Source organism: Sus scrofa, chromosome 5, assembly GCF_000003025.6.
Source record: "Sus scrofa isolate TJ Tabasco breed Duroc chromosome 5, Sscrofa11.1, whole genome shotgun sequence".
In the NCBI taxonomy this organism is placed as follows: Eukaryota; Metazoa; Chordata; class Mammalia; order Artiodactyla; family Suidae; genus Sus; species Sus scrofa.
This window is the reverse complement of record NC_010447.5, coordinates 10,467,848-10,729,866: the sequence shown is the minus strand read 5'-3', so window position 1 is coordinate 10,729,866 and position 262,019 is coordinate 10,467,848. Positions and strand designations below refer to the sequence as shown.

General features: G+C 55.5%; 7 protein-coding genes and 2 long non-coding RNA genes across 21 annotated transcripts; 3 read left to right on the top strand and 6 right to left on the bottom strand.

Annotated features, from left to right (window-relative positions):
- KCTD17 (potassium channel tetramerization domain containing 17) lies at positions 10,899-22,516 on the top strand. 5 transcript variants are annotated; one of them, XM_021091531.1, is made up of 9 exons: positions 10,899-11,126; positions 12,592-12,700; positions 15,157-15,248; positions 16,171-16,266; positions 18,457-18,582; positions 19,928-20,024; positions 20,200-20,272; positions 20,614-20,721; positions 21,655-21,724. In XM_021091531.1, the coding sequence occupies exons 1-9, from the start codon at positions 10,932-10,934 to the stop codon at positions 21,722-21,724; spliced, it is 966 nt and encodes a 321-aa protein (XP_020947190.1). In that variant the 5' UTR covers positions 10,899-10,931. The 5 variants fall into 5 exon arrangements, with proteins under 5 accessions (XP_020947190.1, XP_020947188.1, XP_020947189.1 ...); XM_021091530.1 differs by lacking the exons at positions 20,200-20,272; positions 20,614-20,721 and having other exon boundaries at positions 10,900-11,126; positions 21,655-22,516; XM_021091528.1 differs by having other exon boundaries at positions 10,901-11,126; positions 20,200-22,516.
- Positions 25,284-66,376, bottom strand: TMPRSS6 (transmembrane protease, serine 6). 2 transcript variants are annotated; one of them, XM_005663807.3, is made up of 18 exons: positions 66,162-66,376; positions 58,594-58,790; positions 53,750-53,883; positions 52,447-52,514; positions 51,450-51,643; positions 51,170-51,211; positions 47,502-47,706; positions 44,120-44,256; positions 42,578-42,690; positions 42,186-42,295; positions 34,473-34,618; positions 34,002-34,100; positions 32,923-33,036; positions 31,477-31,593; positions 30,964-31,132; positions 28,950-29,221; positions 26,593-26,729; positions 25,284-26,089 (listed from the first exon to the last, which is right to left on the bottom strand). In XM_005663807.3, the coding sequence occupies exons 2-18, from the start codon at positions 58,787-58,789 to the stop codon at positions 25,931-25,933; spliced, it is 2,412 nt and encodes an 803-aa protein (XP_005663864.2). In that variant the 5' UTR covers position 58,790; positions 66,162-66,376; the 3' UTR covers positions 25,284-25,930. The 2 variants fall into 2 exon arrangements, with proteins under 2 accessions (XP_005663864.2, XP_020947186.1); XM_021091527.1 differs by lacking the exon at positions 51,170-51,211.
- On the top strand, positions 35,257-36,983 carry LOC102159397. 2 transcript variants are annotated; one of them, XR_002343907.1, is made up of 3 exons: positions 35,257-36,000; positions 36,364-36,448; positions 36,720-36,983. It is a non-coding gene; the product is annotated as an uncharacterized LOC102159397 (long non-coding RNA). The 2 variants fall into 2 exon arrangements; XR_001308671.2 differs by having other exon boundaries at positions 35,257-36,448.
- LOC110260649 lies at positions 73,960-76,222 on the bottom strand. The gene is made up of 2 exons (XR_002343906.1): positions 75,462-76,222; positions 73,960-74,236 (listed from the first exon to the last, which is right to left on the bottom strand). It is a non-coding gene; the product is annotated as an uncharacterized LOC110260649 (long non-coding RNA).
- IL2RB (interleukin 2 receptor subunit beta) lies at positions 79,552-119,773 on the bottom strand. Of its 2 annotated transcripts, none has more exons than XM_021091526.1 (10): positions 119,525-119,773; positions 96,893-97,013; positions 96,327-96,543; positions 95,171-95,249; positions 91,925-92,030; positions 90,331-90,479; positions 88,799-88,964; positions 88,118-88,241; positions 86,542-86,626; positions 79,552-82,630 (listed from the first exon to the last, which is right to left on the bottom strand). In XM_021091526.1, exons 1-10 carry the CDS (start codon positions 119,567-119,569, stop codon positions 81,875-81,877), a joined length of 1,848 nt encoding a protein of 615 aa, XP_020947185.1. In that variant the 5' UTR covers positions 119,570-119,773; the 3' UTR covers positions 79,552-81,874. The 2 variants fall into 2 exon arrangements, with proteins under 2 accessions (XP_020947185.1, XP_013852992.1); XM_013997538.2 differs by lacking the exon at positions 119,525-119,773 and adding an exon at positions 100,769-100,995.
- On the bottom strand, positions 122,981-127,998 carry C1QTNF6 (C1q and TNF related 6). Its single transcript, NM_001142830.1, is given in 3 exon segments — positions 122,981-123,698; positions 124,981-125,239; positions 127,927-127,998. Coding segments are annotated over 2 exon segments (801 nt in total). The 5' UTR covers positions 125,234-125,239; positions 127,927-127,998; the 3' UTR covers positions 122,981-123,150.
- Positions 136,071-148,053, bottom strand: SSTR3 (somatostatin receptor 3). Of its 3 annotated transcripts, none has more exons than XM_005663799.3 (2): positions 147,393-148,053; positions 136,071-142,141 (listed from the first exon to the last, which is right to left on the bottom strand). In XM_005663799.3, the coding sequence occupies exon 2, from the start codon at positions 142,104-142,106 to the stop codon at positions 140,841-140,843; it is 1,266 nt and encodes a 421-aa protein (XP_005663856.1). In that variant the 5' UTR covers positions 142,107-142,141; positions 147,393-148,053; the 3' UTR covers positions 136,071-140,840.
- RAC2 (ras-related C3 botulinum toxin substrate 2 (rho family, small GTP binding protein Rac2)) lies at positions 158,785-175,881 on the bottom strand. 4 transcript variants are annotated; one of them, XM_013997536.2, is made up of 7 exons: positions 175,456-175,881; positions 173,126-173,197; positions 165,471-165,588; positions 164,685-164,747; positions 164,093-164,252; positions 160,306-160,438; positions 158,785-159,484 (listed from the first exon to the last, which is right to left on the bottom strand). In XM_013997536.2, exons 1-6 carry the CDS (start codon positions 175,563-175,565, stop codon positions 160,308-160,310), a joined length of 654 nt encoding a protein of 217 aa, XP_013852990.1. In that variant the 5' UTR covers positions 175,566-175,881; the 3' UTR covers positions 158,785-159,484; positions 160,306-160,307. The 4 variants fall into 4 exon arrangements, 3 of the variants coding, with proteins under 3 accessions (XP_013852990.1, XP_013852991.1, XP_020947184.1); XM_013997537.2 differs by having other exon boundaries at positions 175,266-175,616; XM_021091525.1 differs by lacking the exons at positions 158,785-159,484; positions 175,456-175,881 and adding exons at positions 163,448-163,451; positions 175,266-175,449.
- CYTH4 (cytohesin 4) lies at positions 208,284-238,665 on the top strand. Its single transcript, NM_001144121.1, is given in 13 exon segments — positions 208,284-208,302; positions 218,078-218,160; positions 221,072-221,136; positions 222,268-222,334; positions 223,864-223,982; positions 225,259-225,339; positions 225,852-225,964; positions 227,745-227,893; positions 234,284-234,395; positions 236,037-236,113; positions 236,483-236,554; positions 237,495-237,649; positions 238,593-238,665. Coding segments are annotated over 13 exon segments (1,185 nt in total).

Sequence of the window (262,019 nt, the reverse complement as noted above, 5' to 3'; positions counted from 1 at the left end):
GAACTCCAAGAACCTATTTTTTAAAAAAGGATAGGAGCCAGCTTGGAGGAGTTCCCACTGCCCAACTCGTACACAATTTGGGCAACAAAATACAGAATAATAGTGACAGATTATAACCCTGAGTAAAAATCCAGTAATCCTTAATGACATAAATGAATGAATGAACGAGGGATAAGAAAAATACCTCCCTTATCATGGAATGTCATCTAAGAAATGTAGACAGAACGATGGAATGAACTCCCAGGATCAGTGGTGTCTCTGCAGCACCGGGACACACGTTCCATTCCCGGCCTGGCACAGTAGGTTAAAGGATCTGGTGTGGCCACAGCTACAGCGTAGGCCACAACTACGGCTCAAATCCCATCCCTGGGCCAGGAACACCATACGCCATGGGGTGGCCAGAAAAGAAAAAAAATCACAATTTGCTAATTACCACCGTCATAATTATTTATTGCAGGACTCATCAATGAATACTACAATTAATGATGTCATTATCCTCACGATGAGATGAATTCGTTTGATGGAAAACAGGATATCAACATTGTCTCCGTCTATGTCCCCCATGATACTGACTCATTTAAAGGGCGAAAGAGTAACTATGCAATCTGTACAAGCTGACACCGCCTTAACCAAACGATCTGAGTCAACCTCCAGTAATGGGCTAAATGGACGCGCGAACCTCCTGAGACGATGCACGGAGAACACAGCCTCACTTCCAGGATCTTCCGGCCAAAGATGCAGATGATGCATCAAATCAAGAGGACCCATCAGGCAAACCCAAATGGAGGGCCATTCTGCAGAATAAGCAGCCTGTCCTCTTCAAAAGGGAGAGACCAAGAAAGACGGAGGGACCGTGTCATATCAAAGGAGACTAAAGAGACATGCCAGCTGAATGCAGGGCATCCCAAATAGAAGCCTAAACCACCTTTTATTCTTTTGCCACAAAGGACATCAGTGGGACAGATGGAGATGTGAAGAAATCTGTATGTAAGGCAATGACATTGTGTCAAAGTTAATTTCCTGACTTTGAAAATTACACTGTGGTTCTATTAAAGAAGGTCCACTGGGAGTTCCCTCCGTGGCTCATCGGTTAACCAACTTGACTAAGATCCATGAGGATGCGGGTTTGATCCCTGGCCTCGCTCAGTGGGTGAAGGATCCAGCGTTGCCCTGAGCTGTGGTGTAGGTCGCAGACTCGGCTCAGATCCCGCGTGGCTGTGGCTGTGGTGTAGGTCGGCAGCTATAACTCTGATTCGATCCCTAGCCTGGGAATTTTCATATGCCCTAAAAAGCATATGGAAGTTTAGGTGCAGCCCTAAAAAGCAAAGCAAAAAAAAAAAAAAAAGGAATGTCCACATTTTCTTTTAGGGCCTCACCTGGGGCATATGGAAGTTCCCAGGCTAGGGGCTAGGGGTTGAACTGGGCAGCCCATGCCACAGCCACAGCAACGCTGGATCCAAGCCACATCTGTGGCCTACACTGCTGCAGCTTGCAGCAGTGCTGGATCCTTAACCCTCTGAGTGAGGCCAGGGATCAAACCTGCATCTTCATGGGTACTATTAGGGTTCTTAACCCGCTGAGCCACCACAGGAACGCCAAGAATGTCCTTATTTTGAGATCACCCTGAAAAGTTTGAATGAAAGGCCATTAACTGTGTCACTTACTCCCAAACGGTTCAGACAAACAAGAAAGGAGGGAGTGAGAATGAAAAAGAGCAAATAGTAAGATGGCAACGTTTGGGTTAACTTTCCACCAGAATGATTATTTTTGGTATTATTTTTGGAACTTTTCTCTAAGTCTGAAACTACTTCAAAGTAAAATGTCCCTTATAATTATTTTTATTATTTGCTTTTTAGGCCCCGCAGCCGTGGTTCCCAGGCTAGGGGGTCTAATCAGAGCTACAGCTGCCAGCCTACACCACAGCTCACGGCAATGCCAGATCCTTCACCCACTGAGCGAGGCCAGGGATCAAACCCTATCCTCATGGATTCTAGTTGGATTCATTTCCGCTGCACTAGGAAAGGAACTCCTAAACATGTTTGAATTGTTATACAAGTTTTAAAGGTTACTGTCCACTTACAGTCATTACAAAATACTGGCTGCCTTCCCCGTTTTGTACAATACACAGCCTTGAGCCTGTCTCACCCCCTCCCCTGCCCCTACATCGCCCCTCCCCCCCTCGCCATTGGCAACCACAAGTTTGTTCTTTGTTATTTTTCTAAACATAGGTTTTCAGTTTCACAGGGCTGCTAACTATACCCACAGTCTAAAACAAGGCGCTAGACTATCTAAAGCAGCTCTTTCAACCGAGGTGGTTAAGAATTCGTTTTAGCAACCAGAGGAGTCCCCACGTCCTGCCCACAGCAGAGAGGAGAGATGCCAGCAGGAGCAGTTGGGAGGCACAGGGAGGCTTGCTCTAGAGCCAGTTGTTGGGGTGCCGGGGCACTCCCCAAGAGGGGGCACTGGGGCGCCCCCTCCCCTCCCCGCAGGATGAGTGGGGGGAGGGGCTTCACGGAGGCCGTTTTGCAGAACTTGAGCTGGATGCCTGGGGGCCCAGAGGCCGTGTGGAGCCCCTGTCTGGGAAACCCTCAGGGGAGATGCTGGCCGGGCTGGCTGCTGGGCAGTGGAATCAGGCCATGCGGCTGCGCAGGGCGAACCTGGCCAGCGCCGAGCAAGCCACGGCTTCCCTGGGGGACCAGCCAAGGACTAGGGTGAAGAAGACTAGGAACTGCCTAGAGGGCCTTTGTGCATGAGGGCTGTGGGTTGGGGCGGGAAGGATTGGGCAGTGGGGTCCAGTGAGGTGGTCCTCCAGTGGGGTGGTCCAGGCAGGCAGCAGGAGGACGCCCTGCCTGGGCTGGAAACCCCACGTGAGCTGCTCCTAGCAATGCGGGCTCCAAAGTACACGTCAAACGATCCTCCAGGGCGAAACAAGCCTGCTTGAGTCATTGCTCTGGCCACAGAAGAGGATAGAGGCGCCAGGCAAGAAAAACCTGTTTTTCCCTTCCCCATCCCAAGGGGCCCATGCGGGAGCCAGAGGCGACAGAGAATGAAGGCGCCAGACAATCTGGGGACCAGGAGAGCCCACAGAATACCCTTAGGGTTCCTCCTCTGCAAAGTGGTTCTTATAGTTAAATTGTCCTGTTGGACGAGGATTAAGAGAGATAATCCAGGAAAATGCTTGGCACAGAGCTGGCCCTGGAGGTGCTCATAAAAGTCACTCCGGTAGCAGGAGCAGGGGTCTACGGGACCCCAGGAGACAGGCAGTAGATTCCTGGTTCTGTGTCATTCCTGATTCAAGTTTGATCACTAGATTCTGATTCCATCTTCGGAATGACGTCCTCAGGAGCCAGAAGGACGTTTGCAGGGAAGCGTGGGGTCCCTGGGGAAGGCTGGCAGTTAGCCGCCTGTCACGACCTCAGTCCTCGGGGAGCTGAGCTTCTGAAAAGGGGAACCAACAGCAGCAGATGGACTGCGTGGACCGGGTGGGCAAGGGTGCAGCGCGAGGCCCTCCAAGGTCCCGGGCAGGCTGGTGCGCCCCCTGCTGGTGAAGCTGAAGCAGACCACACTCCTGCGGGGTCCGACTGGCCGGGAACCGGCTGAGCCCTCGCCGGGTGGTTGAAGAGAGCAGCGACCAGGCTGAGGGCATCCAGCAGGGACCCGGGATGGGAAAACTTCACGGTCAGCTCCAGCTGCATTTTTGTGCAAATTGGAAGAAAGTCACCCCACCCTCTAGACCCTTGGCTGCCCTTCCACGGTGCGAATTGGCGCCCCCTGGAGTCTGCAGACGTTATGGGCCCGCTCCGTGATTCTTCACAGGGGGTAGGGTCTGCACCTTCATTTCAGAAACTCTAAAAATCCAGCACTTGGGGCAGGCTCTGTGCCTATTTGTTGACAACTAGAGGAAGTTCTAGGTAAATGCATTGTGGCATACTTATTATCTTATAGATATTCAAGTCTGTGAACCAGTTATCTAGCCTCTCTTAGCCCCATCTGTAAAATGGGTATAATAATAGTATTCTAGCCCAGGCGTGGCACATAGTAGGTGTTCAGTCATAATAGCTTTAACATTTACTGTGTGTAAAACAGTAAGAAATATGAATAACATTATGATGTAAGTATTGCAAATGATATAAAGTGAAAGTTGAAGGAGTTCCCGTCGTGGCACAGTGCTTAATGAATCCGACTAAGAACCATGAGGTTGTGGCTTCCATCCCTGGCCTTGCTCAGTGGGTTGAGGATCCGGCGTTGCCCTGAGCTGTGGTGTAGGTTGCAGACGCAGCTCAGATCCCGCATTGCTGTGGCTCTGGTGTAGGCCGGTGGCTACAGCTCCGATTGGACCCCTAGCCTGGGAACCTTCATATGCCATGGGAGCAGCCCAAAAAATGGCAAAAAAGACCAAAAAAAAAAAAAGTTGAAGAATTTATGTAACTCATTAGTGAGGTCTCAGATCCGGGAACCATGAAGCCAAAATCCAAACTTTGGACCACGGCCCCTGAAAGCTTGTTTGAATATTTCTGGCTGGTCAGGACACACTCTCTTTTACTAGCTATGCTTGTTCTTCTCCTCAGGTGACCCGAAAAGGTGCCAACGCACAACCGACAACCCCTCTTCCAAGGTAAGAGGCAGAACTGTCAGGCAAGGCCGTGATAGGAATTGATTTGATGGAAAAAACAACCACACACACACACAAAGAGTCGAGACTAATCAGAATGTTCTGACATTCTGAACGTGGGGAAGAGGAGGACTGAATCCCAAAAAAACCCTGTGAGGCGGAATGACATCTTAGTCATGGAACTGACAGCAGATGTGAGCAAGCCTCTCAGAGGTGGGGGATGCCGCTAAGAAGATCCAAATAGGATGCGGTGATGTGCTCAGGTGAGAACTTCAGGATGTATTTTCTGTTCCTTCAGCTCTCTCTGGCAGGAGAACAGCTCCCAGCCCCCTTGAGGTCTCATGGGGCTCTGCTGTGGGGGGGCTGGCTCATCTGAGGTGACCTTTCTCTCTGCCTCTCGCTCCCAGTCCAGCAGGGAAGGTGTTGCTTGGGTTAGTTCGCCCCTGGCCAATGGGAAATGGATCTTAAAGGGGCAGCCTTTGGCTCAGCCTCTGATTATGGGTCCAGACAACGAGAGATAGAGTAGCAGGACTGGTTTCTCAAATGTCAGTATTCACTGAGGCTTTTTTGCCCAGGCAATATGCTGAGAGCTTTTCCTGTAACTTCACGTGTTAGGTAACTTTAACCTATCAAATCCTCGCACCAACCCCATGAGTTAGGAACTATTCTTATTCCCAGTTTCGATACGGGGAAACTGAGGCTCAGAGAGGTTAAGTGACTTTCCCAAGATCATCCAGCTAGCAAGCCACAAAGCTTGGGCTGGCATCCTTGTGGGGGAGCTTGCTGCTTAATCGGCTCTCTGTCCTGTCTTACTTTCAAGCCCTGCTCGGAGCCCTATTAAAAGGCACCAGAGGAGTTCCCAAGTGGCCAGGGGTTGGGGATCTGGCATTTGTCACTGCTGTGGCTCTGGTGGATCCTTGGCCTGGGAACTTCTGCATGCCTGGGGGGTGGGTGGGAGGGGGAGGGCTAAATAAATAAATAAATAAATATATAAGCACCTGAGAGCGGCTCTTCCCAGAAAAGGACAGCAGGGGGCAGTGCAACCAGGGGACATTTGAAATTTGGCTCTCCTCCAGAGTAACCACCATCCCCAGAAAGTGTCTAAAGGATATTTGGTCTTATCCTCTAACTGGGGAAAGACATGCATAAAACTATGAAGAGTGCCAGTCCACGATGACAAGCAGGACAGTCTGGGATTCCCTGTTTTGTCAAAGCGTCTCCAGCCCACCTCCCTCAAACTGAAGTCCCCTCTAGGGCGGGGACCACCCCTGGCGTCTTCAGCTCTGGGTTTCTGGTTGGCGCACAGTTGGTGCCCAGAACACAGTGGTGCCCCTGAATGATGGTTGGTAGGGGGCAGGGTGGACGTTCCGGTGGGAACATATTAGGCGCCTACTGAGAGGATGCTAGTGTCTAGGACTTGGGGGGGAGGCTTCTGAGGAGGGGGGGTGAGACTGGCTCATCCAAAGCCTCCCTCCCCACTTTGAGACCAAAGTTGCTGGCGTAGCCTCCCCGACACCTCTGGGGCCCTGGCCCATGCTGGCGATGAGCTCTGGCCCTGGGCTGAGCTGGCCTGCACTGGGCCACTTGTTTCCTCATCAGTCCCTCAGGTCAAGAATGCAGGAGTTCCCACTGTGGCGCAGTGGGTTAAGAATCTGACTGCAGCGGCTTGGCTTGCAGCAGAGGCATGGGTTCCATCCCCAGTCTGGCAAAGTGGATTTAAACATCCGGCATTGCTGCAGCTGCAGCTCGGATTTGATCAATGGCCCGGGAACTTCCATATGCCACGAATACAGCCATAAAATGAATTTTAAAAAAACACCTGTGGAGGGGTGCACTGGGATTCCACGTAGGCTTGGTCTTGAGGCAGGCTTGGAGGCCAGCTCTCGCCTTCGGCAGCCATTCCCAGCACCACCCAGCATCACGGGAGGCCCGTGGTCTCCGAGCCTCAGTCTCATGTTCCATTAAGACAGAGGTGGGGCATTCCCGTCATGGCTCAGTGGTTAACGAACCCGACTAGGAACCATGAAGTTGTGGGTTGGATCCCTGGCCTCGCTCAGTGGGTTAAGGATCCGGTATTGCCATGAGCTGTGGTGCAGGTCTCAGACGAGGCTCGGATCCTTCGTTGCTGTGGCTGTGGCGAAGGCTGGCAGCCACAGCTCCGATTCGACCCCTAGCCTGGGAACCTCCATATGCTGCAGGTGCAGCCCTAGAAAAGACAAAAAAAAAGAATTAAAAAAAAAAAGACAGAAATGGGAAGAGGATCAGTCACGTGGGGCTGTTGTGGGAATGAAATGAGATAACGCACGGTCTTGGCCTGGACCCGAATAAACCTTCCATGACAGCTGCCACTGCTGTCTCGGATGCCTGTGGCATGATCTCCAGCATGTTCGATGAGTAGACGGTAGCTCCTGCTGTCACCTGTCTCCCCGAGCACACCTGTTATGTGGGGCGATGCACTTAGAACAGCATCTGGCACGTAGGAAGCACGAAAGCAGTGGAATAAAATACAACAGAAGCCAGCGTGAAGGAAGAGGACCGGCCCTGTGCTAAAGACGCTCCGGGCGTTGGGGCTTTTGTTTTATTGCCCGTCTCCAAGCCAGGCCCAGTGGGACACCTGCCACACGGCAGCCCAGGGATGGGGTCTCTGCAGTGGGGAAAGCCCAAGAAAAAGGGGCTAGGGGAAAAAGGGGGAGGGGGCTCTGGGCAGGTTCACCCTCATTTCTCCCTCCAGGCCCCAGGCTCTCGCTCCAACTCGACAGTGCCCCAATGCCAGGTTCAGCTTCCCAAAGTGCCACACTGATGAACTTCCTCCTTGGTTTATTATTTATTTATTTATTTATTTGCTTTTTAGGGCCACACCCACAGAACATGGAGGCTTCCAGCCTAGGGGTCTAATCAGAGCTACAGCTGCCGGACTACACCACAGCCACAGCAACGCAGGATCCGAGCCTCCTCTGTGACCTACCCCACAGCTCACGGCAACGCCAGATCCTGAGTGAGTCTAACCCACAACGCCATGTTTCCTAGTCCGATTCCTTTCCACTGCGCCACAAACGGGAATTCCCATTCCTCCTTAGTTTAAAAACTCCACCTACTTATAGCACAGGGAACTCTATCCAGTCTCTTGTAAGAGAACATGATGGAAGATCATATGAGAAAAAGAATGTATACCTATGTCTGCCTGGGTCACTGTGCTGTACAGCAGAAATTGACACAACACTATCCATCAAGTATGCTTCCATTAAAAAAAAAAAAAAAACTTCCATTGTTCCTGTTGTGGCTCAGCGGGTTAAGGACCCAGCATTGTCTCCCTGAGGATGCGGGTTCCATCCCTGGCCTCACTCAGTGGGTTAAGGATCCAGCATTGCTACAAGCTACAGCATAGGTCACAGATGTGGCTTGGATCTGGTGTTGCTGTGGCTGTGGTGTAGGCTGGCAGCTACCGTTCTGATTTGACCCCTACCCTGGGAACGTCCACATGCTGCAGGTGCAGCCCTAAAAAGCAACAAAATAAAACAACCCCTCCCCCCAAATAAAAAACAAACTCTACGCTGTCCGAGTGTGCTCCTTGCCAGGGAGAGGCAGCCCCCAGTGGCCAAGGGCTGGCCTAAGAAATCTAGGGTCTGCTTCTCATTTGCTGAGTGACCCCTTGCAAGTCGCTCTTGTGCCTCCAAGCCTGGTTTTGCCACATCTGCAGGAGCAGGTTGGGTCAGGCAAGCCCTGCGTCTTCAGGACGCTGAACTTCCACCTTTTCAACTTTGACTCCTCATGTGAATTTGTTCATTCATTTTTATTTTATAATTTTATTGTATTTATTTTGCTGAGTGGGGCCAGGGATCGAACCCATATCTTAATGGATACTCCTTGGGTTCGTTACCACTGAGCCACAACTGGAACTCCAAATCTGTTCATTCAAACTGGCCCCTGCTTGGTCTCTGGAGTATGGCTCTTGTCCCTCACCTTCCAGGTGGTGTCCCATCCTCTCCATCCACTGGCGCCACCTGGAGACAGGTTTCCCAGGCCCCCACCTCTGGGACTTTTATGTCCTCTTTGGGGAGGGGGTCCTCCTTCCTGTTCTGGGTTCAGGACAGCACCGCCTGTCCTCTCCAGCCCACGCTACTCTCCTGAATATCACACCTGCAGGGACAAATGTCACTTGCCCGCAGGCACTGCAAATACAAGTTCCAAACTGACCTCCTCATCCCTGATTGCTCCCAAGATCTGCCTCTCCTGCTTCAGCAAAGCTGTTGGTTCAAGCCAGGAGCCAGGGCGTCAGCACGGCCCCTCCCCCTTTTCCCCCTCCTCCCCCCTTCCCAGAATCCCTTCAACATTTACTTCTCCCCCTCCTCCCCCCCTGAGTATCCACTGAAGCATCCACCCCTGATTTGGCCCGTTGATGTTGGCTTCGTTAGGGCTTCCCTACTCCTCACTCAGGTGGCCTCCTGGCTGGTCTCTTGGGGCTTCGAACCATCCCTGCTGAAACCCCCAGAGTGATCCAAGGGACAGATTTGACCATGTCACTCCCTGCCTCCAGCGCTTACGTGGGAAAAGAAATATTCCCGCTATGGTTTTGTCTGAGCTGACAGTGGTTGAGGACTTAACCCAGTGCTGGGGGAGCTGCTGATCTTCCAAGGCCAGTTCATATCCCATATCCCATTTCATTCATTCACTCATCCATTTATTCAGTATAGGACAAGCCAGAGACCATGTCAGGTGTTTCACAGCCATAATTCAGTCTTCACAACAGTGCTGTCCAGGAGCAAGAATTCTTTTTCTTTCTTTCTTTTCTTTTCTTTTTGTCTTTTGGCCTTTTCTAGGGCTGTTCCTGTGGCATATGGAGGTTCCCAGGCTAGGGGTCTGAATCGGAGCTGTAGCCTCCAGCCTACGCCAGAGCCACAGCAACATGGGATCCGAGATGCGTCTGTGACCTACACCACAGCTCACGGCAACACCAAATCCTTAACCCACTGAGCGAGGCCAGGGATGGAACTTGCAACCTCGTGGTTCCTAGTCGGATTCATTAACCACTGAGCCATGATGGGAACTCCTCTTTTTCTTTTCTTTTCTTTCTTTCTTTCTCTCTTTTTTTTTTTTTTTTTTTTTTTTTTTGGCTTTTTAGGCCCTCGACATATGGAAGTTCCTGGGCTAAGGGTCGAATCGGAACTGCAGCTGCTGGCCTATACCACAGCCACAGCAATGCTGGATCCAAGCCACATCTGTGTCCTGCACCACAAATGTGGCAACGTGGGATCCTTAACCCATTGAGCGAGTCCAGGGATTGAATGCACATCCTCAGGGATACTGTGTGGGGTTCTTAACCCACTGAGCCACAACAGGAACTCCCCAGTAGCAACTATTCTAATTCTCTATTCAGGGAAAACTGAAGTTCAGGGGGGAAGTTGCTCAAGTTCACACTTGAACTTGTGCTTAAGAGAACACAAGTTCCTAGGAGCAGGAGTCTGGTAGCAGTGCCACTTTCCCTGCCAAGGGGAAAGCAGAGCTGGAGGAGTTATAAGCTTTCCCCCAGTGCAGGGCCAGGCTGCCCAGTGTGCGGGGCCAGTGGGTGTGACACTGGCATTGTGACACTGGCATCATGGAGCAAAGTCTCAGGTCCTCCCCCTACTCCAGGACCAGGACTGAAACCATGAGAAGGAAAGGAAATTAAGGAGGAAAGCTTCCCTTCAGCCCTTGGCCCTTCTTCTCATGTCAGCTGTTTGATAACCCATATTGGACAAAAGGAAAATGATGCTGGGAGACCAAAGAGGACGATTGCTGGCTTGGGGTCTCACTCACTCTTCTCCCAGTGACTTGGAACTTGACCGTCACTTCTGGTGAGGGGGTGGGGCTGGAATGGTCGGGGGGGGGAGGGGGTTGGGATTGGCACATGCGCACTGAGGTATGAATGACTGGCCAACCCGTACCTGTGCAGCACAGAAAACTCTACCCAATGTTCTGTGATCATCTATGTGGGAAACGAGTCCGAAAGAGAATAGACGTGTGCATGTCCAACTGAATCACTTTGTTGTACAGCAGAAATTCTCACATTGTAAATCAACTAGACTTCAACGCAACTTTAAAAAAATGACAGAAAAATAACAACTTGACCTTCTCCAGAGTAATTTGGCCAAGGACTTCTTTAAGAGACACCCGCTTGCGGGTCTTCCAGGAAGGGTAAAGGAGGGCAGGACTGGGGAAGGCAGGATCGCGGGGGTCGGGGGACCCTCAGCCGGGGCTCCACCTGCGGGGGGCGGTGCGAACTACAGCTCCCGGCATGCCCTGCGCGCGGTACCTGCCCGCCTCCAGCCGCCTCGCCGGGAGGATGCAGACGCTGGGAAGAGCGATGAGGATGGAGGCCGGCGAGGCAGCGCCGCCGGCGGGGGCGGGCGGCTGGGGCAAGTGGGTGCGGCTCAACGTGGGGGGCACGGTGTTCCTGACCACCCGGCAGACGCTATGCAGGGAGCAGAAGTCCTTCCTCAGCCGCCTGTGCCAGGGGGAAGAGCTGCAGTCCGACCGGGTGAGGCCCACGGGGTGGGCGGCTGTCGGGCTGGGGATCCTTCGCTCGCTGGAATCTGGCTCTCCGGCCTGGCACCCCCTCGGGGCTGGAAACCCGGCCGGGTTTATTTCCAAGAGCTGGAGGCGGGAAGAACTGGCTGGAGCCCGGGAGAAGGAAGTGGATCGGAGAGTGAGGGATGTGCCATTGCCGTGGCAACAGGACAACGCCAGGCTGCGGCCATTTGGAGCTTTTGTGCCCAGGGCTCCCAACCCCGGAGGCTGATGGATGGGGACTCTCACCCTGCTTTGGAACTGGGGGGAGGGACAGACCCCTAGGGCCTTTTCTCCTGCCCAAACCGGACTCCTGCACCACAGAAGGAGTGCAAGGCTACTTCTCCCCGCCGTTTGGGGTGTGGGTGGCCTGGTGTGCCAGGAGCTGGGTGGAGAAACCCCAGGGTGTGTTCTGAGCTGGGCTTCATCTGGGAGGAGCGCTGGCCTGGGGCACCATTTCTGGGTTCCCATCTCGGCTTTAAAACTGCCTGCATGACTCTGGGTCAGATACTTCCCTGCGCCAGGCTCAGCCTCCTGCCTGCAACCCCAGGGGGCTGGTCAGGCAATGACCTCAAAGGCTCCCTCCATCCCATTTCCAGACCCTCTGATGCTATGACCTTGGGCGAGTCCCCTCACCTGATGATGTCTCTGCTTTCTCTCTGTAGAGTTGTGCTGATGCCCGCCCTGCCTCCCTGCAGGCTGAGGGTATCCAATGAGAGAGCGGTTCCTTTGGAAACTTGTAAACATCCCCAGAATGACCGGGGATCTAGTGAAGACAGCTTAGAGCTGGCTTCAGGAAACAGCCTCTAAGAGGGACAATCCCTGAGCCCTACTCTGGGTCGGATGCCACTCAGACCTTACTGGATGCTCACAATGTCCCCTCATTATGGGGGAGAGGAGTAAGGCTCAGAGAGGCCCATTCACTGGCCCAAGGTCACACAGCCAGGAAAAGGCAGAGGCAGGATTTGAACCTAGGTGTGTCTGACCCCAAAGGCTTTTTTCGTTTGCTTGTTTTTCATTTTAGGGCCGCACTCACGGCATATGGAAGGTCCCAGGCTAGGGATCGAATTGGCGCTGCAGCTGCTGGCCTACACCACAGCCACAGCAACACAGGATCCAAGCCACAACTGTGACCTACACCATAGCTCAGGGTAACACTGGATCCTTAACCCACTGAGCGGGGTGGGGGATCAAGTCTGCATCCTCATGGATACTAGTTGGGTTCTTAACCCGCTGAGCCACATGGAAACTCCTGACCCTGAAGCCTTTTAATTCCATCCTGCCCCTCTGTTCTGGGGATGAGCAAACCCTCTGCCTCTTCCTGCCCTCCCTCTGATCCTTTACTGGGACTGAAGTGAGGAGGGGGTGTGCAGGGTCAGACAGGGAGCGGGGGTTCGCTCTTCTCCTCTGACCGCCTGTGCCCCTCGCCCCCACAGGATGAGACTGGGGCCTACCTCATCGACCGAGACCCCACCTACTTCGGGCCCATCCTGAACTTCCTCCGGCACGGCAAGCTGGTGCTGGACAAGGACATGGCCGAGGAGGGTGAGTTGGTCCAGGGGGCTGCCCGGGGCCCACACCCCAGCCCTGTCCTGGGCGGCCTGCCAGGGCCTTCCATGGAGCTCCAAAGTTATTTCTCCCAGCTGGAGGGGGCATCACCTTTCTTCCACATTTCCTGCCTCTTCTCATCCCTGACAGGATCGAATCCTAAAACCTCTGCCCGGGCTGGGCCTGGGGACTCTGCCAAGGTGACTGGCCGTGCTTCCATTGGGTGCTCTTGGTGGCGGCGGGGGGCGGGGGGGGGTTGCGGTGACAAGCACAGAGGCAGTGGCCCAGGAACTCCATATGCCATGGGATGGCCAAAAAAGAAAGGAAAAAAACCCCACAGAGATAGTGGGAGCCAGTGGGGCTGGCAGCCTCCCCTGTGGGAGGGGATGGCCTGGCCTCCCAGGAAGCCAGCTGTGAGCAAGGGTGGCTGTGGGCATGGAGGCAGTACGGCTCTCTTTCTCTGGCTGATCCCGTATCTCAGATGACTGGGGAGGGCTTACAGTCCGCAGCTGGTGGAGCAGGGGCCTCTTCCCCAAACTGGCAGCCTCTGTAGCGCAGTACCAGCTGTGGGTGGCAGCGGGGAAGTGGGGAGTCCCCTCCCCAGCGAGGGTTCAGTCCCTCCCAGGCCTGGGTGGCTGAGGCCCAGAAGATGTCCACTTTTGGGCCCAGCACCCAGTGGGGGAGCCTTGCCAGGGAGAATGGCTTCTTGGCAGAGCCCTGGTCAAGAGCTGGGGGTGCCAAGCACACTTTTCCTTAAGGCAGAGGGTGTGGCTCTGGGTCTGCGGATCCAGCCAGGCCAGCTTAGACCTGTCCCTTCTTTCTGAGTCTCCACTTGTGTGTGTAAAGTGAGGGCGGTGACTTACCTTAGGGACAATAAATGTCACGCGTCCCGGGGCTTGTACCCTCTAGGTGTTTAGCACAGAGACCTCATCCCCACCCGGGCCCCCGATTTTCCGTCCTGACCCCTGAGGGACACAGTGATCTAGAGGCCACGTGGCTCCCCAGTGGGACAGGGCTGAAAATCAGAGCCCACCGTAGGCATGGGCCCTGCAGAGCCCCACAGCTTTCCCGGCAGCCCCTGGGGGAGCAGGTACCATGGGCGTGGCCTGGGCCCCTGGGGGAACAGGTACCATGGGCATGGCCCAGGCCCAGGAGTAGGTCCTGTGTGGAGGGGAGCTAAACATTCCGGCTGCGTCACAGCCAACACCTGTTTACAGGTTCTGGGTTTGTCAAAGCCCTGGCACTTCCAGCACCTTCACACTGGGCTAAGGCCCCCATCCAGGGGGTCAGGGGATCTGGGAGGAAATTAACTAGCTGTGTGACACCTGGAAAGTCACTTATCCCTCTGCACCTCCATGCCTGCATCTGTGGAAAGTCACTTATCCCTCTGCACCTCCATGCCTGCATCTGTGACAGGAGCACCCACCTGGCAGAGCTGCTGAGAGGATAAAAGGACCTCATACAAGTGTGTCACTTAGTGCAGTGCCTGGCACCGAGGCCCCGAGGATCCGAGGCGCAGAGTGGTTGTCTGTCACCTGCAGGACTCTGTGGGGGCCACCCAGGCAGCAGTGCTCACTGACTGCCTCCTCTGTGTTAGGGGCTGTGTGGGCGTTGGGGACAACAGGGCAGATCACACCCAGAGGCCAGTCATGGAAAGGACTAGAAATGTCCCTGCCCTCCAGGACCTTAGGGGCACCCAAAGGCTGAGGGCTGTCCCTTTCACCAAAGCAGTGACTCACTCAGTCTCTAAGACACTCAGTTCCCTTAACTGTAAGGGGACAGTAACGCCTGCTTGCCCCCGGCCCTAGGGCTTGTGATGAGCACAGGAGGGGTTTTGCAAACTGTGAAGTGTGGCGGTCGAGGAGATGCACATGCATGACGATCATGCACGGAGGCAGAGGAACTTGAGTCTAGAATCCCAGCTGTCACGTGTTGCATGTGTGGCCTTGCCCAGCTGCTGCTTTGCCTGGTCCTCCGTTCCCCCAGTTGTGGGGAGGGGGGTGACGAAAGTACCTGCTTCTCATGCTGAGAATGAACTGCGGTAAAGCGTGTCACATGCCTAGCATGATGCCTGGCCCTGGGCAGGTGCTTCATCACCCGGAGCCTGTCATCGGGGGCCAATCCAACCCCTTCTCCCTGTGGAGATCCAGGGCCCAGTGGCAACAGGCTCGCTGCCTCTGGAGAGCCCCAGAGCAGCCCCCAGACTAGGGACCGCTGGCGTTCCTGGGTCACCGTGCTCGGCACAGCAGGGGTGGATGCGCAGCTAAGGGCGCAGCCGATGGCTCCCTCGCACCCCCACCATAGCGAGCGTGGGACCCAAGGAAGGCAAACCTCTGGCCTGACCCCTGAAGTCAGATGCCGGAAAGGGGGTGGGTTTGGAGGCGGAGGGGACAAGGTGAGAACGGGACACGGGGGCAGCGGGAGTGACCAAGGGGCTGCTCTGTCTGTGCCAGGGGTCCTGGAGGAAGCGGAGTTCTACAACATCGGCCCGCTGATCCGCATCATCAAAGACCGGATGGAAGAGAAGGATTATACTGTCACACAGGTCAGGGGGGGCAGTGGGGCAGTGGGGCGGCCTCTGTGGCCAGAGCAGGGGGTGGAGGGAGGGAGGCAGGGGAAGCTTGGAAGAGGCAGAACTAGTTTGCCTTGGGGAGGCTGAGCTCTCCTGTAAGGGGGGTGCTGATCCAGCTCCCAGATGACCCAGCAAAGCCCCAGACTGGGAGACGGATCCTGAGTTCTGTTTGCTGTGTGACCTTGGGCCCATCACGACCCTCTCTGGACCTTGACTCCCTCTTGTGGAATATGGCGTGCTGAGAACTCCTTTCCTCACAGGCAAAACGGGGTCAGTGTGGAGGTACAGGGGGCCCTCTGGGGGGCAACTCAGGACTAGTACGTTGTCCATTCATGTGTCCCGTGGGGGGCACACCACCCGCTGCTGGAGCTGGCATTTCTTCTGAGCTTGGGCCCTAGGCCTAAGGGGCCAGTCTGGAGGAGGAGCTGGAGAGAGTTTCTGCCCATCTTGGGAGAGACGCGAGGGGTGGGAGATGGGTTGTGAGGCCCCATCTTCCTGGTGCAGGAGACTGCAGGGGGCTGAGATGCACCGTGTCTCCTGGAGGGGCTGCCTCAGTTAGTGAGGGACCCAGGGTGTCCCCCAAGCCCCTCCTGTGTTCCAGCCCTGGCTCTGCTGCTCTCTAGCTGGGTGACCTTGGGCACGTCACTGACCCCCTCTGAGCTTCCATGAACACCCCGTTACTGCCAGAATTGGGGAGGGATTCAGTGGGATCCTGCATGTCCCGTGCCTGGCACGTAGTAGGTACTCAGAACACAGCTCCCGTCTTCCCACTCCCCCCACCCCCACCTTCTGTCCTTCTTAGGGGGGTAGATGGTGGGGGAAGGGCAGGTGCTCTTCCCGTCCTGGGTGCCTGGCACTCCCACGGGTGCTCTCCATGTCACCCCTCTGCCCGCAGGTGCCACCCAAGCACGTGTACCGCGTGCTGCAGTGCCAGGAGGAGGAGCTCACGCAGATGGTCTCCACCATGTCTGACGGCTGGCGCTTCGAGCAGGTGGGCTGGGTGTGCGGGGGCCATACCTCCGGGCAAAGCAGGGGGTATCGGGGTGGGGGGGAGGTCCCTCCCACAGCCCCCACCCAGGGGTCTGCTTAAGTCAAACTAGACAAGATTAAGAAATGCCACACTGGGGCGTCCCCACTGTAATACAGTGGGTTAAGAATCCGACCGCAGCGGCCGAGGCATGGGTCGGCTCCCTGGCCCAGCGCAGTGGGTTAAAGGCACAGGCGTTGCTGCAGCTGTGCCATAGGTCGCAGCTATGGCTCAGATTCCCCATGGCCTGGGAACTTCCACATGCCGGGGGTGTGGCCAAAAAAAGAAAAAAGGCAGCAGATTGACCAGGAAGGGCGAAGGAGGAAGCACCGCTGGCAGCGGGGCGGCTCCGGTGAGTCCCCTTTGGTGGCAGTCTTTCCGGCGGGTGGTGGTCTTCCCCGCAGCGCGACAGCTCTGCTGCAAGGAGACAAGATTCATAGCATGGAGCAGAGGCCCCTTTGGACCCACAGCTCTTGTAACAATTCCCCAGGCATAGCCTCTGGGTTCCTTTCAGGGACATGCCCAGTTACAAGCACTGTGACATTCAGGGCAGCCCAGAGCAGTGGCTTCTCATGAAGTATTTACAGTGACCTGTACTTCCTCCCTGTCCTCCGGGAGAGATTTTGATCATCAACAGTGTTGTCCTAGTAATGCAGCTGACGTCACGCCTTCTCAGGTGTCCAGAGGAACAGAGCCAGCAGGTTAACCGAAGGTCAGATTTGCCCTTCGAGAAGGGGAAGGAAGCATCGGGCCGGCCCTTTACCCACAGAAGCTCCTTTGCACCTGAAGGTTGAAGAAGGGAGCAGGCCGGGCTCCCCAGATGGCCAGGCAGCATGGAGGGACGAGCCCAGCCCAGGAGCCAGAATCCAGGCCTCCCCACAGGCATGCTGTGTGACCTTGAGCAAGTCACATCTCTCTGGGCCTCAGTTTCTTTCTTTCTTTTTCTTTTTTTTAATTTTAGGGCCACACCCACACTATGTGGAGGTTCCCACACAATGTGGTTATTTTAGGGACCCCAGAACAAAGGTGAAGCCACTCTTGAGAGCCTGTGGGAGTCTTTGGCAATGGCATGGGCCCTCAAAGGCTGAGCTAGCATGTCAGGGGGCCACTGGCCTAAGGAACGGGCAACCTGTTCTACCTCTCTTTCCAAGAGTGAACAGAATAGGAGTTCCTGTCATGGCTCAGTGGTTCACGAATCTGACTAGGAGCCATGAGGTTGCAGCTTCGATCCCTGGCCTTGCTCAGTGGGTTAAGGATCTGCTGTTGTCATGAGCTGTGGTGTAGGTCGCAGACACGGCTCCGATCCCGTGTTGCTATGGCTGTGGTGTAGGCCGGCAGCTGCAGCTCCGATTAGACCCCTAGCCTGGGAACCTCCATATGCCACGGGAGCAGCCCTAGAAAAGGCAAAAAGACAAAAAAAAAAAAAAAAAGAGTGAACAGAGTATTCTCTGGGGCCCCATCCCCAGGTCATGCCGACCTCATCCTGTAACCTGGGCCTGGGGCTGCTTCAGCCACGTCTGGGACAGGGGCACAGTCTGCCCTGTATGAGCCTCTGCCTGCTTTTGTTTTATTTTATTTTTGCTTTTTAGGGCTGCACTTGCAGCATATGGAAGTTCCCAGGCTAGGGATCCAATCAGAGCTGCACCTGCCGATCTACACCACAGCCACAGCAACACAGGATTCGAGCCACGTCTGTAACCTGCACCACAGCTCAAGGCAGTGCCGGATCCTTAACCCGCTGAGCGAGGCCAGGGATCAAACCCGCATCCTCCTGGACATGAGTCCGGTTCACAGCCTGCTAAGCCACAGCAGGAACTCCCTTTTTTGCCTCTTTGTGCCTGCTTTTAGAAAGTGGCCCGATAGAGCTGGGAGTAGGCTGGGTGGGGGAGGAACAGCAACGATGACCGCCTTCCTCTAAGGATCAGGCCCAGCCAAGCCACTCGGGGAGGCTGGCCCTCGAAATAGACCAGAGGCTTAGGTGGGGGAGGGGAGAGGACTGAGACTTTGGGCCCAAGTGCCCTCTGGAAACCCAGGGATGGGCCTGAATAGAACAGCAAGATCAGGGCACCACTTGTGTCCTGACAAGTGCCAGTGTCCACCTGCCCCCGCCCCCCCACTCTACCTGTCACTTTCTCCCCACGCTCCCCCCTCCAGCTGGTGAACATCGGCTCCTCCTACAACTACGGCAGCGAGGACCAGGCAGAGTTCCTGTGCGTGGTGTCCAAGGAGCTCTACAGTTCCCCACACGGGCTGAGTTCCGAGTCCAGCCGCAAAACCAAGGTGAGCGGCCCCCACCCTTACCTCCCTCCCCTCACGCCCTCCACCCCCCGCCCCCTGCCCGGCCATCCCTGCTGCTTCGTTCTCCCTCCCGCTGCCCACGCATCCCCTTTCCCTCCCTCGGTCACAGTCAATGCCATCCATCCCATGCCACCCATGGTCCTGTCTGCTCACCCCAGTCACCCAGGCCCAGGCTAGGGGGGCAGGGAGATGGGTCATCCCCAGGGTGCAGTGAGAGTGGACTTAGATGCCACTTGAACAGCGGGCTGGCAGTGGCCATGGGGTGGTGCAGCACAGGGGGTGTGCCCTGAACTAGGGGGCTGGGCTCGAGCCCCCTGGGAGACCTTGGACGATTCCGACCCCCTCTGGACACCTTGGCTGGGCTCTCAGAGAAGTGAGAGGGAGGGACCACGTGCTCTCTGTGATGCTGTCCAGCTTGGAACTTCCGGGATTCGAAGAGAATGTATTTCCCAGGGGCCTGGGCCGTGGGGAGTCTGTTCATCCTGTCCCTCCCCCAGGCTCCTGCCCGGGCTCTGCCGAAGAGGGGTCAGGAGCCCTGGGGGCTCCAGATCTCTGTTTCTGGCCAGTGAGGGACATCGGCTGGCTCGGGGGAGGGGCTGAGCAGAGGTCCTGCCACCCTGGACCCAGAGCTGGTCAGAAGCCTCCAGGGCCCTATGGTAGGACCGGTGGAGCAGGCAGCAAGCCAGGCTGGGAAGAAGGGAGAACATTCCTTCCTTCTAGAAGCCTGTCCCTGTGTGGTGGAGATGTAGGAACTCCAGCTTCCCGTCTGTCTGCCTCCCTGTGCTGTGACCTCCCCTGCCCGCCTCGCCCCCATTGGGCTATGGCTGGCACGGCCTTGCAAGGGTGCAGGGTGAGCCTGCTGCTTCTGCTTCTCTGGGAGAGACCTCGGGACCCGGGGTGCCAGAGGCTGTGGCTGGCATCTCAGATGGGGCCGGTGGCTGCCCTGAGCCCTCCCTGGCCGCATGCCTACTCTGGGTCGGACCTCCTAAAATGAGGCCTTCCCAGGCACCCCTCAAGGACGCCGCACCCACTCATCCCCGCCTCTCTCCCGTGCCCCAGCCTTGCTCGCATCCCAGCAGCCAGGCTGATCTGCGAGCATCTTCAGCAGGACCCCACCCTCGGCTGGTTTCCCCAGACCCTTCCCAGGCGTCCCCCGGGGACCGGGACAAGATGCCCCAGCTTCTGTGGCCGTAGCGCTCCCCCTCCCCCGGAGGCCCCCCTTCGCCTTGCCCTGAGATGGGGGCCCGCGGGGACAGCCGCCAGCAGGCCCTGGCCCCCTGGTTAGTTCTGCGCTCTTTCTTCCCTGGGTCCGCCGGCTGGTTCACAGAGCGCGGAGGAGCCGCTGGAGGAGGAGCAGCAGCAGGAGGAGGAGGTGGAGGTGGAGGTGGCAGAGGTGCAGGTGGAGGCAGATACACAGGAGAAAGGTGCAGCCAACCCCCCAGGAGAATGATTGCTAATAAAAGCCGGAGCCTCCCGCCCGAGCTGGAGCCAGCTGCAGACCCGGGGCCCTGGGACGGCGGGGGGGGCGGCCCACCAGGGTTAGCGCAGCCCTGGCGCCTCTCCTGCATAACCATCCCTTCTCTCACTTTCTCTTTGCAGCCCAGTCATCTCAGGATCCCGCTAACCTTTTCTCCCTCCCACCACCGCCTCCTCCTCCTCCGCTTCCCGCTGGAGCTCCTGCCTCATCTTCATCCACCTCCTCTTCCTCCTGGATCTCATCTACACCCTGCCTCTTCCCTCTCTGCCCCTGTCCGGGCTTCCTCTCTGCCTGCTCGCGCCTCCATCCCGGGGCTGCCCTGGTCCCAGCCTCCTGCGCCCTCCACCCGGGCGCCCTGGCCCTGCATTCCAGAGCGTCCTGCCTGCCGCCTCCTGCTCCCCTGCTGGCACCTCCTGCCTCCAGGCCCGGGGAGGAGGGGTGCGGCTGTACCTCATCGGCGTCCGCCGGGCACGTCTGAGGCTGGTCCCCCTGCTCCGTGGCCGCCCTGTCCTCTCCTCCTCACCTTTCCTCCTTGCAGGTTCCCGTCCGCACGCCCTCAGACCTGAGGCTGCGCTTCTTGCAGCGAGGGCTCCTCCTGGGCCCCCTCCTGGGCCCCTCGCCCGCCCCCAGAGCTGCCTTTCCTGGTTTGTAGCTTTGGCAGAGCTGGAGGGAGGGGTGGAAGCCCGGACGGTGCTCATCTCCTGTTCCTTGGACTTGAGCTGAACTTCCGGCTGATTTTCTCCTCCTCTCACCAAAGTTTCTCGGCCTCTCTGGGCCTTGGGTATGAGGCTCTGAGACACGACCAAAGGGAGAGGAGATTCTTTCCTGCCTGCCTGTCAGCACCAGAGCCAGGCTGGGCAGGAGGGAAGGGAAACAGAAGCCAGGCGCCCTGACCTCATCCCCGCGTGGCCAGGAACTCCAGCATTCCTGGGTTGGCACTGGGTTCCCCAGTTTCTGCGGGGGTGGGAAGGCCAGGCCACACTTGGATTCCCTTGACCGATGAGGAGTTAGCCGGAGCCGGCTGAGGGTCAGGCCGGGGCAGAAGAAGCCCTGGCCAGGTGCCCACAGGCCCCCATGCAATCTTATCTGCCTGCTGTGTGACCTTGGGCAAGTCACTGTCCCTCTCTGGGCCACAGATGCCTCTAAAATGGGGACGGACAGCTGCTCTCTGTGACCTTTGGCCTGAGACCGTGGTGACCAGCCTTTCTTGGCCTTGACACCCTCCCACACCCAGGCCAGAGTCTTGGCAGAACTGCCAGGTGGCCACCACCCAGCCCACGATGGGGCATGGGGCTCCCAGATGGGCGAGCTGGGTCCCCTTCCTGCTCCTGCCCCCCCTCAGCTCTGGATCCACTTTTTCTGGGCCTCAGCCCCCGCCTTCCTTCCAGCAAGGACCTTGTACTCACCTACCTCTCTCTCTCTCCCTCTCTCCCACCCCGCCTCCCTCCATTTCAATCTCCTCTCTGCCCTTCTTCTCGCCCTGCACGACCCCCTCCTCACTGGTCCCACCCTCTCATCCCCCTCCCGGTGTTCCGAACACCACCACCCCCCTCCCCCTGCCCCCTCTTATTTTCTAGCTGTTACAAGCCAGAGGCACCCGGATGTGAGGCCCCAGATCACCTCCAGGGACTTGGGGTTCCGATCTGAAATCCTTTATTTTTGTATCACGGGGTGGGCCCCTGGCCCGAGGTGGAGGAAGAGGTCCCCCCGCTGTCACCTCTGTCTATACCTGCGGGGCTGTGATTTGCCCCTGCCTCGGGGGGTCGGGTGGGGGCCCGCTGGGACCTCTCAAAGCCTGAAGTGGGCCCTGGGACCCCTGGGCAGGGCACCTGCCCGTGGCCAGAGGGTGGCAGCACCGTCCAGCTGTGTCTCCCTCGCCCCTCCGTCCCCGCCCCCGGGCCCCTCAGCCCCATGACGGATCCACCCTCCTCCAGCCCCGTCGTGTCACTCCCTTGAGCCTTCATCTTCCTGTCTGTGGAATGGGTTCACTCCCTGCCCTGCCTCCCTCACAGGGTTGTGGTGAGGTTACAAAGAGGAGCAAGGTCCCCGAAACCCTCAGGGAGGGTATAAAGCCCCGGATGCAGCTTCAGGGATTGGTGGGAGATGAAGGTGTGGGGTTCAGTCCCATAGGAGAGAGGGGATGGGCGACTCGGCCTTCACCTTGGCTGCTCCCACCCCCGTCTGTCCTGCTGGGCACAGAGCGCCCTGGTCGGCAGGATGCAGACAGTGGCAGCGCGACCACTCAGGGACCGATGATGAGGGAAAGGGGATGTTCTTCCCTCTGCCCAGGGGACAGTCAGCAGGGGGGGGGTAGCCGGGGGGGGGGGGACAGGGGCTGAGCGAGGGGCCCCTCCTTCATTTCTGGCCTCTCCCAGGCCGGCTCCTTGCTTCTCAGCTGTGTCCGACCCCACCGTGGAATAAAACCTGAAGAAACAGCCAGCCTGGCTGCCTCCCGCTCTTTCTCTGGGCCACCTTTGGGGACAGGGGCTGAACTCAAGGTGGGGTAGACAACCCAAAGGTAATGGGACTTTCTCCTAAAGCCCGGGGACCCCACCCAGTTGTCACTCTCCTGTGCCTGTTGAGGGTGGGGCATCACAGCTGGATCCCTGTCCAGTGGCCAGATGCCAAGGGTGCCTACTCTGCTTTGCTGGGTGGACTTTGGAAAGTGCCTGCCCCTCTCTGGGCCTCAGTTTCCTCATCAGTAAAGAGAGGGGTTGGACCAGGTGACTTCTAAGGCCCTGTCCCCTGGAGTCACACATGTCTCTCCCCGCCACCAGGCAGACCTAGATTAGCTGGAGTGCTGAGTGGGTGGGAAGTCAGGCTTCTGGGAATCGGGAAACCAGGTCCTCCCAAGCCTGGCTCCCTGACGTCCCCTTCGCAGCGCCACCTCACCATTCAGGGGTCCCTCTGCTTCCTGGCTTCTCCCTGCCCCCTCTGCTCCGTCCTGGGACACCAGGACATCCCCTCTGCTCCATCCCAGCCCCCCAGGACATCCCTTCTGCTTCCTGCTGTGATACCTCAGGCCACCTCCACCCTCTGTCCCAAGTCCTGGGAAATACAACCCACTCCATCTTCTCTGAGTCCATCTGGCCCCCTGACCCTCCTGGCCTTCATCTCTCTGGTCCTACTGAGTGTCTGCCTTGCTCCCCCCACCCTGCCTCCCAGCATCCTAGCCCAGCAGCAGCAGCCACCTAGGCAGAGGCCCTCCCCAGCCCACTCAGCACTCTGGGGAGACCTTACCACTTCCCCTTGGGCCACTCAGCTCTCTGAAGTTGACCCCACTTTTCATATCTGGCTTTGCTTGCCAGAGAGTCGGCAGGAGGCTTGTGAAAAGAACAAATTACCCCCCCTCCTCTCATTCCGACTAATTAAGACTGGGATAAGGCCATGAATTTGCATTTTAGCAGAGTACCCCTCTGAGATCTCTGAGAGGCTTCCTGGGAGCCCTCTCCCACCCCAAAGGTGTCCATCCACCGCGGCTGCTCCATCAGCTCCGTCTCCACAGGCGGGACCCAGCAGGCGAAGGGCTCTCCACACATGGATGCCGTGGCCACTCCCTGTCTTTGAAAACCCTCGCAGACGAGGTGCCCTCCTAGGCTCCCCACTTCCTTCTCCCAGCTAGGCTCCTGGGAGGACTTATCCACACCCGACCGGACCCTTCCTCGCCTCCGCCAGGGCCCCGCCCTGCGCCCTCCCTGACCACGCCCACGCAGGCCACACCCTGGCGGCTGAGACCCCGCCCCCTCAGCCCCCCTCCAGCCTCTGGCCACACCCCTCCGCCTCCTACCCGGGCCCCTTCTGCCTCCTCTGTGTCTCCCCCCGCCTCCTCCGTCTTCCCTGGATGGTGGCTAGAAAGTCCCTCCAAACCTCTCTCAAGCTCCACCCGCCTCCTCGACATCTCCCTCCCAGGCGCGCCCCAAATTCACGACGCCTTCCCAGAGCCTTTCCCTCCAGGGGTGTGTCCCTGCACCCCCCATTAGGCAGTGGGTCCTCCACCCGCCCAGGTGGGCGTAGTCCTGGGTGACCGCCTCCCCTCACCCCATCCCCTGAGGCACCTGAGGGACAACGAGGGTCCTTTAACCCTGTGTCTGTCCCCAGCGCCCTCCTCAACCCATCCCCTTCTCCCTGGAGGTCTGCCGTGGCCTCCTCCCCGGCCTCCCTGCCTCCCGCTTCCTCCACGCTGGTGCCAGTCGTGGTTCTAAAATGTGAATCCAGTCACGTGTCACTTCCTCGCTCTAGAGCCTTCCATGGCTCCCCAGAGCACCCAGGGGCAAGGCCTTAGCTCAACTCCAAGCTCTCGCTCTCTTATTTTATGGATTTATTTTTAGAGTCACACCCGTGGCATATGGAGGTTCCCAGCCTAGGGGTCAAAGTGGAGCTACAGTTGCCGGCCTACACCACAGCCACAGCAACACAGGATCCGAGCCGTATCAATACCGGCTGCTTAACCCACTGAGGGAGGCCAGAGATCAAACCCAAGTCCTCATGGATAATAGTTGGGTTTGTGACCACTGAGCCACAACGGGAACTCCTCAACTCTAAGTTCTTTGCCATCTAATCTCAGTTCCCCCCTCCCATGAATTCCTTTTCAGCATCTTCTCCCCCCCCCCCCGACCTCTATTCTGACTAAAAACATTTTACTCTCCCTAACAGACAAGTGACTTTTGGGACTCTCCCTTTGCACATGCTGTTCCCCAGCCTGGAATGCTCTCCCCCCCCCCCCCGGCCACCACTCCCTGAGTTACAGGCGACCCCAAAGCCCCTTCACACTGGATCATCGTCCCCAGCCCTCCTGAGGTGGGGAGCCAAGTTCTGTGCAGCTCTGTGACCCCAGCAGAGTACTTGGCACATGGTAGGTGCCTGTGAGATGCTTGCTGAATAAATGACTCTGAATGCAGAGGGGGTGCCGAGCCAGAGAGGAAGCAGGGCCCCAGCTGCCCTGCTGCCCCCTGGGTTGATCCTGATGGTTTCTGCCCCTCAGTTTTCTTGCAGGTTCCAGACGGAGCCCGTCACTTGTCCCAGCCCTCACTCTGACCTGAGGGTCACCAAACCGTTGCCTTCCTGGGACTGCCTGGAGGGCACTCCTACCCCCACTGCCCCACCTTGGCCTTCTGGACACTTGGCCAGGGGGCTGAGCAGATAGCAGGGTCTGTTCAGTCAAGGGCCTGAGGTTGGCACCTGGGGCCCCATTTAATCCCCAGAGCAGGACCTTGGACAGATGGCTTTATTCCACAGGGCAGCTGAGTTCACCTCCAGGTGAGAATGGGCAGCGAAGGCCCGGGGAGTGGGGGGGGCGGCGGCGGGGGGGGGGGACCACGGACTAGGGCTCCCCACCTTTTGGCCTGCAGTGGTGGCTGGTCCACTTGGCTGTCTCCAGGGCTCAGAGGGCCTTTCCTACAGGGGCACCTTCCTTTCACCCCTCAGGTGGGGCCAAGGGCCTCACAGGCTGGAAGCGGGCCTCTGGAAGGGATGCCCTCCCAGCATCCTCCTCGTGGGGGCCGGGGCGGGGCTCAGACCTTCCTGCCAGGACCTGGCAGCCACGTGATTGCTGTTTCACTCTGCCCCCCAAAGTCAGCGGTAGGGGAAGGAGAAGAGCGAATCGGGAGGGAACAGGCTGGATGGGAACGCCCCCAGCCAGGCCTGGTGACCATCCCAGGCCCTCGGGGGAGGCCAGACCACCAGCTGATAGCCCTTTTCCCTCCTTGTGCCCCTCTGGGGCAGATGACCTGGAGCAGGCCCAGGGACAGGAAAGATGCCATCTCCTGTCCCCTCAGGGCCCTGCCACCCACAGAATACTGGCTTCCCCTGCTCTGAGTCCAAGAGGTGGGTCCCTGCTCTGCAGGGGGCAGTGCCTCAGGTCAGCACCTGCTGGATCCAACCAATCACTCCCGTGATGCGGGTGTAGACACCAAAGTAGTTGGGCCGGCCGCAGCCCAGACCCCAGCTGACCAGCCCTGCCAGGAACCAGCGGCCACTGGGCTCCTTGCACACCAGCGGGCCACCCGAGTCGCCCTGGAAGAGGAGGAGAGACGGGTCATGACAAGGTAAAGGCACCCCCTTCCAGGCAACAGTCCCCACTGCTGAGGATGTTCTGAGTGACAGCGAGAAAGTCACATCCTCTTTGGAAGCCTCTGACACATGGAGGGAGCCCAATCCAGCCCAGGGTGGCCTCCAGCGGGGCATCGTGGCCGTGTGGCCCCACGCCCTGCCCGGCTCTGCCTCCCTTCTGCTGGCTCTTTCCAGTCTTTCTGCTGGGTCACTTGGGCTAAGTGCCTTGCGGCGGGCAAGGAGCAGAGCTCAGACCAAGCCTCAGGCCTGTCTACCTCGGGTCTCTTCTGATCTGGGGCCTGCCACCTGGGGCAAACCTCTCAACCTCCCGAGGCTCAGTTTCCTCATCCATAAAATGAGGCCAGCCAACCCCACCTTGCTGCGGGCTGCTGTGAGCGGAGGGCCAGGCCCTGGGTGACATGAGCAGCGCCCTGTCTCTCCCATCCCTCCCGCCCCCTGGGAGTCACCTGGCAGGCATCCTTCTTGCCCCGGCGGTAGCCGGCACACAGCATACGGGGGGTGACCTGGTAGCGGTAGGCCTCGCTGCACAGGTCCTGCGGGATCAGCTGCACGTCCACCTTCTGCAGACCGTTGCTGGTGGGGCCTGCCCGGCGGGGCGGAGGACAGAGGTGAGAAGAGCCTTCGCTAGTCCTTGTGCACCTCAGGTGTCCCCTTCATCCTCCTGCTCTGCCCACCCTCCCCCACTCGTCTTCTGCCTGCCATCACCCCGTTCTGGCTCCTTCTCCGAGGGGCTCCTAGGGGCAGAGCCCCCACCCAGAGTTTATCTGGGCTAGTGACCTCCTCCAGCTTCTCCCTCCCTCTTCCTCCTGGAGGCCATTGGGCAGCCTCCTCTCTGCTCTGTGACAGCCCTGGGGGATTTTTCCAGAACGTACATCTTACCCCTCCCCTCTCCCCTAAAGCTTGTCAGCATCCCCCCACTGTCCAGGCAGCACTTCTCGCGAGGGCTGCGTGTTAGCATCCCCAGGGAGCTTCCATATACACGGCGCCCAGTCCCACCGGAGAGCTGGTCTGTATGGCCAGGGAGGGGCCCGGACAGCGGTGCTTTTCTCGAAGACCTGAGGCTTCAGTGCAGGTCAGGAGAACTGGCTCAAGATCCTCACGGTGGACTCCGAGGCCCTGCCTGCCCTTCCGGCCCATCTTCACCCAGACCCACCTGCCCCCGCGTCCCCTCTGGTGCTAGGTGATCCTAGGGCTCCCTGGGTTGACACCTCTGCTCTTACCGGAAATGCCTTTCCCCTTTGAGGGGACACTGCTGACCGATCCTCCAAGCCTCAGCTCAGCTCACCCCCTGCTGCCTCTGCCCACGGCCCTCCCCAGCCGTGTCAGCTCTTAGCACTGTCTTTCCCAAGAGGGTTCCCTGTTCATCTCAATATCCCCTTTGTCCAACGTGATGCCTGGCAGAGAGCAGGTGCTCATAAATGTGTCGTTGAGGAGTTCCTGTCTCCCTCAGTGGGTTAAGGATCCCGTGTTGCCGTGAGCTGTGGTGTAGGTTGCAGACGCGTCTCAGATCTGGCGTGGTTGTGACTGTGGCTGTGGCGAAAGCTGGCAGCTGCAGCTCTGATTCCACCCTTAGCCTGGAAACTTCCAAATGCCGTGGGAGCGGCCCTAAAAAAAACCCAAAAAAACAAAAACTGTGTGAAAGAATGAATGAGGGAGGGAACCGATCCTTGCCTTACCAGGGTTCTCCATTATCCTCTTGGACAAGTCACTTTTCACCTGAGCCTCAGTTTCTCCATCTTTAAATTCTTCTTCAATCCTGCCTGCCTCCAGACTGTAAGTCATGGTTCACCTTTGTCGAGCCCCCACCACGAAGGGAGCAGGGCGTGGCTATATGTACAGAAGTAAGAAGTGGCCTCCGGGGGTGGCCAGCTCCAGTCAGTTTAGGAGGGAAGGGGAGAGAGCCGTGTTTCTGAGAGGCAGGAGTACAAACAGCTGGGGCTCTGAGCTCAGACAGTCCTGGGTTCTAGTCTCTGCTCCAGCCTTCTCTGGCTGTGTGACTCTGAGCCACCGCTAAATGTCTCTGAGCCTCTGTTTTCGCATCCTTAAAATGGGGCCCATGATGACCAATAAGGAGGGTTATTGGATGGATTAAATGACATCATGTTCCCTTAAAATCTAACCTCGATGTGGAAAATGTTAATAAGAGCTTCAGCCTCCCCCCAACACAGACACATACCCCTCCACCGTCCCGCTGTCCAAGGAGCAGAGGGCTGGAGCTGGCCCTGAGCCATGGGATCCCTGGCCTGCCCCATCACTCCACACACACCCCCAACACAGCCTTCCATGACCTTACTTCTCCTAAATGCCCTTCTGGGTTTGGGGGTTTTGTTTTTCTTTTATGTCTCTTTTAGGGCTGCACCTGCAGCATATGGAGGTTCCCAGGCTAGGGGTCCAATCAGAGCTGCAGCTGCCAGCTTACACCACAGACACAGCAATGCCAGATCCGAGCCGTGTCTGCGACCTACACTGCAACTCACCGCTCACGGCCAAGCCAGATCCTTAACCCACTGAGAGAGGCCAGGGATCAAACCCACGTCCTCACGGATGCTAGTCAGGTTAGTTACCGCTGAGCCACAACAGGAACTCCTTAAATGCCCTTCTGGAAGGAAGGGATGGGTGGGGGGTTGGGGGTGGGTAGGGACCCACAGCCCCCATAATAAAACGTGTTCTGGGAAATCCAGCCCAATTGAATCCCAGGACGAGCAAGCTTTGGAGCCCCCAGACCCCTTGCCTGTTCTGCTCCAGGCTCAGAAGCTGCCTAAGGGCGGCCCATCCTATCTCCCCTGCCCGCAGTCCGGCTCACCGCCCTCACGCAGGGCGCCCCAGCCTGTAATCCAGCAGTGCAGGCCCGGCTCGAAGAAGTGGGAGCGTGCAGGCAGGCAGACGGGGTGCACGGCGGCCGAGCGCACCACGGGGTGGTCCAGCTGCAGCAGGGCCACGTCGTAGTCGTGACTGTCCTCCTCGTGGTACGGGTGCAGGAGCAGGCGGCTCACCTTGAAGGACACCTCGCCTGGCCAGCGCGAGCTCTGCCACACCTTGCCCAGGTACACCGTCCACAGCGCCGGCGAGGCCATGCTGGGGTGGGGGGGACTCCTTCAGCGGCCACCTCCCCCATCCCAGCCCCATCCCTAGGACAGCCAGCCTCCCCACCTGGGACATCGCCCCCCACGCCCATCCCTGTCCTGCCCTGGAAGGCCGGCAGCTGGTGGTACCCTGGAGCCACCTGCCTGGGTTCCAGCCCCAGCTCCATCCCTCCCTAGATAAGTGTGCACCTCTCTGGGCCTCAGCCACCCCACCTGTGAAATGGGGCAGCATCTTCCACTCATATGTTCCTAGGGGATTTCTTTTTTTTCTTTTCAGGGCCGCACTCACAGCATATGGAAGTTCCCAGGCCAGGGGTCAAATTGGAGCTGCAGCCTACACCACAGCCACAGCGACATGGAGTCCTTACCCCACTGAACAAGGCCAGGGATGGAACCCACATCCTCATGGATACTAGTAGGGTTCATAACCCACCAAACCACAATGGGAACTCCGGGGACTTTAATAAGAAACTAGCACAGGAGTTCCCGTCGTGGCTCAATGGTTAATGAATCTAACTAGGAACCATGAGGTTGCGGGTTTGATCCCCGGCCTTGCTCGGTGGGTTGGTGATCTGGCATTGCTGTGAACTGTGGTGTAGGTCACAGGTGTGGCTCAGATCCCCGTGTTGCTGTGGCTGTGGTGTAGGCCAGCGGCTACAGCTCTGATTAGACCCCTAGCCTGGGAACAGCCCTAGAAAAAGCACAAAGACAAAAAAAAAAAAAAAAAATTGGCACAGTGCCGGGGCCCAATCAGTACCCCTCTCCTTCTGTTCCATGCACTTTATAGAGCAGCTGGGACCCCCAGCCACCCCAAGACCTGGTCCTAAGGAACAGGGGGTGGAAGCTGAGTGTGGAGGACTCAGCAGAGACTGGGATGAGCAGACCCCCGGAGGCCAGGTTGGTGTCTGGGTCTTTCTCTACCTCGTGGGCAGTAGGGAGCCAGGGATGGGGTGAAGGAAGCCAGGTGGCCAGACCACACCTGGAAGAAGCACCCAGGTGCCCGGGCTCCGGCCCCCCAGGGTGACCCCGGGTGGCACTGGCCGCGTGGACAGGCAGTGGCTGAAGATGTGTCCGGAGCACTTAGAGGACCTGCTCTGTGGCTTGGAGCAGGAGGGGAAGAGGAGGGGGTGCCCTGGGGGCTCCAGGCCTTTGGCTCCGACTGCGCAGACCCAGGTTACAGGAGGAGGTGGGGAGGAGAGAGGCCGGGGCCGTGTGTGCTGGGGGCGGGCCTGGGGTCCAGGACATGGGACTGCAGGTGGAGAGGAGGCACTACCAGGCCACCACACAGATGGGGACGATGTCTACGGGACAGGGTGAGATGTCCCTTCTTGTGGGCTTCTCTGCACCTCCTCCCAGATCACAGGCAGGCATGCCTGGAGGAGCGGGGTCACACAGTTCTGTTCTCTGCTGTACCCCAGGGTCTAATGCAGCCCCTGGCACGTACTAAGAGCACAACGAATACTGCTGAATGAATGAATGAGCACACGAATGAATCACAGGCCCAGCGGAAAGCAGGGTACCAAAAGTGGAGCACAGAGAGGTTGAGCAATATCTCCAGGGCCACGGAGTATGTTTATGGTGGAGCCCCGACTGAACCCAAGTGGCGGCCAGTCTGAGGGGCTTCTCCGCCACCCCACCCTTCCCTCTGTCTGCTTAGATCTCAGACACACTGTACTCTCCTGCCACGGCCTTCCCTGCCCCACCTCTCATGGCCTGTGTCCCTGTCCCCCTCACCTGTCCTCCTGGAAGCAGTGGGCAGCTGTGATCACCCAGCGGTCAGCGATGAGGGCCCCCCCACAGATGTGTCGGCCCCGAACCTGGAGGCTGGCCTGCCACGGCCACTCACCCTCGGAGGACACGGCCCCGCCCACGATGCGGCCCGAGGGGCCCTGGAGGCCACAGTCTGGGGGTGGTGGTGGGGAGCAGGGATGGACAGAGGGGGAGGGGTGGGAGAGAACCAGTGAGCAAAGGACACAGCGACACTGCGAAGGGGGGGGCGTGGAGAAGAGCAGCAGAAAGAGGAGAAGGGAGCTGGAGGAGGAGAATGAAGGCGGGAGGGAGGGAGGTGGCCGGGACCCACGAGGGGGCAGAGGCGGGGTCGGAAGAGACAGAGGGACAGAGGCCAGCTCTTCCTCCAGCTCCCCTGCTCCTCGGTGGGGGGCCCTCCTTCCCTCCCACACTCGAGGGCCCAGCAGAGGAGGGGGGGGTCCTGCCCCTCCCATCGAAGCCCCCAGGTGTTGGGCTCACCGCAGTGCTGCTCGTCGGAGCCATCCCTGCAGTCGGGGTGCCCGTCGCACTGCGGGTTGGGCTTCTTCACGCAGCTGCGGTCCTCACACTGGAAGGTGAAGGTCCCGCAAGGCACCCCTGCGATAGAGGGGGTGGGGGCAGGGCGCAGAGGGTGGGTCCCTGAGCCCGAGGGAGCCTCCAAAACCAAGCCCGGGGAAGACAGAGCCTGGAAGAGGCCGGGAGGTGACTGGGGAGGGGTCTCTTGACCACACTAATGGGTGTCCTGAGGCTCCTGTAGGGTCCCCTAGAGGCAAGCCACGTCCCCTCCCCACCCCTCACCCCCTCAGCCTGGTCGGTTGAGAGCGATGCTTCCCTCTCAGGCTGGGGCTCCTCACCGCCGGGTCATGCCCCCCCAGGTGTGGTACCTGAAGGCAGTCCTGTGCCTCCACTTTCAGACCAGCCTCCCAGAGCAGGGCTATGCCTCTCCCATCAGACTAGGGCTCCCCGCTTAGCCTGGCACCCACCTGGCCCCCCACCTGCTCCTCACCGTGAAGAGCTCTCTGCTCCACCACCCAGCCTTCGCCTCGTCTCCTTTCCTCCTCTATTTAACTTCTATGTCTCCTCAAGGTCTAGTTCAAAGCCCACCTCCTCTAGGAAGCTTTCCCAGCCTGATCTCCTCCTCGCCCTCCAGTCTCCCTATGCTCCTGGACGTGATGTTCAAAAGCCTTTGGGCCAGAGAGAGTCACCCATCATTTTTTTTTACTATCAAATAATCCCCAGAAGGCTGAGACCACATCTCTGGTATCTTTGATTCCATTTCCTTAGTCTGTTTCGCGCATCCCTGGGTAGCATGCAAGTGAAGGTTGGTTGGTCAGATGGATGGATGGATGGATGGATGGCTAAACCTTGGAGGCTCAGACAGGAGATTGGGCAGACCAACAGATGGGTGGCTTAATGGTCTGGTGGGAAGACTGACAAGCAGCTATGAGGGTGGATGAATGAGTGGATGTAAGGGCCAGTGCGCAAAGATCACTGGAATGGATGCATGTACATCTGCATTCATGGATGCATGGAGGAAGGATGGAACAAAGGACATGTATGGACAGGGAGTTGGGTAAATCAGTAAATGGATCGATTGGTGGTTTAGTGGGTAGAGAGAGAGGTGGTTCGACAATGGGTGAATGGGTGAGTGGAGGTATGAATCAATGGTCAGACAAGGTGGTTGGAGAGACCAGAAGATGGATAGATGGGCAGGTGGGTGGATGGATGGATGGATGGATGGATGGATGGATGGATGGATGGATGGATGAACAGACAGATGGACATACAGCATACTTATAGATGGGTTGGTAAGTATTTGGACCAGAGGGCAGAAACCTTTGCAGGAGAAGCATGCAGAAGGGCTGGGCTCTCTGGCTGAGCCCATTCTTTATTCTCCCTCTAGATACCGGCCATACCCTGCCCTACCTTCCTGGCACTGCTCTTCATCACTCCCATTGAGACAGTCGGGCTGCCGGTCACAGACCCTGGACAGTGAGATACACGTGCTGTCCTCTTGGCACTGGAATGTGGCTCTGCAAACTGCGTGAGGACACAGAGAGGGGACAGGTGGGAGGAAGCCAGAGGCAGCCGGCTGGGACTTTGTGCTGCCTGGAGAATGCGTATTGGGTCTCATTTCGTCACGCTCACACATCTCTTTCTCAGCTCCTTTACACCTGAGTGTCACAGCCACCCCGTGAGATGCCCCATTTCATGGGTGGCAACAGAAAGGAAATGACTTGTCCAAGGTCACCTGGTTGAGCCAGAACTTGAAGCCAGATGTTCTGGTTTCAAATATGAGGCACCTCCCCCAGCATGAAGGCACGATCAGCCCAGAGGCAGGCACATCTCCCTTCCCTCCTGCTTCTCTCCCCACATACGTAAAACTTTGCTGGGATGGGGTGAGCTGGGGAGATGAGACAAGAACAGGCTTCCCTGGTGGTGACTCTGGGGGCCAGAAACCAGGATTCAGAGGAAGAGGTAAACATCCAAGAGGGTCCTGGCTGGGGGGCCATCAGGACCCTGAGCCCCTTCTGCCAGGGCTGGGCACAACCTCAGGAGGAGTTGGCAGCTCCAGCCTGAAACCCTAGAGTGGAGGGTAGGGATGCCACTCAAAGGAGAGAGATGGAAGGTTCTCTCCTTGGCACCCTGGGCCTGCCCATCCCAGCTTCAGAGCCTTCTCCTTCGTGGTCCGACTCTCCCTCATGTGCTCTGTTCCTTCTTGGACGGCTGGATGGACAGAAGACTGGGCGTGATGGCCTGGTGGCCAGAAGCCCTGAGCAGGGAGTCAGGACACCTGGGTCCCAGCTTGTCCCTGCCACTGCTCCACGGGGTGGCCCTGGAGAGGCCCCTTGCCCACTCTGTGTTTCCATCTTGCCCACGGAGAGCGCCCTGCTCCCTGGATGCGGCTGGTGGGAGCTGTCCATGGTGGTGCCGCTCTCGAAGGGGTGGGCTCAGCGCAGTGCAGACGGATGTGGGGAGAGAGATGGGAGTGGGGGGCTGCTCACCGCAGTTTCTCTCGTCCAGGCCGTTGGGGCAGTCCTTGACCCCGTCGCAGGCAGGCACACAGAGTCCATTCACAGAGCAGAGGAACTCTCCGGGGCAGGCTGGACAGGGAGGGCGCCATTAGGACACACGTCACCACTGAAACACGTGCAAACGCGTCGCATCTGTGTGCTCATGTGTGTACCCACGCGCATGCCTGTGTACATGGGCCACGTGGACATACATGTCTGGGTACAGGCACGCAGCATACAGGCTGGTATGTATGAGTATGTACATACCTCGTGGACACGCATGACTGCTGTGCACACGTGGGCACACACAAAGCTGCATACGTTTGTGCACACATCCGCACAGGCACACTCACACACTCCTCTTGCCAGCTTCTCAGTGCTTTCTGGGACAGGCGAGAGGCAGGGAGAAGCTGCAGGGGGTTTGGGGGTGCCCGCCCCGCCCCCCAGCCTGCCCACACTCACGATCCGACTGGTTGTACAAGCTGTAGTGCACCTGCACGCCGGGCCCCGTGAGGGAGATCTGGGAAGTGAAGTTGATGGTGATGCCGGCGGTGGCCACCACGGGGATCCTCTCGGCATAGGGCTGCAGGGTGCGCAGGCCACACAGCCTAGGGGTGACCAGTGATAGACTCAGACTCAGGGCCACACGGGCTGGTCCAAGGGAGAGGACAGCCTGGGTGCCCAGGCGCAGACAGAGCAAGGACAAGGCGGCCAGAGAGTAAGGGGGAGCCACACCCTGACCCCACCCCCACCTCCTCTGTCTTGATTTCTCCCCAGGGGTGACGGCTCACCCCCAGCATCATCTAACAAGCAGCTTGGCTATGTCACTCCCCTGCTCAAAAGCCCTCAAGTGGCTCCCCATTGCCTGCAAGATAAAATTTCACATCTGGATTCCAGTCCCATTCACCTAGGAGCTGTGAGATTCTAGCAGGTCAGGGTCCTTCTCTGAACCTCACTTCCCTCCCTTATAAAATAAGGGAAATTACCGTCTCTGTTGACCTGACATCTGACAAAAGGCTCCAATGCCTCAGTAGATACAAAAGTCCTTGACAGAGAGTTCCTGCTGTGGTGCAGCAGTAATGGGCCTGACCAGTACCCATGAGGATGGGTCATTCCTGGCCTCACTCAGTGGGTTGAGGGTCTGGCATTGCTATGAGCTGTGGTGCAGGTGGCAGACTTGGCTCGGACCCTGTGTTGCTGTGGTGCAGGCCGGCAGCTGCAGCTCCGATTCAACCCCTAGCACAGGAACTTCCATATGACATGGTTGCAGCCCTAAAAAGCCAAAAAAAAAAAAAAAAAGTCCTTGACAAGAAGGGACGCTGCCCTGGTGCTCTGCGTGGAATGAGAAGGCAGCCTCGGTCTCCAGTCAAGCCTGTCCCGCCCAATGAGTAAGCCTCCACAGCCCTGGTGGCTTCCTTGTGACTCTCTGGCCATGAGGGAGGCACGAGTGCAGTGCTAATGGGCATCATCTTCTCCGAGCGTGGCCACACTCGGGTGGGCCCATCCCCCAGCCTCAGGAGCACACGTTCATCCCAGCCGGACCCCCAACCCCACCGATGATGCTCTTGATCCTACAGACCCGGTGGGAGACCTCGACAGACAGACAGAATACCCCCAGAGAGCAGGTAGCCATCCTAGCCATCCTCCCATCTCCAGGGTGGGAGACCCTGGGGCTCAATCCCCCCGTCATGTCTGGTTCCACGTCGCCTGGCAGAGCAAGTGGGTGTGTGTTCACGGAGCAGGCGCAGCCACGCCCCCGGAGAGGCGGAACCCTCCTCCGAGAGCAGCCTCGATTTCCCTGCCTTCCCCCAGCGGGACATCCTCACAGACCCGAAGGGGCGGCCCCCATCAGCTCATGGGAATGGCCCCACAGAGAAGGGAGTGTTTGCGCAGAGCAAACAGAAATGCCTTCATGGATGAGGGACATGCAGCCAGAACACAGGCGGAAAGATCTGCCACGAGAGAGGTGAAAATGCCCCCCGCTGAGAAGGTAGGAGGACGTCAAAAGAGCAGGTGGGAGTGCCCCAAAGCATGATGGGAGCCTCCCACGGTCGATACAGCATCCCATGGACTGGTCCCCTAACTCCTAGGGACAAGGTGGGGGGCAGAGACTTCCTCAGAACTTCTAGAACATGGCAAGCCCTTAATAGTTCACCTAATTAATCAATGAGTTAATCAATGAACCACCGAGGAAGAGCTTGGGGGTGGTTTTAACACCCCAAGGTGTTGGGGGGCGGGGCACAGCTGGACCTTCTGGTCCGGCGCCTCCCTCATTAAAATCCCGAGGCCTCGTTGCAGGGCATCTCAGCAACGCCACCCTGTGAGGAGGCATTGTTCTCATCTCATTTTTCAGATGAGGCTCTGGAAGGGACGTGCTGGGCTGCACCCGAATCCAGCGTCCGCAGGAGCCAGGAGGCTGCCCTGAACCTGCTCTTTGGGTAGGTAGGCTCCCTGACCCTCGAGGCCACCTGAGCTCCAGAGGCTGAGCGGTTAGGTTCCCCATGGGCCCCTCCCCCAGACCTGGCCTAACCTACAGCCTCCCCATACTGTCTGGCTGCAGTGGCCGTTTTCTTGCCCTCCTACCAATAAATAATTCTGGGGGCCCCTGGGGGTCCAAAGTAAAAATTATTTTTATGTATAGCAGAAATTGACACAACGTGGTAAATCAACTATAATTAAATTAAAAATTATTTTTATAATAATTCTCAGGTTTTCACCCTCCTTCTCCCACAAGGATAGAGTGGAATTTTCCAGAGACTACGTGATGTCTGATATGGTAACCCACTGAATGCGGAAACAGATGTGGGGAGATTCAGTTGGGGTCTATTCATCCAGTTATTAAAGAAAGTTGCAACAATGCAAAACGATGTTATTTTTCCTCACCAAATGTTTTTAGCTTTGGGAAATATATTTAATTTTTCATAAAAAATATCCTTATTATTTTAAATGAATTGATAAATGTTTTTAACTGTTCTTAGTTTTAATTTCTAATACTGTAAACATAGATTATAAATATGGTTTTCATACAGGTTAAAAAGTCTTTGGGGTGCTCAGTAATTTTAAAGAGTATAGAGAGTTTCTGAGATGGAAGTTTTTGAAAACGACCTAGACTCCCACAGGCCTGGGGGACCAGAGAGGGATAAGGTGCCACCAGGGGGCGTCCCTGAGCAAGTCTGGCCTTTATCCTTTTAAAACTAAGCAGGAGTTGAGCTGCCACTCGGCAGGTTAAGAACCCAACTAGTATCCATGAGGATGCAGGCTGGATCCCTGGCCTCGCTCAAGTGGGTTAAGGGTCTGGCATTTCCGTGAGCTGTGATTTAGGTTGCAGATGTGGCTTGGATCTCACGTTGCTGTGATTGTGGCACAGGCCAGCTGGTGAAGCTCCAATTGGACACCTAGCCTGGGAACTTCCATGTGCCGCAGGTATGGCCCTAAAACAAAACAAATGAAACAACCTAGGCAAACAAAGGGGTTTTGTCATTTGTTTGTTTTTAAAGTATTTAAACAAATGTCATTAAGGATTACTGTCCCCAGAGAAGTGCCCTGACGAGTGGACAGGGCATCTGGGGGCTGGGAATACTGGGCAGGGGGAAATACGGGACAGGTACATCCCTGAAGATATTTAAGGTTCGGGGGCCTGGGGCACTGTCCCCACACGGTCATGGAGAGAGTGTGGAGAGACAGGGAGGGGCCACAGCTGGGTTGGAGGGCATTGGAATGTTGATAAGAATTTGAAGCCTGCATGGTCACGCCAGCCTTGGCCGGGGGCTCTAAGGCACCAGCACCTGCCAAAGGGACATCTTTCTACTGGCATCCAAGAGAGAATTCCAGAAGCCATCTGTGGTTCAGCCTGGTACTCAAGAGCCTACCCAGTCTGGGTGGCATCTAGTTCTCACTCTGGAGGCCTGGGGCAGAATTGGAGATGGCAGAATTCCCGGGGCAAAGCCTTTCATTAACAGGAGCCAGAAAAGAATTCAAGGCAGAGGCTATAATCTGGCGACTTACGCTGAATCGCTCAACCTAAAGATGACCTGTTTAGTCTACGTGGTGTTAAAAAGTTTTGTTGTTGTTTTTTTTTTTCCAATGTAGTTGCCAGCTAATTTCATCTAATAATCTAGATTTTTGCATCTGAAAAATAAGCCCCAGAAACACTGGCTGGAAGTAATCAAAAGCTACCTGAATTAGGCAAGGCACATGTGGTCCAGCTAAGCAGGCCCCTCCCTCCCTCTCCCCCACGCAACCTGCTTCATGGAACTACGTGCTGGCCTGGCCCCTTTGCACATCTTCCTTTCTGGTTCCTGCTGCAGTGCCTTCTGGGAGAAGGTGTGCATCTTCTGGCTCTCCCATCCCTCCCCACCCACCAAATGTTGTCCGCTCCCCTACAGACCTTCTCCCAAGAGCACCAGAAGTCAGAAGGCTATGGAGCCCACCTCTCATCTCAGCTACACAGTGCTGGGAGTCTGAAGGCACGTTTTTGCACTGGGCCCTGCCTTGCGCCTTCTCACTTCTCTGGATTTGGGGAATTTTCCTTCTTGTTTCACCTGGACAGTAAGCAGTGACCTGGTCAACCCTCTATATCAGCAACTCTACACAGGGAGGAGTTCAAGAAAGATTGGATGGTGGGTGGATGGATGGATGGAAGGAAGGATGGGAGTTCCCATTGTGGCTCAGCTGGTTAAGGACCAACTAGTATCCATGGGGATGCAGGTTCGATCCCTGGGCTCACTCAGTGGGTTAAGGATCTGGCGTTGCCATGAGCTGCAGCATAGGTGGCAGATGTGGCTTGGATCTGGCGCTGTTGTGCCTATAGTGTAGGCTGGCAGCTGCAGCTCTGATTTGACCCCTAGCCTGGGAACTTCCATACGCTGCAGGTGCAGCTATTAAAAAAAAAAAAAAAAAAGAGAGAGAGAGAGAAAGAAAAGAAAAAGAAAGAAGGAAGGATGGGCGGTGTGGGCGTTTTTATGGATAGATGGATAGAAGAAAGGGTGGGTTGGTGGATGGACAGATGGATTGGATGCATAAATGGAAGGAAGGAAGGAAAGAAAGAAGGGTTGCTGGATGGATGGATGGTTGGATGGATGGATCAGTGGAAGAGGGGTGGATGGATCAATCAACGGATAGACATACACATTCCTTTCCCAAAGGACAGGCTAAATGGGGTGGAGGATCAGAGAAGGCAAGCACTGCAAAAGGAGGTCGGCAGTGTCTGACTTGGTGGCCAGAGCGGTGGACCTGAAGCTGCAGAGCTGAGGCTGAGCCTGGGATTTGCCACATGAACTAGCTGTGTGCCCTTGGGCATCTGACTCAACCTCAGCAAGCATCCATTTTCAGGTCGTAAGAGAGGGTGCCAGCTCCCTGGTGGGACCAGGTTTTAGGATATACGTGAGAAATGATTTCTCTGAAAACCAGCTGCTGATATCGTCAGGCTGTGAGCTCATTGCGGACAGCAGCTGGAGCCCCTCCTGCCACGTGGCCAGCACCCGGCAGTTCCTCAGGGAGCCCCTGTGACCGTCCAGGGGCTCAGGAGAGCAGGAGGGCCTCCCCAGAGCCAGGCCAGGCCTGAGGGGCTCCAGCTAGGCCTAAGGAGCCAATGGCTCTGCCTGTCCCCATGGGCAAAGTGGAACTGGTTGGGCTGATCACAAAAAAAGTGACATCACAGGGGAGGAAGCTGGCAGGACGTAGGTTCCCGGAAAGGGGGAAGCCAGTGCCGCACTGACACCCAGCTGGAGTGGGTTCTGCGAAATGGAGCAGCTGGTGGCCGGATTTCACGAGGTCAGGTCCCTCCCCCACTTCCAGGCCACTCAAAGGGCATGAGGCCTCAGCCACAGAGAAAGGGGGTAGAAAACGGGGAAGTGGGGGGATGGCAGAAGGGCTCAGAGGAGCGAGGTGGTGCGCCCAAGACACCTGCCAGAGGAGGGGGCCCAGGCCAGCCTCTCCTCATCACCATGCTGGCCCTGAGGCTGAGACCCCCTCTGCCCCACCCGCCCTCTGTGGCTTCTCACCGATGGCCATGCCGGGCCGAAGGACCGTGCCCTCCCCTCCCTGCAGACCCTGTGCCTGGAAATCTCCAACTCTTCCCCAGGCCGCTCATGTCTCTGCCGCCCACACAGGCAGATTTTCCAACAAATGCTCATTCAAAGAATTTCCCAGCAACTACATAGGATGATCATTATCAAAAAAAGATCATAACGAGAGGAAACGGTTTGTCCCGTGCTTACAACCTGCAGGCACACTTCTGCCTTTCCTTCCATACGCAGACACGGGCAGGAGCCTGGGGGCAGACGGACAGGGGGACAGGGGGCTCCACCTGGGAGCCCTGGACCCTGAACAAAGGTCTGAGAAGACAGAGGTGGGACTCCCCGGGCTGCTCTCAGAACGGAGGCCCTTCAGCAGGATGCCGGCGGGTGGCTGGGTATGCCTTGGCCAAGGGAGGGAACAGCTAGCACGGCTGCTCAGAGGCTCTGCTGGAAGGCTCCGCGCTGACGTGGACACGCATATGGGCACGGAGGCACACACGTGCCCGCCCATGCCCCACGCTCTGGATCACACTGCTTCACTCGGCTTTGGTTTCTCTAGTTACGGGCTTGGTGACTTCATTCAAATGCCTTGCCCTCTCTGAGGGAGCTCCGTGAGGGATCAGGGCAGCCATGATCAGCCATGCCACCATGTGTTGGGACCTGTAGGACAGCGTGGCCTCTGCTCTCCAAACAACACAGGGCCAGAGTCACCCCATCAGATGTCAGCCCCAAACAGCCAGGCCTGAACTCACCCCCTCAACATGTCTTCTTTTTCCTTTTAATCTCGGCCCCTGATACATTGCAAAAACCCTGAAAGCATGCCGACGAGTCAGCACACATCCCTGCCCCTGTCACCTTTTGTCTGGCTGCTGCTTTTCCATAGGATCAAGCGATAAGCAAAAGACATGAACTCAGACACCAAGCCTAGAGTCCAAGAATTCTGGAGTCCTAGGACTTTTCAAATTTAGTGTGTTGGAATCTTGGATACTCAAAATCTGTGAGACCGAGAAATCAAGAAGCTTGCATATTAAAATCTCAGACTCTGTTGGACCCCTAGGATCCAGGGTTGGAAGGGAGGGCAGATCTATTAGATAATAGATCTAATAAGATAATATTCTCATCAACATCCTCGGACCCCAGACGGGGAGGGCTCTCCCCAGTTCTGCAAGGCTACTCTGAGATGCCTTCTCTCTCCCCAAGACTCTGTCGCCCCACAAGAATGGAGCCAGGGAAGGGGGTCCTCCTGATGCCCCCCCTTGCCTCCCACATCCCTCCCACTGCTCCCCCTCATCTGCCGCCCCATTATCACCTGCCCCTGAGCCACTGTCTCTTCCTCGGTGGGATGCTCCCGCACGGCGTTTGGACACGGAGCCCCTCCCATTATAAAAATGCCAGCCTCTGAGTGCCCTGATTCTCCCCTCTCCCCAGACCTGCACTGTCTCGGTTCCTCACCTCCCTGCCCACTCTGCCCCTTTGCAGCTGTCAGGACCACCAGGTTGCCAGCCCTGGTGGGCATTTCCCAGTTCTTATCCTACTGCTCAAGCTGCAGGCACACTGATCAGAGGATGGCTTGTCCCCGCTGTGTCCTGCCCACCTCCCCAAGGGACAGGAACTTCCTCAGGAACTTTGTCACAAGGGGGGCCAGGGGCAGGGCAGGTAGCAGGGCTAGTGCCCACAGGGGACACAGGGGGATTCAGGGTTTCTCTGGGCAGTGGCCAGATTAGCAAGAGCAGCGTTGACCCTGGCTGGGCAGCTTTCCAGCCCAGAAGCTGCTTGCTTTTGGGCAAGAGAAGGGAGCAGGATAATGGAAGGGGTGCCTCCAATTGCACTTGGATGGGCTTAGGGAAAGGCACCCTAGCGCCGCTGAGTTCTGTGGTTCTGCATTATCTCATTTAAGGATTTGGAGTGCCAGACAGTGGGGTGACAGTGCCCATGGAAACGAAACCATTTTCCTCTCGCTAGGATCAGCATGCAAGGTGACTGAGGACAAATGTGTGTCTGAGACCCCTGGGTGGTGGCTGGGGGAGGAATGGGGTCAAGGGCCAAGCAACTGTCCTGGCCTTTGCTCTCGTCCTATGCGCCCCCTCTGAGGTCCCAGACTCGGGCTCCCAAGGGGGGTTACCTATGGGGAAAGGAAGGGGGTTCCAGGGTTGGGTACCTCCGGTTCTGGATGGTCCACTGGCCCTGGGTGCAGGGCATGTCATATTTCTGCCTCCGAAGCGCGTAGGCGTCAAACCAGAGGGCCAAGCCATAGTCCAGGGAGGGCACCTGGGACAGAGGAGCTGGTCAGCAGGTGGCCCCACTTCCCTGGACAACAAAAGGAGAAGGAGGCCTGCTGAACACAGAGTACTGGCTAGGGCTGAGGTTTGTTAGTCACTCAACAAACGGGCATCACCATGGCTAAGAGAGTCATCCCCCCAACCAACCTCAGAGGGATTGGCACCCAGAGCCAACAGATGGTGCTTCAGCAGAGGCAGGTCAGTGCTCCCCTCCCAGCCGGGGTCTCTGGAGGTCTACAGGGTGCTCCGGGCAGAGGGTAGGCGGGCTCACCGTGAAGTGCCAGGAGCAGTGGGTGCTGGGTGAGTAGTAGCTGGGGAAGTATGGTGTGCTGAGGATGCCCTGTGGCTCCAGCCGGTCCTCCAGGGTCAGGTTCACCTCGCAGGCTGAACCCAGAAAGCAGAAGTTATACGGGGTCGCTCAGCCGCACCCCATGGCACTTCCCAACAGGTGCAGGGTGGGGGCAGCTGAAACCCCACCACCCCTACTCCCACTAAATGGTAGAGCCTAATGGTTGAGTGTGAACATGTGACCTTGGGCCTCAGTTTCCCCATCTGTGAAATGGAGACCAGAACGGTACCTACTTCATAGGGTCGCTGAGTGGCATGAACAGGCATGGCATGCACTAGGTGCTCCCTAAGTGTTTGCCACGGACAACAGCTGTGCGGCCCCTGACCTCTTACTGAATATGTTCACTGCTGTGCCAGGCTCACAGTTACGGAAGTTGGGGGAGAGGGAATTGTTCCCCATTTCAAAGGTGAGGTTCAGAGAAGATGTGTGATTTGGCTGAGGTCACACAGTGAGAGGGCAGGGAATGGGGAGCAGGTGTGTCCCCAGCTGGCCCACCACCTTCGATGGAGTCAGGGTTCTAAAGCCCTCCATTCCCCTCCTCCTGGAGCTACATCAGAGATGCCTGGGAGAACGGGCCGGCTCTAGCAACTTCTCAGCCCCAGGGACTCCCAGAGGGTCACCCGTGGACCCGGGGCACTACCAGGAGACCAGTGGGGTGGACACCAAGAGAAGGAGGGGGAGTAGGCAGGAAGAGGAGACTGGTGGCAGAGGCAGGGGTGGCGGCAGCTTGCACGCCGGCTCCGGTTCGTAACCTCCCTTCCACTGAGCCTAGGAAACGGCACAGTTCGCTTTGCTGCCCAGAGGCTGCTGCTCTCTGCCCAAGGACAACCAGTCAGTGGGTGTGAGGCGGGGGTGCTCTTCCAGAGAAAGGGGGTGGGAGAGGGGAATCGGGAAGCAGAGGAGGGTGGGGGAGGCTCAGTGGGGCAGCCTGGGGATCCTTTCCCATGACATGCAGTGAATCACCCACCCCTGAGCATCCTATGCCATCTCCAGGGAGAACTGCGCGGCGGACCTTTGGCATGAGAGGAACCCCAGCCTCCAGACTCGGCCAGGGTGGATGCAGAGGGAAGATGGGCAGGGGAGGGGGTGTGGAGAGGAGGCACGGAGAAGAATGGGGGCGAGAATGAGAGAGGAGAGGAGGGAGGACCAACAGTAAACTCTGGAACGAGAGAGTCAACAACAGGGCAGGAGGGACCATGAGGGGGAGGTGAGGGGGGAGGGAAGGGCGGGAGAGGGGATGAGGTCAGAGTGAAGAAATTAGGGGCAGTGGAGCAAGAATGGGGGGGGGGAACTGGGGTGGGAGGTGGGGGTGGGGAACAGAGAACAGAGGTGTTTCCAGAACCTTCCCTGCCCCGCCCCATCCCATCCCCGACCAGAACAAAGAAGGTGAAGGCAAGTCGGAGGAGCAGCCCAGCCTTCTGCCCTGAGCCCTTCCCATCCCCTAGGGGCCCCTGGCCGCCTCACCCTGGAAGTCCACAGGCTGCACGGAGAGCACGAAGGGGTCACAGTAGCTGTACAGGCCCTTCTTCCAGACCACGGCCATGACGGCGCCCGACGCCAGGACCTCCAGCACAGGCTCCTGGCGACTGCAGCCATAGACCCTGGTGAGACAGAGAAAGGTGGCGGGGGGCGGGGCCTGGGAAGGTCCCCCGGGAGGGCAGAGGGCTGCTGGGAGGAGCAGAGGAGGACAGACTGGAAGCCTGTCCATCCGGGGCTTTGGCCAGCCCGCTGTGTGTCCTTAGGCAGGACTCTGACCCTCTCTGGACTGACTGGACACCCTGTAAGGGTCAGGCCACCTCCCCAGGGGAGAGAGGCCAGGAGGGGGGTAGAGCTTATGATTTAACTCCGACGGCTGACTCCCAGTCCCACAGCACCCCTCCACCCCCTCGGAATCCCCGGGACCCCTGAGTGCCCAGCAGGGAGATTGGCACAGATGGGCACCTCTGGCGGCTACAGCCTCCAGCTGCCACCCCTGACCTTGGCCTTGTTCTGGGCTGGAACAGAGAGGACAGGTGTGTGGTCTGGGCCGTGGGGCAGGGGGCACCGAAGAGACAACAGTATCTTAGAATTCTAGACCCTTAGAGGAAGGTCAGCCTTGAAAAGGCTCTTCGGAGATTGTCAAAGTCACTGCTTGGTTTCCAGATGGGGACACAGGCTCCTGAACATGCTGGGGCCCCGCTCTGTCCGCAGCGGACACAGGCCTGCGACCCTGCCTGGTGACCCCCGCTCCATCCGTGCCCCGGCTCCGCCCATTTCAGAAGGGGGCTCCCAGCTTCTGCCTCACTCCTTGCCAACCTCTGTCAAACTTCCTCTTGTCTCCCACAGAATCCTCTGGAGCCCTTGCTGATGGGCAGACCAATTCCCAGGAAGTTAATAACCGTGCCTCCCCCAGAAGAGCTGCAGCAACATCCAACGTGGAGGTACTGCCTGCCTGCCCGCCCTGGGCCGCGTGGACTTGACTGGTGGGAGTGGCCGTGATGGGGGCACTGCAGGCACCCAGGCGAGGGTGGGGAATCCAAGCACAGCCTCAGAAATGCCGCCTGCAGCAGCCCTGGCAGCCCTGCCACTGGTGAGAGAACAGTCAGCGCTGCCAGGAGTGTCCCCAGCAGGGTCCTGCCAGGAGTGTCCCCAGCAGGGTCCTGCCAGGAGTGTCCCCAGGGGTGCTGGGAAAGGCCATTTCTCCTGGCCTCTGCCCACCCAGGCACTGGTCCCCGCTTTCTCAACCTCCTGCTTTGGCCACGGGGGACCTGTGGTCACTGCCAGTGCACACTGTCCCCCCACCTCTCTGCTACCCCCTCCTCTGCCTCTGGGGGCTCCTCCCCTCCAGAAGGTGGGAGGTAAGATGTTAGGGTTAAGAGGGACCTGATGTCACCTTTTTTTTTTTTTTTTTTTTTTTTTTAGGGCTGCACCTGAGACGTTTGGAAGTTCCCAGGCTAAGGGTTGAACTGGAGCTGCAGCTGCCAGCCTACGCCACAGCCACAGCCAGGCCAGATCCGAGCCGCAACTGTGACCTACACTGCAGCTCACTGCAAGGTGCGATCCTTAACCCACTGAGCGAGGCCAGGGATCACACCTGGCTCCTCGTGGATACTCGTCAGGTTCTTAACCGGCTGAGCCACAGCGGGAACTCCCCAAGGTCACCTTAAATGGTCGCTTTTAATGTTGGAAACTTTTTTTACTTACTTAGCAGCTGAGCCCTGGTTGTAACTAAAACAAGGTGAAAGTGTGGAGGCTTCCCCCCCTCCGACCCCGACTCTGTCTCCCCATCACCACTAAGGTGCCCCCGCGTGGTCTGGGGTGCGTTGGAGGACCCCTCGGTCTTGTCTGACCCATCCTTTTACAGCTTCTCCGAGGGTCTGAGAGGGAGTAAGCAGGCTGGTGCCACAGGGAGTGGGGAGAGGGCTCAGCCGGCCACAGCAGGCTGAGGAGGGGTGGAGCCTGGGAGAAGCCCAGGGAAAGCCCTGAAGCGTCCCCGCTCTGATCAGGCCTGGAAATCAGATGGTGTCTGGCTTCTCTGAGCTTCCCAGAGCCCTCCAGGAACCCAGCCCACGCACACCCCAGACTGAGGTCACCACTTGGCAGGGCGGGGTGGGGCTGCAGAGGAGGGCTCAGCCTCACAGCTCAGAGACTCAGAGAGGCCCTGTGGAAGGGGGCCCGGGAGAACGTGGCCCAGCGCATCCTCCAGCACAGCCCTTGATCTGAACTTGCGGGTCCCAGCCCCACGCAGCCGGGAAGCCGGCCCAAGCAAGACAGGGGAGGCAGCAGCCTCGTGCCCCAGTGCTTCCCCCACCTCCTACAGAACCCTGTAGATCCACGGCACTCCACCCCCACCCTGCAGGAAGGTGATCAGGCTCCTGGAGGCCAAGGTCATTTCCAGCCCCTTCAAGGTCTCCCCTCCACCCACCCCCTGCCCACCTCCTGCATTCCACGCCTTATCCTAAAGTCCTGCTCCTCTGCTCAAGAATTTCCCGTTCGTTCCTCGCTGACCAAGTGTGAACATTCAGACTGCCCTTGGCATTCCATGCCCTTTATGACCCAGCCCCAGCTAGACTCTAGATGATGAGGGATAGTGGATGGCATGGGATGTTTAACGGGTATGCTTAATGTACAGTGATACTGATGCTTACTATGTGTGAGGATCTTGGCACAGAGGGACTGATGAAAATTCCCACCATAACCCGGCAAGGTAAGCGTGGTTGTGCACCTCTTTTACAGGTGAGGAAACTGAGGCTCAGAGAGGCAAAGTAACTTGCCTTAGGGCACACAGCTAGGAAGTAGCAGAGTGGGGCCGGAAGTCTGGGGCTGCCAGATTCTGAAGCATTCTAGCAAGATCATGTCACCTCCCAGAGCTGACTTTTTTTTCTTTTAGGGCCGCACACGTGACACATGGATGTTCCCAGGCTAGGGGCTGAATCGGAGCTGCAGCTGCCAGCCGCAGTCCCTACAGCAACGTGGGATCCGAGCTGCTTCTGTGGTCTACAGCACAGCTCACAGCAACGTTGGATCCTTAACCCACTGAGTGAGGCCAGGGACCGAACCTGAGTTCTCGTGGATACTAGTTGGGTTCATTACCACTGAGCCACAAAGGGAACTCCCAGTGCAACTGTTTTGTTACGAATAGGGAAACTGAGGCGGGGGGAGGAGGAGGGGTTGCCCACGGTACAGTCTCCCCTCGCCACCCCCTTCTGGGCTAGCCTCCCTGTCCCCAGGTACCAACTGCGGGGGCCAGCGTCACACAGCCCCTTGTCTCAGAATCTGGGGGTGGTTTTGACCCCACCCCTCCATCCCCTTCCCATTCCCAGCACCCCCCCTGCCCGCCCCCCGCCCCGCCTTCCCAGGGACTCACGAGGTGATGAGCCTCCCCTCGAGGGGCCCCGCCACGTCGTACATGGCCAGCCGGTCCCGGCAGTCCGCCAGCGTCCACTCGAGCCGGAGTTTGAGCATGAGGTCCTCGGGGCCCTGCAGGTGCCACAGGCAGCTGGAGGCCAGGTGGTCGGGTCCCTTCAGCCGGAGGACCTGGCCCCGGCCCACGTAGCTATAGCGGTAGCAGCCTGGAGTGGGGGAGAGGGACAGGCCCCCTGACTCCTGTTAGCTGGGAGGAGAGACCTGGGGTGGGGCCAGCCCCGTCAGGTCCTCACCCGGGCAGGGCTGGGGGCGGGAGAGCCGCTGGTGGGGCTCAGCCCCGAGGTGCTCAGTCCCATCTTTCTGTCCCGCTGCTGCTCCCATCTTCAGCCTCCTCACCCACTCACTCGTTCACCGGCTCATGCATTCCTTCCCCTGCTGCACTTGGCGAGTACCAGAGCAAGGCTCTGTCGCTGCCCGGGAGCAACAAACATCGGGGACAGATACAGATGCAGGCAGGACAGTGACGGCTGCCGGCTGAGCGGGCAGGGGACTCCAAGGCAGGAGGGCCAGTTGGAGGAGGGAGGCAGGGCTCAGATCACGCCAGGAAATGAGCCTTTTCCTCCTGTGGCCACGGGAGCCATGGAAGGTTAGGTGGGGCTGGAATCATAGACTCCTCTGGCTGCTGGGAGCAAGGCTGGGGAGGCCGGGAGACTGGGGACTAGTTCGGGGGTTGGGAGGTGCCCAGCAGTAAGAGGAGCAGCTGAGGGTTTCATTGCAGGTGAAGAGAAGGGGGTATGTTCCAGGAGGGCTGGGAGGCCGCCCAGGCGGAGGAAGCGAGTGATAACCAAACCACGAGAATAAACAGATGGCACTTAGCCAGCGCTTTGATGCCTGCAGGGAGCTGAGCTCAGGGCCATGCACCTACCATCTCATTTAATGGCTCCATGAAATAGTTTTTTGGGGGTTGGGGCTTGTTTTTTTTACGTGTGTCTTTTATTTTTATTTTATTTTATTATTGTTATTATTTTGGTGTGCTTCCCGGGAATCAAATGTGTTTCTTTTATTTTTGAGGGCTATACCCACGGCATATGGAAGTTCCCAGGCCAGGGGTCCCATTAAAGCCACAGCCACAGCAACGCCAGATCTGAGCCTCATCCTCGACCTATGCCACAGCTTGGCAACGGCAGATCCTTAACCCACTGAACAAGGCCAGGGATTGTACCCACAACCCCATGGATACTAGTCAGGTTCTTAACCCACTGAGCTACAATGAGAACTCCCGAGAGCTCCATGAAATAGTTTCATTGTTCCCATTTTACAGACCTGGGCCAGAAAACATAGATTCCTCTAATCTCCACCTAGTCTTTCCTGGGGCCCAGTTTTGTCCTCTGTAATATGGGGGCAATGACAATTCTAGCCTGGTTGTCCCAGAGTTTAGGGAGGGTGCATGTCCGAGTTCTCAGCATAGTGCCTTGCACACAGCAGGTGCTCAGTATGCACAGTGACAGTTCTTCTTTAGGTGGATGTGCGGGGAGGGAGAAGGTGGAGCTGGGGAGAAAGTCCTGTGACTTGTCACCATTTTCACCTATACCACCCACCCACCCATCCATCCATCCATTCACTCAGCATTGTTATTGGGCACCTACTCCGTGCTTGATGTAGGCTCCAGGGACCAGCAGAAGTCCCCGGGCCATAAGGGTGTCATTTAAACCTCACCAGGAGCCTGTGAAGCAGGGAGGTTGGGTGCTCTGCCAGGAAGCACTAGGGGTGCGGGAGTGAGCCCCAGATGTGGGAGACAGCCTGGTATGTGGGGCGTCCACACTCTGCCTTATCATCCTGGCTCCACCTCTCATCCACTGTGTGACTCTGGGTCAGTATCTCAGCCACTCTGAGTTCTGGGAGTTCCCACTGTGGCTGGGAGTTCCCACTGTGGCTCAGTGGTAATGAACCAGACTAGTATCTGGGAGGACGCGTGTTCGATCCCTGGCCTTGCTCAGTGGGTTAAAGATCCAATGTTTCCATGAGCTGTGGCTCAGGTCTGGCGTGGTTGTGGCCATGGTGTAGGCTGGCAGCTACAGCTCTAATTTGACCCCTAGCCTGGGAACCTCCATGTGCCATAGGTGTGGCCCTAAAAAGGAAAGGAAGGAAGGAAGGAAGGAGGAAAAAAGGAGGAAAGGCCTTTGGGGAGCCTGGGAGAAAGTACACGACCTTGTGTGTTCTCCCCTGGCCTTTGCTCCTGCTCGTCCCTCTGCCCAGAGTGCCCGCTCCCCTGCAGGACCTGACCGATTCCTACCTGTCCTCCTGTCCTGAGTCTGTTGCCTCCTCCTCTATGAAGGCTTCAGGGACCCCTGGTCAGGAGCAACTCCTTCCTCCCTCCAGAGGCCATCCCTTGCTCTGCTTTGGATCTCGGCCCCTGGGGATCCATCTCTGTCCCCAGGGCAGAATGATTCCCTTTCTGCATTGCCTCCGGGATCTCTCTTCTAACCCTGGCACTTGATGTTGTGAGAATCTGTTTATGTGTCTGTCTCCCTCTTGGGGCTTGGAGCTCCTCTGAGGGCAGGGGTGAGGACAAGGTCAGGTGGTGTCACCAGAGCAGGTATGGGGCCTGGCATGGACAGGATGCTCCAAAAGCCTGTTTAAAGGCTTTAAGGAAGTTCCTGTTGTGGCTTAGTGGAAACGAACCTGATTAATATCCACGAGGATGCTGGCTCGAACCTTGGCCTCGCTCAGTGGGTTAAGGATCCTGCGTTACTGTGAGCTGCGGTGTAGGTCTTAGATGCAGCTTGGGTCAGGCATTGCAGAGGCTGTGGCGTAGGCCAGCAGTTGCGGCTCTGATTCAACCCCTAGCCTGGGAACTTCCATATACTGCAGGTGTGGCCCTATAAAGCCAAAAGAAAAAAAAAAAAAAAGAAACTTCTAGGTGGTCTAGGAAGAATCTGAGAACGTAGGAGCTCATGCTCAGAGTCAGAAGGTACAGTAGCACAGGTGGTGCACTGCACAACTCCAGGCGTCTCCAGTCACAGAGACTACAACATGGGTATCACTCCCTGGCATTGTGCAGCACAGGGGTCCTGCTGGTGCTTTACTTCCCAGGGCTTAGCAGGAATACTGTGAGCCTCTTGGAGAAAAGCAAGACTCTAACGACAGGGCACAGGGGCACAGAGGAGGGCTGTGAGGAGAGCCCAGGTTAGCCTGGCTGGCTGAGAAAGGAAAGGAAAAGGTGGAGGGAGTATCCTTGAGAGTGACAGAAATATCTCCAAAGAGTAAGTTTTAAAGCCAAAGCACACCTCGAGTTAGCAAGATTATTTTCTACCGTCAGTGGAAACGGTGGATCGTGGGCAAATGGAATTCTACGACAGAAAAGCAGGGTCATGTTTATGTGCAACTAAATCTGCTACTCGCTCTCGCACCCCACACATGCAGCACGTCCACACTTCTGTACAAGATACACACGTGTTCACACCGGTGCAACACTTCCTCTCCTCCCCCCAGAGGTGCCCAGCCTTGTTCAAACCCATCACCAAGTCCACCATGGCACCGCCTGGGTGCCCCAGGCCACTCCCCTCTGCACCCACCATGAAAGCCATGTGGACCCCCGACACTCGACCAAACCAAGAAAAACACCAACTCAAAGGAAAGTGGAGAGTTTGAAACACCAAAGTCGCCTACCCAGCGTGGAATTCAGTGCAACTATGTCTTTCACGCTGGCTTCTGTTAAAAGGAAAGGAACAATCAAATAAAGAGATAAAAAGTAAATAGAAACACAAAAGGAAAATCAAAATAGAAGAGGCCATCAGAGCCAGCCTGACTGAGCTCTTCCCTGACCGCCCGTCCTCCCTGGGGGCCGCCCCTCGGTCCTGGCTCTTGGCCACCTGGGTGGGGGCCCATCCCTGAAAGCGCCCCAGCCCTGGCGGCAGCCTTCCCAGGCCTCCCCCGCCCCGGTACTGACCCAGGATCACCAGGCCCTCAGGGTCCACCTCATACTCGGCCCTGTAGGCGGCAGCGGCGGCAGGGACCGAGCTGTTGGCCGTGGACAGCAGCGCCTCCACCAGCAGGGCCCGCACCACGTCGGGGCTCAGCATCGGCCGGCGGTGCTCAGGGATTTGGAGGATGAACCAGAAGAAGCAGGTGAGCGGTCCCTCCCTGAGGTGGGCAGAATGGAGAGGGGCTAGGGAGGGAGTGTGGCGTCTGGGCCCCAGTGAGCACTTACTACCTCTCAGGCATCGGAAAGCCCGTGGGAAGCTTTGAGGGAGGTGCTCTCAGCATCCCCATTCGACCGACAGGTGAGGGAACTGAGCCACAAGTGGTTAGGCCGTGTGCCAAGGAACCTGTCGTAAGCGGTGGAACCAGACCTGCACGGGACAGCCGGGTCATCCCAGGACCGCTTCTCCATGGTCTCACCCGATGCCAGCAGGCCTTTGCTAAGGATGCCATGGCTACTGTTCAGGGTAGTCCCTACCAGGCCATTGTGCCCATTCTACAGATGAGGAAACCAAACTTGGTGAAGGGAGGTCACACACGGGAAGCCAAGTTGCCTCTCTGTGGCTCAGTTTCCCCATGTTGTTTATTATTATTATTATCATTCTGCTTTTTAGGGCCACCCCCACGGCGTATGGACGTTCCCAGGCTAGGGGTCGAATCAGAGCTGCAGCTGCCAGCCTACACCACAGCCGCAGCCACAGCCACACAGGATCCGAGCCGCATCTGTGACCTACACCTCAACTCACAGCAAAGCTGGTTCCTTAACCCAACTGAGCGAGGCCAGGGATCAAACCCCCATCCTCATGGATACTACTAGGGTTCGTAAACGACTGAGCCACAACGGGAACTGGTTTCCCGTTTTTAAAACATGAAGTCATTGCATCGGAAGCCTCCAGTGTCCTCTCCTATTCTTGGAGCCTAAGATTCTAGCAGGGGCCTGTTGGGGGGCCGTGGGAAGGACTCACCCAAAGGAGTAGACAGAGCTGGAGTTGTAGTAAGTACCCAGACGGGTGCTGGCAATGAGCTCCTTGAGCTAAAAGGGGGAGAAACAGTCAGAGCCCCCTCCCCCGCCCACTGTGCCCCTCCTGCCTTGGGATGCCCGTTGCCTCCTCTCAGCAGCCCTGCTTGACAGAGGAGCCCACGGGGTAGAAAGGCTTGCCTGTGGTCACATGGTGGGCAGTGGCCACGCCAGGAAACAAAACTCGTTGCATCTTTTTGTCCCTCCCCCTACCCCCAAGCACTGCCCCCGCCCCCACCAGCTCCGACCTTGACCAGAAGGCACCAAGAGCCTCTCCCCCTCATCAAAAGTCACTCTTTGACTCTGAGAGGCCCCACTGGGCTCCTTGGTCTTTTCCTGGGTCCCCTCCTGGGTCCCCTCCTGAGCCTGAGCCACCAACTGGGAGCTCAGCCGGTTGGTCTTTGCACATTCAGTGTTGGTGCTGCCAGCTGGGAGGGATGGCAGGACGGTGGCTTCTTAAGGCACTCTGAACGGTAGAGATACAACAGCCACACTCTCTCCTCTCTCGCTTCAACCCCACGGCAGCCGTGCAGACAAGCACTGCTGTTGTTACCCGACTCGACAGAGAAGGAAAGATAGCCTTGACTGGGTCCCCAGAAGCAGGTCCTAATCCGGGACATGAGGCAAGTGGTTCATTTGGAGGTGATTCTGAGGATGATGCAGGTGGGGAAGAGAAACAGGGCCATGCAGGTGCCAGAGGGGTTGGGGGCAGCTATGGGCAGTGGCGGCACAGGGCAACGGGGAGCTCTCAGAGGGGCGGGGCATCCTCAGAACCGCCCTCTCCAGGGACCAAGGGAGCTGGGCTATTTATCCACCCTCTCCATCTCTCCTGCCTGAGGGTTGCTGCTGGGAATAACTTCTCAGCACTTTCCATCTGCCCTGCTGGTCAGGGCAGGGTCCTGAGCCTGAGAGTGGTGGGGGCTCACAGCAGGAGACCACCCCCAGTGCCCTAAGCCATGGCCTTCCGGGAGGAGAGGGGGTGTGGCTGGGTTCTGGCAGCACCCCCTAACTTTCTGAAGGTCATGATCCTGCTACGGGGCACAGTCAGGATTGGTCCGAGTACATCTGACCCCAGAGTCTACTAACTTCCCCGCCGCCTTACACCACCTCCCTTTCTTCATGCCTAGAGCACGCCTCTGCCCCCATGGGTGCTCTGCATGGACCAATCAACTGGCTTGACACGATCAGGCCCCTCCCCTCTCTCTTCTTGCCCCACCATCCTTCCCTCCCATCCCCGCAGTCCTTCCTACCATCTTCTGGGCTTTGGCGGTTTCACTGCGGAAGGCACTGGACTCGCGACGGGCAAGGTCCTGGGAGAAGTGGCGATTGAGCACGCGGAGGCTGCCTGAGTACACCTGGCTGACTGTCACCTCCGCCTTGTATCCTGCCCAGGAAGAAACCAGCAATGGTAACCAAGGGAGCAGGTGGGAAAGGCTCCTGTGTCCCCCACACCTTTCCCTACCACCCCAAACCTTTGGCTCAGCCTCCAGCATCTTGGACCTCCCAGGAGCCACCATCTTGTCACTGTCATTCAGGGTTTAAGTAGTGACAAACTGGCCCCACAACACCAGGAAGGAAAGAGGCCCCCAGACGGCTGGTGTCCCTGTGAGTCCCAGTGAGAAGCTGACACAGTGATCCAGCCAGGACATGGATGACGTGAAGGCCAAGAAAGCCACATGGGTCCAGAAGGTCAAGTTCTTGATTTAGCACCTCTGTGTTGTCTGGAGGCTTGTCCAGGTTGCACCTCCTGAGTGAGTTGCCCGAGTAAACCGAGACAGGTGTGTCTCCCGCACGGAGCTGACACGGGTGGGTAAGACAGACATTCTTCCCATTCACACACAACCTGTAGGATTCATCTTCTTCTGTCTTAAAGGGGAAGCGCAGGTACTAATGAGGGGACATGACAAGGAAGCCCAGCTTGGGCCAGGGTGACCCTCCAACTGAGACAGGAGGAAGGGAGAATAAATTGGGAAGAGGGGATACAGGGAAGTACCTTCAGAGCAGAAAGGAAGAGCAGGTGCAAAGGCCCTGAGACAGAGGCCAAAAGCCAGGGCCAGGGCCCGAAAGCCCATTGGGGTGGAGCCGGCAGATGGGGGAGGGTTCTAAGCAGCGGAGGTAGCAGCAGGGCAGGGTTTTGGTCTTTCCCTGATGAATGAGAGAAACCATGAAAGGTTTCAAATCAGGCGTGATGTCATCAGATTTCCGTTTTGCAAAGATCGTTTTGGCTGATGTGAAGGGAATAGATTCACAGCCCAGGGTTTATACCCCGATTCAGTCATTTATTCAAATATGAGTCTCAGCAAGTATCTCGGCAAACATCTGTTGACAGTCTACTGCGTGTCAGGCCTGGCCTGGAGCACGTGGGCATACACCGGCATGACGATGAACAAAATAATGAAGAAAAAAAAAAAAAAAACCCTGCCCTTAAGAGCCTTTAGTCTGGCAAGAAAGATAAGAAACAATCAACTTAAACATATAATATGTTAGCGGTGTAAGTACAGTGGAAATCGGGGGCTGATGTGGGCTGCACCACGGAGGCCAGGGAAGATGGGGATGCTATCAGCCTCCTGGATGTTGATCTATGGAAAGAGCATTCCAGGCAGCAGGACCAGCAGGTGCAAAGGCCCTGAGGCAGGAGTTTGTTTGGCGTGTTTGAGGACGAGGAAAGACTGAGTGAGGGGGAAGCCGGACAAAGGGAGATGGGGGAGGGGACATCATGTAGGGCCTTACAACCCCAGGAGGTCTGAGTGAGATGGGTTAGATGAGATGAGAAGTGAGATGATTTGCTCCACTTGATAAAACCATCTTTGTGTTAAGAACAGGCTCTAAGGAGCAAGGGCAGAAGCCGGGAGGTCTACAGGAAGCTCCTGCCGCCGTCCAGGGAGAGTGGTGCAGGGAAGAGGCCACGGAGCCCGGACCAGGCTGCACAGCGAAGAGGGAGAGAAGTGGCTGGAATCAGGGTATATTTTGAAGTTAGAGTGGTCACGGTTTGCAGGCTGGCAAAATGGGGCTGGGCTGTAAAAGAAAAGGAATAAGAGGGAGCAGTGGGAACGATGAAAGGACCACCGGCCGGCAGTGGGGGTGCAGGTTTGGAGGAAATAATGGAGAGTTAGGTTCTAATCCTTCATTTTTTTGCCCGGTTAATATAACTTGATGGTTATATAAACCATCAAGCCATATTTCATTTATCAAAACCTTGAACTTCTAAAAATCTTACATGGAGTTCCCTAGTGGCCCAATGGGTTAAGGGTCCAGGGTTGTGACTGCTATGGTGAGGGTTGGATCCCTGTCCCTGAAACCTCGGCATGCCATGAGCACAACCTCCCCAAAAAATCTTATATATAAACATTGCCTCTGAGACATGTAAAATCAATAGTTCAATATCATTTTATGTTAACAATTGGTGAAAATCAATTAAATTAAGGCCCTTTTAAAATACACTCAAAAGGCGGACTGACAGTTTACAAAAGAGTTAAGTCTCAGGGGGTCTGAGACGCCCTTAGACATCCTGGAGGAGGGCAGGCCCCTGTGACGTCACAGGCTGGAAATGCAAATGTGGGAATCAGGGGGGGTAAGGGAGTGAGCGGAGGCCCAGAGGAGGAGTCAAGTGAAAAAAAGTTTCAAGGCCTTGGGGCTGAGGCACCTGGTCAAGTGCCGCCAGTGGGTCAGAGTCAATGAGGATTTGCCATTGTGTTAGCAACGTGAAGATGGGTGACCTTGACAAGTGCCCTTGGGCTTGTGGGGGCCTGGAGGGCCGGAAGTTAAATTGGAAAGTGTACAGAGAGAACGGGGGGTGGGGGTGGACCTGGAGGCAGCAGCACTTTGACACCGCAGGAGTTTGCTGCAAAGCGGAGCAGAGAAGTGGCTGTTTTGGGGGGGCACCAGAGAACTTTGGCACAGGAGGAACGAGAAGGCAAGGTACTCTGTCTGCACTGATGGATGCTGCTGCTTGAGGAGACAGGGGCGTGGCTGGATGGGAGGGGCGTGGCTGGAGGAGATGGGCGTGGCTGGAGGAGATGGGCGTGGCTCCCTTTCTCCCCCCTCCCCAACCTGCTCCAACAGCAGGTAGACAAAGAGGGTGGGATCTGGGCCAGGAGGACAGCTGGCTTTAGACATTGCAGGGCTGCTTCACCCGTGGGGACAGGCGGAGGGCAGCGCACATGCTCACCACTAGGAGGGCACCTATGGGCTTCTCTTCTGAGTGGTTCCACTTTCTCATTGAAGCAGGAGGCAAGATGGGTGGGGGGGTGTGCGGGAGGCTCACAGTGGCCCAGGAGCACAGGAGAGGGAAAGGACCAGGAAAATAGAGCTGGGCAGCGTGAACGGCCCCGCTCTGGGGGATCCGCATGGACTAGCCCAGGACCCACTGGCTCTGGGAAGCCAGATGCCACCTCTCCTCTCCTGGGCCGCTTTCTGGATCAAGAGGCTGCCATTTAACCAAGTCATTCGCTCCACCCTTCAAGCGCATCCTGATCCAGCGTAACGGGCCTCTCTTCTGTCTCCCCTTCCAGACCGGGCAGGGCTCATCTCTGATCTACCCGCTCGCTGGGTGCCCGGTCCCTGGAGCACAGCCTGGCCCAGGGCGGGAGCACTCGTTCAAACATCTCCTAAAGTGCCTCCTCTACCCTCATCCCTTTGGGGAAGGGGTTGGCGTCCCCCAGCTGAGGCTTTGGCACACCCACTCCCTGGGGCGTCAGCCCCACGGAGCACCCACTCCCTGGGGCCAGTTCACTACTGGAGCAGAATCAGGAGAAATTAGCCTCTGTGAAGAAAGACAATTGGCATGTGAGTTCCTGGCCCTACGGTCTGACGCTCTGTGGTTTCCCCTGAAGACTCATTATCCTGTAGTCTAAGGAGGCCGCCTCAGCCCTGTGCTATTTGGGGCCCTGGCTTCCTGCCGCTGGTGAAATGCACACAGCTTCCACTCCCTGCCGGCGTTGCTCAGCTCTGAGCAGAGTCACAATCCACCCTGCGTCACGGGTGGGAGAGTCTGCATCAGACCTAGGCTTCCTAGCGGCTTCAATCTGGGGGGCTGGGCTTAGGCTGATGGCCCCAATGGCTGCTCCAAAGTGGCTCCCCATACCTTTCAATGGACCTGAAATTCCACCAGGAGATGCAGTCAGTAAGAAAAAGATCTAACTTTTGCCCAGCGTCTAATGGAAAGTCTCTCATCACTTGAGCAGGGTGGGCCGTCCCTGCTATGGCTCCGCTGGGGCCCCCACAGCTTGCTCTGTCCTGGCACGTGCTATGCTTTATGGTGAGGGCATGGACTATCTTTAGAACCTGGCACAGAACTGGCTACAGGAGGTGTTGGGTTGTGCATGAAAGAATGAGTGAATGAATGAAGGGATGAGTGGATGGATAGATGAAAGAATGAATGGATGGATGATGAATGAGTGAGTGAAGGATGGATGAATGGACCCAGAACATGGGCCAGTTCCTGCTGGGGCTCCAGGGAACTGACTGAGGGCTGTGATACCAGAGAGGGAGGGCCCAAATTCAGGACATGGGAGAGGCCCGAGCCCTCTGTGCTGGACACTCCAGACCCACCGCCAGTTCATTCCTGGTTGAATTCCACGTGTGCTGTGCTGAGGTATCTGTGTGCATGGACGCACCCCTGAACACCTGAGTCCTGTTCCCCCCTCCCCTTCCTCCCCGCTCGTGCTGAGCCCTGGAGACCCCGAGATGAAAGGTCCCCACCCTAGGAGAGAGTTCCCAGGTTGGGCGCAAGCGAGCAGAAGCACTAATTGGTGCTCCAGCTTAGCCGGCTGGCTCCGAGCCCCAGGGGCAACCCAGGAGGGCTGTGGGAAGGGGAAGCAATGATTACTCTCCTTTGACTTGTTAGTTCAGAAGGACTGGGTGCTGGGAGAGCACTTCTTCCCCAGCTGCTGGGAGCAGGGGACACTTGGCCCCAGCAAGGAACTTGCACTCCCATCGCCCAGGACAGGAAGGGAGACTCAGGGAGAAGTGCTCGTCCAAGGTCACCCAGGGGTGTCTAGGTGTTGCTGAGCCTGGAATCGGGTCTGTCCTGCTGCGCCCCCTCAGTCACCCCAAGTCCTCCCCGGCTGCCCCTCCCAGGGGCCCACACAGTTACCTAGGAAATACCAGAGCAGAACCCCCACTGAAGCCAGCACGACCAGGGCCAGCCACAGCGGAGCCAGACGGAGGTAGTCGCGGACTTTTCTCTTGGAATCCTTGGGGGGCCTGAACATTCCCTCCGGCTCGGCCTCCTCGCCATCACCTCCGTCACCCTGCCCAGCAGCCGCTTGGGGGGCCTCGGCCATGGGCATCCTGGCAAAGAAACAGACCAGGGCTGGAAACAGCCTGCCATTTTTTTTTTTTTTTTTTTTTTTTTTTTTAGGGCCACACCTGCTGCATATGGAAGTTCCCAGGCTAGGGGTCAAATCAGAGCTACAGCTGCCAGCCTACACCACAGCCACAGCAATGCCAGATCTGAGCTGAATTTGCAACCTACACATAGCTGGGGGCAACACCCAATCCGCTGAGCAAGGCCAGGGATCAAACCTGCATCCTCATGGATACTAGTCGTGTTCTTAACCCGCTGAGCCACAACGGGAACTCCCAGCCTGGCATTTGCATGGGAGCCTTTACTGAACATCAGCCTTGCCTGGAAGCTAGACGGCGTCCCTGCCTTTTGGAAAAGGAGGATGATAACGCCAGGGAGCAGTGCCTGCAGGTAGGGGGCTGAGCCAGCTCACGGCTCACAGGGGGACCCAATCTGGCTCCAGAGCCCCCGCCTTTGCATCTGCGGTCAGAGGAGAGATGGAGGCTTCGGTGCCTGAACCCCACCCCCAAAGGCTGTACCAGCAGATGGAACTGTGGTACAGACAGGGTACAAGCTTCTGTAAACGAGCTCCTCTTGCTCTCTCCCTGCCACCCCGGGGGATGTTTTTTTCCTTCCTCCTAGTCCTCAGAGCAGAGCTTTCCACGGTATGGATGCAAACCACTCGCTTCACCCTCCTCCAGGAGCCCTGAACCAGCTCTGCGCTGAGCCAGGGACTGCCTCTCAAAGAATGCCATCCCTCTCGTCTCCCCACCACCCACAAGTCTCTTAGGGGCAGAAGAAGGAGAGAAAAATTAATATTCATTTAGAATCTGTATAAGACATTTCACAGACATCACCCTACTTAATCCTCTGGTCACCCGGGATGTGGGGACAAGGTCCCCATGCCTTCTCCTTCCTCAGCACACTCTATATGGACACTTTACATGTGTTATCTTGCTTAACCTCCAAATGCCTTTCAAGGTCCTGCACCCATTGGACAGATGAGGAAACTGAAACTGAGACCCAGGATATTTTTATTTTTGTCTTTTTTTTTTTTAAGGACTGCATCCATGGCAGATGGAGGTTCCCAGGCTAGGGGTGGAATCAGATATAGCTGCTGGCCTATAGCACAGCCACAGCAACGCCAGATCCAAGCCGCGTCTGCGACCTACACCACAGCTCACAGCAACGCCGGATCCTTAACCCACTGAGCGAGGCCAGGAATCGACCTGCGTCCTCATGGATGCAAGTTGGATTGTATCTGCTGAACCATGACGGGAACTCCACCCAGGATGTTTTAGCAAAAACTCACCCCAGAGTTTTCCCTGCCTTATTTCCCAAGGTGATTTGATTGTCTGGCATGGACAACCAGCCCCCTTTGCAGCTGGAAAAACCGAAGCCCAGAGAGGCTAAGCCACTTACCCAAAGTCACACAGCAGGTAAGTGGGGGATCAAACCCAAGTGCCTGACTCCCCGATCTTTCCACTATTCTGGGCTACTTTCTGTGAATCAGCTGATAATTAATAAATCTTGATGAGGTAATCCCTGAATGCCACCCTGTAAGTGCCTGGACCTGCCGCTCTAACTCTAGACCCCCAGGCAAACTTCTGAGTGCTCTTTGGCTTCTTGGACAGGTTTTCCCACAGTGCAAGGAAGGCCCTTTACCTGCCACCCCTCAGCAGAGCAAGGATTCCAGACCCCTAAGAAGTTAACCTCCTCTCGGGAGCTCCTGCTGTGGTGCCGTAGGTTAAGAACCTGACTGCCGTGGCTTAGGTCACTGTGGAGGCGTGGGTTCAATACCTGGCCCAGTGCAGTGGGTTAAAGGATCCGGTGTCGCTGTGGCTGTGGCATAGGTCACAGCTGCAGCTCAGATTCAAGCCTTGGCTCAGGAATTTCCATATGCTGTGGATGAGGCCGTAAAATTTAAAGAAGGAGAAGAAGGGGGAAGGGGGGCGGGGAGAAGGAGAGGAAGAGGAAGAAGGAGGAGGAGGAGAAAAAGAAGAAATTAGGGAGTTCCCATTGTGGCTCAGCAGGTATAGAACCCAGCTCGTGTCCATGAGGATGCTAGTTCGATCCCTGGCCTCGCTCAATGGGTTAAGGATCCAGCGTGGCCACAAGCTGCGGCATAGGTCATGATGCAGCTGAGATCACAGGTTGCTGTGGCTGTGACATAGGCTGGCAGCTGCAGCTCCAATTCAACCCCTAGCCTGTGAACTTTCATATGCAGTGGATGTGGCCCTAAAAAGAAAAAACAAAACAAAACAAAACAAAAAACCAAAAAAACTGGGGGTGGTGTATGTGGGGGACACAATTCACCTGAGCTCCCATCCCCTCCCGCCCGGATCCTAGGGCAGCCTCTTAACTCCCTCCCGGCCTCCCTCTCCTCCTCCAGCACACCCTCCACGTTGTCACCAGGGAGGTCTCCCCACCCACCTCCACCCATTCACCTGCTGAGTCCCCTCAAGGTTCCCAGCCCCCTCTTGCCATGGCACCCAGGATCCCCCATGACCAGGCTGCTGCCCTCACCCCTGTAGCCTTAACTTCCATCACACATCACATGCAGGTCCACGGCGTGCACCTTTGTACAGCCACGCCCTCCGCCTGAGGGACGCCAGGGACCCTTAAAAGCTGCTCCAGTGCCACCTGCCCAGTGATGGAGCCCTGGGGAGTAAGCCACCTCCTCCCCTAGGCAGCCCTTGGTCAGATCAACAACCTGCCTGGATTTTGGCTTCATTTCTCTCCCCACAAGAATGGCGGAGTTCTCATCGTGGCCCAGCAGGAACAAACCCCACTAATCTCCAAAAGGATGCGGATTCAACCCCTGACCATGCACAGTGGGTTCAGGATCCTGGGTTGCTGTGAGCTGTGGTGTAGGTCACAGACACGGCTCGGATCTGGCATTGCTGTGGCTGTGGCCGTGGCCGGCAGCTGTAGCTCCAATTCAACCGCTAGCCTGGGAACTTCCATATGCCACGGGTGCAGCCTTAAAAAGAAAAAAAAAAAAAGAAAAAAAAAAAAAAGATTAAGAATGGCACACCTGTGTCTTATTCACCTCAGATCCTCCTAGAACCCAGCACAGGGTCTGCCACCTGAATGAATGCCCCGTGAAAGAACAGATGAGTGGAAAGGAACTTTCAAACAATGGATGAGTAGAGCCCGCAGGCTTCAGACTCCCAGAGCAGTGCTCTCTCCCGCATCTTCCTGTCTTCGGCCTTGGAAGCGGGTGTGAGCCTCTGGAGCGGTAGACTTGGTTATGGGCCCCTCTGTTTTTACTGAGCACCTGCTTGGAGGCGGCTCTGTGCTGGGCACGGGGCCACACTGGTGAACAGAAGAGGCTGCATTCTGATCCTCTTGGGGCTGATGGCCCAGCAGGTGGTGGACAATTGTGGCAACTGACAGCTGTGAACATGATCCCAAGCCCTTATCTTTTTTTTTTGAAGACTATTTTCTCTTTTTTAAAATTAGAATATAGTTGATTTACACAGTGTTGTGCCAATTTCTGCTGTACAACATAGTGACCCATCTATACATATATGTATGTTCTTTCTTTTCTATTTTCTTTTTTTGCTTTTTAGGGCGGCATCCATGGCATATGGAAGTTTCCAGGCTAGGGGTCAAATTGGAGCTGCAGTGGCCAGCCTACACCACAGCCACAGCCACACGGGATCTGAGCTGCATCTGTGACCTACGCCACAGCTCATGGCAATGCCAGATCCTTTAACCTACTGAGCGAGTCCAGGGATCGAACCTGCAATCTCATGGATACTTGTTGGATTCGCTACTGCTGAGCCACGACGGGAACTCCATGCGTATTCTTTTTCTTATCCTATCTTCCATCATGGTCCATCCCAAGAGACTGGATAGTATTCCCTGTGCTGTGGACAGCAGGACCTCATTGCTTATCCATCTAAATGGAAGAGTTTGCATGTACCACCCCCCAACTCCCCGTCCATCCCACTTCCTCCCCCTCCCCCTTTTCCTCCTCCTCCCCCTCTGGTCTTTTATTATTATTATTATTATTATTTTATTATTATTTTTTTTTTTTGCTATTTCTTGGGCCGCTCTCGTGGCATATGGAGGTTCCCAGGCTAGGGGTTGAATCGGAGCTGTAGCCACCGCCCTACGCCAGAGCCACAGCAACGCGGGATCCGAGCCGCGTCTGCGACCTACACCACAGCTCACGGCAACGCCGGATCGTTAACCCACTGAGCAAGGGCAGGGACGGAACCCGCGACCTCATGGTTCCCAGTCGGATTCGTTAACCACTGCGCCACGACGGGAACTCCTGGTCTTTTATTATTATACACCAGCTTCCTGGTTGTTATGAGGGTCCAGTCATCAGGAGAGTCTGTGGCTCTCCCTTTCAATTATTCCTAGAACCTGTCCCCTTCTTGGCACCTCTGTGGCTCCCCCCATCATCCAGGTCAATATCATCCATCACCTTGACTCTTAGACTAGGCAGTCGTCCGGTCACCCTAAACCGGCGCATTCCCGCACAACTCCAGAGTGGCCCTCACTACGTGCCCTGCCCCCGAGCCCCGCATGGCTCCTCTCCATCTAGGACAGAGCCCGAAGCCCCTGTCACAGCCCACCAGGGCCTCCGTGATATCACCTCTGTGCATCTTGCTATCCTCTCCCTCCTTCTGCTGCGGCCACACCCGGCTCCCAGCCAGACCTTCAGCACATCAAGTACAGGCCACCTCAGGGCCTTTGCGCTAGCTGTTCCTTCTGGAATGCTTTTCCTCCAGTCTTGCCTCATGACCTGCTCCTCTCTCTGCTTCAAGCCTTTGCTCAAATGTTACTTCAGCAAGGCCTTCTCTGACCACTGCTCTCTCTCTGCTGCATCTTTTCTTTTTCTTCCTGTCTTTCTCCCTTTCTTTCCTTTTTGCTTTTTAGGGCTACATCTGCATCATATGGAGGTTCCCAGGCTAGGGGTCAAATTGGAACTGTAGCCTCCAGTCTACACCACAGCCACAGCAATGCCAGATCCTTATCCCACTGAGCGAGGCCAGGGATCGAACCTACAACCTCATGGTTCCTAGTCGGATTCGTTTCCGCTGCACCACAATGGGAACTAACTTTCTTCCTTCTCTCTCTCTTTGTCTTTCTTTCTTTCTATTCTTTTTTTTTTTTTTTTTTTTTTTTTTTTTTTGTCTTTTTGCCTTTCCTAGGGCTGCTCCCATGGCATATGGAGGTTCCCAGGCTAGGGGTCTAATCAGGAGCTGCAGCCGCCAGCCTACGCCAGAGCCACAGCAACGCAGGATCCGAGCCACGTCTGCGACCTACACCACAGCTCACGGCAATGCCAGATCCTTAACCCACTGAGCAAGGCCAGGGATCAAACCTGCAACCTCATGGTCCCTGATGGATTCATTAACCACTGTGCCACGACGGGAGCTCCTCTTTTCTTTCTGTCTTTCTGTCTGTCTTTCTGTCTTTCTTTCTGTCTTTCTTTCTGTTTTTCTTTCTTTCTTTCTTTCTTTCTTTCCTTCTTTCTTTCCTTCTTTCCTTCTTTTTCTTTCTTTCTCTCTCTCTTACTTTCTTTAAGGGCTGTACCTCGGCATATGGAAATTCCCAGGCTAGGGGTTGAATCAGAAGGAGCTGCAGTTGCCAACCTACCCCACAGTCACAGCAACGCTGGATCCTTAACCCACTGAGCTAGGCCAGGGATCGAACCCACATCCTCAGGGATACTTGTTGGGTTCTTAACCCACTGAGCCACAACGGGAATTCCTGCATTTTTCTTTATAGCTCTTCTCAAGACCAGAATTACACAGCATGCTTCTGTGTCCTTGGTCTGGCTGCTCCCCAGCCGCGAGCTGCCCCAGAGCAGGGCCTTGTTCCGTTTTCCCGCGTGCCCTGCTCCGAGAGCAGATTGGGATTCCTTCCAGCTCAGCCAGGGTGCTGGGTGCCCATGCAGCCTAGCAGCATCCCCTGGCTCCCTCCTCCTGTCTCCCTCTTTTCCCTTGCTGCACCCAGTGACACTGGACTTCTCGGTGATCAATGCGAATAGCGAGGAGGGTAGAAGCATCTTGCAGATCTGGGGCTCCGAGCCAGCTCTGGGTGAAGGGCATCACGTTTTGCTACTTGAACCCTGAAAACTCTTGCTCACCACCTGGCTTTCTTCCTTCTTCCTGAGCAGCCCACCTCCTAATTGGCTCCCTTGCATCCCAGCTCAGCTCTCACCTCCTCCCGGCAGCCCTCCCAGAAGGCTCCTGGAGGGGTGGCTGCTCCTCTGAAGAGTCCTGGGCCACCTCGATCAGTATGCTGTTCCCCTTGGGGACATTCTCTCTGTCCCCCTGAAGGGTGAGCCCCTGGAGGGAGGGACTGGGTAGACTCCAATTGCCGCAGGGGCCTGAGGCTTCGCCTCTGATCTGAGAAACGGAACCCCAGCCTGGCACCTGCTTCTCCCTCCCTCCTGCATTGGCGGGTCCACAGTCTGCCTGCTGGAGGCTGAGCTCTCTGGGGCTGGGCGGTTCCTCCTCCTGCGGGCCAGCCTGGGCTGGACGCTGCCACGACCAGAGGCTGTCTCAGCCTCCAGCCAGCTGGGATGTTTGCCTTGCTCTCTCTACCTGATGGTTGGGGAAACTGAGGTCCAGAGAGAGAAAATGACCTACCCGAGGTCACTGAGCCCAGGGAAGGCAGAGCAGAGCGGGCGGAGCTGGGATTCTGATCTGGGACTTTCCACTGAGGCCATTTGGGCCTCACGGTCAGTCAGTCCCCACTCTGAGCTGCTTTGACTGCGATGGTGCGGGGAGTGGGCCAAATCCCTTCTTACACAGACACACTCATAAACTCACATATGGATGTGCACACACAGAAACACACTGAAGCCTGTGACACACAGTCCTGATGCAAGCTTGCATGCGTGCGTGTGCTTGAATGAACACACACACACACACACACACACACACAGAGCCACTTTCAACTCTGAGCCTGTCCCCTAATTAGCACAATGGGGGGGCTCTGGGCCTGTTTCCTGTACCAGAAGCTCCAGTGGGGCCTGGAGGGGACAGCTTGTCTGGCCCTGCAAAATGAGGGTCGGTACTCAGCCTGGCAAATCAGGCCTCTCCCTTGCCCCGTTCCTGCCACGGAGTCCACCATCCCCAGCTGAGCCCCAGGCCTCCCAGCACTCAGAACCTGCAGCCCCTCTGTTCCCCTGTTCCAGTCCCTATACCTGAACTCCGACCCCAGCTCTACAGACCCCTCACCTTCTGCTCACCCGGTCACTCTCTGGCTGCTGAGGCCCAGCAGACCAGGCCTCAGAGCACAGCAGTGGGCTCAAGCCCCAGGAAACCAGGCCTGCCTCTTGGGGTGGACACTGCCACCAGGTCATTCACAGATCCTGGTCCCCTGTCCTGGAGGTCCCCACTTACCTTTAGGAGTGGCAGGTGGGTGCCGGGCCTGCACGCAGGCCTCAGAGCTTCTGTTTGTCCAGGCCAAAGTCTCCCCACCCCCACCCAGCCAGCCTGGGCCCGATCAATGGCTCACAGCCATGGCCGAGGTGTCTGGCCCTTGTCCCCTGTGGCCTGTGGCCCCAGGCTCCATGGGCCTCCTGCTGGGTTGGGGACAGCCCTGTGACTGAGCACAGGTAAACAGGCCAGTGACCAGAGACAGGCAGTGCCTGTCCCGCCCCGCCCCGCCCCGTGGGCACCCCTGAGGCTGGCAGGCAGGTGCGGGAGATCTGAGCTCTCCCCTGAGACCCGTTGCCTAGTCACATTCCTGCCTGGTTACAGCCCCTGGTCCCCTAGAGCATGAGGTGGGGGTGGCTGGGGACTTGGAGTTGTGCAGGGGCCTGTGCCATGCGGGCAGGGGCTCACATGGGTCTCTTTACCTGGACAGGTGCGATCAGAGAAGCCAGGGGTCCCAAAAGAGAAGAGGAGGCTGAGCCCACACGCTCTGGGGACAGAAAGGGAGAAAGCGGGGAGGGGGCCGCGAGAGTGGATGCTGTTTAGCTGGAAATTATTATCCTGATTATGATGATTTGCTTTTTAGGGCCACACCCACGGCATATGGAGGTTCCCAGGCGAGGGGTCGAATTGGAGCTGCAGCTGCCAGCTCCGCCACAGCCACAGCAACGTGGAATCCGAGACGTGTCGGCCACCTACACCGCAGCTCATGGCAATGCCAGATCCTTAACCCACGGATTGAAGCCACGGATTGTGCCCACATCCTCATGGATCCTGGTCGGGTTCGTTAGCCGCTGAGCCATGAAAGGAACACCCAGAGCTGGGATTATCTGCATTGCTACTGGGGTCTGGAGAGCTGTGGTGTCCGTTTTGGTGGCCCAGTAAGAATCTTTTATGTCGATTACATGTTGAATGAACACATTGGTTTGAGTGGGTTAATAAAATATATTACTAAAATTTATTTCACCTGCTTATTTTTACTTTTTTATTTTTTTGTTTTTTTTTTTTGGCCTCCCTGTGGAACACAGAGTTCCTAGGCCGGGGTTCAGATCTGAGCCAGACTTGCAACCTAAGCTGCAGCTGGGGCAACGCTGGATCCTTAACCCGCTGTGCGCAGCCAGGGATCGAACCCGTGTCCCAGCGCGTCCATCCATCCCATTGCGCCACAGCGAGAACCCCTCACTTTTTAATGTGACTACAAAACATGGAATTGCAAGTGTTGTAGCGATCGAGGCTGCGGCAGGATAGTGGGCTTGATGTGACCGGGCTCCAAAGCCTGGGGTTCCTGGGTATGTCCAGACGAAAGGTTACTGCCAGTAGGGGGAGGGCTGGGCTCGGGCTTGGGCAGGGGGCACACAGGGATTCTGAATGGGGCACAGCTGCCTTCATTTCTCCTGTTCCTCAGCCCTGCCACGGGCCCAACCTTGACCTGGAACCCAGGACCCCATCTTTGCCCCCCTCTCCATGTCCCCCGGCCCAGGGAGGTTTCCCACCACCCTCCTCCCAGCCCTTGGCCCTGCTCGCCTGCTCAAGGAGGGCTGCTCAGGATGCAAGCAGGGATGCCATGCAGGGGCCAGCAGACACCCCAACCCCTGCCTCTACACCCCTCCTAAGCGGCCCGGGCCCCCAGACCAGGCAGGCTGGTAGCTGGACAGTCTTTGAAAGCACTGGGAGCTATGTCTGGTCACTTGCGATGGAGCAGGATAATGTGAGAAACAAGAATGTATACATGTATGTGTCACTGGGTCACCTCGCTGTGCAGCCGAAAATTGACAGAACGCTGTAAATCAGCTGTAATGGAAAAAAAGAAAAAAGAAAAGCAGAAGATCTTGTGTAATCATGTCCTCTGTCCTTGTCAGCCACCCAGCCATTGATTCGTCACAGCCATGGGGGAGGGACTGGCATGGAGGGGCGGCAAAAGTCTAAGGGGGTGTTTGAAAACGGGGGCGAGGGTGCCAGCTCCCCAGTGCTCAGAGAGCCAGGGTGGGGGCCGCATGCACGGAGACAGAAGGACACAAACAGGGGACAGAGGCCTTGCTCCTCCCTGGGATTCTGCATGTCACACTAACACTGGGTCCCCTTGGTTTCCAGGGACAAGAAGCCATCCCCCAGTTCTCCTGTGGAAATTCTAACCGCCCGTCCCTCTGGAAGTGACCTGCTTTACAAATAAGGTTGTCACAGAGGTAATTAGTTAAGATGAGGTCCCAGAGGATCAGGGTGGGCCTCTCATCCCATATGACGGATGTCCTTATAAAAAGGGGAATTTGAAATTCCCATTATGGCGCAGAGGGTTTGGCAACCCTGCATAGTCTCCATGAGGAGGCAGGTTCTATCCCTGGCCTCGCTCAGTGGGTTAAGGATCTGTTGTTTACAAGCTGCCGTGTAGGTCACAGATGCGGCTCGGATCTAGTGTTGCTGTGGCTGTGGTTTGGCCTGCAGCGGCAGCTTGAATTCGACCCCCTAGCCTGGGCACTTCTGTGTGCTGCGGGTGTGGCCTTAAAAAGAAAAAAAAAGAAAACAAGAGGGGGAATTTGGAAACAGACCCACACCTGGAGAATGCCATACGCAGGCGAAGGCAGAGAGCAGGGTTGTATTTCCACTGGCTGAGGCCAGTGGAATGTCACCTCTGCCTCCCTTGTCTCATGGCCTTCTCCTGTGTGTCTGCCTTCGTGCCTCTTCTTTTCCTCTAAGGTCACGGGTCGTATTGGATAAGGACACACCCTAGTGACCTCCTCTATCCACAGATGCAAAGATCCTTATAGCCAAATAAGGTCACCTCCAGAGGAACCAGGGTGGGGACCTCCATGTTCAAGCATCACAGGCGGGGTGAGAGGTGGGAATGGGCTGGTTATTGGCAAAGTCATGGACTGCTGTCCCAAAGGCCATGTCACCCTGCGTCTTCAAGTCACTTCCAAAGCCTGTCCTCTGTCTACACCTGTGCTCCTACCCTCCTCACCCTCCTCCCACCCAAACACAGGGGCAACCTTCCCCTTCCCCACCCCTGCAGCCTCTGGAGCTTCCGTGTGGCTGGGAGGAAAAGAAACGCCATGAGCTAAACACATCTTTCATGTCGCCTTGACCTAGCCTTCAGAGGCTGCCCAGGCAGGGACCCCAGAAGCCACCAGAAGCCACCTCCATCCCCACTGTCCAAGGCACCATGCACCTGCTGCCAGTCCCTTGCTCATTCTTTTTTTTTTTTTTTCCTTTTTTAGGGCCACACAGGCGGTGTATGGAGGTTCCCAGCTAGGGGTCGAATAGGAGCTGCAGCTGCTGGCCTCCACCACAGCTCACAGTAAGCTGAGCAAGGGATCGAACCCGCGTCCTCATGGATATTAGTTGGGTTCATTACTGCTGAGCCACAACGGGAATTCCACATGCTTGTTTTTTAAACGGTGTCAAGTACTTACATGGTGCCTGGCTGTTCACCAAAGCCACAGAGACAAGCAAGGTTCAATGTCTGCCCTTGAAGGTCACAGCCCGGCTCGAGGGAGATGGACAGTGGGACAGATAAAGGTCAGAGCCCTCAGTGGACTCAGGATGCTCCTTAGTGCTTCGAGAAAGAAGCATCCGTCAGGACGGGCTGCCAACGATTTAACTGTGAGGGCCTTGCAGGAGTCACTGCCTTAGTGGCCTGATTTCCCTCCCCGTAGAGAAATTCACAGTCCTAAGGGCCACTAGATCCCTGACGGGGACCCTAAGCCTCTGTGACTTTATGATACTGCCAACCAGATACGGGACAGGCCTTGTCCCGTAGTAAGAAAAATAGGGCGTTCCCGTCGTGGCTCAGTGGTTCACGAACCCAACAAGTATCCCTGAGGATGCGGCTTTGATCCCTGGCCTCACTCAGTGGGTTAAGGATCCGGCGTTGCCATGAACTCTGGTGTAGGTTGCAGACGCGGCTCAGATCCCAAGTTAATGTGGCTGTGGTGTAGGCCGGTGGCTACAGCTCCGATTCAACCCCTGGCCTGGGAAGCTCCATATGCTGCGGGTGCAGCCCTTAAAAGACAAAAGACAAAAAAGAGAAAAAAGCAAAAAAGAAAAATGGCCACGTTATTTCATTTTAGAGGCGAGAAAGGGGGCTCAGACTGCAGAGGTCATTTGCTCACACAGCCAGGAAGCGCTGGGACTCAGACCCAGGACCCCCTGACTTCAGAGCCCCCTGATGCCCTCCTGTCTGTGTGTCCCCTCCCTCCTTGCCACCCCACCCTTCCTGCTGCAGCCCTGGGCCCTGGCCTCTGTCCGCTGGGGGAGAATTCACAAGCACCCAGCCCGCCCCTCCCTGCTTTCCCAGCCTGGTTCTCAGAGGAGTGGCTTCTGATCAAGGGTTTGAGGTTTGAGAGGCGCTGCCTCAAGCCAGGCCGCTGGGGACACAGAATGGAAACTCTTTGTGCGTCATTTGGTCTGACCTTCTCCACTGCGACGTCCCGGCAGGAGGGGCTCGGGGCAGGGGGTTGGCGGGAACTATCTAAGGTCACGTGGCGGGGCTGCGGTGGGGCTGCGACTGGAATCCAGGTTACCTGGTTCCTAGTCCTGTGCTCCTCTTAGCGCTCTGCCCGCAAATGTGTGTTTAAAAATAAAGCGAAAGGGCAATATCATTACTAAACATGCAAGTCCTTAGACAGAGAGTTGATAAAAATTTCCAAGGCACCCAGAACTCTAATTTTCAACATATATATATAGTATTTTGGGGAGTTCCCATTGTGGCTCAGTGGTAATGAACCCAACATCATCTCCCTGAGGACGTGGGTTCGATCCCTGGCCCCGCTCAGTGGGTTAAGGATCTGGCGTGGCTGTGGCTGTGGCGGAGGCCAGCGGCTACAGCTCCTATTCGAGCCCTAGCCTGGGAACTTCCCAGGGGCGCCCCTAAAAAGCCAAAAAAAAAAAAAATTAAAAAATAAGAAAAGTAGTATGTTTGCCTCAAAATGTTGCAGCCAGAGCTCCTCCCCTATAGGCAGTTCGGTTTGAAGGGGTGGCTCTTGCTCTCCAAGGAGGCCTGGTCCGAGGCCAGGAGCCTCTTTGCTGCCACCCTTCAGAGGAAGCCCCAGCAGCAGCTCCTACCACCTCTTCTGATGCTTCATGTCATCAGGGCACCTATTCATGCTGGCGGGGCTATGTGTGGGCCTAACGCCTGTGGCCTCTGTCCCTTTGGTGGCCCATTTGGTTTCTTTTTCTTTTTCTTTTTCTTTTTTTAATAGCTGCACCCTCAAGATATGGAAGTTCCCAGGCTGGGGGTCGAATCAGAGCTACAGCTGCTGGCCTGACCACAGCCACAGCAACGCCAGATCCAAGCCACATCTGTGACCTAGGCCGCAGCTTGTGGCAATGCTGGATGTTTAACCCACTGAGCGAGGTCGGGGACCAAACCAGAATCCTCAGGTTCTTAACCCACTGAGCCACAGTGGGAACTCTGGTTGGGGTTTATAAGCAAGTCCATGGTCTCGGAACGTTTATGTAATTGCCCTGCCCTCCCTCCTTCCCTCTCTTGCGTTCTTCTTTCCTCCCTCCTCTCACCCAGTCACAATCTACACACTCATTCAATGAACATCCTGCGGCAGGTGCTGGGATGCAGGGATGGCTGGGATTCAAGATCAGGGCCGGCAAAGATTCAAAGCTGAGCTCAGAGAGCCCAGGTGCAGGAGCGTGGAGCACCCAGCCTGGCTGAAAACAAGAAGCAACCCTTGCAATAAATCTCAGAGGATGATTTTCCTGTCGTCTCCCCTAAGCAGACACATTTTGCTCCGTCTGTTCGTGTTTTAAATTTTTTAAAAAATTAGTTGCCCATATTTAGAAATCAGGACACTTAAGGAGTTCCCACTGTGACACAATGGGATCGGTGACATTTCTGGAGCCCTGGGACATAGGTTCAATCCCCAGCCAGACTAGGGATCCCGTGTTGCTGCAGTTGCACGTAGGCTAGGATCTGATCCCAGAAACTCCATACGCCGTGGGGTGGCCAAAAAAGAAAAAAAAAAAATTAAGGACACTAACACAACAAGTTGAATTTCCAGCTTCTTTTAAATGTTTAGAAGATCTGATCTGCCTCCAAACATGGCACGTTCGTGGTGGCTGTCCTGAGCAATTTCAGTACGACACAGACCCCACCACTCCCAATTGTCTCCCACTGTATGGGTGAAAAACACAGGCACTGAGGTCAGAAGCCAGGGTTCGAATCCTGACTCTGACACTTATGAACCACATGACTTGAGTTACAAGTCATTTGATCTTGCTCTGCCTGTTTCTGTGTACAGAAAATGAGACGATAATCCTAAGTGATGTGAAAACTAAGAGAGAGAACCTCTGTGAAGAACTTAGAACAGTGCCTGCACTTCCTAAGGGCTCACTACACGTTGCTGTCATCATTTTCAACCCTGCGGCTGTGATCTGCCTCCTCCCCCTTCCCCCATGAGCACCTGCCTCTGAGTTTGGAATCCCAGCAGTAAAGGTTTCATTGTTAGTTTCCTATTTGCATAAATAACCAGCAACAGACTTCACTTGCTGACTTACTCAGTTCCTGGCTGGCCGCTGTGACCCCTGAAGCCGGTGCTCTCCTGCATCTATTTTTATAAGAATCATTATTAGACTCTTAGCCAGGGACACCCACCCAAAGCCTGGGGTTGACCCCCCACCAAGCCCGGTCCCAAGCAATGTCAGCTCCCTCCCATCCGTGTGTCCACTTTGAACAGTGCCGTGCACACCACAGGAACTCAATAAATGTATCAGAATGAATGGGGAATGGGCTGCTGCTGCAGAGTGGGCTACCAAGCATGTCACACGTCTTGTCTCATCAATAACTCCCCCGGGAATTTAAAACTGAGATGGGGGTCTTGGAGGCTAAGTGCGATGGCAAAATTTCTTGGTCATTTTACCAGAGGGAGCAGGGACCCCCCCCATCCTTCCAGAGGCCGCAGGATAGACAGGGTGAGCCAGAAGGGAGGTTCAAGGCAAGATAGATCCCGCCACTTCCGCATCGTTCACCCCCATTTACAGATGAAGGGATTGAGGCTCAAAGGGGACAAGTAACTCAGAACGGGGGACAAGTGGGGACAGACTGAGGGCCCCTGGCCCTGGAGTAGGCTGGTAGCAGCTGACATGGCTGGACTGGGGAGGCAGGCGGGAGACCTAGCAGCTTCCCTTCCGTGCTTGTCTCACTTCCTGGAATCCCTTCATCAGAAATCCCTCCCTTCAGGTATCTGGGTTCCCATAAGGAGGGTCCCACCTTAAATCATTATCTTCTGAGACCTGCCCAGGTGCTTGAGGGAAACAGACCCTGCAGAGGAGGAGGTGAGAAAGGGCAAGGAGAGGGGAGAGGGGCAGAGAACCCCAGCCCGCAGTGGCATCAAAGTCAGCCCCACCCCAATCAGCATCACCAAGACAGCGGAGAGCATCTGAGAGGCTGCCCAGCTGCCTTCACACCTGTGGCCTTTGGGTTTCCCCTGGTCACCTCCCTGTCCCTGCCTGTCCCACATCCCCTGAAGCCAGCTTGACTCTCTCTCTCTCTCTTTTTTTTTTTTTTTTTTTGCTTTTGAAGACCACACCCGAGGCATGGAAGTTCTCAGGCTAGAGGTGGAATCCAAGCTGCAGCTGCCAGCCACAGCTGCCAGCCACAGCCACAGCAACACAGGATCTGAGCCGCATCTGTGATCTACACCACAGCTTGCCGCAACGCCAGATACTTAACTCACTGAGCAAGGCCAGGGATCAAACCTGCATCCTCATGGATACTAGTAGGGTTCGTTACCACTGAGCCACAACAGGAACTCCCAGCTTGTCTCTTCCAAGTACTTTAATTCTGTAGCCACTGGCCTACGCCACAGCCGCAGCAACGCAGGATCGGAGCCACATCTGCAACCTATAGCACAGCTCATGGCAACACCAGATCCTTAACCCACTGAGCAAGGCCAGGGATCGAACCCACATCTTCATGGATCCCAGTAGGGTTCATTAACCGCTGAGCCATGACGGGAACTCCCAGCTTGTCTCTTCCAAGGACTTTATACACACTCACTTCTTTCATCCTCACAACAGTCCCAGTATCCTCCGCCCTTTTACAGATGAGAAAAGAGAGGCATAGAGAAGAATAAGAATTTGCCCAAGGTCACAGCTAGTCGATGGCTTTCATCCAAGCCGCCCAGGTCTAGAGTGAGTGCTTTGGAACCACCCCATCAGTTGTCCCCAAGGGCCCGCAGGTGCCCCAGGGCAGGCTGGACTGTCTTCCACCCGCTGCTGCATCCCCGGCTCCGAGCATGGAGCCCGGCACAGAATAAGCCCTCAGTCAATGCATGTGGCATGAAGATATGAATCCCTCAGAGCAGTTCCTCCCTCTTCCAAGAGCCACGCTCCATCAACTACAGTAATTCCCTCTTATCTCCCATTTCAGTTACCTGCGGCCAACCTCAGTCTGAAATATGAAATGAAACATTCCAGAAACAATTCCTAAGTCTCAAACTCTGCATCATCCCGCTCTGCCCCACCCGGGCTGCACATTTTCCCTTGGTCCAGGGCCTCTGCTCATCATAGCCACTTAAGAGCCACCTGGGGTGTCGGACGGCCTGTGGCCATGTCTCAGAGCTGTGTTCAAGTCACCCTAATGCTATGTAATGATGGCCCCAAGGCTCAAGGCGAGTGATGCTGGAGACTCAGATGTTCCCTGACTATGCCTCCTTTATGAATTAAACGTTGGCACAGGCAGGTAGTGCAGGAACAAACATAGCATATGTGGGGGTTCGCTACTATCCTCAGTTTCGGCAATCACGGGGGGGTCTGGACTGTGTCCTCTGTGTGCTTCTGAAACCAGCCGAATGCAGCTGCCCCTCTTGCTAAAGCCCCATAGAATGTTCCACCTTCCCTCCCCCAGGCTAGGACCCTCCTTCCGAGCCTCCCCCTGGCCAGGCATTTGCAGTAAAAACTCTGATTGACTGCCTTCCACCGCAAGAGGGCTGAGGACTGGTCTGTGCCCTCTGGGGTCACTTCCTCCCCCAGAGGGCTGGGGACTCTTGGCAGACAGGACAGCGGCCAGCCTCTTGTCAGTGGCCAGGGCTTGGTGTGGGGCCAGACACGCAGAATGGCGCGTCTCCTCCACCCGCCGGCTCCTCCCTCCCCTCTGCACCCTGACTTCCTGGAATTGTAGCCTGGGTACCTTTTCCTCCCCCTCCACGTGCTCCTCTCCCCCACTCAGCACTTCCGGCCTTGCTTTCTCACAGGCCTGGCGGCCAGCCTCCCACCCTCCCTCCCGGGGCGTGCCGTGATGGGACGTGGAGTGTGTCATACCTGCGGTGGTGGAAAATGTCTCAGAGCCAGCCAAGGGGATGTCCCGGGGCTGTCACAGGGCCCAGGTCCAGGCTGCTGGTGCTGAGCTCAAGTTTAATCAACAACCCGATCCCCCCACCCCCACCCCAACAACCCTGGCCATGAGACAGCAGGATGGAGGAGCGCCCGGGCGTCTGCATTCCCCCCAAGCACACCCACTGTGTGGCTCGGGACAGGGCGCTGATCACACCTGCGATGCAGGACCCAGAATCTTGGTCTTCCCCGCCGTGCCGAGTGGCTTAGAGATTGTATGGGATCCCTGACATGCACACATTTTAAAGCAGTGAAGAGCTTTGCCCATGTGAGCTCGAGAGATTGCCTTGCTCCACTGGGTGCCCGCTGTGTGGCCTCGGGCCAGTCATTAACTACTCTGTGCCTTAGTCTTCTCATCTGTAAAATGGGTAAGAATAGTTCCTTCCCGGTGGCATCGTTGTAAGGATCAGGTGGGTTACTAATGTGCCGATGCCCGCGAAGTGCTCAAGAAAGCCTCTTCTTGAAGAGACCCTGAAGGATGGAGAAGGTCCCAGTGGGGCCCTCACAGGTTGTCCTCACAGCTGTCCCATCCCCACTACCTGCTAATAAAATCCAAAGGGCCAAACCATGGCTGCTAATCTGTAAGAACAATCACTCTCGGAATTCCCGTAGTGGCACAGTGGTTAACGAATCCGACTAGCATCCATGAGGATGTGGGTTCCATCCCTGGCCTTGCTCAGTGGGTTAAGGATCCGGCGTTGCCGTGAGCTGTGGGGTAGGTCGCAGAGACGCTTGGATCCCGAGTTGCTGTGGCTCTGGCATAGGCCAGTGGCTACAGCTCTGATTAGACCCCTAGCCTGGGAACCTCCATATGCCGTGGGAGTGGTCCTAGAAAAGACAAAAAAAAAAAAAAAAAAAAGAAAGAAAGAAAGAAAAAAAAATCACTCTCTTCCAGGAATCATCCTAGAACAATAATTTCCCATACAGCTGAACTGTGGCTGAGCCCCTCACTACAGCCCTGTATAACATTCCACCTTCTTTCTCCGACCTAGAAGCTCCTTCAGGGCCCTCTCATGTCCAGTATTCCCAAATAAAGTCTTGTGCTAATGGGGCTGTGGTTGCTTTTCTTCCATAGCTGCTACTGTCACCCCTGCACCCCTAGAATCTAGCACAGTGTCTGGTTCGTAGCACAATAGATGGTTCGAAAAGAGGGAGCTCAGGAGGGGAACAGTAGGAGGAGGTATCCTCCTTATTTGGAATGAATCAGAGGGCCTCCCAGAAGTGGGGATGCTTGAAGGTGTTGAGGGATGTGTAGGAGTTCAGGAGTGGATTGTTTGGGTGGCGGGACAGCTTCAAAGCCAGGGACCAGCCTGTGCCAAAGCAAATGAGTCAGTCGCGGTCCCGGCTCTCATCCCCACCCTCCAGCCCAGCCTCCCACTCTTGAAGCGAAGTACATGCAGTCCCAGCCACAAGCCACATTCCGTGTGGCACCTGAAAAACCACAGACGATCAGGGCTAGGAGAGCACTTAGAAATTATCCAATCTGAGTGCCCCATTCACAGATGGGGCAACAGAAGCATGAGAGCAGATGAGACCTGCCTGAGGTCCCCAAGCCAATGACTATGACATTAAGGATTCTAGCCAGTGTGCTGAAAACAACAGGGAGTCACGGGGGGCGTGGGGGGGGGGGTAGGCAGGGCCATGGTGTGGCCAGATGTGCCCCTGAACAAGACCATCGTGGCAAGGCTCAGAGGTAGAAGGATTAGGGGAGACAATGTCGGGGGACAGGTGGACCGAGAAGGAGGTTCACCGGGGACGTGAGTGAGAGATGATGTTTTCGGGTTACAAGGGTGGGATGGTTTCAGCCACAGTCACAATCACAAAAGAATACAGTTTGCCTTTTTTTTTTTTTTTTTTTTTTTTCCCCTCTTTCACCTCACCCACAGCCTACGGAAGTTCCCAAGCCAGGGATTAAATCTGAGTGGCAGCTTCGACCTATGTCACAGCTGCAGTAAAGCCGGATCCTTAACCCACTGCACCAGAATGGGGATCAAACCTGGGCTTCATCAGTGACCCAAGCCACTGCAGAGACAATGCTGGATCCTTAACCTGCTGTGTCACAGCAGGAATGCTGATTGCTTGGTATTTTTTGGTTTCTTTTTTTGTTTTTTGTTTTTTGGTTTTTTTTTTTCCTTTTTAAGGCTGCACCTGAGGCATATGGAAGTTCCCAGGCTAGAGGTTGAATGGGAGCTGCAGCTGCCGGCCTACACCACAGCTCTCACAGCAACGTCAGATCCTTAACCCACTGGGCGAGGCCAGGGATTGAACCCACAACCTCATGGTTCCTGGTCAGATTCCATTAACCACTGCACCATGACGGGAACTCCGTGGCTGCATTTTTTAACCTCCCCGAGTCTCAGTATCCTGATCTGCAAAATGGGCAACACAACACCTGCCTGGTAAGGTCTTTTTCAGTGAGACAGTGACACTTTCTTACCGCTTTTAAAATGTGCTTCTTGATCATTTTGGCAGTTGTCCAGGATGTCAATAATTAGAATAGTGCTGAATTACTCATCCTAGTCATGAACCGTTTCCACCACAATTTGCTCGGTAACTGTAGGACGTTGCTTGGAGTGAGAGCTGGGAGATGGGGAGAGAACAGAGATATTGAGGGTCAGAGGAGGTGAAGGAACAAATACATCTGGAGGCACTGGAGACCCGAGAGGCTCCAAGGCCCCCCCCCCATTTCTCCTCTCTTTTATTCCACCACCTCCCCCCCGCCACCCAATCTGCCCCGGCTTCCTCCTGCTCTCCATTCAGCATCTGACCGTTCTTCCAAGCCTGTCTGGTGCCCACCTGGTGCAGCTCCTCTCTCCTGCAATCTGATCCAGGGAAGCCCATCTCTCCTTCATCCCCCCAATCCCCCGCCCGCTTCTCCCTCCGTGCCCCGTCTCCCAAGGCCATACTCCAATCCACACTGGACCTGTCCCACTGGCTTCTGGCCCATCAGTGCATCTCCACTTGGTGTAAGGTGGCCCCTTACTCTGCTCACGGCCAGCTCGGGTCTCCCATCAGACACGGTAGAGACAGCTGGGTTCCCTGGGCATGCCTGCTCAGAGCCCCTCTCAGCTTCCCTGCCTAGAAAATCCCGGAGTCAGGAACAACAGCTCCTGTCGTGGAAGGAACCTGAGGGGTTATCTGGTCTAGACATATCACCAAGTACCAACTATGATCAATTGGGACCTGCCTACAGAATCTAAGGCTGCATCCAAGCTCCAGAGTAAGGAAGGTTGTGGTCCATGAGCAATGTCTGCCAGGTACTACTGCAATTGATTAGTAATGTCTGCCATGAGTGCAGCTTTATGAATGCCAGATATTGCTCTCTGGAACCTGGTCCAACTTTTCAGAGTTAAGGATATTGAAAAAATAAATTATATCTATTTTAAATTTACATAAAATCTTATTATATATGAATTTAAAATTATATGTGAGTATACATATGTTTGATTATGTATGTCTGGTTATATATATTTATTCGATGATACACATATCATCAGGTGCAACATTTCTCCGTAAGACTGTGTCAGATGGTGTCTGGATGCAAAATAAGATAAATCTGACTTCTTTTAGTGAAAAAGTCTCTTTTCAGTCCTTTTGCATTTTCTCAAGGAACACATCTCTGTTTGGGGCTGACATATCTTCAATAGCTTCCCAACAGTGGCTAATCTCCTATTTAAGAGACAGAACAGACTTCCAGCAGGCCATGCGTTGAAATATTTCTGTTTGATTGTATTAACTTTCTACCATTACACTTAAAAAAAATTATTTTTTTTTAGGGCCACGCTTACAGCATATAGAAATTCCCAGGCCAGCCTATGCCACAGCCACCAGCAACACCAGACACGAGCCATGTCTTCAACCAACACCACAGTTCAAGGCAATGCTGGATCCTTAACCCACTGAGTGGGGCCAGGTACCAAACCCGCATCCTCACGGATGCTAGTTGGGTTCATAACCATGAGCCACAGCAGGAGCTCCTCATTACATTTTCTTTATAGTGAAGATCCAAGTCTAGTTACAGAACCAATGTAAAGATTTTTATTTAAATAAAAGTATTTAAACAAAAAAGGTGAATTGCTTCAAAGAAAAATATTAAGTAAACAATAACAAAGATGATACAGCCTGAGAAATGACCGAGCCTGAGAAATGTAAACCTTCCAAAAATTCTTCAAAGTGGAAATTGACTTGCAGAGAGATTTCCTAGTTGCCACAGGACAAAAAGCAAAGCTATAGGCACCAAACTTGGGTCTGACGCTCTCCTTGCGGTTGAGGAGACTTCAACCCGTATGTCCAGGACATACCACCTCCTATGGCAGGAGATGGGGAGTGAGATGGGGGGGGTAATTAAGCTAGTTCATGGTAAGGATCCAAGATTCAGCCAACCTCAGGAAAGGGGAGGTTACTTTGGACCTAAAAGAAACAGGAATCCTGAGTGAACGGCAGTAGCCCCCTGGGAGCAGGAGTCTCTGTACCAAGAGCCGGAGCATCCTCTGGGCACCTTCTCTGCAGTGCATCTGCTCCCAGGGTCCTCCCCCCTGCCCTAGACTGAGAGAAATCTGATTGGCCAACTCAGGCCCAGCCTCCCTGATTGAAAAGAGCTTCCATTCTAAGCCACCTCATAGGCTGCTGATGAACCTAAGGGAGGGCTTGTGTCAGGTGCCCAATCAGCTGTAAGCAGTGCCTATAAATGCAGGCCCTGTGCTTTTACACCCGGAGTTAGATGGGTCTAGTAGCCTTTCTGCCTTCTGCAGACTTTAAGTCAAGATGCCTGGGACAGGCATCATAGGTGTAATCAGTGCCAGAGACAGAGGGAAGAAAAGTGGAGGAGTGGTGGGGAGCACCGAGAAGGAAGGGGCTGTGTGTGGGCGGAGAGGACTGCCACATGGCAAGGAGCCTCTTGCTGGAGCCGCATCCTGAAACCTACTGGGCATGGATCTCCGCCTCTCCAAATCTTTTTGCTTTTTTGGGTCGCATGTGCGGCACATGGAAGTTCCCAGGCTAGATGCCGAATCAGAGCTGCAGCTGCCAGCCTACACCACAGTCACAACAATGCCAGATCTGAGTCGCATCTGCAACCTACACCACAGCTCAAGGCAATGCTGGATCCTTAATCCACTGAGCGAGGCCAGGGATCGAACCCAAGCCCTCATGGACACCAGTCAGGTTCTTAACCCGCTGAGCCACCATGAGAACTTCTACCCCTCCAAATCTTAATCTCAGAAAGGCCTAGGCACAGGCATCTTCCTGGGAGCTGGATGGTACCAGATGGTTCATTAAGCCACCAGGGAACATGGTGGGGCCAATGCATTGCGTCAAGTGCGGTGAATGGAGTTGTCATCTGGAGGCCATGTGCCAGCCCCCGAGCTGCAGAAGAGAGTCCTCCAAGGGGAGGGTGGAGCAGGAGGGGCCCAAGATGGGGGGGGGTGCTTTCTGAGATGGCATTGGGACCCATCTCTAAGAGGGCATTACTTTCCAGCAGCAAGCCATCTGGGTCTTGAGACCACTGTGAAAGATTCAGCCAGGGTCCACCTGGCTGGGGCATTTGCATCCATACTTGGGCCACAGCATTAAGGATGCAGTAAGGTCACCAAGCATTCCGAGGTCAGGAGAGATCCCAAAGGGGAAGTGACACAGCCACTTTGTCCAGCCACCCTGTGACCCCAAGAGCCTGTCCCTTCAGCATTGAATCTCATGGTTTAGGCCCATTAATGGAGGTGGTGAGCATGTGCAAAGGTATAGGGGAATGAGGGAGCTCCAAGTGGCTCAGTAGGACCGTTGGGAAGGTTCTAGAATGGAATCTTCCAACATGATGCTGGAGTTGGCAAGAGGTGGGTCAAGAAGTGGCGCTGGGGGCAGTGGGGGCCATGGTAGGGTTTTAAACCAGGAGCAGCATAGCCCTATTTGTATTCTGGAAAGAACACTCTGGTTGTCTGGTGGGGAATGGGGAGGAGAGGGTGTGACTGGGGCAGGAAGCCCAGTGAGGAGGCCAGAGTGAAGCCCCCCCGGGAACCACAAGGACCCTCCCTGAAGAGTAGCCGCGGGGCTGGAGAGGAAGGATGTTTCGGAGGCAAAACCCAGGGGACTCCATGATTGACAAGGGAGTGGGGGAGTCAGCATGCACCCCCCCCACCCTGTTCCTGGCTTGGGCAGTAGGACCAGGGAGCAGCAACTGAGCTTTAGAAGTGAACAGCTGAATGTTTGGGGCCCTCTGGGCAGAGGTGTCCAGGGCACAGCTGGACATCAAGGGTCTCAGCCGTGGACAAGCCTCACCCGCAGAGAGGCCTCCCTTGGGCCCGTCGAAACAGGGGACCACCACCTGCCTCCCAGCCCTGGCCATCTGTCTACACTGAGCGAGCCGGGTCTTGATCCTGGAGCTCTTGGAGAGACAGGTAGGCATCGGTGTTCAGGGTCAGGCAGGAGGTGGGGGCCCTGACGTGGCCGTGCCCGGGAGGGCTGGCCCAGGGGAAGCTGGCCCCCTCCCTTGGGCTGGGGGCCGCCCCCTCCTCTCCTTCTTCTCCCAGTGCATGCTCCGGGGGGGACTGCAAATCCACCAGGTCAGAGGCTCCTGGGGTGGGAGGCCCCGGGGGCTGGGGGACCCAGTCTCCAGGGCCTCCGTCCTGTGGGGAGGGGGGCAGCCTCGCTTCACCAGCCCCAGCGCCCCCAAGGGCAGCGTGCGGTGGGGCTGGGCCACCGAGGAGACTGGGGGAGAAGAGCAGCAGGTCGTCCCCGGGGGGGAAGGTGCAGTAGGCATCGTCCTCCCCTGACAGAGGCGGCAGGGGCAGGAGGAGAGCCCCCTCGGGCGCCCCGGGCCCCCCCTCATCCATCTCCTCCACGCAGGGGTCGTAGGCAAAGTACACCTGGCAGGCCTCAATCTCCAGAGCGTCCGGAAGGTGGAAAAAGAAGTAGCCCTGGTTGGTGAAGCAGCTGGTCACAGAGTGGCCGCTGGTCTCTGGCGCGGGCGATGGGCCCTTGTCCTGCTGCAGCAGGAGAAGCTGCGTGGCCTTGGCGTCCCTGTCCAGCACCTCCAGCGGGGAGATCTCAGGTGCCGGGCCGCTGGGGCTGAAGGAGGACGAAGGGAAGGGCGAGGAGAGCCACTTCTGCCAGGAGAGAGAGCGGTGGGATGGTGAGCGGGCCACCTCCTCCGACTCAGCACCAACCCCTAATTCCTCCTCTATCAGCTCAGAGTCACCCCCTCCGGGAAGCCCTCCCTGACTGTGCCCCCCATCTCCGAAACACTCACACACAGTGACAACCTATGGGTTGGGGGAAGCCTCTGCCTAAGACCAGGGGGTGTGCCGCTTCCCAGGCCCGGCACAGGCCTTCCTGGCTCTCTGTGGGCACCCAGGGCATGCATTACTGCAATGCATGAGTGTTTATTAAGTGGCTACTCTAAGCCTGGTGCTGCCCCAGGGCCCGGGGACACGGCAATGGGCAGAATCCTGAGTGTCTGGGGGGATGAGTGCAGGCGTGTGAACCAACCAACCACAGCAGAAGCAGAGAGGGCCCTGGGGAGCACAGAGGGTCATGTCACAGATGCCCAGAGAGGGCAAGTGCCCTGGCCCTGATCACATAGCCAACAGATGGAGGAGCTGGGCCGGAGCCTCCCCACTCACACAGCCGCGGCGCTATCTCTGATAGGGAACGAATGGTCCCCAGACTGCTCTCTCTCTCCAGTGCCCTGCAGCCCCCCACCTCCCACCCTCTCCAGCCACAGAGACAGGAAGGCACCATCCGAGCACTTCTCAGTGGCTCCGGAGTCCAGACAGCCCTGGCATGGAGCAAGGAGACCTGGGTTCCAGCCCTGGCCCTGACACTCACTAGCTGTGTGACCCTGGGCAGGTCACCGCACCTCTCTGAGCCTCAGTTTCACCATGGTTAACTGTCTCTTTCCTGACTTCCTCACTATGGGTCAGCAAAGATGTTAAAGAAGAAAATTAAGGTGGAAACACATGGCACAGGTGACATTAGACTACACAGCAGGGGCGCAGGAGACGGCACACACAGGCTATGCCCCTCGGGGTGGGGTGATGGGCTGCTGGTGGGTGCGCTTGAGAACCCCAGTAGCTGGGTGCGCCTTTGAACCCCAATAGTCCTGGATGCACTTGAGAACCCCAGTAGTCCTGGGGGCACTTGAGAACCCCAACAGCCCTGGGTGCACTTGAGAACCCCAGTAATCCTGGGGGCACTTGAGAACCCCAACAGCCCTGGGTGCACTTGAGAACCCCAGTAATCCTGGGGGCACTTGAGAACCCCAACAGCCCTGGGTGCACTTGAGAACCCCAGTAGCCCTGGATGTGCTTGAGAATCCCAGTAGTCCTGGGTGCACTTGAGAACCCCAACAGTCCTGGGTGAACTTGGGAACCCCTGTAGCCCTGGATGTACTTGAGAATCCCAATAGCCCTGGGTGCACATTTGAACCCCAATAGCCCTGGGTACCCTTGAGAACCCCAATAGCCCTGGGTGCATTTGAGAACCCCAGTAGTCCGGGAGCCCTCAGCAGCTGAACTGTGGTCCTCTGAGCACAGGGGCCAGGCCTGATGGGGTCCCCCTGCATTCTTGTGCCCAGCACAGGGCCAGGGGGCCCAGTCAATGTATTGCAGATGAGGGAGTTCCCATTGCGGCTCAGTGGCTTAAGAACCCAACTAGGATCCGTGAGGATGCAGGTTAGATCCCTGACCTCACCCAGGGGATTAAGGATCCGGCATTGCTCGGCGCTGTGCTATAGGTCGCAGACACGGCCTGCATCTGGCATTGCTGTGGCTGTGGCGTAGGCTGGCAGCTGCAGCTCCCTAGCCTGGGAACTTCCATATGCCACATGTGTGGCCCTAAAAAAGCAAAAAAATATATATATATTGCACTGAATTAATGGGCCAGGAGAGAAACATTCTGGTTCTCTCTCCCCAGAGTGAGTTCCCAGGACAGAGCCCCTCAACAAAATCTACCCCCTCCCCCAAACCTGGGGGTGTTGGTGTAACAGGAGAAGAGAACGAGCGAGAGGGACAGCGGGGGCAAACTAAGGATGGCAAGAAGGGTAGCAGACGAGGAAGGGAGGGAAAGAGCCGGGTCCGGGGGGCTCCGCCAGAAGCAGCAGAGGTGGGGCTGGGCAGCAGAGCCGAGGAGTAGCGGTCCGGAGCGGGAGGGGCGGGCTGCTGTGTGGGGTGGGGGGCACACCGGCCGCCCTCAGAGGTGTGTGTGTGGTCAGCCACTTCCTGGGCCTGGGCCTCTGTCCACAAGGCCCTGGACATGGAGACGGGGGGACGGGCAGGGAGGCACAGGGAGAACCCCATCCCCCTTCACACACACTCACACGCTGACACACGCCCTCTGGGTCCCGTGCACAGGGCAGTGGGCCTGGTGGTCTTGGAGCTGGGGGCTCTGGGGCAGAGAGAGAGGGGGGCCTGCCTCTCACCCAGATGCAGAGGGGAGGGTGGGGTCCCTCTTGGCTAGCTCCCCGCCCTCCCCCCGCCCCCCAGTCACATCATGTATTCCCAGGACCTGCTCTGGCTACCCCTCCACACAGCAGGCCCAGGCCAGGCATCTAGACCCCGGAGGTGATCTCACGCGAAGATGGAGTGGTTTGCGGCTCCCCACAGAGGACCCCGCCACCTCAAAATGTGTTAAGCCCAGAGAATCAGAAGGACTTCAAGCTGGAATAGGTCTGAGGAAGGCGTCTAGTCCAGCCTCCAACCAGCTCCAGTGTAGGAATCCCTTCTGCCATGTGGCTGACCCACAGTCAGCCAAGGTGGATTTGAATACCTCTATTGAGGGAGACCTCACCACCTTTAGGGCTGAGGAGGAATTTTAAGGAGATGCATTCCCTTACATCGAGACTACTGTCAGTGAGATATCCCCAGTCTTGGGAGTTTTCCAAAGAATTCCAGAAGGGGCCCTGATCAGCCACTATAGAGAACTCCAAAGCCAGCTCCTGACAGCTTTCGTCTGGCATGACTTTCCAGCCTCTCAGCCTCCCTGTGACCTCCCTCCACTCACCACCCCGCCACCAACACCAATCTAGGGAGCCTAGAGTGGGGATGGGGTGGTAGAAGCCGCCCACCCATCCCCCTCCCCCCTAGAAGCTTCCTTCCTGAAGCACATGTGGGCTGAGGGAGGGGAGACCACTGAACTTTAAATGGCGTTCAGAGTGTTCTGACATACAGGCGTGCCCTTTTTAAATGAATCTGTTTTCCTTTTTTTTCTTCTTAGGGCGGCACCTGTGGCATATGGAAGTTCCCAGGCTAGGGGTCAAATCAGAGCCGTAGCTGCCAGCCTACACCACAGCTCATGGCAACGCCAGATCCTTAACCCATTGAGCGAAGCCAGGGATCGAACCCGCATCCTCATGGATCCTAGTCGGGTTCATAACTCACTGAGACGTAATGGGAACTCCCAAATCTGTGTTTTCTGACTTGCTAACGTCTGTGATGAGTTATGGAGCCTGGCCAGGGACTTTTTTCAAGGACAAAGAAAACCCTCACCCACCCCCCTCCCCAGAGCTGGTCTGCACAGGAAGCAGGGTGAGAGGAACTTGGACCTGGCAAATCCTGCTCCATCAACAGCTGGGCACTCACTAGGGCTTCCTGAACACTTGCTGTTGAAGCTCGCTAGGGCTTCCTGAACACTTGCTGTGTGCCAGGCAGTGTTCTCCGGACCAGACACGCAGTAACACTCTTCCCCTCCCCCCCCGCAACCCATTTTCCAAGTGAGGAAACTGAGGCACAGAGATGTCGTGTAACTTGCCCAAGGCTGCACAGCCAGGAAGTGGTGGAGCCAGAGTCAGAACCCAGGCAGGTCGGCTCAGGTGGGAGCTGCCCTTCGGTCTGAGAACGCCGGTGCCAGAGCTGAGGAAAGGGGCTCAGGCCCACCCAGGAGGCAGTTCACTTCACATCCCCTCCCGTGGAGTGCAAACCCCGCTATTCTTGCACTCCCTGCCCACGAAGTGTGCACCACCGCCCACCGGCTGGCCAGCCGGTGGAGCTGCCAGCCCTGTCCTCTGCCTCCAAACTCCTACCTGGAAATCTCCTCCATGCTCTGAGCTCAGCTGGGAAAAGAACTCCGAGGGGTCCGGGATGTGACACTTCAGAAGCTTCTTCAGCCTGAACAGGGGAGAGGAAGGGAGGGAAGAAGGGTGAGCAGGAGGGAGGCCACAGAGGCCCGCCTCAGCCCTGCAGCTCCAGGGGCCAGGGGCCCGAGCCGCTCTGCACTCATTCATTTATTTTTTTTATTTATTTTTTTATTTATGTATTTTTAGGGCCGCATCTGCGGCACGTGGAAGTTCTGGGGCCAGGTGTGGAAACGGATCCAGCAACACTGGATCTGAGCCGCATCTGCGACTACGCTGCTGCTTGCAGCCACGCTGGATCCTTAACGCAAGCGAGGCCAGGGATCGAAGCCACATCCTCGTGGATACTAGTCAGGTTTGTAACCTGCTGAGCTGCAGCAAGAACTCTGAAAATCTCTGCTTTTAAGGAGGTAACACTCTAACGGGGAGCTAGACAATGGTACCACACTACCATTTACTTTGTGGAGAGAAGGAGCAGGATGCTAGACAAGAGAAGGATGTGGGGGTGGGGACCGCACAAGCAGAGTGGTAGAGAACAAAGACGGCTGCAGGAGAGTGAGCCAGGAGGATGGAGGGAGGAGAGATGCCAGATTGCAGCCCTCCTGGTCAGGGCTGCCTTGGACGGTGGTTCTAGTTGTGCACTGCCCAAGGGCACCTGTGTTTTGGGGGGTAGGTGTGATGAATGGAGGCTGAATTCTAGCCCATGCTCTGCTTGCCAAGCTGAGGGTCCCTATACCTATATGCACCTGCCTCGAGTTGTCAGCCACAGCCTCAAGGCCCCAGAAAAACCGTCTGCCGCCCAGAGGCCCACAGGCTCGGGTCTGGAGCTCCCTCCTGGCCTCCGACCACACCCACCTCCTTGGACTCCCTTTCCTGGAATACTCCCGCTTTGTTCCCACCCAGGGGCTGTGCACAAGCCGTTTCCTCGGCCTGGGAGGTGCCCCCCCCAACTTTTCCACCTGACTTGGTCACTCCTTCCCCTGATTTCAATGGCCTCATCACTTCCTGGGGAAGCTTCCCCCCAACCCCTTAGTGGAGCCTCCTCTCCCTGTCTGGGATCTTCTTCCTTCGCCAGCCTAATCACATGTGTCATTCTAAACAGGCATGATTCATAAGCGTCTGCCTCCCCCCTCGGGAGACTGTGAGCCTATGAAGACGGGACCATGTGCCTGTGGTTGGCCTGGTGTCCCCAGCGCTCAGCATCATAGCTGGCCCTGAGGTGGGACTCAGCCAACAAAGGCCCAGACTGGTAAGGACCCGCCTCCACCCCCGGCCACACGCAGGCGGCTGGTGGATGCATGCACAGGCTCACACACATGCTCAAGTCCTGAGGGTAAGGCTCTAGGGCCCCAGAAGGCCCTCCTGCCCCCCTTGGGCTGCTTCCATGGCTTCTATCCCAGGGGGACAGGCCAGGTGCCAAGCAAAGGGCACTCTTGGGAGGGCGGCGGGGGGGGGGGGGAGGGGACCTCATCTGGCCGGGCAGGGGCATCAGGAGCCTGAAGGATGGGGAGAGGAGCGCTCTTACCACGGCCCGATGTACGGGCATTTGGCCAGAAAGTAAACCAGGAAGACGAAACTAACGGCGGCAAAGACGAGGCCCAAGATGATGTGGCCGGACCACGGGATGGGCGGGATCTTCTTCCCAGGCGCTGCCCACGGGCGGGAGGAGAAGAGGGGGCCGAGTTAGAGAAGTGCCCCCACTCCCTCTGGGTCAATCCAGTAACCCCCACCCACAACCTCGTGCCGAGGGACAAACCGCCCTCTGACCCCGGGCCTTCACCGGATCCCAGCTAAGTCCAGCAGAGCTGCTGTGTGCCCGACAGACATGGGGCCTCGGGTGCCTTCATCACAGCAGCCCTGCTGTGGTACCCACTTCACAGATGAGGAGACTGAAGTTAAGAGGTGAAAGCAACCCCCTAAACCTTGCCCCCCCCCCGCAACGTTGGCAGAAAGCAAGAGGTTGAGGTTTCAGGCTGGAGAAAATGAAAAGCCTCCTTGGCTTCCCCACTAACTCACAAGGTCAATGGCAAGCCCCGCCCCCTCCCCAAGCCCCTGCTCCCATTGGCAAAATCTGCCCCACTCTGCGGGTCATAGCAAGAGAGCTGATGATGGTGGAGGGGCCACACCCCCAGCCTCGCCCACCCATTGGCCCCCAGCCACTGCCTCGGGCCCCAGCTCCATCCCCACCCCGGCTTCCCACCAGTACCTGCAGGCCTTGTCCTGAAGGCCAGGGGCTGGCTCCATGGGCTCCAAGCCTTCTGGTGGCCTAGCTGGGGCCTGACCCGCACCTGAAGCTCATACGGGGTGTCTGGGGCGAGTGTCTCCAGGGAGATCCATTGCTGGTTCTGCCTGAGGGTCAGCAGCGGGGACTCCTAGGGCAGACACAGGGCTGTCAGACCAGAGGGGTCCCCACCGCCCACCTCACCTCCGGTGGCAGGGCTGGCCCATCACCTTTTTTGCTTTATTTCCTAGTGTCCCAACACGTGCCTTTGCAATGGCTCTTTCCTCTGCTTAGAAGACCCTCCCTAGGAGTTCCCGTCGTGGCGCAGTGGTTAACGAATCCGACTAGGAACCATGAGGTTGCGGGTTCGGTCCCTGCCCTTGCTCAGTGGGTTAACGATCTGGCGTTGCCGTGAGCTGTGGTGTAGATTGCAGACGCGGCTCGGATCCCACGTTGCTGTGGCTCTGGTGTAGGCCGGCGGCTACAGCTCCGATTCAACCCCTAGCCTGGGAACCTCCATATGCCGCGGGAGCGGCCCAAGAAATAGCAACAACAACAACAAAAAAGACAAAAGACAAAAGACAAAAAAAAAAAAAAAAAAAGACCCTCCCTAGATCCGAGAAAGGTCAGCCTCTGCCTGAGCCCCAGATCCCAGAAAGGCCTTCCCTCGTGACCTGAGTGTGAGGTAGCCTGGCCCAGTTCCTCTCAACTGCGTTACTGCAGTGAATTTTCTTTTTCTTTTTTCTTTTTTTTTTTTCAGAGCTACACTGCTGGCACATGAAAGTTCCCAAGCTGGGGGTTGAAACAGCTACAGTTGCCCAGCCTACATCACAGCCACAGCAACGCCAGATCTGAGCTGCGTCTTCGACCTATGCCACAGCTCACAGCAACGCCGGATCCTGAACCCACCAAGCAAGGCCAGGGATCGGACCCACCTCCTCATGAGCACTAGTCGGGTTCCTAACCAGCTGAGCCACAACGGGAACTCCCAACATTTAATTTTCTTGATGGCACTTGTCAATACCCCATGGCCTCCTGTTTCTGTGTGCCAGCTGTCTGCCCATTTCCCCTAGGTGAATCTCCTGAGAGCGGGCAGCTTTGTCAGGCTCACCCTCCGCTCTCCCCCCAGCATCTACCGCATAGGAGGGACTCAGTTTGCTGAGTGCATAAGTGAGCGAATTAAGGAGTAAGGAAGTGAATGAATAAGCAACCAATCCCCTGTGGCCTTGAACCACACTGGATTTGAAGAAGAAAGGGTGGCTGCCCAGGGCCTTTGAAATCTCCAGAGAGGGCAGTCACCTGCCTCTTGGCTTTGGAAACCTTGCCCGGAATCTGCCACCAGCTGGACCCCTGGGGTGTCAGGGGGCAAAACCCCGGGGGTGGGGGTGGGCAGGCAGGACAGAGGGGCAGCAGGGGTCGCTGGGGTGCTGCTGTGGCTTTGCTGAGATGAAGGATGGACAGGGAACCAGGACAGGAAGGAGGAATCAGGGCAGGTGGGGATGGGGCCATGTACTCACCTCCCAGCTGAGGCCGGGGGACCTTGTCCGGACCTCAAACTCCACGTAGCTTTGAAGGTAGTGGGAGAACTGGGAGAGGTTCCAAGTTATGTTGCATCTGTGGGTCCCTATATGGGCGACTTGGAGGGAGTTGGGGGGCATCAGACGAACTGGAGACGGGAGAGAGAAAAAGGAGCAGTACACTTGGGGGATGCCAGATGCCGAGATGAAAAAGGGGGGCCCTGCTGCGACCTCCACCTTTGCACCCGCTACTCCTCCCTCCCGGCATGGCCCTCCCCCAGAGATCCGCAGGTCCCCGCTCACAGATGACCCAGTCGGAGTAGCCTTCCTGGTTGGTCACCCACCACTCTCTGTCCCCCTCACCTGTCTCTTCCCCACACCTGTCACCACCCAACATGTTAAATATCTACTTCCGGTCACTGATGCCTTCTCGACCTCCCCCACCAGACTCTGGCTGAGGGCAGGGGCTTTATTCCCTCCAGCAGCCTTGGTGCCTGAAATGTGCCCTGGTGCTTGATTAAATTTCTGCCGAACGAATGAATCAAGGCAGCCTCTCTCTGCCCTCAGAATTGACGTACAGGTTTTACCTGGATCATCTCACTGATTTAATTTAATCTAATTCTCTCTCATCAAACTTATATGATTATAAAACTGTATAATTATGAAGTTACATTGACCTAGGTTTTTATAATTCTGAGACTCGGTAGACCTGCACAAATAATAATAAGCAAATGTTTATTGAGCATGCGCTAAGCAGTCTCTGAGTCTTGGCTTATAGACTCCTCACAGCACCCATGGGCAGCAGGTAACTTGTTATCCCCACTTCGCAGATGAGGAAACTGAGGCTCAGACATGTCACATGATCTGCCAGATGACACTCAATTAAGGCAGGGTTGCATCTAGAACCCCATCTGGATCTCATCCTCTGCCCCTTCTCTTCCCTGGAGATGGCCTCCAAGATCAGAGGAAGAGGGAAGCCTGGGGGGCAGGGGCAGGAAGACACTCAGTCATTCAACAAACCTTCCCAGAACACTGCCCAGATCAGGCCTAGTGCTGAGTATTCAGAATGGAGACATAGGACTCTGCCCTCAGGGAAGCTCACAGCCCAATGAGGGAGACAGACCCATAATCAGATGGTGAAGACGCAGGACAGAAACACCCTGAAAGGGGAGGTACCAAGGGCTAGGGGAGTCCAGGAAGGCTTCCTGAGGGAGGTGACTCCTCACTGAGCCTTGAAGGGTACGTGGGAATTTTCCAGGTGGGAAGAGGCTTCCGAGCGATGGGACCAGCCCATACCAGGGCTTAGAGGCATGGATGGGCAAGTTGAGTTTGGAGAGCCGGCCTTTGGTGTGGCAAGAGGACAGGCCACAAGAGGAGGCAAGCTGGACAGGGAAGCCCGCTGGAGCCCAAGTGGCCTTGAATGCCAGGGGAAAGAGCCAGGACTTCATCCCAAGGGCAGTGGGCAGGGAGCTGGTCAGATGTGGGCATGGGGGCTGAAGGGGAGAGACGGGAGCAGATGATCCCAGAGGGCAGGAGGTGCACACCCCACCCACCCCCACCCGACCCCGACCCCGACCCTGGAGTCCTCACTCACCACTATCAAAGGGCTTGAACTGCTGGGTCAGCAGCCTCCTCCACGTCCCCCCTTCTCGGCACATCACGCTCAAGCTGATGACGTCAACTATGGTCAGTTTCTGAGACTGCAAGAGGAGGAGGCCAGGGATGCGGCGGCCAGAATGTGATGGGGGAGGGGGTGGGGCTTGGGATGAGGTTAGGGGAGACCGAATGGGGACCAGGACTGCAACAAAGTGGAGCCCCTCCCCAAGCCACTCTGCCTAAGGCGGGGCTCAGCAAACTTTCTGTAAAGGGTCTGTTAATTTTTTTTTTTTTTTTGCTTTTTAGGGCCTCACCTATGGCATATGGAAATTCCCAGGCTAGGGGTTGAATTGCAGCTGCAGCTGCATCTGCCAGCCTGCACCACAGCCACAGCAACGACAGATCCAAGCCACATCTGCAACCTATACCACAGCTCAGGTCAAACCTGCATCCCCATGGACATTAGTCGGGTTTGTAACCCACTAAGCCACAACAAGAACTCCCTCTGTTAATATTCTTGGCTTTGAGAGTTCTCATCCTGGCGCAGTGGAAACGAATCCAACTAGGAACCATGAGGTTGAGGGTTTGATCCCTGGCCTCACTCAGTGGGTTAAGGATCCTGCGTTGCCACAGGCTGTGGTGTAGGTCGCAGACGCAGCTCATATCCTGCATTGCTGTGGCTGTGGCGTAGGCCGGCAACTGCAGCTCCAATTTGACCCCTAGGCTGGGAACCTCCATATGCCACGGGTTGGCCCTAAAAAAAAAAAGCAAAAAAAATTTTTTCGGCTTTGCACATGGCCTCTGTCACAACAATTCAACTTTCCCGTCATCACTGGTATGCGAAAGCAACCATTAAAAACACGTAAGTGAATGGACATGGCTGCGTAAAGTTTTGTAAAACTTTGTTTACAAAAACAGGCAGCAGGCTGGATTCAGCCCGTGGGCCGTAAGGGTTTGTCAACCCCTGATCTCAAGGGAAGTGAGCTGCGTTGGGAGGGAGGGAGTTCCCTGTCCTGGGAGGTGTGTAAGCAGGATGAGCTCCCAAGAAGGTGCAGGTCCAGACCTATACTTGTGAAGGCTTCCCCTCCCCATCTCTCCACCCCCACCCCTCACTTTTCTGGAAGGAAATGGGTAGGAACTGAGCATCTCTGTGGGCAGACACTGCTTGGGTGTCTTGGACCCTTCTCGGGCTGATCCTCTCCGCTGCCCTTGACCCCCACACGGCAGGGGAGAAGCCTGAGGGTCAGGCTGGTTAAGGATCTTGCTCAAAGTCAAATATCTGGTCAGCAGGGGAGCCTCGATTCAAACTCAGGCCTCCTCCTCCACAGCCCTCAGACAGACGGCAGCCTTGACCGAGTGAACAGCTACGGCGGCCTCCCCCGTGCGCAGAGGGCAGCCCCGCAGGGGAAGGTCTAGGCTAGGCCCTGTTAAGATCTGTGTCCTGGGGTCTGGGTGGTGTTTTCAGGCCCAGGACCCCAGGCACAACCCCTCTGACTGGCCACAGGGCCCACAATGAACAAACCTTGAACCTGATCCTTAGAGTTCCTGGAGCCAGGAATAAATTGCTCCATCTAATGCTAAGGACCCAGCCCCAGCCTTCTTTCAGCTGTTGTGGAGACCAGATTTTCCCAGATAATAATACTATTATCATATTACTATTATTATTGTTATCATTATTGGAGTTTGTTGTTGTTGTTGTCTTTCTCAGGCCGCACCTGCAGCACATGGAGGTTCCCAGGCTTGGGGTCGAATCGAAGCTGTAGCCGCCGGCCTACACCACAGCCACAGCAACAAGGGATCTGTGCCGTGTCTATGACCTACACCACAGCTCATGACAATGCAGGATCCTTAACCCACTGAGCGAGGCCAGGGATCAAACCTGCGTCCTCATGGATACAAGTCAGATTCGGTTCCACTGAGCCACGACAGAACTCCTTGTTATTGTTTTAAAGAGGCCAATAATACAGTCTGTTGAGCCCTTTCTCTGTGCCAGGCACTCAACTAAGCACTTTGTACATAGTACCTCATTTAATTCTCTCGCCACCCCATGAGACAGGCGCTATTACTCTTCCCACCCTACAGCTGAGGAGACTGAAGCACAGAGAGGCTGAGGGACTTGCCTAAGGCCACACAGCGAGGTAGAGTCAGGATCTGAAGCCAGATCTACAGAGCTTGGGGGGGACAGGCACGGCAATCTGGTTCAAGGGGCTCGGCTTTATCTGCTACACCATGTGTGCCCACGTCCACATCCTCGTGCCCCTTGAGAAGGCACTTAACCAAGATGGTTGGAAAGTGTGGTCTGGGCATCTCCGGTGCCAACTGCTGCCCAGAAGGGTTTGCCAGGCAGTAATCTGAGGCACGTGGACACAGCCTCGTGCCCTTCAGGAAGCAGCCTAGTGCAAGGGTGAAAGGCCCGGGCTGGGGGTAGGTCTCACAGCCCAGGGGTCAATCCCAGCTCTGCCACTTCCTAGCTCTGTGACTTGGGCAGGGACCATGCCTCTCTGAGCCTGAGTTTCCTCCTTGGTAAGAAGGGACAGTGCTGGTGCCCACCCCCCAGTCAAAGGAGTCCCCTGATGGTAGTGACAAGTACGTGCTCTGTTCTGAGTGGGGTTCTAAGTGCTCAACCCTCAGACAACCCTGCAAGGTAGATGCCGTTCTTATTCCTTTTACAGAAGGGGAAACTGGGACTCAGAAGGTACCCAGGGTCACCCATCTTGGGTATGACGGAGCCAGCGCTGGAACCACACCCTTTTTTTTTTTTTTTTTTTTTTTTTTTGGCCTGCAGAAGTTCCCAGGCCAGAGATTGAACCCACGCCACAGCAGTGATCTGAGCCATAGCAGTGACATTGCTGGTCCTTAACCTGCTGAGCCACCAGGGAACTCCTTCGATCTACACTCTCAACCCCACACCACCCTGCACTTGGCCAGACCTTGGGAGGAGTCAGGTGTGGTGGTTATTATCACTGGGCACTCTCTCCACTTGATAAGGAACACAGGATCCACAAAGCCTGGGGGATCCAGCAGGAGCAGAGGCAGAGTGGCGGATGCCTCCTGTGCCTTGGATCCCTTGACCCCCAGCTCCGGCCTGTTTTCCCCTTTGAATGCTGCCCTCCTCCCTTCTGCCTCCCCAGCTCCAGGAGGCCTGGGAGGCAGCAGTCCCCGGTCCCTGCTGGGGCTTGCTGGGCCCAGCCCCTCCCCTGGAGGTCCGTCTCCCCTCCTCCCCACCTCTTCCCTGGCTACTCACATCTGGGAGTCCAAGGATCAGGTTACACGCCCAGGAGCCTGGCCTCACTGGGAGCAGCTCACAGCATTCATTCCAAGGCCTTTCAAGACAAAAGAACCCTCTTAGAAGGAAAAGAGGGACCAGAGTTCCCGTTGCGGCACAGAGGAAACAAACCCGACTAGTATCCATGAGGACACGGGTTTGATCCCTGGCCTCGCTCAGCGGGTTGGGGATCCAGCATTGCCGTGGGCCCATATGCCACAGACGCAGCCCTAAAAAAAAAGAAAAAGAGGAAGCCCCAGAGCTGGGCCTTGGAATGTCCCCAGGCATTGTGGCTGGTCTGTGCCCACACCTGCTCTGCCTCCCCTCTGAGCATTCTTTCCTGCCCTCCCCAGCCCGGCCCGACTCCATGGCATCGAAATTTACCTAGAAACAAATCAGTTCAGGGCACATGGCCCTCCCCACCTAAAGCCCTCCAAAGTCTCCCCACAGCGTTTAGGGTGCACATGCTCCTTGACTGAGCCCTCAGGGCCCCATATAATCACCCCCTGGAAGCCAAGGTCAAACCCCCAAGCAGCCTTCGCTGGCTGCCACTAGGATGTTTGGATTACAGCAAGCCTTCACCCACTCCCTCCCAGCCCACCTGCTCTCCAGTCTCTCAAAATTCCAGGTCACTCAAAAACCTCTGGGAGCCCCCTTCTCCCCCTTCCCCTCAAACATCACATCCACCCTCAGCATAGCAGCCCAATGTCCCCAAACTACCTTGTCCAGCTCCTCCATTGCAGCCTGGCCCCCATGCCCCACTGCCGCCCAGGCTCCAGAAGCTAAATATCTAACCCTTAAGATCTTCCAGACTCCCGTGATATCGAGAGTCTGTGTGTCCTTTTAGCCCAAGCTTCTCAAAATGCAGCGTTCCTGGAGTCTGAGAGCTAGGATTTCAAGAATCCAAAAGCCAGCGATTGGAGTTCCCGCTGTGGCGCAACAGGAGCCGTGGTGTCTCTGTAGCGCTAGGACACAGGTTCAACCTCCAGCCTGGCACAGTGGGCTAAGGATCGGGACTTGCCACGACTGCGGCATAGGTCACAACTGTGCCAAAAATGGGGAAGGAGGGGGTCGGTGATGATAAAATCTCCCCACCCTGAGATTATGTCGTTTTGCCTGTGGATCCCACACATACCTTTTATCGGGCTGGGCGTGGATGCGGCAAGGCATGGCCTGCAGACCCCCATCCCAGCTCCAGACGCAGGAGATGTTGGCTCTTGAGTTGTAGAAGCACGTGAGCTTGGAAGCGGCTGCTGGCAAGATGGGGTGGGTGTGGCTGGCTGCAGGGTGCCAGTGGCCCTCTGGGGATTGCGCGCCACTCTTGCACCTACCAGATGAGGTGTTAGGCAATCCTGGCGGGATTGGCAGAGAAGGGGTTAGTGGATCCATTTCAGAGAGGACAAAACTGAGCCCCAGAGCCTGCAAGGACCCCCAGGCAGGTCGAGGCAGGGCAGGGAGAAGACAGTGTCTTCCTGGGGTTTGGAGGGGCCTGTGAGTACAGCGGAGGCAGGATGGAGGCCCAGGGCGAAGACGGATCCCTGATCTCTGGTTCTGGGACTCAGAAGATACCTGATCTTCCTGCCCCAGCTAATGGAGCTTCTGCTGAGAAGCAGGGGCCTTGGAAGAAATTCTAGAAAGATCTTGGCCTTTCCCCCACCCCTTGAGGGAAAGCACAGCTGGCCAGATTGCCAGGGTCCTCACCGTTCACCACTGTAGATGCCCGAGAGATGGCCAGGGACAAGAGGAGGGCAAGGAGGGACAGACACCGGGACAGAGCAGGAACCGCCATCACATCCACGAGTGGGAGCTGGGGAAGGAAGCCCTGGAGGGAGGAAGAAGGGGAGAGAGCATGAGTGAACACCCAGCCATGTCCATCCCCACCCAAGAGGCAGGCTGGGCCCTGCCCTGCCCAGCACGCCAACCTCAGGGCCTTTGCACCTGCTGGTCCCTCTACCCCACCCAGGCTCTTGCCTTTCCTTCCGAGATTCAGGGACCCATGCTGTCATTCCTGAAAGGGCTCTCTGAGCAGGCCCAATCAGAGAAACTGAGGCCTGGGGAGAGAAAAGACTTAGGTCCCCTGGGAAGGCCGGCACAGGGCTGCGATGACAGCCCACACACACACATCCTCTCTATTAGCTGCCCCCCAACCACACCAAAACCTTTTGTAAAGAGGTTCCTCTATGCCAGGCTCTCTCTCTCTCTTATTTTATTTTATTTGTGTGTGTGTGTGCCTTTTTAAGGCTGCACCTGCAGCATATATGGACATTCCCACACTAGAGGTCAAATCACAGCTGCAGGAGCCAGCCTCACGCCACAACCACAGCAATACCAGATCCAAGCCGCATCTGCGATCTATACCACAGCTCAAGGCAGCACCAGATCCTCATGGATACTAGTCAGGTTCATAACCCGCTGAGCCACAATGGAAAGTCCCTATTTTTTTTTTTTTTTTAAGGGCTGCATGCATGGCATATGGAAGTCCCCAGGCTAGGGGTCGAATCGGAGCTGCAGGTGCTGGCCTCCACCACAGCCACAGCAATGCCAGATCCATAACCCACTGAGCAGGGCCAGGGGTTGAACCTGAGTCCTCAGAGATACGAGTCAGGTTCGTTACTGATGAGTCACAACAAGAACTCCCTGAAGATGCTTTTATTATCTCCATTTTCAGATGAGAAACTGAGGCACAGAGAGGTAAAGCAAATCACCCAAAGTCACACAGCTGATAAGAGGCAGATGTGGAACCTGGAGCCCAAGCCGGGGCTTCCCCTCCTGTGACGTCTCTGACTACAGCCCCCCACCCACAATTAATCAACTTGTGCAGATAACCTCCTAACAATACCGCGTAACTATACACGCTGCACAAAGGATTCCCTATGCCAGTTCACCTATTGTGCCCGGGAGCTGGGGGTGGGTGTTTGTATTGTCCCCTTACACAGATGAGGTGACCAAGGCTCTAAGCCACTACCCCAAGGTCACATCGAAGAAGAGGCAGAGCTGGTTTCCATCCCCAGGCTTCACCCCGAGGCCCGTTCCCCCAGACATCACTCCCCCCAGACCCTGTCCTAGGCGCTGGCCCCAGAGGTAAGGCCCGCAGCCTCCCCACCCTGGGGAGTCAAGGCCCAGCAGGCGCACCAGCCGACAAGCGGGCATCTGGCCTGGGTGTGGAAAGGAGCCCAGAGAGGTAGCTGGGGGTCCTCCTTGCCCACCACCTTCCCGTAGGAGGGTGTGCTCTCAGGGCAGGGCTGGCTGCCTCTTCCTTTGGCCCCTCCAGCCCCCTATGGCCCAGGGCACAGGGTTGGGACCCCAAAGGGCACAGATCCCAGGAAAGGGGCTCTAGCAAGCCCCCTGTGCCTCTTATTCACTCAATCATGGCCCTAGGGCAGGGGCCCTGTCAGTCCCCTGGAGGATGTGGCCTGAGGCCAGAGCCCAGTCAGCAGGGCCACCCCATGCCCAGGACAGGACCTGGCACAGAGCCTCAGGGTGAGAGGAGGTGGTGGAGGAGGGTAAAGGCGTGCTAGATCCCAGGAAGGTCAGGGCCAAACCACAGCCCCAGCCAAAGTGAGTTGGGCAGAAGAAGCATTGTGCAGAAAGAGCTTCCCACCACCCTGAGCGGAAGGGTGCCGCCTGTACACCAAGAGGATGCGGGGGGTGGGGATGGAGGGCTCCCGGCACTGTCTGAGCTGCACCCTCTTGCAGCAGAGGAAACTAAGTCTCAGGTCAGTTAAGGAACTTGCTCAAGGTCACAGAGCAAGGAAGGGGCCCAGCCATAGGGAGGCAAGTGGGATCTCTGAGCCCCCAGCAGCCTCCATCCTGGGTTCTCACGCACGCCCACACACATGTACCGTGCCCTCGAGACGGCAAAGCCGTTCACACCTACTGACTCATTCGGTCCCCACCAAAGCCCCAGGAGTGTGTGCTGTCATCTCCATTTGACAGATGCCAAGACTGACCCTCAGCTGCCAAAGGGACGGGACTCAAACCAGGTTGTCTGATGTCAAGTGAGAAGGTGGTGATGGTGACGGTGACAGTGATGGTGGTGATAATGGGGTTGGGGATGGGGGTGGGGATGGTAGTGATGATAATGGTGGTGGTGGTGCTGATGGTGGTGGTGATGCTGGTGATGCTGATGATGATAATGATGCTGGTGATGATGGTGATGCTGATAATAATGAGGATGATGGTGATGATGATGGTGATGATGGTGATGGTGATGCTGGTGATGGTGATGATAATGATGCTGGTGATGATGGTGATGATGGTGACTGACTGCTATGATAATGAGGATGATGGTGGTGATGCTGGTGATGCTGGTGATGCTGATGATAATGAGGAGGATGATATTGATGATGGTGATGATGGTGATAATGACTAATCCCCAGGCCTCTGCCCGGCACCGTCATTAGCACTTTGCTGATATTACTTCGTTTAATGCTCACAGCCACCCAATGAGTAGGTACTATTATGACTCTTCTTCTCGGATGAGGCGACGGAGGCCCGTGTGAGCCTCCTGGGGTCAGGTTCAGCCTGAGGTCCTGCTGGGGCTGACATCATGGGATGTGGGGTACAGGGGTGCCGAGGCACGATGTGAAGCAGCTCACTAGCCTGAGACACATCCCGCCTGACCTCTGACTTTGACGGCCCCCATCTCCACTTATTCTCTCTGTCCATCACCCCCCAACACACACACAGGGCTCCCCCTTGCTCTTTAAATCTGGGGGCATCTCCGCAGCTGGGTGTGGGATGCAGGCTGTGGACGGGGGGGAGAAAGGGGACGCTTTGGGATGGCTCTTCTCCTTAGGGGCTCCAAACACGGCTTAAGGTGGGAGACCTCAGCCCCAGGAGTGGAGGAGGAGCCTGACAAGCGGGTGGCCCCAAAGATGGAGTCCCTTCGCCTCCAGCAGCACCTGGAGATGCTCCTGATCTGCCTGGCCATCCGAGTAAGGGACAAAGTTGGACTTGAACCCAGGGGCCTGGCCTCCAGCCCAGGGCTCCCAGACACCTCCCGGCACACCCACTTCACAGCCCGGTCTCTCCTCCCTCACCCCGCAAGCCTCCTAAGGCGCGCTTTGCACAAGGGCGCCTCCCCAGGGTGGGCCCCACAGCCAGACATCCCTCCCACCCACATCCCAGCCCCATCTCCGGGCGCCCAGCCCATCTGAGGCTCAGTTAGCCTTCCCCGTCCCAGTCCTCCCACCTCCCCTCCACCCCTCTGAGTTGTGGGGTTCAGCCCAGGGCCCGGGGAAGCCCCTCATCCCAGAAGAGCCCCCAGCCTCCCACAGGGAGAGCTGGGAGGGAGGCAGAGCCTCAGACCAGGGACCAGCTTTTCCTCGAGCTGGAGCCAGGAGAGCAGAGGGGCTGCCTCATCACTGGGGGTGGGGGGTTCTGCAACAGGGCTGGGGGTGAGGCCTGGGAGATGGGAGTTCAGGCAGAAACTGCTGGGGGATCTGAGTCAGAGCGGAATGTCACCCCTGTGACCTTCACCTCAAGCCCCCCCGGCTGGTGGCAGGGGCCAGGAGAGAGCCCCCCGGGGGACCTGGGGACCGGGCAGGGCAGGAGGAGGGTTAGGTGGAGCGTTACCTGGCTGGGACATGGGGCCTCGGCACGCTCTCTCTGCTTCTCCCCGCTGCTGGCACCACAGCCATCTCCCCAGGGCCCAGCTCCGGCTCCCTCGGCCCGGGTAGTAGATGGCTGATGGGGCCGCAGCCGGCAAAGACTAAAACCCCAGGGCCAGCCCACTTCCTGTGCAGAGGTTGCAGGGGGCAAGGCCTGGGGTGGGGAGGCGGGGGAGGTCTGGCTGGTTAGAAAGCCTGAAACTCCTGTAGCACCAGGGCCAGATAAAGATCTCCCTCCCCCGCTAGGGGGGTCGGGCGGCGGGGGGGGCGGGGTGTGCGTTGTGTGGGGGGGAGCACCGTGGGTGTTGCCACAGCAGGCGTGCGTGTACACACTCACACACACACCCTCACTCTCAAATAGATGCCTTGCTGCACACAAGAGCCCATGCAGGCAAGGCCCCTGCTTTTCTCCCCCATGCCACCCCTGCCCCATCTCACAGGCCACCTCAAGCCTCTGACACCTACATGCGGTCACACATACACGGATTAATACCCGGGACTCACACACAAACATGTCTCTTTAGGTGTACCTCAGCCGTAGGATAAGACACCCCATCTTTCTGAGACTTCTCTTTTCACCCCATCTACCAGGAAGCCCGTTACTCGTTTAAGCATTCAGAGACGACTATTTCGGGGAGCCTTGCAAACAATTTGATGGCCACTTGTTGAACATTCTAGAACCTTCCTCTTCCTCTCAAGTCATGGTTTATAATCCCATTTTTCCTCCTATGTTTTTAATGATGAACAGTTACAGACCCCTCTTCAGAAAGTGGCACGTCTGTTCCTGTGCAGTGTCACAGGCCCAGAGACCCCGTGAAGACTCAGCTGGCATTGGAATAAGCAGCTCTATTGCCTCCTTATTTTACTTTTTTTTGGGGGGGGCCACAATTGCGGCATATGGAGGTTCCCAGGCTAGGGGTCTACAGCCTCCAGCCTACACCACAGCCACAGCAACACAGGATCCGAGCCACGTCTGAGACCTGCACCACAGCTCCCAGCACCGCCGGATCCTTAACCCACTGAGCGAGGCCGGGGATCCAACCCGCATCCTCACAGTTCCTAGTAGGATTCATTTCCGCTGCACCACAACGGGAACCCCTGTCTCCTGATTTTAAACTCTCTGCTTGGAGTTCTCTAGTGGCGCAGTGGGTTTAGGATCCGGCATTGTCACTGCAGGGGCTTGGGTCACTGCTGTGTTATGGGTTCGATCCCTGGCCTGGGAATCTCCACATGCTCTGGACACGGCCAAAAATAAATAAATAAATAAATAAATCTAGAATAATTCTGGAAGTTTCTCAAGAAAGGAGGAGGGCTGGCTTTCCCAGGGAGGAAAGCCGAGTGAAGAAGAGGAAGGAAGGACATTTTCCCACCGGTAGATGCTTTTATACCACATGCGTGTACTTCCTGCCCCCCAAACACATGAATTCAGTTAAAACTTTTTAAAAAACACAGATAAGGAAAAAAAAATCCCTCCCCAGGTGAAGGTAGAAATCACGGACCCAGCTTGTAATGGTTTCGTCCCTGGGGATGACCTTGACCTGGCCCGTGTGGTCCGCCCGAGGCGCCTCACCCTCTATCCCTCTGCCCTGTTTCATTCACGCTGCAAACATTTCCTGAGCATCCAGGAGGCCGCAGCAGCCAGGCCAGGCACGGAGGAGCCTGAGGCATCTGACACCAACCCTGCCTTTCTGAGCATCATGCAGGCAGGCAGAGGTAGGACCAGGGGAGGCAGCTCTAACCAGTCATGTGCCCTGGGCATGGGGGTGCAGCAAAGGTAGCGATGAGGGGGGCAGCCCCCAGACTCAGCATCCCCTAACTCAGGCCCCAGGGGCTCGGCTTTTGTGGGAAGACTCAGGCCGGGATGCCTCAGGTGGAAGGGGGCGTGGCTATGCAGAGCAGGTGGGGGGGCACCCCAACAAGGCATGGGCTGTCCATCCCCCACCTAAAACCTCACAGCTATAGACCTTGTAGTGGGGAGGGGTGCAACGGGGTGTGAGAGAGAGCCTGGAAATGTACCCCCTTACCCCATTATGACCCTCCCTCCTGGGCATCAGCTAGACTCCATCGGCCAGTCTCGCTGAAGTTAGGTGTGGCCACGTGACTGAGTCTGCCCAGTGGAATGGATCCAGTTTACTTCCAGGCCTCAAAACCCCTGGGAGTTCCCGCTGTGGCTCAGCAGTAATGAACCCAACAAGTGTCCCTGAGGCCTCGGGTTCTATCCCTGGCCTCGCTCAATGAGTTAAGGATCCAGCGTTGCTGTGGCTGTGGCGTAGGCCGGCAGCTGCAGCTCCAGCTCCGATTTGACCCCCCAGCCTGAGAATTTCCATATGCCAAGGATTTGGCCCTAAAGAGCAAAAAAAAAGAAAAAGAAAGAAAGAAAAACACACCAAAAAAACCCTCGCCTTTGATCCTCCTCAGTGTCCTTCCCTCCCTCCTTGTCCCTGCCCCCTGCACGAACCCCACGGGAAGGATGTGAAGCCCTGGGTGGCGGGGGAGTCACCTGAAGGGCAGGCCTTCACCCCCACTCCCCAGACAATCCACACTGGATGGTCGCAGGAGCAAGAACTACTTCTGAGTTGGGCTTCTGAGATTTGAAAGTTCTGTCTCAGCACTCAACAGTCTTTATCCTCAATCAGATAAGTGTCCCCAGGTACCTAAGCTGATGGTTAAAGTGGTGGGGGAGGGTACGGGGGGGTACAGGGTGGGGAGATGGGAAGGACAGGCCAGGGACAGACCCTGGAGCTTGGGTGGGGAGCAGGCTGGCAAAGGCAGGCAGCCAAGCACGATTCAGCCTGCACCCCTGTCGCAGCTGCAAAATACCCCGCCCCCCACCCCCTGCCCGCCGGGTCCACCGCAGCCCCCTCACCGCAGGGCCTCCCCGTTCCCACTCCTGACCCCTCCAGTCTGTTCCCACTCAGCAGCCAGATCTTTCCCAAACTCGAATCAGGTCATTTCTCTGCACCGCCCGCTGTGAAACCTTCCAGTAGTTCCCAGTGCACTCAGAATAAAACCCAGACTCTTAATCTTGGCCTTGAAGACTCGCTCGAACTGACCCTGTGCTCATCTCTAAACTTGCTTTCAGCGTGGGCATTCCTGCTGTTCAAGGAGCATGTCAGCCGCCCGCCCCTCCCCACCCCCCACTGAACTCCCTTCGTTCACACGGATACCCACAGAGACTGCCCCCCTGCTCTCCACGGAGCTGGCATCTTCCTTCCCATTTTACAGGCAAGCAAACTGAGCCACAGTGGTGATCTACGCAGCAGCCACAGCAATGCCAGATCCTTAACCTACTGTGCTGGGCTGGGGAAACCGAACCTGGATCCCAGAGCTCCAGAGACACCACAGATCTCACTGCACCACAGCAGAAACTCCACCTGCCCATCACGGGGCTGCTTCTTCTGCAGGGCTCAAGCCAGGCGGACAGACCCCTGTTCCCCCTTAGCCCTGGCAGCTACCAAATGCCCCTCCCCCTCCTTTGCACCCCACCTCCTGGGAGATGTCAGGATTCTGGCACCATCCTCTCCCCAGGGACCCTCTGTCTGACACCACACTGCAGGCCCTGCCCAGGCCCATTCTGGGACCCTGTCATCACTCTGATTTAGGCCAAGCCAGCCCCCAAGCTGCCACCTCCCCGCTATTGCTGCCATCCCTCCTGGTCTATGACGGTGTCCCAGTTAGGATTGAATCCAGCGGCGTGAATCAAAGAGAATCGAAGAGGATAAGAGGGCCCTAAAGTAAGACAGGCGTTTATTTCTTTCACTTAAAAGCAGGACAGAAGCAGGCCACCCAGGGCTTCTTCTGGGGTCGGGGGGAGGGGCTTTATGATGTCATCAGGATCCTGAACTAAATCTGTCCTGCCGCAGGGGCATACCTCAGTGCCTTTCTCCTACCTCATGGACCAAGAGAGCAGTTCAAGCTCCATCCATCACATGTGCATTCCTGTAGCTGGAAGAGGGAGGAAGGAGCAAAGAAAGAAATCCTCTGCTTATGAAGGACCCTTCCGCAGAGTTGCCCTGGGCACTTCTAACTTATATCCCATTGGCTATAACTGAGTCACATGACCAACCTAGCCGCAAAGGAAGGTGGGAAATATGCCCAGCTATAACTAGAGGGCTCACAGGCTGGGGAAAACAGGTTTGCAGGGACCCGTCACTTTCCCTGCTGTGACTGACCTCTGCCATCATAAAGACCTCCAGTATCTCTGGGCCACCTGCCACCCCAGTCCCCTCCCAGCCTTGCTCAGACCCGACGGCTTAGATGCTCATCCAGTAGACACCCCCACTCCCACTCTCAAGTCCTTGCACCCCACCCCTCCCAGGGGTCAAAAGTCAGCAGGTGGCTGAGTCCTCAGCTGGAGAAAATCCTACCGCTACAGAGCCTGGCTTCACCGGTAACCAGATAGCATCCTAGCCCCTGTCCAGGAGGCTGTGCATGGATGATTTTTCATCCAACCCTCAGCCTGGTCCTCCCCGCGACTGGTGGGTTGGGGATGTGTGTGGCGGTGGGGGGTCACACCAAATGGAAAGCAAAAGGTAGGACAGGACCTCGGTGATCAGGGCAGGACACGAAGGAGAAAGAACAGTCTGGTGGCTGACGGCCGCAAGGATCTCCTCCCAGCCCCTCCGCAGACAACCCCTCTTCACTGGGGCACGCCACCCGCCAGTCCCCGAGCCAGAATGCGGCCATCCTCTTCGGCTCCTTCCTCTCTCTCAGTCCCCACTTCCAAGCTACCATCCTCCCTACCTCTGCCTTGCCAGAGTCCCCTCCTTGCCAGCCTCCCAGGCTCCAGACCTGAACACCCATGAGCGTCGGCCCCGGCCACTCCAACCCCAGCGCCCTGAGCCGTCCGCATAGCAAGTCATTCCCTGTTCTGGTTCTGCGGCTGTCCTGCTTTGCTGGGGCCTGAAGCAGTTTCCAGGACCTAGACTTTCAGTGCTAAAACTGGGACAGAGTTGGCCACCCCGTTCCCACCCCACTCTTCCAGACTAACTCCACTTCCCGATGTAAAACCAGCCCTTCCATAGAGTTCCCATCGCGGCTCAGTGGATAATGGGCACAACTGGTATCCATGAGGACATGGGTTCAATCCCTGGCCTCGCTCAGTGGGTTAAGGATCTGGCATTGCCGTGAGCTGTGGTGTAGGTCTCAGACGTGGCTTGGATCCTGCATGGCTGTGGCTGTGGCATAGGCTGGCAGCTGCAGCTCCGATTTGACCCCTAGCCTGGGAACCTCCGTGTGTCACAGGTGCAGCCCTAAAAGCAAACAAACAAACAAAATACCCCAAAGCCAAGCACACAAAACCAAGATGCAAGGAAGGAAGGAAAAAGAGGAAAAGAAAAAGAACCAAAGTTTCCAAATCTCTAATACCCTCAAGGATCCAGAAACTACACGTTAGAGACAACACAGGGGATACGATTTGAAGTTCCAGAAAGTCTGCCAGCACATCAGTCATGAGGCTGGATCATCTTGCTGGCATTCCCCAAAGTGGAATCACCTCTCAGGAAGCAGGGTGACAATGACATCTACCAGCATCTTCAGCACATGGCCCAGAAGCACGGCATCTCAAACTCATCCCAAGAAGTCCAAGCAGCAACCAGCCTGGGGGCAGCCTAAGCCCACCGCCCCAGGGGACTGCCTGTGTGTCGATTTGGAAACATCCACCACAGAGTGGCCGTGACAAAAAGGAAGGGACAGGAGCTCTCGTTGTGGCGCATTGGAAACAAATCCGACTAGAAACCATGAGGTTGTGAGTTCAATCCCTGGCCTTACTCAGTGGGTTAAGGATCTGGCGTTGCTGTGGCTGTGGTGTAGGCTGGCAGCTGTAGCTCCAATTGGACCCCTAGCCTGGGAAGCTTCATATGCCACGGGTGTGGCCCTAAAAAGCAAAAAAAAAAAAAAAAAAAAAAAAAAAAAAAAAAAAAGGAAAGGAAAGTGACAGCTCCGGAAGGATTGAGATATGCACGGGAAGGAAGAAAAGCCAAGTTCAGAACAAACTGTGCAGTGGGCCAGCCCTGGTTAGCAGGGAAGGGGGGTACCTGTGAGTGTGTGAGTGTGAGAGGGCATGTGCCGGGGTGTGGGTGCAAGTTCGTGAGTGTGTGTGTGAGTGAGGATAAGCCTACACGCGTGCGTGTGAGGGGGCAGGGGTGAGAAGCAGTGCGTGTGAAGGGTGGGAAAAGGAGCCTGTCTGTGTGTGAGGATGTGTGCACCTGCTATGCAAGTGCGAAAAAGCGTGTGCAAGTGAATGTGTGCTGAGTACATGAGCACCTGCCCCCTGGCTGGTACAGGCATCAAGTCGTTCTAGAAGGAAACCCTAGGGATTGACAGCAGGGTTCTCCTTCAAGGAGGCGAGGAGGGGAGAGCCAGGGAGCCGAGGAGGAGGAGGAGGAACTTTCCTGAGTAACTTTGTTACCTTTGGAACTTTGTTTCACAGGAACGGAATACCTACTTAAGAAAATACATGAAATCAGAACCAAAATTAAAATGTACGTTAAAAAAACATGGGGCTCTTGATGGGGGATGGAGCATCCCTCGGGGCCCTGGGGGCCCCCTAAACACCAAGCCTCCTGATGACTTCCAGCCTCTTCTCCCGAGGAACCCGAAAAACGTCCTGGACTCACCAAGGCCAGGGGTCACCTCCCCGTGCCGATGGCACCCAGCAAAGAAGGCGTTTCACCCACCATCGCACTGACCCCTAACCCCTGTCTCCTGACTGCCAGGCCAGAGTCCTCCTCCGGGGACAGCCAGGAGAGTTCCAAAGCCCTTTTGACCGCACCTGCAACGCTTTCCCCCTTTCCCGTGAGAAACAGGTAGAAGAAGGATCTTTTCACTTGTTCTTATGCTTAAGTAGGTTTCACCAAGATCTATGATCTTTCTCAGAAGGCAGTCTAGGTGTTGCAGCGAGGAAAGAGGACGTGTGATGTCTGCAAAGTGTCTGTGAGAAGTTCCTCTCTATCTAGAAGTTATGCTAGCTAGCTATTTTTTTTTTCTTAGTGTTTTTATTAAGGAATCGGAACAAATTTAAAGGTCCCTTCGGCACAGCCTACAGTGTCTTCTTAGAGGAAAGCAGTAAATGGGGTCAGAAATTCACCCCAGCGCTGGAACGAGGCCCCCAGCTAAGTTTGGCTCCAGAGACTGGGACCCTGAACCCCTCCGAGCAGTGAGGATGCTCGCTTCAGGCCGTGGGCAGGTGCAAGGTGGGCCCCATCTGGGCGGCACTTGGTCCAGCATCAGCGACAGGGACCGTGAGATCTTCCCCTGGCCCCTGACACCTGGCATTCTGGCATGCCGCTCTCATGGCCACCTCCAGAATCTAAATAAGGTGGGGCGGAGAGAAGAGAGGAAACCAGGGTTTTGGCAGATCCCGAAACAGCCACAATGAGGATGTAGAAAAGACCGTGAGTCTCCTTCAGAACAAAGGGGCCCCCTGAGCCCAAAGAAGGGGCGTTCTGGGCAAGGGCAAAGCCTGGGAAGGTGCCGGGCCAGCACCAAGGATTCACGGAGAAGGGCCCTCAGGGAAGCATGGTGATCTGGGGCCCTGTCATTAGCCTCTTGGCTCCTGCACCTGCAGCTCAAAGCCTTCCCCACTTGGTGATCCCACGAAGGCTCTGCCAAGTTTAAAACAGGCTGCTCTTGACATCCTTTCTCCTGATTCAAGTTGGCAGGTCCCCTCGAGGGCCACCCCAGTTGCCCTGTACAGACACCAGGAACCACACGGCATTTCTGGACAATCAGCAATTCACAAAAATATCCCCAACCTTGATCCCCCCCCCCCAGCATCAAGGACTCTGGGAGTGAGGGAGGCAGCCTTCTCTCTCCCTTAGGTGGGTTTGGGCAGGAGACCCCGCCGCAGGCAAGGACCACAGCAAACGAGCGCTCCATCCACACAGGAGATGGCAGATGGGCATGTTGGCTCCATACTGCCAGAAAATTCTGAATTTTCAAGAAAGGCAGAAAATCCGAGGTTTTGTTTTGCTTTGTTTTGAAATGTGAATGTCTCTCACTTACAATAGAGGTCATGGACGAACTTCAACCCCCAGCAAAACTCCACCACCAAGCCACAGAAAGAACACGCTGATGGCCGTGAGGTGTGAGGAAAGGGACTTTCGGGGGGAGGGGTGGGGCTGTGGGCTGACAAGGACCCTCTGTCCAGGATGTTTATTCTCAAGCCCTGGCCGGATATTTATTTTACACCGCGGTCACATGGCAGCTTTGCAAACCTTTCCTGTGTTTGTGGTGTTTACCTCTTGAAGAGCCCCGCGTCCCAAGCAACAAGCCCAAGCTTTACCTTCCCAGCCTCCCTTTGCAGCAGGGGCAGTGAGCACGTGACCAGGCTCACCCAATCAGGAGCCTCTGCTGCAGACCCGGGGATGGGAGCCAGGGATGCAGGTTAGGAGGCAAGAGAACTTCAGGAGGCTGGTGAGGGGGCATCAGAGCATCGCATCTTGGATGCTGTACCCCTCCAAGCCTGATGTGCAGGTCCTGCCAGAGATGCCTGAATCAAACGCTTTTCTAATCAAAGTGGCCAAGCTGGGCTCTGTGGTTTGCACCTGAGATTCCTGGGTGACACAGGTGCCTTGGCCAGGCAGGGAGGCACAGTCACTTAGCACAAATATATATTTTTTTTTTTTTTGGCCACGCTCATGGCATAGGGAAGCTCCCGAGCCAGGGATCAAACCTGCAGCACTACAGTGGCAATACCAGAAGACTAACCTGCTACATCACAAGACATCTCCTTACTGCTAAAGCACCAAGATTAAGACTTGACATTGGCTTTTATTGCTGGTTCTCCTCCCCACCCTACCCCACCCATCAGCCAGGGCTGACCAGCCTGGGTGAAGGTGAGGTGGGGATAGAGGAACAGGGCAGCTAGAGAAGTGTGCCTGCCCATGCTTTGAAGCTGGGGCCCTTGGAATAGGGTCCGCGTTATAAGGCAGGCCCCAAGGCCAGGCGTGACCTGTGGATCTCAGGGGGCACCACGGGGTCTAAGACAAAACCCTCCTGTTGCCACGTGTTCTTGCAGGGCGGCTGACTCTAAAGAGGCCGTCACGGCTGGATGTCTTCCCGGCTGGGTCTACGGTCAAAGGCCTCATGTTCAAGGCCTTGGGAGGCCCAGGCGCCCCCCAGTTGGCTGGCTGACCTTGGATCTGTCTCTCTCTGACTGGTTTCCACTTTGGGTGCTGGCTAATAAAGAGACAGGCCGCCGGAGCGTTCAGAACGAGCAGAGGCCCCCATGCTTGGTAGGTGGCTGGTTTCGCTTTCAGAGTGAGTTAGACGCGCGGCCCCGCTGTGCGTCCTCCCACTGCCTCGAGTCGCAAACCCACCCTGGCGGCTCTGAACCAGGTCAGCACAGGCTCTGTTTACCAAATCCTCCTTCCCCGAGCGGGGGTGGGAGGGCGCCTGAACCCCTCACCCTCACCTGGAGCAGAGTGTCTACCACGTGCTGGGCAGGGGCCCAGGCATGGGCGACGGGGACAAGGAGCCTCACGCGAGGGCTGACCCCCACCCCCCACCCCCGGCCCGCCCCGTGCACCTCCTCACACTCTGCCCGGCAGTCAAACCACCACCACCCCCGCCCAACACCCGGCCAGGCCTGAGAACATACATATCTTTCTTTCCTTTCCGTCCTGCCACTCCTCCCAGGCCAGGGGCTCCTCCCAGGGGACACAAATGCTGCCTGGGAGTCTAGAGACCTGGGTGGGAGTCCCAGCAGTGCCCCCAGCTCCCCAGTCGCACGTCTTTCCCTGCGGTAATCACTATTCTGGGGCTACAGACCACAGGAACAGGCTGTGGCTTGCTTGAGCCCACCAGAAATAGAAGGCTCTGGAGTGGTTCACAGGTTCTAGAGATAGCTGAAGACCCAGACTTTGGGGGAGCAGATTCCAGCTCAGCTGCAGGGGCTTGCCCACAAAGATGCCTTCGAGGCGCCCACCTCCAGCTCTTTCCCAGCCTCGGTCCACCAGAAATCCAAGACTGTCATTGGCTGCAATGGGGTCAACTGCCCACTCCTTGGCTGGAAAGGACAGCCTTGGCCCGGGGACATTGATTGACAGCGTGTCCAACACCTCATCTAATGTAGAAGGGTCATCTCCAAAGAGAAACAGGTGCCGCTTCCAGAAACAGGAAGGCAGAGGATCCCGAACAAGCAAGAACCAGAGGGGCCAGGCCTCCCCTCTTTGGGCCCAGCTTCCCAGCCTCTCCGCCCTACAAGGATCAGATCAGATGATCCTGAAAGTTCTTCCAGGAAAGGCATCCTCTGAATGGGGGAATCGAAAATGGGCAGCTTACTTCCCTGGCAGGAGGGGGAAGACCAGGGGATGGGGGGGGGGGTGACTGGGGGTTGAGGTGAGAGAGACACTTCCCAGCCTCCAGGAGGGGTTCCTAACATGTGGAGGCTTTGCATGCCCCCCCGCCCACCCAAGACCCCCATTTAGGAGACAAATGCCACCTGAGCAGCGAGGAGAGGAGCTCACCTCCACACCCACCCCCCCCCATAGGGCTTAAACCAGTGACCTTGATCTCATGGGCCCCAGGGAGCTCATGAGCCAACCTGAAAGCAGCAGAGGATAAAGGGCCCCAGGCTGCGTCACCCTCCCTGGGGCAAGGCCGGAGGAACGCTGTGACTAGCTCATTCCCCAGGGTCTGGAGCTGCTCTCTGGGAAATGACCTAACCTGGAGCTTGGGTGGCACCCAGCTGTACCGCCAGGAGGCCCTTGCCCGCTCCTGGTGACCAAGAGGATTTGTGCACCTGCTTTTCACAGGTCGCCACATGGGACCCCTGGAAACAACCCTGGGGGTAGAAGACAAAGACCGTGGGATGGGGGTACTCGGGGAGGGAGGGGCAGCTCTCAAAGGCAGAGCTGAGTCAGCCCAGCCAGGGTCCTGACACGGATTCTTTCTACACCCCCTGCTCCCAGACTCTTCATCCCCCATCCCCCAACCGCCACCTCTTCAGAAGCACCTAGGAACCCAAGCTCTCACCCGTGCCCAAGCCAGAGCTCAGGGACCAGTGAGGCCTGGCCAGTGCACCAGGGCCCAGAGGCGGGGGGAGTGGGGCCAGGTGGGGGCCAAGGGACACTTCCATCAGGAGGATGTGGCCGAAGGCTTGAGGTCTGCGGTTCCAGACCAGAAGTGCTGCTGGCCCTCTGGCTGAAGTCACCTGTGCCTTTCCCGCAGGAAGCTGGGGGCGGCAGGGGCGAAGGAGGCCAAGGAAGCTGCACGGTGTGTGGTTTAGGCTGCAAAGCTCACACCAGAGCAGCCCGGACAGTTGAGCGTGTGCGCCTGGTGAGCCACCTGTGCCGCCAGGCCCTCTTCCTGTCTCTCTTCTCAGCTCTCTCCTAAAACCATCTTCTACCCGCCCACGACCTCTGTCCCTCCTCAGCACCCAGAGCACAGAGCGCTGAAAAGTTGCAGAACAGGCCACCTCAGAGGGCAGACGCTACAGCATCTCCAAGGCTCTGGAAAGCAGAGCACCAAGAAGGTGCCCTGCAAGAGGGGAGAAAGTTCTAGAAGCCTTCCCTGAGCGGTGCCAGGTAACAGGGCTGACAACACTTCCTCCCTCTTTACTATGCTCCAGGCCCTGTTCCTAGTTTACAGGGATTAATTCCCAAATATGCCAAGTGTAATGGTGCTTGTCAGAAGCGCAGAACCTCAGGCTCTGCCCCAGACTGAGTCAGCATCTGCAGGTCATTCCCATTCGAGAAGCATCACCCTAACTCATTTAATCCTGACAAGAACACTTTCAGGTAGGTACCCTCACGATCCTCTCTTACAGAGGAAGACACTCAGGCACCGAGACATTAAGTATCATGCTCAAGACCACGCGGGTGGTAAGTGCCAAGGCTGGGACTTGAACCCAGGCCCCCTGGCTTCAGAGGACATACTCCTAACTGCCAGGCTGCCACCGCCTTTGGAAGGAGAGGGCCATGGGAATTCCAGGCCCTGCTGGCCATTTGATACCTACCCTGTTTGTGCTGCTCTGGCCTTCCAGAACCCACTATAGCCTTCTTACCACTTCTCTGGCCCCCGCGTCTCCAGGGAGAGTAGGAATCATGCTTTTCCCAGGAATAGAAGGTAAAAACACCGACCAGTCCACCTGGAGCATTTGTCAAGCATCTGTATGATTCCAGCTCTGAGTTGGGGGTCATGGCAGCTACAAAAGATACTCAAGATTCCAGCCTGATGGAATCCAGGGGTCCAGGGCCTAGATGAGGAGATGGGAGAGAAGAAACCGGCACGGGTGTGAATACAACCGTAACTGGACCTGTTCAGACACCCCCCTGCACGGCTGCCTCTTCAGGGCAGGCCCCATGGAGGAGGCAGCTTTGAGCCAGGCCTTGAAGGCTAAAATGTCTAACAAAGGTCAGAGACTGGCCTGAGCTCCAGGGCAGAGGGGGCAGTAGACACTAGGTCTGCGTGGCTGAAGCTGATGTCTGGAGCTCTAAACTTCCCCCCATCCAACCCTCATCTGATGCTCAACTCCCCTCAGAGCATCTCACCCAGAGTGCCCAGGCTCGCTTGAATGCCCCCTGTGACGAGGAGATCATTCCTTCCCATAGGAGGAAGCCCAGGCCATCTCTGTCATGCAAGCCAGCACACCTGTGTACAGGTGGCCCGCCTCGAAGCACACCTGAGCCAGGTAAATACAGCCAGTCTTGCTGCTACTTGGAGAGCGAGAGATGCCTCACACGCCTAAGGCGTCTGCCCCAGATGGATCCCTACGCCCTTGGGCCCTTGCAGTCCTGGCTCTTTGGAGATGCGGCCATTCAACAGGTGTATACCTGCAGCGCACCCGCACAGCTGGGGCTCCTTTCTCGGAGCAGCTGCTGGGGGTACCCTCCACAGGGGACGGGAGAAGCTGGATGGCACTGGCAACTGCGCTCCACCCTGCCTGGAGGAGCCCCAAAACTGACGGAGCCAAGCCCACAGCAACGAGCCCCTCTCGATGGCGGTCTTTCCCGGAGGCACTGAGCATGCGCATGTAATAAACACAGGCTGAATGTCCCGGATGGGGGGTGAGATTGACACGCACTGCATGCACGAAGCAACTACCTGAGCTCTGTCAACCATGACCCCCCACGTAGAGATGCAGACACCCAGGACTCCCTCCTAATCAGGATCTGAGCCCAGGTTGGGGACTCAGAGTTGAGCTCTGAGCACCACACGCAGGATTCCTTCCCCTCTTCCCCTCACTGCCCACCTCTCCTCACCTGCCTCAGGACTTTGCGCACAAAGGGCGCTCAATAATTGCTTTAAGAATACTTGCGTTTGTGCTTAAAACTTTCCCTTAAAGAAATAAAAATAGCATGCATTTTGGTTAAAAAAAAAAAAAAAACTTGCGTTAGAACAAAGGCAAGGTGACATGTGGACCCATAAATTGCCACCAGAGGGCGATGCCTGCCTCTACACCAGGCTTGTTCTGCAGGAGGGAAGTGATGTGAAAGCAAGGAGAGTGGCCAGGAGTGGACAGTAGCCGCTTCCTCCCTGGGGGCTCAGGCTCCCAGGACGCAAGACAGGGGAGTAACCAGGGCCCCTCAATTCCAGAAAGGCAGCATGGGGGAGGCCAAGGAAGGAGAAAGCTAAGTCCAGTGACCTGCAAGGGCTCTTGGAGGCTCTCAGGTCTATCCTCTCTCTGTACAGATGATGAGTCTGGGCCCAGAGAGGGACAGCTATCAGCCCTAGGTCACACAGCAGGGCAGAGGTATGAACCCTGGCCTCCAGCCTCCCAGATCACTTCATCCCACTTAACCAGCAGATTCAGAGCAAGGAAATTAACCCAGGTGGTTCCTCTTCTTGCCCCAGTTGACACAGATCGGAAACGGGTTCCTGAGACAGCTCCGGGCCCCAGCCCTCTGCTCGTCCTGCACATCTTCCTTTAGTCCTGCGGATGGGGAACACCCCCATCTCCAACCCCAACTACCCCTGAGTGCCAAGGACTCACAGTCCTGCACCTCCCGCCCCAACCCTCCGCCCTGCATCTCCTTTGTCCTGCTTGTCCAGCCATCACTCTGCCTCCCAAGTGCCAATGCCACACCTTGGCCCCAGCCACTGAAAATGAAAATCAGATATCCCGCCACCGCTGCTTAAAACCTCCCTAAGCCTTCCCGCTGCACTTATGATGCAACCTCACCTCCTGGCCCTGAAAAACCCAGCCCTGCTGCCCCTACTCCTGGCTGCCTGTCAGCTCCTAGAAGGCTCAGAGCTCTTTCCTGCTTTGGCTTTCACCCAGGCTCCCACAGAGATCCCGCTAAGGCCTTCCCTGGCCAGTCCCACCCCATCTGAAGCAGACATGGGTCTATTTGGTCCCAGCACCTGCCCTTCTTCTCAAAGCACTTGTTCTCATTTGTAATTGGCTGAGCATTGAAGGACTTGCTTGGGATCTATCCTCCAGGCTGGACTGTATCTATTCAAAGTCACAAGGCAAGTCCATGGAGTCTCATGGCTTCCCTGGCACCTAAAGCCATGTGTGGCTCAGGGTAGGTGCTCAGGCTGTACTTGTTGAAAGAATGGATAGAGTGACGATGGATGGAGAGGTGGAGAGAAGTATGGATGAAGGGATGGATGGATGGAGAGGAGGATGGAGGATGGAGGATGGAAGGAAGGATGGATGGATAGAAGAATAGAAAGAAGGAAGGTCTTGGCCTTGAGAGGAGAAGGAGTCTATTCATCTCTTCAGTAATCCAGCAGGGATTCACTGAGTACCTGCTGGCAACACTGTGGGAATTACAGGACATGTGGGACTTAAAATCTGTCCAACTCAAAGAAACTTCTCTTGGTATGGGGTAGGACAAATATGCAAATAATTATCATTGAGGAAGCATGTCAGTACAAGGACCATTGGGTTGAATTTTCAAGGCATTCTTATAGCAAATGATAAGAGTAAATATATGTGATTTGACTCTAAACATTTTTAAGGCTTTATCTAAATAAATAAAGACAGAAGAAATTTTTCAGACCATAGAGGGCAACTTTGTCCCTAGAAAATAAGGTGGTCATAGTGAGTATAAAAGACATAGAGTAGGCCCAGTTCAAATAAAACACATGCAGAGGGAGGAAAATAAAAAAATTGAAGAAAAAAAAAAACCAGATCCTAGGTTGTCTGGGGCAACCCCACATATACTCTTAAACTCTCCAAATTCTAGGACTTATATTCATCCAGTCAACAGATTTTTATTGAGCACCTACTATATGGCAAGCTTTGTTTTCAGTATGTGTACAGTTACTGTGTAGAACTTACAGTCTGGTGGGAGTTGGGGGGGCAGAGATAGTAAATTCAACAGCTAAGTAAATTCCATAGGATGTGAGAAGACAAACCCCGTGGGAAAAGGAAAAAGCAGGATACTCGGGGTCAGGTGTACAGGTTTAAACAAGGCAGTCAGAGGAGACGGCAGGAGAAAGTGATATGAACATCGGAAAGGGAGTTTCCCTTGTGGCTCAGAGGTAATGAACCTGACTCGTATGCATAAGGATGCAGGTTTGATCCCTGGCCTCGCTCAGTGGGTTAAGGATTTGGCCTTGTGGTGAGCTGTGGCATAGGTCACAGATGAGGATTGGATTCTGCATGGTTGTGACTGGGGCGTAGGCTGGCAACTGCAGCTCCAATTTGACCCCGAGCCTGAGAACTTCCAGATGCTGCAAGTTGCAGCCCTAAGAAGCTAAAAAAAAAAAAAGAAAAGAAAAGAAAAAAAAAGAAAAACTGAAAGGAGGGATAAAAAATATATAAAACATCTCCTAAATTTACATAGCAATTGATAGCTCCCTGAAATGTGCCCATGATCTCCAGTCCGTGCCTTTGCCCATGCCAGCCTATAAGTTCCATATAAGATGAGATGGACTTGCTCCTAAAAAGTATTTATGCGATTTGTAGATTGGATTGTACAGAATGGAATGCTATGTGCAACCTTCTTCTTGACCTTCCTCCCAGCAAACTCCTACTCATCCTTCAAGACCCAAACACATATGGGCAAAACTGGTTGCTCTCTCCTTTGGGCTACCCACCCTTATAGAATCCCTGCACCTTATACAAGCTTCTTTTCTGGCCCCCAGTGCACCATATTTCCCTAGTTTTCCTGCAGGTCTGGGCCTTTCCCAGAACTAGGAGCCCTGAAGGGGATCTGGCCTGTTTCAGGTATTTTTAGACCCCTAGAGTCTCCTGGAGATACTTGGTTAATGTGAGAGAATTGAAATGACCTATTGTCCCTTGGTGCTCCCGCTCAGGTAAGCACATTTCTGGGGACCTAGGGTACATTAATTGAGGTCCTTTTAGAATTCAACTCCTGTTACTTAACATTGAAAAAAAAACCATGTTAGGGAGTTTCCTGGTGGCTCAGCAAGTTAAAGATCTGGCATTGTCACTGCTGTGGCATGGGTTCCACCCCTGGCCTGGGAATTTCTGTGTGCCACAGGCATGGCCAAAAAAAATGATGTTGAGAATGAAGGCAAAGAGCTCGAGCCCCGCACAAGTCTTGGGGAGAAAGAAATCAGGGCAGCCCCAGGACCTTGGCACCACTGTGCCTGGGCTCCAGGGTCAGTTCCAGCTATGGCTCTGCTTCCCAAGTCCCAGCTGGGGTTGGGGGTCCCTTGCAGCCATCAACTACCCTGGAAGGGTAAAGAAGAAAGCTGGGTCATGAGTGGGATAAGGGGCTGGGGCGGGGTCCCAGGGAAAGAGGTCCCTGAGCCTGGGTACACACCCAAAGTACCTCCGTCATGCCTGCCCCCCCAAGCCTGGTCTTACCCTTCACCAAGTGTGAGAGGTCCGGGGACTCCAGACCAGTTTTTTGGGGTTTGTGGGGTTTTTATGGCCACACCCACTGCACGTGGAAGAGGATCAAATCCCTGCCACAGCAGCAACCCAAGCCGCTGCTGTGACTCCCAGTCCATTCTGAAGCTGACTCCAGACCAAAGCTGTCGCATTAAGTGTGCTGAGCGGAAATAACAGACCAGGGTCCTGAGTGATGCTGCTGAGGTGCTGAATTAACCCATCCCAGAGCTGCCCCACCCTGGGATTTAAGGTTATTTTTCCTTTTTGATGTTTTATGTTCAAGATGTGTTCCTTGGACCCTAAAGTATCCCAACGAATACAGAAAGGATATATAACAAAAAGCAGAAAGAGGAAAGGAGTCTTTTCCAGGTACTTAATTTTCAAAACAAGATGGAAAGAACCCCAAGAGCTTTCGGGGAAGGCATGCTGAGGAGACACACGGTCCCCTCCCCTCCAACATCCAAGATGCCCCAGGGGCGGCAGGCAGAGAGGAAGCCAGGAGCGTGCCAGTGTTGGGGTTCCTGGTGAAAATGGATCCTGGTCCTTCCTGCCCAGGTGAGCCTGGTAGGTGGGGGACGAGGGGCACACAGGGAAGACCCCCAGCAGGTCTGGGTCCTCGGAGACTCAGAGAGGCCATTCCTCTCTCCCGGAGCAGAACCCCGGGAAGGTGGCTGAAACCTCGGGGAGGAAATGGCCAGACGGTACATGCAGGCTGATGGGGCTGGGTTCAGACAGCCCTCTGAGGGATACAGAATTTGTGAGATAAGCACGTGTGCAGAGAGGACCTGGGCGTCCCAAGACGGATGAGGAGCCAGGCTGCTCCTCAGGAATGGGCGTGGTCAGCAGGGATGTGGGCGGAACCAGGAGCCCGAGCACAGGGGATATTAACACACTCAGCAGATGTCCTGGGACCCTTCCTGCTCCGGGGATGGGGCGCTCAGATGCAGCGCCCCCTCGGGGAAACGTGGTAGGAGAGGGAACCCCGCCCCCCCGCCGCCGCTAGCCCACATGGCATTTCTTCACCTTCAGCAGAATGGAAGTTAAGGTTAGGCATGGAGAAATAACGTGCTCTTTCAAGTACAGTTCTAGTTCAAGTACATCTGCCTATGAGGCATCAGTTCATCCCCTGTAATGGTAAAGAGCTGTCAGCTAGATGAAGGTCAGCCGTGGATATCCCCCGACACACTCCCTGCTCCTGCCCTGCTGAGGGTTCCCCGGTTTCCTTCTTGGGCCTGTACCCTAATGACTATTTCCTCCCACCCACGCCACCATCTCCAGGTGACCTCACACCTCATCCGGAGCCTGGGCTGTCAACCGAGCCTGGTTCCTGGCCACCCCAGCCTCCCGTCCTCCTGGGTTTGCAGACCAGCGGCTCCCAGCCCCGCCAGCAAAGCTCCGTGCACTCTTGACTCATGTCATGGAAATCCCTCCTTCCTTTCTGGCTACCGCAGCTGCCCGCTGGCCCCAGCTCTCCCTGGCTTGGCCCCACCCATAATGTTCTTGACATCTGTTTCTGGTTGTGTTGGGTTTCTGCCTGTGTTTCTCCCTTCCTCCAGAAGTACACGTGGCAGCATGTGGCTACTGGGACAGGCCTGCGAGCTGGCAGGATGGGAGGGGGGAGCGGAGTTGCTGATTTTATCCCCGGGCTCAGCACTCCTCCTGGTTCTGGCTTCAGCTTTGCACTCCTGCCCTCTCCCTACCGCCCAGGAGGTCATTCATCCTCTACCCTTCAAGGACTCGCGTGCCAGCCACTGCTAGTGCCCAAAACACCCTCACATTCGTCCTCACTGGGGACTGAGATTGCCCCTTGGGGTGGGCAGGTGGCTACAGGGGCATAGGCAGGATTATGCATCGCAGATCTCAGGGGTAGGTGTGGGGGGGTGGCATGGGGTCCCTACAGACCTGACAGTGAGCTGGGAGCCTCCAGTCTTCCAGGGCCTTTGCCCAACCCCCTAAAGACCTTACCTGTTGGGAGAGTCTCCATAACCAGGACCGAGTGGCTTTCCCCATCCACAATATGCCACCAAGTCAGGAACTGGGATCTCACGGGATTGACGGGCCTGGACGACCAGAGGCAGCCTCTGAACCACGAATGGAAGACGTGTTTGCTGCGGGTCTGATGAGACCATGGAGGGGCTGCAGGCCTTGGAACTCTAAAGTAACGCGGCTTGGAAGTGCCTGGAGCCTCTGGCCTCAGCTAACAAAGGACAAATTTCAATCTTCCTGCCGGTGCTTGGCAAGGAGTGTCGGATGCCTTTCTGCCTCAGTAATCAGCAAACCTATGACCAAAGCCTCCCGCCTGGCACTGGGTGTAACCTTTACCACCAGAGTGCAAACGGGGGTGCTGGTTAGGCCAGTGATGCTTCAACAGAGCTTGCGCCAAAATCATGCGGTGGGATCACTCCCCTGTGTATCTGCTGACCTGTTAGGGCTTCTCGGGTGCCCTAAGGCGTAGGGTGTGGTGGGAAACATTTTCAGGGGCCAGGTGGGCTCTAAGGAAAATAAGACTGTGTCTCTTTCTGCCTGGGTGGCCGCAGGCTCAGGTGAATCCTGGAGCAATTACGGTCGGGGTTTTACAGCGGGCTCTTCCCCGTGGTACCCCATGTGTGTGATGGAACACAGCAACTGGCAGGGCGGGCACACCCCATCAGGCTGGTAAGGGGAGCTGACACGGATTACTTTAAATATCATTATGTGAGTAGCTATCAGGCCGGCTTAGAAAGTCAGATCCTGCCAGGACTCCGATGCTGGGGTGCGGGGCATTTTCCTCCAGAAACTAGCCAGTGGTTCTCTGGTAACCATCACACACAAAACACAAGACCGAAGCCCCAGGTAAGGGGTACCCTTTTTGGGCAAGTCCAAGTGTCTCACAAGAACATAAAGTCCACGGGTGTTTTCCACTGCGGTCTCTGAGCCTAGCGGGGTAGCCAGCACACAGTAGGTGCTCAAGAGTTGTAGTCCTTGGAGTTCCCGTTGTGGCTCTGTGGGTTAAGGACCTGACTTTGTCTCCATGAGGATGCGGGTTCGAGCCCTGACCTTGCCCAATGGGTTGAGGATCCAGCGTTGCCATTAGCTGTGGTGTAGGTCACAGCTGCAGCTCAGTTTCAACCCCTGGCCCAGAAACTTCCATACACCAAGGATGCAGCCAAAAAAAAAAGAAGAAGAAGAAGAAAAAGAGTTGTCCAAAGGATGAATGCAGCACTCACCAGGCCAGCTCTCTTTTTATGGCCACCCCATGAGATAGGTGATTGTCATTCCCATTTTATAGACAAGGAAACTGAGGCTCAGAGATGCGGGGACCTTCCTGAGGCCACAGCCAGGGCACTGCACAGCAGACTCTGAGCTGGTCCCACTGTCACCAGGGAGTGACCGAGGGGGCTGGTTTCTTTGTGGGCGGGGAGCATGTGGAATGGGGCCCTGGGCTGCCTCGGTCTCTCTGGAGCCTTGAACTTGGGCCCCAGAAGAACAGGACCGGCTGCCCTCCCAAGGTGGGCAGAGGAAACAGAGAAGAAAGAACCAGCCTGAACTGCCAAGAAGACACAGCTTTTAATCACACTGGATAAGCCAGGCAGGGGCCAGGTCGGGCTGGGGAGGTGGTCATTTAGCACCAGCCTTCCTAGGGCTGGGTGGGGCCCTGCTGCCGTCACACAGCCACACAGCCAGGGGTCCCTTGGCCAGGAGTAAGCACCAGAGACCACCCCAGGGCCACCTCTGCCCCTGAGGCTGCATAAGCACCAATGGGCGGAGGCCGCCCTTCTGGGGAGAGGTTCAGGCCGCCTAGGGTCCGGGGAGAGGAAAGCTGTCCCCTTTCCCTGGGAGAGGGGAAGGGACAGAAGTCGTGATGTCCCTCGCTTGGCCTCAGCCTCTCCCAGTGCCTCCCTTGGCATCGTGGCTCAGAGGAGGGTCCCCCCACCAGACATGGAACATTGCCTGCTTTGGTTCCCCAGACCTGCTGAGGGGTCCAAAGCCTAATACCTTCCATTCTGGCTCATTGCAGCAGCGGTTGTAATGACAGCAACTGGCCAGAGGGGTCTCCACTGGGCAGGAGCTGCCCACCAGGGCCTCAGCACCTTAATAGAGCCTGGGGGTCGGGGGGCACCGGGCTGGAGAGAGAGGCCAAGGCGGGGTCAGACACCTGGGGACAGACATCAGTGTCTGATAGTGGCCGGCGGGAGCCACGGAAAACTGAGGCCCAGGCACCTTTGGCAGAGCAGGCTGAGCATGGCCCTGACAGCGGCCTGGGTGTGGGGCGGGGGGTAGGGGGATGCACTGAGGAGGGTGGGAGTCCTCGCAGGCTACCATCCGCCCCCCCATGTGGGGAGCTAAGGGCCTCGACTCCCTTCCCTGGGGGACCCCTTATCCCCAAATGCCCCCAAGCTCCAGGGCCTTATCCTCACAGTACTTTCCCCCTGACCAAGGCCCCTCTGGGTTTGCTGTAATGATGGGCACTGGGCAGAAAAGAGAGAAACAGGCAGAGGACACCCCCTAGCTCAGGTACCTTATCCCACCAGCCTTGGGGAGTGGTGGGTAATGAGGGGCTACAGAGTCTGAACGCCCAGGACACAGATTTATGTGATGAGAGCCCCATGCATTTCTCTAGGTCTGGTTTCAGAATCCTCTGGGTCTCCCTGCCCTGGCTGGACTAGGCGCTCGCCCAGGGTAAGGCCTCTGTCTGGTTCACCTCAGCCTCCCTGGCGCTTGGTGCAGAGTGAGTGCTCAGTGAGTGTTTGATGAATGAATACATGAACTGTGGCTACACAAGTGGGGGTGCAGACAAGAGTGAGAGAGAAGGGAGAAGGGGCAAGAGCCAGAGGAGAGCATGTCCTAAAAGGATGAGAGAATTGAAGGGTGTTGGGAAGATTCTAGAATGAATGGAAGACTCCAGGATGTTCAGAAAGTACTGGAATGTTGCTAAAGTGATAGAACCGGGTTCCTCAAGTAAGGTCCATTGACCAACAGCACCAGCATCACCCAGGAGTGTATCAGAAATGCAGAATCCTGGAGTTCCTGTGGTGGCTCAGCAGTTAACGAATCTGACTAGCATCCATGAGGACACAGGTTCGATCCCTGGCCTTGCTCAGTGGGTCAAGGATCTGGTGTGGCCTTGAGCTGTGGTATAGATTGCAGATGTGGCTCAGATCCTGTGTTGCTGTGGCTGTGGCTGTGGCATAGGCCGGCAGCTACAGCTCTCACTCGAACCCTAGCCCAGGAACCTCCATATGCCTGAAAAGCAAAAAATAAAAATAAAGAAATGCAGAATCCTGGGCCCACTCCACACATGCTGAATCTGAATCTGCATTTTAGCACAATCCCTGGGTGATTCGTAGGCACGTTCAAGTTTGAGAAGGGCTGGCCTAAAGTCCGGGAAAATTCTAGAAGATTTAGATTAGGGAGGTTTCTTGAAATACGTCCAAGAGAGGAGAGAGGCAGAAACAGAGAGCCTGGGAGGGATGACGGAGGAAAGGAAAGCGAAGGAAGTCTGCCCAGAATGCCAGGGCCCAGGGCCCACTTTACAGACAGGCAAACTGAGGCCCCGCAGGGGACAGACCTGCCCATGGCCATCGCACATCAGAGCTGCGCCCCCGGAAGCACTAATCATCCTCGGGCTTGATGAGGTGGCCGCTGAAGGTGATGTAGGTGTCAATGTCATCGCTGTAGACAGCGTTCTCACGCTCGCGTTTGAAGAGCCGCGCCCAGACGCGGTCCCCGGGGGCCAGGGCCAGCATCACGCTCTGGCTCTGCATGATGCTGCGGTCGCTGGGCTGCGCGTACAGGATGACGGCCGCCTTGTCGTTGTGCACGACATGCACGTAGGTCTCCTTGAAGTTCCAGCTGTGCACGTTGAGGCTGAAGAAGTAGAGGCCACGCAGGGGGGCGACGAAGTGGCCGGCAGCCAGGTCGAAGTGCCCGTCCGGGTTCACGAAGACCGTGTCGAAGAGCAGCGGCTGGAAACCCTCGCTACTGTGCAGGGCCGTCTTGCGGCCCACGGAGAAGGCCGAGAAGCGCATCTGGCATGGGCTGCCAGGGCTGCCCGCCTGCCCCTTGGCACCTTTGGTGCCCTGGGGGCCGCGTTCCCCCCGGGGTCCCTCCCTGCCCAGCTTCCCGGGTGTGCCCAGCAGGCCTCGGTCCCCTTTGTCACCTGCGGGGGCAAGAATGAAAGAGTCAGGGCGGGTGCCCAGGTCTGCCCCGAGGGGGCTCCGAAGTGTGTTTGCCGAAGGCTCTGCCACTGCCCAGAGAAGGTAGGCCAGAGGAACCAGCCCTTACTGAGCACCTGCTGCATACCAGCCATCACCACCTGGAATGCCCTTCTAAGGGAGACACCATGTCCACCTCCACTCACAGACAGGCAAAGGGACCCACTCGGGGTCCCACAGCTCAGGGGCAGGGGAGGCAGGACTCCAGCTGTGGTCTGTCTCCAAGTAAAATGGGTGTATGGCGGGCACAAGTCTTTGAACCCAGGGGGACTCTAGAGGGACGTGGGCATGGCAAGATGCACCTGGTGTTTCTGACCCAGAGAACGAGTCACCTGGGCAGAAGCATCAGGATTCAGAAGCCAGAGAGCCCTGACAACTACGCGAGCGCACAAGGTAGTCGTGAGCAATGATGGAGGTTAAGGACGTCAAGGGCCTGGCCCCGGGACCAGCCGTCCACAGCCACCAGCAGCAGAAGTGGCTTCCTTCAGGTCTGGTTTTAGAGGACAGGGAGCCAGCTCTCACCTGGACAGCCCTAGTGGCCCCCACAGCTCTCCCTGTTTCCACCCTGCCCTCTACGCTTCATGAGAAACTAGAGGGATTCATTTGAAACTTAAGCTGGGTCAGGTCCCTCCTCTGTTCAAACCCTCCCCTATTCCTCATCTCATCAGGGGAGAAGCCCAAGTCTGATCTGGCCCCTGCTTTGTCTCCAAACTCGGCTCCTCCCCTGGTCTCCCATTCCTTAAAAACACCAGGTCCACTCCTACCCCAGGGCCTTTGCACCTGCTGTTCGCTCTGCCTAGACTGCTCTTCCCCTGATATCCATGTGGCTCCCCCCCGCACCTTCTCAGCGAGACCTACACCGACCGCTCTACTTAACATGCAACCTGCCCTGCCCCACCCTGCATGCCCGATGCCCCCTTACCCTGCCCCACCTTTCCACCTCATAGCATTTATATGTTTACTCTTCATTATCTGCCTCCCTCACTAGAACAGAAGCTCCGCAGTGGTGGCCTCTAAGTCTGGTTTGTACACACTCCATCCCAGAATTCACACAGTCCTGGCACACAGTAGGTCCTCTGTAAGTGTGGGAGAGTGTCTGGGACAGTTTCCTGTCCTGGTCTCTCCTGCTCCTTCCACCTCCCCTCCCGCAGGCCCAGGAAGAGATGCCCACACCCACCCCATCGGGGACCCGGCCCAGCCCAGTCTGAGCCCCGTGCGGGTCCTCACCCTTTAGGATGGTGATGTTAACGTAGGGCCTGACCTCAGGCAGCACATAGGGCAGGGCAGACGGAGAGGCCGAGGATACCTCGGGGGCATCAGCAAGGACCAGGGGGTCCTGGGGGTCACAGCATCGTCGACAGTGCCTGGAGGACCTGGAGGCCACGGCTTCCCCAGGCGTGGGCTCCTCAGTGGGGATTCCAGATGTGGAGACAGGGAACAGGAGCACTGCCCAGAGAAGGCCCAGGGCAGCTCTCCCCATGGTGACCTGGAGCAGGGAAGGAGGGACAGAAATATACTTAACTTACCATCTCCATTCTGCGGACGTGCAGCAAGGACCCGCCGCCTGCAGCAAGTACGTTCCTGCCAGGGCTCGAGAAGGGGGTCTGAATGCCCCCATTTAACAGATGAGAACACTGAGGAACATCTATACTCTGCTGCTGCGTGGCCTGGACCCCGCTGCCACCTGCAGCAAGTGCGTTCCTATTCTAACTCAGGATCAAGCACGAGTGCTCCCACTTAACAGATGAGAAGACTGAGGTGTCTCGTTCAAAAGGAACAGGGAAATCCAGGGGTTTGTGACAAAGCTAGCGAGTCCTCAAGGTCACGAAGAGACCTGCAGTAGTGCAGGGCCTGGAGGCTGAGGCTCCTGGAACCCGGGCCCACAAAGGTGGACCCCCTCTGAAAATGACGGTCCCAGGAGGCCTCTGCTGGGGTGGCTGAGTAAGGTGCCTGGCTGCCCATGGGTCTTGGCCATCGAGACAAAGAAATGCTTTTCCCATTTCCTTCTGGCTTGTTTTCTTGCCATGGACTCCACCATCATTGCAGTGCAAAGCTGAAGAGGGCACCCCTTGGGACAGACGTATTAGAAAGGAAGATAAAAGAAGTCCCTGCAGGAATGCAACACTGAAGGTGCATAGCTGATGTCAGCCCACCTCCTCGCTCAGCATCTTTGCACAGTCAACAACCTGAACAACTCAACCTCACCCAAGATGCCCGGCAGGGAAGGGGCAGGAGAGAATTCATTGGAAGATGCTTGTGTCAATCATCATAGACCTGCCAATCAGCTGCCAAGGTGGTCAATTGAAACTAAGGGGCAGGACCCAGGAGGTCTGGAAAATCCAAAAGGTATGGGAAAGTCCAAGAGTTTGTGAGGATCCGTCTTTGGCCCTGGCAAAGAAGGGATTCAGAGTTCCAGGAGGGGGACAGGAAGTAGCCTGGACAGCAGCAACTGGAGGCAGGCCAGGGCTGGGTGGGCAGGAAGCGGGGCAGAGAGCCTTTGAGGTGGTGGCAGTCTTTGAGGGCTGGCACCTAGTTATCGCAGGATCAGAAACTCAGCTTTTGAAACCAGACTGGTTTTTACACTTCTGGCATTTTTCTTTGTTTATTTCCTTTCTGTTCTCCTTTAACATTTAGTACAATTCAAAAATATTTTTTTGTGGTTAATATGTGTAGAGAAGGTAAAATGAAGATTTTTTTTTTTTTAAATACCATTCTATCCTAACCTGAGCACTGTAGTAAGAGCTGGGTTTTAAAGGGGCAGGAGCCCTCCCCTCAACACCCCCCTCCCCCCTCCCTGGGGCTGGGAAGTGGCAAGATGGGGAGGGGTGGGTGGGTAGGGAGTCTCCGGAGCCACCACCCCTCTCCTGGAGGTGACACTTCCCAAGCTCCCCTCTGCCCCTGCCTCTGCTACCCCACCCCCATCTGGCTTTCTGATTCTGCTCCACAAGCCAGGTCCAATCCTGCTGGAGATGATCGCCCTTATCTTTTATTTGTAAATTACACATCCCAATGGTTTGTGTGATGCTTTGTTTGTTTGTTTGTTTTAGCACCCATGGCCGAGCACGTGGAGCTTCCCAGACCAGGGGTCGAATCAGAGCTGTAGCCACTAGCCTATACCACAGCCACAGGAACGCCAGATCCGAGACTCATCTGTGACCTACACCCCAGCTCACGGCCATGCCAGATCCTTAACCCGCGGAGCAAGACCAGGGATCGAACCTGGGTCCTCAAGGATACGTGTCAGATTCATTTCCGCTGAGCCATGATGGGAAGTCCCCAAACGGTTTTGAGAAGCGCAAAATCCCCTCTTTTTTTTTTTTTTTTTTTTCTGGCCATAGACATGAACTCATAGGAAAAGGTAAGCCTTGAGAGTCAGATCTGAGATCCCCAGAAGAGTTTACAAGCTGTGTGACCTAGGGCTAGTGGCTTAACCTCTCTGAGCTTCCTGCTCCATGACATTTACAAGGAGGAAACAACTTTCTCTCCCAACCAGGTTGTTTGGGAGGATTTAACTGCGGGGAAAGTGCCTGGCTTGTAAAAGAATCTTAGTAAAAAGTCAGTTCCTTTCTCCACTGCCCACCATGACCTCTTCCCAGGGACATGGGACAGGAAGAGGGGAATTTCTCCCACAGGACTGGCATGGTTTGGGGACATTTTTGTTGGCCCAGCCAGCTGGGGACTCAAAAGATCTGTGACACAGAACTGTGACCTGGGGTGGGGGAAGGGGGAGAGGCAGGAAGCAGGAAGCAAAGTAGCCTTTAACAAAAGTAGCAATAACCACAATCAGTCATTGATTGGCTCCGGTCCAGTCCTCCAGTCCGGGTCCCGGGATGCTGGCAGGCTGGGATCAAGTGTGATGGGACCATGCCAAGGTGGCGGGGGCCGGGGGGGAGGATTTGGGGGTCTCCCTCTTTGCAGTCTTGCTGAGCTGAGTGGGTGCATGTCCAGGCTGCGGTGGGCACAAGCCGGGTACCGCAGAGGGCAGCCCTGTCTCCGGTCACAGGAGGGAATGGGGTGGGGAGAGCCTAGCAGGGGCTGGCAGGGGTCAGAGAGAGAAAGCAGTGCCGCTAAGGATGTGTGTCCAGGAAGAGAGGAGAAAAGAGAGGAATTCCAGGCTCTGACCCCAAACCCCTCGGCCCTGCTGGAGGAAGCGCAGGCCCTCCCATCACTCACCCAGTGTCCTGCAGCCTTGAACTGCAGCTCATGGACCGCGGGCTTCTGGGCGGCCTCTGGTTCCTTGGTCCATGTCTGCGATAATAACTTGTTGCTGGCGCAGACCCCCAGGGCCGGCCGGCTGGCTGGCTGGCTGGCCGAGGAGGGAGGGAGGCAGAGCGGAGGGAGGCAGGGCGGGTGGGCGGGCGGGCGGAGGGAGCGGGCTGAGCTGGCTTTTCCCACCTCCCTCCTCCCTGCTCCCTCCCCTCCAGCCTCTGGGTTCTGCAGAGATAAAGGGAGCCCTGGATTTCCTTTGCTTAACCCTGCGGCAGTCCAAGAGGTTCTTGTTGAATTCAGAGACCCAGTGAGGTCCCAGCAGGAAGGGGTGTAAGGCCCCCCCCCGCTGTGCAGAGCTGGGAAATCTGAGGAAATTGAGACCGGGGTAGGGGAAGAGCAGGAGCCCCAAAAGTTGCTCAGGAAGGAGGAGCAGTGCTGGAAACCCAATGCTGGATGCTGCGGGGCTCCGGCCTTAGCTGAAGAGCTCATCAGTTCTGAGTCACCGAGGCAGGAGGCCCCGCGGAGAGGGCACGGGCACCAACCCAGTGGCCTCAGCTTGGAATCCTGGCACTGGCCCCACGGGCCAGTCCCTCCCCTGCCCGCAGCCCCTAGGCGTCTGTAAAACTCCACTCCCAGCCCCATCCACACCAGTCTCCAGGGAGGGTTTGCTGAATACATGTTCACTGAGTGTGGGTATCACCTCCTCGGGTATCTGGGGAGGGTGGCAGCCAGGTCAATCCCCCTACCCCCTATGGACACAAATGTCCTCCTCCTCTGCCTGGAATGTTGCCGTGATTGTCCATCTTCCTGGTTTTCCAGAGCCAATCTCCCTTGGAAATGCCACCCTGAGAAGTTCACAGGAGGGCAGCCTGTACAGAAAGCCCCTGGGCCCCAGGAGAGGTCCTGCCTCAGCTTCTTTAGGCTGCAGGTAATTTAGCAAAGGCTGCAGCCCTGGTTCCCTGGGGTCAGAGACCCCTGTGCAAAGACTGTCCCAAACGCCCCTCACCCTCCAGCCCCCTCTCATTCTATATTTGCTGAGCTCCCTGCCCGGGCCAGCCTTCATCTTTGCAGGGGCTTTCGGGACCCCCGAGGGTACTGATATCCAGCATTTCTACTCTTCTAACCCCAGCCTCGGGGGTAAGGGAGCTAGTGGCGGGAGCTGATGTGACCTGCCCAGGGTCACACAGTTAGGGAAGAGGCACCACAATCCTGTTCCATGTTCTCTGTCCCACTGGAGTTCCCATGATGGCACAGCTGGGCACAGCTGTGGGCAAAGGTTACAGTTGGGGGTCTGTCCCCTGGGCAGAGGGAAGTGGTGACATTCTCACCTTTGGGGGCCACAGGAGTACAGCTAACTGAGCAGGGCCCTGTGGGGCTCCTGGATACAACAGCCTTTCTGGGTCCCCCATTTTTTGTTTTTAGGAAATGGGCCTCCTTCAGCCTCTGTGACCTTCCCTGAGGGCCAAGGGGCAGGTTCAGACAGCTGCTGAGCAGGGAAGGAAGGGGTGCAGAGACAGGGGAGGGTCCTGGGTCCCTCTCAAGGGCTGCACATAATGATGTAGGCATCGCATACACCTAAAAGTTATCTTCCTTATGCTTCTTTTAAAAATGAATACTTTATTCTTTATTTATTCATTTATTCATTTTTGGTCTTTTTAGGGCCACACCCACAGCATATGGAAGTTCCCAGGCTAGGGGTTGAATTGGAGATGCAGCTGCTGTGCTACACCACAGCCACAGCAATGCTGGATCCTTAACCCACTGAGCGAAGCCAGGGATTGAACCTGCGATACTAGTTGGGTTCGTTACCACTGAGCCACGATGGGAACTCTCTAGAAATAAATACCTTAAAATGGAACAGCTTAGGAGTTCCCACCGTGGGGCAGCGGAAACGAATCTGACTAGGAACCATGAGGTTGCGGGTTCGATCCCTGGCCTCGCTGAGAGGGTTAAGGATCCAGTATTGCTGTGAGCTGTGGTGTGGGTTGCAGATATGTCTCAGATCCCGCATTGTGGCTGTGGCATCAGCCGGCAGCTGTAGCTCTGATTCAGCCCCTAGCCTGGGAACCTCCATATGCTGCAGGTGCAGCCCTAAAAAGCAAAACGGAAACAAACAAAATTGAACACCTTAGAGTCCTTCCCTGGGCTTCTCCCTGGCTGAATTGCACCCTAAACACAATCACCCATAAGCTGAAGATTAGGCACCCCAAGCACAATTGCCTGTGAGTTAACAATTATTAGCACATGAAGTTTTTCAGGAACTTCCCTGGTTTGTTCTAATCTCTGACCCATATGCCCTTCTCGCAAGCATCATCATTTTAGGCAGTAACCCAGACCACCATCATGACCGGGCCAGGATCGCCTGACACCAGCTCTGATGACTAAGAGTCCCCCAAAGAAAGAAGGATGCATGTTGCCCCAGTCCTGATCCCTATCTGAAACCCCATGTTCCCCGTTTTTACTACAAAACTCCCCGCAATTCTTCCCAACCGAGGCCACAGTCTTTGAGGCCTTAGTCTGCTGTGGCCCCCTTTGCCTGGCAACACAATAAAATCTTTTTCTCCTTCACCCAAAACTCTGCCTCCACATTTCTCTTTGGCACCAGTGGACAGAGGCCAAGTTTCGGCAACATGCAGTGACCTCGGGAGGGTGGAGGGATTTATTAAAGTTTGGGGTTGGAGGCGCTAAACCCCAGTCCCCCCTCCCAGCTGGGCCACGTATGGAGGGTGGAACAGCCCTCCCTGTGTGGGCTTGCCCAGCCCTTGCCTCTGAGCTTGTTTTCCTGTTACTTGGGGGGATAATCACAGGCCAAAATATCCAGACCTGGAAGGAGCCTCAGAGATGATCTAACCCGAATCCTTAACCTGTGCGGCAGGGACACTGCGACCCAAGGCGGGCAGGGCTCTGGCTCAAGGTCACATGGCATTCGGCCGTGCAGGTTGGGATGACAGCCAGCCTCTCCCAACGTCTAGCTTGGTGCTGCTTACCTCTCCCGAGCCCACTTGGAGCCCCTCCCCCCAGGCCTATTTAGGGGTCCAAGGAGAGCACACAGAAGGACTATGGAATGCTGGGAAAATGTCAGGTCCACACTGGCTGTGCCCTCTATGTGGCCCTGCCCCAGGCAGCATTGCCAGGGCATAGAGCCAGAGCTGCAGACGGAGGGAGGCGAGGGCAGTCACCCTCCCCGCCCTCCCCTCACTGCTGTCACCAGAGGGAATAGGGCTGAGTCAGCAGCATGGAAGGGGCCATTGCTCCTGGCTGTCTCTGAGCGATCTGGCTCAGAAAGCCCAGCAACTGAGGAAAAAGGGAAGGAAGGGAAGATGGAGGGGGAGGGGAGAGGGGGTGGGGAGAAGCAGGGTGGGGATTCAGGAAGGGTTTGATCCAGGGCCTATTGTGTGCTTCCTGCCACACTCCATAGCCCCTCTGCATAAAAGGGAGCTCCTCTCTTTTAATAGGTAGGGAGGCTGAGGTCTGGAAAAGCACCTGACTCTCATCAGGTTCTAGGGCCAGGTCCTTTGACTCCCAGCCATGCCAATGTCCCAGAAAAGGGTCTCTTGACCCCTGGGTCCAAGGCAACTGGCTAGGGGCAGGGCGGACCACAGAGCAGGCCTCGGGGCTATTACACAGTCCTTTAATACTTTCCCTCCCACTCTTTCACCATGTCAAAAACTCCGCCACTGATGCAGCAGCCATTCTGAGGATGTCCCCAGCAGGCCAGCCAGGTAGCTCAGAGACAGAGCCCCAGCCCTGGGGCAGATAAAACTGGGGTATATCTCAGCTCCACGACCTTCTAGTTGTGTGGCCTTGGGCATATCTCCCTACCCCTGAGCCTTGGTGACCCTGGGCCAGGGGGCTACGAGGACAAAATCATCCGGGCAGCCTGGTGGAATATGCAATGAGGCTACTCTATACTGGTCGCCACCCAGAGCTTCTCCCTGGTTAAACCCTGAATACGGTGAGGGCACGAGCCCATTCTCCTGACGCACACGGTTGAGGAAGATGAGGCAGAGACTCACTGATTCTCAGAACTAAGCTCCTAGGCACATCCACCTTCCAGCCCAGGGTTGGGAAGACGGTATGAAAATAATGACATGTAGTCAGTGCTTACAAAGCGCCAAGAGCACTTCATGCAGTTAAAAAATATACATAAAATGTGTGCCTGTCCTAAAGTGTGATAGAACAGAAAGCACGCTTCCTGGCGGCGACTATGCAAGAGGTGCATGGCAAGTCACAGATCTAATTGACAGCAATGAAGAAACTACACAAAGGAAACCGTGAGCGCCACCTAGTGGGGAGAGTCACCTACCCCTCGCCACCTAGGGCTTGTGACGCTCCCCATCCGTCCTCTTCTTAGGGAGCTAGTGGGGAGGGAAGGGAGGGGGGAAGAGGAAGGGCCCACTGAGACGCTCTAGGGCCTGGCTGGGGCGCTCATTCCCTCACTCCTTCCTCCAAACCCCACTCCCTGCAAAGTTGGCCGAGGGTCCGACAGGACCCTCTCCCTCCCAAGCAGCTCGCTCACTCGCGCTTCCCGGTTCTGCGTAGCCCCTCCTTCGACAAGCTGGGTGATCCTGGGTCAACTTCGCTCTCTGGACTCAATTTCTCCACCCTGGGCTTTCAGCAACCCAGGTCTGTTCCTAACGAGTGTTATTCCGAATTGGACAAGTTTCATCCCATTTTGCAGAAGGGGGAAGTGAATCCTCAGGAGTCTCAGAGGGGGAAAGAGCCAGCGCCATCCCAGTCCCGCTGGACCCTGACGAGGACCCTCTTGTTACAGGGAAACAGATGCAGCAACGGGCCCCCCTCCCCGCGGCCACTAGTGGCAGAGCCAGATGATGATGGGGTGGCTAAGGTCGCCAGCGCCTCCTCGCTTCTCTTGGCAACACTAAGGGGAGCGCTCTCCACCCTTAAGTGAAGCCCCTTCATCCCCACCCTCTTCAGCCTCAAGCCCTGGGGAGAGACTGCCGCCAGCCGCGGCCACTGTGGGCGCCAGACTGGCCCTCGCCGCCGCCGGGAAACCAGCCAGCATGGGGGGCGGAGGGGACGGCCCTGCTCCCGCCTCCCGGCCGCTCTCCGGGAAGCCGTGCGCGGGCCGGGGCGGGAGCAGCGGCTGCGGCGAGGGGGCGGGGCCTTGGCGCGTCCAGCGCCCCGCCGAGCCGAGCAGAACCGAGCGAGGCCGAACTTGGTTGACCAGAGCCGAGTCCGGCCGAGGACAGTCGAGTAGAACCGAGTCCGGCCGAGCCCAGCGTGTCCGGCCGATCTTAGTCGGGTCTGACCGACTGGATCCGAGTGGAGCCGAATAAAGCCGAGTCCGGCCGAGTGGCGCTCCGAAAGGAGAGGGCAATATCCCGCGGCGCCCCCTGCCGGATACAGAGCACAGCACTGGCCTAGGCCGGAATGCCGCCGTCCTGCGAGATGAGGCTACGGAGCCCATTTTATGGATGAGGAAACTGAGGCACCAAGAGGTTTCGAGTCTGCTCCGAAAGGCACCGAGTGCTAATAAATGGTGGCTGTGGAGTTTGAAATGGGCGGTGTGGCGGAGAGTTCACCCGCCACTGCCGCCCACGTCTGTGGGCATTGTGTGCTGGCTTTGTTCTCCCCATAATTGCTGCCATTTATTACGGTCAGAGAGGAGGATGGGCCAACCTGTCTGATGAGCGGGTGGAAGGCCTACACCAGAGCACAGAGACAACTCCTCTTACAGACGACAAAACCAAGCTGGCTCTGGGCACATTGACCAAGCACATCAGGGCCAGCCTTCCCTGTGCAAATATTGACATACTGCCTGGTCATTGGAGCAGAGAGCGGGAGTGAGAGGCCCTGTACTCCTGCGGGTCTGGTTTTCCTCATCTATTAACCAGATGGCCATAGAGGGCAGGCTGTCAACAGGCTGTGTCCCTGGGGTATGTGACCCAGGACCAGAGGCTTCTGGGACCCTGAAGGAAGCCAGGTGTGGCCCCAGGCACGTTCCTTGAGCCTTCGAAAAAGCAAGGCTGGCCTTGCCCTCTAGGCGCACGTGTGTGTGAATGTGTCACTGTGTCACCCCTCTGTGAATGACAGGCTACTTCCAGGAAGGCCTGGGTGAGGCTGCAGGGCTCGCTGGAGGGTGGCTGGGCCCCTAGGAGGCAACCAAGGTCACAACAAGCAAGTAATGTCACGGGAAGCCGATGGTCAGGCTGCATTAGCAGAAGCGGTGGCCCTTGACGGCCGGGGGCTCCTGGGGTTTGCCCAGCCTGATGTCGCTCAGTCCTTCTCTGCTTTCCCTGGGACATCTTCCATTCCAGGCAGAGCTACACTTCGGAAGAGCTGCTTTATGTTGTAGCCGGCCTTATAGCCGGCCTTGGCGCTGGTCTCCACGAGCAGTTCTCTGGCGAGCCGCTTCTCCTCCTCTGTGGCTATTTGCCTCTTGTCGGCCAGGTCCGTCTTGTTGCCCATCTGCGTGATGATGACGTCACTGTCCCCTCAGTCCAGACACTGATCTGGGCTGCCCCTCCTGCCTGCTGAGTCTTGCCCGAAGGCATCGTCTGTCACCGCCAGTGGCCGCCAGGGAGCTGGCAGCCATGGCTTCGAGCTCTTTTCACTCCCAGCATCACTCCTGCCACCTTGGCTCTCATTCTGGTAGTTTCTAAAAACTACAGACACCGGGACTGGGGGTCCAGGAAAACGGGGCTCCTGGTCTTCCCTCTGGGGCTGTGATCCGGGGAAGATCACGTGACCATCCCAGGTCTCACTGTCTTCAGCTGTAAAATGGGTATCAGAGCTGCTCTTGGTACCTTGATCATCTCTGGCACCTGCTCCCGGGCCACAAACTCCTGTTCCCTCTTGTTCCTCCTCCTGCCTCTAACCCCTCCTGAGGAAACGTCCACCCCTTCCCCGCCCGTGGATGGATGCTTGCTTCTGTTAAAGCACGTCTCACATGTATTTAACACATAACAGCTCAATGCACTGTTCTAAATGGCTCATAAATATCAACCCATTTCAACCTCTTCACAATAGACATCTCTCATTCTCATCTCAGGGACGTGGAGGCTGAGGCACAGAAACATGAATTCATTGGCTCAAGGTCAAACAGCCAGTGAATGGATGAGCCAGGATTCAAAACCAGCAGTTTCCAGATTCTAGAGGCTTCAAAACCACCTCTGCCTATCTTATCTTCCATGCAACTTCATTTTCACCCCGAAAGACAGGCCTTGCACTTCTCTGCTTCAGCTTTTTGCAGTTGGCAGCTGTTCAATAAACACTTATTAAATGCAAAAATGAATAAGTCCAAGTTCCTTAGGAGACCCAGGAGAGCAGGGGCTGTTGGCTCCTTTTTGCAGGGGAGAATCCAATGCCTTTTTTCAGGCTGCAGGAACAAAGTGCCACCAGCAAGGGGCTTTAAATACAAAACTCTATTTTCTCTTAGTTTTGGAGGCTGGGAGTCCAAGATCAAGTGTCAGGCAGGGTCGCTTCCTTCTGAGGGCTGTGAGGCAGGACCTGTTCCAAGGCTCCTCCCAGGATCTGGTGGTTTGCTGGCAACCTTGGGCATTCCTTGGTTTGTGGAAGCATCACCCCAGCGTTTTCCCTGTGCTCGTGTCTGTGTCCAAATCTTCCCTTTTCTTTCTTTCTTTCTTTCTTTTTTTTTTTTTTTTTTTTTTTTGTCTCTTTTTTTAGGACCACTCCTACGGCATATGGAGGTTCCCAGGCTAGGGGTCGAATTGGAGCTGTAGCCGCTGGCCTACACCACAGCCACGGCAATGCGGGATCCGAGCCACCTCTGCGACCTACACCACAGCTCAGGGCAGCGCCAGATCCTTAACCCACTGAGTGATGCCAGGGATCGAACCTGCGTCCTCATGGATGCTAGTCAGATTCGTTAACCGCTGAGCCACGACGGGAACTCCAAAAGCTTCCCTTTTCTTAAAAACACCAGTCATATTGGAATAGAGACCCGCCCTACTCTATGGTGCTGTCATCTTAACTACTTTTTTGTCTTTTAAGGGCTGCCCCTGCGGCATATGGAGGTTCCCAGGCTTGGGGCTGAATCGGAGCTACAGCTGCCTGCCGGCCGACGCCACAGCCGCAGCAATGCGGGATCTGAGCCGCGTCTATGACCTGCACCACCATTCTCAGCAACGCAGCCAGGTCCTTAATCCACCGACCAAGGCCAGGCATTGAACCAGCGTCCTCATGGATATTAGTCGGGTTCATTACCACTGAGCCACAATGGGAACCCCCTTATTGTAACTACTTCTGACTGCAGGGATCCTAGTGCCAGATAAGGTCACCTCCATGGTACTGGGGATGGGGACGCCAACATAGGAAATTGAGAAGGGGACACAACAGGAATTAACCTCTTAGGAGGTCCTGTCTGATGCAGCTTCTGCCCCCCGGTTGGTGCTCATCTCTGCCTTTCTCCCTTTCATCCACTGCCTTCCTCCCACCCCAGGGCCTTAGCACATACACTCACCTGCTGCTCTCAGTGCTGCCCCCGCCACGGCCCCTTTGCCCAGTTGGGCGTCCCCAGAGCACACTGCACAGCTGCCCCCACGGATAGGGGTACATGTACTTGTGTGGCTGCCCGTGACCCCACGAGCATAGAAATTATGTCTGTTTCCCTCTACTGGCCTCCCAACCCAGTGTCAGCACCTGGAACCCAGTGAGTGTGCAGAAAATCTTTGCTAACTTCAAGATCTTTGCCCAAACCAGTCAAGCGAATGGTCAAGGCTGCGCAGTAGGTTGGTGGCAGAGTGGGCCTACGTCCCAGGCCTCCTAACTTTGGGTCTCATGACACTTAGGGGACATTCTTGCCCCACGGCCATTCACTAGACACACCAAGAGTCTCCCCAGGGCCTGCCAGGGACAGGCCAGCACCCTGAGGCCTTGCACAGCTCCAGAGAGACCCCCTCACATGACAGCCCGGAGTTCTTGCCACCCTGAGAGTTCTTTCTTCTGTGTCTGGAGTTCTAAGGAACTCAGGCTGTCCCCTTCCCCAAGGGACAGTGGCCTCTGTCTCCCTTACCCCTTGGAGGTGAGGAGGGCCTGAAGTCCTGGGGCCTTGGCCTCCCCTACCCCAGGCCCTGCAGACTCCCTGCTCCTTCCGCTGGTACTGATGTTGACGCATGAAGTCCTGGTCCAGAGCCTGGTGGCCATGGGCTGTTGCCTGGCAACAGCCTCTGAGAGACAAGTTCAAGGTAAGGTCTTGGGGCTGAGCAACTTGGATGTCTGGAGAAGGAATCAGGCAGGAGAGACATCACCACTCCTTCCTGCCTTCTCAGGCGCACAGCCCCAGAACCTCCCCTTGGCCCACACTCCTTGTGGTTCCCATAACCCACAGATGCCAGCCCCCAACTCCCATATAGCTCCTTCCGTCCCCGATCCTCCCCGCATTCATTCAAGGTCACCACACTGCAAAAAAAATCCAAAGTCTAGAGTCACGGCGTGAAAGTTTCCCCCTGAAATTATGAAATGGAATTTCCCCCATTCATTCATTTATTCCAAATAGTCATATGAAGGGCCTATAGCCCTGCCAAGCCCTGGGAACACGGATGCCTGAGGCACTGTCCCTTCCGTGAGCGACAAAGCTAACAGGACACTACCCCCGCCCCCAGGCATGCACATGAGCATGACACAACCTGAAGGGCTGTGGGATCCAGAGAGGGGACCCTGACCCAGGCCCTACTCCCATGCAACCTTGTATGCCAACAGTTCCTCTGCTCCCACCCTGTGCACACCTGCCACAGAGGTGGCAGACACTTGGTGTCACACCCCAATACACATTCACTCATGGATATGGTTGAGATGCCCTGAGCACCTACTATGTGTCCTGCACTGTGTTTACATGCCCTCCCTCATTCCACTATTGTTGCTGCCTGGCTCATCTGTCCTTGCCATTGATACTCTGTCCCTGACCCAACCCCTACCTCACTGGTCAGGCCAAACTGTCCATCACAGTGTCCCACCTTCTCTTTGGCTGAAAAAATGAGCACCAGACCCATACCTGGCCAATCACAGCATTCTATCAACCGGTCTTTGGTGATTGGCTCAAGGGACCACCATGTGACCCAGTTGGGGCCAATCAGCTCTCTTCCATGAGATCTGATATTTGGACACAAGAAGAGAATCTTTCTACTGCTTTTGGATCACCATCAGCAAGGATGCAGGGTAAGGCTTGTCAGGAGCATCTTCCCTGACTCCTGGGACCACGACTCTGGGAGGCTGTACACAAGGGGGCCTGGGCAGGATAGAAGAAGCATCCTGACAGAGGAGGATGCTCCTACATGCCCCCACCCACGCACACCGATCTAAAAACACAGCGCTGGGCAGACGCATGGACCTCAGCCTGTTGTCATGTGTCACCATCTTTATTGGCAAGACCTAGAGTCAGATTTCTGTAAAGAAGGGGCCTCCCAGCCACCCTTGTAGAACAGGCTCCCTTGCCCCAGGAGTCAGGAAGGCAGGGCTGGCCAGGAAGTCAGGGCATGCCGGAATGGCAGGGACCCTCTTCCCTCAGAGCCCCAGATCCTCCTCAGGGCAACCCCGGACCAAGGTAGAGACTTCCAGCCTCCAACCTCCACACAAGCTCTGGTTTGATAAACTTCCTTTTCCCTGAAGGGGGTTTTGGTCTCCCCTAAGCCCTGCCTCCCTGAGTTGGTCTCTGACCCCCAACTCCCCCTTCCTCATGTCCCATAGTGTCCTCACCCCCAAGGGCCGGAGACAGAGAGGTGGCTTGATGAAGGAGAAGGAGGTCGAGGCCCAGCCTGGCAGGGGGCCAGCTCCACTTTATGATCAGTCCCCCCCTGCAGTGCACATGGCAGTTCACCTCAAATGACTCATCTTCTTCCCAAATCCCAGGGGCCAGGCAGGCTGGGACAACCCCTTCCACTTTATGATGGGGAACCTGAGGCTTGGTGAGGTCAAGGCTGGACAGGATCCGGAGGTGAGTTGAAGGTCTAGGTCTCCCAACCTGAGGTTCACATCCCTTTCCTGAGGACCCCCTACCCTCTGTGGGGTCCGGGGTTGGAGGCTTTAGCCAGAAGTACCACCTTCCCCAGGACCAGTCTCACCATGGCTCTAAGGGGTCATCTCTGGGAGAAGTCCAGGCCACCCAGGCCTCACCTTGGACCATGACCTCTCCCTCTGGCGTCCCTCCAGCCTCCTCTAGTCTGGTCTTCCTTGGGCCTTCCCGACCTTCCTCTGGGGCAGGCAGAGGACAAGCAGGCCTGCTTCCTGCCAAGGTGGCTCCACTCCTCCCACCCTCTCTGGGGAGTCAGGCCCTGCTTCTCAGCTCCGCCCCCAGGCTTCCATCAAGGCCCTTCTTGCCAGCACTGCCGGCCCTCAAGGGGGCCTGGCTTCAAAGCTTTCGGAGCCTTCGCTTCTCCACCTGATGGCATCCTTTCCTTGCGTCTGATCAGGACAGGCACCGGCAACCCCGGTTTCATTGATGTTGCAATTGGGCTAGGCCCAGAGGGACCAAGGCCAGCTCCAAGGTCAGGGAACAGATCTGCCTTCCGCCTCGTCCTCTTCCTTCTCCCTTCTCTCCCCCCTTCCTCGTCTTCTCTCCTTCCCCCTTCCTCTCCCTCCTCCTCATCTGCCTTCTCCTCTCAGCCCTGCGGAGACACTCGGCTTTGCCCTGCTTGGTCTGCCTGGGCCAAGTTCCTGTCTCAGTCACTCAGGTGGAGCAGGGAGGGTTTCTCTGGTGAGGAGGCTCCCAGCCCTCGAGGACCCAGGGACCCCCACAGCCACAGGACACAAAGTGAGCTGCTGTGAAGACTGGGTAGCTGTCCCCAACAGAGTCTGAGCTAGGCTTATGCAACTGGGGGGGGGTCCCTCTTTTTTTTGTTGTCTTTTGTTTTTTGTTTTTTGGTCGTTTTAGGGCTGCACCCGTGGCACATGGAGGTTCCAAGGCTAGGGGTCAAATTGAAGCTGTAGCCTCCAGCCTACACCACAGCCGCAGCAATGCCAGATCCAAGCCACATCTGTGACCTAAGCTGCAGCTCACGGATCCTGAACCTACTGAGCAGGGCCAGGGATCAAACCTGCATCATCAGCAGATACTAGTCAGGTTCTTAACCCACCGAGCCACAGTGGGAACTCCTGGGGGGGGCGTCCCTCTTTAAGAAAAAGAACACAAAATGACAAGTACAAAATTAGACTCCAGGCCTCAGAAGGGCCCCAGTCATCAGGGACCCTGAAGCTGGACTTAATTAGCTCCCTGGAAAATCCACCTTTTCTCCTGCTGTCCAGAAACACAGGAGTCCTGGCACTGACCACCGGGGCCAAGAGAGCCTGGAGGTTATTGGGTTGTTCGGGAGGTGAGGCCTGAGGTCCAGAAAGGAGAAGAGCTGGGCCATGGCCTTGCAGCAAGACGGGGGAGAGCTGACGTGGGGCCTGGGCAGTCTTGCACCCCTCCTCCCCACCAGGTAAGACTTTCTCCTGGGGGGCTACCCTACAGCTCCCTGCCAATGTGCGCCCCAACTCCCTCTTTTGTGAACCTGAGTCTGAGCCCAGGAAATCCAGGCCTTGGTTTATCCCTTTGAGGCCCAAGATTCAGGCTGATCCACCAGGAGGCTCTGTCTTGGAAGGGGAAGGCCGGTTGGCACCTGCCCCCTTAACCAGCTCCACCCAGAAAGATCAGCCCAGCAGCGATGCCCCTCCAGATTTCTCAGCTGAGAAGCTCATCTAGGCAGATACCCCCTATCCCTGAGTCATAGAGGAAAACACGAGGCCCAGAGAGGGGAAGTGACCTATCTGAGCTCACACAGCAAGTCTCAGCAGCAAGGGGATCAGAGCCCAGGCCTCCAAACATCCTATCATGGGCCCCTGGCGCCTCGGGTGGCATGCTCTATGTGCACCCGCAGTCTTTGCCCTGTCTTCAGGTGACCCCGGCCCTCCGCAGGCTCCTAGAGATAGCTGATGTGCAGTGGGCCTGACTTGTCCCCAGCCGAGGGTTCTTGGGGTAGGAACTGATGCTCCTTGGTGGCAGTGCCACTGGGTGGCCTCTCCTGCCCGCTGGGACCAGGCTGTGTGATCTGGATGACACGGCCATTCATCTCTTTCCGTTCCCCCTGGTTCCCTGCCCCCCCCTTCTCATGCTCCCCTCCGTCCTCTTCCTCCTCCTCCGTCTTCTCTGGAGGGCCCACGGGAGGCTCCTGGTTGCGCACGCGGCGGGAGGGCCGCAGCAGGACCCTGCGGAAGCCCTGCTTGAAGCGGTAGGAGAGAAAGCCATAGAGGATGGGGTTGGCGCAGCTGTTGGCATAGGGCAGTGCCACCACCAGGAAGTAGAGGCCGAAGAAGGCAGGCTCCTCGGGCAGAGGGCACACCACATTGATGATGTTGAGCACATAGAAGGGCATCCAGCAGAGGACGAAGAGCGCCACCACGGCCACCACCATGCGCGTGACCCTGCGCTCAGACGGCCGCCGCCGCTGGCACGAGGGTGCCCGCACCCGCCGCCCAGCTGAGCGCACCTTGACCACGATGAGCAGGTAGCAGAGGCAGATGACCAGCAGCGGCCCAAAGAAGCCCAGCGCAGCCGTGTAGATGATAAAGCCGGCCCGCCAGGCTGCTGCCGGCTCGGGCCACTGCATGTGGCAGGTGCTCATGCCACGGGGCACCCCGGAGAAGACCACCACGGGCAGCACCACCACGGCTGAGGCCACCCAGACGGCCGCACTGACCATGCGGGCCACGGGCGCCGTGCGCCAGCGGGCTGAGCGGGTGGGATGCACCACCGCCAGGTAGCGGTCCACGCTCATGACGGTGAGGCAGAAGATGCTGGTGAACTGGTTGATGCCGTCCACGGCCATGACCAGGCGGCACATGAGGGAGCCGAAGGGCCAGTAGGACAGGGCGTTCTGGGCGGCCAGGAAGGGCAGCCCCAGCATGAAGAGCTCATCGGCCAGCGCCAGGTTGAGGATGTAGATGCTGGTGACGGACGGGCTGGCCGTCTGCCGCAGGACCACGTAGATGACCAGTGAGTTGCCCAGCAGGCCCACCACACACACCACCAGGTAGACCAGGGGAATCAGAATGCCACGGACAGCCAGCCCGGCCGCACTCGGCGCCGAGGACCCGTTTCCAAGGACAGCATCCAGAGACCAGGCCGAGGAGGCGTTCCCGGGTTCCGAGGTTGTGGGCACCAGGGAAGGATAACCAGGGGTGTCCATGGCCGGGGGATGGCGGTCAGCAGTCAGCTACTGGCCTGGAAGAGGGAGGGCATAGCTTGGTCATGGCAGGGGATGGCTCTCTCTCGCTAGCCCCCTCCCCCGTCACACTGAACGTGGAGACTTCCTGGGTGCCTGGCCAGTGTGTGACATGTCCCAGCACATTCTGCAACGGCCAGCAAGGGGGAGCCGGCAGATAGCCCCACTTCTCAGATGAGAAAACTGAGTCTCAGAGAGGGGCAGTGACTACTCTAACACGTAACAGGGGTGTGACACGGGGCTTGGGTTTGCTGGCCTCCCAAGAGCTGGAACCAGTACTGGCCTGGTCTGTGCCCAGGGCGAGTGCGCCACAAATGTCCACATTTGTGTGAGGGGGTCATTCAGTCAGCTGAGGACAGCATAAGCCCTTTCCTCCATACCAGCACGTGTCAAACTTTTGTTTTTGTCTTGTTTTCAGAAGCACCTGCCGCACATGGAAGCCCCCAGACCAGAAATCAAATCCAAGCCGCATCTGTAAATTATGCTGTAGTCGCGGCGATGCCAGATCCTTAACCCACCGTGCCGGGCTGGGGATCTAACTGGCAACACCGCAGAGGCAAGCCAGATCATTACACCCCCCCCCCACTGTGCCACAGGGGGAGCTCTTATGTTATCAAAGATTGCTTACCTTGTCTGCCTAGGACTGCCCAGCTGCCAGAGCCCCAAGTGGATCCCTTGGTTTTTTTGTTTGTTTGTTTTGCCTTTTCTAGGACCGCTCCCGCGGAATTTGGAGGTTCCCAGGCTAGGGGTGGAATTGGAGCTGTAGCCACCAGCCTACGCCAGAGCCACAGCTATGCAGGATCCGAGCCACGTCTGCAACCTACACTGAAGCTCATGGCAACGCCAGAGCCTTAACCCACTGAGCAAGGCCAAGGATTGAACCTGCAACCTCATGGTTCCTAGTTGGATTCGTTAACCACTGTGCCACAACGGGAACTCCGTGGATCCCATGTTTTAACTTTGATAAATTAAAATCCTGAGCCCCAGCGTGATGGTACTGGGGGGGGTGTGCTTTGGGAGGGGTGACTAGGTCACGAGGGTGGGGCCCTCACGAATGGGAATAGCCCCCTTCTCAAGGGGACCTCAGAGAACCCCCTTGTCCCTTCTGCCACACAAGAAGACAGCAAGAAAACAGCCATCTATAAACAGGGAAGCAGGCCCTCGCCAGACACTGAATCTGCTGGCAACTCGATCATGGACTTCCCAGCCGCAAGAGTGGTCAGGGACAAAATTCTGTTGTTTCTAAGCCACCCAGTCTATGGTATCCTGTTTCAGCAACCCCAACAGACTAAGATACCTCCCAACAGGGTCCAGCTGTCCCATTTGAAAAAGCACTATTATGTTAGGGAGTTCCCTTTGCGGCTCAGCGGGTTAAGAACCTGACATAGTGTCTGTGAGGAGGTGGGTTCGATCCCTGGCCTCGCTCAGTGGGTTAAGGATCCAGCATTGCTGCAAGCTGCAGCATGCAGATGCGCCTGGGATCTGGCGTGGCTGTGGCGTAGGCTGACAGCTCCAGCTCCAATTTGACCCCTAGCCTTGGGTGCAGCCCTAAAAAGAAACAAAACAAAACACAACACAAGCAACAACAACAACAAAATACACACACACATGCAAAAAAAAGCACTGCTTAACCTTGAACCTGGGTGTCCAGATGAACTTCAGAGGGGCCATAAATCCCTTAATGTGTCCTTATTTTTTCTGGCAGAGCTCAACACGTCCACCAGATTCCTCGGATTCCCAATGGAGTCCCCTCCCATGCAAATCAAAGCCCTTGAGGGCCCTTTGGGCCTGGCTCAGCCCACTGTGCCCCCACCAAAGCGCTGCCCAGGATGACTGGCTGTGAACCTGGGGGATGGGCGGCTGGGGCCCCTTCTGCTCCCGAGGCTGGACCGGTGGTGGAGAAACTCATAAGAGGCTGGAGATCAGTAAAGAATAGCCACCTCCGCCGTCCCTCCCCCGCCCCCCCCCCCGCCCCTGTCCCCGCCCCGCCCCCATCCCAGCACCGTGCTGGTGGGGTGGGCTCCCTCGAAAAGAGGACACGAGGTGGGTCTTGAAGCGTGAGTAAGAGCTTGCCCGGCACCGTGGGAACCAGCACCCCACTCACGCCGTGAGCACCTACTTCCCACACCCCCGTGTGTTATGAGGAGCCAGGATTTCTCCCGGTTGCCCTGCTAGTCCTGACCCTCCTTAAGCCTGGAGATGCTCATCTTCAGCTCCGGCCCCTCCCTCATCCCTGTCCTTCAAGCACAAGTTCTGCATCAGTGTTGGAGGCCCCCAGGGCATCAGGGAAGCTTGGGGGGACACATGGAATGCAAAGAGCTCTCTGCAGAGGACTCGCTGATAGTGGGGGTTCAGGCGCTGCTGGGAGAGGCTCCCTGCCTCAGGATTTGCCAGTCTCCTGCAGCAGGACTTCCCGGCTCCGTGGAGACCCAGGTAGAGGCCAAGGCTGGAAACTGGAGCCTTTTCTGGGGCCTGGACCTCCTCCCCTCTTTCCCAATGAACACCCTCTGCCCCCGCCGCGCGGCTTCTCCAATTCCCTGGCTGCTCTGACTCTCCCTAGAGAAATGCCAAGGGAGAACAAGGTCTCGGTGGAGCCGTCCTCGAGTGTCCTCCTCCCCGCCCCATACAGGACCTGAAAAGCCTCCAGGGGGGGCATCTCCCTGTCTGGACACCACTTTTCAGATGCGAAGCTCCTGGAAAGGGGAGGCACCAGGGCAAACACCCCTGGTGGGTGCCTGGCTGCTTCTGCCCAATGACCTGGGGCTTCCAAGGGCTCCGAGTGCTAGGTGGGGAGATGCCAAGAATGGCAAAGAACCCCTCGGCCCTGGCTCCTCGTGATGGTTCCCCAGGCTGGCCAGGCTCTGAGCACCCCCTCTCTGCTCCTCCAAGAGCCTTCAACCTGCCCTCACCCCAGGCACTAAAGGAGAGCCAGTGTGGACAGTGGGCTCAAAGGATCCTCTCAGGGCTGCCAGCCCCCGGTCACTGAGCCCCGACTGCCAGGTTTCAGGCTAAGTAGTGACATGCTGCATCCATTAGCGCTGTCCCCACGTACAGACAGGGAACAAAACTGAGGCCAGGGGCTCTGGTCACACAGCTAGGAAGGGGCAAAGCTGGGAGGATTTTTAAAGCCACCCCCTCCCCATTTCCCAGGCCAGCAGACTGAGGCCAGGCCTGGAGAAGACACTTGTCTAAACGCCATAGCTGGTCACTGCACCTGCATCCAGCCTGCCTATTCAGAGCTCTTCTCACTGCTCCTTAGGCCTTTGAACTATGAGGATCATGGAGTCAAATCTCTAGACACTTAGAGACCCCAAAGTAGAATTTTAGAATCTTAGAACTGAGTTGTAGAGTTTTAGCCTCTGTGTCTTGGGATCAGAGAAGGTATGAATTCTGGAATGCTGGAACCAGCTCTTCTGAGACCCGGGACTGTGAATCTGGGGCCTTAGTATCCAGACTTCCCCGGAGAGCCCCACGTCACCCAGCCACCCGCTTTGCCTCCCCGAGAGTGGGTGTAGGCCCTCTGTACAGCTTCCCCCCCAGATGGCCAATCACGACCCAGCGCTGGAGGAGGTGGGGGGAGCGCCAGGCTCCCAGGAGAGGAGCAGAGAGCCAGGCCAACCTAATTTCCAGGCTGCAGGGACAGAAGCCCTCGGGGGAGCCTGAGGGTGAGCTCTGAGGGCGGCCCCTCCTGCCCCAGCACACACATGTGCGCACACACGCACACAAACCCACACACAGGCACACGTGCTAACACACATGGCCTTGGCGAGAACACAGTGTCCCAGCCAGGCCCTGCCTTTGTGCAAGAGAATGAAAGAGCCCCTCCCAGAGCCCCTGTCCCTCCAAGACTCCCTGCCTCCAGCCTTATCGGAGCCCATCTTCCCTGCCAAAGTTTAACGGGCTGGAGTGCCAGCAGCAAGGAAATTACAGCTTTCCAGGGGTGTAAGTCAGACCTGCAATTTAGATGCCGCCTTTTCTTTAAGGAGCCGGAGTGTGGTGCCTGATCTGGTTCATCCTTTGGAGAGGAGGGCTCTTTTCTTTCTCCCTGTCTGGTTTATCTTTGGCATTAGCTTCCCCGAAAGCCGGGGGCGGACTCCTCAGAGGACTCTCCCAGAGGGAACAGGGGTCCAGAGAGGGTGAGGGGCTTCCCTGAGCCCCCCAGCAATTCAGGACGGGCCCTGAATTGCTCTCCGTTTGTCTCCCACCCCACCCCCTCGAAAGTGCTGGCTTTGGGAACGCAGGACTCTGAGTTATTTATTTCTGTAAGCCCAGCACCTGACAGAGCACCCAGGCCCTCTGCAAATGCGTGAGCAACCAAGTAGCTGGGTGAGTAGAATTTGGAGCGAGGTGGGGAGCTGCTCCTGGGCGCCAGGAGATCCTCGCCCAGCCCGGGAGGGCGGGGAGGAAGTTGCAGCTCAGAGAGGTTCATGAAGCTGTCACACAGCTGGTGAGTGGGGGGCCAGAAGTTGAACCCAGTTCTGTCCATTCCTCAACCATCAGTATCTCCTGGCCCCACAGGCCTCCCAGAAGGCCTCGGACAGAGAAATCAAAGACTGGGACAGCCCTGGACGATGCAGCCTGAGAGTCCCAGCTGGCTCTATGGTCTGCTTGCTCTCTGCTCCCCTGGGCCTGCCCCCGCCCCCACCCCTGGGAAGAGGCCCAGATTATCAGTGCCAACTGCCTCACTCCCACCTCAGACCTGGGGTCTGACCCTCAGGAACACACCCCACCAGCCCACAGACCCTAGGTTGGGGGTTTGGGTTCTGACACCCAGCAATGACGCCGAATTGCTGTGTGACCTTGGGCAACTCACTTGCCATCTCTGGACCTCAGTTTCCTCCTCTTGAAATGAACTCAAGCATACCCACCACCCAGGGTTGTTGTAAAGATTAAAATGGGAATATGCCAAGCACAGCACCCAGCACGGAGGGGGAGCTCAGAAAGGCTGGCACGTGAACCAAGGAGGCTAAATGCCGTGATGCATCTGGTTTTGTCCAGCTCTGACACTCTGCTGTTATGTGATTCCAAGATTCTAGATCCGTGGCACGAGATTCCAAAATTAATGCCGCCCCCCCCACCGCCCCCCACTGTCCCCCTGCCATACTCCAAGTCACAAGAAGCCCTCCTTCTCCCCTGGGCTTTCCCGTCCTCTCCCAGCCCCCAGCCCCAGCCTCCCAAGTTCCCCCTGGGCAGAGGGTAAGCTCCGGCACCCCACCCTCCGGGACCCCATCCAGGCCCCAGCCTCCTTACCTGCCCACAGGGTGAGGGCTCCCTTCCTTGCTGCCAGGCCGGCTATCATTCTGCTGCCCTCTCTCCCTGCCCAGTCCCTGGGTGTGCCCGTGCACCCCCTGGCCGGGTTCCCCACACAATGCCCACTTCTAGACTGCTCACGGGACCGGGCCCCTTCCTAGGCCCGTGGCAGCCACATCTGCCCACAGAGCCGCTCCCATCTGGTCTCTGGCCCTGACTTCCCACCGGCGCCTGGTGCGTCACCCCCCATCTCCAGGACACGTCCTGGTGGGGATGGGGGGGAGGCAGGGACAGGAATGGAGGGTCTGCAAGCGGGAGCCTGGGAGCGGGGATGGAGGGAGAAGGCTCCCAAGGAAAAGAAGAGAAATGGGGAACAGGGGACTCTAAGAAACCAATAGGAATAGAGGGGAAAGAGGGGTGGGTCGGAGGTGGAGAGAGAGGGAGAGACAGAGAGAAGACGGCGAGTAGGTGGAAAGCCAGAATGAGGGGGAGTGATGAGAAATGCCTGACAGGAGGAGAGAAAGAGGAGGAAAGAGCAAGAGAAGGGCCGAGAGGGAGGGATGCAGAGAGATGCAGGGAGAGCGCGCAGGGGAGGAGGGAGGGGAAGGAGGGGGTGGCAGGGAGAGTGACAGAGAAGGATTGTGCCACAGATGGTGACATGGAGAGCCAGGGAAGGAGGGAGCCGGAGTAGGGGTGCGGGAGGGGCCGGGAGGCGGGACCTGGAGGCGGGGCCGGAGCGCAGGTGCGGGCGAGGGAGGAGGGGCGGCAGGTTAGGGGAGGAGGCTTGGGGGGTGCGGGCAGACCCTGTTACCGGGGAGATTTCAGCCACCCACGCTGGCCTTGGCTCCCGCAGGGGGTTGGAGACGAGAGTGTGGTACTCAGGGAAGCTGGGGACTGAGAGCCAGGGGCCGGATGCTTCCCAGGCCAGCAAGGTATATATCCTCCTCCCCCGGCCAGGGCGACAGCTGGGCCCCAAGGCCGGGGCCCTGAGGAGGGCTGGGGGTATGGGGTGAGCCCTGGGAGGGGAGCCCACAGTCCTATAGTCGGTGGGTGAGTCCAGAGCCTGGTCGAGTCGGAGGAGCCCCAGGCAGGGTGACCAATAGAAGGACAGAGTAAAGAATGACACTTTCAGGCTTCAGGGGCCAAGAGGCAAAATCAAAGCTGCTGTACAGGAGAGCACAAATGTCCACTATTTATAACAAAATTCAGATATAAAAAAACATTGGCCAAACTTCAAAGGTCATATTAACAGTGGAGGACTGCTTGGAAATACAGATATACCACTGAGAAGAGTGGAACTGCGTTTTTTTGGAGGGGATAACGTTTTCCTTAATTGGAGTTCAAAGTTAGCATTTCCTTTCATCAAACGGACGGCAAATGGTCTGGCAGGCTTAGCTGGCAGGCTGTACAGAAACAGGCGGTGAGCCAGGCTTGCCTCCTAGGCCCGATTTGCCGACCCCCTGGTCTTAGATGTTTGGTCTGGAGCCTGAGCAAAGGCCTGGCTGGCCCTGGATCCCGTGCCCCAGCTTGTGCTGACTGGCCATGGGACCACGGGTAAATTGTCCCCTCTCTGAGCCTCAGTTTTCTCGTCTGGATCATGGGGACAGTGGCTTAGATCATTCTTAATTTCCTCTTTCATTATAAGCATTATACGCCCCTAAGGATCCGTTAGCAATGACAGTTGTCACGAAGCCCTCATCCTGAACCAACTGCTTCCCATACGGCACCAGGCTCCATGGCCACCCCACGGCCTATGGTGAGCAGTGTTAGGGTACCTGGTTTCCAGATGCGGCTGCCGGGGCTCAGAGAAGGCAAGCAGTTTGCTCAGATCACACAGCTGGTGAATGGAGCGGCAGGACGGCTACGTGCCCAAGGTGAGCCCTTCAGTACCTTGCGCACCTGAGCGCCCTGACCCTTTCTCAGGAGGCAAGGGGAGGAGGGAACAGCCAGGAAGGGACGGTCGGCTGTGTCTGCCTGGTGTTCCGTGGGGGCTCACAGGCCCACCCGTGTCTCTCCTATCAGACCTTGGCCTCCTTGAAACTAGGATCGTGTCTCCACCCTCAGACTGGAAGGCTCCCCAAGACCGATGATGAGCCCCTGCCATCACACAGGTCCTTTTCCAGGAGCTGGGGCCCAGGCTCCTCCCACCCCTGAGAGCCAGCCCAGGGCCTTCTCCTCTCCCCCTGCCTCACAATGCCTGGGCCAAAGCTGACCACACAGGGGGTCGGGGACGCAGCTACTGTCCCCTCAAATAAGACCAGACAAAAGCCCAAACATCTTTCCAGCCCAGCCCATGGGGCTTCGTCACAGAGTCCCACCCTCTGGTTGGTCAGCCCCTGCTGGCTTCTGCTAGGGTCGAACCTCAGTTTCTCTCCTTACTGGCTGTGTGACCTTGGATATGTGACTCAACCTCTCTGAGCCTCAGTCCCTCGTCTTCAACACCTACTGCATAGCCTTGCTGAGAATGAGAGCGGTAACCTCTTTACCCAGCAGCTGTTCCCAGGGACACCTCCTGTAGTCAGGGAAGATGGGCTAGCAGGCAGGGCAGGTGAGCTTGAGCCCCTGATCTGCTTCCATTAAGCAGCATGACTTTGTGAAAACTCCTCTGTAAACTTTCTTCTTCAGGATAAGCAGTGGCCCCCTTCCCACCCTGCCCCGAAGCTTCCTGGGAAGGTCAAATACCCTTCCGTTTGTCCCCGCTCCTCCCCGTACCAAGCCTTTTTGCTTTTCTGTTGAATTCTCATCTTTCTAACCGGTCCACGGCTCTCCATCCACCCAAGTCTCTCTTCTGAGCCAAACCACATTGACCTCTTGTTGGTCCCCCTGCTTCTGCCCCCACCCCCTCTTCAGCAAGAAAAAAGAGTCCGTTAAAAACAAGTTATGCCAGGCAGTTCCCGTTGTGGCTCAGCAGTAATGAACCCCAAATAGTATCCATGAGGATGCGAGTTTGATCCCTGGCCTCCATCAATGGGTTAAGGATACGGTATTGCCATGAGCTGTGGTGTAGATCGCACATGCAGCTCGGATCCTGCACGGCTGTGGCTGTGGTGTATGCTGGCTACAGCTCCAGTTCGACCCTAGCCTGAGGACTTCCATATGCGGCGGGTGCAGCCCTAAAAAGACAAAAAAAAAAAAAAAAAAAAAAAAAAGTTACGCTTGCCCCTTAAGAGCATCCTAGAGCTACCTGCTGCTGTAGAATGAAACCCACAGCCCCACCCGGGCCCAGTACTCATGTAAACTGCCTCTGCCTGCTCCTATTCCCATTCCCCTTACCTTTCTATTTTAAGGCTGTGGTCTTCAGGCTGAACCTCACTCATGCCCCAGGCCCTTTGCACGGACTATTCCCTAAGCCTCTGTTTAGGCTTCAATAGATTTAGGGCGTCAGCTGCTCAAGGAAGTCCTCTCTGAAGACTTTTCATTCGCTGATGCTCCCTCCACTGGGATCCCTTTTTATCTATAATGCAATTTTTTTTTTTTCAGCCATGCCACGGCATGCGGATGTCCCCAGGCCAGGGATATCGAACCCGCACCACAGCAGTGACAACCCTGGATCCTTAACCAGCTGAGCCACCAGCGAACCCCTGTAATGGAATTATGTTTTATTTGCTTTCATCAAAGTACTGTTTGCAAGTACACTTTAAAAACCAATAGTGCTAGAAACAGATCATGGCCAAGAGCAGACTTGGGGTTGGTGGGGCGGGAGGAGGGAAAGGGACGGAATGGGATGGATTGGCATTTGGGGGGCAGTTTGCAGGGGTGCAAACTGTTGTATTTGGAATGGATGGGATCCTACTGTGCAGCTAAGGGGAGTATGTGTGATTGGATCACTTTTTTGTACAACAGAGCTTGACGAAACACTATAAATCAAATGTACTTAAAACAACAACAAAACCTAAAGTGCTAAAAAGACTTGTAACAGCAAAAATTAGGAGTCCTCCCATAGCGCTGACCCACTCTGTATCTCTGAAGCAATTCCACCCTCTCAGCTATTTCTCTTTTATTTATCTCCATCTTGCTAAATACCGGTTTAGTTTTCCATCGCTTGAATCCCCAGTGTTACCCATCACCTGCAGGCTTCCTATTACGGTAAAGGAGGACCTCAGATTTCTTACACACGCCGGTCCCTTTTCCCCATCCGCTCAAAATATTTTCTGTTAAATACATATTCAGTGATTCCATTATTAATGCAATGTAAATATTATTTCCTGCTCAGTCAGGAGTTAAGAAGCGCCTCATTTTTTCATTTGCTTGGTTTTATTTTTTTAATCTTAGTTTCCTTGAACTAAGTATTTCCATACACTCCTGCAGCTTCATAAAAACTTGAAATGGAATTTCCAGGGTCTAATCTCAGAATTTGTTCTTGGAGCCTTTTAAGTTCCTCCTACCTGTCCCAGCTCTCCCAACACCTGTGCACAGCTGACACCCTGGGATTCTCTCTCCATTTTTTTGTTTGTTTGTTTGCTTTTAGAGGGCTGCACCTGCGGCATATGGAAGTTCCCAGGCTAGGGTTCAAATCAGAGCTACAGCTGCGACCTACACCACAGACACAGCAACACGGGATCCGAGCCACATCTGCAACCTACACCACAGCTCACAGCAATGCTGGATCCTTAACCCACTGAATGAGGCCAGGGATCAAACCCGAATCTTCATGGAGAATTGTCAGGTTCATTTGCACTGAGCTGCAGTGGGAACTCCCTTCCTTCAACCTTTTCCTGTGTTCAATTCTGTTTCTTGAATTCCATGCCTTCCTCTTTAATGGTTCACTCCATTATTTTGTTGGCATACATCCTCTAGTAACTCCCTGAGAAAGGATGCAGGTTTGAAAATCATTTAATTCTCCTCTCACACTTGTTGACAGCTTGGCTGGGTTTAGGATTCTAGGTTGTAAATCTCGACTTTGACTCAGATGGTGGAAGGCATCTGTTCGTGTCTCTAGCTTCCAGTCTTATTCATATTTTCAATCCTGTGTGTATACTTTTACATAGCTTTTTGCATTATTTGAGAAGTCTCTAGGATCTTTGATTTATCCCTAAATTTCTGAAATTTTATAATGCTTGGGCACTATTCCCCCCCCCCAACACCAAGTAGAAAGTTTGGGGTACTCAGTGAATTGTCCTTTGGGTTTTTGTTTGGGGGAGGGTTGATTTTTTTCTATGGTGGCACCTGTTGCATATGGAAATTCCTAGGTCACAGGCTGCATCCGAGCCACATCTGCTACGTATGCCACAGCTGCAACAACGCCAGATTCTTTAGCCCACTATGCCGGGCCAGGGATTGAACCTGCACCTCTGCAGCGATCGGAGCTGCTTCAGTGAGATTCTTAACCCCCTGCACTATGGCAGGAACTCCTCAGTGAACTGTTTTGATCTGAAGATTTGTGTTCTGTTCAAGCAAAGACTTTTTATTATTCCTTCTGGAATATTTATTATTTTCCACTGGCCTGCTAGATTAATCCTTTAATTTTTTGGTTATTTACTTTTAACATCTTATTCTGAGAGGTTTTTTAACTCTATTTTATCTTCCAATTCTTCTATTTTTAAAAAAATTAATCAACATTTTTTAAATTACTAAGAGCTCCTTGCTATTGCATTCTCTATTTATTTGTACATATAATATGCTTCCTTATCTCTCTAAGGAGAGCAGTGGTGGCTTCTTTTAAAGTTTTCTTCTGATCACTGCATTGTCTCTATTTCTTACTAGTTTTTTTTTTTTCCACTATTTGTTTGACTGGGTCTCTTTCACATTAGAACTTTCCTCAGGTAACTGGTCATCTTTGGTTCTCCATTCAGTTTTCAGAATGAAGCATTAAAGATTGGACTGTGGAGTTTCTGTGGTGGTGCAGCAGAAACGAATCTGACCAGGAACCATGAGGATGCCGGTTCGATCCCTGGCCTTGCTCAGTGGGTTAAGGATCTGGCGTTGCTGTGAGCTGTGGTGTAGGTCACAGACGTGGCTTGGATCTGGTGTTGCTGTGGCTGTGGCTTAGGCCAGCGGCTACAGCTCCAATTCAACCCCTAGCCTGGGAGCCTCCATATGCCGTGGGTGGGGTCCTACAAAAAAAAAAATTGGACTGGAAGCTCCATGTGGGAAAGCAGGGCTTGTAAAATAATGAACATCTCTGTAGGAACAGCTGGATGTTTTCTCAAGATGTCCAGATGTTACTAGCTGTCAACATTGGACAGGCTTTTCCCTGGGATGGTCAGAATCTGTCTGGTTTCCCGTCTGGGATGAGTGCATGCCTGGGTGCTAGCATTCCTATGCAGGGCCGGGGAAGGGGCCTGGGGTCCCCTGGTTATGTATTCAGACTTTCACTGAGTCCCCCTGTATCAGTCAGCTACTACTGTGTAACAAACAACCACAAACACTTCTGTAGTGCACAACAATAAGCATTTATTTCACTGCACATCTTCAGGGCAGCTGGGATTGGTTGATCTAGGCTGGGCTCAGCTAGGCTGATCTGCTTTGAGCTGCAGGTCTGCAGGTGAGCTGGACATCTCTGTTCCCTATTTCTTTTATACTCTCGGAAGCAGCGGGCTTACCAAAGCATGTTCTTTTGTCAGCACAGGAGAACATGGGGCAAGCACATCAAGTCTCTTCTTGTGAGGCACATGCTAACGTCCTATTGGCCAAAAGCAAGTCACATGGCCAAGGCAGCATCCGTGAAGTGGGGAAGTACACTCTTCCCCCAGAAGTGGGGGATGGAAGGAGATGTTTGGCTCAGCATAACCAAATCTACCCCATTCCCAATAATCAGTCTGGAGCCTCACTCCCACCTGCTCTGTAGCTGGTGTCCTTGGGTCCAGAACTCTCTGGTTGGATTTGCCTGCCCAGGTTAGGGAGGGATGCTTGCCTGGCTGCATAGTGCAGAGGAGAAGACCCAGGGGGTCTCATAGCTCCTTAGACGGACTTCCAAACAATCTCCCGTGTTTTCAGGATCCTGCCTTGCCACCTGCAGTGTCTGGGTCCCCTACTTTGGAGCCCTCACTGTGGTTCTGTAAGTCCAGGCTATTTGCATCTCTCCTGTTTCCAAGCCCCCACCCAACCCCGCCGACATGGAACAGCCGGCGCTTGGGTTTGTCTTTCTGGGATCTGTTCAATCATTTACCACCCCTCTCTCTGCTCTTCTTGCTTATGTGCTGCGGTTTGGGCGCACAGGTGTCTCCTGGTTTCTTTGAAGATGAGAGTTTCTGTTTCATGTTCTCTGGCTGCTTTTCAGCCAAGGGTGAGGAGGCAAAAACATCTCTACCTGGCACCCTGAGACCAGCGTCTCTTCCTTTTTCTGCTGAACACACTTCCGTGGTGTGTCGATCGAACCCCGCGGCAGGTGTTGATTTACCCAGCTGCCTCTGCCCCCGGCCTCTGAGCCCTGGGGGAGCAGACGACTGGATCTTGCACCTCCGGCTGCCAGCACCACTTGGCACAGAGGGTATTGTTTTCACATGGAAATGGAATCGAACTGAACTTCAGATTATGGGGATGGCTCCTCCTCATTTCACTTTCTCAAAGCCTTCGGAAGTTTTCTGGAACTATCCTAGATCTCGCTCTTCCTCCCCAGAACCTACCCTGTCTTGCCTCCCACATCCCATGAGGGTAGATGGCACCCCAGAGGTACCATATCTGGGGCAGTGGGGGAGTTAAAAGGATAGAGAGGCGCGGTAAAGGGGCAAAGGACAAGGTGGCAGGGACTTTGGCCCCAGAAAATGCATCGTTTCAGGATAGCAGTATATCATCTCTCAGAGGTGGATGAGCTCGGTGGGGTGGCTCTTCTGCTCCACAAGCTGTTGGCTGAGGCTGCAGTCATGTGGGGACTCGACTGGGATGGCACATCCAAGGTGGCTCATGCACAGGACTGAGGCCTTGGCGAGGATGCTGGAAGCCAGGGCTCAGCTGGGTCACCAGAAGAGTTGGGTCTCACCCTCCATTAAAGTTCATTCTTTCACCTGCTTATTCCTTTATATAAAGAGCAAACATTTATCCAGGATCCACTAGGTGCCCGGTAGTTGCTAAGATCCTGGTGACTCTACATGGTGACATCTGAGTGTCATCATTTTGTTTGTAAATGAGGAAGATCCCCCAGGCCCTCTGGTGGAGGTTGGAGTATAGGCAGGGGCTGTGGAGGCAGGGAGGCCAGCGAGGAGGCCGTAGCTACTGCCAAGGGGATGGTTAGAAGGCCTAGAGTAGGGATTCAGACTATGTGAATGGCTGCCAGGGAGTGGCAGTGGACCAGATGAGGGGGTGAGTTTAACAGATATTGGGAGTCTGAATTTTCCAGGCTTAGTAACCAGTGAATGCTGGGATGACAGAAGGGGAGATGCCAAGGGGACCCCCAGGCCTCTGCTTTGGAAGAAGCTACAAGGAGAAGCCAGGCTCTGAGACGGAGAGCCCCAAATGAGACAGGCTCATCTGGCAGGTGCTTGCCTTGCCCACCCGGGGATGATGTCACTGCAAGAAGCCAAATGTAATGCACCCAAGTCCGACCCAGCCCCGGCCTGGCACTGGGTGGATGCTTGGGAGTGGCTGCTGTCAAATGAGTGGGCTTAGCCATGTCATCGGCTCCTGCCCACAACTAACAGTTCTTCCTGTTTCAAAACCCCTCATTGACTTCCCTCGAGGTTTCTCTTTCCTACCTTAAGGGGCTGTGGTCCGCAGCCAGTTTGCAGAGCAGAAACCAGTGGCACGCCCCACATCCGATGAGTTCAGGACACAGTAATACCGTGGAAGGAATGCAGGGCTAGGAGTCCCAAGACCTTAGTTACAAATGCTGTCAATGACAGTATCAGAAGGCCTGACCACAGCAGCAAGAAACAAATAAGTGGTTTCATAGTCTCTCTAATCCCTTAACAAGGCAGCCATTGGCATTTGTTCAGCTCCAGACTAAAGTTGTGAAGAATCCAGGCCTCTTTTTTCTTTTCTTTTCTTTTTCTTTTTCTTTTTTTAAAATCTTTCTGCTCCTCCATGCTTAGTATGTTAGGTTGTATTTTCATGTTAGTGGCTTCAGGTTCATAAGAGGGTTGCTGCAGCTCCAGCTATCTCATCAGGAGTCATCAGGGAAGGAGACAGGCAGGATTAAGAGCAGGGGCGGGCTGGGTCTGTCAATTTTATGGAAGAAAACAGAGACTTTCAGAGAAGCCACCTCTCCAGCTGGCTTTCTCTTATGTCTTATTGTGGCCAGAATGGTGCAAACTTGGGATGCCAGCTGCAAAGCAGGCTGGGAAAACAAATATTTTTGTCTGCAGCTGGATACATTGCTGCTCTGCACCAAACTAAGATCCTGTTAGCAAGGAGGATGGGAGGAATGGTGGTGAGCAGCAAAGCATAGTGTCTGCCTTAATGAATCGTGTTCTAACTCCTGTGCCTCTATTTCCTTCTTTGCAAAGCAGAGCTCTTAGTACCTACGTTGGAAGGCTGCTAGGAGGATTAAATGAGATCATATGTGCTAGCTGAGACCACATAATGGGGAGAGAATTTGTTTAATGACTTTATTATTGGTATAAAGTAAGGACTGTGTCCACTGGGGTAGGTTCAGGGGAAGAGGCACAAGGCAGAGGAGACACGATTACAGGAGGAGAGAGAGAGGAGGGGCGTGGCCAGCAAGGCCACCTGCCGGAAGTGACCTGAATTTTTCCCGAGGCCGGAAGAGCAGGGAACCCAAAGAGGCCCTCCTTGACTCTGGCCCACCGGAAGGGGCTTCTCGGGGCCTTTAAACACTGAATATATTAGAGTGGGAAGTCTGATTCACACACGACTGTGTGTGTGTGTCGTGTGCGGTGTGGGGGCGTGTGGCGGTAATGGTTTTCTGGTTTGTTTCAGAAGAGAAGTAATTTTAAAAACCTAGTGACATTGTCTGCGCTGAAACTACGAAAGGCCACGGGCGTTTTCCCACTGCACTCAGTCTCCTTCCAGAGGGTGGGGCTCCGGGGAGGCCAGTGAACGGAGATCCTGCCTCAGAACTTCAGGGCTTATGGGGGCAGTGGAGGTGGCCCGGAGCTCTGGGACAGCGGAAAACAGAAACCCAAGCGTTTCATTGGCTGGGAATTGGGAGACTTTGGCGATGTCGTGGATGGGGTCTTATATCACTTTTGTCTTTTTTGGCTGCCCCGTGGCACATGGAGCTCTCAGGCCAGGGGTCAGATCTGAACTCCCGTCTCAACCTAAGCCATAGCTGCAGCAAGGCCAGATCCTTAACCCACCGTGCCAGGTCCGGGAGCGAACCCTTGACCCAGCACTCCCTAGATGCCACCAATCCCATTTTGCCACAGAGGGAGCTCCACATGTCTCTTTTTTTAATCACTTTGCTTTAGTTTTTCCAGAGGATCAGCCCCTGATGGCGTGGACTTGGGCGCACTGCAGGACCCCAGAACAGTGCCTGGCACAGAGTAGGTGTGAACACAGAGTAAGTCTGTGCTGCGTATGAATGAATTCTGGACAGAGAAGCACGATCATCCGATCATCCGCAGGACTGGAAAGTCTGGCATTCCTGAATTAGCAAACCCCGAGGTGGGACTGGTTCCCCACCAGGCACGGTGGTGCTTTAGGGATGAATTTCATAAACCCTTACAGCAGCCCTCTCTCTCTCTCTCTCTCTTTTTTTTTTTTTTTTTTTTTTGTCTTTTTTGCTTTCTCAGGGCGCTCCCGCAGCATGTGGACGTTTCCAGACTAGGGGTCTAATCGGAGCTGTAGCCACCAGCCTACGCCAGAGCCACAGCCACGCCAGATCCAAGCCGTGTCTGCAACCTACATCACAGCTCACGGCAACGCTGGATCCTTAACCCACTGAGCGAGGCCAGGGATTGAACCCGCAACCTCACAGTTCCTAGTCGCATTCGCTAACCACTGAGCCACGAGGGGAACTCCCCTATCTCCCTTTTAAAGAAACTTCCCCTGTGCTTAGTGCCCCCTGGGACCAGCACTGCTTCCTTACCCAGTTGGGACACTTTCCTGGGACCTCCAATGGTAGAGACTGTGGGTTTCTCATTGTTCAACAACCACCTTCCCAAATCCTGGCAGGGCTCTCCATTTGAGAACCAACCCCTTCCCTCCTCCCTAGGGTGTGTGGTTTTGAAAGGGCTGCCTCGACTCCATGTTCTAGGCTGGCATGTAGTCTAAGCTTGACCAATCAGAGCACAGCTTTCTCCTGACAGATATGATTGGTTGAAGGGAGCCCCAAGACCTAGGCTGGTCCAATCAGAGTAAACCTTCAATACAACTTTGCCTGGGGGCAGACGCTTGCTCTTTTTTGCTGAACTTGAAATTGGAAAGATGAAACCTGGAGAGTTACCTGCCTAAGAATGAACCAGACAGCAGAAGGTAGAGCAAAGAAGGACAGGAAAATGAGCCTTGATGTCATCATTTGTGCCCCCTTGATCAAGCTGCACCTGAAGTCATGAAATTTTCAGACTTGAATTAATAAATTTATTTTCTGTTTAAGCAGGTTGAATTGGATTTCTGTGGGCAATGGCATAGTCCTGACTGGCAAGGGCTGAAAGTTTTAAGACCCTCACAGGTAAATGCAGCTCAGGATCCTGTGAGTGGAGCAGAAAGACAAGAGATGGCAGGAGTCAGCTGGACCCAGCTTTTCAATTGGCTGGGTAGGTGTCCATAGAGGTTTAGAAAACAAATATTTTATATTGTCCCCCCAAGGAGGACTAAGACCAGAGGAGTAAAGGTTCTGAGACCCTTAATTCAGCTCAGGAGGAGAACGCTCAGATAAGTAGAATCATCAACAGTAGAGTCGACCGAGAGACCCGTCCCTGAAGGTGGACGAGTGGTGATCGGCGACCATCTGGCCCGAAGTTTCCAGAGGGGTAAACAGGCAGATAATGCCATGTGTGGCATCTGACCACAGCAACGCAGGGGCGGCTTATCAGGTCCTAGGGTTCCCCTCTGGTTCCAGATAGGAGCACAAGGGGAGGGGGATGCAGCGCCTACAGATTCACACCCCTTGGGCCCCGGGGGTGGGGGCCTCTAGCACGGAGAAGACCAAGCTCAGCAGCCATCTTGCTGGGAAACGCCACAAGGAGGGGACAGCCAGGGTGCCATCGGGGGTCCTGGAGGGTCAGAACCATCTGGCTGCAAGGGCTGGGCTCGTCCTGGAAGGGACACAGGCACAGGGTGAGAATTTGGGGACAAGCAGAATCCACACGCCCAGCTTTCTGAGCTCACAGGTCATGCCAGCTCCCAGCTTTGCTCCAGACTGGCAAGCCCTCTCTGCCACCCCACATCCGTCCCTCTTGTGCCCCAGGAGCCCCACAGCTCAGTCTGCCCTGCCTCCAGCCCTCTGTCCTGAGGGGTAGGGACTGAAGTATCTTTTTTTTTTTTTCTTTTTCTTTTCTTTTTTCTTTTTTAGGGCCACGCCTGTGACACATGGAGGTTCCCAGGCTATGGGTCAAATCAGAGCTGCAGGTGCCGGCCTACACCACAGCCACAGCAACACCAGATGTGAGCCGCGTCTGCAACCTACAGTACTGCTCACAGCAACACCAGATCCTTAACCCACTGAGCTGGGCCAGATAACAAACCCGCATCCTCACGGATACTAGTCAGGTTCTTAACCCACTGAGCCACAGCGGGAACTCCGGGACCAAGGTATCTTTCATCCTTGTCCTTCCCACCCTCCTGCAGAGCAGGAGCTCAGGGACACGGCACCTTGGCTCAGGCTACCTGGTATTTTCTGATACTCTGACCCTTCCGTCTGGACACTGGACTCACAGAGCAGGAAGGGCTCAGGCAGATGGGCAAACAGAGGCCCCTTTAATGCTCTTCTGTCCTGGCCTAAATGCCACTCCCAGTGAAACCTAGGGCCACCAAGCAGTGGCTGGATGCCTCCCTCCCAGCCAGAGCCTACTATGTGTGGGGGGAGTTGGGGTGGGGAGGGGGAGGGTCCTGAAGCCATGGGGGGGGGGGCTCTTACCCCTAGAGGATGCTGCAGGGGCGTTTCTGCGGCCGCGTGGGCTGGGGGCACAGGACGGCCCGGATCGCTTCGTCAAAGACGGTTTTCAGGCCTCGCTGGGTAAGGGCCGAGCACTCCAGGTATTTCACCGAGTCTGGGTCAGGACAGCAAGAGGGTAGAGGCCTAGGTCAGGGCTGGCAAAACCCCCGCCCACGCCACACAGCTGCACCAGGCTGGGGCCACCTGGGCTGTGTCGCTCAAAGCAGGCCACTTCCTGCTCTGTGTCTGGGCCTCCTCGCGTCTGAAAGATGGAGCTTGAATTCAGACGGAGAGGTTAAGACTCACGAGGGCAGTTTGTGGCTTTCTTGGACACATAAGCCCTTCGTTGGCAGAAGGCAGGAGGAATGTGGATACCTTCCCTAGGCAAAGGGGGCTCAAGCGACAGCAACCAAATCCCTCGGTGCCTCCCTTTCTTCTAGAAAATGACCACACACCGGCCTCCACGCTTCCCCCAGGAAGGCCTAGGAGCCCCAGTCTGCTCACCAGGACTTTCCAAATGTCATCCTTAGCTTCATCCCATTTTATGGAGGAGGAAACTGAAGCTCAGAAAAGTTGCTTGTCCAGTCACATGCTAGACATTCCCCTCCCCACGCCTCCAGGTGCCACTGGGGGCCTTGTGACCACTCGGGGCTGGATCCCAGGGCACAGATGGTGAGGAAGGCAGGCTGAGCCCCACTAGCAGGGGCAGTGTTCCATGACCTTCTGGAAGGAGCCTGTGTGAGATCTGTGTCCACTACAACCCAAGCAGTTTCCCTGAAGGGAGCAGCTGAACCCCTCACCCCCCCCCCCACCCCTGGGAGAGGCCTGGGGACCAATTTCAGGAACAGGGGGAAGGAGAGGGGCTGAAAGGGACAACTTTGCCTCTTCCCTGGAGCCCGCTTTTCCGGAGGGAGGGACGCAGATGGACACTGACTGGCACCTGCTCCCCACCCGGCACCCAGCTGGGCGCTTCTGACCACCCTGCGGAGAAACATTGAGATTCCTGGCTTCCCAGGTAAGGACACAGGCCCAGAGAGGGGACCCTGGGTCCAGAGACACACAGCCGCGGGGGGAAGCCAGGACCTCAGGAGGGCAGCCCAGGGATGGGAAAGCCAACTGATGCCCAGGGCTGGAAGAAAGAAATGGTGGGGCAGGGATGAGGATCAGAGAGGATGTCGCTTGTCCAAAGTCACACACTGGGAAGTTCCCATTGTGGCTCAGGGGAAATGAACCTGACTAGTATCCATGAGGACTTGGGTTCGATCCCTGGCCTCGCTAAGGATCCAGTATTGCCATGAGTCATGGTGTAGGTCACAGACGAGTCTCAGATCCCGAGTTGCTGTGGTTGTGGTATAGGCCTTGAGCTACAGCTCCGATTCGAGCCCTAGCCTGGGAACCTCCATAGGCCATGGGTGCGGCCCTAAAAAGACAAAAAACCCAAAGTCACGTGCTGGATGGGGCACATGGGAGCATTGTCCCACCCAGGAGCACAAGCTGGCCTGGCACCTGGCAGAGATGGAGCATGCTGAGTTGGGTCTGGGAGTCTTGTCACCCTAACCCTCTGTGCCCAGAAGGGGGTCACAGGGCATGTGGCCACTTGTTCCTTCCATCCCCACCGACTGCGTCCTCCTGGGCACCTGCCACACACATGCTCCTTGGCTCAGTGGTGCCCAGAAGGGTGCTGACTGGGGGCCTGGCCACTCCAGGACCTTGGCCGCTTCCCCTTTCAATGCCCTAGTCTCCCACAGACCAGATGACCCTGAACATGACTGAAGGAACCAGGTAGCCCAGGTTCGAGTCTAGGCTCTGCCACATCCCAGCTGGGTGGCCTTGAGCCAATGGCTTCTTCTCCCTGAGCCTCGGTTTCCTCCTCTGTAAAATGGGATGATGAGAGGCCGTCCTTCATGGTTGCTATGACAACAGAAGGGGACAATGCACCGGCCCAGCACCGAGGAAGTGTTCAATCCATGTCAGCAAGGATCAGAGCTGCCCCACAATTCGTCATCCTGGGCTGGTGGACAGAGGCAGCTGTGACCTCCTCCTCAGTCTGCAGCTTCCCCAGGTCTACCCCTTGGTCTGGGCTGATCCGAAGCAAGTTCAAAGTCATTGCTCATGGTGCCTGCCACACCCCCACCTGGGATTGGCCCCAGGAAGGACTGGCTAGAAGCCAGGGAAGGACCCCCAGGTCATTGCCTCATGGAGGAGAAAGGACCTTTGGGGAGCATGTAGGCTGGCTTGATGGGCAAACTGAGTTCCAGAGAGGGGGAGCCACTGGCCCAAGGTCACACAGTCAGTGCCAAGCCGCCCCAATCCAGGCTTCCGGGCCCCATCTTATCCCAAAGCCCTTGTTTAAAAAGGACGGGGTCAGAGGCAGGCTGCAGAGGCAGTTTTGGGTGGAAGGAGCTTGGGAGTGGGGCAAGCTGGTCAGAAAGAAGGCAGGGTGGAGTTCCTGTTGGGTCTCAGCAGAAACGAATCTGACTATATCCATGAGGATACGGGTTTGATCCCTGGCCTCACTCAGTGGGTCAGGGATCCGGTGTTGCTGTGAGTCAGGTTACAGATGTGGCTCAGATCTCATGTTGCTGTGCCTGTGGTGCAGGCCAGCAGCTGCAGCTCCGATTTGACCCCTAAACTGGGTATTTCCATATACTGTGGGTGTGGCCCCCCAAAAAAGCAAAAAAAAAGGAAGAAGGCAGAGGTGCAATCCCCAATATCTGTGAGCAAAGACCAGAGAGCCTGGGAGCCAGAGCCCCCTGGATGGGCAGAGGGCCCAGGGTTTAAGCAGCAGCAGAGGCCCCTGGGAGAGAGGGGCTGTGTCACAAGGACGGTCCTGTAGTCATGCGAAGAGAGAGAGGTGGCGGCTGCGGTTTCTCTTCCTGTGAAGAGATGTGAGTCCCCAGGGCCCTCCCAGTTCCTGCGGAAGGAAGGGCGGTAGGGCCAAGGCAGGGGTGGGGGGCAGGGCTGAGCCCTGGGCAGCTGGATCGCTGCTCACACTGGCCAAACCCAGCTGGGGGGTCCCAGGCTCCTGGCCAGGTGCCCCATCCCCAGGCTGCAGGCAGGTCAGGCCCGACCAGGGACAGCAGGCCTGGACACCTCGTAAGAGGCCAGATTCATCAGTCACCACCCCCCTGGTACAGGAAGTCCTGAACCACCAAGAGGAGGCCCCCAAGCTAGCGTGTTCAAATCCTGGTTCTGCCACCTACGAGTTGTGTGATCCTGAGAAGTCACTTTACTTCTCTGGCCCAGTGATAGGGAGGCAAAGAGGAGATGGGCTGAGAAGCCAGGGGGTTGGGGAATGGGGAGCGAGAAGGAGGCAGATGGCGCGGCGTCACCCATCAAACCAAAATAGAAGTGCCTCCTCCAGGAAGCCTTCCCAGAAGACCCAAGCTTAAGTGGGCTGCTCTTTCTCTGAGCAAACACAGTCCACTCCACTCTATCCTTGCTTCTGTCAAAACACACATTTCAAAATCTACTTATGGATGATAATAACTAACACAGAGCACTTTCTATGTCCGCTGCTGCTCTAGGAGCTTCGTGGGTATGAATTCTTAATTCTCCCAACCGCCCGGAACTCCTACGATTGCTGTGTTTCACTGACAAGGAAACATCAGCACAGAGAAGCTAAGTGACTTATCCAGGGTCACACAGCTAGTCCAGGGCACAGCCAGGGTTGGAACAGCACAGCCTGGCCCTGGAGCCTGGGTGGGCAACCACCATGAGGCTGAGTCGGGGCTCCCCTGCCCCCAGCTCCCTTCTCCAAGCCCCGTACCGATCTCCTTGGCCAGCGCCAGGCCCTGTGGGTAGGTAATAGGCGCGAGCTTCTTCTCCTTCAGCTTCTCGATGGTGTCCTTGTCATCCCGCAGGTCCAGCTTGGTGCCCACCAGGATGATGGGCGTGCTGGGGCAATGATGCCGCACCTCGGGGAACCACTGGGCCGGGGAAGGGGGTGGAAGGTTGAGCCGGGAGAAGGGGGAGCATGGGAGGGGAAGGCGGGGCAGCAAGTTGTGAGAAGATAACAGGGGGGCAGGCGGGTGTTGGGGAGGAGAGAGGACAAGTTTAGAGCCTAAAGCTAACCATCCCAGCCCCCTCCGGACCCCTTCTGAGTCCCACCCTCTGGGTCCCCCCACCCTCAGCCCTGGTTGGCCATGGGGCCCTCTCTGCCCACATCTTCACTGTCCCAGGGGCAGGCCAGAGCCACCTGTTCCTCCCTCCCTCCTGTGCTCCCTCCCTCAGGGTCACCTGCCCTCCCCCCAAGCCCCCCCTCATTCCCTCAGGGTCACTGGTCCCAGCCCCCCAAGCCCTCTGGCTCCCTTAGGGTCATGTGCCCCATGCCCATTGCCCCCACCCCCGCCCCGACTCACCTTGGCTCGTACATTCTCATAGGAGGCTGGGCTGACAAGAGAGAAGCAGATGAGGAAGACGTCCTGGGGGATCAGGCAAGGGTCACTCGTGAGGGGAGGCCTAAGGTCATCTCTCCAGGACCCTCCCGCACCTGGGCAGCCTCTGAGGGGTGGAGCTGCCCAGAGGACCCTGGGCGAATAGGATCCGGCAGAGCAGGGATTTCCTCCCCGCGTCTACCACCCGACTGCGCCTTGTTTATCCAAAACTTCCTAAAGGGCGGGGCTCCTTCTACGTGGTTCATCCCCACACAACGCTGGAGCAGCGCTGCTACTGTCCCATTCTACGGATTGGGAAAGTGAGGCTTCTGAGGATTAAAAGGTCTGCCATCTGCCATTCCGTGATCCTCACCAGGCATTCAGTACCCCGCCATCTGGCCACCAGCCCTAGCCCTTTCTTTGCCACCCCGGAAGGAGAGCCGAGCAGCCAGAGTCCACTGCAGGTGTGCTCCCATCTCTCCTCCCTTCCCCTAGCACCCCTGGGGCTCACTATCCTGAGCTCCTATTGGATCCCTGTCTGTCTGCCCCGCCCACTGAGAACCGGGGTCTGCCTGAACCCATCAGGCAGAGGAGCTGGGAAGACTGAGGACAGGGCACTGATGGAGGGCTGGGCGGAGATGCCGGGACTTTTCTAGCTGGGCCTTGAGGGAAGGGTCAGAGTTCACCAAACCCAGGCTGCCAAGGGGCGTCCCAGGCAGAGGGAAGACGAGGCAAAGTCCAGGACCACAAGGAGGGGGTGGGGCGGCATACCGTCTGCGGGTAGGAGAGCGGCCGAAGGCGGTCGTAGTCCTCCTGCCCCGCCGTGTCCCACAGCCCCAGGTTCACGGGCTTGCTGTCCACCATCACATTGGCTGAATAGTTGTCAAACCTGGGGGAGCAGGCAAGACGGAAGGGTCAGTTTCCAGCCGCAGAGTCTGCGGACTTGCAGTGCATGGCTCCATGGCAGAGCCAACGCCCAGAGAGGAGCTGCAACAGGACCAAGGTCACACAGCACTATGCCGTTGGGGTTTCTTTTTTTTATTTTATTTTTTTCTTTTTATGGCCACACCTGGGACCTATGGAAGCTCCCAGACTAGGGGTCGAATTAGAGCTGTAACTGCTGGCCTACGCCACAGGCACAGGGACACCAGATCCGAGCCACATCTGTGACCTACACTGCAATTCACAGCAATGCCAGATCTTTAACCCACTGAGGAAGGCCAGGGATCAAACCCACATCCTCGTGGATACTAGTTGGGTTCCTAATCCTCTGAGCCACAATGGGAACTTCCTCTCTTTTGTATTTTTCATACAGATCCCTTACATTAAAAAAATTAAATGCAGGTCAGCATAAAGTGGAAAACATGGCCGCAACCATATTTTTGCCTTTGGAGTGGTGATTTTTCAAGGCTTCATCACATTCCCTGCAAGGTGCGATCAGAGTAAACTTTGCCCACCTCCTAGGCCACCGCTGCCCTTGGCCACCCAACATCTATTAAATGAGAATTCATTCCCATTCTAGGTTGCTTCCCCCAAAGCAAATCCTGAGATGAGGAGGTGGTACCAGTGGTTTATTTGGGAATCGACCCCAGGCAGCCGAGGGAGGGGAATGAGGAAGAGGTGTGGAAGAAACAAGAGCCCATGTAGGATGCACTATTGAGTTGCGACTGCGGGGGAACTGGGGCTCCATCTGCTGGGACCCCTGAGCTCAGGGCGACCCCCAGAGGAGACCGGGAGCCGGGGCCTTTTTTTCCCACCGTCTCCATCTCCTATTGGCAGAGGGGCGTCCTGGGGCACCAATTCCCTGGCCTTCTAGCCTCACCCCCCACCCCAGGGCACACCAAAAGCTGTCGGTCCCCGGAGAGTTCAGGCAATGCCATTGGCACCCATGGGAAAGACATCTGCTGAGGCAACAGGACAGATGCTAAGATGGGACAGATGTTGAAAAGCTCCCTGCCAGCACCAGAGAGGTCTCCAAGGCAACCAAACACGCTTCTGGGTTAAAAAAAAAAAAAAATCATTCCAATAGTTTTTCTCACTATACACATCCCTGAGAGGTAAGTGCTGGTTCCTCATCCTGGGGTCAGAGAGGTAGAGTGACTGGCCCAAGGCCACACAGCCAGTACGCAACCCAACTAAGTGAGAAGCCAGTTCCAGCTGATGTGGAAACATCCAGTGCTCACGACCTTGTGCCGTAGCTGTGCCCTCACCCACTGTCCCCTGACGGCTGGGGCCACCACTTTCTCTCTCCCCGCCGAAGCCACCCACACAGACTCTGCTCCTCATCCCCTGATCTGGCCCCCTGAGACCTCAGGCTCTTCCAGCTACTCCCATGTCCTCCCCTCACCCACCAGCCAAGCCGATTCCCTTTCCAGGTAAAGCCCTCGCTTCCTGCCTCCCAGCACTTGTTCACGCTGTGCCCCCTCTGGAATGCCCGCCCCCCCCCCCCGTTCCAGGGATTTCCTTCAGATCCACTTGGTCCTCCATACTCTCCAGCCTTCACCCCTGTCTCCCTTGTGCCTCTCTTGGATATACTCTTCCAACCCCTTGTCACCCTTGTCTCCTATTCATGCTTCAAAACCCTGCCCAGGAAGCCCCTCCTCTATGGGGAAACCTCCCGGCCACCTCCTTCCCTTCCCCCACCTGGAAAGAGTTTGTCATCCCCTCCCTCGGGCAACTGTGTTGCCTTGATTAGGAGCGGGCATTTAGTGCCTCTCCATCCCTGTCCCACCACAAGCTCTGGGCCCCATGGGGGCGGGGCCCATGTGCTTCTTCTCCGAAGTCGCAGGGCTGGCACCTAGTGAGTGCAGGTGGAATGGAGTTCAACCAAACTGAACTACAGCCCTTGACATGCCACCTCTTCCATGAAGCCCTCCAAGACCCCTGCCCATGGACAGGCTGCAGAAGCCTTCATGCAACTCCAAAGATGTCTATCCTGAGATGGGCACCCACCCCCCACCACCACCAAAAAAATGGGCAGCCTGACATGTTTAGCACATGGTGCTGTTTCAGCCCTCAGTTCCGCAGATGGCCCTGCTCCCTCCTGCCTGGAAAGTTCCTGCAAATGCCCCTCCCCTGGCTTCCCACTCTTCTTCTTTCCTGGTGCCGGGCTGACTCTTACTCATCCTCTCTCCAGCCCCATGTCAAGGTCACCTCCTCCAAGAAGCCATTCCTTAGCCCCTGCCAGGTCAGGGGGGCCCCCCCGCACCCCATTCCAAAGCAATCTTTGGTGAACTCAGCATCCAAACAGCAGACACCACGCCTGGCTTGTTCCTCACAACAACCTGAAGCTAGCACCTACTATGTGCCATCACATTAGGCACATAGTAGGCGCTTTGCATACCTACTCTGGGGACCACCCCTACTGCTGTGGGATTTCAGGCAGAAGGCGCTGTCCAGGGAGGCACTGCTGGGCATGATGGGAAAAGAAATGCCCAGGTTTCCTTTGGCTTCTGGCAGAAACACCCCTTGGGGATGAGCCTAGGAGTATACGGATGCTCTCTCCTCTAATGTCCAGTCTGAAATTCTGGCACCAGAAAGCACCCCCAGGATTTTTTGAGCCAGAGTTCCCATCATGGCTCAGCGGTTAATGAACCCAACTAGGATCCATGAGGATGCGAGTTCGATCTCTGGCCTTGCTCATTGAGTTAAGGATCCAGTATTGCTGTGAGCTGTGCTGTAGGCCAGTCACAGACGTGGCTGGGATCTGGTGTTGCTGTGGCTGTGGTGGAGGCCGGCAGCTACAGCTCCGATTCAACCCCTAGCCTGGGAACTTCCATGTGCTGCAGGTGTGGCCCTAAAAAGACCACAAAAAATAAAAATAAAAAAAAGATTCCTTGAGCCAAAGGTGTCTGTCTTCTCTAAGCTGCCCCAGGGTCTCAGGGGCCATGGCGAGGGGGGAAGAGCCCATTCCTGGGACTTAGAGAAGTGCCGAGCATCTGCTCTGGGCTGAGCAGAGGGCTAGGGACCTTCATACATTAGGTCCTGACATTCCATTGACCTGAGACAAAAGAATTCAGTTATTGCCATTAGACAGTTGAGGAAACAGGTCCGGAGAGGTCAAATAACTTGTGCAAGGCCAGGCGGCTCATAAGTGCAAGAGCTGGGATTTGCACATGCACGTTTGTGCTTGAGTGTGGACAGGTGCACTGAAGAGGATTGATTCTCCTGGGGATATAGACACCTAGGGTCGGACAGGGTCCCAGGTGGAGTAAGAGCCTCGGGGGTGGGGAGGGCTGTCTAAGCAGCAGGAGGCTTAAGCCAGCCAGACACAGTGAAGGAGTAACGGGTTTGGTGGCAGGAGCTTGGGGTGAGGGGGAGCCGAGAGACAGGGTGGAAAGCTGGGCAGGGCCCCTGGACCGCCCAGCTGGGGAGGCTGGATGACAGCTCGTCTATGGGAATTCCAGGCTTGATGTGCCAGTTAACAAAGGAAGATGAAAAGCAAGTACTGGCCCATCTGACCTTGATGAACCACGCATGTTCTTCCCAGAGAGGAGCCCAGCAGAGCTGGGCCCCTGGCTGGTGGCTGAGTTCTAGCACCTTCTTGGGGCAGGCTGTACCGTGCCCTCCCTGCCTGCCAGGGTGGTCCGGTCACTACAGAGCGCCAGCAGTGTGCGCAGCTCCATTCTAGAAGCCCTGCCCTCAAGGGGCTCCCATCCCAGCTGGCAGGTCAGATCAGGACAGACTAGGAAGGACAGACAGCGGACAATGCCCAGCCAGCCCAGCCAGCCAAGCCATCCCAAGCCGGGTGGTGGGATGAGGGGGCCGGGGGCGGGGGGGCTTTAGACCAGGGGTCAGGGAGCAGACAACTGAGCAGTGAATTGAGTGCTGGGAAGTGGGAGTGCAGAGGGCTGGGGGAGTCTGGCGTGTCTGACCCCCGAGGAGGAGTGAAGCAGGTAAGACATGGGTTTTCGGGGAAGAAATTAAGCCGCGGCATGGCTCCTTCTAAATTTTGCTTCTGTTTGAGAATGGTCTTTAGGAGGAGAGAGGGGAAGGGGAGACCCCCCACACACACACTCATGTCACAGGCACCTGAGAACAGGAGCATCCTGTCTTGTCTTTGTATCCCCAACATCCAGCACAGAGCAGGCTTCAGTCTCCCCTTTTGTGAGATGGAGCCTTGACCCTGAGCGTTCATTCCCCAGCCCCTGGCAGCAAGCTGAGTTCAGCTCTCCTGATTATCTGACCTAGTGCAAGGGACACGTGCCTCCAGCCCCCGAAAACCTACCACCCCAGCCCCAGGCCTCTCTCAACCTTTAACTCCGAGCCAGAGATCTCAGGCGACCTGTTTTCCTCAAGTCTATTCTTCCTGGCTGTCCCCCTGCTCCAATGTCAAGGGCTCAGGGTGGCTTCTTTTCCCCTGCCTGTCACAGGAGTGTGCAGGTTTTATAGCAGGAAGCACCTCTGGGGGCTTGGCCAGAGCCGAGTAACTCCCTACGGAAGACAGAGAGGGTGGGGGTGCAGAGCAGGCTACATTCTTGGCAGGGTCCAACCCAAAAGGAAAATGCAGGACCCCTTGTTCAAACATGAAGGATTTCAGAGTGGACAGAACAGAAACAGACTCACAGACATGTGGCCGCCAAGGGTGAGTGGGCAGGGAGTGGGATGTACGGGGAGGTTGGGGTGAGGAGATGCAAACTGGGGTCCTGCTGTCCAGCACAGGGAACTGTATCCTGTCTCTTGGGATAGAACACAATGGAAGATAATATGAGAAAAAGAATGTATACCTATGTATGCCTGGGTCACTTTGCTGTACAGCAGAAATTGGTACAACATGCTAAATCAACTTTTTTTTTTTTTTTTTTTTTTTTTGCTTTTTAGGGCCGCACTTGCGGCATATGGAGGTTCCCAGGCTAGGGGTCTAATCAGAGCTACAGCTGCCGGTCTGCACCACAGCCACAGCCACATCAGATCAGAGCCGTGTCTGCGACCTACACCACAGCTCATGGCAACACCGGATCCTTAACCCACTGAGTGAGGCCAGGGATCAAACCCGCAACCTCATGGTTCCTAGTCAAATTAGTTTCCGCTGCACCAGGACAGGAACACCTCAATTATATTTTTTAAAAAAAGAAATGTATTTAGACATTCTGAAAAAATAAAATGAAATAATTTTTTTAAAATAAAAAAAAGAATTTCAGGGGTTAAGGATGCAGTATGGCTGTGGCTGTGGTGTAGGCGGGCGGCTACAGTTCTGATTCACCACCTAGCCTGGGAACCTCTATATGCCATGGGTGTGGCCCTAAAAAGCTAAAACAAAAACAAAAACAAAAGAATTTCAGGATAGAGCATTAAACCACGTTCAAGACCCTTCCGAGTGGGGGACGCTCTGCTCCCGCTATGGTCCACCTGGGAGCCAGCCCTGCTCTCTGACCCAAGTCCTCAGAGTCCTGGGAATAAAACTTGTCTGGTCCATTCTGTCTGTCCGGCAAGCTTGTCCAGGACAATGGAATCCACTCAAGGCCACCAGGGGCCAGTCCCTCCAGCAGGCTGAGAGCGACTGGCCCTGCCTTGGCCTCTGCTGCGCTCGTCATCGTGCAGCTGAGAACTTGCCTCCCATCTCTCTGCACAAGGAAGGCGCCCGGGCAATGAGCGTGGCATCACCCAGCCCAGCCCTCCTCTTAAAGAAGAAGAAACTGAGGCTCAGAGAGGGGAAGCAATTGGTCTAAGGTCTTTGAGCAAGTGGGCCCTCCAACCGAGCCACCACAGGCAAGGACAGTGCCAGCCCTGTCCTGGTGACAGTGGCCTTCTGCAGGAGCCGTCTTGATTGTGCACCTGCCTCCCCACTCGGGTCTAGAGCCAGCCCTCCCAAGGGCACTAGGAGGTGCTGATGAGAATCAGATGGTTGACGGTGAACGTGCAGATGAGGGCGGAGGTAGAGAGGGGCCCCGGCACCTTAGGGGCAGCTGGGAATTAAAATGGGGCAGAAATCGCTTTTCCAGGCTTCCTACCCAGGTTTCTCAGCCCTCTCCTGGCTGCCTGCCATCCCCCTGCCCAGGCTGGGGGTGCCTGAGGCAACCGGAGCCTGGGCCAGTGTCCCACGGAAACCCAGTAGAGGGAGTCTGACCACCTGGTGACCCTGGGGGACGGGCCCCTTAGCTGCTGTGAACCTCAGCTTCCCCGGAGGGCACCCTGCAAAGAATAATACCCACCTCCCCTGAGGATCAAAAGAGGCCACACACGTGACATTTCACCCAGGGACCAGCACATAGTAGGCCCTCAATAAATGGTAGCTGTGATCCATCCTCCTAAGGTCTCTCCTTAAAGTTCAGCTCAGGTTGACTCAAAATACACATTGTATATAAGACTGTATGTGGATGCAAACTGTTATGTTTGGATGGCTGTGGCCTAGGCCGGGGGTTACAGCTCCCATTAGACCCGTAGCCTGGGAACCCCCATGTGCTGGGGTGCGGCCCTAAAAAGACAAAAGACACACACACAAAGAGCAGGTAGATTACACTGTGCATGAGACAATGGGAGACCCAAAAAGAACTGGAGGTGCCCCCCTGCCCTTCACAGGCTCATGGTCATGGGAAAGATCAGATGAAGTTACTCTGGGGAGTGAGAGACCCTTTCAGGCTACATCAGAGGGGCTTCCTGGAGGAGGGGGCACTGGAGCCGGCCTGGAGGTCTTAGCCATGTGGCCGTGGGAAGGAAACACACTCCAGGCAGAGGGAAGGGCTGGAGCAAGGGCCCCGAGGTGGAAACGCCCAGGGAGTGTTTGGTGACCGGGCGGTGGGAGGCAGACAGGACATGAAGCCAAGTCCTGGGCTGTGAAGCCAGAGGGAGGGTTGAAGAAGGCCACGCAGAGCCCTGATGCCACGCGGCAGAGCTGGATGAGGGATGGGGCCCTGGGCATGGGGGGGGGGGGCGGTCTCTGCTTCCTGTCCACCCTTCCCTCTCCCCACAGACTCAAGTGACCCCTGCCTCCCCATCCAACACGAGGGCATGCCTCCGATTGGCCTTCAGGTGGCGCTGCACTCTCCCCACCACACACAGGCGACCCAGGTCGGTCCCTAGTAGGGGGCCCTCCTCCTCCCCCACCCCGCCCCTTCCCCTCCACTCCTCCCTCCCAGCCCCTCTTCCGACTCGCTTTCGCTCAAACCAGCCCTCTGCAGCTCCTCTTTCCTCCAGGCCCTCCTGAAGGCCACCTGCCCCCTAGCCCCCTTCTACCCCTCCCCACCGCTCCCTCCTGGGAGTCCTCGGTGCAACTCCTCCTGGCGCTGGTTGCCACCTCCCCACTGGATGGATCATAGGGCAGCTCTGCCAGGCAGAGATGGGCTGCGACGTGACCCCCCAGCGCGCGCGCGCACACACACACACACACACACACACACACACACACAAGAAATGCCTGAAAGGGGGGGTGGGCTTGGCGATGCGTGTCTCCCCATCCTCCGAGCGCCCCGCCCACGCATAGAACTCACACAGTGGGGATGTACTCTCCCGGGAAGGCGTTGGTGGTGTAGCTGATGAGAAGGCAGGTCTTGCCCACGGCTCTGAAAGACAGGAAGTTCCAGAAGACAGCGGTCATGTGCCCTGCCTGGGACCTGGGGAGGTTTCTCAGCTCCTGCCTGGTCCCCTGGCCCAGCCCTCCATGTCCCCATCTGAGAATCCCCGCATCAGTCGTCTCCCACCATGAGGCCTAAGAGTCAGCTGGGGTGTTTGTTCAAGGGCAGACTTTGGAGTCCTACCCCAGAGGTTCTGGATCTTGGGTGCGGGGTGGTCTGGGAATCTGTGTTTTACCAGCTTTCCCTAGGTGACATTGACGTAGGACCGAGGGTGAAGGACCAGAGGTGCCCAGGAGGCCGGCTGAAATGGACAAGGCCTCAGCACCCCCACCTCCACCCCCCACCCCCCACCTCCCACGAGTTCTGCCATCTCTCCTCTGGGGTTCAGATCCCCGGCTCCATCACCCACCCACCAGTGGCACAATCTTAGGCAAGTCACTTAACTTCCCTGTGCCTGTTTCCCCCTCCAGAAAATAGGGAGAAGCCAACATCCCCATGGGATGGACTCAGAGAGAAATTAGACGAAGCCAGTGAAAGAACTGAGCACAGTCCTGGCCCAGCAAATGCCGGCCAAAGTGCACCCTCCCCTGCGCCCCCCCACCACCAGAGGGCCAGACAGTCAAGAGCCTGGAGTTTAGGAATCAAAAACCAGGGATCCAATCCCTTGAGGCTTTGAGCAAAGTACCTAACTTCTTTGAGCTTCAGTTTTCCCATCTGTAAAATGGGCCTAATATTAGGATTGGCAGCAGGATAAAAGAGAGGGGTGAGACTAAGCCCAGGCCTTTCATAGTTGGTAGAGGTGGCCATTATTGGAACTGTCATTGTCCTCCACCTGCTGGGCTGGGAGGGGGCGGACACGGGGGGGGGGGGACGACACAGGTAACGCTGGTTCTTCCCTTGCTCTGCTTGGTTTCATCACTTCCTGCTCCGAGGGGGCTGACCGCCCTCTTCTCCCCACCCCCTCCCCCCGTCCTGCCGCCAAGGTAACTTTGAGCGACTGGAACGATGCCCTTGGCTTCCGCCCTCCCCTCCTCATATCAGATGCAAAGCAGAAGTGAGCAGAGCTGCACCGGCAGGCAGATAACGGCAGCGGGTGCATCACCATCAGCGGAGGGCTGCCGGATACACCCGCCCACCCCAGGCCAGGCCGATCGAGCCTCTCAAAGCCTCAGGCTGCCCCTCTGTAGGATGGGAGGCTTGGAGGGGAGGCCCATCCAGCTAGAACATGCCAGAATGTGTGTGGATGGAGCTACAGAAAACCCACCCCAGGAGGTGCCTCTGGGCAGAACGCTAAGACAACGGAGCGGGCAGGCAAGAGAGACTGGCATTTTGAACCTGTCATGTGCAGGGGAGGACACTGAGGATGTGACAATCTGAGGTCCCTGAGATCTGACAGCCGAGGAGCCCCCTCAGCGGAGCCTGGCCCGCATTGATCAGCTCACCCGCCACCCTTCTCTCCTCCTTCCCAGCGGGGCCTCTCTCACCCCTCCCCCCACCTCCTCCCCCACATCCACCCACACCCTCCCCAGCCAGGCAGGCCTGGGGGTGAGAGGCGCTCTTGACTGAGCGTATAGGCACAGGACCAACACTCAGAACATCCCAAGTGACCTGGCATCAAGGGCCTCTTTGCAGACAACAGAGCTGTTCAGAGAGGCATTGTGACTCACCCAAGGCCACACAGCAGTGCAAGCCAGTGACTAGAGCCCAAGCCAGCCTGGGGACCACCCCCTGCCGGCATCCACAGTTAAGACTGAGGGTGCATGGGAGACCTGCCCCAGGTCTCGGGGTGCAGGTGAGGGGCCCCGGGCACACCCGAGTTCAGTCCTGTACCCTCAACCCAGGCAGCTTCCGGGGTGAGGTGGGCAGCGAGGGTGAAGCTCACTGTCCTGAGGTTCCCTCTGGGCCCTGGGAGAAAAAGGGAGTGGTTCCTCCAGCTGCCTCCCAGGGACCCTGGATCTGCAGGGCAGGGGAAGCCGCCTCCCAGGGGCGTGGGGAGGGGGAGGGCCTCAGGGCTCCCCCAGGAGGGAGCTGGGAGCAAGTCCCACCAGGTACCTACCCATCTCCCACCACCACACACTTGATGGCCTGCATGGCGTCTGAGGCCTGGGAGGCGGTGGTGGTGACAGCTGGGGGCGCGGAGCGCTTCTGCAGGCACCGGGGCTGTGGAGAGCCTGGAGGGGGGCCCTGAGCGAGGAGCAGCAGCAGCAGCGGGACAGGAGGCAGGAGGAAGCGGAAGGGGAACTTACCCAAGCTGCTGCCCCCGCGGCCGTTTGCAGAAGGCGGAGCATGCGGTCTGGCAGAACCACCGGAGGGTGGGGTGGCTGTCAGGTGCTGGGCAGAGCCCTACCCTGGGCATCCCTGCTCTGGAGCACCAACCGGAGACCTGGGGACCCTCTCAGCTGGAGGCTTCCTCCCAAGGGCAGGGCCAGAGCTGTTCTTTGAGAACTCGAGGCTTCCAAAGACGTAGCTCACCTCAATTCTAAGCAATAAGCATTTAATGAGCACCTACGGTGTGCCAGGCACTGTACTGGGTGCTGATGAGTCCAGGATGTGAGTGGTACTACAGCAGGTCCCGGTGGAAGATACAGTCCCATCACAGGTGTCCATAAAACGGGGCAGGAAGTGATGGGGCCACGGAAGACTGACAGGGAGGGGACCACAGAATCACACAGAGGGTGAGCTGGCGCTTGCGAAGTGGCGTTCAAGCCAGGACTTGAAAGCTGGTGTCAGAGAGAGGACCGGCCAGAGGGGACAGCCTGGCCAAGCAGCGGGGCCAGTGTGGGACCCCTTGAATGTGGAGGGAGATGGGGGGATGAGGCAGAAAGGGAGGTGGGGATCAGCTGATGGAGAAGGGGAAACAGAAGGCAGCGCCCAGGCCAGCCAGGCCCCGCGCTGGAGGCCCCCCAGGTCTCCGGAATTGTGGCCCATCTTAACAATGCTGAAACAGAGGCTCTGAGAAATCAGTTTGCTGACTAGGAAAGCCCTGCCTGAAATCAACCCCGAGGCTAGGGGCCTCCACATTCTTCCCTCACCCCAGCTGCAGTCTGGACACAGAGCCTGAATTCTGTAGCAGGTGGGGAGGGCGAGGGCGCCCCGTTGGCCTCAGGGAGACTCAGGGTCTGAGCAGCCCTGGACCCTTGCCCCGGGCTCCAAGTTCACCTGCTCTTTCTCTTCGCCGCCACTGCTCTCCACGCCCAGCGCCCTTCCAGCTCCAGGGACAAGGGGCAGGAGGGGATGGGCAGAGCCACCAGTCACCCACCCCAGACTCACGCAGGACAAACTGGGAAACCAGTAGAAGGGTGTGGAGTGCCAGGTGCTGGGCGCCCAGCACCCCTCCCACTCCCTGCCCTGGGGGCACCTGGAGCTGAACCTTCCAGAAGCTTACACACAAGCTACAGCGTTGCTGAAAATGGCTTTTGCAGAAAGGGAAATGCAGTCTCTCCACGGACCTGCGCCAGCACTTGGCCAGCCAATGATTAAAACCTGCCAACAAACATCTGTGCTCTGCACGGGTGGAGCTGAGGCAGTGGAAGGCACTTCGCGGCACCCAGCTGGGGTCAGGGAGGCCAAGTGTCCCCCGATGACCCACCCCGGGTGCCACACAGGCCACACCGAAGGACTTCGTTCTGGCTACTCCCCCAAATCCACATTCTTTTCCCAACCACCACGACCCTACAGGGCAACCTCCGTGTTAATCTAACAAAAACAATGCACTAAGTGTAATGTGGGATCTTGGATTAGATCCTGGAACGAGAAAAAAAATTAGTGGAAAAAGTTACAAAATCCAAAACAAATCTGAAATTAGATATCGGTATTGTACCAAGTGTTAGTTTCGACAAATGCACTGCGGTTATGCAAATGCTGTGAACATAAGGGGAAACTGGGTGAAGGATATTGTGAATTTTCTTACTGTTCCTGCAATTTTGCTAGAAATCTGAAATTATTCCAAAATAAAATGCTTATTAAAGAAAAAAAAAAGAGGCGTCCCCGCTGGGGTGCAGTGGGTTAAGACTCCAACCACAGCAGCTCAGGTCACTACAGAGGGGTGGGTTTGATCCCTGGCCTGGGAACTTCCATGTGCCTCAGGTGAAGCCATAGAGAAAAGAAATAAAATTTTTTAAAAAGATAAAAGGAAAAGAAAAAAGTACAAAGCAGCTCTTTGGGAAGATATAGCCAATGAGAATGGTCCCATGACTCGGAAAGAGACAAATGCACTGGGTTTTATCCCCCATCACATGGAGCCTTGTTGTGCAGTAAACAACCTACCCAACCATACCTGGCCATGTTGGCTGTACAATCGCACCTGCTCTCCTTCCTAAGGAAGCTGCTTCTCCAGGACCGCCCTGGCAAAACTCTCCCTGACTCAGGGCCAATTGACTCCCTTCTTCAATCTGCATGTATCAATTATGCACCACTTAATACCTGGCTCTGAGCTGGTACTGCAGTGGATGCAAAACCAAGAAGACAGCTAGACACCCCTGAAGAACTGGTGACCTGTAATGAGAGTGACTCGGGGGTGGTGGAACCTCCGGACAGCTTGGGATGGCCCTGATCTGCAGGTGGGCCTGGGGTTGTGAGGACAGGCCAGGGTTGGCAGGGGAATGAGATGGGGGTGGGGCAGCCTGGAGGACAGTAGGGGCTAGAAGGACAGTGGCAGTCTCTGCCTGCTTCCAGTGCGGCAGCCACTGCTCTTCAGCCCCAGTGCTGTTGGTGGCTCTATCATTCATTTTACAGATGAGAAAACCAGGGCACAGAGAGGTTCATGAACTTGCTCGGGTTGACACACTCGCAGCCACCACACTGGAAGTGAATGCAGGTCCAAATCCCCTCATTTCACAGATGGGAAACTGAGGCTCGAGGCCATGAGAGCAAGGCCAAGATGCAGCAGCCCTGGCCTCCTGTCTAGTCCTCTTCAGCTTTTCTTTTTTTCTTCCTTTTTATTTTATTTTTTTTCTTAATATCTATGAGATATAGTTTACATACAAGAAATAAATCCATTTAAAGTATACAATTCCATTTATTCTCATAGATACATACACCCACGAGACCACACATCATCAAAGGCAGAAAATCACGGGAGTTTCCGCTGTGGCACAAGGGGACTGGTGGCATCTTGGGAGCTCTGGGACGTGGGTTTGATCCCTGGCCTGGCACCGTGGGTTAAGGATCCAGCTTTGCCGCAGCTGCGGCTTAGGTCGGGACTGCGTCTCAAATTTGATCCCTGGCGTGGAAACTCCCCACTCAGCCAAAAAAAGAAAAAAGAACGAAAAGAGGCAGTAAATTCCCATTAGCGTGGAAAGTTTCCTCACACCCCTGCTCAGTCCATGCCTCCCCCCCGCCCCCACAGAAGGTCTGATCTTCTTTACAGATTAATTGCGTCTTCTCCAGTTTCACAGAAGTGGCATCACAGTATACAGCCCCAAGCCTTCTTTCCCTCGGTGTGTGTTTGAGATCCAGCCATGCGGCTGCATGGGCAGTGGTCCATCCGCTTTCATTAGGGAGCGGTGTTCCATCCAGGGATGTGTCACCCTCTGGTTATTCATTCAGTCCTGTTAACCACACTTCGCAAATTCACTGAATCACAGAAGCACGGGGCCTCTGGGCATGCGTAGAGAGGACGGGGCTTCTGGGCATGCGTAGAGGATCCTAAAGCTGGTCTTTTCCCAATCTTGCCTTGGCACCATGCGTGATCCAATGCTTGACTCACTGCCCACGAAGCAGCCACGCAGCCCCTACTCACATACCTCCAGTGACGGGGAGCTCATTCCCTTAGATGGCAGTCTTTCCCGTCTTTGGGGGGCTGGGCCATTTAGAAAACCAGTCCTCATGTTCAGCCCAATCTGTCTCCCTAGATTGTGCCCGCAGAGGTCCTAGTTTGTATCCTCCAGGGGCGGGTCAGATCAGTCAGCTCCCTCCTCCCCACCCCCCAGGCCTTCGGTTCCGGAAGCACAACTCCACCCAGCAGCGTGCGGGTAAATGTTTAACCCATGGCTCTGGTTCAGGTTTCTGTGCTGGTGTATAATCTCACGTGATATGAATATATCAAAGTGCACTTATCTAATCTGTTAATGGATATACGTAAGGCTTGTGGTGTTTGCTTTACCCACCGTTCTGCTGCGGTGATTTGTGGGCTCCTGGAGCTGGCCAGTGAGGTTTGCCCCTAGACGTGGCACAGCAGAACTGGAGGGTATGCACATCTTTCACCTTAATACGGAGCGAGATGTCATTTTTCAGGGGGCCACACCCTCACCCACACCGGGCTTGTAAAGCTTTATACTTTTCCCAACCTGATGAGTGTGAATTGGCCTCTCATTGCAGTGTTAACATATATTATTTATGGCATTTTTGCAAATATTTATGGGACACGTGTGTTTCCTGTTCTGTAAATAGTCTTATATCTCTGGTCCATTTTTCTCCTCTCTGGTACTTATTTGGAGAAGTTCTTTGTATATTCTGATATTCTGATTCCCAAATTTTTTTATTTTTTTCTTCTTATGGCCATATCTGCAGCCTATCGAAGTTCCCGGACTCGGAGCCGAATCAGAGCTGCAGCCACTGGCCTACACCACAGCCAACATGGGATCTGAGCCGCGTCTGCGACCTACACCACGCTTGCAGCAATGCTGGATCCTTAACCCACTAAGAGAGGCCAGGGATTGAACCCGTATCCTCAGACACTGTGTCTGGTTCTTAACCTGCTGAGCCACAATGGGAACCCAAATTTAAATTTACTATATGCATTATAAATCTTTCCCCCTAGTCTTTGAGATGTCTTTTAATCAGCTGGGGCTTTGAATACACACAATTTTCAGTTGAATGTAGTCTAATTTACATTTCTTCCCTAAAGACTTAGCTTCTGGAGTGACTCTTGCTTACGAAATCCTTTCCTACTCCCAATTTCATAAGAACAGTTTACTGGGGAGTTCCCTGATGGCCTAGTGGTTAAGGATCTGCATTGCTGTGGCATGGGTTCAATCCCTGGCCCAGGTACCTTGGCATGCCCCAGGCATGGCGACACCAAAAAAAAAAAAAAAAAAAAAAGTCCTACTGCTTTCTTCAAAAGCTTTTAAAGTTTTTGTTTTCCATATTCAGTCCTTGCACACTTGGGGTGGACTTTAGGGTGCGGTAAGATAGGATTTCTGCAATTTTAATTTCAGGATCCTGAATTGCTGTGTGACTGTGGCATAGGCTGGCAGCTATACCTCCGATTGGACCCCAGTCTGGGAATTTCCATATGCCGTGGGCGTGGCCCTAAAAAAAAAAAAAAGATTTAATTTTGTCTCCATGACCATTTATTGAGGAGGGTTGCCTGCCTTTTCCCCAGGGAGCTGCAGCCCCAGCTTCTCACGGCAACGTGTCTGTACGTGTGTGTCTGTTCTTTGCTTCTTTATCTATTGCTTTCTTTGTCCACCCTGGAGCCAGCACAACACAGCCTTAGTTATTGAAATTCTATGCCAGGTCTCTATACCCGGCAGGGCAAATTCTCCTCTCTTGAACTTTTCCAAAATTGTTGTAATTGTCACCGACCCTGTGCTCTTTCCTGTGGATTTTAGAATCGGTTCGTCAAGTTCCGAGAAAAACTGTATCAGGATTCTGATTAGAATTCGGTTCAACTTACAGAAGCATTTCGGGAGAATTGACATCTTCGTAACATCAGTCTCCCTACCCGTGAACATGCCGTATTTCTTCTTTATAGCTTTCAGTAAAGTTTTATGATTTCCCCCGAGAAAAGTCATGCACTATTTTTTTTCATAAGATTTACTGCTTGTTACCTCATTACTCTCGGTGCCATTGTAACTCACTTTTTAAAAACTGTATTTTCTGTTTGTGGCTTATATGTAGGAATATGTCAGACATTGCAGATTGGACTTAAATAGATGGCAGCCTGGATGGAAATTCTTATTATAATTTATCTAGACAGTTTGCTACTAAAAAGTCTAAGACCGTAGACAGTCTCCTCTGTGCAAAATGACAGTTTTATTTCTTCCTTTCCAACAACATAATTCCTTGAGTTGAATAGACTCAGCGAAGGCAGGCATCTTTGACTTGAAAAAGAATGCACCAGGCATTCCCACTGTGGCTCAGTGGGTTAAGAATCTGACTAGTATCCATGAGGATGTGGGTTCGATCCCTGGACTCCCTCAGTGGGTTAAGGCCGGCAGCTGCAGCTCCGATGCAACTCCTACCCTGGGACCGTCCGTATGTCACAGGTGTGGCCCTAAAAAGATCAAAAAAGGAAAAAAAAAATAATGCTCTAGTTTCAACCAGGGAACATGACGCAGGCTTTTGGCAGATATCACTTTTATCATATATTATTATCAGTTAAAGTTCCTGGCTATTCTTAGCAACAACTGTTTTGTTCCAATCACAAGTGTTTAATTTTATTGATTGCTTTTTTCCCCCTGTATCTATGGAGATGCTGCAACATGAATATATCCCCTAACGTGTTCGCTTAAGGGGACATTCCTGCAGAAATCTAACTTAGTCATTTGGGGAAATGCTGCTGACTATCCCTCAACTGCCATTCTCCACTTTTTTTTTTTTTCTTTTTTATGGCTGCATCTGCCACATCTGCAGCGTATGAAAGTTCCCGGGGTAGGGGTCGAATCAGAGCTACAGCTGTCAGCCTGCACCACAGCCACAGCAACACCAGATCCAAGCCCCGTCTGCAACCTACACAGCAGCTTGCAGCAAAGCTGGATCCTTAACCCACTGAGCGAGGCGAGGGAAGGAACCCACATCCTCACCGACATAAGGTTGGGTTCTTAACCTGCTGAGCCATAATGGAAACTCCCAGAGGTATCATATCTTCATAAAAATGTTAATCTTTTATTAAAATAGCAGCCAATGCTGCCAAAGTCTTTACTGTGTACGCTAAGATCTGGCATAGATCTGGCACTTAGTAAACTGTTATAGAAATAAGGATGTTTATTAAATTGTGAACTGAAGCTTGGCACGTGCCATCAGCCTCTTACATGGACTAAAACATGAGCCACTGCAGCTACAAACCCCCAGCAGCCCCTGAGTGGAGCTCAGGGTGGGGACCAGGAGCGAGGCACTCTGTGCTCTCGGAGAACTGGAAGAACCGGCCTTCATGTAGTCAAGATATTTTCAGGAGAAGATTTTATGAGCCCAATTCTTGCATCTCCTCCTATCTAGAAAGACACTAAAATCCTCCATGGTGGCGTCTGCTCCTTGTGACTGCTGGTGACCTTCGGGAGATCAGCAGCAAACGTTTGCAAAGTGTGTGTGTGCTGCAGGCACCGCCCCCTGACCTTTATCACACCCTGATAGTCCCCCTTTTCCTCCCCAGGTGGTATGTCAACCCAAGGATGGAGAATGTCACAGCCACCTGTAAAGGCGTCTCCTCCAAGGGTGAGAGCCGGTGAGTCCTGGGGGCTGTGAAAGCGCAGCACACCAGCCCTGAGAGCTGATGTGCATCTCAAAGGAAGGATTTCAGTGAGCCCAGGCCTCTTTTGTTCCTGCTCCCTAACCTTTGTTGCAAAAACTACACATCCTAGCTCCTCCCTCGCCGCCAAGGAGTGGTTTGAGATGCTGTCTTCCAGACTTAAATCCTAATTTCACCCCAAATAACTCTCAATTTGCAGCTTGTGGATTTTTTTAGTCAACAAAATTCGAAATTGAAAAAAAAAAAAAAAAAAAAAAAGAGGGAGTCTCCTTTGTGGTTCAGCAGAAATGACACTATCTCCAAACTGTGGCTCCTGGATCTCGGTCCTCCGTCTGCTGGAGATGCTTCCACCCCCATCCCCACCCCAGATGCCCCCCTGGCCCCTCCAACTCAACAGGCTTCCCCATCTCCCATTCCGGTAGACACAACCAGCCCAGTCCCCCGTAAACTTGGGCCCAGGCAGCATTTTTAAGTTTTTGTTATTTTCATATTTTCGTCGTACCTTTGGAGGAGCAAGACATTCACCTGGGTCAAAACTCACAAGGCAACAAGCACTGGGCATGGTCTGTGGTGATAAGCCCAGCCCAGCCCCCAGCCCCCTCCTAGGAGGCCACCTCGCTTGCCAGTTTCTTCTGTGTCCAGAGACATCCCAGCAGGGAACAAAAAGCTGCTTTCGTTTCTTTCTCTCACCAGGAAGGGAGCACGCGCTGCCGGGCATCCTCTGGGCGGCTGGTTTCCATTGCCTATTCACCTCAAAGCTAGTTCCCTTGAAGTAAAGAGCTTCCTGGTTCCCTCTGGCAGCTTAACAGAAACCCATTGTTCCAGCGTGCTGGAAGTAATCGGATTAGTTCCTACCGAAGGAGGGTTAAGCTTTCCCCACCCGTCCCTTCTCCAGCCACGCCGCCCTGTATCACCTGTATCACGACATACAGACACCCTTCTGCCAGGTGCGAGGGTCGGAAGGCTGCTGGGTGACAGGGCTGTCATTTGTGTCCAATCCCCTCCTGGGGGCTCTACCCATCCCTCCTGCCACCAGCAAAGCAGGAAAACGCCTTCCCCCACATTCACCTGCACGCCTCTTACATTGGATATTAGCAGAGGCCACAAGGACAGAACCGTGGAGTCTTCATTTGCATTTCTTTGCATATGCGTGAGCGTTTTTTCAGAGCGTCGAAAGCTATTTGCATTTCCCCTATTCTGGGAACGGCGGGCGTTTTCCTTTCCTTTGCCCACTTTCTTCTGGGGGTTGGGCTTTCTCCTTGATTTCCATTTCAGGGAAATCAGCTCTTTGTCACGTGAGTCACAACTCTGTTTCCCCAGACTGTCCCTGGGTTACTAGCCATGGTTTGAGCCACACTGATTTCTTCATATTCGTGTCAATTTGATGGGGATGGAGCAGGCCCACGTAGCCGTAGACGTCCCGGTTAAGGATCATAGATAGAGAGGGACAGATCCCTGGAAGTTAATCATTGCTCGAGAAAGCCATCGGCTCAGGGCAGGCTTGCTGGACAACTGGAGGCCTGAGAAGGGCCTCAGGTCGTTGGGTAGGGGATGGGGTGAGGTCTGCATTCAGATTTAGACCCGGGGCAGGGGTTTGAGGACCCCCCTTCTGCTGATTCGAACACACACCTTTTCCAGATGCCCAGGCGGAGCTACTACTCCCAGAAAGGGAGAGGCGGGCCTTTCCGACCCCCTTGGGTGATAAAACTGTAGCCCGCTGGATGCTGGGGGCAGAGCTTCCGTGCCTGCCCGCTTGCATCTCTCACAAGCATCCTATCCTAATACATCTATTTCTTCCCTCTCACTGGGTCTCTCGCTGAATTCCTTCTGCACTGAGGCAGGAAGAACCTGAACCTCAGTGAGTCCAGACACCGGGTGACCTGGGTTCAAGTCCCAGTCTGTGTTCTGGCTGTGGGTTCCCGCTGTTAGTGCTGACAGTTTCAAACTGGTCCATCTGTCTTTTCTTTGGCTTCTAGGTTCATTGTAACTCTTAGAAAGGCCTCTGCCACCCTGACATGACATGTCTAAAACATCCTTCTGATACCAGAAGGATGACTCCGGAATCCAGGTTCTCGTTCATGGGCAGTCGAAGAATGAACTCCGTGAACACAGGCAGCCAGCCAGCCAGCAAAGTCTTTATTACAGAAGAGCAGACAGCTCCCAGGGCTGCTGGGCGGGGGGAAAGAGCCCCCTTCTTCATTGTTCTATAGGGATTTTTATCTCTTAAAAGTTGGGGAGGGGCCCCACCGTGGGGTCCAGAATGATGTGGTTTTCTCCATTGGCCTTGCTCCACTGCCTGTATCCGTCCCGGATAAGGGCTGGAGTCGCGTAAGTTTTATGGTTTCTTTGTCCTTTTCTTTCCTTAGATCAAGTCACCGTTCCTCTCATTTCTTTTTATCCATTGAGGGGTGGGCTAGAGATTCTCCCATTTCCTGCCATAAACAAAGCCTGTGGGGAGAGTGCATTTCCTATAATAAAACAAGCCCTGTGGGGGTGTTACTCCCTGGAGCCCTTAAGCCACAAAGGTTAATCAGCATCCATATCCAAGAACGTATGGAGCCCACGCTCCTACCCTGACTGCCTGAGTGGGTATTCTGTCTACACTGACTACCGGAGTTAGTTTTCTGTCTCCCTTCTGTGGTTTCTTCTTGCTTCATGGTCTAGCTTCTGACATTGGATTATGTGATGCATGTCATATGATCCCGCCCTACCATGCGAGGTACGGATCCTACCTTGTTTTCTCCGCATGGCTCTCCCTTAACCAACACTGTCTACCCCAAGCCGATGAAAGCAGCCCATTGACTGAAAGCAGCCTGCAGCTCCTGCTGCCTTCGCCGGTGGGTTTAACTAGCCCTGGAGCCCTGGGCATCTCTCCATCCCAGCATCCAGGGCCTGGGGTCCCCCCTCCTGAATGGGCCTCGCTCTCTCACTGGCCTTCTCGCAGTTTGCCTCAGAACTCAGCCTTTCTCCCTAGGAGAGTGTAGACACATCAGGGTCAGTGCTGGGGGGTGGTTTCTGAGACGTGAGGGGGCTCCCGTTTTCCTTGAAGAGGGACCACTCCCATCCTTTTAGGCAGGAGAGTCTCCCTGTCCATGCCACCCACCCTCATCCTCTGTCACCAGCAGGCCAGACTCTCAAGGGTCCTCTACTGCCTGCCCACTCAGTGTGGCCTGGCCCCTGCCAATCTTCCTGCCAGCCGTCTGTCCTCCTCCTGCCTGGCCAGATCCTATTTCCCCTCAGTGTTGCTGAAACTCAGCCTCTGTCCACGGAGGCTGAATACAAATAGGAGGCCGAGTTTGGGGTGAAGGAGGAAAAGAGAGCTTTTATTGCTTTGCCCGGCAAAGGCCTTAAAGACTGTGCCATCGGTTGGGAAGAACCGTGGGGAGTTTTATAGTAAAAAGGAGAAAAAGAGGATTCTGGATAAGACTCAGTCTTGAGGGAACGTATACATTCTTCTTTCTGGGGGAATCTTGGTCCCCAAAGCCGACAAAAGCACGGTCGCGATGGTGGCCTTCTGGGTTATTGCCTCGAATAACAGTACTTGAGGAAAAGGCATATGGATCAGAGATTAGAACAAACCAGAGAAGTTCCTGGAAAAACATCATGCGCTAATAGTCTTTAACCCACAGGCAATGGTGTTCAGGGCGCCTAATCTTTAGTTGAGGGGTGATTCTGTTTAAAGTGCAATCAGGCCAGGGAGAAGCCCAAGAAAGGACTCTAAGCTGTTCAATTTTTTTTTTTTTTTTTTGGTCTTTTTGTCTTTTTAGGGCCACACCCACGGCATATGGAGGTTCCCAGGCTAGGGGTCCAATTGGAGCTGTAGCCGCCGGCCTACGCTACAGCCACAGCAACGCCAGATCCAAGCAGCATCTGCGACCCACCCCACAGCTCGTGGCAACGCTGGATCCTTAACCCATGGAGCGAGGCCAGGGATCCGACCTGTGTCCTCTTGGATGCTAGTCAGTTTCGCTAACTGCTGAGCCACAACGGAAACTCCTAAGCTGTTCAATGTTCAAGTATTCAAGTATTCATTTTTAAAAGAAGCATAAGGAAGATAACTTTTCTCTTAGTGTATGCGATGCCTACATCGTTATGCGCAGCCCTTGAGAGGGACCCAGGACCCTCCCCTGTCTCTGCACCCCTTCCTTCCCTGCTCAGCAGCTGTCTGAACCTGCCCCTTGGCCCTCAGGGAAGGTCACAGAGGCTGAAGGAGGCCCATTTCCTACAAACAAGAAATGGGGGACCCAGAAAGGCTATTAGACCAACACTCAGCCTTGAGTGTTCCCGCTGGCCCCGAGTTCCCACCACTCCCCTCCCCTCCCCTTATCAAGGACAGATAGGCGCAGAGACACCCCCACCCCCCAGCCAGCCTGCCTGTCAGCCTCAGACACTGTACAGGACAGGCCAAGGTTCAGACACACCTTTGCTGCAGTGGACAGAGGCCAGGGGTCTCTGGGCAGCTTCCCCACTCCAGCCAAGGTGTCCTCCCATCTCCTCCAACAGAGGGTCTTGGGTTTTAACTCTCAGTGTCCCCACCCTCCCACAGGGACCCCCCAGGCCATTTCACCCCTTCGCTCTTGCCTTTCTCCCTGTGCCCTGGCCAGAGGTGTCAGTTGTCCAGCTATGCCAGTTCCCGTGCTGGATGGGGCCGGGGGTTCTGATGCTGAGCAGGGAGGAGAAGATACATTCAATGGGGCCGGGCCTGGCGGTGGGGGGGGTGGGTAGGTGCTGGGAAGATGCTCCCTGTACCACTAGTCTGACCTGCACAATTCAACCCTCATTCAACAACTCGTCCTGGGCGCTGGCCTGGGGACACAGCGAGTCCACAGCCAGGCAGGGACACAGACTGCAACTAAGATAATAAATCTAATGATCATACAAGAGGTAAAAGTGCCATGAAAAAAAAAATAGAAAAGGAGGCTGGGAAGAAGAGAAGGATGCAGAAGGGACAAGGCAGTTTTGATTAAAAAAACAGGCTGAGCTCTCAAAGACCCAGGGAAGAGTAGGGCAGGGAGGCCCTGCCCAGGGCGGAGGTGGGAGGAGCTGACAGTGTTCTCAGAGCAGCAAGAAGGCCTGTGGGGCTTGAAGGAGGTGCACTAGGCAGAGCGGCCAGGGTCTGGAGGCCCAGGTACGATTTCGCGTTCATTCTATGAGCGGGGAAACGGCGGGATCCGAATCTAAATGGCGCCCTCTGGTGGCTATGTTAGGAATAGACTGTAGTGGGACAAGAGCAGAAGCTGGGAGATCCTGTCCTCACCGAGGTGCCCAGGCAAACCGGGATGGAGGCTTGGACCAGCGAGGTGGTGGTGGAAGATCTGCAAAGTGGCCAGACCCAGGATATATTCTGTAGAGTCTATAGGATTTGCCGATGGAGTCGAGGATGGCGCCATTTTCATTCTTAACAACGGTGGCTGATGGAAATTTCCATTTAACCAGGAAGGGGTGGCTAGGGGAGGAGAAGGTTTGCAGGATCGGGAATTGAGGCTCCCATTCTGGAAATTTGGGTTGAGAAGTGTGTTGGACATGGGGGTGTCAAGTGTGGCTTTGGATGGTGTGTCTGGAGCAAGGGAAGGATCCAGACTAGAGCCGTCCATGATACAGTGTCCAGATGCAGGTGGTACTTAAAAGCCCGAGGTCCCCAGGGAAGGAGTGCCTCTCAAGACAGGAGTTCCCATCGTGGCTCAGTGGTTCACGAACCCAACTAGGAACCATGAGGTTGCGGGTTCGATCCCTGGCCTTGCTCAGTGGGTTAAGGATCCAGCGTTGCCGTGAGCTGTGGTGTAGGTTGCAGACGCGGCTCGGATCCTGCGTTGCTGTGGCTCTGGTGTAGGCCGGCGGCTACAGCTCCGATTCGACCCCTAGCCTGGGAACCTCCATATGCCGCAGGAGCTGCCCAAGAAAGGACAAAAAGACAAAAAAAAAAAAAAAGAATTTCCTTTTATTCAGGAGGGGACTCTCTCCTCAGGGACATCCTCATTGGCCAGAAGGGGTCATGTGACCACCCTTGGCTCTAAGGGAGGCTGTGAAATAATGACTTAGCTTCCTTCTTTAAAAAAAAATGTTATTACAACAATCATCACAACCCAATTTTACAGTGTTTCCATCCCAAACCTGCAGCGCACCCCCCAGCCCCAACCTGTCTCATTTGGAAAGCATAAGTCTATGAGTCAGTATCTGTTCTGCAAAGTTCATTGTGTCCTTTTTTAATTTTATTTTATTTGTTTATTTTATTTTATTTTTTTGTCTTTTTAGGGCCACACCCACAGCATATGGAGGTTCCCAGGCTCAGGGTCGAATTGCAGCTGTAGCCACCGGCCTACATCACAGCCACAGCAACTGGGGATCCGAACCGCGTCTTCGACCTGCACCACAGCTCACAGCAACGCTGTACCCTCGACCCACTGATCGAGGCCAGGAATCAAAGCCACATCTTCATGGATGCTAGGCGGGTTCGCTAAAGGCCGAGCCACTACGGGAGCTCCATTGTGTCCTTCTTTCAGATTCCAAATGTCAGTGACAGCATTTGATGTTGGTGTCTCACCGTCTGACTGACTTCACTTAGCATGATAATTTCTAGGTCCATCCATGTTGCTGCGAATGGTGTTATTTCTTTCCTTTTAATGGCTGAGTCATATTCCATCATGTATATGTCCCACAGCTTCTTTAGCCACTCCCCTGTCAATGGACATTTAGGTTGTTTCCATGTCTTGGCTTTTGTATAGAGTACTGCAATAAACACTGGAGTACATGTATCTTTTCAAGTCGTGGTTTTCTCTGGATAGATGCCCGGGAGTGGGTTAGCTTCCTTTTGTAGCAAAGGAAGGAAAGAAGGACACGGATTGGGAGTAGGTGTTGAGGGAGCCAGTTCTGAAAATCTGCTGTAGCCACGAAGGGCTCAGACACCACTGGACCCAGAAGCTTCTACCATGTCACAGAGACTCAGTCTCTCCTGCTCTCCAGCTGCCCACTCAGTGTCGTCTGCTTTGGCTTCATTCCTGGGATCCTTCTGGTGGCACCAGGCAGCTCCAGATTTGCATCCTCTTTGCAGCTAGAATCACACCTGAAAGTTTTGTTTTCCACATCGTTCTGGCCAAAGTCCCAGGACTGAATCTCACTGGCTCTGCTTCAGGCACAGGAGCACTGCTGAACCAACCATAACAGCCGGGAGATGGACTATGAGGGCACGCCTTCTCCTTCCTCATCCTGGAGCTGGGGGAGGGGTCAGCCTCATCAGTCACATGGACTGGAAGTGGAGGTGTGCTGGTCCCAAAAGAAAACAAAGACTGGAGCTCCCACTGTGGTGCAGTGGGTTAAGCATCCAACTGCAGTGGCTTGGGTCGCTGTGCAGGCTCGGGGTCAATCCCTAGCCCAGGGCAGTGGGTTAAAGGATCCGGTGTTGCCGCAGTTGCAGCATAGGTAGCAGTTGCATCTCGGATCCAATCCCTGGCCCAGGAAATTCCAAAGAAAGAAAGAAGGAAGGAAGGAAGGAAAGAAAAGGAAAGAAAGAAAGAGAAGGAAAAAAGAAAAGAAACAAAAAAGAAAAGAAAGACGGAAAGAAAGAAAGATGGGAAGAAAGAGAGAAAAAAGGAAGAAAGAGAAGAGGGAGGGAGGGAAGGAAGGAAGGACCCTCTCTGGATAAAGGAGAGCAGATGCCAGATAAGCACAAAGAGCTGAGCTCCCTCCTGTTCTCACTCCAAAGCCTCCATGAACTCACGCGGTCCCACGGCCCTGCGGTCACCTGCGCGGTGAGGACGCCCAGATACATTGCTCCAAACCAGATCTCTCTCTGGAGCTCCAGGTGTGTAAATCTGCCATGTTACGTGTAAACACACATAACGTACACACACATTTGTTTTGTGTAAATACATTACAGCGAATACACATATCATACAAATTACCATCTTAACCATCAAGTGTCAGTTCAGTGGTATAAACACATTCATGATGTTGTGAAACCAGCGCCATCACCCGTGGCTCTTTGCATCTTTTTTTTTTTTTGACTTTTTAGGGCTGCACCCGCGGCATATGGAATTTCCTAGGCTAGGGTCTAATCAGAGTTGCAGCTGCCGACCTTTGCCAGACTCACAGCAACATGGGAACCAAGCCGCTTCTGTGACCTACACCACAGCTCATGGCAACGCCGGATCCTTAACCCTCTGAGCAAGGCCAAGGATCGAACCTGCAACCTCATGGTTCCAAGTTGGATTTGTTAACCGGTGAGCCACGACGGGAACTCCTCTTTGCATCTTGTAAAACTGAAACTCTGTCCTTGCTAAACAATGACAGCCCCTCCCCCTCCCCCAGCGCCCAGCAACCACCATCCAACCATTCAAAGTACCTCCTGTGAGTGGAATCATACATAGTATTTGTCTTTTTGTGATTTTTTCAACCTTAGCATAATGTCATCCAGGTTCACCTATATCCTCGCACACTGCAAATTTTCCTTCCCTTTTTTTTTTTTTTTTTTTTTTTTTTTTTTTGCTTTTTAGAGCCACACCTGAGACATACAGAGGTTCCCAGGCTAGGGGTCAAATCAGAGCTATGGCTACCACCTATGCCATAGCCATAGCAATGCCAGATCTGAGCCAAATCTGCGACCTACACCACAACTCATGGCAACGCCGGATCCTTCACCCACTGAGCGAGGCCAGGGATCGAACCCGCAACCTCATGGTTCCTCGTCAGATTCACTTCCGCTGCGCCACAACAGGAACTCTCAGAGCAACGTTTCTAAACTGCACGTTAGAAGTACGATTGGCTCCCAGCTCCCCACGTCTGGCTGCATGACTTGGGGGAGGAGGGGCGGTGACAGAACCTCTGAGGCTCAGCCTCACTTATCTACAAAGTAGGATCACGACAGCCATCTCAAAGGGATGTGGTGAAGAGTGCTTGAGACAAGAGATGTGAAAACCCCTCTGTGGTGTCTGGCATAAGAGAGCTTTCCTGCCAAGCGTGGTTCCTTCCTTCTCTATCAGCAGTCAGGTGAGAGGAGAAACGTCAGCTGTGTTCTGGCGGGCAAAACCGCTCCCCGTCTGGCCCCCATTTTTCTTTTGAGACTCATCCCCCGCACCCCCCCCCACGGAAGCCACGCACACAGACTCACGCACCGAACAGGGTGGGCTCCGGTCTGTGGATGCCCCCAGAGGTGCCCGGCTCAGCCTCGCCTCTGCGGTTTGCACATGCTGTTCCCACTTCTCCATGCCCTTCCTTCTTCTTTCCTCCAAGCCAGTTCATGCAACCTTCTGCTCTGTGACCCGTTCACTGGTTCGCTGCACCCGAATCTATCATTACCTCCGTGCTTGTTCTAAGAACTCATCACATGCCTGTGGACTCCCTAGAGGATGGTCTAGCCAGTTGCACTGGCTCCCCAGGGCGTGGCTGGACCCCACTCCATCCTGAGGAGTGGCAGTGACGTGAAAAGATGGGTGTGGCCTTGTGACTCAGACTCAGGGGGTCTCACATCCCTCCCACCCACAGACCATGAGACCCTGGATGAGACACTTCATCCTCTGGGCCTCAGTTTCTCATCTGTAAAATGGGGATAATTACATCTATTCCACTGAATGTTTGTGAAGATCAGAGATCAAGGGGCTTTTTAAAACAACGCATTCCAGTGTTATATGAATACTTTTTAAGTGTCAGACTATATCAAGAGGGACACGTGGGTGTTTGGGGTGTTTTTTTTTTTTTGCCTTTTTTTTTGTTTTCAGGGCCACACCCACAGCATATGGAGGTTCCCAGGCTAGGAGTCGAATCAGAGCTGCAGCTTCTGGCCTGCACCACAGCCACAGCTACACGGGATCTGAGCCATATCTGTGACTTATGCCGCAGCTTGTGGAAACATCAGATCCTTAACCCACTGAGCAAGGCCAGGGATCGAACCTGCATCCGCATGGATACTAGTCAGGTTCTTAACCCGCTGATCCACAACAGGAACTCCCCAGGATGCAAGTTCTCAACCATGGTGGCGGATGAGCTGATGGACAGCTGGTGGAGGGACGGATGGAAGAATGGATGGCGGGTGGTGGAGGAAGGCTGGGTGGGTGGACCAGTCACCAGATGGAGTCAGGGGGATTCTTCGTGAGGCTTTCGCAGCTGAAGCCAGCCACTCCAGCACCTCCTTACCCCCCCCCCATTGCCCCTAAACCATCGCTTCACCACCACCCCCATCCCCACCCTGAGATCTGCAATGGAGAGTCGAGAAGGGGGTGATGGAGAATGAAAGAGCAGGCGGCGAGAAGGGGCTGCCACTCTCTTCTCGATGCCCAGCCTTGGCCCCAGCTAGTCTCAGCCCAGAGACCCCAAGCACAGGGAAGCCCCAGGCTGTGGTTCTTCTGAGTGGCGTACCCCAAGCCACCACAGGGTGGAGCCCTCGGGCTGGTTTTGTTCTCCAAGGAACCTGAGGGAGGGGGCCAGACCCTCCTGGGTCTCCCATGGTCGCGCTGGGTGCTGGCTGCTGTCCCTGGATCCTTTAATGAAATCCCTCACACCTTCCTTTGTGGGCGATGCTGTCATTATCCCCAATTTTACAGAGAAGGAAAAAGAGGCCCAGAAAGGGAAAGCGGGTGGCAGCTGGTGGGAAGAGGGACCTGGCCACGTCTGCCAGGCTCCTCAGCTGCTGCTGCCCACTCACTGGGTGCCCAGAGCCCCCAGGCCTTGCAGAGGGCACTCTAAGCAGGTCTTTGGAATAAATGAGCAAATAGGCCCATTTTGCAGAGTTGGAGACCAAGGCTGGTGTGGCCGAGTCCCTGAGCTCCTGTCACACAGCTGGGAAGGACAGAGGAAGCAGAGGAGAGCTGGGTCTGCCTGGTACCATCTTGGGTCCTCACCCCACTAGCATGACCCCTGCCTGTGAGGCCCCATGTCCTGGCTTGCAGACTTGGTCGGGACCAAAGAGAAAGATCTAGCAGGTAGGGTCAGGGTCCTTTGTCGTCCCCCCGCCCCCCAGGGCTGACTGGCCAAGTCAGGTGCCTCGTCCGTCCCAGGGCTGTCTCAGGACCCTGTGGGCCTGAGGTTACGTGGAGAAGCCACACGGGGCCTCCTCCTGGCCCACCGCCCCGACAGCCTGGTGCGGACAGAGTGGCAAGAGCTGGAGGGGCAGCAGTGGGGGCAAGGCTGATAAGAGGGAAAGAATAAAACCTGGGACGCAGGGCGATTGGGACACCTCCCCACTCCCCTCTCTTCTGTGACCAAAAGGGGAGAGACGTCAGATACCCTAAAGGGCCTTCCAGCAGAACATTCTGGAATTCCAGGCTTGCAAGTTCGTTGCCATCACAAGCTGGTCCATGTCACCATCCCTGGACATGACTCCCACGGCCCAGCCTGGTCCAGGGACCCGGCTTCCTGATAACTGAAGATTCTGGTTAACAGAGTGGCCGGACCCATTGCAAAGTGACCCTAGAAATGGGTGGAAATGATTGATGGCCTCAGCTGTTACCACCTCCAAAACTGTGGTTTACCAGATGGAGGAAAGGTGCCGGCTGGCCACCTGCCTTCTGCTTAAATGGAACTTTATGGTCGTAGGATCCAGAAGACCAGGGTTGATTTGGTCAAACACTGCCCCCTGCCCCCTGCCATCTGTTCATTCAGCAGATACTTCCTTAGCATCACCGTGTGCCACAGACTCACAGAGACACCCAGCCCCGTGCCTCCTAGAGTTTATAATCCAGCAATGAAAACAAATATGGAGCAAGTGATTATGGTGATGGGTCCAAGGATTCTGGTAGGAGGTGCTCAGAGCCATGAGTATGGGGTCAGGAAAAAATGCGCAAAGAAAATGGATTAAGCCAAAGTTTGAGTAGGAGTTGGCCGGAGAAGGCAAGGAGGGGGAAAGCACAAAGGGTGGCAGGAGTGGCATGTGCAAAGGTCCTGGGGCATGAGCGTTTGTGGTCTGATCAAGATAAAGGAAGATGGCCCCTAGAGCCGCAGTGGCGTGGAGGAGAGAAGAGGACAGAGCGGCAGGCACAAGCCAGGTTCTGGAGGGTCTCATGGGTCAAGTTATGGAGCCTCAATGGCAGCCTGAAGGCAGTAGGGAGCCACAGCAGGTTTTAGGCAGAAGAAGGACATGACCAGATCTGGGTCCTAGAAAAATCAAGCTGAATACTGTGAGGGCAAAGTGGCGGGGTTGGTGTGGGGCTAGGCTTACAGTCAAAGGACCTACAGGGCTGTCACTAGAGGAAAGATGACGGTGGCCCAGATAGAGGGTTGGCAGTGAGGGTACCTGAGGAGTTCATGGCTCTGAGAGGCGTGGGGAATGTCAGATTCTAGGGGACATTGATTGTCCAGGCAGGGAGGAGGGAAAAGAAGGGGCCTAAGGGAGTTCCCGTCGTGGCGCACTGGAAACAAATCCGACTAGGAACCATGACGTTGCGGGCTAAATCCCTGGCCTCGATCAGTGGGTTAAGGATCCACTGTTGCCATGAGCTGTGGTGTAGGTCGAAGACATGGCTCAGATCCTGAGCTGCTGTGGCTGTGGTGTAGGCCAGCAGCCATAGCTCTGATTCATCCCCGAGCCTGAGACCCTCCATATGCCATAGGTGTGCCCCCCCCCAAAAAAAAGACACACATATAAAAAAAGAAGAGTATTGGGGAAATAACAATTAAAACAAGACAAAAAAAACCAAAAAAAAAAAAAGAAGAAGGGAACTAAACTGATGCCCAGGGTCCCACTTGGATGACTGGGGGGGTGCCAAGTGCTGAGCTGGAGAAGCCTGAGGGACCAGCTGGGGACCCACCGAGTTGATGAGACACCGATGGTGCTGTCGGGTAGGAAACTGGAGGTGTCAGTCAGGAATCGGAACGGAGCTGCGGGCGCAAGTGTCCCTTTGAGGACGTGGGTCCTGAGCAATATGGAAAGAGATATGGGGACAGGCCCTGGAGGAAGCCAGGCCTCCTACACGCCACCCTATCTGTGGCCCCAGGGCCCAGCGCGCCGTTTGGCCCGAGGAAGAGCAGCAGGTGGTATTTTCCAAAGGTGGCGGCACCAACCTCTCCCATCCCACATGCTCTTCCTACGAAGGGACCCTGTGACAGAGGTGACACTAAGAGACTTCTGAGGCCAGGTTGTAAAAGTCAGCTGTTCCCACCGGGCTTTCTCTCGGCCCACGTACCATGGCTTCCTAGGCTGCAGGCTACCTGGTCGCTGCCATGCTGGAGGGGCCACGTGGAGAGGCCACAGGCAGATGCCAAGGTCCAGAGGTTCAAGCCCCCAGACCTGCTACCAAAGATGCAAGAGAACGAGCCTGCAGAGGTCCCAGGCCCAGTCTTGGGCCACCCCGGTTGACAGCAAGTGGAGTCGAGACCAGCTATTCCCACTGAGCCCTGCCTAATTGAGCCCTGCCTAGACTGAAGCTTTGCAGGCAAAATAGATGTGGTTGAGATCCACTAAGAAGCTGGGGGTGGTTTGTTAAGAGCAGAACAGACATGCACATCATAAGTATGTGTTGAATGAACATTTCAGGACATGCAGAGAAAGGGGAGCCTGCAGAGGAGACCTCGAAGTGGTCAGGAGGGCGGAAGGAATCAGAGAGTGTGAGTGAGTGGCCCAAGGGTACACAGCAGGCTGGTGGCCAAAACTTTAAGTCTGGTCTCCCCTGACCACTCTACTTGGATTTTGCCTGAGGGTTTTTTGGGGTTTTGTTTTGTTTTGTTTTGACGTTTTAGGTCCGCACCCACGGCATGTGGAAGTTCCCAGGCTAGGGGTTCGAATAGGAGCTACAGCTGCCGGCTTATGTCACAGCCACAGCAATGCGGGTATGAAGCTGCGACTGCAACCTACACCACAGCTCACGGCACTGCCAGATCCCTGACCCACTGAGCGAGGCCAGGGTTCGAACCTGCATCCTCATGGATACTAGATTCCATGGCACCAGATGGGAACTCCCTGAGATTTTTATTCTATCTTCCTTCCTTCTTCCCTTCCTTCCTTTCCTCTTTTTTTTTTTTCCTTTCTTTCTTTTATAATGAGAATCTGTATGTCCCAGACTATCGCCCATATATATGAGAAGCTAAGAATATGGAAGTAGAAGAATCAGGACGGGGAGAAAATATGCCTAAGGATGCTGCAGCTGAGCTTCAGATTTGCCTGAGCTTCCTGGCAGCTGGAGTAAAAAGGGAAACAGGGCAAGTTATTCAGTTCTCCTTACTGGAAAAGGGGAAACAGGCCAGTACCATGGTCAGATGCATTTTCCTAATACCACGCTGGAGGAAATCTCTCATATGTTCCTGATGTAAGGAGCGCTGGATGATATCACGCCTTCAGTAGAAAACACAGAAGTGGTTTCTTGATTTCTTGTCACAACTTCTTTGCTAAAGGCTGACTCCAGAGCTCTGAAGCCCCACGTATGTTCTGACACCGTTGCAGAGAAAGGGGGACAATATCTCCCTTGCTGGGGTCACAGGCCTCTGAGAATTGACTTAAAATAATGATTTCAGGGAGTTCCCATTGTGGCTCAATGGAAGTAAATCCGACTAGTATCCATGAGCACAAGGGTTCGATCTCCGGCCTCTCATAGTGGGTTAAGGATCCAGCGTTGCCGTGAGCTTGGTGTAAATCGCAGCTGCAGCTCGGATCTGGCGTTGCTGTGGCTGTGGTGAAGGCAGCTATAGCTCTGATTCTGCCCCTAGCCTGGGAATTTCCATATGCTGCAAGTGTGGCCCTAAAAAGCAAAAATAAAATAAAATAGAATAAAATAGAATAAAATAAAATAAAATAAAATAAAATAAAATAAAATAAAATAAAATAAAATAAAATAAAATAAAATAAAATAATAAAGTAATGATTTCAGGTCCCTGCATCAGAGGATGGACTCAGGATCTTGCCGTTTGTATCTTAATAGGCTCCCAGGGGGGCCCTCCAGGTTTAGGGGGGGTCCCCTGCCTAAGAGAATCTTTCCTAAATCCCAAGGAAACAGACACTAAACAAGGGCTTACTGTCTGCCAGGGCCTGGAACACTTTGGAACCATAAGCCTTGGAGAGACTGACAAGGGACCAACGGCTGCTCCACTGAGGCCACTCCACTCCAGGCCGGACACTTGACCGCCACGCCCTCTAATCCTCACGTGCCCTCCGAACTATCCCCACTTTACAGATGAGAATGCTGAGTCCAGGAGGCTGCGGCCATAGGTGGAGGCACCGAGGTTCAAAGCCAGAACCCGCTGAACTACAGGCTGACACCAGCAAGAGGCTGATGCTCGCAGGTGAAACACACAACAGCCTTGACAACACAGCTTGAACCTCACTGGTGATAGTGTCACATTCATTCCTTCCAAGAAGCATGCACTGAATACCTGCTGCAGGACAAGCCTGTGCTCTGTGCCTCCCTTCGAAGCAGCAGGGAACCAAACCAACCCAGTGCATTAACTTATATGCTAACTGCATTTCCTTATTTTCTGCCTTTTTTTTTTTCTTTTTAGGGCTGCACCTGAGCATATGGAAGTTCCCAGTCTGGGGGTCGAATCGGAGCTGCAGCTGCCAGCCTATACCACAGCCACAGCAACCTGGGACCTAAGCCGCCTCTTCGACCTACTCTAGAGCTCACAGCAACACTGGATTCTTAACCCACTGAGTGAGGCCAGGGATTGAACCTGTGTCCTCATGGATACTAGATGGGTTTGTTACCACTGAACCATGACGGGAGCTCCCTTTCTGCATTCTTGAGACTCTGGCATCTGGGGCTTGACTGCTGGGAAGGGGCTGCCCCCCACCCCCACCAGAGTTATCCAGAGCTGGTAAATGAAGGTGGCTGTTGAAGTTCCCGTCGTGGCTCAGTGGTTAACAAACCCGACAGGTATCCATGAGGACTCGAGTTCAATCCCTGGCCTCGCTCAGTGGGTTAAGGATCCAGCATTGCCGTGAGCTGTGGTGTAGGTCGCAGACATGGCTCAGATCCCGAGTTGCTGTGGCTGTGGTGTAGGCTGGCAGCTGCAGCTCCAAATCGACCGCTCGCCTGGGAACCTCCATATGCTGTATGTGTGGCCCTTAAAAAAAGAAGGTGGCTGCAAGCATGAATTCCAAACCCACCAATCTTGAGCCCATATCCCTACTTGCTTCCTCTCTCTGGCTTATATTCCAGCAGGCAATAGTCATTTCTAAACAACTGGGAGCCACCCTATTGCCCAGAGCCAGCCAAGATTATTCCAATGAGCCAATCCCAAGCCTGCTCAGTGCTTACCTTGCCTCGCCCATCCCTTCCCCAGAAAACCACAGTAAAGGCTCTTGTCCATGCCCTCCCCTCACTCTTCTGCCTCCTGGCTGGCCCTGGTGCATCCCCGTGTGGCCCGGCATGGCCTGCCATACCCCCTTCTCTTAGGGCCTGTGCCTATTTCAAACTCTCTTCTCAACAGAACAAAGGGTGGGGGAAAAAATGTAATTGTAATGTATACATGTAAGGATAACCTGACCCCCTTGCTGTACAGTGGGAAAAAAAAAAAACAAAAAAAAAAAACAAAAAAAAAACCTCTCTTCTCGTGCAATCATCTCCCATTCTGTTGGCCTCATCATACTTGAATAAAACCAAAATCCCAGGCAACATTTTAAAACACCCAGCCCTGCTCTCTGACCTCACAGAAATTGTTCTTACTAGTTGGTTTTCAAAGTGGGAGATCCTGCGGTATGGCACCCCCTCCAGCCAGGGCTCAAACTCAGAAAGTGCAGCTGGTAGCCCCAGCCTGCCCCCCACACCACGGGGCCCACAAACGTGGACACAGCCACCAAAGAGATGAGACCAAAATAGCAGAAAAGGGGACCAGAGGGACCCAGGAGGACATGTGTAAACAGATCGTTTTGTTAAAGCTTTATTATTACACTTTTAAGCAAAAGGCTCCATGGTGGACCATACCTGACCCAAGTGAACTCACTGAAGTATTGGATTTCCATCTTTTGAAGGGCTGGCCAAAACTCTAAAGGAGCAGCCTCCAAAGTAAATAGAACTGGGAGTTCCCACTGTGGCTCAGTGGGTTACGAACTCGACTAGTATCCATGAGGATGTGGGTTCGATCCCAGGCCTTGCTCAATGGGTTAAGGATCCAGTGTTGCCATGAGCTGTGGTACAGGTCGCAAAAGCAGCTTGGTGCCTGCATTGCTGTGGCTGTGCTGGAGGCTGGCAGCTGCAGATCTGATTCCACCCTTCACCTGGGAACTTCCATATGCCTCAGGGGCAGACCTTAAAAAAAAAAAAAAAAAGGGGGTAGAACCGATGTTCCAGACAGACAGCTTGCCCTTCACCGCAACAATGCAAAAGTCAGACTCAACCTCCAGGTCAGAATCCCAGCCTGCTGGCGGCGACCAGGGTCTGGGTGGATCTCTCTGTCAGGCCGGGGACCTGTCTGTCCTTTCCCCTTGGGCTGCCCTCCGTGCTGGGCCGTCCTCTACTCCTGCCCAGACTCTCTCCAATCACAAACACCCTGGGTTTCTGGTGGCCTGGCTCAAGTAAAGCCACTCCCTTCTTTTTTTTTTTTTTGCTTCTTAGGGCCACTCCTGCAGCATATGGAAGTTCCCAGGCCAGGGGTCAAATCAGAGCTACAGCCGCCAGCCTACACCACAGCCACAGCACCGCTGGATCCTTAACCCACGGGAGCGAGGCCAGGGATCGAACCCACATCCTCATGGATACTAGTTGGGTCCCTTACCACTGAACCACAGTGGGAACTCCAAACCACTCCCTTCTTAAAAATACCCTCCTCTGCCCACACGCCCTGCCCAGTGGACCCCACCTCCCACACCCTTCTTGCCACCCCACTTCGCTGTCTCCACTTCCTCAGCTCACTGCCTGTCGCCCTGGCCGGGTCACCTCCCACTCCAGCCACCTGGAGTTAACTCCATGGACATTCATGGACCTTCGCTTCCCCCCCTCCCCAACTGGGGCACTGATGACCACCTCTTCAAAGGCCCTTAGAGTGTGTGTCTCTAATCACACTCTGAGTTTCTTCTCGTCTCTTCGACTGCTTCCCCTCCATCCCCGTGGTGCCACTTCCCTCAAGGGCCCCATGGGCCAACGCCTTGTTTCTTACGAGCCCCTCCCTGGCTGGGGGAGCCCGCCACCCTCCTAGATGCTGCAAACACCAGGTGCTCTGCTTCCCGGGATCCCTTGCATCCGGGCATGAGCATGGGTCCATCCCAGCCACGTGGGATGAGCAGAGCCATAGTGGGCGTGGTCAAATAGAGACAAGATGCCTGGAGCTGCTGCAGCCCTCTGGTGACCATGAGGGAGGCAGGACACAGGGAGACATGGCCTGAAACTCAGCCTCCTGGGCCCCTGGAGACCTGTGCTTCCTCCAGGCCCCCACCCCAGTGAGCTGGGGAGGAGGGTGGAGCCTGGGCTACCTCTTGCATGGAAGTGATACACACACAGGCACTTGATGTGCCCAGCAGAAACTACTGTCTCCAAACTATTGCCGCCTGGGTTGGAAAGAGGAAGTGGGCATCAGGGAGCTGCTGAGTGGAGGCCTGAGAGGGGAAGGAGGTGCAGGGGAGGGACAGAATCTAGGGAGAACCAGATCTAGGCCTGAATTCATCCCAAGTCCCACACTCCATTCCACCTCAAGCCTCTGAGCTTTTGCCTGTGCTATTCCTTCAACCTGGAATACCCTTCCCTCACCTCCTCTGAAGCACAAACTCCTGTTTGACCTCTACAGCCGTCTTTCCTTCCTTGTAACAAATAGCCAGGACTCCAAACAGGCATCTCTGCTCTGCGATGCCCTCACTGAGTGGTGTGCAGTGATTGGTACCTAGAGAGTCACATGACCTAGGCCTAGCCAATCAAAGTCTGTGAGGATTTTTAGGGGGTTGGCTCTCTTTCTGAAGTCAAAGGTAATTAGATGTGAGCCTGGAGCTCTCTGTGGCCAGGTTGGCTGTCCTCTGGAGAAAACTCATCTGAAGCCAGAGACAGAAAGAGCTAAGACAGAGAACGAGAGAAAGAAAAAACAAGGATAATTTGAGTTTCTGGTATTCATGTCCTGAAAGCCCACCCAGTTCTGACTCTCCAGGAACTGAGCTGGTAAATTCCAGTTTAAGCCAGACTGAGTTACACTTCAAAACAGAAGATGCTTGAATTTTCTGCATCATCATCCTTCTCCTTCATGACTCACACTGGCCCATCATCTAGACACAAAATAATTTAGCCTCTGATGTGCATTTTGTCTCTTCCCCAATTCCCCAATTATCAGAGAAGCTGGGAGGAGCCTCTCTCTGTGCTCACCCCTTCCCACATATGCACAATTACCTCATTAGAGACAATGTCTAGATGTGAACTTGAACATGAAAATGAGCTTTGCTGCCCTTGACCTCCATCCCTATTTTTGGTTGCATTGCAAACCCTCCTCCAGGTCTAGCTTCCCTCTGTCCCTCTGTCCTACAGGCTCCCAGGGAGTCTTATGGCCAAACCCAGATCAAGAGTGATGGGTCTGGCAGAAATCAGGCACGTTGAGAGAGTTCCTGGGCTTCTGGAGGCCTGCTTGCTGCTCAGGGCTCACAGGCCAGACCCTCAGCTGTCCCAAGATGCAGGGGTGCCCCCTCCAGACAGAGGCTGTTTCCAGTTCTGACTCATGAGGAAAAAAATGAGAAATCAGAGAAAATTATGAAGGGAGGGGACATCAAAGATGATTTATTCTAGACACTCACTCAGCCCACACCTGTCCCATCCCACCCAGCCCTATGGTAACCTAACCTTGCGCCCACATGGTGACTTAACCATGTGCCCCATGAAGGCTGGGATTTTTATCTGTCGCGTACCAATGGGAAAAACAGTACATGACACATAGTAGGCGTTCAATAAAGGCCAACTGAAAGGATGGATGGATGGATGGAATGGATGATGGATGGATGGATGGATGGATGGATGAGGTACTCTAAAGGTGAAGTTCAATGAGGTTCAAGGGCAGGGTCTGCCCCTCACTTACTCTCAGGCCCCTCCCTCTTCAGGTCTCAGTTATTCGTGAAAGGAGACCATTGAATTAGACCACCTCTAAGCTCCCTCCACGTCTCTTTCCCTCAAGCCAGCTGTTTCCAGAGGAGGAATTCTGAGCTTGAAGGCAAACAGAAAGTGTCACCCATGTGGTTTTGATACAATTCAAATATTGGATCTTTTTTTCTCCCCTGAGGGGTGGGCAGTTGGCTGAATTCCTTTCTAAATGTTTAAAATGATGCGCACATTCAGAGTGCCTATGAAGGCAGCGCTGGACTGAAATCTGAGCTTTGCCTCTTCCTGGCTGTGTGACTTGAGCAAGTACCTTAACCTCTCTGAAGGCAGTTTTCTTACCTATAAAATGGGGCTTGCAATACACTTCATTAGGCTGTGGAAAGGATTAAAGAAGGTGATGTACAAGCACCTGGCACAAAACCTGGCAGATGCTGAGCATTCCATAAGTGGCAGGGGTAGTTGTGTGGGGACTGCTAGGGGTTGTCCCATAATCAACTGTGGACTTCCACCTACTATACATAAAGGAAGCAGAAACTCTGACCTCAGGCCAGAAAGACCTTCAGGAGGAGCCCTTTAAGGGAAGCCCTTCCCCTCTTCATCCTTCCTCCTGCCTCAAATTCAGGCATAATGGCTGGAGATCAGGCAGCCTCTTTGGACCATGAGGAGACCTTGAGAATAGAAGCAGTACGTTAGAAAGGGCCTGAATACTTAATCACCAGGCATCCATGAGATTGGTCCTGCATTACTGACCTCGGGCTTCTTTCTATCCCTCTAATTTCTTTAAACTGTTGTTATTTGGGTTTTCTCTCCCATGTAAACAAACTTAATCTGACCTGTACCCATTTTGCAGATGACAAACTATAAGGTCGACCTAACTAACAGAGAATGAGACAGGATTTGAATTCGGGTTTCCATAGCTCCCCTGCTGCTGATTCTATCAGACCCATTGCCACCCACAGTGAAAGAACCCTCCCTCCCAGCCTACCTGGACATGATCAGAGCTGTGGGGGAAGAGGGAAGGAAGGTGCAATCACCAGAGGCTTCACGTAGGAGGTGGTATTTGAGTTGAGTCTTAGAGAAAGAGGTAGGAGTAATAACTGAACCTTTCCTCTAGATCTTTGACAAAAAGGAAAGTCCCACTTGGAGAAGAGACTTGTGGTTGCTGAAGGGCAGAGGGAGGGAGTGGGGTGGACTGGGAATCTGGGGTTAATAGATGCAAACTATTGCCTTTGGAATGGATAAACAATGAGATCCTGCTGTCTAACACTGGGAACAATATCTAGTCACTTATGATGGAGGATAATGTGAGAAAAAGAGGAGTTCCCGTCGTGGCTCAGTGGTTAACGAATCCAACTAGGAACCATGAGGTTGCAGGTTCGATCCCTGGCCTTGCTCAGTGGGTTAAGGATCCGGCGTGGCCGTGAGCTGTGGTGTAGGTTGCAGACGTGGCTCGGATCCCATGTTGCTGTGGCTCTGGCATAGGCCAGAGGTGACAGCTCCGATTCGACCCCTGCCTGGGAATCTCCAAGTGCCGCAGAAGCGGCCCTAGAAATGGCAAAAAGACCAAATAATAATAATAATAATAATAATATATATATGTGTATGTGACTGGGTGCCTTTGCTGTACAGTAGAAAATTGATTCAACCCTGTAAACCAACTATAATGGAAAAGATAAAAATCATTAAAAAAATAAAAAAAGGAAAGCCACAGATGCCAAACTGTGGCCCTGGGCAAGGGACACCCATCCAGCCTGGCTGAAGCATCAGAGCATGCGTCAGGGGTTCCCCAAGACTATGCAGAGATAGATGGGTTCACCAGGAAGATTCGCAGATCTCAGCACGGAGACTTAGCTGCAGCTCTGATCTTACAGCCAAAGGATACAAAGCCAAGTCAGCAAAAGCACGTGCAGTGAGGTCCCGCGGAAACCAGGCACCAGGTTCTGAGCCTCCCTCCCCGTGGAGTCCCACAGGGGGCACCTCATTCTTCCAGTAACAGCTTGTGAAAACAGGTGCGAGGTGCTGTCAACCAGGGGAACTCAGTAGAGACTCAGCGCCCCGAGTTTTTATTGGGGGCTGGTCACATAGGCATCCTCTGCCCAGCACACAGCCAAATCCCAGAATCCTGGGGAAAAAAAAACAAAAAAAACACAAAAAAACGGGGGCTCAGCATAAACCATGCTGTCTGCACAAACACTTTCAGCCCTGTGAGCCACTTTTTTTTTAATATGTTTTTTATTAGTGTATCATTGATTTACAGGGTTGAGTCAATTTTGGCTGCATAGCACAGTGACCGACTCTTACCAGGAAACAGTAGGAATTCTCCAGAAATCCAAGCTCCCAGACTCCAGCCAAGGGCCAAACTTACAAGCAGGCTTTATATATGTGTGTGTGTGTGTGTGTGTATTTATATGTGCATATTTATGTATGTATATTTATATATATTGTATATATATAAATCTGTCTTCCAATGTGTTCATTTCTGGTTACAGCAAAGTGACTCCGTCATACATATGCATTCATTTATATATGTATGTAAATGTATAGATTCTTTTCTATTACAGGTTATGACAAGATATTGAATATAGTTCCCTGTGCTACGCAGTAGGACCTCAGTGTTTGTCTATTTTATATATAGCTGTTGGTACCTGCTAATCCCAAACTCCTAATTTATCCCTCCCCCCAACCCTCTCACTTTGGTTACCATAAATTTGTTTTCTATAGCTATGAGTCTGCTTCTGTTTTGTAAATGGGTTCATCTGCATCTTTTTTTTTTTTTTATCTTTTCTGGGACCGCACCCACGGCATGTGGAGGTTCGCAGGCTAGGGGTCGAATCAGAGCTGTAGCTGCCAGCCTACGCCACAGCCACAGCAACGTGGGATCTGAGCCACGTCTGCAACCTACACCACAGCTCACAGCAATGTGGGATCCTTAACCCACTGAGCAAGGCCAGGAATCAAACCTGCAACCTCATGGTTCCTAGTCAGATTCGTTAACCACTGAGCCAGGACGGGAACTCCCATTTGTTTTTTAGATTCCACATATAAGTGATATCATGTGATATTTGTCTTTGTCTGACTTATGCAGCAAGATAATCTCTGGGTCCATCCGTGTTGCTGCAAATGGCATAGTTCGTTCTTTTTTATGGCTGAGTAATATTCCATTGTATCTATATACCACATCTTTATCCATTCATCTGTTTGAACGAGGTTGCTTCCATGTCCTGGTTGTTATAAATAGTGCAAGAAGATCTGCTGTGAACACTTTTCTACCCTGGGAATGACGCTTTTCTCCCCATTTCTTTTCTTTCTTTCTTTTTTTTTTTTTTAGAGCCACACCAGCCACATAACGGAACTTCCCAGGCTAGGGGTCAAATCAGAGTTACAGCCACTGGCCTACACCAGCCGCACCAATGCAGGATCCAAGGCAAGTCTGTGACCTACACCACAGCTCACAGCAATACCCAATCCTTAACCCACTGAGTGAGGCCAGGGATCAAACCCACGTCCTCATGGATACCAGTCAGGTTCATTTACACTGAGCGGCAACGGGAACTCCCCCCATTTTTCTTTTTGAAATGACCCAGGAAATGGGCTTTTGTGCCTCCAGCCCAGATAGGCTGAGAAAATTTCTAGTTTACCATGAAAAGAATGTCAACAAGATGCCTAAGAAATAACCTCAAGGTAGGCAGCACTGGCAGGCAGGGGTTGGGGGCTGGGGGCAGGGATGAAGAATCCTGAAAACTCCACCAGGAGTGAGTAAGCCCGGCCTCTGGTCCTGAGCTGGCCAGGAACTCGAGTTCCGACTTGGTCGCGCGTGTCCCAGGAAGGGGCCTCAGTTTTCTCTTCTCTGTGTGTCTCCATCCTCAGCAGGCCAGCCCAGACAGCTGGGCCACAGGGCTTCTTAAGGCCTCACCTTGAAAGTCATGTAACCTCACTTCTGCCACGTTCTAGCCATCAGGGAAAGACACAGCCCAGTCCAGACGCAAGGGGAAGAGAAATAGATGCCACCTCTCCATAAGAAGAGCGACTGCATCACAGGGCAGAGGGGTGTGGATACCGGGACGGGGGGCCGTTGTAGCCAGCTCTTGCATCAACCTCACCCCCTCCCCTGGGTGCCCTTCATTCATTCGTTCGTCCATTCGTTCATTTATTGCACATTCATACACCCGCATGGGCCCCCAGCATTTACCAAGCACAGGACACAGAGGGCCCTTGTCCTCCTGGGCTTTGAGACTGGTGGGAAAACAGATGAATACACAATATGTGCCACAAAGTGACAAGGAAGGAGCAGTGAATTTATAGATGTTTCTTTTTCTTTTTTCTTTTTTTCGTCTTTTTAGGGCCGCACCTGCAGCACATGGAAGTTCCCAGGCTAGGGGTCAAATCGGAGCTGTAGCCTCCGGCCTACGCCAGAGCCACAGCCACGCAAGATCTGAGCCAGAGCCACAAAAACCTGGGATCCAAGCCGTTTCTGTGACCTACACCACAGCTCCTGGCAAGGCCAGATCCTTAACCCACTGAGCGAGGCCAGGGATTGAACCCAAATCCTCATGCACACTGTTCGGGTTCTTTACCATTAAGCCACAATAGGACCTCCTAGATATTTCTTCTTTTGAAGTATTTATTCATTTTTGGCTATGCCCACGGCATGCAGAAATTCCCAGGCCAAGGATAGAACCTGAGGCACAGCAGTGAAAACATCGAATCCTTAGGCCACAAGGGAACCCCTATAAATATTTCTTCACACTGTACTTTTTTCCACCAAGGATTTGAATCAGCTTGCCAAAAAAAATTAAAAAAAGACACAAGCAGTCGAATTGTAAATTTTAACCCCCAAAGAAAATTGAAACCTAAAAGAGAAAGAAGATAGTGTTTATTGACTATTCATGCATCTTACATGCATTATGTCCCCCATGTTTTTCATAACCCCGAGGTGAGAATTAGTATTCAGCTTTTACAGGTAAGCAAACTGAGGCTCATTGCCAATAAGTGACTCACCCAAGTTCACCCAGGCCCTGAGTGGCAGAGCTGAATCACCCTGCTGTCTGGCCTCAACGTCTGTCTGTTACAACAGAACAGTCGTCAAGGCACTTTGGATTTGACTGAGCTTCCCAGCAACCTGGGGGAAAAGGGAAACTGAACATCTGGCCTGACCAATCACTAGACAGGCAAAAGCCAAGCATTTCATTGAGGGGAGGCAGAGCCTTTGCTAGCACTGGATTAATTTTTCCTTGATCAAGGGAGGGTTGATGAAAGAGAGCTTGTGGGGTGGGACCTAGGGGGCTCCGCTTGGACTGTTCAAGTGGAGTGACCCTTCAGCTGAAGGGCAGGGAGGTTGCTGAGTAAGTGCCCATGGTCCCGCTGGAGAAGGATCTGTGCTCTAATAAGCATCTTCCTCGGGGGGGTGTGTCTGCATGTTTCTCTCTGTCGCACCATCTTTCTCTTTTTATCCCCCGCCCCCCGTGTCCTTCTATCCCTCCCTCGTCCACCCCCAACATGCAAAGAGTCCCCAGTACGCAGAACTGGTTTTAGGAAGTGCTGTTACGTCAAGAGCCTACGTACCAGAGCCCCAGAGCCCCAGAACCCAGGCAGGACAGGACTTCCTCCCCACACAGGGGCTGGGCGGGGCGGGCGGACGGGAAGGGGCCTGCTCTAGCTGAGGTGACACATCTCTGCCTGAGCAGCCGAGCTGCAGCTGGGTCAGCAGGCCCCTGGAGCCCGGGCCGCCCTTCCCCGGGGGGGCTTCAGAATGGACTTGTGCCACCCAGGTAAGCGTCTGGGCCGACCTGTCTGGGCCTCAGTTTCCTGTTCTGTAGAATGGGGATAACGGTGCTGGCCTCACAGCAATCAGTGTGTACATAGATATAAGCCAGATGGGACAGGCAGGAGCAGAAAACAGAGGTCTAGGCGCTCGGGCTTGGTGCCAAGCTGTGTTCCAGGGGCCGGGAGTCCAGCGAACGAAGCGGGGGCTCCCCTCACCCTCAGGAGCTTATTATGTTCTAGGGGGAAGACAGACAGTGCGAGTGTGCGTGTGCTTGGTCGGGAGGTGACAAGCCGGATGAGCGGCACGGTGAGATGAGGAAGATGGGACAGGTGGCCGAGAAGACCTCAAGAGGAGACACTGTTTGAGCCGAGGCTTGAAGGAGGGAGGAAAGGATCCGTGTGGGTTTCTGGGGAAAGAATATTCCAGACGAAGGAATAGCCAGTGCAAAGGTCCGGAGGTGGGACGCGAAAGATAGCTTGTGTCAAAGACGGTGACATCCGTGAGGATGATAAGTGTCCGGGTGGCAAAAGCACCCTGCAGCCCCAGTTTGGCCTCTGGTGGGGGACGGTGGCCTCTGGGGCGGCTGAGGACACCACTGATTGCCAGTGGAGGGGCCCAGGAATGAGCAGCCGGGGACCGTGGCCGGGCCCCTGCCCGGTCAGCAGGACCATGTGTCTGGAGGGGAAGGAAAGGAGGCTGCAGAGTGGGTACAGGGGCGGACGGGACTCCGTTGTGTTTCCGTGAGGAGGAGAGAAGAGGGCCCAAGTCCTTCTCAGAATATTCCAGCATGGCCTGGAATTCCTGAGGACAAGGGCTGCCTGGAGCAGTTCGGTTCCCCAGGTCCAGATAATGTGCAGCAGAACCCTACCTTCAAACAAAACCTCACACAGGAGTTCCCGTTGTGGCTCAGCAGCAACAAACCTGACTAGTATCCGTGAGGATGTGGGTTCGACCCCTGGCCTCACTCAGGGGGTTAAGGATCTGGCGTTGTCGTGAGCTGAGGTGCAGGTTGCAGGCGTGGCTTAGATCTGGTGTTACTGTGGCTGTCGTGTAGACTGGCATCTGCAGCTCCGGTTCGACTCCTAGTCTGGGAACAAAAGAACCCTCATACAAGGCAGTCCGACCCCGCCCACTGGGCCTCCCCTCACCCCAGGGTTTCAGGGGAACACAGCTAGAGAAGCAGGCATTAGTTTCAACAACCCCCATTTACAGATGGAACAAAGGAGGCCAAGAGAGGGACACCGTCCTGCTGGGGCAGGACCCCTCCCCACCTCCTGGCTCCCCTCCCCACCCTTTCTCCCCAAACCCTGAGCTTCCCCTGCGGGCTTTGGGAGGCAGGTGGCTCACAGACTGTAGGGGCTTGGTGAACACACCGCAGGTGGCAACTGGGGGACAAGAGGAGACCCAGGAGGAGCAGTGCCTGGCTCAAGGTCACACAGCTGACACAAGGGTGACAAGAGACTGTGAAGTCCCCTTCCCCCTCGCCAGCCAACACTGCCTGACTGGCTACCACTCTTACTTGGTTCTTTGCTGGGGGGGGTCTTCTGGTACCAAAGGCCTTAGGATAGTTGTCCCCATAATGCAAATGAGGAAACGGCGGCTCACAGAGGTGAACTGGAGGAGAGGACGGACGGGCCCGAAGTCAGGTGGCCAATAAGTAGCAGAATAGGGACAAGATCTAAGAGAAGAGAGAGCCCCAGTTTAGCCTGGGTTGGGGGGTATAGGTGCGGGGCATCTGAGGGAAGCCACTGCTTCGGGTCAGGCGAGTCCTGGGAGGACAGAGGTTGAATGGAGTCACTGCAGGCAGTCTCTTGGGAGATGTGAGGGTTCCATTGATTGGTTCATCTATTCATTCATTCATTCATTCAAACTGGTGTGCCGGCCCTGAGTTTTGTGATGCTGGAGACAGCCATGGCCCAGTCCCGAGTTGAGCTGCTGGCCTGGGATGGGGGTAGGGGGAAGGGAGGGAGAGGAGGAGACAGATTCTGCAGGACGGGCACCCAGGGCCGATGTGCAAATGGGCAGAGACCTGCAGCTGGGAAGGAGCGACTCTTTCCACCCCAGGGCAGGGGCAGTTCAGGAAGACTTCCTGGAGGAAGTGGAGGGAGAGAGAGTGGGTCATTTCTCTGCTACCCAGACCCAGTCTTAATCAAAGCTCCTCCACAGTCAGGTGACTTCCCCTCTCCAAGCTCAGATTTGCCACCTCTGCGTGGGCACCCTCATCCCAGTCTCACCTGGGCAGCGGGGCAAGGATGAGGATCCGGGGGACAGCTCGCCTTGGCTCCGATGCCCTGTGGCCATGGTGAGCCTCTTCCCGCTGTGGGTTTCAGTTTCCCCACTTGTACGATGGGCAGGATGGTGGCAAAAGTCCGCCCACCCCCAGCTCCAGCTGCGGATGTCTGGCACCCTGGAGCGGGGCCCCTCCCCCTGCATCTGCTGAAAAACCTGAGCGATCCAGGCAACAAAGCCCCAACGTGACCAAAGACAGCGGTGGGGCTGGTGCAGCAAGTCTGTGGGTTAAAAATAGAGGCGGGCTTCGCTGGGGGAGGAAACCACTCGATTCAGGCCAGGCGATTCGGGTGCCCGCAGGCCCTCAGCAGCGGGGGTGGGGTACGGCTCTGCCGGCCGCCTGCCCCCCCACCCCACCCCAGAGCCCCTCAGACCCAAAGTCTGAGGAGCCGCTGCTTTCAGGGCCCCAGGATTGCCCCCCCCTCCAACTGCCCTGGAAAGGGGAAGCGGGGCCAGCTGTTCTGGAAGCGGGGCTGCAAGCAAATTTCTAAAAATATGATGGGAAAGAGGAAGGACGAAGGGGAAGTAGAGAGGAGTGGGGGAGATGGCCCGGGCGGCACCTGGGCACACGCAGCTGGGCTGGGCATGGGGCGCGAGGGGCAGCCTCGTCACGGCGTGGGTGGGGTCAGGGGTCCGAGGGCGGCCTTTGTGAGGTTCGGAAAGCAGAGCCCAGGGAGGCGTAAACAGAGCTGCTGGTGGTGGTCATTCCTATCATGTTAATATCTTTGCGTTTTTATCATTATTAGCACTATTATTATTATCATCGTCATCATCATTATTATTAAAATCCATCTCCCTTGAGCTGCATCACTGCCTGAAACTCCATCACCGCCAGGCTTGGTGTCAGAAGTGACCCCTCTCGGGCTGTGTCCTTGTCATCCTCCCTGAACTGCAGCTCTGAACTGGGGAGAAATCCACCCTTTTAAATAAAGAGGTGAAGGGTCCAAAGGCTCCGACGCCACCAAGTGATGGGTGCCGCAGGCTCGGGGCGGTCAGCCCTGTTTCAGGGTTTCCGATGCCCTTGGCCAGCTGCCACCTGCCAGGGTCAGGACCCAACTGAAGGGGATGCTGGACTGAGAGGGTTCATGAATGTACCTGTCAAACCACAAAAGCAGCTGCCCAAAGAAAAAAAGGCAAATAATGTACCCCCACGTCATGCCACTGTGCCAGGAAAACTGTTTGCCCAGCTCTGACATTGGTCTTGTTTGCCTTCTTGCCCCAAAAGAGAAAGGGCTCATTCTGCAGGCATTGTCTGCATCTGCCTTCATTCTCCACAGTGAGGAGCCGTGGCCAGCATTTCTGAGTCAGAATATCCAAGCTTGGTGTATTTTTTTTTTTTTTTTTTTTTTTTTTTTTTTAATGGCCACACCAGCGGCACCTGGAGGTTCCCAGGCTAGGAGTAAAATTGGAGCTGCAGCTGCCAGCCTACGCCCCAGCCACAGCAAGGCAGGATCCGAGCCACATCTGTGACCTACATCACAGCTCAAAGCAACGCCAGATCCTTAACCCCCTGCGGGAGGCAAGGGATCAAACCTGCATCCTTATGGTTCTTTACCGAGTCAGGTTCTTTACCGCTGAGCCACAACGGAAACTCTCTAATCCAAGCTTAGTGTCTTGATGAGGTTTGATGATTTGCACTGAGATATCTGGCTTGAGAAGATCGAGGCTAGGGTTGTGGCCTCAGAGCTCCAGATGGGCCTGGGAGTGAATCACACCCCTGCCACCTCTTGGACAATCTGAGCCTCAGATGCCTCATCTGTAGAATGAGATTAGAAATAGCTTCCTCCTGAGCTGTGGTGGGAATCAAATGAGATGGTGGAGGGCCAGAGCCTGGAGCCCCCGGGGCCTGAGACAGAGCAGGTGCTCAACCCTCATGCGTTTCTTTAGCCAAGAGCTTGGCTGGTTCATGGAGCAAGTTCCCAGCTCTACTGCAGGGATGGGAGGGAGATGAGGGAGAGGGGGTGCCCAGAGGGGGGCCCCTGAGGGGAGAGGGAGGGAGCGAGTAAGAAGCACTAGGCAGGCAGGAGAAGGAAAGGCATTCCAGACCCAGGGAACAGCAGGTGCAAAGGGAGTGAGCGTATGGGAGCGAATGAGGGGTGGCCAGGAGGCCTGAGCCTGGGGCAGGGGCAGCGCAGTGTGGGATGAGGGTGGGGCCCCAGCAGGACTGGTGGGTCCAGTAAGAGGTGGGCTCTTTATCCCCAGGACAATGGGAGGTCACAGGAGATGGGATGGGAGGGGCAGAGTGGAGGCAGGGGCTCATCAGGACACCTTCAATCATCCAGAGAGAGGAGCCTGGGGTCTGGGGGACAGATGGTGGGGGCCTTGGAAAAAGAAAGAAGAGAGACAGGGCTTGGTGATATGAGGGCGACACAAGAAGACAGAAGGGTGAGAGAGAGGTGTGTGTCAAGGTGCCTGTTGGGGTTCTGGCCGGGGTATCTGGGGTGGGGGGGCATTCCCAGAGCTTGAGAACTCGGGAAGAAAGCCAGCTTGAGGGGAAATTCTAGACGTTCCATATAGCGACAAATGAGATGGTGTTTGGGACACGGGGGCCACGCAAGTGTCTGAAACTCGGGGAAGGGGCTGAAGCTGAAGGTATGCGTGTGAGTCCAGGCCAGCAAAGGGCGAGAGGGCTAATGAGACCCATTGGGGAGAGAGAAGTCAGCCGGGGACCCCGCCATGGGCACCCCCATCCCTCCCCCCGGGCCGTCCGCATTGGGGTTATCCACAGAAACACGGAACTCCCACCTGGCTTCTCTCCAACCAGCAGCTTGTCTGGGATCCACGTGGCCTCCACCAGCAGGGGTGCCCTCAGCCAGAAAGAGACCTTCAGGACACCAGCCCCAGCCAACAGGAAAACAACAAAAAGCAAACAAACAAAACAAAAAAGTCTGATCTTTCAGCCCAAATTAGCTAGAGGTTTTGGGGTTTTTCCTCCGTGGATCTAAGACTCCCCCGACTCCTGAAGGCGTTCTGGGTCCCAGCCTCCAGGGCCACCTCCCCCGCTGTGGCTCTGCTCCTGCCTCCGTGAGGATGGCCCCTCACACCTTCCATCCCTGTGTGTCCCCAGCAGCCTGCAGTATCTGCTTCTCCTGGGACAGGGGCTTAGATGTTGGCAGACTGGGGTTCTGATGCCAGCCCTGCCACTTCTTGTGACGTGGCGCCAATCGCTTTGCCTCTCTGAGCCTCAGGGTCTTAAACTGGAAAAGATCCACTTTGAAGAGTTGTGAGGATTAAACGACAAGGTTTACATGGAGCTGTTGGCAGGGAGCAGGTGTTTCGGAGCTTAGAGTTCGCGCGACTCTCACTTTGTCTCCTGGTGCTAGTGCCACTTCCCCTCAGTGCCCGTGGAAAGCAGGATTTCTAGGCTTGCAGAGCTCAGAGTGGCAGGGACAGAAGGGAAAACAGGGCCCCACCCAAGCAGTGTGTCATCTCCCAGCTGCCATTTCAGCTGCACCTTCAGTAGGCTGCTCCGTTGCTCTGTCCGACCAACGTCTTCTGGTGATGAAATACGAGGACCAGTGGGTCCTCTGGCCCCAGGCTCCTCCTACGCCTCCTTTACTATAAAGTGGATCCTCTGGTCTCATGCAGCGTTTGCAGGGTTCTGAGTCAGCAGATCAACCCTTGAATAGTGGTGCTGGCCAAGGCTCTGTGGGCAGGAAAGGATGCCGCGTATCCAGAACAAGGGAGCCCGTGTAATTGATTTGCCATCAGGTTGCTGGTTGGCCTTTTGGAAACCCTCGGTCTCTGTGGCTGGCGGGCCTGATATTCAGCAGGTGGCAGCAGCTTGGGGAGCCTGGGTGAGTGGGTCCATGCCTCTCCTCTGCTTTATTCAGGTATCGTCGGACCAGCACAGAGACAGACTGAAGTCAGCTGGCTGAGTCTTGCTGCCTGTCTGGAGGTTTAGTGCCCCTCCTATAGTGGCTGCTTCCTGAGGGACATTCATGTGCTTTGCAAAAATCTTCACACCCCGTGCCCGCTCCCAGACGGCCACGCACCCATCTATCCCCCGGACCTCTCCTTTCCCCATCTTTCTTCTCTCCTTCTTCCTGACCAAGAAGCCAGTCATCTTCCACTGCCCAGGAACGCATATAGATTTTTATTTCACTTCACTTTCCCCATGAAATAGATGACCAGGTGCCCTGGCCAAAGCTCTGCCTACTGGGAGGCGGGGCTTCTCACCACTTTCTGGAAACTTTGAGCAGGGCTGTAGTTCAGTAGCTGTCCAGTTCTGCTTGTACCCAAACACTGAACCACCATCAAGAACCAAGTTCAGGCATTTTCCTCCTTTGTCAGAAGGACCCATGGGATCCACAATCCGTGCAGAACTGGCGCGATAACAGTGGGTGACATGGGGGTCTGAGCCACCTGTCCCTGGAGCTTACTAGAGCCCTCTGTCTCTGCTCACTGGGTGACCTGTTTACAAAGGTGAAGTGGGTTGAACCAGTTACAAAGGATGGCTGTTGGGCTTGACTGTGGGACTTGGTGGGTCAGAGAGACCCGGCTTGGCTGCCTGACCAAGGCGCTCATGACCACATACACTGGCCACAGTGATGCAGGAGCCTTCCTTCTGGGGGCCTGGCCTCTCCGTCACTAGGGCCTGGTTTGGAGTTTCCGCTGTGACACAGTGGGATTGGCTGCATCTCGGGAACACTGGGACGCAGGTTCGATCTCCGGCCCTGCACAGTGGGTTAAGGATGCAGCATCGCTACGGATGCAGCTTGGGTGCAACTGTACTCAGATCTGATGCCTGGCCCAAGAACTCTATATGCCATGGGGAAGCAAAAAAAAAGGAAAAAAAATGGAATTTCTGTTGTGGCTCAGTGGTAACGAACCCAACTAGTACCCTGAGAATGCAGGTTCCATCCTTGGCCTCACTCAGTGGGTTGGGGATCTGGCATTGCCATGAGCTGTGGTGTAGCTTGCAGACTCAGCCTGGATCCCGAGTTGCTGTGGCTGTGGTGTAGGCTGACAAGTGTAGCTCCAAATCGACCCCTAGCCTGGGAAACACCATATGCCGCCGGTACAGCCCTAAAAAGCAAAAAAAAAAAAAAAAAAAAAAAAAAAAAAAAAAAAAAAAAAAAAAGGAATTGAAAAAGTCAGGGCCTAAATCTAAAAACTGACTCGGGCCCAGAAACCAGGCAAAGGGCCTGGGCTTTTTCTGCAGTGACTACCCTCGGGCAGGGGTATTTCCTTGGGTAAAGCAACTCTATATTTGGACTGAGGTCAAGTTCATGCGGAAGGACTCGGCTGTGAGCCTTTAGGAGACTGCATACACTTACCCCAGCAGCTGAGGGAGTGGGTGCCTTGGTCCTGAGGGGAAGAACTGGCTGCCACAACATGGCATCCATCAGACATGGGTTGAACCCTTACCGTATGTTAGATATTTGCTGAGCATCGAGCAAAATTCAGCTTTTTTAATCCTGATAATTACTATCTAGGTTATGATTCACATTTCAGAGACAAGGACACCGCATTAGTCGAGTTTCAGGCATGGCTGCTGTAACAAAGAGACTTAGAATAACACTGACTGAGGAGTTCCCGTTGTGGCTCAGTGAGTTAAGAACTCAACAAGTATCCGTGAGGACTCAGGTTCGATCCCTGGCCTCGCTCAGTGGGTTAAGGATCCAGCGTTGCCATGCACTGTGGTGTAGGTCGCAGATGTGGCTCGATTCCTGAGTCTCTGTGGCTGTGGTGTAGGCTGGCAGCTGCAGCTCCGATTTGACCCCTAGCCTGGGAACTTCCATGTGCTGCAGGTGGGGCCCTAAAAACGCAAAACAGAGAGAAAGAAAAACGTTCAAGAAACGTGACCGGGCACTTCCCAAAGCTAGGATTTGAGAGTTGAGGGATTTGGGTGCACACAAAGGAAAAGGGGTGCCGACGTGGTGGAGGTGAGGAGGCAACGGTGGGGAAGTAAGACTGGGGTTAGGCCGCTGGGGGCAGTGAGGAGTGGGCAGACTGGATGCCAGGCTCTTGAGGATGCTGGAGAGTCTGGAGAGGCTGGGGAGACTCAAGACCAGGATGAAAACTTTTCACTCTAAGCAATAAGGATTCCGTGGGGATTTTATTTTTACTTTTTGCTTTTTAGGGCCATGCCTGAAGCATGTGAAATTTCCCAGGCTAGGGGGTGAATTAGAGCTGCAGCTGCTGGCCTACACCACAGCCACAGCAACGTGGGATCCGAGCTGTGTCTGCGACCTACACCACAGCTCATGGCAACGTCAGATCCTTAACCCACTGAGCGAGGCCAGGGATCGAACCCACATCCTCATGGATATTAGTCGGATTCATTACCACTGAGCCACCAAGGGAATTCCCTTTTTTGTGTGCATATGTGGAGATTTTTTTTTTTTTTTTTTTTTTTTTTTTTTTGTCTTTTTGCCTTTTCTAGGGCCAATCCCGCGGCATATGGAGGTTCCCAGGCTAGGGGTCGAATTGCAGCTGTAGCCACCGGCCTACACCACAGCCACAGCAACACGGGATCCGAGCCGCATCTGCGACCTACACCACAGCTCATGGCAATGCCAGATCCTTAACCCACTGAGCAAGGCCAAGGATCGAACCTGCAACCTCATGGTTCCTAGTCAGATTCGTTAACCACTGCGCCACGACGGGAACTCTGTATGTGGAGATTTTAACCGAGAGGGTGTTAAGGATGGGACGGGAAGCGCAATGGGGTTTAGAGAAAGGTCAGCTGACTCCTGTGTCACCTTTAATTCCAGGCAATGAGGAAAGAACTCAGGCTGTGTAGCCATCCCAACCCAAGTCCCCCCCCGGCTCCGCAATGTATCCCTTTGAGACCCAAACCAGGTCATCTCACCTTTCTGAGCCTCAGTATCTGGGGCAGGAACTGAAATGTACCCCCTTCCCAAATCCAGTTTTCTCATCTTACATAGTGAGGATATCAGGACCACTTACTAAAGGCTCATTATCCAGCCTCCCTTGAAGGTAGCTGTGGCCACGTGACTACATCTGGCCAATGGGATGTGAGGTGAAGCGATACACTTCCCGGTTGGGCAAATAAATGAATAAATGACAGATGCATGATCCAGGGAAGAATTAAAGTTCCAGCAAAGGATGAATGTCTTCAGCTAGTATTGTACTGAGGACTTGCTCTGTGTCAGGCTCTCTCTGGGTGCTGAGGATGCAGCAGTGAGCGAAATTGTTGAAGTGCCTGTTCCCTCGCGGGGAATAAGTATAACACACAAGATGCAGGTAAACAGGATGGCTTAGAGAGTCTGTACCCAGAGGGGCAGAAGAAACAAAAAGCTAGTAGGAGGGGGGAGGAGGGACTGCTTCGGACAGGGCAATCAGGGAGAGCTTCTTGGAGGAGATGACATCTGAGCAGAGGCTTGAATGAAGAGAGCGAGCAAGTCCTGGGTTTCTGGAGGGAAGAGGGCCCTGGGGAAATGAAAGCTCCAGAGAAGCTGGAGCTGAATGACGGAGGGGAGGGTGGGGAATGAACCCGGAACCACTGGTTTTTCTTTCTCCAGACCCAGGGGAGCTGAGCAGCGGGGAGACAGAGGAGCTGCAGCGGATCAAATGGCACCGGAAGCAGCTTCTGGAGGACATCCAGGTGTGCTCACCCTCACATTCACAAATACTCATGCTCTTTTTTTTTTTTTTTTTTTTTTTTTTTGCGTTTTAGGGCCGCACTCGTGGCTTATGGAGGTTCCCAGGCTAGGGATCGAATCTGAGCTACAGCTGCCGGCCTACACCACAGCCACAGCCACACTGGATCTTTAACCCAGTGAGTGAGGCCAAGGATCGAACCCGCCCTTCGTGGTTCCTAGTCGGATTTGTTTCTGCGGCATCATAACAGGAACTTCCAAATACTCATGTTCTTGTCCACATACAAGTTCATGCTGACACACCCTCAAACCACACCCACCCACGCGCAGACACTCAGACGTGCTCACACACCACCCTGCTCATTCCCAACCCACCCTGGCCTGGGAGTAGGGCCTGATTCTAGCCCCGATGCAGCCTCGGCCCCTGCCCCCAGGAGTGGGGAGAACAGAATTCTCAGGGGACTCTCCACTCCTGGGCTCAACTGCCAGGGCCCAGAGAGAGCCAGGAGAGTGGGGGAGAGAAAGAAAGCAGCCAGCTAAGCACCTACTGTGTGCCGATCCCTGCCTGTGTGGCCTCAACCTGGTCTCATCCCCACCCTGGCTTTCAGCTTCATCCCCCTAAAAATGTAGACCATTTATGGAGTTCCCTGGTGGCCTAGTGGTTAACAACCCAGCATGGCCTCTGCTGTGGCTCAGGTCACTGCTGTGGCTTGGGTTCGATCCCTGGCCTGGAGAACTTCTGCCTGCAGTGGGTGTGGCCAAAAAAATGTAGACTGTTTGGTCAGGATCACACTAATAGGACCTCCCACTGCGGCTCCCAGTGGTTTAAGAACCCCACTAGGGGAGTTCCCGTCGTGGCACAGTGGTTAACGAATCCGACTAGGAACCATGAGGTTGCAGGTTCGGTCCCTGCCCTTGCTCAGTGGGTTAAGGATCCGGCGTTGCCGTGAGCTGTGGTGTAGGTTGCAGACGCGGCTCGGATCCCGCGTTGCTGTGGCTCTGGCGTAGGCCAATGGCTACAGCTCCAATTGGACCCCTAGCCTGGGAACCTCCATATGCCGCGGGAGCGGTCCAAAGAAATAGCAAAAAGACAAAAAAAAAAAAAAAAAAAAAAAAAGAACCCCACTAGGTCCCACATGAGGATGTGGGTTCAATCCCTGGCCCCACTCAGCGGGTTAAGGATCCAGAGATGTGGCATAGGTCATAGACACGGCTGGGATGGCAAGCTGCTGTGGCTGTGGTGTAGGCCACAGCTACGGCTCCGATTGGACCCCTAGCCCAAGAACTTCCATATTGTGCAGGTGCGGCCCTAAAAAGAAAAAGAAACAAGAAACAAGATCACTCCCGTATCTACCAAGTCTTTCCAGTTCACCAGTCTCTCAGACATTAGCTCATCAGATTCTCAGCAACCTTCTGAGATAGACCCTGCTTCTGTTCCCAGAATATGCCGTGCTCGGCCCTGCCCCTGGGCCTTTGCACTCACAGTTCCCTTGGCCTGGAACTCTCCTCACGACTCCTCCTTTTCCTAGTTCATCCTTGGCTTCAACGCCTCTTCCTCTAGAGACTGCTCTGACCACCCCGAACGTAGATGCTGGGACCCCACCCCAACCCCATCCCCGCCCCAAGACAGGTGCACCTGAGACTCCAGGGGAAGATAAGGGCACAAGATCATTCACTCAGCAAGCACCTAGCATATTCCATTACTCTGACCATCTTCTGCAAGGTCATTTCATTTGCCCCGTGACTGCCACCATCGCAGCCCCACTGGACCTTGAGCTCCACATGAGGAAAGCCTGGTGTTTCCCGTCCCTGTAGCCCCAGCCCACTCGTCAGAGCATAGTAGGTGCTCAATTAATACCCAGGAGGGAAGCCTCATTTCATTTGTGGGGCAGCTGCTCAGGGACTCGGCCAAGGTCACATGGTCAGGAGCTGACTGGGCCCAGAGGCTCCAGTCCCCTTGCTGCCCCAGGGTCCCAGGATAAGCCAGGGTTACCCTCATTCCAGAGATCCTGGGAGGTGAGGGAAGGCTGGGTGCCTTTGGAGGCTCTTGTTGGGTGTTCATGCACCACCCCCCGCAGCAGGGGATTGCTAAGCGAGCTGTGCCCCCTCTCCCCATCTGCCCAGTGGCAGTGGTTGGCGGAGCTGGGAGTTGTACCCCGCCACGGGGCACCTTCTTCTGAGTCAAGATGAAAAGGACCAGGAGTGGCAGGGGGGCATCAGGGAAAAGACAGGCTTGGAATCAGATGTGGGACACGTCACTTCACTTCTCTGCGCCTCAGTGTCCTCTTCTGTAAATTCCACAGAAAGGGCAGAAATCCCTCGAGGAGAGGCCTGTGCGGTCTCGTACCTTGGTTGCACCTGCTGGACCGGGCTCGTGCTGGCCGCTGAGTCTAGGGCAGGGGCAGAGTAAACGGATGGAGGGAGGGAAACCAGAGGAGTTGGGGCCTCATCAGAGGGCGGGAATTTGTACCTCTGGCCTGGAGAGGCAGTAGGGAGCCATGGATGGCCTTTGAGCAGAAGCAGCACGGGCACCAAGCTGCGCTTCAGAAAGACGGCAGCCGGGTGGAGGAGGGCTTGTTGGGAACGTTTCGCTCAAGGGCAGGACAATTTTCAGGGCTGGAAATAGAGCGGGGTGAAGGGTGGGGACCAGGCGCTCCCTCACACCAGGACAGGAGCCCCTGGAGAATTAGGTACAAGCAGAAGCGGTAAGTTTGGCTAGGGATTTTGAGGCTGTAAGAGACATCTGGGCGAGGGGTCTGAGGAGCTGGGGCCCTTGTTGGCTGCTCAAGACAGAGGACTGACTTGTGCCCAGGGGTGGGAGTGGTTGTGTGTGGGGGTGGGGAGGGTCGCGAAGCCCTTTCTGTCCCCGCCTCCACCCCCCTGACTCTCCCTCCCTGTCCCCCTGCCACCCCGCAGAAGCTGAAGGAGGAAATCGCAGATGTGTTTGCCCAGATCGACTGCTTTGAGACAGCGGAGGAGAGGTGAGGGGCCCGGCAGGCGACACTGGGAAGCTGCCACTGGCCAGGAGCATCTTGGGATGCGCCAGGGAGAAGGAAACTCAGGCCCAAGGGAGCCAAGGATCTTATGGGGTTAGGAGCCTGGCCTATGTCATCTACCCCTCCCCCTCTATGGGAAGACCGCCCTGGGAGTTCCCGTCGTGGCTTAGCAGTAACGAACCTGACTAGTTTCCACGAGGATGCGGGCTCAATCCCTGGCCTCGCTCAGTGGGTTAAGGATGCAGTGCTATTGCGAGCTACACTGTAGGTCACAGACGTGGCTTGGATCTGGCTTTGCTGTGGCTGGGGTGTAAGCTGGCAGCTAGAACTCTGATTTGACCCCTAGCCTGGGAACCTCCATATGCTGCAGGTGTGGCCCTAAAAAGACAAAAAAAAAAAAAAAAAAAAAAGAATAAGTTTGGTCCCTATCATCCCCTAGGGCCCCAGGACACTGACTCCTACATAAGGTGTCCCAGGAGACCCCCACCCTACCCCTGCCACCCCTTAGTCCTCTCATGGCTCTGGTCTCCACCTTCCTAACTCAAGAACAAACACACACACGCACACACACACGCGTAGATGCCTGGCCCTCATGTCTTCAGCTTCCCCTGCTCCCACCCAGTGATAAAAACAACGTAACATTTACACGGCACCCACCACCAGCTATTTTCTGTGCTTACACTGCTCAACGATGTTTGCGGGCAGGGGTGGAGTCACCCCCATTTTACAGATGGAGAAACTGAGTTCCAGAGCCATGAAGTGACTCACCCTTCATGGCTCTGGCTCCAGAGCCTGTGCTCTCACCCCCAGCCTCCCCGTTATCCTGACCCCGCTCCAAGCACCACACCCCAATAATTCCACCTCCCAATCAGGAGCCCCTCTGGCTCCTGAGGCCACAGCTCCAGAGCTGATGAAAATGCTGGTGCTGGGCCCCCTGAAAATCTGGCATCGTAGCTCAGGAAAGGACCCGGTCTCTTGTCTCACGTTCTCCCAGGTGGTTCTGACGCGGGGCCTGAGGGACCCCACTTGGAGGCCCTTAGGGAAAATAGGCTCTAGGGGGGTTGGGGGGTTCCCCCGGGTCCTGGGGCATCCAGGCTGATGTCTTCCCATCTGCAGCCGCGTGGCCCAGAAAGAGAAGGAGCTGTCCATCGGGCGCAAGAAGTTCAACATGGACCCTGTGAAGGTGGGCGCTGCGGGGGCGCGGGTCATGGGGCCAGGGGAGCTGCACGCCCGCCACCCCTGCCACTCCTCTTCTTCCCCTCAGCTGACACAATGACCCACTTTACAGATGGGGAAACAGAGCCTCGCCAGGCTCAGCACCTTGCCCGGTGCCCTTCACGGCTAGGGGCTCTGCCACCCTACAGCATAGGGGCCCCAGGGCGTGAGGTGGGAGCCAGGAGGATAAGGTGGGGTCTGAGATGTCCATGGCCTTGGGGCCCCTTGGCTCTGGGCCTCTGTCTCCCACTTTGTGAGTAGGACTTTGGCCAGTGGGGCCCTTAGATCCTGAGGCCCAGTCTCCAGTGGGGTCTTCCAGCCTCTCGGCCAGGGGACCAGCCCTGAGATGCTGGCTTAGAGCCCTGGGCGCTCAGAGCCCAGCTACGCTCTGACCTCCACCCCCACCCCCCAACCCCCACCCCACTAGCCTCAGAGCAACCCCAGCCCCCACCTCTTGCCCAATTAGGGGACCACTGGCCTCCTTTCCTGCAGGAGCAGAGACAGACAAAGCCTCAAGCTGACACACAGAGGTGGGATTGGGGCAGCCGAGGGGTCCCTGGAAATTTCCTGCTCTGGCTCGGGAGGCTGGCTCTCTTCCCCCAGACAGACCCTCGGGTCCCACAGCCACAGAAATCGACCCTGCCCCATCCACGCGGACCACACACACACACACACACACACACACACTAACTCACATTCCTGCCTGAGCACCCCCAGGGAGGGGACATCAAAGGGTCCCCATGCTATCTGCCTGTCACTCAGCGCTCTCCACAGCCCGTCCTCCCTCTTTCAGCAGCCATTTCTCCCAAAGGAACAGGGACCCAAACACATCATCACAGAAATCCAGAGACCAACCCCTCCAACTTGTGAAATTAGCATGACAGGCTCTGAGGGCCTGGATGGTAGGGAGAGACGCTTGTGATATTATCAAACCGCAAGAGCGGGTTTCAGCCAAGCGCGCAAGGCACAGGCCCATTTTCATACAGAAGGGGAAGGAGAGGCCACCAGTGAAACCGTCTCCCTCCATGTGGTTGGACTGGGTAGTTTTCTCTCCTTTGATTGAGCTGGGGCTTTTTTTTTCCCTAATATTTAACAATGGACATAGATTCCTTGGGAGAAAAAAATGAAACACTCTTTTTAAACAATATGAATTTTAAGGGGACAAAAGGAATGGCTGACTCATTCAATCTTTAAAATTCATAGCATCACTGAAGCATAGAATCAGAGTGTCAGACTGAAGGGGACCCTGCGGAGCACCTGGTGTGACTCAGGTTCATTGCAGGAACCCCATCTCTCTTTGCACACCTCTGCCGATGGGGAACTCACCACCTTACAAAGGCATCTTCTAGGAGGGAGAGAACACGACTTCCCAGATCCAGCCAAGCCAATGCCAGAATGCCAGGCCCCAGGGCTCTGGCCACAGGGGCTCCCTCCCTTCCTCCTCCCAGGCCAGTGGCTGGGTGGGAGCTGCTCACAGGCTCTGTGTATGACCTCCAGGGCATCCAGTATCTCATTGAGCACAAACTGCTGAGCCCTGATGTCCAGGACATCGCCCAGTTCCTGTACAAGGGTGAGGGGCTCAATAAGACGGCCATCGGCACCTACTTGGGAGAGAGGTGAGGAGGAGGGGCCCTTGGGAGGCAGGGAATGAGGGTGTGCGGGTGGGCACAGGTGTCGGGGGGCAGGTAAGCAAGGGCATGAATCATGTTAGGAAAGTTGTAACTCTTGGGTCTTGTGTCAACTCACTGATGGCTCCCCTCCAGACGCTGAACCAAAGCCTGCCTGCCTTGCTGCCTTCGTTTGTTTAGAAAACAAGCAGATATTTTTAGTATGTACGGTGGGTGTACCAAGCAGTGTTCTAAACCCTGGACGGACATCAGCAAACGAAACAGACAAAATGCCTGGGGCGGGGAGGGATAAATTGGGAATATGAGATGAGCAGGTGCACGCTACCAGGTTACCGTACATAAAATAGATAAATGACAAGGATTTACTGTATAGCAGAAGGAACTATATTCAGTAGCTTATAATAAACTATAATGGGAAAAAAACGGAAAAAAGAATATATAAAATCACTTTGCTATACACCTGCATGTAACACAATATTGTAAATCAACTATACTTCAGTATAAAAAAAACCTCCTATTAAAAAAAAAATTAAAAAAACCTCCTGCCCTCTGGGACATTCTAGTGGGAAAGACAGATCTCAAAATATATGAAATAAGTTAGAAGATTGTAAGTCCTTTGGAATACAAATAAAGCAGAGAAGGGAGGTGAGAAAGTTCTGGAAACCACGTGTCGAAGGCTGTGACTTTAAGTAGTGTGGACATGAAGGGTCTCGTAGAGAAGGTGACCCTGGATTGTAACTTAAGAGCTTCCCGGGCAGAGGGAGCAGCATGTGCAAAGGCCCTGGGGCAGAAGGCTGCTCAAGGAAGAGCAGACTAGTGAGACTGGAAGAGAGAGAGGGAGGGAGGAAGTAGCAGGCGACAAGATGGGGGTCCCTGAGAGGGTTCTGGGCAGAGGAGTGGCCTGAAGGGACCCCTCTGGCTTCTGGGTGGGGTACAGAGTATAGGGGACAAGCGTGGAGCTGGGCCAGCAAACCAGCACCCCTTCACCCCGGCCCCCAGAAGACACACTCCTTGTCTTAAGCAAGTTGGAAATGCAGCAGACAAGAGGGTAGCACTTTTTTATCTCAGACCTGGAAGAGGGAGGAAATGGGGGTACGTCTGAGTCTCCCCATTTTCCAGTTAAGGATACCGGGGCTTGGGGAGGTCAAGTGGCTTGCATGGGGTCACCCAGGCAGGAAGTGACAGAGGAAGGATTTGACTCAGGGCAGTGGGTTCCAGCAAATTCCCCAGTGTGTCCTACCCTCCCTTCTGCCTCCTCCCTCAGGGACCCAATCAACCTGCAGGTCCTCCAGGCCTTCGTGGACTGCCACGAGTTCGCCAACCTCAACCTCGTACAGGCCCTCAGGTGAGTGGTCCAGGGGGCGGGGGCCTGACCCTCAAGGGTCTAAGCCTGGAGTTCCCATTGTGGCTCAGCAGGCTAAGGACCGGACTAGTATCCATGAGGATGCGGGTTCGACCCCTGACCTCACTCAGTGGGTTAAGGTTCCAGAGTTGCTGCAGACTGTGGCATAGATCACAGATATGGCTCAGATCTGGCATTGCTGAGGACATTCTAGTGGGAAAGACAGATCTCAAAATATATGAAATAAGTTAGAAGATTGTAATTCTTTGGAATACAAGTAAAGCAGAGAAGGGTGTGGCGTAGGCCAGCAGCTGAAGCACCAATTCGACCCCTAGCCTGAGAACTTCCATATGCTGCAGGTGCAGCCCTAAAAAGAAAAAGAAAGATAGACTAAGCCTGGGAGAGGCAGAGCAGCTTATTGGTGGGGAGGGGCCCCCAGCCTCTCTGAGAGCCCCCCGCTCCCTCCAAGGGCCCCCCACCACCAATCCTCTGCCCACAGCTCTGTTCCTCCCCAGACAGTTCCTGTGGAGCTTCCGGCTGCCAGGCGAGGCCCAGAAGATCGACCGTATGATGGAGACCTTTGCTGCCCGATACTGCCTCTGTAACCCGGGCGTCTTCCAGTCCACAGGTACCAGTGTGGGAGGGGACCCTGCCAGGTGTAAATCTGCCACCCAGGGCACCATGGCCTCTCCACCCCTTCAAGTCTCTTCCAAGCACCCAGACCCTGGGAGCTCAGATCCCCTCATGAACCCTCACTGAGCACCAGCTCTGTGCCAGGCCCTCTGCTGGGTGCTTGCTGAGCAGAGCTGCCTCAGGACATAATCCTTGGGGAAGAAGGCAGAAAACAATGGCACAGGGTCCGAAGGCAGCAGTACCACATTGAGGGCAGGACTCAGTGTGTCCAGGCTGGCTTCCTAAAGGTTGTGAGGTCTGAGTGGGGTTTTGAAGGATGAATAGGAGTTCTCCAGGAGGTCAAAGAGAGAAAAGGCCTTCAGGGTAGGACTTCTAGTTTGAGCAAAGGCACCAAAGCATGAGACAGCCTAGGCAGGATGCAGGGGGACAAAGAGGCATAGAAGAATATTGGCAAAGATCAGTCCTCCAAACTTCCCAACAGGCGAGAAGTCATCTTGGCGGGCTTGTCCTGGCCTCTTCTCTGGATCTGAAGCCACCATAGCAATAACCAATTACACGTACTGAGCACTCTCCCTGTGCTACGTGTGCTCCCCACGCAAAGTCACCTAATCCTTATATCCACTCTGTGAGGTCAGCCGTATTCTCAGCCACATAGATACGGACTCAGAGGAAAGAAGGGGACTTCCTGGCAGTATATCCATGGACAAGCGCTATAGAGCATGTGTCCTACCTTGCAGTTGTATGTAAATTAGAAATTTGCATATTTATTAGCCATCAGCTCTACAAGTCTAAACGGACATTTTTCCACTAGTTGATCCCCAGTCTATAGCACGCAGGAGGTCCTCCATATCTCTGTCGGAAGGAAGGAATTTTAAAGCACCAGATTTAAATCACAGTCCAACTACCTAATTGTGTGACCTTGGACAGGCAGCTTACTCTCTCTGTGCCTCCATTTCCTAATCTGTAAAATGGGGGTTGGTGATAGTGCCTGGCTCAGAGTGTTCTCGCGGGATGGAAGGAGCTTAGCGCAAGGCAGGCACCAACGCTGGGTGCCACTGTTCACAGAGGCAGGCAGGTCGAGGTTCTAGAACGTGAGGCTGTTTCAACGTTAAACCACCTAATGTCACAGATGGGGAAGCTGAGGCTCCGGGACCTCGGGGACTTTCCGAGGTCAACCGGAGAACCAGGGACACGGCCAGACTTGCCCTGGCTCTGGACCCACGGCTTTAAAACATCACAGCCGCGAGCGCCCTCCTCTCCCAAACGCTCAGCCCTCGCTCCCAAGTCCCTGAAAGTCTGAATAATGGAACAGGAGCCCCACGATGCCAGCAAGATTACCAAGCAGCACGTGACCAAGCCCTGAACAGCAGTGCCAACAATAAGCATCTTCTGAGTTCAGAGGAGGCAGAACAGAGTGGGCAGGGGGGCTGGAAGGGGTCGGCAGGGAGGAGGGCTGGAGCTGGAGCCAAAAGAGCAGGAGGTTTCAATGCAGAGAAAATGGGAAGGGGAGGGCGGGCCTGGTCAGGGGCCCAGCAGAGCAGAAGTGGGGAGGGGGGCACCGCGGGCACGCGGCGGGGGGGGGGGGACTGACAGCTAGAGCTTGTTTAGAGCAGAGAGCCCAGGATGAGTGGGAGGTGAGGCCGGGCCCCGAATGCCGAGCCAGGCGGACAGGGTGGACCGGCCGGGCATTAAGCCAGCTGGACTCTTGGCCCCGGGAAGGGGTTGGGCAGGGGAGGGGGTGTGGCCGGGACTGTGATCTCCGCCCCGTCCCGCAGACACCTGCTACGTCCTGTCCTTCTCCATCATCATGCTCAACACCAGCCTCCACAACCCCAATGTCCGAGACAGGCCGCCCTTCGAGCGCTTTGTGTCCATGAACCGAGGCATCAATGACGGCAGTGACCTGCCCGAGGAGCAGCTGCGGGTAAGAGGGCTGCGGCCCCATCAGCTCAGTCCCCAGGCATCCAGGAGGAGCCTGTCCTTAGGTCCGTGGCCCAAGAGGGGCTCCTCTGAGCTAGAGCACTCCAAGAGGGGACTCTGCCGAGACAGACCTCCCTTCCTGGCAGCTGTCTTAAGAGGGACCATCGCAAGAGAGGTGGATCCTGAGACGGGCCTCCCCAAGTGGCCCCATCTTAAGAAGGAGGTCTCAGGAGTTCCCTTTGTGGCTCAGCGGGTGAAGAATCCGACTAGTATCCTTGAGGATGGGGATTTGATCCCTAGCCTCACTCAGTGGGTTAAGGATCCAGCGTTACTGGGAACTGCGGTGTAGGTCGCAGGCACAGCTTGCATCTGGCATTGCTGTGGCTGTGATTGGACCCCTAGCCTGGGAACTTCCATATGCTGTGGGTGCAGCCATAAAAAAAAAAAAAAAAGAGGTCCAAGATAGATGCCCAGGAGGTTCCTCCCCCCACGCCACCCCACTAGACCCCGATCTTTGGGGAACTCTGGACACACACCTCTCACACCTTCCAGAAAGGGTGCCTCCTGCCTGCAGCTGTGGTCTGTTTCCTAGAATCTCAGATGCTTAGATTTTCAGGCAGTCAGAGCTGAAAATCCTCAAACTCTGTTCAGAGCCTGGACTCCTTTAGAGAGGAAGGAACACAGGCCAAACATCAGCTCAAGTGTCAAGCGGAACCCAGGCCTCCCATCTCCACCTCAAACAGCCCCCACCCAGCCACACTGCACCAGGCCCTGGGCCTGGCATGCGGCAGCCAGGGCTGAGTCAGCCCAAGTTCAGAGTCTGGCGGGAAGGTGATACATGTGTGAGTGACAACCCTGCATGATTCATGCTGTGCTGACCGTAGGAACGCAGAGGACACGACGGTCCCTCTCCTGGGGGCAGGGGAAGGGTGCTATGGAAGACTCCATGAAGGAGGTGACTTTTGAACTGGGCCTTGAAGGTTGCATAGGAGTTTGCCCAGAAGCAAAGCAGAGAGAGAATATTCCAGGAGGAAATGGCCAAGCACCTGACCTGATTGGGAAAGGAAGGGGCATTTAGAATAGCCCACTGTGTATATATAGACAGTTGTGGGCACCAAGGCAGGGCCAGAGTGCCCAGGGCTTCTAATGGCAGCCTCAGGAATCTGCCAGCTTCCTACGGGCAAAGCGGAGCAGAGCTGTTCTAGAAATACAGGAGTGAGATCCAAAGCCTGGCTCAGCAAAAATGAACTGGCAATTCATTTCCAGGACTAGAGACGCCCCAGAGCTCAATAGAGCATCATTGCCTCAGGGTCAGAGCCCTGCAGGAGAGCAGAAAAGAGTGTGAAACCCACACTCAGAGTTGGCACCCGGTGCTGCACCTCCCAGCAGCAGAAGTCTGGGTGGTGGTAGGGAGCCTGGGTCTGGAGTGATTCTGGTGCCCCCCTTCCCTTGGTGTCTGAGAATAGCCACCCCCTTAGCCCAGCACCCTCCTTGGTCCCCAAAGGAGAAAGCGTATCATGGGGGGATGGGCACGACATAGAATGAGGGCTTGGGAGTAGGTTAGAGCTCAGGTCAAATTCCACCTCCCCATTTGCCTGCCCGGTGACCTTGGTCATGACTCACCCTCTCCAAGCTCCTGTTCCCTCAACCAGGAGAGCAGGGATAATGACGCTTGCGTCACAGAGCGGCTGTGAGTAGTCATTTTTAAAAATGTAAAGGGCACAGCCCATGCCAGGAACATAGCACAAGCTCTAAATGGTGGCTTAGGTCGCTATTAAGAATAATTAATAGTAATTTTAAATCCCCAGCCCCCTGTAAAATGCCCGAACTGTGAAAGGCATTTGAAACCCGTAACTAATCTCACTGTGGTTCTCTGGGGCGGGAAGCAGGGCACACCTTGTCTGGCAGGTAATGAGTTAATGATATGCCAGCACCAGTCCCTTTGGATCTCCCAGGTGCCAGCTTTTTTGCTTCAGCCCCCAAAGGGCCTCCTTCAGCAGCTCCCTCCTTAGGTATTTTTCCCAATTCAAGCCTTTTGTTAATAACAAAGCTTCGCATTTGTATAGAGCTTGTAACTTTCTTCTCCTAGGGCTTTCGGGTCTATTATCTCCATTTAGCTTCAAACTCTGCCTGGGAGGTCTGGGAAGGGTTTATTATCCTCCTTGGCAGCCGAGAGAGGCGGGCACAGAGTGGGGGAAAGAGCCCAGCGTTGGAGTCACAGCCCCATCCAAGTGCTGGCTCGCCCATTGTCTAGTTGTGTGATATTAGGTAAGTGGCTTGACCTCTCTGAGCCCCCAGTTTACAGGATTGGGGTAGAAGCGTTAGGTATTTAGCACAGCACCTATGTCGTCGAGCTGGCTAATTAATCCCGAAGCTTCCCAGGGCACAAAGTGGATCCCACTGACCCAATCCTAGCTCTTCAAGGATATCACCCTTGCTTCCTCTCCAAGCCTCATCTTCCCCATGTTTAAAGCAAGGACTTGGCTTTAAGCACCTGCAGGTATTCAAAGTTTGCATCTTTGCAGAAGGAGTCTCCATGAAGCTACTCTAGCTTGGGTCTCGCCAAAGACTCGTGCTTAAGTGGCCTGATTGATGAGATTAAATTGACATAGATATGTCATCTAAAGACAGGTCACCCCGTGACCATGAGGGGGAGCATCTGAGAAAGGCTTCAGAGAGGTGCATGATGGGAGTGGGAGCTCAGACATGTAGGGCTGGCCTCACCCTGACTGTCGGAATGGGGATGGGGCAGGGTCTAGGGGACTAAGGTGCAGGATGTGGACTCAGAGTTCGGGGGATCAAATCCCAGCTCTGCCCTTATGGCTGTGTGCCCCTGAGTGTCAGCCTGTTGCTCCATCTGCAAAGTGGGCTGACAATGCTCTGTTCTCCTGAGAAGCAGACTGTGTGCTTCAAGCGCCTGGTACCACCCAGACAGAGCCATGCAGGGAGGGAGCTAGGGTGGAGCGGGGGAAGAAAGAGAGAGGACAGAGGGAGGGCTCTCCAGCCTCTGGGGTCACAGGTGGAGAGTCCCTTATTAAAACCAGATGCAATGCTGGGTCTCCAACATTGAGATAATTTAATCACATACTCTATTTACTCATTTGCTCCATCTGGTTTAATAAGATGCCCAATTCAGGGCATCTTCTGCTGCAGGCAGCACTGGACCTCCTGGGTTCTTCTTGTCCAAGTGTCTCCATCAGAACTGAGCGTGTGCCGGGCCCATTAAGTGTTCTCATTAAGTCATTCTGACAACCTTGGGCAGTAGGTATCACTGCCAGTTGACAACAAAGGAAAGTGAGCTCCAATTGAGCTGGCCAGGGGCCTCAGTTTATGAGCAGTGGAGATTCAAACCCAGGAGTGTCTGACTCCAGAGCCCTTCCCTCTGCAGAGACCAGAAGGCAAGATTTGGGGACAGAGGTCTTGGCTGGGTTTCCCAGTTTCCAGTTGCTGCTTCTTCTTCTTCTTCTTTTTTTTTTTTTTTTTTTTTTGTCTTTTTGCCTTTTCTGGGGCCGCCCCTGCAGCATGTGGAGATTCCCAGGCTAGGGGTCTAATCAGAGCTGTAGCCACCCACCTCCGCCAGAGCCACAGCAACGTGGGATCTGAGCCTCATCTGCAACCTACACCACAGCTCATGGCAACGCCAGATCCTTAACCCACTGAGCAAGGCCAGGGATCAAACCCGCAACCTCATGGTTCCTAGTCAGATTCGTTAACCACTGCGCCACAACGGGAACTCCTCCAGTTGCTTCTTGGCTGGAGGAAATCTCAACTCATGTTGTAGAAAAGATGGGGGATGAATAGTCGGCTTCAGGCTCAGCTAGATCCAGGTGCTCAGTGAGATCAGGGCTCAATCTGGTCTCTCCATCTCTGAGCAACCCCTCCCCCATGTCGGTTTCTCTCTTAAATTGGCTCTCCCCAAGGGCTTCTGTCTTGCTTAACAGTTTAAACTCGAGCCCCAGAATAAAGGCTTCATTGGCTGGCATAGGTCATAGGTCCCTCTCTGGACCAGGCACTGTGGCCAGTAGGATAAAATGCTCTGATTAGCCAGATGGGAGTCATTCCCTGTCTCCTGCAGCCTGGGGGTGGGGAAGGGGCAGTGAGTGTCCACCCTCCCCACCAGCCCCCCCCCCCAACAACCTGGGCAGAAAGTGGGGAGGAAGATTCCCCAGAGGAGAACTGAGGAGAACCGGAAGAAGGCTGGCAGAACCAAAGGCTGGCTGCCTGTTGTCTTTCTGATCACGTCTACCCAGCCCCAGGTGGGAGAAGACAGACTGGCCCAGTGGTTTGGTGGCGGAAGGTACAGGGGTTTTCTTACCGGGGGCAGGGGCACGGGGGGGGGGGGGGCGGCTGGTGGTTTACAAAGTACAGGAAATGTGGGTGAACTGAGCAGGTTTCCTTGCGGGGGCGGCCTGTGCAGGCTGCAGGGCGCGTGCAGAAGCCGCCAGGGGGCTGCCTGTGGGTGTCGTGAAGGATGAGGCCCCCTCTGCCCCCTCTTGCCTGCCTCCTTGGGGCTTCAGAATATTTGTCTGGGCTGCCAGCTTTGCTGACAAGGCCCTGCCACCGCAGGCCTCAGTCAACCAGCCAGCGCCACCTGGGGATTCCCAGCGCCAGCCTGGGCCTGCGGGGGAGGGGCAGTGGGGCTTCCTGGTGGCCCGAGGAGTGCAGGGGCTCCAGAGAAAAAGAGCCGTGCTCTTCCTCACCCGCCCCGTCACAGCCAGCTGAGCCCGGGGACCCCCGAGTCAACAGTGATAGAAACGTCCATCAAACCCAGGCAAAGCTGCCCTCGGCCCACGCCCTCCTCCCCGCTCTCTCACCCACCACCATCCCTAGGCTCCTAGATCAGAAAAGGCCTGTAAAAACCAGCGGCACCACTTCTAAAACGTTAGGAAATCAAACGGCGCTTGTGAAAATTTTCCATTTAAAATTTCGAGGAAACCATCTGAACACACACACACCAACGCCGCGGAAGGAAATGATTACATTATCTCAACGACGGGGACCCAGCATTGCGTCTGGTTTTAATAAGCAGAAGAGACAATTTAGAATGTTTTTTCTATCCCCTTGGAAATCCAGGCAGGTTGTCCATAAAGTAGTACCCATGGGGTTTGAGGCAGGCAGGGGTTCCAAACAGACCGGTGATCTGTTACCAACATGTACGACTCTCCCACAGGGAGGTCACAGCCCTAACTTGCATACCTCCAGTGACAAGGAGCTCATTACCCTGCAAGGTTGCTCCTTCCATTTCAGCAGCTCTGTCTGCTAGGAAGTCCTCCATGGAGAAGTGAAATCTGCTTTCTGGAAAATTCTTCTCTCCCCACCCACCCACCCCCGCAGGTCTCTGCCTAGGAGGGGGACCTATAAGAGCCATGAGTCACAGCTTGGGTGGCCAATCTCTCTGACTCCCTAGCAGCTCCTCTGTGTCCCCGCACCCAGGGTACACCTGGAAGTCTAGCTACAGCGTCTAAGAGGAGACCCCCCTCCCCCCATGGATGTTTCCCAGAGACCCCAGCCCTGGCTGCTGTGCCCCAGTGTGTGTGTGTGTGTACGTGCATAGGGGTACATGTGTGTGCATGTACACATCCCATCTGAGCTTCCTTGCCTCTAATACTCTCAGACACGGGGCTGATGGGCCCCAACTGACTGAACTGGGTAGTCAGGGTGAAGGCGGGGCTTCTCCTCCTCCTCCCCATCTACCCCTTTACTTGGGGGCAGGGTGAGGCTCTGACCCCGGTGGAACCCATTTACTCCCCCTAGAACCCCAGGGGTCCACCTTGTTCTGCTCATTTTTCAGATGAGGACGCAGCAGCTCAGAGAGGTCGAGAGAGCTGCCCAGGGTCACACAGCCATTGAGTGAGCAAGCCGAGATTTTTAAGCCAAGCAGCCTGACACCAGGCAGCTGCTCGAGTCCCACCACACGTTCTCCTGCCACTCGCTGGAATTCCAGTGGGAGGACGGGGCGGGGGCGAGAGTGGGGGGCACCGTCAGCCACTGTCAGTCAGCAAACAGTTGCCCACCTGCTTTAGGCTGGCCCCTGGGGAGCCTCTGGGGTTGTGACATGCAGGCCTGCCCTGGAGAACTTCCCCACCTCTTTGGAGGGTCAGCCTCAGGAAGGGGCAGCCGGGCATCGCCTCTCTGTGGGGCTGACCCCGTGGGCTCTGCTCTGCGGTACCACAAGGGGGAGGCAGGATGCAGAGGTGGGGGACAGAGAACACCGGTGGGCCTGGGGGCCCAGGGAGGGTTTCATCAGGAAGGCCAGGGACCCACAGGGCGCTAACAGGAGGGGAAAGAGTTTTCCCAGAGGGGCCGGGACCTGCCCAAAGCCACACAGGCCAGACGCAGGCCCTGGACTGGGAGGGATGTCACAGCAGCTCTTTCCCCCCTTCTCCCGCGGCAGAACCTCTTCGACAGCATCAAGAACGAGCCCTTCTCCATCCCCGAGGACGACGGCAATGACCTCACTCACACCTTCTTCAACCCCGACCGAGAGGGCTGGCTGCTTAAGCTGGGTGAGCCGCGCGCTCAGGCTACACGGCCAGACGCATGCACACACTTGACACACAGCCTCGGGGCGCGGGGTCGGGTCAGCCCCAGGTCTCCTGACCCCCCCCTGCACAGCTAGCTGTCTGGCTGCCCCATCCCTCCATCTGTCTGTCCTGGGGATGAGGGGACCCTGGGGGAGGGGAATAATGGGGAGAAAGCAGGGCCAAGAAGCTGACAGATTCAGAGATAAAGGCTTCCACCCCAGGCATCTCTTCCTGAAGCCATTCTGAGGAAGCCCGGGCCCAGTGAGGTTAGGGCACCTGCCCAAGGGCGCACAGCCAGCCCGTGGCGGGTTTTGGTGGGCAGACGGTTGGGTGTCCAAGGGAGCATGACAGGATGTGGCTCAGGAAGCCTCCCCTCGGTGTGAGTGGGGGGCAGGGAGGGCCTCCCCCTGCAGAAAGGAGCTGTGGTGGTTGCTGCAGCCAGGGCACTGCAGGGCTCAGCCGTCGGCCCCCGGCACCCCCAGCAGGGGCGGTCCAGCCAGGCCCAGTGGTCTTCCCGGGCAGCAGAGGACAGGACCCTCATGTTGAGCAGGGGCCCCGGCCTGGAGGGCCCCTTCCAAACCCTCTGTCTCTCCAGGCTCACCTCCCAGCCTATCTCCCTGCAGACTGCAGCCTCTTTTCTTGCGCAGCTGACTCTTCTCAGTCCCGGGGCGTCTCTAACTCACAGACCCCAGCTTCTCCACTTGGGCCAGGGGTCAGGCTCCTCGGCCTCAGTCTCCATCGCTGTGAAATGGGAGCAATCATCCCTGGGAGGGTTATATGTGTAGGATAATGGCCAAGCACTTGGGCCCTGGGGCTGGGACACTAGGGTTCGAATCCCAGCTCTGCTGCAAGACCTTGAGCAGATGGCTTAGCCTCTCTGCCCCTCAGTCTCCTCATCTGTAATGTGGGTTTAATAATGGTCCCCTCTTCATAGGTGGTTATAGGGGTTGATCAGTGAATGTTGTTTTCATGCGGTTCTCATTGTGGCTCAGTGGTAACGAGCCCCGTTCGTATCCATGAGGACACAGGTTCGATCCCTGGCCTTGCTCAGTGGGTGAAGGATCTGGCATTGCCATGAGCTGTGGTGTAGGTCACAGATGCAACTCGGATCCTGCGTTGCTGTGGCTGTGGTGTAGGCCGGCAGCTGCAGGTCCGATTCGACCCCTAGCCTGGGAACCTCCATATGCCAGTGGGTGCGGCCCCAAGAAGCAAAATAAATACATAAATACATAAAAGTGAATGTTGTTTTAAACTTCTAGAATGTTGCCTGGCAAATGAAAGATGATGACAGGCTTGGCACAGTACCAGGCAGGGAGCAGGCCAAAGGATGAACGGAAGGGTGAGAGAAGCAGGAGGATGCAGGGGATGGCCAGCCTGCCCCAGGGCCTGATCAGGAAGGAACCTGGTGTCAGGCAGCTCAGGGGAAGCCTGGGGGTGGTGGGAGCCGCTCTGGTTTTTTCAGCAGGAAAGAGGGAAATTCAGAGACAGGTGTGACAGGCCAGGGGTCAGGGGACGCAGGTGGGGGCCCAGAGGAGAGCATCAGAGGCCCTGCTCCCCCGTGGAGGGAAGCACCAGTGGCCCAGGGCAGGGGACGCCTGACCGCCTGGCCACGGGCTCTTGCAGGAGGCCGCGTGAAGACGTGGAAACGGCGCTGGTTCATCCTGACTGACAGCTGCCTCTACTACTTCGAGTTCACCACCGTGAGCCTCACCCCGCGCCTCCCACAGCCCCTGCCCGAACTCCCCAATAGCCAGTCCACCAAGAGCTTGGGGCCCCCTCCAGGTCATCCGGTCCTGCTCCACACCCATTCTGCAGAAGAGGAACACTGAGTCACGAAGAGGGGAAGGGGCTGGGCCAAGGTGCTCGGCAGAGCCAGAGCCGGGCCTCCTAACTCCCAGCCAGGGCTCTTCCCATGCTGCCCCCGCCCCCCGCCCCGCCCCGCCAGGGCTGGACAGAGTCTGGGGAGATGGACGCACTTCTCTTTGAGCCTTGGGGTCCCCCATGTCCACTCCTGCCCTTGGCCTGGAGGCTCCACTTGCGATCCCGACCTTCCTCCCATTTCCCTGCAGGACAAGGAGCCCCGAGGAATCATCCCCCTTGAGAACCTCTCAGTGCAGAAGGTGGACGACCCCAAGAAGCCGGTAGGTGTCAGGGTGGGGGCCTGAGGCCACAGTGGTGGCTGCAAGAATTTACAAAACAAGGCAGGAGGAAGGGGCTGCTGGGCTTCGCTCCCCAGAGGCCCAGCCTGCGCCCATCACACCTTCTGGGTGGCTCCCGGCTGCCTCAGCCTCCATCCCGCGGCTGTGGACCCTGGGGACAGGTCAACGTCCTCAAGGGGGCTGGCCTCCGACTTCCTGGTGTGGCTCAACAGGTTAAGGACCCAACGTTGCCTCTGTGAGGATGCGGGTTCGATCCCTGGCCTCGCTCAGTGGGTTAAGGATCGGGCATTGCCTGTGTAGGTCGCAGGTGAGGCTTGGATCCCGCATTGCTGTGACTCTGGTGTAGGCTGGCAGCTATAGTTTCAATTGGACCCCTAGCCTGGGACTCTCCATATGCCATAGCTGTGGCCCTAAAATGAAAAGAAATAAGGGAATTCTCTGACGGTCTAACAGGCTGAGCCTCCTGCGTTTTCACTGCTGTAGCGCAGGTTCGATCCCTGGCCTAGGAACTTCCATATGCTGCGGGTGTGGCAAAAAGAAAGAAAGAAAAGAAAAGAGATCAAAATATAAAAAAGAGGGCTTAGCCTCACTGGCTCTCGAGCCTACCCCTGCCCCTGGCTCCGGACCTTCAGTAAGTCTCTGCTCCTTTCTGAGCCTCAGTTTCCCCTTTGTCAACTGGGGATTTTAAGGAGAATCGTGTATTTAGGTAGAGCCTGGTGCCTAGGTCGTTCTCAATATGAGGAGCTGCACCTGCGGCCCCTTTGCCCCTCACAGGGAGGCCAGGGGTCGGGTGTGTCCTGCCGCTGGTCCAAGTGCTGGTCCTGCCCGAGGATCTGGGCCTCTCTGAGCCTCCGGGAGAGCCCGGGACAGCCGCCCTCTCCTCCCACCCGAGCCCTGCCCTCACCTGGCCACTTCCCCACAGTTCTGCCTGGAGCTCTACAACCCCAGCTGCCGGGGCCAGAAGATAAAGGCCTGCAAGACGGACGGCGACGGCAAAGTGGTGGAGGGCAAGCATGAGTCTTACCGGATCTCAGCCGCCAGCGCCGAGGAGCGGGACCAGTGGATCCAGGCCATTCGGTAACGGCTGGCCGGGCTGGTGGGGCGAGGTCTCCCGTCACCCGCCAGAAGCCCCTGCTTCTCTCAGGGCCTGGCTTCCTTGTCTGTAAAGAGGCCTAACTCCAGCATCTCCCTCCTGTTTCTCTGATGCAAATCCTTTCCCCCGTATCCCGTGAGCACCTGTCGTGGGCCAGCACAGGGCCTGTGGAGGTGGTGGAGGATCATGGGAGATGTTGTGTAAAGCTCTTTGCCCAGCGCCTCTTAGCATCACGATCCAAAGTGGTCATGGAGGGAGTTCCCGTGGTGGCTCAGCAGGTTAAGAACTCGACTAGTATCCATGAGGATGTGGGTTCGGTCCCTGGCCTTGCTCAGTGGGTTAAGGATCTGGCCTTGCTGTGGCTGTGGTGTAGGCCGACAGCTATAGCTCCGATTCAACCCCTAGCCTGAGAACTTCCACATGCTCTGAGTGTGCCCCTGAAAAGGAAAAAAATTAAGGGGGCCGAGGGCCATATCCCAGGGGCTTGTGGGGTCTTCTTCCTCAGGCCTTCCAGAAACCCTGTGAGCTGCCAGGCCAAACCCACTCTCCTCTCACCCCGATTTTACAGATAGGAGATGAGGACTGAGGCCCAGAGAGGGGAGGGTGCTGCCCAGGGTCCCGCAGCCAGTGAGGGCAGAGCCGGGACCCGCAAGCCAGAGCCTGAGTCCAGAGGCCTGTGGAGCAGCATTCGCAAAGCTCTCAGCTGTCAGCCGCACCCCCTCTGGCCCCGTGGGACTCTGGGTTAGGCCAGCAAAGCCGAACCCTCCCTGGCTTGGTCCTCGTTGGGGTCATCTGGCCTTTTCCTCTGCAGCCAGGCCGGCCAAGCCCACCCTGAGAGACACGTGCCCCTACTTCCAGCCCTAGGAGGTAAGACCCCCCTCATCAGCTCGCCCAGCCCTGAAATCGTTCCACCTGCTCTCATTCCAGGGCCAGCATCACCCGTGTCCCCTTCTATGACCTGGTCTCTGCCCGGAAGAAGAAGATCGCCAGCAAGCAGTGAGCTTCCGGGGAAGTGATGCTCCGCCTCCTGGGAACCACGTGACCCGTGGTACCCAGAGACCCACCCCTCACCCCAGGGCCCCCTTTCCTGGCCCGCAGGCATCCTCCTTCTCCCCCCTTTACCTCCAGCTGACAGGAGGAGGGAGGCAGGGCTCAGGAGGCTGGGTGGGAACCCCTGAGATTCAGAGCCTGACCATGAGGCTGCGGGCCCGGGCACCCAGGAAAGGCCCCGGCCCTGCCAGGTCCACTGCAATACGAGGTAAGGAAAGCAGCCCAGAACCTGGCACCCTGTCCGCTCTCTGGGCCTCAGTTTCCTCTTCTGTCAAAGATCTCCTCGCCGTCTGATGTGCCTTCAGCCCTCAAAGCGGGAGGGGCCGGAGTGTGTCCTACCCTCCGCCACGGCGGTGCCACCTCCTTCCGCACAGGCGGTTTCTTGGCTGGCCCTCCCCCATCCTCAGCCGGGGCTTGGCCCTCCCCGCCCAAGGGACAGACATACACGTCTCAGACCCACAGAGATCATCTCTAGGAGACCCAGGAGCACTGGACTGGGAGCCCTGACCCTGCAGTCTTAATCCCAGCTCCGGCTCCAACTTGCTGTGTGCCCTCGGCCAAGTCACACTCCTTCTCTGGTTCCTTGGAAACCACGGTGTCTGGATGGAAATGTCTTGGTCCTTCTGGCTCTATGGCCCCCCCTTCAACATCCCACCTGTTGGCCAGAGTCCAGTGTGGGTCCCAGCAGGGGGTAAGCTAGCGACCACCCTCCTGCCAGACCACCTCCTCTGGGTAGACGACAGGACTGTTCTGGTCTCCCAGGGAGCTCCTGGCTGGACTATCTGGACTGGTTTCCCGAGCTGGAGGGGGCTCCGCATGGAAGGCTGCCGGGAGGCGGAGAGCAGAGCGGGCTCCGTCCTGAAGGATGTCCGTTGTAGAGAAGCGGCAGGTGGGCCTCCTCAAGAAAATAGCAGAGAGCATCCCAGACGGATGTCCTCAAGCAGAACTGGTGGTACAAACAAGAAGCCAAGAAGAGGGCTTTGTGAGCTGTGGTCCCCAGGAGGCCTGCCTGGAGGCAGCGGCCACGCCCGTGAGTGACACAGAAGCTTAAGGCAGAGTCTCAGCCACAGTCTCCCGCTGGACCACAGCCCAGGGCTCCGGTGGTGGCGGGCAGCTGCCCCAGCTGGGTCCCAGCATCCTGAGACCCTCTGCCGTAGCATCATCAGGAGGAGAGCTGACTTCCCAGCCCACAGGCAGGCAGCTCTGTCTCCAGGGAGGCTCCAGCCTGGAGGAGGATTCCACGAGCTTCTCACCCCGTTGCACAGGCCCTGGGGGAGCCCCTGGAGAGACGTTCCCTGGCAGGAAAGCAGGATATGGGGTTACCTCTGCCCCACTGGCAGCCTGCGTGGGTGAGCTGGAGCAAGGTGGATTCCCTGGGGAAGGGAGGCAACCTCTCCTTTCCTCCACCCACCCGTGCACATGCGCGCGCACGCACACACACACACACACACACACACTCACTGTGGAGTCAAGATAGAGCAGCTGCCTTGCAAGTGCTGAGACCCCTGTCTCTGGAGGTGTGCAAGCACCTGGTGATAATACTGCACTGAGGAGACTCTGGTTGGGCATCCGTGAGAGGAAGCCTGACAGGACATCTGCCATCTTCCTCAGACCCCATGTCAACCTGGGAGCTGAGTGCCACCTCCGTTGCCTCGTGTGGCCCCGAAGACGCAGCCAGGGGTCATAGGCGCTGAGGTCCTCTCCTGCCACTGGAGACTCTGGCTGTGGGATCTTAATCCTCTCCCTTCCGTCTCTGGTCCCCAGCTTCCTCCTCCTTCATGGAGAGGGGGTGGAATGAGGGATTTTCTGGGCATGAGTGGCTGTTCTGGGAAACACTCAGAATAGAGAATAAATCTCATGATTCAGCTCGCGAGTGGGGCTCTGTCTTCTCGGGGACCACATCTGCTGTCCTTGAACCCACCTCGGCCCTTCGCCTTCATCTCTTTCGCAGCTGGAGGGCAAGAGGGCCAGACAGGAAAGAGTGGGCCGTGGACCCTCATTTTCCGGGCAGTGAGGCTGCCACACTGGACAGATGCCCAGGGGCTGGATCTGCAACACGGGTTCCTCAGAGCAGGGGCTGACATGCACTGGTTCTGCCAAGGCCGAGGAAAAGCAAAAGAACTTCCCCAGGGGCAGCTGCTGTCTAAAGAGAGAAAGAATGCTGCTCGGGAGGTAGGTCATGAGCTCCCTGTCTGTAGAGGGATGCAAGTACAAACTGGCTTCAATGATCACGCGAGGTGTTACAGAGGGGCTTGAATTTGGTAATCTTGGGCCGCACCCGTGGCATGTGGAGGTTCCCAGGCTAGGGGTCTAATCAGAGCTGTAGCCACCAGCCTACGCCAGAGCCACAGCAACGTGGGATCCAAGCCGTGTCTGCGACCTACACCACAGCTCATGGCAACGCCAGATCCTTAACCCACTGAGTGAGGCCAGGAATCGAACCCGCAACCTCATGGTTCCTAGTCGGATTCGTTAACCACTGAGCCATGACGGGAACTCAAAATCTGGTAATCTTCATTTCTTTGTACCGTCTACGGTATTTATTAAGTACCTACAGTGTTCCAGGCACCAGTGGAATAAGACAGAATCCCAGCCCCGCGGGGGGCTCCCATTCTGGTGGTCCCAAATGCGAGGACTTTAGGCAGCCCCCTCAGATGTGCAGGGCGGCGAAGTGGCCCCCACACTCTAACCCAGCCCCCTGCTTGAAATTCCACCATTGCGTAGCTTCTTGAAGATCTCACAACCTTGAACCCAGACTTGCATTCATTCCACCCAGGCTTATGGAGCACCTACCATGTCCCAGCCTCCACACAAACGGAACCTGGGGTCCAAAGATGATCAAGGCAAAGCCCTTGCCCCCCCAAAGGAGCTCAAGTCTGATGGGGAAGACAGGTAGGAACAAGCAGTCAGGCTCAGGCCAACCTGTGCTGTTATAAAGGGGGGCACACGAGCCATTGGAGGGCTGGGCTGGGCAGAGGGGCAATCTAGGGGGGCTTCTTGGAGGAGGACACACACACACACACATGATATTGCAGTGAGCTCACCTCGTGTCGGCTCACACTGACTGCCAACTCCTCACAGGCCAGACTGGCACACAGGAGGTGCACAGTAATTCTTAGTCAGACTCAAGACAACTGAAAAGGCCCTTGAGGCCTCAGCAGCAGCAGCAGGTGCAAATGTCTAGAGGCGCAGGGAACTGTGGGAACAGTGGTGCTCCTCGGGGGTGGGGGGCGTGGCTAGAGAGGTGGGCAGGGCCACATCCCAATCTGGCTTTGACTTGCTGGCCCCGGGGGCTCCTGGCTCTGGTGGCCTCCACCCACCTACCCACCCTGCTACCACTCCTCGCTCTGGACAGCAGGGGGCTCCCACCACCCGTGGATGAGAGGATCCATGACACAGCCGGACTGGAGATGGGACAGGCTGCCCTTGCAGAGATGAGGCTCGGTCCAGAGAAGAGCCTTGGCCTGGGTGTCCTGGACAAGGATGCGCCTGGCCAACCAGGACCTGCGGACTCGGGCAGCCTGACAGACACCCTCAGACACAGAGGAGCCTGCGCCTCCCCCGACCCTTCATGCTGGGCACAGTTGCCCCGCTCAGCCTGGGAGTCCCGACAACCTGGCTCTCACGATTTCTGGCTGTAGGACCCCAAACTAGTAGTTTACCCTCTCTAGATGTAATTGCCTCCCTGAAGGGTTCAAAACAGGTGAGTTCCAGGTCACAAACCTTTAACCGGGACATCTCAGACATGAGCACAGTGCAGTCCCTGCCCTGGGGTGAATTGAGACTGCTGTGTGTGGTGGGGTCAGTGAGAAGGTGCCACAACGGCCACTTACTGTAAGAGGCCACAGGGGGGCAGTAGTGAGGCCATCCAGAGGGTCTGAGTTCAAGGTCCAGTTCTGCGTCTTCAGCAAGTTTCCTGAGCTTTCTGAGCCTTAGATTTCCCAGCTTTAGAATAGTAATACCAGAAGATATGCAAAATGCAGTGAATAGCATTGAGTACCTACTCAGGGTGAAGTGCTATTATTACCATCACAAGACAAACTATGCACACGATTCCATGGTGAGGCGAAAGAGTCCAGACCACTGGTAAAGGAAAGAGTCGCGGGGGAGTTCGAGAGCTTGAAGATCTGGGAAGGCTTCCTGGCAGAGGCATCCATGAAAGATAAGATAAATGGAGGCCTGGCTCTTCTAGCCAAGTGGAGCCAAGACAAGGGTGCATGGCAAGGTGATGTATTTCTGGGACTGCCTTGAGCCCCCCAAACGAGACTCAGTGAGCCAAGAAGATGAAAGGCTGAGGGAGACAGGGCCCTGGTGTGGGGGAGCTGTGTGCAGGATGCCACAGCCCTCTGCGGCCTTGAGGCCATTGGGTCCCTTGTCCTTAAGCTCTGCCTGGGGATCCAGTAATATGGCTGCTGAACGAGGCCATTGCAGAACAAGGGAGAACAAGCTGGGCACAGGATGCCCGGGGGTGGAGTAAGAGAGGACCAGGGGGACCCCTGCCCAGTGCCCGGAGGCTGGGGGCACGTCTGGCCTGGAAATTCAGAGCTGGCCCTGGGGCCCTGCACCTGGATGCCTGGGGCCAGGGGATGGGGGCAGGCAGCCAGGAGTCAAGCGGCAGGTGTGAGAGACCTGGAGAAATTGATTTATTAGGGACGAGGAAAAGAGCTAAATATGTATGCCAGCTCAGCGATGACTCAGGCGTTCCCCAGGGGTCCACAAAGTGTGAGCATCAGAGAATCAAAGGCAGGCCTCCTCCCACCCGGGCTCTGCCAGTCTGGAGCCATCCTTCCACACTGGAAGGACCACCCTGAGTCCTGAGAGCCTTGCCCTCAGGGGGTGGTGGAGACCCTGCCACTCCCTGCTCCCCCCCCCACCCCCAGACCTCCCCAGAATGGCTGAAGAGTGAAGCCTCAGAGTGAGACGCATCTGGGTTGAATCCTGGCCTGGCCCCAAACTGCTGTGTGATTTTGGACAAGTGGCGGACCCTCTCTGAACCCACATTCACCAGGAACAGTGGATTCCCACCAAGCCAGGGCCCTTCCTCCCGCTTCCTGCCTGGCAGTGTTGTTCTCGCCCCATTGGGCTTCTTCCAGACAGCTATGAGTACAGCCTCCTCTGCCTAAAATCCACCAACTTGCCTCCAGGAGAAAAGCCAGATTCCACAGGGCCTCGTTTTGAGGGAACATGATCTTCCGGTACCGGGTTCCAGCCAGCCGCTGGGCTCTGGGAGAACCAAGAATGAATCAGAGTCAGAAGCCGGAGGCAGCGCAGACGGAGGAGGGAGGAATGACCTCCTCGTGGGGTGAAGGGCTGGGGGTTACAGTCGGGGTGTGGGAAGGGGCCTGAGGGGCCTCGGAGCACCAATGAAGACAGGGCTTTAGGGGGCAAGGAGGGACAGCTGCCAGGCATTGGCGGCGGGGGGGGGCAGTTCCTGATGCGAGGGACTCTGCAGGAAAATGTATGGAGGCTGGCAGGGCAGCCTGGCACGGCTCGGGAGCCGTGAACCATTCGCCGGACATGGAGAGGGCCTGTGCCTAGAACAGCCGCTCTTGGAGTTGAACAGAAACAGGGGGCAGGCTGGCCAGGGAGCAGTTAGACTCTATCTGGATGGTACCAGGAGCTGGGGAAGGGCTCACAGCAGGAGGCAGGCAGGGCTGAGGCTGTTTGCAGGTGGTCCCTTTGGCTGCTGGAGGGGATGGATTAAGGAGGCACGAGGAGGGAGTTCCCGTTGTGGCTCAGTGATAATGAACCCAACTAGTACCCATGGGGATGCCTGGTCCCGCTCAGTGGGTTAAGGATCCGGCATTACCAAGAGCTAAGGTGCAGGCTGCAGACGCAGCTAGGATCCTGCATTGCAGTGGCTGGGGTGTAGGCTGGCAGCTGCAGCGCCAATTCGACCCCTAGCCTGGGAACTTCCATGTGTCATGAGTGTGGCCCTAAAAAGCAAAAAAAAAAAAGGAGTATGGAGGCCCAGGGGTCTGGAGGAAACGGGCAAAGGGATAGGACAGGGGCTGGACAGCAGTACGGGTACGAGGGGGAAGGAGATGGAGGAGGCTTGATGGGCCCCCAAGGTTAAGGCTTGTGGGAGGGTGCGGGCAGCTCCCTACCAGCCCAGCATAGGCAGGTGGGAGGGAAGGTTCCGGGGACAGGGCTGAGGAATGGGGTCGCACTGAGTGGGAGAGTCCTCCAGGGTCTCCAGGTAGAGAACCTCCGTGCACAGGTAGAAATAGGCCCTCCCACCTCCCTCTTCTGCCGCCGTCTTGCTGGTGCCCTAAGCCTGGGCAACCAGTATGGACCAGCACATGGGCTGTAGCCTGCCTGAGGACCTGGGTTCAAATCCCAGCTCCCCCATGCCCAGTTGTGTGGCTCTGGGCCAGATACCCGACTATCTCCAGACCTCACTTCCTCAACTCAAAGCTGGGGCTAGCGACCCCTACAGCTGGAGGCTGGGGGCTCCCTGGCAGCAGTCATGGTCCCCGGCGTCTCCAGGAGGACCTGATGAAACCCAGGCTGGGGGGCACTGGCTGGGGGTGTGCTCACTCCAGAAGCCTAGGGTGCTACTCAAACGTCAGGCCTGGCCCAGAGCCAGAGGAAACTTCCACGTCGTGGCTTTCCCTGCCCCTCCCAAGCCGATCTGTGCAAGGCCAGCCAGAGCTGAGGCCTCTGCCATCTTTGCCCCCCGCATTTATGGAGGTCTCACTTTATATACTTTTTTTTTTTTCTTTTAGGGCTGCATCTGCACCATATGCCATATGGAAGTTCCCAGGCTAGGGGCCAAATCTGAGCTGCATCTGTGACCTACCTACACAACAGTTCACAGCAACACCTTAACCCACTGGGTGAGGCCAGGGATCGAACCTGCATCCTCATGGATACTAGTCGAGTTTGTAACCTGCTGAGCCACAATAGGAAGTCCCTTATATTCTCTTCTTAGTAGCAAGTGACCCTCAAAACTAGCCCACAAAGACCCCATGCTCCAGATTTGACCCTGATACCCCTCCCGCCCCCCACCACCGCCGCTATGCCCAGCACCAATATGTCATGGCCAAGGCTGCCAACAGCAGAACACTAACTAGGACCAGGGCTTCTGCCAACATGCTGCCTTCCAACCTCTCCACCCTCTCCAAAGTAGGCACTGTTATCCCCACTTTACAGATAAGGGTCTCGCGGCTCACAGGGGCACATGGCCCAGCTAGAAAGCCTTGAGCCCACATGGAACCAAGACTGTCGGACTCAAGCGTAGATTGAGTGTAGATTTCAGGTAGCCACAAAATCACCACGCAAAATGGGCCCTTCTGAGAGTGCTAGAATGCTGGGTTCCCTAGGCCACAGTTGTGGCCCTAAAAAGACAAAAAAAAAAAAAAAAAAAAAAAAGGTGGAGACACACTAGGTGGCTCTGTGGGCTGGAAGGGATGTGACCCATGGTTGCTGAATCATGGAGATGCCAAGGGCAGCTATTTTATCCCGAGCAGACAGGACTCCAGGCCTCTACCCGCACCTAATTCCAGGGAACTCTTCCCTCTCTGAGTCTCCCCAAGTGCAGCCTCAAAGGGGTGTGGTATGGACGGATCATGAACGCAGCAAGCCTGGTGCACCCTACACTCTCCATGGATACTAGCTGTGCCACTGGATGATAGTGGGGTCTTTCTCACAAGGCTGAGAGCAAGGACTACGGACAGAACCACCCACAGGTACCGGGGCTGCCCATCCCATCCTTGCAGGACCAGCTAAAGCCCGCCTCCTACCAAAAGTCCTTCCAGATCTCTCCAGCCTGGAGGGTTCCTTCGAGACCCCCAGAGGTTTCAGAAAACAGGTGCACTAGCCCCAGAAGCCACAGAGGAGACTCAGCACCTATTTCTGTCCCAATGTTAAGTATTCACCATTTCGGCTTTTGAAGAGCTGGCTACGTGGGCTGGGGCCGTTAGGCTCAAAGGAGGGCATAAGTGTTGATTCTGCTGCTGGACCCCAAGGCCCGCAGGTTCCCTCCTTCTCCCCATCTCTCTGCTTCTGGGCAGAGACCAGAAATGCCTTGCCCTGTGAAACCATCCTTCCCCTTCTCATGGGGAACCTGAGACCCATCAAGGTGAAGGGACCTGTCTTAAGTGGTCACCCACCGCAGAGGCTCCATGAGGGAGATGGAGACAGAAAATACTAAACATCCTTTATCTCCTCGGCTCGTCCCGGTAGCCCACCAGGTAGCCAGGAGTCTCCCCATTTAACAGACGAGGATGTGGAGGCTCAGTGGGTCCGTGACTTGCCCAGGAAGCAGCATCGGATCAACTTGCGGCCATTGAGTTGCAGAGGCCAGGAGTTCCCGGCAAAAGTAGAGGATTAACTCCATGACTTTACAGCCCCCTTGATCTTTTGAAACTAAAGCTCAGCTCTCGTCTCTTCCTGCCTCCTCCAAACAATGTTCATTTAATAAATAAGAGCCCAGAAAGGACCCAGCTTTGACCCAAAGAAATTTCCTTTGGAATAGAATGTCCCCTATTAAAAAACACAATAAAACATGCTCATTGGAGAAAACCGGAAAAGGCAATGATCAAGAAGAAAAAAACCCAGGTCGAGAATTCTACCTGATATCATAAACTTTTCAGATTATTTCCAGCACATCTCGACCCTTTATGTGCTACATCTCGGCAATACTTCTACTGCCTAGACCAGTTGGTATCAAGCGCTTCATACGGGAAATCCATAGTTCCCCTGTGCCCTAGTCAGCTCGGGCTAGGTTGTGCCCTGGTAACAACTAACCCCCAAATCTTAGCAGCTTCACGCATAAGAGTTTACCCTTTGCTCAGCTGTATGCTCGGCGGTGGGGGGGGGGCGTTGGGCAGGGGTCTCTGCTTAACACAGTCACTCAGGGGCCTCGGCTGGGGAGGTCCCATCCTGACACAGGCCATTAGGAGTCCAGTCTGGACATGACATCACTTCTGCTCATATTCATTGGCCAAAGCAAGTCAGGGGGCCTCCTAAGGCCAAGGAGAGAGTCACTCTCCTTCCACCTTCCATCAAGAAGGGAGAGGAGGAGTTCCCATTGTGGTTCAGTGGTTAATGAATCCGACTAGGAACCATGATGTTTTGGGTTCGATCCCTGGCCTCGCTCAGTGGGTTAAGGATCCGGCGTTGCCGTGTAGGTCGCAGACACAGCTTGGATCCCACGTTGCTGTGGCTCTGGCGTAGGCTGGTGGCTACAGCTCTGATTAGACCCCTAGCCTGGGACCCTCCATATGCCGCAGGTGCGGCCCTAAAAATACAAAAAAAAAGAAGAAGAAGAAGGGAGAGGAGAAGTACTTGGAGAGCAGCACTAATGGCCATTAGGACTAGGGTGACCAACTGTCCTCATTTGTCAGGACCAAGGGCTTTCCTGGAAGGCAGGGCTCTGGGAGCGAAAGCCGAGAAAGTCCGGGGCAACCCAGGACGAGCTGGGCACCTCCCTGCAGCGCGTTACTAGGCTTCAGAAACGCGCTCCTCGGGCCGCTCCCGAGCCCGGCTAGCTGCTGATTCACGGGCTTTCTCCCTAATCCCCTATTGTTGGAGACTTAGATTGTTTCCAGTTTTACACGTTCATAAATCCACTGTCTTAATAGCTTCATGAATAAAACCTTGTCCCTGTAGCTTCTCAGAAGTGCAATTACTGGCCCTTTTTCAGGCTCCGAATACCCACGATCCCTTCAGATTTCAAAAGAGTTGGAACAACACGGCCTGCCTTTTCCAGCAGAAGAAAAGCCCACTTCTGAACACGTAGCCGGAGCCCTGAGCCGTCATTCTCCGATCTCAGCAGCAGAAGAGTCTGGCGGGGGGCGGGGGGGGGGGCTTCTTAAAACGAACTGCCGGGCCCCACCCCCAGAGTTTCTGATCCAGCACTCCTGAGGCGGGCCCAAGACTATGTGCTTGCAACAAGTTCCCAGGTGATGTAGCTGCTCAAGGCCTCTGCTCTGTCCTCTGACGAGTGATTCTGCCCAGCCCCTCACCAGCTGTGTGACAACTTTGGGCGAACTGTGCAACGGAGCTCACGCAGCCTCAGTTTTCTCATCTGTGAATTGGAGCCACTGAGAGGACAAACGTAGCTAACATGTGAAGAGCTTTTAAAAACATGTCACGAGAGCACAGTTATTCTAGTTATCCTTCATGTTTTAAAATATTTGTTAATTTGCATCGAAGCGCATTTATGCACGTCTTCCTGCCTTTGATGCCTCTGAGTGGAAGGAACTGTTTCCCATGCAGTGCCGAAGCATCTGTATTTCCTTTTCGGTGTGAATCTCCGACTCCTGCCCTTCGCCCGCTTACCCACAGGTTTCTCTGGCTTTCCTCACGCTCTGCCTGAGCTCGCTAGAGAGCAGAGATAACAGACCCCATGGCTGGTCTTGTTTGCTGCCTGCCTTTCTACTGAGGTCATTTTTCTGGTCATTTTACAGAGTGGCCAAATCCATCTGACTTTTCCATTTTTATTTCCCCTATCACTTTTAAGCTCAATTTGTCTCCCTTCTCCAGAATGTGAAAAATATAAAGGAATTGAATTTTGAATGATGGGGTTTCCAACGCCCTGACAGTTAGGGGTGGGAGGCGGGGAAAGGGTGCCTTCTTGGCTTGCCTCCAACCCTCTGGTCAGAATACAGGGAATATTCAGGAACCCAGGGCCTCTCAGAACTACCCATTACCGGGTGCTCTCAGCTCTGCCCCAGACATAGCCATACCATGTGTCTCCCCATCTACAGAGATGCCTCCAGAGAAGCAGGGGCAGTTCAGGGTTGGATGCAGGCACTGGAAATTCAAGTGGTCTCCACCCACCCGTCAGAGACAGGCTGACCAAGAGTGTAAGACCGGTCACAGGCCTTCCACTGCCCCTGCCTCAGAGCTCTCAAGTGTTTGCCCTGGGAGCTTTGCCTGAGACTCTGTTTTCTCATCTCTTAAATGGGAGTGACAATGCCCACAGCAATGGAAACGTATAAATAGATCACCAGCCACAGCGCAAGCTTAGCTCAGTGCTGAGTGCTAAGTAAGCACGCATTAAACGGCCTGTGTCCTTATGCCCAATTCTGTTCCTGGGCGGCGGGGGGGGGGGGGGGCATAAGCCCCACAGCCTTTTCTGCTGTTGGAACTGATCATGCTGGGGCCCCAAGCCCCCAGATCTCAACGGAAACGAATCTCACTGCCTCCAAGCTCTGGTGCGTCCAGGCTTCCGACCCCAGATCGTCCCGCTGCAGCTCGGCCGCCAACCCTGCGAGACAACAGCTTCCCCCGCCCCCACCGCCACCGCCACCGCCACCGCCACCCCCGGGCTCCCGGGCTCCCGGGCTCGGATAGGTCACGCGGGTGCAGGGCGCTCGGAGGAGCCTGCGCACCCGCTCCCCCCGCCCCAGGCCGCCGAGCGGGTCGGGCGCCCAGCAGCCTTCAGACAGCAGCGGTGCGCGCATCCCTGCTCCCGCGCCACGGGGCGCGCGGCTGGGGCCTGATTTCCATAATAATCAGCCACACGTCTTCCGAAAAGGCCGGGAGCAGCCGCCGCCCACCGGGGATGCTCCAGCAGGCGGGCGGCCCCCTCCCGACCACCCCCGCTGCCCTGGTGGGAGCCTCATTTTTAAAAGCTTTCGAGAAACCGTAGGCGTGGGAGGCAGCTGGGAGACACCAGGAACATCGCTCTTGCCTTTAAGGGGGTTGAGGGGGAGCGGGAAGGCGGAGAGAGGCCGCGGCGCGAGTGTAGACCAGGCTCAGAGACAGAACAGAGAAGGGAAACTGAGGCAGCCCAGCGCAGAGGCTCCTCTCCAGGCAGGTTCTCACTGCGGCCTCACAGCGCCCCTAAGGGCTGGGTTCTTTGCTAAGCCCCACTTAACAGATGGGGAGACTGAGGCCCAGAGAGATGATGAGTGGCTGGGCAGGAACCCCCTTCCAGGTTAGGGGCCCAGGGCTCGTTGCCTAGCCCACTGCCTCGTCCCCAGGAGGGGGCGCTTGGGAGCAGGGTGTGCCTGTGGGTCCCAAGAGGACCCGACCTTGGAGACAGACTGAGCAGAGCCTGCAGGAGGGAGGCTGGGGCTGTGCACAGCACCTGGAGCTCATCTGGTTTGGAAGCCCACCGGCTTGCAGAACTGAGTTTGAACCCCAGTTCTACCACCTGCCAAGCAAGGTAAACAAACTACAGTCCACCGGCCCAGTCCTGCCCACCAGTCTGCCAGGAATTAAGCATGGTTTTTACAGTTTTTGATATTTGGAAAATCAAAAGAAGGATAGTATTTCCTGCCATGTAAAAATTCTGTGAAATCCAAATTTCAGTGTTCATACATAGAGTTTTTTAGAACACGGCTATACCTGTTAATATTGGTTACTGAAATGGCTGCTTTCTGTGACAATGACACAGTTGAGTTGTTTGGATGGAAAGACAAGGCCCTCAAAGCCCAAGATATTTACAACCTAACCCTTTCCAGAAAAAATTTGCCCACCCTTCATGGGACAATCAATAAGTCTCTGAGCCTCAGTTTCCTCATCTGAGGAATGGGAATAACATTAAATTAGGATTAAGTGAAAAGACCAGCAGAACACCAGGCAACAAGCCCTTGTCTATGTCCCTCTCAGAAATACCTTTGACTTCCTCCAGGCCCTGCCACGGCGGCCTCTCTCATCCCGAGTCACGGCCACCTGCATGAATGCACCTTGAACTCCAGGTGTTCACCACTCACCGCCTAACCCTGCTTGTTCCCATTCTGTCCTCACCACCTGGGCCCCCAGCCCCCTATCCAATCAGTGACCAAGCCTGGCTGGCTCCCCCTCAGCACACAGTAGGTGCTGGCACATAGTAGGTGCTCAGCAAATATGTTCTAGAAGACTGGACGTGTGGACACTCAGCAGTCTTTCCTTTTCTCTGTTCCCTCCACTCTGACCTCCAGCATCTCCTGCCAGGTCACCCCGGCACGGCCCCCTCTCACTTCAGCCTGCTCCATTCCATCTCTGACCCGACAGACCCGGATGGCCTGCCTAGTCACACCTCCCCCTGGCTCCCCACTGCTCTCAGTTCAGGCCATACCCACACCAGTGCAGCTCCTGCCCATCTTCAGTCTTAACCAAACATCCAAACCGCCTCCACTTCCCCGAACCCAAAAGGTTGGATCCAGCCTCCAGGTTGTTGCTCATGCTCTTGCTTCTTGCCTGGACTCTTCTTCCTTATCTCCAGTCTAAAGGGTCTGGCATCCTCTCCTTGACCCCGCCCCAAGATTTAGCTCAGGCCCCAACTTGGCTTGAAACCCATCCTGGCACCAGCAGGATTTCAGTGCCACTCTGAATATGCATGAATATGAATGCATGAATATGCATTCTCCTGGTGAGCCCTTGAACCCCTGGAGGGCCAAGAGTGTGACTGGTATTTCTGTATCACTAATCCCGGCAGAGATATTATAAGAAGGATCTTAGTAAATATTTTTATAAATGCTTCGATGAAGGAAGGAAGGGAGGAAGGAAGGGAGGGAGGGAGTCCTATGAGATCTTGTTCTCCCTCGCTCAGCAACTTTCACTGGCTCCCCAGTTCTCCTCCATAAAGGCCACTCGCCCACGAGTTCCCGTCATGGCACAGGGGAAGCAAATCTGACTAGTGTCCATGAGGATGCAGCAGGTTCAATCCCTGGCTTTGCTCAGGGGGTTAAAGATCTGGCATTGCCATGAGCTGTGGGGTAGGTCACAGACATGGCTTGGATCTCCCGTCCCTGTGGCTATGGTATAGGCCGGGAACTGTAGCTCCGATGGCCCCCTAGCCTGGGAACTTCCATATGCTGAGGGTGCGGCCCCAAAAAGCAAAAAAAAAAAAAAAAAGGCCAGGCACCCAGCCTGGTTTTCAAGTCTTCAAGTCCTTTGTGAAGTGGCTCTGATCACACAGCCCTGGGTGGGGGTGGGAGGGGGGCGGCAGGAACAGAACTGGGTCCCCCAGGCCCACCTTAGCCCCAGCCTCCACGTATATGCTCCTGCATTTCTGCCTCCCGGTCTGTCTTCTTCATTCACCCCCATCTGTGCCGATGGGAGCCCCGGCCGTCCTTGGAAACCTCACAGGGTTTCAAAGGGCACCTGAAGCAGAGAAAACAACTATCGTCATGTTCCCCCAAATCTCACTGCAAAAAACAGTGATCATGGGCTCAGAGCAGGAGGACCTGAGCCCAGGGTGACTCCTGCCATCTATCATGGGGACATGGCTTCACTTCTTGGAGCAAAATGGAGAATAACACTGGCCACGTAGGGCTGCTGGGAGGTTGGAGAGGCTGTTGTCGAAAGCTTCTGGCGCACAGTAGGTATTCAAGAAACAGCAGTTCTTCCAGCTCTGGCTCGAGACAGGGGGAGCAGACCTGGAGCTCCCCCAAACCCGCATCCCCGACCTCTGTCTTCCTCTCTCTCTCTCACCCCCGCCAGCGCCTGCAGCCAGCGCCAGATGCTGTCGTGGACAGAATGACAATGAGAGCGAGACCTAAGCAAGCCCATCTGGGAACCCGAGGCTGGAAAAGGGACTCAGAATGAAGAGGAGGCAGGGGTGGAAGAGGGGCAGGGGGTGGAGTAAGAGTTCTGGATGAAGACGGAGCAGAGGCTGCGAAGAAAGGGGCAGAGCACGGCAGGGGGTGCTGAGCAGGGCAGGGGCTGGCAAAAGCACAGGCTGGGGCTGGAACTGAGGGGCTGGGGCAGGAACCCTAACGCCTGGAGCAGGAGTTGAATTCACTAGGGAGATGGGGCTGGGACAGGGATCAGGACAAAATCACACACACATACACACACACACACACACACACACACACACTCATACAGAGACGGGAGAGTTAAGGGCTGTCCTGGGCCAGAGAAGAGAAGGAAGCAGTTGGAGAGAAAAGAATCTGTGTGAGCAGCGGGGAGAGAAGAGGAGGAAGCCACCAACACTTGAGTCCTGGGTACAGCCCCAGCTCTGCCAACCTCCTCCCTCACCAGGTAGGACCAGTGCAGCCAGAGAGGGCCAGTGACTCACCCGGCTCCTCCAACCCCCACAAATCAGGAGCAGAGTGGAGACCAGCTTATCTCCAGACCCAGAGAGGAGGGAGCAGAGAGGACAGGGGGAGGGGGTAAGAGAGGGGACAGGGTGGGACCAGCACAGGCTTCTGGGGCTTTTAACAAACCAGAGCCACCCCTGCCATCACTCTCAGAGTGTGCAAGCCCCTGTCACAGAAGGCGGGTCGATTCCTGGCCCACGCCCTGCTCATGCCACCTCCCTGCCTTTGCCTAGGTCAGTGTCCCTGCCAGGGACGCTTTCGATTCCCCCACGCCTAACACTTCATCCCCCACCCCACCCCCGCCTCAACTCCTCCCCTGCCATGTGCCCTGACTCTCCCAGCCCTCAGCCTCCCTCAGCAATGACCCTCAGGGCTTGATGGGGTTCCATTCTGATGGTATCAAGGTGCTTCATCCTCACAAATTTCATGGGGAAGCTTCATAGCCTAGTGGTTAAGCTCTTGATCTTGAGACTCAGCTGGGCCAGGTTCAAGTCCATACAGTTTCACAGAGTTGGTGCTTCATAATGCTAGTCCCTCCCCCTCTTCCCATCCCATTGGTAGCTCAGGACACACACACACACACACACACACACACACACACACACTCACACACAGCATATGCCCAATAGCAACTCCTGGGCTGAGCTGAGGTGCCCTCTTTTTCCCAGTGGGTCCCTCGGCCCTGAGAGGAGTCATGGGGGTCTCCCCCACCTTGGCCTCCCCACCCAAGCCTGAGCTGTCCGGCTTGGGAGAAAGGCCCATTGCTCATTCCCCTTGAGTCTCCGCAGCTCGGGCAATCAATCGGTCGCCATGGAAACCAGCCCTCCAATCAGAAGCAGGCAGGTCTCTCTCAGCCAGAGCCACCCACCCAGCCACCTACTCAGGCCAGGCTGTGCAAGTCCCTCACCCAGGACTACTCTAGGAGAGGCAGGGGGACCCTGGCATAATCTAGGGGCACGAGCCTGCACCCACAAGACCCTGGGACCCTCCCCCCACCCCCAAAAAGAGCATTTTCTTGGGGCAGAGGGAACAGAGCCACCACTCCAGCTGACCTCCTGATTTTTACAAGCTTCATCCCCATGCATGACTGCCCTCAGTGGTCAGAACAGACCTGAGAGCTGGGGATCATTAGCTCTCTGGGCAGAAAGGAAAGCTAAGGCTCAGCTGGAATGTCGGGGGCAAAACTGGGCATGTGTCAGCTCCCTGACACCCTGCCTTGAACCCTCTCCTTCCTGGTGGGGAGGGTGGGAGCAGGAAAGAAGTGGGGGCTGGCAGAGACGCTCTTGGCCACACTACAGTCAGCACCTGCCTGCCCATGAAATCTGTGCCTGACAGCTCCAGTGCCCATTAGCCAGGATCTATGGGCCAGCCCACCCACACCCGGCTGCAGCTCCAGCCCTGATCTCCCATCTTCCAGCCGGATTGGACAGAGCCAGCCGGATTGGACAGAGCCCAGCCTCTGAGTCAGAGAGCCCCACGTTTGACAACTGGTCCCTTTCTGCTAAGCCTGAGCAAGCCAGGCAACCTCCCTGAGTCTCAGTTTCTCCGTTGGGAAAATGGGAATAATTATCCCCATCTTATGATGGAGTGGTGGCGTCAAAGGGTGGAGAGACCTTATCACAGGGCCTGGTATGTGGCTTGTACCCGGTAAATGGAGAGCGGCCCCCCTCTCCAACCGCTTTGTTCCTCTCAGTGCCCAATGGTGCCTTGGAGCTGAGCTCAGGCTCCTCTAGGGCCCCCTGGATAGGAGGAGGCAGGAGGCGACTGTTCCCATTATTAGTAACCAGCCCAGGGAAATGTAAGTTACACATGAGATTTAGAAAAGGGCGGGGAGTTCCTATTGTGGCTCAACAGAAATGAATCCGACTAATATCCATGAGGATACGGGTTTGATCCCTGGCCTCACTCAGTGGGTCAGGGATCTGGCGTTGCCGTGGGCTGTGGTGTAGGTCACAGACTCGGACGCGGCTCGGATCTGCCGTTGCTGTGGCTGTGGTGTAGGCCAGTCACTGTAGCTCGGATTGGACCCCTAGACCAAAAAAAAAACAAAAACAAAAACACCAGCCCAGAGATATGTAAGTTGCAGAGTTACAGATGAGATTTTAGAAAAGGGCAGCACTTTGCTCCCAAACACTAAGAGGAGGAGGCAGGATTCGAACCCAAGTCTGTCTGATTGAGACTGAGCCCTCTCTGCGGCAGCCTAGCCTCTCTTGGCCAATCCAGCTGCAGCCAGAGCCTGACACCCTGTGCACTGCTGCCCAGCACTTCCTAGGGCTCAGCACTGATTGAGGACCTGCTGTGTGTGCCTGGCACATCAGACACCCACCACGACTTGCAGGGCTACAGAAGTAGAGTCAAGGGGATGTTGAGATGTGCTGGGGGACCCAACCTGGTTTTGGGGGCGGGAGACCTCTGGGAGGAAGGAACAGGCTATTTTCACTCAAGCTGGGAGCAGCATCACACAAGCTGTTCCTGCTGCCCACTGTCTGGAGTTTTTGCCCTCTGCCTAGAAGTACCCCATTACCGTGCTCTGTATGTGGGACCCAAAAGGTTCTGCACAGAGAACCATCTGGCCTGGCACCCCAAGCCCTGCTCAGCCCCACCCATCTTACCTCTGGCTTCCTTCTCCTCCCTGTCAGCTGGACTCCAAACCCATCATTCTCCTGTCACCTTTCCCGAGCACCTGCTATGTGCAAGACACGGCATAAAGCACATTTACAAATGTTAGGCAAGCCACTCTGCTGCGATGTCCCCCCTTGGAGAAGAGGAAATGGAGGCACAGAGAGGTTACGTGAATTGGTCAAGGTCACACAGCCAATATATGCCAGAACCAGGATTTGAACCCACATCTGGCCCGTGAGACTTCAAGGGCCACTACATCAGTGTCAATGCTTGAAGGAAGACGCCTACTGGATCAGCCTCTTTTCCCTGCCTCTCTTCCAAACGACTCTTGGAGGACAGGATGGAGCGACTCAATGCGAACTATTATCATATTTCTGCTTCCCTCTTCCCTCCTCCAGAAAACAAACTGATTCATTAAATTACACCTTTAATCTGTCATGGGGAAGGGGAGAGATGCACCTCAGCCCCCCCAAAGGAGGAAGCAGGGCGGCTCATCAGCCCACCCATCCAAGCGCTGGGAACGGTTCCCTACGCCCATGATTAAACACTAATTGCCACCATGCTCTCAAATTGAGGACTTTAATTTCCCGAAACGAAAAGTACATTTCAATCAGTTCCTCTCCCCAACCATCCCTCCTGAGAGGAGCCAAGACCAGAACACAGGCTCTTCAAGGCCAGGGACCCGTGAGCCTACTTCCAGCTCTCCTGTCCTCCCCTCCACCACCAGCACCACTTCCGTCCTTTCCAGGTACCGCCCAAGAGAGTCCTACAATTGTGGGTTCAGAAAAATGAGGCAGGGCTCCAGCACTGGGGTCAGAACCAGATGTCAGGGGCACAAGGAGGGTCAGCCACAGGCAGGGGCACAGATGCTTCCACCACCCCACTCAGGTCAGTCTGGTCCTTAGATGCTTCAGCTCAGCCCGAGAATGGGCAGAAGGCTGAGCAGGGGGCCAGTGAGAGAAGAGACTGGCAGGTGACCTCTCCTCTCTGGTTTGCAGATTCCTCATCTGTCCCAAGAAGGGGCCAGGGAGAGGCTCAGAGGCAAGAGCGCTTTGTTCTTAACCACTGCGCCACGATGGGAACTCCCCCTTCCAGTTTAGACACTTCAAAGAAAAAGACCAAAAAAAAAAAAAAAAAAAAAAGAGTTCCCATCATGGCACAGCCGAAACGCATCCAACTAGGAAACCATGAGGTTGCGGATTTGATCTCTGGCCTTGTTCAGTGGGTTAAGGATCCAGCGTTGCCATGAGCTGTGGTGTAGGTTGCAGACACAGCTTGGATCCCGTGTTGCTGTGGCTGTGGTGTAGGCTGGCAGCTACAGCTCCAATTGGACCCCTAGACTGGGAACCTCCATATGCCGCAGATGGGGCCTTAAAAAGACCAAAGACAAAATAAGTAAATAAATAAATAAGAAGGTGGCAAAGACAAGGCGAAGGGGGGGCTCAGGTGTGGCGGCCACGGCCGGGGAGAGGAAGCTTTCCTGAGAGGCCCAAGTCTCCCCTTGGAACCACACTCCCTCCCCAGTGTTGGTTGTGACCTTGAGCAGGTGGCTCCCTCCATCCCGGGGGATTCTCATGTGATCTCTCCCAAGTCCTCTGGCTCTGGAATCCTCCAGTCAGACCAGCTGGAATCACCATCATCATCCTGCTCATTATCCTTCTCATTCCAGCAGACATTTATTGAACATTTAGTAAGTCTTGGCACCCGGCCAAGCAATCAGCATGGATTTTTTTATCCTTTTAACCATCCAAGAGAGGTTATCTCTTTTCTTTATGAATTTTATTTATTTATCTAGCTATTTAGTCTTTTGCCTTTTTAGGGCCGAACCTGAGGCATATGGAGGTTCCCAGGCGAGGCGTCCAATCGGAGCTACAGCTGCCAGCCTATACCACAGCCACAGCAACACCGATCTGAGCTGCGTCTGGGACCTACACCGAAGCTCACGGCAATACTGGATCTTTAACCCACTGAGCGAGGCCAGGGATCGAACCCGCGTCCTCATGGATACTAGTCAGGTTTGTTAACCACTAAACCACAACAGGAACTCCTATTTATTTATTTGTTTTTAGAGCTGCACCCAGGCATATGGAGGTTCCCCGGCTAGGGGTTGAATCAGAGCTGCAGCTGCTGGCCTATGCCATAGCCACAGCCATGCCAGATCCTTAACCTGCTGAAAGAGGGGCAGGGATCAAACCTGCGTCCTCATGGATACTGGTGAGGTTCCTAACCCACTGAGCCAAGACAGAAACTCCCTATAAATTTGTATTTATTTTTTATTGAAATATAGTTGATTTGCAATATTGTCTTAGTTTCTGATCTATAGCAAAGTGGTTCAGATATATATATATACATATATATATATATTCCTTCAGATTCCATTATAGGTTATTACAAGATATTGAAATCAGTTTCCCTGTGCTACAAGTAGGACCTTGTTGCTCATTTATTTTATTTTATCTTTTTTATTTATTTATTTTTGTCTTTTTGTATTTTTGTCTTTTTGCCTTTTCTAGGGCCGCTCCTGCAGCATATGGAGGTTCCCAGGCTAGGGGTCTAATCAGAGCTGTAGCCGCCGGCCTACGCCAGAGCCACAGCAACTCCAGATCCGAGCCACACCTGCGACCTATACCATAGCTCATGGCAACGCTGGATCCTTAACCCACTGAGCAAGGCCAGGGATCAAACCAGCAACCTCATGGTTCCTAGTTGGATTCGTTAACCACTGAGCCACGATGGGAACTCCTGTTGCTCATTTATTTCACTTTATATTTATTTATTTATTCGTTTTAGGGCCACACCGTGGCATATAGAGGTTCCCAGGCTAGGGGTCAACAGCCGCTATAGCGGCTGGTCTACAGCGCAGCTCTGGGCAACGCCAGATCCTTAACCCACTGAGCCAGCATGGCCAGGGATCGAATCTGCATCCTCATGGATGCTGGTCATATTCATTTCAGCTGAGCTACGCGGGAACTCCTTCTTTATTTTATGTATAGTAGTTTGTATCCGCTAATCCCAAACTCCTGATTTAGTCCTCCCCACCTCTTTTGCCCTTTGGTAACCATAAGTTTGTTTTCTATGTCTGTGCATCTGTTTCTATTCTGTAAATAGGTTCATCTGTGTCATATTTTCGATTCCACATGTGATATCACACGTGTCTCTCTGACTTAGTTCACTTAGTATGATCATCTAAGAGGGGTTCTCTGAATCTCCACCCTCCCCATGCCCCTGCCAGCCCTTAGAAGGTCGTAAAGTGAGGCTCAGGGAGGGATCTTTCAGAGGAGAGCAAGCAGGGAGAATCCGCTCTGATGGGATTCGAACCCAGTGCGAGTCAGTGGCGCAGCGCTCTAAGAGCAGGCAGGGCATGGAAGACGCGGCGGGGCTGAGCACACCCGGGCCGAGCTCGTTAGCCCGGCACCGCAGGGGCCTTCATTAAAGCTCAGCCACGCGCAGGCTGCCGGCGCCAGCTCCGCCCAGGCGCTCCCGGCTCCGACCAGCAACTACCAGAGCCGCTGGGAAGGGTGATGCGGGTGGGAAGCAGGGAGGAGGGGGTGCGGCAGGGTTCCCGGCACTCGGGGGACCGAGGCGGCACTCGGGGGACCGCCCTGCCTCGAAGCCCGGGGAAGGGGAGGAAGAGCGTGAAAGCGCTGGGGGCAGGAGGGGTGGGAACCCCATATTGGGGGGGGGCGGTGCCAACACAGAGAACAGCTCCCGATCGTTCCACTCCCCGACCCCCCCCCTACCCCCACCGCCAACGCCACACACCCATTTTACAGGTGGTTTGTCTTAGGTCTGGAGCAAGACTAGAACCACGCTGCTCTGCTGGGTTTCCGGAGACCGGGCACCAGGGGAAGGGGCGGCACCCCGATCGACATCTAGGGAGAGTTTGGAAGGGGGCGGAGGAGGACCTCCAGGAAGGCGCCCCCACCCGCACCCCCAGTACCGCCTGAGCCGAGGCGGCAGGAGAGACAGAGTCTCACCCGCGCCGCGCCCCCCTCCAGCTCCGCCTCGCGCCCCGGCGCTCGGCTGCCCACCCTTCCCCACTGGCGCGCCTCCGCCCGCCTCCCCCCTCCTCCTCCCCCCATTTGGTTTCCGGAAACTGGGCTTCTCCCCCTCCCTCCACCCCTACCCTGCCAGTTTACTGCGGTCATGGCCCACTTCTGTGTCCCTGCTGTGTGACCCTAGAGGAGTGTCTTAACCAGTCTGAGCTTTAGCAGCGGCCTCCGTCATCGATTGCAGTGGAATTAAAAAAAAAATCAGAAGACCTCGAGGATGGAAAGCCAGCCTTTAAAGGGTTAAAAGGGGGGCATTGTGTGTGTATATATTTGCCTGCCTTTGCTTGCTTTCTTGTCTGTGCTTTCTTGTCTCCGCGCTGACACCCTGTTAGGGAAGCGCAGTCGCAGGCTCAGCTGGCTGCCTCCAGGGAGAGGAGGGAAGGAACGAAGAGACAGAGACCCATTCTTTTAAATATGCAAGTAGATAAATGCATTAGCAATTCCAATGACTGGATTAAATAAAATGCAAACATTTACAAAATTGAACTTGAGGAATAATACCGGTACCTGGAGGTGTTGTGAGATGTGTGCAGGAAGCAGACAGACACACGGAAGTTTCAGTGAACCGTCCTGTTTTGATTGTCACTGCCGGCTGCCAGCGCGCCGATCGCTCTCAATTTCTGTTCTCCTCCCCCCCCTTCTCCTGCGTCTTCACATCTCCCACCTCCCCCTCCTCTCCCCAAGAAGCACCTGGCTGCCCACCTCCCAGCCTCTCTCGGAGGGCGGAGGGCGGCTTGGATGCGTGACAGTGGAGCCGCCCTGCTGTGCAGCCGGGAAGGGATGGGGAGATGCGCCCCCCATCAGCCTGTGGCGGCATCAGGGAGACCCCATGACATGCACACTGCAGAGCCCCTGGCCCCACTCGCCTCCCTCTTCTTATTGAAGAAGCCTCCTCCACCTAACCTCTTTCTGCCCCGCAAGACTGTACCCAGAAATGACAAGTAATCAGCACCCCAGCAGCAGGCTGGGGTGTGGCAGTGTTGCCTCAACCCACAGCAGGGTGGGGCTGGCCCAGGACACTGGGAACCGTTTCAGAATCCAGGCAGCAGCATCTCCCAGGGACTCCAGGGAGGGGAGAAGGGCTTATCCTGGCAGCCCCAGGAAGGCGGTGTGGACGGGGCTGGGACCTAGAAAGACCCTCCCCACTGTCCCCACTGGTCTCCCAGTGTCCAGCCTCACTCCCTCCAGACCCCCGCCCACCACGCAGGTCTTAAGGGGCCCCCTTCACAGATGAAGAAAGCGAGGCTCAGAGAGATTAAGAAACTTGTCCAAGCCATGTTCCCAGCGCTCCCCCCCATCCGTTGACTTCCTGGCGGAACCCACCCAGGAGACCCTGCCCGGAGCCTGGAGGCTGGGAGGAAGGGCAGTCAGGGCATTTCTCCCTCTTTCTGCCTTGGACATGGCTGTGTCTCTGCCAAGACTCCAGCTCATGCTGGAAATGCTCAGCCTGGCTCCAAGGTCCTGGCCTAGGAGAACCTCTTCTCCCTGTCCCCTTCGAGCTTCCGGTCACCCTGTGTAAGCAGTCCCATCTGCTAAGTCCCGAGTGTCCAGACCCCAGCCCTGTTGCCTGCACCCCCATCCCCGCACCACTCTCACTTGCTATGGCTGCCCCTCACCTCGCATGGGTTCCCCAATCTCTCACCAAG

Excerpts from the sequence above, each read along its gene's own strand:
- TMPRSS6 (XM_005663807.3), bottom strand. The coding sequence starts at position 58,789 with ATGCCCATGGCCGAGGCCCCCCAAGCGGCTGCTGGGCAGGGTGACGGA. Across the intron at positions 51,644-52,446 it reads AGCTCTGTCTACTCCTTTGG|GGAGGGACCGCTCACCTGCT; the intron begins GTGAGTCCTTCC and ends TGCCCACCTCAG. Across the intron at positions 42,691-44,119 it reads GCAGCCTGTGGACTTCCAGG|CCTGCGAGGTGAACCTGACC; the intron begins GTGAGGCGGCCA and ends TTCTGGGTTCAG.
- IL2RB (XM_021091526.1), bottom strand. The coding sequence starts at position 119,569 with ATGGGGAAAGCCACTCGGTCCTGGTTATGGAGACTCTCCCAACAG. Across the intron at positions 88,965-90,330 it reads CCCCCGGCCTCAGCTGGGAG|GAGTCCCCGCTGCTGACCCT; the intron begins GTGAGTACATGG and ends TGTCTGCCCTAG. Across the intron at positions 88,242-88,798 it reads CTTCAGGACAAGGCCTGCAG|CGCCTGGGAAGAAGATCCCG; the intron begins GTACTGGTGGGA and ends GCCCGTGGGCAG.
- RAC2 (XM_013997536.2), bottom strand. The coding sequence starts at position 175,565 with ATGCCCAGGGTAGGGCTCTGCCCAGCACCTGACAGCCACCCCACCCTC. Across the intron at positions 165,589-173,125 it reads GGAGAGTACATCCCCACTGT|GTTTGACAACTATTCAGCCA; the intron begins GTGAGTTCTATG and ends CTGCTCCCCCAG. Across the intron at positions 160,439-164,092 it reads GGCGCTGGCCAAGGAGATCG|ACTCGGTGAAATACCTGGAG; the intron begins GTACGGGGCTTG and ends GTCCTGACCCAG.
- SSTR3 (XM_005663799.3), bottom strand. The coding sequence starts at position 142,106 with ATGGACACCCCTGGTTATCCTTCCCTGGTGCCCACAACCTCGGAACCC.
- KCTD17 (XM_021091528.1), top strand. The coding sequence starts at position 10,932 with ATGCAGACGCTGGGAAGAGCGATGAGGATGGAGGCCGGCGAGGCAGCG. Across the intron at positions 11,127-12,591 it reads AAGAGCTGCAGTCCGACCGG|GATGAGACTGGGGCCTACCT; the intron begins GTGAGGCCCACG and ends TCGCCCCCACAG. Across the intron at positions 20,025-20,199 it reads GGCAGATACACAGGAGAAAG|CCCAGTCATCTCAGGATCCC; the intron begins GTGCAGCCAACC and ends TTCTCTTTGCAG.